Source organism: Onychomys torridus, chromosome 15, assembly GCF_903995425.1.
Source record: "Onychomys torridus chromosome 15, mOncTor1.1, whole genome shotgun sequence".
NCBI classification, from domain to species: domain Eukaryota; kingdom Metazoa; phylum Chordata; class Mammalia; order Rodentia; family Cricetidae; genus Onychomys; species Onychomys torridus.
Genome location: NC_050457.1, coordinates 46,183,344 through 46,429,669, shown reverse-complemented (window position 1 = coordinate 46,429,669; position 246,326 = coordinate 46,183,344). Strand labels below are relative to the sequence as shown.

The window sequence follows — 246,326 nt, the reverse complement described above, 5'->3', positions numbered from 1 at the left end:
CAGCAGAACTGGAGACCAGCCAAGCTCCACTTAGTGAATAAAATTAAGACCAGCCTCATATTAGCCAGGAGAATTGACTGGCTCATGGCTGAAGCTCAGATCTCCTGGGTTCTCAACTAGAAGCACAGGAGAATCCCCATTACTTGACTTCTCTGTGATATTAGCTCTGAGGAGAATCATGGACCCTGTTTCCCTAGAATAGAAGAATGAATAACTAATGCATACAAAGTAGTTACAACAGTGCATAGTGAGTGCTCAGTCTTATGATGGCCCAGCATCTCAAGGCCTTTAGGCAAAAGCAAACAGAGAGGTCAAGTCTAGCAGCTTTGATTCCCTATGCCCCATGCTCTTCAAGGATGCAAATAATAAATGAATGAATAAATAAATAAGGTAAAAGAACAAAGCCAGGATTCTCAAGCTTGGAAATAAATACATTAGCTTCTCCTAGAGGGTATTTCAAAATCCTAGTGGCTAGGTCATACTTCATCAGACCAGCTGAATGCCTAAGTGTCCACCTATGAAGGTGGGTCCCAAACAGCAGGGCAAATTCAGTCTTCTGAAGGGAATTCCATTATCAGTAAAAGAAGAAAGTCATTGGTAGGAATAATATCACCCATATTTCAAAATAATATTGTTTTTAAAATTTTTGACATTATAATATAATTACATCATTCCTCTCTTTCCTTTCCTCCCTCAAGGCTTCCAATATATCCCTCCTTGCTCTCTTTCAAATTCATGGCCTCTTTTTTTTTTTTATTAATTATTGCTACCTGTGTATGTGTTCCTAAATACACAAATACTATTGCTTAGTCTATATAATGTTACTTCTAACTTGTGTGTATGTGTTTTCAGGGCTATATTATCTAATACATTTGGAATTGGATAACCAATCAGTGTGCTCTTCCCTTGAGAAGACTGTCCCACTCTCAGCAACCATTAGTTACCTGTCTTTGTGTAGAATTGACGCCTCATGAGCTTTACCCCATTTTTGTTTGTTTGTTTGGTTGGTTGGTTGATTGGTTTGGGGGGTTTGATTTGTTTTGATACAGGGTCTTCTGTATCCTAGTAATGAAAGCTAGCTTTGACTTTTGAGTTTATTATCTCTACTCTCCTGCCCTAAGTTCTGAGAGTATATAGTAGGCATGTACTACCATACTCAGTTTTATGGGATACTAGAGGTCAAACCCAAGATTTATTTCATGCATTCTATCAACTCAAGTTGATATCTATCAATACAACTCTATATCAGCCCAAGATTGTCCACTTTCATTGGAAATTTTGACTCTAAACAGGTGAGCAGATTTTCTCTTAAGCATCACTAATACTTTGGTAAACCAAAGCTTGATAAATTTTCTGCATCTTTATTCAGTCAGTTTGTTTCTTTCTTTGTTTGTTATGTTGTTTTGTTTTCAAAGCTGTCATTGATTGTTTATTGTGTGCCAGACTGGCCACTTTTCACCTATTACCTCATTGACCCAACATAATAGAACCATTAGCCAGTATTATAATGGGCCCCATTTTATAGATATGGAATCTAAGTCCTGAAGAGATGAAGTCACCTGCCCAAGGTGACACAGTTACTGTCTGTGAGACTTCAGAGTCAAACACAGGCCAGCAGAACCAGATTATGAACTCACATCATCATTCTGTCAGCCTGTCTCAGTAATCATCCCTCCCATCATCCACCCATACTCTGAGGGCAGCATGTCCCCTAAAGTCTTGCCGATACATGACTGCCACCTTCTCAGGGAAGAAGATCTGGGCATCAAGTTCAGGAAGCAGAGAGTGTAAGGTTACCTTACAGCTTGTCCACAGCTTGTCCTGAGGAAGCCTTGCTGCTGCCACTCCCACTGTTTCTTTTTCTCCCAACCTACACTCACCACTTTTCAGCCTTTGTTCTGGTTGTCTAGAATGTGAACTATAAATGGAAGTGAAATTTAGGCTAGCCCCAGTGTGTGCTCTTAGGTTTGGGAAAGGCAACTGGACAGAAGTCCAGCATCTGTCAGTTAATGTTTGGCAGTACTTCCCAGGGCAAGGAAGGACTGGATCCCCTTAAAAGGATTCCAACACTAATTTGCATGAAATAATCAAATGTATGTGAGTAAGGGGAATATGAGTTTTTCATGCTAATCAAGTGCCTTTATTTAGAAGGAAAATAAAATAGGCTATGAGGATGCCTGGAGACTTGAAAAGATGAGAAACGGCATGGAGTGGGGCTTGAGTGTGGGTGTATACAGTGATGAGTTTTACATTAGGAAAGGAAAAAAGACTATCAGTATTCATCTCATCTGTAGGAAACATAATTTCTGTATAGGGGGTGACATAAACAAGTAAGAAGATTATTTTTCTCTCTTGTACAAGAGGCCTGGAGGTAAACAGCTCAAGGTTGTCAAATAGGGAGACTTTGCTGTCTTTATTATGCCCAGCCACTCCCAAGGATAATTCATGATCTGAGTGGATAGGCTGGTAGTACCCAATCACTATATCTGCTTTCAGTGGGCATGGGGGATGGGGGGAAGGAGCCCATACCTTTCCATCTAAGAACATAATGTGGAATTTACATACACACTTGTGCTAACATCCTATTTGGAAGAACCAGGATCACACAGCCACACCTAGCTGCAAGAGAACCAGAGAGATGTAGTCCTACTTTCAGTTAAGCATCTAGATTAACATTGGAGATAGAAAGAGTAAGATGTCTTCTAGTGGACAGGTTTAGTGGATGTGAACATTTACCTGTAGCTGGGGTTTTTCTCTCCATCTCCTGCCAAGCCCCCGCAGTCCCACAACCCACGTATAAAATAATCACTCAGACACTTACATTACTTATAAACTATATGGCTGTGGCAGGCTTCTTGTTATCTACTTCTTCTATCTTAAATGAACCCATTTCTATTCATCTATAAGTTGTCACGTGGCTCATGGTTTACCAGTACCTTACATCTTGCTTGTCATGGGGGCGGCTGGCAGGTCTTTCTCCTCAGCCTTCCACTTCCCAGAATTTTCCTTTTTCCTTGCCCTGCCTATGCTTCCTGCCTGGCTACTGGCCAGTCAGTGTTTTATTTACTAACCAATCAGAGCAACACATTTGACATACAGAACATCCCCCAGCACTTCCCCTTTTCTTTCTTTCTTTTTTTTTTTTTTTCATCTTCCATTTCTCAGGTACCATTATATTCCTTCTCAGGTCTTTGATGAGATTGAAGACTAGCAGTTATAGTTACAACTCAGTATATATACATATATAATATCTTAGATAGAATATATTAAATATTAGACTCAGGTTCTATAGGAAAGGACACATTTTGGAATGATCTTTGTAACATGCCATTTACCCATGCTCTAGACTTCCCTGGATTTTAGTATGTGTTTCTTGCTTGATATTGTTTACATTGATTGTAGTTCCATCTTATCTAGGTCATTATCCTTCATTACCCTGGACAATATTTAATAATCATCCCTTTGTATATAGTCTTGTATTAGGTTAGAACTTTCTTATTTAGACAAAAGGGGGGAGATGTAGTGGGTAGCCATCCCAGCTTTGACCTGGAAACTCCAACCCCCATTGAGGCTTCAGTAACAGTCACACCTATAAGGCAGGGCTGAGAGAGGACACAGGCTCTAGATGCCCGGGCTCTCTTAATTCCTGGACCCTTGATGCTGGAGGTAGACCGAGCAGAGTTCTCCAGTGAACATCGCCGGACTGTGTCACGCCTTTCCCAGACTCTATAAACTATCCATTCACTTGTAAGTTACCCCACAAAATAAACCTCCCTTTTAACTACATGGAGTGGCCTTCATAATTTCACCAATATTTGCCAGTCAGCTTCCACCTCAAGGAAGGACTCCTTGCCTCCACTGAGCTGCTGCTGGCAGTAGACTTGACACAGCTCTCAATCTGTTTCACTTGTGCTGAGCACTGAAGAAGATGGAGAACAGAGAGTACTGAGCTTCATGAAGGATGACAACCCTGACAATCCCCAAAGGGGTGAAAACCCGGAAGCAGCTGCAGGATGTGAAGAGTGGAGAGAGAGAGGAGTGAAATGGAAAGTTCATAGAGTTCCTCACAGGAACAGGACCATGAGAAACGGAGAGCCAGATAGAGAAGGACAACCAAGGATGGGTAGCAGTGTGCAGGCACACAGAGACGTAGACGTTCGAAGGACTGGGTTCACAGGAGTGAGGCAGCTGCCATGTCTCTAATCCACACTGTGAACCACAGGCTCAGGACCAGATGTTGGCTATAGGCTTGCTATACATTGTCTTGATTATGTTTAGGTATGTCCCTTGTATCCCTGATCTCTCCAGGACTCTTATCATGAAGGGGTGAGAGATTTTGTCAAAGGATTTTTTCAGCATCTAAAGCAATGATCATGTGCTTTTTGTTCTTTCAATTTATTTTATTTTTCTTTATTTATTTTTGGTTTTGGTTTTTTGGGAGTTTTTTGTTTGTTTGTTTTTTGGTTTTTTTTTTTTTTTGTTTTTTGTTTTTTTGAGACAAGGTTTATTTGTATAACCCTGGCTGTCCTGGAACTAGCTCTGTAGACCAGGCTGGCCTTGAACCCATAGAGATCCGCCTACCTCTGCCTCCCAAGTGCTAGGATTAAAGGCCTGCATCACCACCACCTGGCTTATTTTTTTTTATTTATCTATTTATTTTACATCCTAGCCACAACCTCTCCCCCCATCCTTCTCTCCCAGTCCCTCTCCCCCACTCCCCCTTATACCCCAACCCCCTCCTCCTTTATTTTTACAGTGGATTACATTGACTGATTTTTTTGTTGAACTATCCCTGCATCTCTGGGGTAAAGCCTACTTGATCATGGTAGATGGTCTTTTTGATGTGTTCTTGGATTTAGTTAGCAAGTATTTTTTGAGTATTTTTTACATCTATGTTCATAAGAGAAATAGGTCTGTAATTCTCTTTCTTTGTTGATTCTTTATGTGGTTTGGGTATCAGGATGACTGTGACCTCATAAAAAAGAATTTGGCAACATTCCTTCTGTTTCTATTTTGTAGAATAATTTGAGGAGTATTGATGTTAACTCTTCTTTTAAATTCTGGTATAATGCTGCCCTAAAATTGTCTGTGCCTGGGCATTTTTAGGAGGAGTTGGGAAATTTTTAATGACTACTTCTATTTCACTAGGGGTTATAGGTCTATTTAAATTGTTTATCTGATCTTGATTAAACTTTGATAAATAGTACCTATCAAGAAAATTATTCATTTCTTTTAGATTGTCTAATTTTGTGGAGTAAAAGTTTTTAAAGTATGTCTGTATGATTCTCTGGATCTCATCAGTATCTGTTGTTATGTCCCCCTTTTTGTTTCTGATTTTGTTAATTTGGATATTCTCTCTCCACCTTTTAGCTAGTTTGAGATAAGGGTTTGTATATCTTGTTGATTTTCCTCAAAGAACCAACTGTTTATTTCATTGATGCTTTGTATTGTTCTCTTTGTTTCTTCTTTATTGATTTCATCCCTCTGTTTAGTTATTTCTTGCCATCTACTCCTCTTAGTTATGCTTACTTCTTTTTGTCCTAGAGCTTTTGGATATACTATTGAGTTGCTAATATGAGATCTCCCCAGCTTTTTATTGTACTGTATGCTATGAACTTTCCTCTTAGCACAGTTTTCATTGTGTCCCATAAGCTTGGGTATGTTGTACATTCATTTTCATTTCTTTTAATTTCTTTCTGCCTTTGCCCAGTAGTCATTCAGTAGGGAATTGTTCAGTTTCCATGAGTTTGAAGGCTTTTTGTTGTTTCTACTGGTCATTATATCCAGCTTTAATGGATGATGGACTGATAGGATGCAGAGAGTTATTTAAATTTTTTTGTATCTATTGAGACTTGTTTTGTGAATCTGGACAATTTTGTAGAAAGTTATGTGGAGTGCTGAGAAGAAAATATATTCATTTGTGTTTGTGTGGAATGTTCTATAATACCCTTAGGTATATTTGGTTTATAATGTCTGTTATCTTCAGTATTTCTCTGTTTAGTTTTTATCTAGATGATCTGTTCATTTGTAGGAGTGAGGTGTTGAAGTCCCCCACTATCAATATGTAAGGATCAATGTGTGATTTAAGGTGTAGCAGTGTTTCTCTTACAAAAGTGGGGGCCCTTGTGTTTGGGACATAGATGTTAAAAATTGAAATTCATTTTGGTGGATTTTTCCTTTAATGAGTATGTAGTGTCCTTCCCTATCTCTTTTGATTAATTTTAGTTTGAAGTCTATTTTGTTAGCTATTAAAATGGCTACACCAGCTTACTTCTTAAGTTCCTTTGCTTGGAATATCTTTTTCCAACCCTTTACCCTGAGGCTATGTCTATCCTTGATGTTGAGGTGTGTTTCTTGTATGTAGCAGAAGGATGGAGCCTGTTTTCCTGTCCATTCTGTTAGTCTATGTCTTTTTATTGGGGAATTGAGACCATTGATATTGAGAGATATCAATGACCAGTGATTGTTAACTGTGTTATTTTAGTTGGTGGTGGTGATAGTGGTGGTGGTTGTATTAGTTTGGGTTTATATTGCTGTGAAAAGACACCATGACCACAGCAACTCTTATAAAGGAAACATTTAATTGGGATGGCTTGCTTACAGTTTCAGAGGTTCAGTCCATTATCATCATGATGGGGAGCATAGCAGTATGCAGGCAGGCATGATGCTGGAGCAGTAGCTGAGACATTTTGCAGGCAACAGAAAGTCAACCGAGTGACTGAGACGCTGGGTGGTATCCTGAGCATAGAAAACCTCAAAGCCCACCCCCCATACACAGTGACACACTTCCTCTAACAAGGCCATACCTACTCCAACAAAGCCACACCTCCTAATAGTGCCACTCCTTTTGGGGGCCATTTTCTTTCAAACCACCACAATGGTGGTAATGGTGTGTGTTTCACTTCTTTTGGTTTTGCTGGTGTGAGATTATTTATTTCCTGTGTTTCCATGGGTGTAGTTAACCTCCTTGGGCTGGAACTTTTCTTCTAGCACCTTCTATAGGGTTGGATTTGTAGATAGATATTATTTAAATTTCACTTTACCATGAAATATTTTATTTTCTCCAACTATAGTGATTAAAAATGTTGCTGGATATCATAATCTGGTTTGGCACCTGTGGTCTCTTAGAGTCTGCAGCATATCTGTCCAGGCCCTTCTGGCTTTTAGAGTCTCCATTGAGAAATTAGGTGTAATTCTAATAGGTCTGCCTTTGTATGTTACTTGATCTTTTCCCCTGCAGCCTTTTGTTTTGTTTTGTTTTTGAGTTAAATAAATTATTATTATTATTACTATTATTATTATTATTATTATATTTGTGTTTTAAATTTACACATCAGCCATGGGTTCTCCTGTCTTCCCCCTCCCCCCTCCCACCCCTTTCTCCAGCTCCTCCCTTCCATTCCCATATCCTCCAGGGCCAAGACTTCCCTGGGGATTCATTTAAACCTGGTGGATTCAGTACAGGCAGGTCCTGTCCCCTCCTTCCAGGCTGAGCATGTGTCCCTGTGTAAGCCCAAGGTTCTAAACAGCCAGCTCATGCACTAAGGACAGGTCCTGGTCCCACAGCCTAGATGCCTCCCAAACAGTTCAAGCTATTCAATTGTCTCACTTATACTTATCCAGAGGGCCTGATCCAGCTGGGGGCTCTACAGCCTTTGGTTCATAATTCATGTGTTTCCATTCATTTGGCTATTTGTCCCTGTGCTTTTTCTAATCTTGGGCTCAACAATTCACGCCCTTACAGTCCCTCCTCTTTCTCGACAGTTGGACACCTGGAGCTCCACCTGGGGCCTGGCCAAGGATCTCTGCATCCACTTCCATCAGTTATTGGATGAGAGTTCCAGCTCAACTGTTAGGGTGTTTAGTCATCTGATCACCAGACTAGGTCAGATCAGGCCCTCCCTTGACCACTGCCAGCAGTCTACAGAGGATATATCGTTGTGGATTTCTGGGGACCTCTCGAGCACTCTGCCTATTCCTGGAAACAACCTAGATGCCCTTCAACTGAAGAATGGATAAAGAAAATATGGTACATATACACAATGGAGTACTACTCAGCAGAGAAAAACAATGACATCATGAGGTTTACAGGCAAATGGATAGATCTAGAAAAAAATCATCCTGAGTGAGGTAACCCAGACTCAGAAGGACAAATATGGTATGTACTCACTCATAGGAGGATACTAGATGTAAAACAAAGATGACTAGACTGCTACACAACTCCAGGGAGGCTACCTAGAAAACGGGACCCTAGGAAAGACAGGGATTGCCCAATGACAGAGAAATGGATGAGATCTACATGAACAATCCCCTGCAGCTTTTAATATTCTTTCTTTGTTCTGTATGTTTAGTGTTTTGATTATTATGTTATGTGGGGACTTTCTTTCCTGGTCTGATCTATTGGGTGTTCTGTTTGCTTCTTGTACCTTTATAGGCATATCCCTCTTCAGGTTAGGAAAATTTTCCTCTGTGATTTTATTGAAAATATTTCCTGGGCCTTTGAGCTGGGATTCTTCTCTTTCCTTTATTCCTATTATTCTTAGGTTTGGTCATTCCATAATGTCCCAGATTTCCTGGATAATTTGTCAGGAATTTTTTAGATTTAATATTTTCTTTGACCAATATACCATCTCTTCTATCATATCTTCAATGCCTGAGATTCTCTTCCATTTTTTGAATTCTGTTGGTGATGCTTACCTATTTAGTTCCTGTTTATATTCCTAAATTTCCTCCAATTGTTTGTGTTTTCCTGGATTTCTTCTTCCTTTTTTTTTCTTTTTGCATTTATTTGGGTTCTTTCTTTTTTATTTTATAATTAATTTAATTTTACATACCAGCCGCAGATTCACCTGTCCTTCCTCTTCCCAGTCTCCAGCCTTCCCCCACAATTCCCCCCCCCCATTCCCACCTCCTCTAAGGCAAGGTCTTCCCTGAGGATTCAACTCAGCCTGGTAGATTCAGTTGAGGCAGGTCCAGTCCCCTTCTCTCTACACCAAGGCTAAGCAAAATGTCTCAGCATAGGCCCTAGGTTCCAAAAAGCCAGCTCATGCACTAAGGATAGGGAGATCTACATGAGCAAACTGGACATGAGGCGGGTAATGGAGTGCAAGGGTTGGGGGAAAGAAAGCTTAGGGGAGCGGGGGGTCCCCAGCTGGATCAGGAACAGAGTGGGAGAACAAGGAAAGAGATACCATGATAAATGAAGACCCCATGGGAATCAGAAGAAGCAGAGTGCTAGAGAGGTCCACAGAAATCCACAAAGATATCTCCACAATAGACTACTGGCAATGGTCGAGAGAAAGCCCAAGCTGACCTACTCTGGTGATTGGATGGCCGGACACCCTAACTGTCATGATAAAACTCTCATCCTGGATTTCTTTAAGGGATTTATTTGTTTCCTCTTTCAGGACCTCTACTGTCTTCATGTAATTTGTTTTGAGGTCTTTTTCTTGTGCTTCAGCTATGTTGGGATATGCAGAGCCTTCTGTGGCTGATAGTTGAGAATCAAGCAGGCTTACACTGATTATGAATATAAACAGATAAAAGTAGCCCAGTCTCTCTGCCAATCCAAGACTCTGAGAAATAGCATGAACAGTCCAAGCCCCAACAGCTAGTTAGTGGCTCCAAAGGTCTTGACTCCCATGATGACACCTCCTAAGCATTACTCAAGCTTTCTTGGCACCTCCCTTTCCTCCAGTCCAGCCATTCATCTTACCAAAACAGCATCACATGCACAAGGGACTTTCCAGTGTTTCCTGATGGAATGGCAGATAATGCTCAGATACCCTGTACTTCTCCTCATCACATACACAGTGGCATCCTCAGTTGCCAGGCAAGAAGCAGGGAAGAGGATTCTGCTAATATGTCCCAATTCCTTCAGGTTGGCACATACTGCCCCAGCCTTTAGAGGTTTGCAATGCCTGACCCATTACTGAACTGTACACTAGTCATTTCCTCTGCTCCTCAGGTCCCCAGAACAGTGCAATAGGCACAGCAAAATTACTCTAAAAGCAGCAGCCAGCTCTACCTTCTGGAGATGATTTTACCGATGCTCCCCATATTGCCACCCACAAGGGTCCTCACAGCCCTCCTCACCCCCAGGAACACTAATAATCCTTGAGGATTTTCAGGAATTGCTAGAAGTAGGACACCTACTCCTTCCGGATTTCCTTGAAGAACACTGATTTCTTTCTGACAAATAAGTTCATTAGGCAGAGGATAACAGATTTTTGTTTGGTTGGTTGTTTGGTTGTTTGGTTGTTTGGTTGTTTCGTTGGTTGAATTGTAGAGCTTTGTAAATGTTTCCCATTTATCAAACCATTGTGAAAAAAAAAAAAAAAAAAGAAGTGAGCTGGCGAGAGATTACTCAGCTGAGGACACTTGGTGCCAAGCCTGAGGACCTGAGTGTAGCACTCAGAGCCCACACAGTAGGGAGAACCAGCTTCTGCAAGCAGTCCTCTGATTCCCACAAGCCTACTGTCGTGCTGATGTTCACACACGGACACCCAAATAAATCAATGTGATATTTTCATCCTGTATGGCGCTTTGTGTCAGAAATGAAGAGTCTGTAACCCAGCCTGAAATCACCGGCAAGAGGAAGAGGACATATCAGCCCAAATGGCGCACGCAGGCCTAGCCACTCTAGTCCTCTAGACTACAGGAGAGCAAACATCCAAACTCCAGCTCACATGCATGGAGCCTGTTCTTTCTGCCTTTTGCAGAACTCTCCCCTGGGAGAGACTGATCCTTCGTGGGCAGAGTCAAATGAGCTAACCGAATCGCTAGCTCTGCTCCTTGAGTACCCTTTAACATTCGAGAAAAACCCACCCTACAAGCCACCTGGATGGCGAACAAGCAGAAAGAAGGACTCTACTACTCTTCCCCAGGCCCCGTCTCCTGCCTGACCCAGCTCCACTGCTCGCCCGCTCCAACCCTCCAACCACCTCTCACCATCCTCTCTTATAGCGTCCTAGCTTCCTCCCGCCCTACCCCTGCACCCCTGTGTTTCCCATCTGGTCAGATCTTTCTGATGGCTGCTGTCTTTAGCCAAAGCACTCTGTGTCCCCACCCTTTCTTCCTGTCACCTTCCAATTCATTTCCTGTAAGTTGTGACCTTTTCTCAGGAACATTAATTAACATGATGGGTTTTTTTTTCCCTTTTTTTTTTTTTTTTAAATCAGAATTCTAGGAACACCGTATCAGCATGAGTCACATGCCTGCTGTTTAAAATAGGATTTAGTACATGTTTGTGAGGCAGATGGGATTCTTTTCCTGGACGCTTACTGTATAAATTTACAATCTCTAACATTCTGGGAAAGAGAGACATCACCGCTAGTTTTAATGCGTCTTTACCATATTGCTCCAACTTCTAGAGTGTCAACATACAGAGCATGGGCATTTGGAGGCTCTCCTTACCATCTTTACTAGAGTCCAGCAGATTTCCTCTAGGGTGGTAGTTTCAAGAGTCAGGTAAACCTCGCCGTTGTTACTGCCTCTCAACCTGTTGGAAGACTGTATCTAGCTGTAAGACTTTACAACCCGAACAATCACAAGCTGTATTGAACACACCATGTAAATTTATGTGGACTCGGTTCTAAATTAATTTGGGCCGAAATAAATCAAACTGTAGCTAGACCATAATTTAATTAAAAATTGAAAATATGACTCACGGCACTTAAGGTTACTGATGTTTACTGCCAAAAGAAGTACCATTGTTGTGGCAGAGGTAAATGTAGGGAGAGCTGTAGATGCCTGGAGGTTGAAATAGATAGATTGTTGGGATGGATATGATGACATTGGAGCAATACCTACCCTGACTCAAACAAATACCTTTAGGGCAGTTTCAAAAGAAAGGTACAGAGTGACTCACAGAAACCTACACATGTCCATTTACACCCAGTTTTCCTGCCTCTAATTCTAGCATTTTCTTTACTTTCTTGTGACGATAAATCAATCTCTCTCTCTCTTTCTCTCTCTCTCTCTCTTTCTTTATCTATCTATCTATCTATCTATCTATCTATCTATCTATCTATCTCTGCTCCTGTTGGCAATATTTTCCCAACCTTTGTTCTCCTCCCTGCTTTGACACTGACTACACTGCTGTATAGTATTTTCTTCCTTCTCTCTGACTCCCAGGGTGTTTTCTCTGCTCTACAGTATAGAGGAGCTTGTATTCTGCCTCTGGATGGATACCTTTGTGTCTTAAGGAAGTCCCCTTTCTGGAATATATGCTGATATTTCCTCTGCCTAAGGCTCCTCTTCAGGCTTGCATCTTCAAATCCAACCCACAGACCTCGTGACGTCCCTCAGGCATGACTGGATCTCAAGGGAAGTGAGAAGAGCCTGAACGCAGACATGGACACACACGCACACTGCACGTAAGCCCTTATGGGCACACTGGACAGCATCTGAACCTTGGATTCCCCTGGGCAGTGGCCAACATGGGTCTGACTCCGAGGTTCCAAATGTACTCTTGTTCTGCCCAGACAGCGAATCTGTCCTGTGTTCTACACAAGCCCCTCCCCCTCCCAGAGTTCTTCCTGACCAATACCATCTCGCCAAGGGTTCTTCCTCCAGCTTCTCCAGTTAATACCTTCTTCACCACATCTGTATTGAAAGGAATCAACTCTTTAAGGCAAATAGGTCATGAATCTCAAAGCTCCAGGCCTCATCAAGGTGGGAAAGAGATTCTTGTAAGTCACTGGGATTCTCCAGTCCACACAGGGCTCCTGGGAACGCAACATCAGGCTGTCTCTGAAAGCTGCAAAGGGTGGGAAAGGCTATCCCAGACCCTGCTGCAGCAGAGCAGCATCGGGAGCTCAGGAAAAGACAGACATGGGAATCTCCCCACTCCAGGTACAGCCGTGACAGCACTAAGTCAGAAACACAGACAGACGTGTGTGTGTGTGTGTGTGTGTGTGTGTGTTTCTAAATGTCATAGTTTATTGAATAACTATAAATTCACAAGTCATGTTGCTTTGATTGGCTGCAATTTGCCAAGTAATCCCTATCTCCTTTGATAGCTATCCATCGGCAAATACGCTTCTTTTATTCCAATCTTAGTTACATTAACTCTTAGATTATACATCACATCATTGCATTACACCTCACACAGTCACTGCATGTTATCTGTACACATGCAGACTACAGAATGGCTACAAAAGGGTCCAAAGGGCCAAAGCAGGGTTTGGAGTTCAAAGAAGCCTTACTGGAGACAGACAGCTGGTACAGATGCAGACAGAGTCACTGCAAGTGATTAGGAAACATAGTGAAGATCCTGTTGTAGCACTCACACAGCCGCTGCAGGGTTGAGTGTGGGCTACAGGGTGAAGTCAGATGTCAGGGACCATAGAAACAGAGGGCCTGGAAACAAGGCGTAGGACCCGGCCCAGACTGACGTAAAGATGGATCGACGGCAAAGCAAGTAGGCTGCATTGTGCAGTGGGTACTGAGCCAAGCTAAATCCTGAGACAGTTGGGAGGGAACTTTCTGCCTGTCAGTCATCCCTTGCCTGTCAGTCATCCCCTGCCTGTCAGTCATCAGTGGGCAGGTTGGTGAGGCCATTGCTATTTCAGTATTTGGTGTCCTGTTTACAGGGTCCAGGTGAGGGTGTTGCATGCTTTCATTGTCTGGTATTGTTGATAAGTTCTTGGGTGGGCCTGAGTTTTCTGGTATGGTTTGTACCCATGTGCCCATTTGTGCCAATCTACTGTGATAAGTCTGTAAGTGGTATCTCTTTTTACTTTAAGAAATAAGTTTGCATCCGTGTGTCCTTTGTAAGCAGTAGTGGACAATTGGTGGTATGTATGTACACAGGGAGAGGCAGAGAGAGAAGTGCTCTCCAAATGGAGCAGAATGCTCCTAATACAATGCAATCATTCAGGGCAAAGTATAGCCTGAAAGCCACTGTTTTACACAATATGGGCTCACTTAGAGCAGGGCGCAACTTGATTTCCCCAAAACCTTTGAATTATGGTGTCTTCCTTTCCCTCTTGGGCCTTCCTTCCAACCTTACGGAACACCTTTTGGAAGGTTCAGACAGAGAAAACCACAGCATTCTCGCCAAGCTTAAGTCCCCCAGAATTCCCCTAAAGCCTATCGAAGCACATGGTCAGGAAGCCCCTTCAGTGCCAGCTGCGATCCATCCAAGAAGAAGGGGAGTGAGTCCTAAGTTGACAGAGGCCAAGTCTTGGCAGGAGCGCCTCTCCTCCCTTCCATAGTGCTGATATCCCACTGGATGGAAGCAGTGGCTTCCTTCTCTCACGCCTGTCTTCCCACGCAGCGGTCTGCAGGGGAGCTAAGGGACCCATCCATGCACTAGCCAGCAGCGCCACCTAGCAGACGCCGAATGAACCTGGGGAATAAGGAGAAGGCAGGTTCAGCGGGGAGTTGTTTTGGAACACCCGAAAAGGGAGTTTCCATTTCATTCACGGAGTTCTGGGAAATGGAATTTGTATAAAACCTTTTTGTTGCTCAGGATAGAAAAACATTTATTCGGAGTTAATGAGGGGATTTGGCCCAACGGCAATTCTAATCCAAACTTAGGAGGACAAGTGTTGGGGTCTCCAAACCTGGTTCTCATTGGTTTTGTCACCGCCGGGGGACAGCACAGTTCGGGCATCCACCTTATGTGACAGGCTGTGAAATCAGTAGAGAGCCAGGGGGCTCTTCATTTTATTCCCCTCTCTCGTTTCTTCCCTTTTTCTCTTTTCTTGTTCTCTTTTTCTTCCCCAGGACAGGTTTGAACTCGGTGATGACGCATGCAAGGAAGTCTCCGGGGCTCCTGGAGATGGTTAATCTTGACGGTTAACTTGATTAGGTTGAAGCACCTGACAGATTAGTAAAGCACTTTTGAGGGTGTCTGTGAAGGGGACCTCAGAGAGGACGGACACACGGCGAGAGTCCTGAAGCAGAGTATACACAGCACCGTCTGTAGCTGGGAGCCTGGATGGACGAAAATGGGGGAAAGGACTCCCCCATCTCCATCCCTGGCCGCCGCGAAGGGAAGAGTCGTGTTCCGCCACACCCTTATGCCGTGATGCTCTGCCTGTCACAGATCCAGAAACAGTGAAGCGAGCCCACGAGGCACTGAAGCCATAGGCTAAGGTAGTCCCTCCCTCCCTTCACGGTGTTCTTCTCGGGTGTTCATCACAGCGACAAAAAGAGTTAGGAGAAAAGACAAAAGTGTTTGAAAGTTACTCTTTCTGACGCCCAGCTCATGAAGCTGACTGGCAATCAGCCATAGCTGACTGAGCAATTGATAAGCAGGGACAGCTGACCAGTTGGCAATCAGCCAGGGATAGGTAATCAACTGACAATCGAAGCTGTTTCCTTTGTGATCATTTTTGAAGCTCCCCCCCCCCGCCCCCGCCCTGGTTGATTCCGTGAACTTTCTGGAATGGTCCCATGGGAATGGAGCTATTATTTCTTTCATCAGACTTGAGTGCAAAGATCCTATCATTCCATGCATGCTAGCAACTAAAAACAGTTATGTAAGTTTGAATTAACACCCAGTTTGAAAAGTGACATTTTTTTTCCTGAATCATGCTAATATGATCAAGAGCCAGCCATTATCACTATGTTGAACAGACTGTGCAATGAAATGAAAACACAACCTTCTCTCCATGCAGATGTAGGTCTGCTCTGACTGTGATGCTGTGTTCGCAATCAATGCCTCACAAAAATATAATTATAATACAACATTAGGAACAAAGTTCCAAACTGATGCCTGTCTCATGTAGCAAACGCCCGAAGGATTTACGAAAAAGACGTCAACATTGTGAATAATGGCAGTGGGAGCCCACTTTACCTTTAGATGACACAGGCATACATTGACGTGTGAAACAGAGCTGAAGTCCAATGTGCAATCCTTCCTTGAGCTTCCGTAACCAAGATAAATGAGTCTGTGCTGGGGTAATAGCTGTGGAAAAACAACACATTTCTTCGGTCTAATGTCACCATAGTTCCCATGACAATTACAGTTAGATCTAATTAATCTCCGAAACATATAATTAAGATTAATTGTCTCTAAGAGCAGTGTAGTCTACATAAAACAGATGTTTTTTGTATGTGTGTGTTTGTGTGCACACATGAAGCCAGAGATCAACCTCAGGTGTCTTGTTGACTGATGACTGATTGAGGTATGATCTCTTATCAAACTCATCAAATAGGCTAGGCTAGCCAGTGAGCCCCTAGGGTCTACAAGTCTCCTATCAATGCTGGAATGATAAGCATGTGTCACAAGACCCAGCCCTTTTAGAAACATGCTTCTGAAGATAGAAGTCGGGTCCACAGGCATATTACTAACTGCTCAACTTCACTCATATCTGTATTAGCACATAGATTTATCATTCTTGTCTGAATTGGATCTACAGACCTTATAGAGGGGGGGACCTTCTTACAAAGTCAAATAAGAAGACACAGACAAATTGTACTAAATGCCGAGAGCCTTTTGTTGTTGCTGCTGCTGTGTTTTTACTATTACAATGCACAGCAGTTGCTTCCAAGTCTAGTTGGGATGTTTTGTCCTAGGCACACACGGGAGTGCAGCTTTATGGGTTTATATTAACATACTCAGGTGAAAACAGTATCCAGATCTAAGGCAGTCTCCCTTTATCTCAGCTCTCTGTAAACGGAGGCTTTCATGGCTGTCTGAGCACAGCATCTCCTTCCATGGCGGTTATCAGCCTGTGACAGATTGGAGCTAGTGGGGAACCAAAAAAGACCTTGTGAAGTAACGATGTTCTCCCAATCATCAGCTCTGTGAGCACACATGTCTGGAGACATATGAATCAAGTATTCAGTAAAATTCCAAAGTTCCCATTGGCTGTGGGGGAAACTCCTAAGTTAATCTCAGCATGTGATGAATGATCAGAGGTTCAAGAATGGACACTGGAAAAAGGAGAATATGGGAAAACTGGTCTTCCACTTAAAATGGTGTGGTGCATCATAGAAAATATCCAGACAGACCAATGAAAAAGAACGCAAAGCACAGAAGTAAACACACAAATGCACATGCTCTCTTCTCTGGAATTGGCATTGGGGATGCTTGAAGGGAATGTGGATTTTTTTTTCAATATATGAATTTGGGGAAAATCAGTCACCTATAAGTTTTTAAAAGGAAATTCTACTTCTACCTCCACAGGAAAAGCAAAATGTTGGTATATTAAAAGAGTTAAATATAAACATATAACGATAAAATATATTCAAGTTTAATATAGGGAAATAATTTTGTGCCTTTCCTGTTAATAAAGACTTTTTGAAAAATAAAATTATTCTACAAAAGAAATGATTCTCAAAGGAGATCAATCAATTAAACATAAGAATTTTATGCTCCTCAGCCCTGGGGCTGTAGTTCTGTGGTAGTGCACTTGTCTACCATGTGGTAGCCCTAGGTTTAATTCTCAATAACAGAAATTTAAAGAAAAAAGGGAAAGAAAATCAAGGAGAGTTCTGAATTTTATATATTACTTAAAAGATACCACATGAAAGTAAAAAGATAAATCAAGCCAGGTGTGGTGGTGCATGCCTTTAATCCCAGCACTTAGGAGGCAGAGGCAGGTGGATCTCTGTGAGTTCGAGGCCAGCCTGGTCTACAAAGCGAATTCCAGGAAAGGCGCAAAGCTACACAGAGAAACCCTGTCTCAAAAAACCAAAGGAAAAAAAAAACCCAATGGTTGAGAATGCACAATTTACACTGTTTTGAGATATAATACCCTATTGCCTAACAAACTGAAAAAGAGTCTACCCCAGAGAAAGGTTTTCACTGTCTTCTAGAAAAAGATGTAAAAGGTGAGCAAATAAGTCTACCCTTAGGTATATTCCATGGAGAAAGGCTTCTAAAAAAAGATAGAAAAGAATGTTTCTGCAGCACCATCTATAATTTTTTTAAATGCTGATAAATAAAATGGATAGATAAGTTGTGCTATATTCACGGTAAGTACATCAGTGAAGTGAGCACAAAACTACTCACAATGTGGTTGGAATTCAGAAAGGACATGTTGAGTGGGAAAGCAAGCAGTGTAATATTCCAGAATGAGGGCCTGGGAGATAGCATCTTTGATAAACTGCCAAGTGCACAAGTGTGGGGACCTGAGGCATGAGTAGCGTGTGTGTGGAATCTCAGTACAAAGCAGGCAGAGCAGTTAGATCCCTAGAGCTGATTGATCAGCCAGCCTAGCCAAGTCACAAGCTCCAGGTCAAAAAGAGAACCTGTGCTGGTTTGAACAAAAATGATCCCCATAGGCTTACAGGCTTGCATGCTTGGTCACCAAGGAGTGGCACTATTAGGGACTATTGTGGCCTTGTTGGAGGAAATGTGTCAATGGGGGTGGTCTTTGGGGTTTCAGAAACTCAAGCCAGGCCCAGTGGCTCTCCTTCTCTTCCTGCTGCTTTCAGATCCAGATTTAGAAATCTCAGCTACTTCTCCAGGACCATGTCTGCCTGTGTGCCACCATGCTTTCTGCCATGATGACAATGGACTAAATCTCTGAAACTGTAAGCAAGCTTTAGTTAAATGCTTTCTTTTATAAGAGTTGCTGTGGTCATGGTGTCTCTTCACAGCAATAGAACACTAAGGCAGACCCATTCTCAAGAAATACTGTAAGAACTATTGAGGAAGACACATGAAGTCTAGGTTCTAGGAGACCTAGGGCCTCCCCACGAGTCCACACCTGCACACACACCTGCCTATACACATAAATGAGCACATACACCACACATACACACAGAAAGAGTATGTCAGAATGACTTAATTTGCATCACATTCAAGAATGTGCAAAACTAATGAACAGATTCCTTGGGAATAGAAACAGCTGGAGTAAACGTCTAAGGCAGAGCAAAAGGGACAGTGAATATTAGAATCCAGAAAATGATTCTCTCTTAGCAAGAGGGACAGGGGAGGGGATAATAAAAACATTTCAAAGGTTTGAAAAACAAAGATATTGTTCTCTTTCTTTGAGGGCCATTGATAACAGATGTCTGCTGTATTCTTACTTAAATTTTTAAATATATATGTTCTTTGATCATATTCACCCCCATTACCAAACTCTCCCTAGATCCAGCCCCCTTCCCTATGTACCCAACTTTGTGTCCTTTTTTAAAAACCCATCAAGACCTACGTGTGCGGTCCAAATATTCTCAGATGTAGGTCCTTCCACTGTAGCATCCTCAACTTACCAGGGGCTATAATTTTAGGGGAACTGGCTCCCCCTCTCACAGCAATAGTTGCCAGTAGCTATGGAAAGGACTTTGTACCCCACTCTCCATGCTTGGATGTGGTTTGTCTTGGTGTGGAATGGGTCTCTCACATGCTGTCACAACTGCTGTTAGTTCATATGTGTGGCTATCCAATTGTGTCTGGAAGACGGTCCCCTTATAGTTATCTACTCCCCTTGCTCTTACACCCCTTCCACCCCGTCTTCCACAATGACCCCTGAGACCAAAGGAGGGGGTATGTGATAGGTCCCATTTAGAGCGAGACAATCCATAGTCTTTTGTTCTCTGCACCTTGACCAGGTGTGGGACTCAAGGGGGAATCACCATCTACTACAAACAGATGCTTCTCTGATGAGGGCTGCATGACTCATTAATCTCTAAGTATAATGAGAAATCACAAATTGACATGAGTAGGAATATGATAAGCTCACAGAGTGGCACTAGATCTTGGCTAACCAATCCAAACACACTTTACACCCTTCCTCATCAGACTTATCAGCTCATGACCATGCAAAGTCCCTGGAAGATCTGCGGCTCCTAGGTATCTGGCTCCCAGCACAGAACAATCCGGTCCACCTAAACACCAGTCTTGGTGGCTGCCTTATTCAGAATCCACCCCATCTGGTCTTTAATGAGCTCCTTTTCCTCCATCCAGCCTCTTGGGGATAAAGCCTTTTCCTTCCTTATGCCTTTTAATCTAAAAACAAACAAAGCTGTTTCCCTTGCAGGCCCTTTGAAGCTGTTTCCATCTCTCAAACCTGACTCAAGCCAGTCTTTGCTCAATTCACCTTTTTTACCCCCAACCCTTCTCTTTTTCTAGCTGAAGTGTGTAGGTTAGTTTTGCTTCCATTTGACAGTGACAGCCAGGCTGGTAGAGGCAAATTTGTCACAGTTAATCAATTGGTTCTTGAAATCTCCTGCATAGGGATATGGTATTTCCTCCTAAGAACAATGCTAGAATTAGAGGTTGCATTCCTAAGAAAGTTTAACCACCCTTAATTAGCTGAGCCTATTAAAGTGTACTTTAGGACAGACTCACGTGCCTTGGAAAAGGCTCTCTAGACAAATGCATCTACATGAATATAACAGGTAACCTTAAACCCTACCTTTGCAAGAACCTGCAGGTTTTCTCCTCTTGTTTTAAGGAGAGTTCCTACAAGGAGCCATCTTGGGCAGAGCAATCAGTGACTCCTGGCAATTCTGGGATAATAATAGTGTGCCATTTTACCACACAAAAGGCATCATTTTCCAATTCCTATAACATAAGCAGACACTTCTGTTTTGCTCTTAGATCCACTGAGATCTACTTAAATCTCTGCCACTTCTCCACCCCACCTTTACTGTGGATTTTTAGGCATAGGCCCCCTTGTGCTTCTTCAAGTGTGGATACCATAAAAACTTCCTACATCCATGTGAGCATCTAGTTTCCATAGAACTCAGACTGAAGGAGAGTCAGATACCTCTGCAGATCTTGGGTGAGAAGGAGCAGAGTCCCTTGTCCATTAACTTCCAGTGTTCTAGAAGGAATCAGTTTAAGCTGCTTTCGTATATTCTCCCCTTTTTTCTGGGGTGTGGGGGTGCCTATTGCTTTCTTTCTATTATTCTGTTTTAGACATCAACCCTTGCCTGTTCTCTGTAAAGACTGGAGACAGTATTTGCATGAGTATACTTGTCATCTACCTGTCAGCCAGCAGACCTAGTCCATTTAGCAAACACATGATTATGCCCACACATAAACTATAAAGCTCAGAAATGTAATCTATGTAATTGCCTTCTTCCTCTCATATTTTCTTTCCTCAAAGTTAATATTTGCCTTGCTTTTCCATTTGTTTAGTATTTCACATATTTATCATCCGTCTATTTCCACTTACTCTCCCTGTAAATCTTCTCTGGATAGAGTCAAGCAAATTAATTGTCCTGCCAATCTTACTGTCTTGAAAGAGTTTCTTTCCAGCTCTCTGGACAGGAATTGTTTAGAGGGGTTGATTCCTTGGCCTACTTCCTGTTTGCAAGGAACCTCCCTTCCCATTAATTCAAGGACTTCCTGTCTGTCTTTCTTGCATGAGATCTCTTGCTTCCTACATTCTTATTCTGGTGTCTCACACTTTTCAGTAGTTTCTCTGAAAAAAAATGCATAGGAAATCATTTTACCTTTTTGGAGGCCTTGCCTGTTTGAAAAGTAGCATAGTCTATCTTAGTACTTAGTTATCCTAAGGGAGTGGTAGACATTTACTTCCTCCTCCTTCAAGCACATGTCCCTTGGTGAAATCTCATCTCCCTTTCAATCTCCTTAGGTCTCCATAATTGAAACCAATCCCTTAGTAGACTTAACCTTATATGTTAAACATATCCCCAGTCTTCACACATTACAGCCATTATGCACCAACATTGGTAAGCTGAAGAACTAAGCAATATTTTAGAGCTGACTATATGCTTGTTTCATGATTAGGTTTAGCTGTTTTATTTCATTGGTAGTACTCAAAATAATACATTACATTATATAGATATTAGCAAAGAATCTTAAATTCCTTCTTGATATTCAGAGGTCTTCAAAGGTCTCAGCAAGCCTTTAAAAAGCAAGTAGGTTAAAGAAATATCAAAGTTTCCCCTATCATGTTTCATTTTCGATATTTAATGCCTTTAATCCAATGAGGACATCTGTTGGTAATTTCAAAGGAAAGTAATGAATAAATTATTCAAAGTGGAGTGGACAAGACAAATGGAAGAGCCATGAACTAGTGTAACATCTAAAAGCTGGCAGCAGCAGGAAGCATTTTCTAGGCCTGAACAGGCAATGGGGTAGAAAGTCAGAGCACAAGATCTCAATTGAGAATGAGAACAGTGAGAGAGAGAGAGAGAGAGAGAGAGAGAGAGAGAGAGAGAGAGAGAGGAAGATGTTAGTGAAAGCTGTCCAGCATGAACTATATGAGCAATGTTCCTTGGTCACCCAAAGTCACTCCAACCAAGGGCCAGGAGGAAGGTCATCAGTACATAAAACACCCTATCCAAGCTCCAAAGGGGTCATTCTCTACAGAACCCAACTGGAAACACGGTTTCTTCATTATGATTTTAAGCCCTTCAATCCCCCTCACAGGATGAAGAGTAATTTCTCTTTACTCAAAGTGTATTGATTCACGTATTAATCATATATTTAAATAATTTCACAGCAACATCTAGGCTGGTGTACAACTTAGTCAATTGCTATTGTATACAGTGTACAGAATTGCTGTTGTATACAGTGTACAGAATTGCTGTTGTATACAGTGTACAGAATTGCTAGTGTATACAGTGTACAGAATTGCTGTTGTATACAGTGTACAGAATTGCTGTTGTATACAGTGTACAGAATTGCTGTTGTATACAGTGTACAGAATTGCTAGTGTATACAGTGTACAGAATTGCTGTTGTATACAGTGTACAGAATTGCTAGTGTATACAGTGTACAGAATTGCTAGTGTATACAGTGTACAGAATTGCTAGTGTATACAGTGTAGAGAATTGCTAGTGTATACAGTGTACAGAATTGCTGTTGTATACAGTGTACAGAATTGCTGTTGTATACAGTGTACAGAATTGCTGTTGTATACAGTGTACAGAATTGCTAGTGTATACAGTGTACAGAATTGCTAGTGTATACAGTGTACAGAATTGCTAGTGTATACAGTGTACAGAATTGCTAGTGTATACAGTGTACAGAATTGCTAGTGTATACAGTGTACAGAATTGCTAGTGTATACAGTGTACAGAATTGCTAGTGTATACAGTGTACAGAATTGCTAGTGTATACAGTGTACAGAATTGCTAGTGTATACAGTGTACAGAATTGCTGTTGTATACAGTGTACAGAATTGCTGTTGTATACAGTGTACAGAATTGCTGTTGTATACAGTGTACAGAATTGCTGTTGTATACAGTGTACAGAATTGCTGTTGTATACAGTGTACAGAATTGCTAGTGTATACAGTGTAGAGAATTGCTAGTGTATACAGTGTACAGAATTGCTAGTGTATACAGTGTACAGAATTGCTGTTGTATACAGTGTACAGAATTGCTGTTGTATACAGTGTACAGAATTGCTGTTGTATACAGTGTACAGAATTGCTGTTGTATACAGTGTACAGAATTGCTAGTGTATACAGTGTACAGAATTGCTGTTGTATACAGTGTACAGAATTGCTAGTGTATACAGTGTACAGAATTGCTAGTGTATACAGTGTACAGAATTGCTAGTGTATACAGTGTACAGAATTGCTAGTGTATACAGTGTACAGAATTGCTGTTGTATACAGTGTACAGAATTGGTGTTGTATACAGTGTACAGAATTGGTGTTGTATACAGTGTACAGAATTGCTAGTGTATACAGTGTACAGAATTGCTAGTGTATACAGTGTACAGAATTGCTAGTGTATACAGTGTACAGAATTGCTAGTGTATACAGTGTACAGAATTGCTAGTGTATACAGTGTAGAGAATTGCTAGTGTATACAGTGTAGAGAATTGCTAGTGTATACAGTGTACAGAATTGCTAGTGTATACAGTGTACAGAATTGCTAGTGTATACAGTGTACAGAATTGCTAGTGTATACAGTGTACAGAATTGCTGTTGTATACAGTGTACAGAATTGCTAGTGTATACAGTGTACAGAATTGCTAGTGTATACAGTGTACAGAATTGCTAGTGTATACAGTGTACAGAATTGCTAGTGTATACAGTGTACAGAATTGCTAGTGTATACAGTGTAGAGAATTGCTGTTGTATACAGTGTAGAGAATTGCTAGTGTATACAGTGTACAGAATTGCTAGTGTATACAGTGTACAGAATTGCTAGTGTATACAGTGTACAGAATTGCTAGTGTATACAGTGTACAGAATTGCTAGTGTATACAGTGTACAGAATTGCTAGTGTATACAGTGTACAGGAATTGCTTAGTGTATACAGTGTACAGAATTGCTAGTGTATACAGTGTACAGAATTGCTGTTGTATACAGTGTACAGAATTGCTGTTGTATACAGTGTACAGAATTGCTGTTGTATACAGTGTACAGAATTGCTAGTGTATACAGTGTACAGAATTGCTGTTGTATTACAGTGTACAGAATTGCTTAGTGTATACAGTGTACAAGGAATTGCTAGTGGTATACAGTGGTACCAGAATGCTAGTGTATACAGATGGGGATTGCTAGTGGATACAGTGTAGAGGAATTGCTAGTGTCATCGCAGTGTAGAGGAATGCTAGTGTATACAGTCGTACCAGGATTGCTAGTGTATACAGTAGTAGACAGAATTGCTAGTGTATACAGTGTACAGAATTGCTAGTGTATACAGTGTAGAGAATTGCTAGTGTATACACGTGTACAGAATTGCTAGGCTATACAGGTGTACAGAATTGCTAGTAGTTACAGAATTGCTAGTGTATACAGTGTAGAGAATTGCTAGTGTATACAGTGTACAGAATTGCTAGTGTATACAGTGTACAGAATTGCTAGTGTATACAGTGTACAGAATTGCTGTTGTATACAGTGTACAGAATTGCTGTTGTATACAGTGTACAGAATTGCTAGTGTATACAGTGTACAGAATTGCTAGTGTATACAGTGTACAGAATTGCTAGTGTATACAGTGTACAGAATTGCTAGTGTATACAGTGTACAGAATTTGTCCTCCTACAATGGACCGTTGTGAAAAAGAATGGTAAGAAGACTCCAGAGCAGCGAGCTGAAAACCCAGCTGAGTTTTAGCATTTCCTCTTTTCCTTTTATACCCTACCCGCTGCATACAGCACATTTTATAACTTGCTTTATTCATGTTTTATGTCTTAGCTATAGTCTCAAGTAGTAGATAGCTCTGTCATTCTCTTTCCCATTTTGTGGTTGCAATGGTTATTTGACAATGATTTATTTAATCAGTGTGTTACTTATAAACATCTAAGCTTCTATCAAGTCATAGGCAATAACAGATGATGCTGTAGTGATCACTACTCAACAAGGAGAATTTATATCCATGCACAGATGGTGAATTCCCCCAAGTATAGTTGCTGAGGAACTGAGCATGTGTGTATTGTGAAATCACCACCCCAGAGGGTCCAACCAATCTGCATGCATAACTAAAACTCACAAAAGCACCTACACCCCCACATCTTATGAAATATAGTGTATACAATATTAAACTTCTAGATCTTTGCTACTCAGATAGCTAAGTTATGGTGTTTCATGGTATTGTCCCATTAGATGAAGTATAACATGAAGTTGCTGCATTAAGAATCTCACAGCAGCCAGGTAGTGGTGGCTCACACCTTTGATCCCAGCACTTGGGAGGCAGAGGCAGAGGCAGAAGCAGAGGAGAGGCAGAGGCAGAGGCAGAGGCAGAGGCAGAGGCAGAGGCAGAGGCAGAGGCAGAGGCAGAGGCAGAGGCAGAGGCAGAGGCAGAGGCAGAGGCAGAGGCAGAGGCAGAGGCAGAGGCAGAGGCAGAGGCAGAGGCAGAGGCAGAGGCAGAGGCAGAGGCAGAGGCAGAGGCAGGAAGATCACTGAGTTTGAGGCTAGCCTGGTCTACAGAGTGAGTTTTAGAACAGCTAGGTCTACACAGGCAAACCCTGTCTTGAAAAAACAACAAAAATCTTACAGCAAAAGATTTTGCAATATATATCTGCAAAGACAGTCGTTATGGGACCAAATCTTAGGGGATTTTAAGAGAATTTTTGCAGGAAAATTGCTTAATACCTCTAACACAGTAAATATTCAGTAATTTTTAGTTATTTGGATATTTACTACCCAAAAGAATGAAAATAATGTCAGACTTTCCCTCAATAAATATGTACAATTATTAAGAGTATTAAAGGGAATGTTTCTGAATTTTTCATATAAACAAAATAATATGCATAATAAAATATGTGTAAAGTTAAATATAATACAAAATGTAGCCCATGATTATCTGAGTGTTGACCCTTGTTTGGATCCCAGCTTTCTCTCTCAGGAGGTAAATCTAATGGGCATTCTGTCGCCCCCAGATTGCTCAGTCTCTTCTGAACAAAGCAGAAGCCAACCCACCTCCCCAGACTTCTATACTGCCAATCTGCAGTATGAGAATGCTCCTCCTGACCTCAGGTCTGGGGGTGCGGTGATGGAGGTGTCTTCAGAGCACAGTCGGGTGGTGGGGTCTTGATTCTCCTGGGAAACAGGGCTCCCCACATATCCTTCTTATGTCCAGGACAGGGAGCACCTTCTTTGTGTCTACTTGTACTTCCAAGTAGGTTTGAGCCAACTGTCCTTCTCTCCTGCATCACATTCAGCAGCTCTCCCTGGGAAGATGAGGCCTGCTCCCACATGCCCATTGTATAGGGACTCTAGCCACCTGTCACATTGCTTGCCTAAGAGAGTCAGTACTGTGTGTGAATGTGACCACCTCTCTCCAACTGAAGCTGTGTGTGAATGTGACCACCTCTCTCCAACTGAAGCTGTGTGTGAATGTGACCACCTCTCCCCAGCTGAAGCCCAACAGGACTTGACTGAAGACACTTTCTGACCAATGAACAGCAAGACTTGTCTGAACCAGCCTCACACAGATGTGTAGAGTCATTCTGTCTGAATCCCCGGGCTGGCTTTCAGGATTTAATTATGGTCAGTGTGAACCCCACCTCATCTGCTTGTGTAAGAGAGCAGAGATTTGTCCTAGAGAACTATTCAGAGGATCTTTTCATTGCATTTCCCCTTGTCTGTCGACAACCACAGCTCTGTGATTCTTTAGCTCTGGTGGCCTTTGTTATTCCTTGAGACCTCCATCTGCCCAGTGGAAACCCTGGTTGCTTCTCCTTCTGCCTTCATAGTTCTCCAGATTAGAAACAGGAGCATTCCCCTGTCACACACATTAGGCCTTCTCATAAAATTCAGTTACAAAAATAGCTCTTCTCTTAAAAAAGAAAAAAAGAAAGAAATTTAACAAAGAATAAGTACCAAGAATCTGAAAATGTTTTGTTTCATGAATTAAGAAATTGGGAGCTGGGTGGGAATGGTGGTTTTGAACACTACCAAGAAATAGAACACCCACCAGGACTGAATCCTGAAGAAAAAGAAAAATCCAAACATACTAGTAATGAGCAGGGAGCTTGAATCAGTAGGCAAATATCTCCTAAGAAAAGAAACCCCAGGACCACACAGCCTTCCTATTGATGTCTACCAAAAGTATTCAAAGAACCTATAACAGTCCTTCTCAGGCTCTTCCAAAAAAGCAAAAGGGAATGTTCCCAAGCTTTTTTAATTTCCCTGACACCAAAGCCAAAAGATACTATAAGAAAAGAGAGCTGGGTGGTGGTGGCGCACGCCTTTAATCCCAGCACTCGGGAGGCAGAGCCAGGTGGATCTCTGTGAGTTCAAGGCCAGCCTGGGCTACCAAGTGAGTTCCAGGAAAGGCGCAAAGCTACACAGGGAAACCCTGTCTCAAAAAACCAATAAAAGAAAAGAAAAGAGAAAAGAATGCCACAGAGCAATATCCATGATGAAAATAAAAGAAAAATTCTTACTTGAAAAACCCAAGCAATCTGAATTCAGGAACACATTAAAATGACCATATAGTATGATCAAGCAGAAATATTTGTCTCTGGGACATAGGAGTGTTCATGCTCAAATTAATAATTGCAATATACTGGACTGGAGAGATGGCTCAGAGGTTAAGAGCACTGACTGCCCTTCTGGAGGTCCTGAGTTCAATTCCCAGCAACCACATGGTGGCTCACAACCATCTGTAATGGGATCTGGTGCCCTCTTCTGGCCTGCAGTCATGTGTGCTGTATACATAATAAATAAATCTTTAAAAAAAAATTGCAATATACCACAGTAATAGAACAGAGGATAAAAATATGATCGTTGTAAAAGATGTAGGAAATACATTCAACAAAGCTGAACACCCTTTCATAATATAAACAGAAGTCTCACAAATTAAGATAGAAAGCAAAAGCAAGCCATGCCCAAATAGAAAATCATATTCAATGGTGAAAAGCTGAACCCTTTCCTCGATGATTAGAAGGGGAGATGAGTGTCCACTCTCATCACTTACATTCTACATAGGGTTTTAAAAAATATATAAACAAAACGAAACATCCTAGAGATCTCAGCTGGACGAAGAGTTGAGAGAAAGAAATAAAGATGTTCCAGGGAGAAGGAAAAATAAAACACTCTTATCTGCAAAGGACATAATTATATACAGTGTCCTAAAATGACATTTCTTTCTAAAGAAAACATACAAATGGGCAAAGGTGCATGTAAAGATGCTCAATATCACCAACTATCAGAGAAATGTAAATGAAAGTCACCATGAGGTAAGGGGTGGATTTGTTATCCAAAAAGTAAAAGAGATTGGGCCAGCAAAATGGCTCAGTGGGGGAAGCGCTTATTGTGTAACCTTGACAACCTGAGGTCCATCCTCAGGACCCATGGAAAGGTAGAAGGAGAGAAACATTTCTCCAAGGTGTTCTCTGACCTCTACACCAGTACTGTGGCGTGTGTGTGTGTGTGTGTGTGTGTGTGTGTGTGTGTGTGTGTGTACAATCTTCAGATCATAATCTTTCACCTTTTAAATAAAATGCATACATTCTAGAAGAGCAATGTTGATTTTAGTTAAAACTAGTAGAATAAAACAACATTTGCTGCAAGAGTAAATAAATGAAAAAATAAAATAAATGTATGAATTGATGGGTTAATTGGCCGAAGAGGAAATTTTCCATAATGTCTAGGGAGATGCAACCATCACCACACTGTACATCCTAAATAGACAGTGTTTTAACTGTCAGTCAGAACTCATTAAATGTAAGTAGAATGTTAAGACTACCAAATGCAAATTGACTGGTTAACAATTTCCAAAGGTGGCAGGAAGAAGAAGAAGCCTAATCATTTCAGAGAGAAACAAAATCTAAGTTTCATATGGCAAGACTTGGTAGTAAGCGATAGCTCTGCCATCTGTGCTTCTGGTTAAATGGGAACGCACTTCTCAGTCCGGAACGTCCCTCACCACACTTGCTTGCACTTCAGCACACTAAAAGTTTTAAATAGCACATTTCCACCTGTGTGGAAAGGCCTTCTCAGCCGTCTAGACAGATGGGTGTCTAGCCTCTTCCTAGAATGCTCTAATTCACTCTGTGATAACCCTCCCCACTTTATTTGGTGAATTGGCAATTCTTAATTCTTAATTGCCCCTACCACTTGCTGCAGACAGGTCAGAGGTCATCTCCGCAGGCAGCCTGCAAAGCAGCATCAGCATAAGGAAGATTCCTGGGTCCCCCAGACAGAAAGATTCATAGCTTGACATCTCCAGTAGAAGTTAACATTGATGATGTTGTTTTTGAGACAAGGTCTCATATAGCCCAAATTCACTGTAACCAACGATGACGTTGAACTCCTGGTGTTTCTGCCTCTTGCTTCCAAGTGTTGGGATTATAGAGATATGTTACTACACCTGGCTTATGTGGTGATGAAGATCCAGCCCAGGGCCTTGGGCATGCTAGACAAGCTGTCCAACAATAGAGCTACATTCTCAGACTGTGGTTTTATTAATTAAAAAAATATGAGGCACCTTCCCCTTCTTCTCCTGGCTCATACTTCCGCACTGCATTCATTAGACATGGCCAGATGGCTTACTTTGACCAAGAGAAGGTAAGCACACTTGAGAAGGGTAGAAGCTGTCTGTGGTTTAGCTTCTCTCTGGCTCTTTCCTCTGCTACGGGAAGATTGAAGGTCACATTCGATTCAGGAGCGTGGAAGCCATGGTGACAGACCTGACCCTGGTCTTCAGCTAGAAGTAAGCCTAGGTGACTGATAGCCTAAGGCAGAGCTACCTCAGTAGCTCTGAAGAAAAGAAATGTACATGCACACATGTGCACACACACACACATGCATACACACACACATGTGCATGCATGCACACACACATACACACACACACACACACACACACACACACACACACACACATACACACACACACATTCATCCTGTTGCCAGCCACTGACTGTAGTGGGGTAGTGTCATGATGTGTCCCCTCCCAAACTCTTCTGTTGCAATCCCAGAATAGCTCTGACTTTGAGAGGCAGGCATTTTGGGGGTTTGTTTAAGATTAACACCCCCTACAAAAAGGGCCTGTAAAAGTGGCTTTTCTCTGTGAGAACATACATACCACACCATAGCACAGATACCACACACACATACACACACACACACACTCAGAAATACTATTCAGCTTAAGGAAACAGACATGAAGTTAGGAGAACCATTATGGAAGAGGAAGGGGATCAATGGACAGAAGGAAGAGAAGCCAAAAAGTACAATGGCAATAAATAGGGCCCAACTACAGTATATAATATATATGTGTATGAGAATATAATGAAACATATATATTTTACTTGTCAGGGGTTTTAATGGTCAAAACAGAGAGGTCTGGTTCATTTGAGCTCCTTCACTGACAAACCAGGAGGCAGGGACTGTTTCAGCTTCTCAGCCTTATCCTTGTCTGTGATGACCAGGGTGTAAAGGTACCTGCTGTAGCGGAACCTTGAACTTCACATTATCCTTGTTCTTCTTGATCTTGACAGATTTGGCATCCTTCCACTGGGCTGTGAGAAGAAAGTCCTTGATTTCCTCGGTTTTCTGAGGCATAGTGATGGACGCTCGGCACTGGAGACTGCACAGCGGTGAGAACCAAAGAGCTAATTGAACATATTTAGGCTAATATATAGTAATATGATTTAAAATAACGCACCACAACCCTAGTCACAAGGGAGATTGGCTCACACAGATTTTAGTTTAGATTTTAGTGGATCACTCTACTCTTCCTAACACATGGATGCATGAGCAGAAGAGATATTTAAAGATGAAAATGAGAAGATGAAGCTACAGAGAACTGGGAGAAACCGAGCTCACAGACGTGAGGAAGAATTAAATGGTCATTTAATTTAAATAGTGCTCAGCTAGAGAGAGGGTTCAGCCACTGGAGTCTAGGCTCATAACTAAAATGTCAAGTCAGATGGTGCAGATGCATGTCATGTAATAATGTAAAATATCTGCCTACTCAGATGTTTTACACTCATAATGCATCTGGAAAGAGGAGCAGGAACAGCTTCATTAGAATGCAGAAGTGATAAGAAAGTAGACATGATGAGTCCTAGGGTGCAGTCACCACCCACGTGCCCTTGTGTAATGGTGTAGGACCCTTGGTTAGCTGTCTATATTGCCCTGACGAGTGTTATAGAATATTATTTTAATTGTGCAAAGATGTGTTACATTTGTTTATGCTGAAGGATATTACTTTAACTGTGTAAAGGTGTGTTACACTTGTTTGTGCTGCATTTGTTTAATTACATAAAGATGTTGCCTGACTAAGGCACCTGATTGGTCTAATAAAAGAGCTGAACAGCCAATAGCTGGGCAGAGAAAGGCTAGGTGGGGCTAGTGGGCAGAGAGAAGAAATAGGAGGAGAAATCTAGGCTTGGGGGAGAGGAGAAGATGAGAGAAGAAGGAGAAGAGAACGGGGGAGACACCATCAGGCAGACACAAGATGCTGTGAAAGTAAGATACACAGAAGGAAAGAAAAGTAACAAGCCCCCATGCAAAAGGTAGATAAAGAGAAACAGGTTAATTTAAGTTAAAAGAGCTAGCCAGAAATGAGCCTAAGCTAGGCTGAGCATTTATAACTAATGAGAAGTCTCTGTGTCATGATTTGGGAGCTGGTTGGTGGCCCAAAAGAAAAAGCCTGGTACAGACCAGAGTGCTGGTCTTCCTTCTCTGACATTTCTTCACACTATCCACTCATTTCCTGAACCAAATGATCATCTTCATGGGCCTCCCAAATCTTCCTGTGAGTCAACAGAAGTGGCCCTCATGTCTTATGTCTCCTATGTCTTCTTGCTGTGGGATCACCATAGTTCATGTGCTCCCTGAACATATAGTTCATGTGTTCTCCAAACTTCCTATATCTGTACTCCTCTTTGCTCCATGCCTCATGCAACCCATATCTCATTAGTCCCTACCAGGTCTGTCTCTCTCGGGCACGTTCTTTGTCCTATAGCTCATGTTAATGCTCACATTGTACTCACAACTATCATGTCTCAAGCTTTTCTAGTCCAATCCATTCCTGGCTCCATGAGCTTGATTGAGAGTACTAGTACTCTCCCAATATCCATCTTGACTTTCTTCAAAAAATTTAGACTTACACTTCTTCATTTTATTTTGTGTGGGAGGGTATGCCACGCTACACATGTGGAGGTCAAAGGATGACTTATGGGAGTCAGTTTTCTCCTTCTACCATATAGGTTCCAGGGGTTGAACTCAGGTGGTCTAGTTTGGTGGCAAGCACCCTTACCAGCTGAGCCAGCTCACAGTCACACATCTTTCCTTTCAATTTTTAGGAAAAAGAAGAAAAAAATTGAAGTCTCACCCACCAACAAACTAAAATACCATGGTGCCTTGGTGAGGGTTTCTATTGCTGTGATGAAACACCATGACCAAAAAAGTCAGGAAGGAAAGGATTTATTTGGCTTACCCTTCTATGTTGCTCTTCATCATCAAAGGAAGTCAGGACAGGAACTCAAACAGGACTGGATCCTGGAGGCAGGAGCTGATGCAGAAGCTGTGGAGGAGTGCTGATTACTGGCTTGCTCTTCATGGCTTGCTCATCTTGTTTCTCTTGGCTGTGGCTGGCAGCATTCTCCCTGCTCTTTCTTCTTCCTCTCCCTCTAGTTAGAATATCCCACCTAACCTTATTCTGCTTCACCATTGGCCAAAAGGCTTTATTTATCAACCAGTCAGAGAACACATATTCACAGCATACAGAACAATATCACCCATCACTGTAACAAAGCACTGAAGGCTATAAAGAAAAGAAACTTAGTTACCTTACTATTTAAAGACTGAAAGTTGAAGATCCAGAAAGCTCTTCTGTCCAGCTACTCATGACAGACTTCTAGCTCCATCACAAGATGGCCTATGACATCACAGGGGTTATCTAGTTCCATCACAGAGAAGCATATGACATCACAGGGAGTGATCTAGCTTCATCACAGGATGGCCTATATGACATCATAGGGATTATCTAGCTTCATCACAGGATGACTTATGACACCATAGAGGGTGATCTAGCTCCATCACAGGATGGCCCATGACATCACAAGGGTTATCTAGCTCCATCACAGGATGGCCCATGACATCACAAGGGTTATCTAGCTCCATCACAGGATGGCCTATGACATCATAAAGGGACAATCAAATGGAAGGAAATGACATGGGAGAGATTTGGGGGGCCAAGTTTGTACTTTTTATGATAATCCACTCTTATAAGAAGTATCTTTTGAGTGTACATTAAGTCATTCTAGGGGAGGCATCATGTGATCAGGACATACCTAATAGGTTCTAACCCTTCCCAATATTACTTCACTGGGCACCAAGTTTCCATAACAAAAAATAAAAAATCCTGGTGGACAAATGCAAAACACATCTATATAGAGCAATTTCTCATGCAAGTAGATAGGAAGGACTGACTGTGTGGTTAGGGCTGAACCAGAAGGTTCTCACTCTACCCCCTTTCTTTCTTCTACCCCCACAGGTGAAAGAAGCTGTAGAGATCTTGGGAAACATATGTTGAGCATGTTGGACCATAAAATCATGTTTATCTATTACATAAAACTAAAAGCAAATTGAAGAGGGGAATGAAGTGGGCTAGCAGGAACGAGGAAATGAAAAAAGGAAGAGGATGAGCATATTGAGGAGAATATGGTCAAAGTATAGTATATACTTACATGAAAATGTTTTTATGTGAACCCAGTGTATGTATAATGCATATACTCCAATTAATTTGGATTTTATGTAAGCCCTAGTATCTTGTTTCAGGCTTGAAGGGGATCAGGATATGCCACTTTGACATAAGGTTTATTTTTCTCTCCCTTGGGGTATTGAGGATAGAGAATCTTGCACATGCTAAGTAAAGCAAGTGTTTTGAGCTGAAGCTAATAGTAAATCCACAGATGCAGGAAGAGGTCTGTGCCCTCCCTTTCTTTGCTTAAAGGCAAGGCATAGGGGCATAACGTTCCTTTTGTGAAGGGCCCCTTTTCTCTACCACCAGATATGTAGAGTTGAAACTGACAGGAATCTACACAAACCAACCTTATAAAAATAGCCCTCATCTTCCAGCCATTTCCAGTGCACTTCCTGGTCTTTTCTTCATGACCTGACCTTGTGAAATGGTATAACAATGCCCGGCTCTAACCAGGTCTTTGAGTTTTGCTTCTTTTCTAACAACTCCTTTGTCTGTAAATATCAATCTAAAAATGGTGTGCTTTTTCTCCTGTTGGTCTACTCTTCTCTTAGTTTAACTCATAGTCCTCCATACACGGAACCTGAGGACATAGTGGAAAAGCTTTCTCTCCCCAACAGATGGAACCTTAAATAATACAACGGACACAAGACACCCTGCTGCCCTTGACTGCTGCCACACAGCTCAGGGTGACGTCACTGTAACCATGGTGCCCTAGTCTGGCATCTACAATTTGTCCTCTGCCTGTTATCAATCTCCTCTGACTAGAATCATATCTAAAAACATTTATTATTGGTGTCCCTCGATACTTGGAGACACTGGACCAAGACTACACAGTGCCTTGGAGTGTTCCTGAGATCTTTGTGCCCTTAGAAAAAATATGTCTACTGTCTTAGTTAGGGTTTCTATTGCTGTGAAGAGACACTATGACCACAGCAACCCTTATAAAGGAAAACATTTAATTGGGTGGCTTACGATTTGGGAGGTTTAGACCATTATCATCATGGCAGGACATGGTGGTGTGCAGACAGACATGGTGCTGGGAAGGAGCTGAGCATGGAGAAATAGCTACTCCTTGATCTGCAGGCAACAGGAAGTGAACTGTCTCATTAGATGTAGCCTGAGCACAGGAGACCTCCACAGTGACACACTTCTTCCAACAAGGCCACACCTCATTATAGTGGCACTCTCTTTGGGTACCATTTTCTTCCGAACCACAACACCTATTCTCCATGATCTGCTGCTAGAGTCAGAGAGTCTATAACAGATCCAAGTTCTACTGTCCCCAATCATGCTGTGTCTCCATTCCTAGATGATAATAATTGCACTTGTCCATGTACATTGCTATAACCATAAGTTTAAGTGGAATATTTATATTATTATAATATTATATCTTAATTACCATAGTATCACAAATTTAGGGCAAAACATAACCATGTGAACCAACCCTTGGGACTCTCCTTGGATCCTGGGATAGTCTTTGTCATTTGTTTCACAGTAAATGGAGGTGTGCTTACCTCACAGCACTATTAGGGGGTGGTGTACCACACACACAGGGCCACCAGCACTTAAAGTATCATAGTTGCTACTTTTCTTGTTGTTGCCATCAAATATCCAACTTAAACATTGGAGGACACAATCATCACAGAGGGAAAGTCCTGCAGCAAGAGCTTGAGGCCACCAGTCACATTGCATCCACAGTTAAAAAGCAGAAAATGAGGAGTGTTTATGCTCAGCTCTCTTTCGATGCAGTCTCAAATTCCATCCCAGAGACTGGTGCCCCTCAGAGGGAGTGGGTCTTCTAACATCCACTAACTCCATCAAGACCACTCTTCACAGGCATGCTCAGAGACTCATATTTCAGATCTTAATTTGACACTGGAAATTAACCATTGCAAGCACCTTTGTGCCTTTTACACCAAGACCATACTTCGAGAACAGCCCAGGCTCAGAACTCGGCCAGAGGAGCAAGGGCTAGACCTCTGCCTGCATCCATCCTCCTTGATAGGTGCTTGATAAGCTGCAAGAATTCAGAGTTGCCCAGTTGCCCTGCGGTTGTGGGCAACTCTACCAAGGTTAGTACATCGTGTGTCTCTATAGCTGCACCCATAGGACAATGGGATTTCTGGACCGAGAAGCCTCTGTCTTCACGCTGACCCTGGCACCCACTAGTTGCTAACATTGATGAAGGTACCTTGGAATTGAGTGGCCCAGCATTTGCCACTGGCCTATGGAATCCTCATCACCAGCACACAATAAGCACTTCACAGATGTAGAGGCTGCTTCGGGGACCTCAGTTCTCTCTTCTCTGTGTGACTCCCCATGTGTGCTCAATCTTTTACAACTCGAGGTCATTTTAAAAGTTAATTCTGGGTGTACCTTCTATTTTTCATAGGGGAGAGGGTCCACATTACATGCCGTCTGTGAGGAGTTTGCCTGGGTCCTTGACTACGTGTATCCATGCACTGGGATAAAGACTCTTAGACAAACTTTGTCAAACCTGTGACCCTTCTCCCTGGCACATGTGTGTACTTCTTTGCAAAACCTAGTTTGACCAAAGAATCTTGCTGAGTTACTGTAGCAAAACAGCCCACTCTTGGCAGCTGATCTGCCTGGATATCTGACCACATGCCTGTCTCTTCCATGCCAGGTAACAGTGCTCACCCAGGTTTGTCCTCAGCAAGAACGCTCTGAGGACAGTCTAGCAGGACTATTTCCTCAGTAGTTGTCCACCCACTGACCCCGCTCTTCACCTTAGCCATGGAGTTCCATTCTCCGTGCTGTAGTAGGAGTTGAGCCTGCTTTCTCCTCTGCAGGGCAGAGTCCAACTGCCCAGCTCCTTATTCCTGTCTTGATGATTCTGAACTGTTGTCTTTACTCACCAGCAAACATCAATGAGTATGTACTTCTTTCACAATTAATCAAAATGAAATTGAAGAATACTCCCCCCAGGAATGCTTTTTATGGAGCAAAGTCAAGCCAGAGGCTGTCCCTGGGAGTAAGGGCTTGGGAAAGGTGGCTAAGCACCGTTGTTCTCTATAACCAGGTTTAAAGCAACTTCCTTCAGCAGCCTGCTTTCTAAAAAGCAGCCCCTAGGGGGCTCTTTTCTCCTCTCCTCTTCCATCCCCTGCTCTCCCTGGGGTGAGATGAGTCTCCCTTCATCGCTTTGGATGTTCCCAGGCTGGCTGTCAAGTCAAGTGCAGAGGGAGGGATGGGGGGACAACAGGGGCTTCTCTTGCCTGCCCCCAGTATTTTTGCTGAATGAGTTGCCTTGGGAGCAAAGGAGCTTCGGAAGTGCACAATTTCCCCATTAAAATAAGTACACACTAAAAGCATAAGTTGATTAAAGACTGACTAATTCATACTCCAATTGTTGCTTTTGAGAATTAACTGCCAACACAGAATCTCATCAACATCAGACATGGTCATCTTTATAAATTGTTCCAATACAGTGGATTATAAAGACAATTTTAGCAAATTTTCTTAGTTTTAATCAGCTGGCTATAGTTTGCCTGCTGAGAATCTGTCACAATTCTTTGCCCTGAATAGAAATGTCGAATTAATGTTTTTGTTTTAATCAGCACTCTCAATTTGCAAATAAATGTGGTTTCTGGAAAGCACTCCCATACTGGACTATCCAACCCCCTTGGCCTGGTCCTTGGTTCTCTTGCAATCAGAGCGTGGCTGTCTGCTTGCTAAAACAGTGCTCCTACACTGTATGCTCCCAGTGTGGAGGTTAGTTCTTGTCTGCTTTCAATTAAAGACTCCTAAAGGCCAGACTTACTGCTCGCTTGCTTTGTTCAGGAAAAAATGTACACAATCCAGAGTCTTGCCCCTGATGGTGACCTGCGTAGGCTTTGACTTCAATTTCTGGAGGAAGGCGTCTACGCTATGATTCTTAGCACAGTTAGTGTACAAGCTAATTCAGATATGTTCTGAAAGAGGAGAACTGAAGCTGAGCGCTGCCCTCTGCTGACAGAACACTTCCAGCGTGCCTAGAAGTTCCTCAATCTAGCTAAATGCCCACCTTCTACTTAGAGAAGTTTGAAGTCAGCTCAGCTCGGCTTTCAGGATCACTGGGGATTTATTCTTCACTTAGAAAAACCAAACAAGACAAAGCAAAATGAAACAAAAAGTCCTCAAAAATATCTAGTTTGTTTTGTATTAGCCAATTATTCCTGTGTGTGGTAGAAGGAGGAGGAGGAGGAGGAGGAGGAGGAGGAGGAGGAGGAGGAGGAGGAGAAGAAGAAGAAGAAGAAGAAGAAGAAGAAGAAGAAGAAGAAGAAGAAGAAGAAGAAGAAGAAGAAGAAGGAAAAACAAACAAACAAACAAACAAATTGAATTGGGCTGGGCAGCCTTTAATCCCAGCACTCTGTAGGCTGGGGCAGGTGGGCGAGCGGGCGGGCGGATCTCTGTGAGTTCAAGGCCAGCCTAGGATACAGAGTGAGTTCCAGGAAAGGCGCAAAGCTACACAGAAAAACCCTGTCTCAAAAAAACCAAAAAAAAAAAAAAAAAAATCAAAGGAAGGAAGGAAGGAAGGAAGGAAGGAAGGAAGGAAGGAAGGAAGGAAGAAATTGGAAGTCAGCAAGATGGTTCAGTGATAAGGACAGGTGACATAAAGCAACATCAGTTCCATCTCATGACCCCACACAGTGAAACATCTACAACTTGTCCTCTTGCCTCTATACACAATCTCTCTCTCTCTCTCTCTCTCTCTCTCTCTCTCTCTCTCTCTCTCTCTCTCACACACACACACACACACACACACACACCACAATAAATGTAAGTAAAGAAAACCTTGGTTTTCTTCAAAGAAATGTGCTTATTCATGAAAATTTAGCAGTTTCTTTGTAAGCATAAAATACATAAATCAGCATATAGCCTTACTGTCTAAAGGAGCATAAATTATATGCTTTATATTCTCTCCTGTTTCTTATTAATGAGCATGCATATGCAGGCAAGATACTATTCTTTCCCAAAATTAGAATGAAAGGAGTCTATTTCTTGCTCTTTTCAATTTTCGTTGACATTTTCCTGTCATTAACTACACTTCAAAAACATCGTTTTATGAATAAATTATATTGTACTACTAAAAATGTACCACTAACTCTAGCAAAGCTCCATCTTTGCCTAGACAGTGTGTTCACTCACTCTGTTTACCTTTATTCTTTTGGGATACCATTTCCCAGACTCCCTTGCATCTCAGTTTGAGCTGTCTGTGTAACAGTCAATTAGATGTGACTGACAATGTCTGACTCAAGCCTTCAGATGACTCTTGCCGGCCTCCAATCCTCTCACCTCCTGAGGGCCACCTGTTCTTGATGGTGTGTCTATAAATATAGAAGCTACTAACTCCTTCAGCCACCACCTGCCAGAGGACATCAGACGTCAACCTGAGAAAGCAACATTGTCTGTGTGCTGCTGACCGAGACCAGTAATGTGAATCTACTTCATGGAAGTCCTGCAAGTCATTCCCAACCCTTCCTTGTCATAAATGAATAGTACTGCGTTGTCTATGATGCTAGGATAAATAAGAAGTGATTGGATTATTTTTTCCTATTTTGAGTGAAAAATTACTATTTTCTTCTTTCCGTTTTCATAAACTTTTATCATTTTCTACAGAGATATGTTCTTTAAAACAACAAAACAGCTGTAGAAGTGGAGACAAGAAAACATGTCTACTGAGTGGCCTCTGAAACTTCAGGCCGTGGGGCCCTTATGATGCACATTCTCTGTGAATATTATTTCTAGAACTGTGGTCGAGACCTGGGGCCAGGATCTTGGGACTGCTACTGCACAGCTCAGATGTGACCTTAGCCTCTCCGACACCCAAGATCTCCCTGTTACATGGAACCCGCTTGTCAGTAAACTTAGTCTACCCATGTAGCATATAGCACTGGAAGCCAGCTCTGTCCTATGACAATCATCAAATTTGTTTAATTGGTTTTAGGGACAGGATCTCACTATATAGCCCATGCTGGCCTCAAATTAACAATTGTCCCACTTCAGCCAACTAAGAGTCTAGGGCCAGAGTAATGTTTTTTGTAAAAAGGGTCTCATGTATAATAACCTCAGGTTGGCCTCAAACTCATTACATAGTGGAAAATGACCTTGAACATCAGATCCTCCTGCCTCCGATTCCAGAGTATTGAGGGCTTGGGATTGCAAACATGTGGCACACATGTGGTTTATGCGAAATTGGGAATTCAAATACAGGGCTTTGTGCATGCTAACACCAAGTTACATCTCTACACTATGCCTGAATTATAATTTTAAAATTATTTTCACATGAATCAAAATTCGATAGAAAAGGTAGAATTGAACTGCCCCCTGACCTTTAGTCATCCACAAAGAGAACTAACCTACTTTGCTCACTTAGCGACATTCTATTATATACGCTGTCCTTTTTTTCTCAAAAACAGTCGCATGCTCTGTGACACAGCAAGCTTGTCACAATTCCTACAGAATTTAGTGCCATCTCTTCAGATGGCATTCAGGACCTGCTGGTATGGCTGGCATCAAGCTTTAAAAAAACAAAACAAACTACACTTCAGTTATTGAAACAGAATGGATCCCATGAACACACACAAAGTTCAAAAAAAGTAACTAAATTGTGTATTTAAGTGTATCGAATTCTTAAAAATTCTCCCAAATGGATTCAGTTTCACGGATATGGAGCAGTAGCTGAGAATAGCAGAGGAGGACAGTGTGTGTGTGTGTGTGTGTGTGTGTGTGTGTGTGTGTGTGTGTGTGTGTGCTATTGCTACTTTCATGAATCAATGAGACTATGGGCACATCAGACATTTTAAGAGCATCATTTCTAGACAGCACAGGACAGGGAGGAGTTCCAGCAGATTGTAAATAGTCTCAAACCGGTGAGTGCACAGCTCACAGTATCTTTGACCCTCTGATGATCGTGATCGCCTTCGCTTGAAAATATTAAACTTAAGTTGAATGCTTAGGATTCTGCAGAAAAAACATCTGACTATGAAGTGGGCTAGTTAATGTTCACTCCAGGTTATATTTTAAAAGGAGCTTCACATGAACCACCACAATACCATAGAAGCGCCAACTATGAAAACGCCAAGGAGGAGTAGCTCGGAGACAACGGACCCACCTCTGCCATCTTCCCCCATCATAACTGCATTCAAGCTGTAGCAATAGGACCACACACACAGTTAGAGCAAGCCTTGCAGTTAATCCTTTGTACAGTTTCGGGCACACTTGAAGATCACTGGGTCAACGGAGTGATTCTGTCCATGGGATAATCATCTGCTTTCGTGACGGGTTGGGCTGTTACGTTTTAACTTAGCTCACGCTATGGCACTGGAGGGATTCTTTAGGTAAATAGTAATGAGACTGTATGGGGTGATGTGTCTACACCATCTACACAGGGTTAACTGAAGACAGGAGCCATGTGGACCAGACGGGAAATGAAACCCGGGTGTATTTTCACAGATAACCGATAGCCCAGCTTGTCCCCACCGGTGGGGCCCAAGCCTGATGCTCACGCTGTCTTCTCTCAGGCCCCTGGAAGCTGGGCTCTGCAGACCTGAAAGAGAAGGCTGCCCTCGAAAGCTCTTAGAACTACGGAGAAAACTATTTTGTAAGGTAAGAAAAAGAAATTCTGTGAGGCATTTTCATGGAACACACCAAGTCCCAGGAAACTTCTGAAAGGAAAATGAAGTAAGTTATTTGCAGCGTCAGTCAGTAAAGAGCTCCCTGTTAGGAAAACAGGGGTGTTAAGAAAGGCCGAGGCATGCACACTCAAAATGGTGCGGTAGTTTGACCAAGGGTCAGATGCCTGCCTCCCTGTATGTTGACATGAGAAGTTCATTAACAATTTCAGAACTGATTCCCTTGCTCAAATTTTAAAAGATGGAGGGGGCTGGGGAGATAGAAGAGTCTCTGGGGGACTCAGTGACAACCTCAGCGCGCTCTCTAGAACCCACATTAAAAACCAACAACAGGCCGGGCGGTGGTGGCGCACTCCTTTGATCCCAGCACTCGGGAGGCACAGGCAGGCAGATCTCTGTGAGTTCGAGGCCAGCCTGGACAGGAACCAAAACTACACGGAGAAACCCTGTCTCAAAAAAACAAACAAACAAACAAACAAACAAACAAAAAGCAAAGAAAAAATAGCCCTCTCTTTCCCTCCCTCTCTCCCCCCCTCTCTCTTACAAATGAAGAGAAGATAAAAAATATATATATTTTTCACTCACAGTACAATTAAAAACACAGCTATCCCCTGGAGACTAATGTTACAGCAAAGGAGTTGAGAACTGAGCTACATCAAAATAAAATGTCACTGGAGGTTAATAAACAACCCCAGCCTGGGGGGCTTGGGATTCATAGAGTAATGCTGAAGCTGCACAGACTTTTTTTTTTTTACCACCGACAACATTATACACCCTTTCCGCTGCAGGGGGAAACAGTGCAGCGCCCCATGCGCCTCTGCTAATGAAACGGATGACCACAGGGCGGCAGTCACTCCTTGCCAGTGACCTTGGTCGTCTAAGTGGAGGTGGGTGTTCATTCCTTATGCAGCAGGTAGTTCACTTTCATGTTGCCACTGAAATGTGTCAAGAAGACGAGAGGGCTCGCCCCTTGGCTGGTTATTTTTAGTTGGCGTCCTATAAAGGACGTTTCGACAGACTCCAGGGCTAGGAATGAGGTTCACATTCACACCGAAATGGAGTGAAGGAGGCTGAAGAAGCTCGATGCTGGTGGCGACAGGTTGGTGGCGGCAGCATCAGAGTAGAAGCATTCAGCAGCCAGATGCCACAGCAGGGCAATCAAGCAACAGTACTCCTCTCTCAGACCTTTGTGTATCCGAGCCACCCTCAGGAAGGTGACCCCAGGTCTCCTTCAGTCGAGCCTTCCTAGAAATGCCCTCAGAGACCTGCGCAGAGGCACGCCTCTAGTTGATTCCAGATCTAAGTGAATTAACAAACAATGTTAGCCATCGCAGGGACCCATGCAGCAAATGGAACAAGTTAGTGATCATACATGAAAAAGTATTAGTGTTCTTCACAACCACCATTTCCTCCTGATGTTTGTTAAATGGAGCATCATCCGGAACGTCGGTGGCAGTTTCTATGGAGCCCTTGGTGAGGAATGAATGGCTTCGGTCTCCCTGGAGCAGCTGTGTGCTGGCGGTCCTTGCCTAGAGAGCACAGGTAGATGATGGTGCCCCTGGGGTGGGAAGATTGAGATGGTTACTCTATATGCGGTGGGCTTTCCTCTCCATCCACCCAGAAGCCGAGTGCTCTTGGTACCCTAGAATTGGCACTGTCCACCATCAGCTTAGCCCAGGTGAACCTGGTGCCCAGCAATTTCTCTGTCAGTAAGGACCCAAGACTGCACCTTGCTGGAATGGCGAAACTCAGGCATGCTTCAAAGACCGCAGCCTCATTTCACAGGTGTGGGTGGGCAATGACCTGCAGCTCCAGTCACCTGAGGCAGGTAGTCCATCCACCCTGGACACCTCTGCACTTCGAAGTTGCCCTCCATAAGTCCTTAATCTAAGCAGAGATAAAATAAGCTCAAATGAGACAAGTGTAGGCTGATAGCGTAGCTCAATGGATTAAGCATCAATTCTCTTCAAATGGCCTATCTTGCAGAGAAATCTTGAAACTGAGGTGGTGTCAATGGGCAGTGACAGAATTACCCAGGAAATCCCTCAAATGAAAAGTTACTATCTCTGGGGGCTGGAGAGATGGTTCTGAAGTTCAGAGGGTTATTGCTGTTGTAGAAGAACTGACTTTGGTTTCCAGTCCCCACTTTTACAGCCTCACAAATGACTGTGACTCCAGCTCCAGGGGACCCAGTGTCCCCTTCTGGCCCCCACAGGTACTAGCACCCATGTGGACACAGACACACATGTACATACAAATAAAAAACTGTTCAAATCTTTAAAATATAAATGTTGACTTAAAAAAAAAAACAGTAAGAAACCAAAACATTGTTTGTGATGAAAGTTTATTCATTCTCTCCAAAATCCTGGGCTATTCAGCCAGGCCTGGGTTTGCCTCTCCAGTAAATGCTGTTTCCCAGAATTTGGCTCTTTCTCTGGGCCTGGACTGGCTGCCCCTCTAGCTAAGAGTTGAAGAGAATTCTCCAGATCTTCTGTGGCTCTCAACAGCCCATTTAATACCAACTTCTGCTGAGCTGAGATGTGCCATCTGCCTCCAGGCTTGGGGACCATAGCACTGTCTGTGCTGGGATGCTATGTTCTCCCCGAAGCTCAGAAACTCTGTTTTGAGTTATTATTAAAAACAATGTTATTCTGATAAGCACCTGTGTGCATGTAAAAGCTGTGCTTTGGTAAGCATGAATTCCTGTAAGCCTAAATCTCCAGTCAACTAAACATCTCTTCAGTTTTGTTTCTGAGAACAAGGAAAGTATTCAGAAGAAAAGCATGCTTTTTGGAAACACTTACATCTTGATCTTTAGGCTCATGGTCCAGTAATTTCTAGGAAGACATGTTCTTACTGTTAACAGGGAATTAGTGTTCCAGTTTGTGGATTCATAATCTCATAAGTCAAAGAATTTAAAAACAGATTCAGAAGGAGGCTTGAGGACCATTTTATTGGCATTTGAGAGAGGTGTGAATAGAAGAGAAAAACTCCCATGGATATCATTCAGCCAGCCAAAGTATATCAAGTTGCAGTGAGACTAGGCACCTCCTCTTCTGTTAAAGCTAGATGAGACAATCTAGTAGGATAAATGGGTCCCCAAAGCAGGCATCAGAGTCAGAGACAGCCTCTCCTCCGACTGTTAGGTGTTCCTCAAGAAGACCATGTTACATACCTGTAACATATATGCAGAGGGCCTAGGTCAGTCCCACACAGCACCCCTTGTTGTCGGTTCAGTCTCTGTGAGCCAAGGTTAGTTGGTTCTGTGGGGTTTTTATTGTTTTGGGGTTTTTTTGTTTTTGTATTTTTTGTTTGTTTGTTTGTTTGTTTGTTTTTTGTGGTATCCTTCACCACTCTGGCTCTAAAATCCATGGGAGGCCTACCTGTATCTGAAGAGAAGCAGTGGAGGAGGGGTGGATGGGGATGGCAGGGGAGTTGAGGAATTGGGAGGGGAGTTGAGGAATTGGGAGGAGGGAACGGAGGGGAAACTTTGGTTGGGATGTAAAAACAAAACAAAACAAAATGTTCATTGCAAAAGAAAAAAAAAAGAGAAAGAAGAGAAAAAGCCATGCTGTTTTCAACTAGGATCCAAGAATAACAGGCAGGTTCAGCAATGGAGGTCACCAAGCAGCTGGAGGAGGTAGGTGGGTGGGCTTTGGAGAAAGAGTGAGAGTCTTGAGTGTCAGGGCAAGAATGCTCAAGATTTTGTCTCATGACCAAGAAGAAGGAGAAAGGGAAAAAGGAAGACGGGCCCTTTTTAAATTAGAATGCAGAGCAGGCAACATTGATGAAGCTTTGTAAGCAGCTGTGTTGAAGGGGAAATCAAAAGGGTGAAAGTAGATTATCAAATTAAGGGGATAACTATTCCTCTCCTCTCCTTCGCATGTCTTTAGGTGAATGAGCTTTCCGTAGGGGCGGTCTCATGGTCAAGTGATTGATGGCCTCAGTTGGATTAACTCTTACAAGTTAATAAAGAGGATAAAACTAAGTAATCTTGAGAGTTCAAAACAGCCTTTCTCTACCCAAGGCCAGAGGTAGAATTCAGATTTATTTTTCTTTTGATCAAGAAGTAGCTTTCCCTTAATGAACCTTAACAAACCCCTAATGTTTCCACTTTTTCATTTGGTATCTTAAATCTCAAGGATGGGTAACGCTGATTATAAGGGAAAGGTCCATCTCCCATGCACCCAACCCCAGCTTCCTACTGTCTCTTTATATAACCAACATTATGATCACTTTGTTTTGCAAAAGCTAAGAAAATGGATGGCATGACACTCCTCTTTCTTGGGTGTGCCTTTTTAGCCTGTACCACACTAAATTCTCGCACTTCTTCCCGGGAGGTTTCCCACACACTTCCCCTGAGAGGATACAAATTACCCAAGGTAACATCAAAGTTAAAGGCATCGTCACTAGCAATGTTCTGCAATGGACACAAGTTGCTGTTGTGTTCACATCAGATAGAAGAGGCTGATGAGATGCAGTAGAGAGGTGAACAACTGCAGCACATTTCCACGGCAACTTAATTAACTTAATCATAAACGGAATCTCAAAGATCAGGTGTAGCTCATTACTCCCTGAGCACTGTTCAGCACTCACAGTGGGTTCAATGGAGAAAATGGGGACATGCTTAATTCTCTTCTCTTTTGTTTAAAGTACTTCCCTTATAATACAGTGCTTTTAATGTTTATTAATCTTCATTTCAATGCGTTGTTCAGCCATATACATTTAACCTTATGTGATTTCGGCAGATTTTTGTTTGGTTTTTCTCTGATCTACTTTCATATTTAAGTACAAGGTAAATACATTTGCATGTCTGAAAAAGAAAGAGAAAGCTAGGCTATTATTTCCTGCTATAGTTTGGATATTAAATGTCCCCTGGAAATCCATGTATTAAAGGCTTGATTCCCACAGTATTGGGGATACTGGGACCTGTAAAACAAATGAAAAATATTAAAGAAAACAAACACATAATGATAGTGGGCAAAATATAAGTGTACCTGCAATGGCCTTAAATATAAGAGTAATAAAATCTTTATCAAATTAAATTGCAGGGATTATTAATAGGTGTTTCTAAAAGCCCTAACTACATACTGTCTATAAGAGAGACAGATTTCAAAAATTCAATTGCAGACCTGTGTTTTTAAGCTTTCTGTTGCTGATATAAATACCTGAAATCAAGAACTCAAAAGAGAGAAATGTTCATTTTGGTTCTTGATCTCATTGAGCTCAGTCATGACTTGGCCCTGTTAACTTCAGGGCTCGGATGGAAGAGTACATCATGTTACTATGGCAACACATGGTGGAGCAGGTCTATGTTCATCTCATAGCGACTGGAAAGTTGAGAGAGACAGCTATGGGCCAGGGTCCCAATAGTCCCTTGAAGGCTGTGCTCCAGTGACTTCATTTCCTTCAGCTGATCCCGACTTCTAAAGCTTCCACTATCTCCCAGTAGCATCACTGGCTGGTAAAGAGTCTTCAGCACATGGTCTTCACGAAATATTTAAGGTCAACACTATAGCAAGACTTTTTTGATCAATTATAAATAACTCGCAAGTCCCCTGAGATCCCAACTAATTCTCTCCGAAGTACTTCTCTCTTTGTACCACTGACCTGTCTTCCAGCATCCACTACTGAACTCACTTTTATTAAGTCCCATCATTAAAGGCCTACAGCATAGAAGCAGCTGTATAAACAAACATCTAGTTAACATTTTTTTCTAAAGGTCATGGGAGAAGAAAAGAAATATATCAAAAAGTTCTCCATATTATCCTGTTTCCAGTGATCTCTAAAACAAGATGTGAGTATGATTATAAGAGGAACTCTTTGAGAATTACAAAGTGATGCTCTCCCTCATGTAAATTTACCTCAGCTCTAGTCAGCCCTCTGACTGCCTCTTTGTTTCTGTGGGGAAATTTTGGAAGAAAGACTAAGAAATTCCATGTGGCCTCCCTTGTTGTATGGAGCTCTTCCTTTGGATATTTAGAAGAGATAGATGTCCCATAGCTACAGATTATGTAATATATTAAGATTTAAAAATTTAGAGAAAACCTAATCATTTTTTCACTGTAGACAGATACATTAACAAAATCATAATTTAAGTTCCATTAAGTTTTATTACAAAAAATGTCAAGATCACCACAGGTCAGAAATATAGAAGCATGCTTCACTGATTGCATTGGTGATATATCACCCAATGTGAGATTATAGGTATTTACCACAGTTGAAAAAAAAAATCATAGCAGTATTTTACAATTTACATGCATTTTTGTATTATATGCCTTTATATTATATATAAAGTTCCTCAGATGACTCTAATGGAGACAATCAATGACAGACAATAGGTTCAGGGACATTGTAGATACTAAATAAGATACTAATTTAAGGCTGGACTATTACCTTAACAATGATTGAAGGTTGGGACATTCACTTATTGTAAAAGAACCAAGTGAGAAATGATGCAGAATTTCAACTTGAGCATACTGACTGTGATGTAGAAACAAATTGGTCTGGAGTACAGATGAAGTCATCACAATGGAAAAGAATATTGTAGAGTCATCTGTACACGAGTGTTCTCTGATATCATACATGAATGTGATAATTTATGAAACTGTGCAGGAAGAAGTAACCATCAGTGATGGGAGGGGATCAAGTTCTTGGGGGGCAAGCGAGAAAAAGAGACCGAACAAGGCAATAAAGAGAAAAGTGCTGTGTGTGTTGACACAAGCCTTTAATCTCAGCAGAGGGAGCTGGATTTATGAGTTCGAGGCCAACTTAGTCTACAGAGTGAGTTCCAGGACAGCCAGGACTACACAGAGAAACCTTGTTTCAAGAAACTAAAGATGGGAGACAGGGTCAGAGACAGTAAATGAAGAGCGGGGAGGGTTTCCCTACAGAAATCAAGAGGTAGCCAGAGGACCAAGGAGGAGGGCTAAGAAAAGAATAAATCTGTGCTTCTGCAGTATGGTTGTATCTGTGCCAAGCAAGGATGGAGATTACAACCTTCAGCTTAATAAATCACTCGCATTTTCATCTTTTTTGCCACTATTTTCAGGCCACTTTTGAAAAACTAACCCTTGGCACATAGCCTATGAACAGGTTTCCTAGGCTGCTAAAGTAGCAGAAACTGGACAGCGTTTAACTGCAGAAGTCCATCTTCTCACACCTCTGGAGGCCGGGAGAGTAAAACCAAGATGTGACTGGCATAGGTTCCTTCTTGGGTGCTCACAGGAGAATCTGTTACACGCCTCTCTCCAGTGGGTATCAGCCATCCTGTCTGTCTTGGTATGAGATGGAATAGGTTCAGATTCTGTCTTCACAGGCATACAGTGTTCATCTTGGTTATCTATGTCCAGATTTACATCTTCTTATAAACATACCCTCTGCTGTGTTTATCCACAAGTGACCTTGTCTTAATTCAACTAAACCTGAGAGAGACCACTGTTTCCACAAATGGTCACAATCTGAGCTTTGATGTGAATTTGGGGAGGATAACACTCAGCTCACTACACCCACTCTCTAAGTAAGAGCACAAATGTACAATGTGTATAACAACCAGACTGTTCAATAAAGGCACATATTTAAGAAATTAGAATGGGACAAAAGTAAATGAATTATATGTAGTAAGTACTTTTTTTTTTTTTTTTTTTACAGGCTATTATGTAGACCAGGCTAACCTGGAATTCACAGAGATCTGCCTGTCTTCCAAGTACTGGGATTAAAAGCATACATCATTACTAAAATTTGACATTTTAGTCTCTTTCAACAATACTATTAATAGGAGCCCAAATAACGTGGGTATTACCCAAAGAACTCAAAGTCAGCATCCCACAGGAATCCTTGAACGTCAGTGTTTATACCATCACTTTTCTCAGTGGCTGAGTTATGGAACCAACACAGATGTCCAACAGTAGAGGAACGAGCGAGGATAAGGTGTGTGTACACACACACACAATCAAAGTCATATTACTTACAGGACAATGACTACAAATGAAGATAGGAATACTCAGTGAATTAAGCCAATCTCAGGAAGACAAATGTCACCAGCTTTATTTTTTTCTTGTTTGTGGTTCCTAGGTTTTTACATACAAACATAAAATCATGCATTCATATATGACAATGAAGTGGACTTAGAACTGGCTTGGGGGACACTGGAGGATGCCGGAAGGAGGGGAGATCTTAGGAAGAATGTGCTCCACATACATGCGTAGAAACTAAAAGCATTCTCCACACTGATGGTTCTTCTTATTCAATATGGCTTCTGCTAGAAGAGACACCTCCCTCAACTCTTCCTATAAAGGAGATACTGACACACCCACACACCATTTTTTTCTTAGTTGAATAGATCAGAAAGCCTTCCCAGTGGGTGAGTACTTGGCTCGAAGGTATTCCGAAGGCTGGTCACACGGCCACACTAATGGACTCTTTAAAACCAAGTAATGAAAGGTGTGGCAAAGGACCACACATTTATTCACTGGAATTGTTGTACCTTTTCCTGATTGTCTTCAAATATTTACTGTGCACTCCAGTCTCTGGGGCACCATTAGGTATCAGGTATTGAGAGGATTTGGATCTTTAAAAAAAAAAAAAAAAAAAAATTCTTCCCTGAAGTGTCATTAGGGAGGAGGAAAAAAGCATGCACAGACACGAAAGAAAGGTTTTTGTAATAACTAATATTCCTGACATTGTTTTGAGACGTCCCATTAACTCAGTTACTGATTCGAAGAGCTCATTCGTGGTCCACACGTCCTGATCTATCACAGTTCCCCTTAGCTCCCTTCCATTTGTGACTTTTAGGTGATTTCCAAATGCACACTGAACTAGTGTTAGCTGCCCAGGAGCAAGGTGTAATGTGCAGGTGGGCGGTACTCCCAGCTTCGGGGCCTGGCCAGAAGGGAACAAGTTGCCACATGGTCGTCGCGATCGCTTCATGCCAATTCCCAAAGTCAATCTGGCTGCGGACATTCTGCTATACAACCATAAAGAGAAGTCAAAAAATGTCTTTCAAACGCCTGAGCAGATAAAGATCGGACCGCATTTTAAGGAGAGAAAGCAAATCGGCTCTGGGTGGACAAAGCATTCAGGTTTGTAGCGGCAGGAGGCAGACAGGGCGTTTTCCAGGTTGTTCAGGGGAAACACTCTGGATAGAGGGCTGTTCCAACAAGTTTGTCTTGCTCTGAACGCCGAAAGTTAACACGATCATAAGTTTGACCCAGGAGTTTGTCCTTTCAGGCAACTTTCTGACAGCGCGCTTGGAGTTGGGTCTTGCAGGCGTCGCAGGAGGCTCCGTGCAGGAACACCTTGCCCTGGGCACAGGGTCCGGGCTCCCCACCCCCTTCCCGTGTCCCTCCGAGAGTAGCGGGGTGCTCTGGGCTCAGCTTTTCCTTCCCAGGCCTCTCCCACTTCCCTTCCTACCGGTTCCGCCCACCCCGTCCCGGGAACAGCGCCCGAAGCAGGGTCCCGGTTGTCCCCCTCTACATCCCCTTGGGACCAGGAGGCAAATTCCTGTGGGTCCCAGGAGTGCCAAAAGTGCTTGGCGAGACGGGAAATTGCAACAGTGCGGGCCCCTCGGCCCTCCCCTCGGTTGCCTTCCCGTAACTCCCGCCCCTGGACACTTGCCCCGCAGCTGATTCATAGCCGGGGCGCGGGGCCGCCTTCACACGCCGGGACAGACGTCCGCACCCGCGCCCCTGCGAGGCCGAAGATCGGCCGCGCTCCGGAGCAGGACGCCAGGAGGGTGAGTACCGGCCCCCGCGCACCCGAGGAGCCCGTGCGCCGCTTCCTTCCGCTTCCCCGACGGGAGAACCCCTGCGTTTTGATGACCCGCAGCCTCCGGGCTCCTGGTCAGCTCAGCCGCCCTGTCTTGTGTTGGTTTTGCCTCCTGAGAAGGCACTCTCAAGCCGCAGGAGGTGTGCCAGACAAGTGCCGCCTACTTGGTGGATAACTCAAAAACACCAGATCCTCTAGGAGTCCAAGTCCCTGGAGCTCCTCCGAATCCAGGCCTGCTTTGAGCTTCACCATCCCAGGGCCTCTCTCTCTCTCTCTCTCTCTCTCCAGTGGTTGGGGAAATGTTTACTGAGTTAGGATTCCCCCTTTGGGCCACTCTGGCTTCTCTCCCAAAGTGCCCTATGGAAGTTAATGGCTGTCCCCATTCCCTTGCATTCCAACCCTTAACTCCCACCCAGGCCTGCCATTTCTCTGGGAAGAGGGGCTGCCCTCTCCACTTGGAGGAGAGCACTCCACTCGGATGAGACAAATGTGGGGGCAGCGCTTCTGCATAGGTGGAGAGAGTAGGCACCTCTTCTCAAGTTGCTGGGATGAAAGCAGCGCGATTCACAGTCAAGGATATATGCTAAAAGTTCTAAGGCTCTGTGGGTCAATGTCTCTGAGACTAGACAGAGAGCAGTGGGGTGCTGACATCAGAGCCTGGATACAGCAATCCCCTTGAACAGTTCTTGACTGGCTGCTTGTCCACCCACTGATCATCAGGGCTGCCACCTGCCCTGCCTGGCATGTGAGTGACCAGAGGCACGCTGCCTGGGGACTGCTCTCAGACAGAGGCTGGATGCAATGCATTGTGGAAGCACGTGGAGATCAAGCTGTTTCCCCTCAAGACACCTGAATGTGAGAGTGGACATAGGCAGAGCAAATAGAATTGAGAGTGGAAGCCAGAGGCACTCTGCTAAGGGGGGGGGGGGGGGGGGGTAGGGAACAGCAACAACAGCAACAAGTCCAAACCCTGATGTAAACAGACCTGGGGCAGGTTACATTTTATGGCTTAGTCTCACTTTTCTGGTTTGCATAATAATAATGCTTACTAGTACTTTTAACGAAGAACTGCGTACTTCATTTTTATCAATGAGAAAAGCCGAGGTCCAGGGAGGTAAAGCGACTGAATGATGATCCAGTAGTTAAGTGACAGTTGTGATTTCACTTCAGAGTCTCTTAGCCTCTCTGCTGTCCTTCCAATTCTAGAGGTTTTTTTGGAGCTGGGGGTGACCAGAAGCATCCCATTCCCATTCCCCTACCCCCACACCATTGTCACCTGCCCCTTCCCATCATCCCCAGCACACAGAAGTGCATGGGTGCTGACGTTTTGTATTCCTTTGTATGAGAAAAGAGCCGAGTCAGGTCCACTGCCGTGGTGATTCTAAGTGACTGAGAAGGTCTGTGTGTTCCCTGTACGACCTGGGCTGGGTGGTTGCTGCCTCTGGAAGGAAGTCACAGTGTGCATTCTCCAGCTCATTTATGGGAACAGTAGGTTTTGGCCCTCTTCTCTGAACAGGAAACCTTTCTTAGAGAGGAGGGGAAAAAAAGCAAAACAAACAGCATCAGCATACTGTGTGAGATCGAAAACAAAACACATAGCGTATCAGGATCTCTCTAGAGCAAACCCCTCCTCCCTGAAGCAAACTTCCTTGTCCCTGCGAGGTTTCCTTTCCCAGCCTCACAGTCTCCCTTCCCTGGACCCTGGATTCTCCTGCTCTCCCAGGTTTTACCTACTTCACATTGCGTCTGATTTGGGTAGTTTTGAAGTAATGCAACAGCAAAGGACTGCTGTTACTCCAAAAGCAGGGGAGTGGATGCAAAGACATGTAGTCTGTCATCACCAGCTGTTGCCAGTCTGGACTGAACATGTAGGACGGTGTATGATTTTTCTCTCTGTTGTGACTAATACTGGACAAGAAGCAGCTGAAGAAAGGAAAGGCTACTCTGGGCTCATGGTTTGAAAGGATATAGTCTACCTTGGAGCCACTGGTCACGTGATGGCAATTAGGAAGGGGGGAGAGAGAGAGGAGAGTTGTTGCCCAGCTGGCTTCTCTCCCTCAACCCCCTCTCTCTCATTTTCATACCACATGGGAGGTCAGCCTTGGGGATAGTATTACCCACATTAACGATGGATCATCCCTCATCAGTTACCCCTCTGTGTAACACCCTGAACAGGCATGCCCAGAGATGCGTCTCCTAAGTGATTCTGAGTTCAGTCAAATTGACAACGCAGATTAGCTCTCAGGAGGTTACCAGCTTGACACCGCAACATCACTTTCAAGTCATAGCATATGATAAATATCACCACAAGATACTTTCGTTTATAAAGATTTGAAGAACACACACAAAGTATTTGAAGTATCTTTAAATATGTAAATTTGCTATCTGTAGTGGAAAGCTTCCTTCCTTATAATCCAGGTTGCAAAGCTTTTTCTATATCTGTACATAGATCTTTGGTCAAGGGCTTCATGTTAACCTGAAGCAGAAAACAGAATTTATGTACCCTTTCCCTTATTGATGGGTTTTGTGCTTTAAAAAACTATGTAGAATTAGCAACAGTGCCTCAAGGAAGATAATGAATTGGTCTTTGAACTGAAATGTGAACATTGCTGGGGAGTAGAATCCCAGGAGAGTTGTGGGGGGCAACAGGCTTACCACACACCTCTACTTCGTAGATAAATGTACTGGATCTCGGCCGCTTGCAAGTTTGAAAATGCATATACTTGTGTTAGCCCTCGGCTATATGCATTTTCAAACTTGCAAGTGGCCGAGATCCAGTACAGCACTTCAATTTGCATTTTGCTAATTACTACTACAATTTAATATTTCTATATATTTAGGCATCATTTGTGTTCTGTAACGACCTGTTCATGACTTTACTTGAACAGGTCTCTCTTATTCTTCAATAGATTTTTATTACATTTATGTATTGGGGGGAGGTCATCATTCATGCCACAGTGGGCAGGGGAAGGTTGAATGAAAACTTAAGGGGAGTTGGTACCCTCCTTCTACCACGTGGGTGTCCTAGGCAGGTACCTTTAGCCACTGAGCTGTCTTTCTGGCCTGTGGTTGTTTTGCTTTGTTTTTATGCATTGCAGAAACTCTGTCCTGTCCCGAATCCTAACACTCTGTGTATAACAGATAATACAGCCACTTCTCCCATAATGCTGACTTTTCTCATTTTTTTTTTTTAATTGTGGTCTAAGGGACCTATCGTAGAAGTTTCCGCCTAAACCACTGTACGTATAAAGCTTGATGCCATTGAGTGTACTCACAACTCTCCCTCGTGTGGCTCTGGAGTTCTTTCCATTTTTCAGAACTGTAAGTCTGTGTCACGGATTTTGTGACATCTGTTCCCCTCTCCCTTTCTTGCATCAGCTGGTCTACTTTCTGTCTTTTGAACTGCACTGGTCAAGGCCCATCGTATGAGTGGAGTCACACAGTATCTGTGTTCCTGTGACTGTCCCACTTAGTGTCATACTTTAAAAACCCGGCTGGAGCAGCCATTCCTCATTCCTGCATTTTTGAGAGTGGAGACACTCCACTGTCTGAATATCCTGTCTCCTTACCCCTAGTGCTTCTGGCGTTAGCTAGCCTCTTTTGCACAGAAACTCTAAACACTTGTGTTGCCAGCACAATTTCATGATTTCTGTACTTTGCCTAATTTGGGAAAGTCTTGGTCATCTACCTGAAATTGTCTTATTTCTGCTAATGCTTTTACTAGTTTGGTTTTTGTTATCATAACATTATACACCACATTTCTAAGAAAAATAAAGTGAAGGTAGGGATACAACTTATTTTTTTTTCTAAATTTTGAGATGGTTGATTCTATTCATTTATTTAATGGTTTATCATTTGAAACTCAGTTTATACTGTTTGGAGAGGGGTGTTTAAAACCAAGGCCCACCATGTAACCCAGGCTAGCCTTGAACTCACAACTCTCCTGCCCTCCCGAGTGCTGGCATTTCAGGCATGTACCATCACTCAAGATGAAATTTGGTCTTCATCATAAAATCAATCCATCTTCCTACAGGGCCCGTCCCTGAACTGTGTTCTTTCCATTGATCTTTGAGTCCCTTTCATGTCATTACCATGACGTTAGGTACTGGAGCCTCAATAGTATGCTTTAGGATCTCAAATACATATTTGTACTTTTTAAAAAACAAATTTTCAAAATGCCTCTCTTACATTGTACTCTGTCTGTAACGTTTCTAACTTGTCTAATGTAATGAAGTTCCATCCGGGTTTTTCCTGAGTTTGCAGTTGTCAGTGATGGGGTTTTCCTCGATGTCCAAGCACAGCCGAGGCAACGCCATACGGGAAGGGCTGGACTTGAGTGACTCACCTGGTTTCGAGAACTGACTTTACAGCAGGTTAGCTGTGTCACAAGGCAAGCCACCTTCGACCTGTTCTGCCCTTCATGTCCTCATCTGCCTGCAGGGATAGTAATGGACGCTCTTCCAGAAGGCTCTTGGAGAGAGAATCCAGCCGCTTATTATAAGCCATGCAGCAAAGCACCAAGAAAATCCAGTACACACCACCTGTGATCATTTTCACAATTCACTGTATATCCTACCGTGGGCTGTTCTGAGTGGCTTGCTGAGAGTGGGAACTAACCCACCCTTGCCTTTATTCACTGATAGTGTTCTAGAAAATGCAAATATGTAATAAATGTTACATGTAATACTCAAACACCCACATGCTACTCAATCACCTGAGGTTATGGGAGGTTTTTTTGTTTTGTTTTTGTTTGTTTGTTTTTGTTTTTTGGGGTTTTTTTGGTGCAGATTTTTCTATTAAGTTCAAAATGTGGTCCAGAGACTTTTCACTCCTAACAAGCAGTAGCATGGTTTCCATGATTTCCAACAAGCTATCAGCTAGTGTCAGACCTTTGTCCGTACTTTAAATTATTTTGCGAGTGATCATACCTTCTACTTGTCATGTGTGTGATTGACATGGTGTATAAGTTGTTTCCTTGGACCGTTACATGGTAGGTGCTGAGGACACAGCTCGGTCAATAAAGTGCTTGCTGAGAAAGAACGAGTACCCGAGTTTGGTCCTCAAACCTCATGTAATATAAAACAAGCAAAGAAAAAACCCAGGCATGGTGGCAAAGGCTTCTAACTCCAGTGCTGGGGAAGTGGAAAGAGGCAGATCCTGGGACTCACTGACCAGCCATCCTAGCCTAAATCATCTGACCTCTGGTTCTAATGAGAGACTATGAGGTGGACAGTTGGCAAGGAACAGCACCCAAGTGCAGGTGTAACGGGCCTCAGCACAAAGATCTTTAGAGCTGACTTTCATTTATCCAAGTAATCTCTCTTAATCTCCTTTTCTTTTTCAGTATGTGCATTTTCTTCTTTTCCTGGATTATATACTTATATTTTTTCTATTGCTGTTAGCCTTTTAATCTTATTTTCAGAAGATTTTTATATATTAGGGACAGCAACTCTTTGCCACATATTTCTACTTGGTATTAAGATTTCTTAAAAATGTGTATATAGGGCCAGGCAGTGGTGGTGCATGCCTGTAATCCCAGCACTCGGGAGGCAGAGCCAGGCAGATCTCTGTGAGTTCGGGACCAGCCTGGTCTACAGAGCGAGATCCAGGACAGGCACCAAAACTACACAGAGAAACCCTGTCTCGGAAAAAAACAAAACAAACCCAAAAAATGTGTATATAGTCAGGATAACAATCTTTATCTTTTCTGCTTTGGGGTTTTATATCATAGCTGCCAGATTACATTAAAAAAACATATTAAGGTGCTTTTGGTGATTTGTATCTCAAATTTGTGTGTATCCGGAATAGATTTTGCTTGAAGGGGTGAAGCAGTAGCAATAATGATAAGACTCTGTATTTACCCAATGAGACTGCTCTTAATCCCTCTAATCCTCCTGCCTATACACTGACAGCTTCTTCCATCCTCACTTAGAGAAGAGGCAGGTTAAAGAGCTAGTGCTTGGTTATATTGCCACTAACTACCAGAGTGGAGCTTGACCCCGAATCTCCTCTCAGAGTCCAGTATATGTTAGACACCCCATGATGTCCAGGTTATTGTTCCAGTATCCTATAAATATAGGAACAATGTATCTCTTATCATATGATTCATATACCACCTTTAGCATATAGGACATTTCTGCAAATCTTTTGATCAAGAATATTATTTGCATTTGATTTTACCATTTTTTTCTCTTGGCTTCAGCTATCACTCAGAGACCAAGCCTTAACTGAAACTGAGGTCACACATCCCAGAAACGTTTAACTGAACGTTGTTTTAAAATGAAATCAGTTGCACAGGAACTGATTCAGCTCCTTATGTCAGGACTTGCTTTATGAAATTGGTGGACACGTGATCTGTTGGAGGGATGCAAAGTTGGGATGGGGAAGAAATGCTAGAACCATTCAGGAGGCATTTGTCCTGGTGGTGGAACCTGAGGAGAAGGGAACTGGAGGGAAACTGGGGGTCATCAGTCTTATACAGAGATAGTGAGAACCCTTCAGAGGGGCTCACCAGTCCTAATAGCAGTGCCCTTGAAAAAGGAGGTGATGAAGAACTGCCCCCAAATGCATGCCACTCTACACTGCAGCCCAGAGCTCCGGTTATTGATTTCCAGTTTTTCCTCATTGAGGTTAAAAACAATTCTTGCCATGATTCCAATTTTTAGAAATTTGTTGAGACATGTGGTCTACCATAACCTCTCTTGGAGACTGTTCAATTCTAAAGTCAGAACTTTCTTTCACACACACACACACACACACACACACACACACACACACACACACCACAGAGAGAGGCACACACACCATCCACAAACTGCTTTAAATGGCATTTGCTTATGATAGCACTGGGTCAACCAGCCGGTTTTGAAGAATTTGGCAACACACCCAGGTTTAGGGAAGCAACCCACTATCGCTATGACTGCATCCCATGAGGATTATCTGTGGTAGAGAAACTTCCCAGGAATAAATATTTTAGTCATGGCTGAACAAGAAATTCCGGTAAGGGAAGGCCCTCTACATGTTCCTTAGAAGTGCATTTTATCATGCATGGAACATTCACGCTGAAGGGTAGTCAGAAGGATCTTCAGTGAGAATGGGAGCTTGCACACCAGATTTAATGAGCAGGTATGACCTTCAGAGAACAGTGAAGCAAGCAAGATTTTCACAGAAGCCTGTTAGGTTGATAGACACCGAATGGAGCCCAGAGATGAGCAAAGAAATGGAGGGACAGGAGTGAGTGGACAAGTAGAGTGTAAGTTACAAAATGGGTATCAGTTTCTCTCTCCAGCATCCCAACCCCACGTGTGCCAAAGGTTGTGAACTAGGTAATATTCAGCATCCCAACCCCACGTGTGCCAAAGGTTGTGAACTAGGTAATATTTGGTGACAGAAAAAAAAAAATGAAGACCTGAAAGGGAATTAATTTGTATTTCCATTAAAATAAGTTAGAAGCAAAGAGGGGAGAGTAGATGAAAAGTGGTATCCATTCTTCTTCATTTCCCAGATGTTTCCTGGGTGACAGCCATGTCCTCGGCCTCTGCTGCACAGTGCGTCTGAAACTCAGATCTGTTTTGCTATTGGCCCAGAGTCTATTCAATGATGATAATATGTGAGAAAGAACCTATTTGGGGAAAGGACTCAGTAGTGCTGACAGACACATCCACTCTGCCTTCCTTTTCTTACTGGAAATCAGAAGTAGAATGCTGCTCACTGAGAGTCTTCTGAGGCTGCTGGGTGAATTTGAGGCTGGGCACCTTGACATGATGTGCCCTGAGGAATGGGAAATTTCTGCTCCATAGGTAGATACTGATCTACCAGCTCATTCACCCACCCACAGCCCTCATCCTTGAGAGTGATTGAAAGCCAAGCTTACCTCCGGTTCTTCATTTGTCTCTGTATGGTGCATGTGTGATCAGGAAAGATAGTGTAGTCTGTGGAATATCCCAAAGCTCTGGGCTTGGACTTGTCTTTTTTCTGTCTTTATTCTTATCTGGGCCATCACATAGTCCTTGTGCACCTGATATTCTTCTACTGATGGACAGGAATTCCATGTATTCTGCTGGCTGCTTAAGGTCTTTTCTTGCAGATCAAACAAGCATCTTACACTTCTATCTGGAGCTGAGCTTTTGAGTGTGGTGATATGTTGTGTTCCCCAATATGTTGTGTACCCTAATAAACTATCTGAGGATCCGAGGACAGAGCCAGCCACTAGATTAGACATAGAAGCCAGACAGTGGTAGCCTTAATCTTATCACTTGGGAGGTAGAGATCCATCTCGGTCTCTGTGAGTTCAAGGCCCTACTGGAAACAGAGCCAGGCAGTGGTGACACACGCCTTTAGTCCCAGGAAGTGAAGGCAGGAAGCAGAAAGGTGTATAAGGCATGCGGACCAGGAACTAGAGGCTTTTAGCAGCAGTTCGACTAAGAACCTTTTGGGTGAGGACTCAGAGGCTTTCAGTCTGAGGAAACAGGATCAGATGAGGAGTTGGCGAGGTGAGGTTGGCTATGACCTGTTCTGTTTCTCTGATATTTAGCATTCACCCCAGTATCTGGCTCTGGTTTTTGTTTTTTTTTTTAATTAATAAGACGGTTTAGTAATTTGTCTTACACTTGATAGAGACTCCCAAGCCATCCAACCCAGTCTTCTGCCTTGCCACATGGTAATTCTGCTCTTCAAAAGGCTTGAGCCAGAATTCTTGATGTTTCATCTGGTCATCACTCCTTGGCTCGTCAGCTCTGCTTTCGAAATCTCTCACCGACCCCACCACACCTCACTACCTCCACAGTCAAAACCCTGTCCTCTGTTCTCATCTGGACTGTTGACTCTGACTCCATCTCTCCTTCGACTTCTCCCCACTTCTTTCCCCATCTCTGGGCTCTGTTCTGTGGGCATCAACTCAGTATACCTCTGTGAAATCTCTCCAGGGCTTCACTGTAGCAATCCAAGCTATTCAAATACAATGCCTGCTTTTTCTGCTCTGTTCTCCACAAACCCTCAGTCTCATCCCAGGGCTTCCTCCCCACTCATTGCCCACCCCACCCCCAGCCACCTCTCCTTTTGGTTCTTGAATCTGCTGGGTACCCTTGCTCTTCATGGTCCCATCAAGAAACAGTGTCTCTCAGGCTAGGGTAACTCGAGCAGACCCTGTTAAACTGCATAATGCTGTCCCCCAGAGTTTGCAAGTAAGTGGTGTCTTTCTCCACACGTTGTCAGCTTCTGGCTGTTGGACAGTTATTCCTGGGTGGTTTCTGAAGAAATGCTCCACTGAATCTCCGAGATATTGCAGCTGCCAACTCCCACTCTGCCCATTTTCAAGAACTTTATTGGTTTTGCCAGGAGGCTTCCGGACTACAGTGAGGACTCATGGTTCTGCTGCCCATGGTCCTCGGGTTGATGATGGTGGTCCAGTGAAGCAGGGGCCAGTCCTCTATGTCTGCAGAGAGCACAGTCTAAGATCGCCAGTGGATAACCCAAAGCATGGTAGAGCCATACTCTGTATGTGCGGTCTTTTCCTGTATGGTACGTGATTGTACAGTAAGATGCTGACAGACCCAGTGGTACAGAACAAATGTGACAACAGACTGAAGTAGAAGCCATTTACAACTTACTAGCCAGGGTAGAGCCTAACAACCTGAGCTTGATCTTGGAGCCCACACGGTGGGGCCTGCTCTCTGACCTCCACATATGCACCAGAGCATGAGTGTACACACACACACACACACACACACACACACACACACACACTAAATAAATAAATAAATAATTGTAAATACATATGTAAACATCTGGCTGAAAGACCCAAAGGCAAGGACTGTGAGACAGTGGAAAGGAGCCTCTGAACTCAGGTGAGGACAGTGACCGCTGAGTCACAATCGCTACCTGTCTGGTAGGCGTTAAGTGATGGGCCTCAGGTAGATTAGAAAAAGAAATTACAAGCATTGCTGTGGCTCTTTCTCAGGCTTCTCAATCCAACAGGTCTGAGAGAGCAGAGAGGTGGGAGCTGCTGGCACACTCCTATGACACCTACATGGTGCTCTTTTGTGACTGACTGCTCGTGGCTTCCATTTGCATTACTTTTAGCCTCTGATTTCTACTTATCATTATTTCTGATTTTCTCACCCGGGTATTTTTGTGCCCATGACTTTAACTTCTTGAGGTAACGTCATATGTTTAGAAACATTTTAAATAGCACAGTCATGGAGAAACCATTTGATGTGCACACCAGCTCCAGAGAGGTTTCTTTCCTGCGGTGGCCCCTTTGTGTCCAATAGTGAGTGGGAGGAGGTAGGTGGTAAGAGTCTGGACCCGGGACTGAAGTCACTCTCAACAGAGTGGCAGACACCTCCCAATGGGCCTCTTCCTTTGCTCCTTTGCTCCCTGGTGTGCGTGTACACACACACACATACACACACACACACACACACACACACACACACACACACACACACACAGAAGCATGCACACATGCATGCATGCATGGTTTCTCCTTGAATTATCTCTCCCCCTGGTGCTGGCATTCAGTCAGACCACACAGTTTGAAGTAGAGATCAGGTATGAATGGACTGATGTGTTTGCCAAGAGTAGAAAGCAGCGCTGACAGGAAATGTGGAGAAAGGCCGCCCACTACTTCAGCACACAGGCACTGTTGACCACCAGAGAGCCGTTTACTTTACCCAATCCTTGTCTTGGCTGTGGTTCCAATTTACCTGTGTCACACTATTTGAAAGTGAACAGAGACAGTGGCAGTGAGAACTCATAGTCGGACTCACAGAATTTCTAGCTCTGGATGAGATCTGGGCCACAGGACAAGGGCAGAAATTGGTTTTCTATGAATCGTTCTGTGAATCTCCCGCTGACTCAGAGTCCTGAAGAGAAAAGTGAAGATTAACGCTTCCCCTGACTAATGGGCCTGCTATTAAATTAGAAACAAATTGGTCTTTCTGAGGCCATCCATCCTTACTCGCTCTGTCTTCAGAGTGTCCTCTGATCAAAGGACCTTAGGAATCAGTGGAACTCTCTTGGCCTGCAATCTGCGGCTCTCTTCAGAGGCAAAATACCAAAACAAAGCAAAACAAAAAACACCAAAACCAAAACAAAGTGGAAATTGTATTGAGCGATGAGAATGACTGTCTCCTGGAATATGCTAATTTTTCCCAGGTTGAATTTTAGTGAGAGGAAAAGGGAAGCATGGAGATGGCTTGGGTGATTTAGTCTTTTAATTTAGTTGTTAAAAAAAATTACACAATTTGTTTCTTTTACCTTTTGTATAGTTATTTTGCCTGCAGAGATGCCTGTATACCATATTTGTGCCTAGTGTCCGCAGAGGTGAGAACAGGGTGCTGGATCCCTGGAACTGGAGTTACAGATGGTTTTTGAGCCACTGAGTGGGTGCTGGAAATGATACCCAGGTCTTCTGCAAGGGCACCAGGGCCTCCCAACCTCTGAAGCATCTCCCTATCCCCTCAAGTGATTCATTGGAACTGAGCCCTTTTGAGATTTGATTTGTCCTTTTTCTAATCAATGTTTGTGTCGTTTTTTGACTTTTAAGTTGTTTTTTTTTGTTTGTTTTGTTTTTTTTTTGTTTTTGTTTTTTTTGTTTTTTTTTGCTTTTCTGGCTTTGCTTGGATGATTCTAATGAACTGGCTAACCACTGAGCTCTTGCCCCCACGCCTCAGTAACCCACCACAGAGGAAGTCTTCAGGGCTCACACAGGTCCCTTGGGGCCTAGGCATCTGCCTCTGTCAGTTGCACCTCATTTATGACCTAAGGAACATTTCATGAGCCAGGAAATGTGAATTCTTCCTCCAAAGGCGGATGGCATGGATACAAGGGAAGAAGAAGAAGGAGAGATTTTAGCCCCATCAGTGCCACAGCTGGCCTGAGTAACCTACTAGGAGTTAAAGCTAACTAAAATGCCCGTTCTCATCATTTATCTGTTTCAGACAGTCAGACTGATGGCTTTCTCTGCGGTCCTTCATCCAGCCTTCATCTTGGCAGTACTGCCCCTGAGAGCATCCCTAAGTGAAGGTAAGAGGATGAAACAGAAGCAAAGAACATATAAAGATAAACCAACTGGTGCTTTGGAGAGAAGTCGAGCAATTTCCTTGCCCTTGGCATTGATGAGATGTGGTAAATCCCTGGAAGCCACAGTTGCCTTGGGCGTGGCCTCCCTCACCCTGACGGCTCCATGAGCAAATCTTAGCCTTGGCTTCCTTCTCAGAGCTCTGCTCATTGGTGTGGTTGTAAGTGGAGCTGAGACCACAGAGCTTCAGGATTGCGCTGTTTTACCTAGACCATTGCCAAGGTGTTTCCTTCCAAACCCTGTTGGGCGAGATGGAACAGCCCGGACTAGTTCTGGTGGCCGGGTTAGAACAAGTTCTAATGCCCCTTAGGTACACTTGCTGAGCACTGTTAGGCTTATAAAATATGGCTGAAAGCAAGCAGAGTCTGTGAAGCTATAGAAACTCTCTCAAGTTTGTACAAGGTAATGTCTTAAGTGCTTAAATCTGTTTACAGTCAGAGAAAAAATGTTCGTCAGTTAATTCCCCCCAGAAGACCATAGTTTGGAATAAATCAACTTTGTAAATGTGCATGCGTGTGAATGCTTCATCAAAATATATATGGATACTTTATTACTTTGAACTTACTTAAACATAGAGTGTTAGACTTGAAAGAATTTCTATTGACTCATAAATTTTCCCAGCATTTGTCCATATTGTATAAAGCTTTCCATTTTTCTTCCTGCACTTATTCTTTCCTGTATTTGCTCTTTAATAAAGAGTATAGATATAGTTCCATGCATGAATTTATGAAAATGACATTTGCAAAGAGTATGTATAGAGTGCCCCACTTACTTCTTAAAACTGCAGGAAAAGATACGTGGGAAAGGGGGAAGATTTAGGTCTGTTAATAGTTCAAGTTCTGCCTTGCATCATTTAGATCTGGGTTGGGGAATGTGGGAATATACTATTTCTTCTGGCTTCTTAAATATCAGTTAATTGAGCTCTTCCATAAGCTGGGGCTGCCAGGTGACTGGACTCTCTCCCTGGTGGCATATGTAGCTCCCTCAGTCTGTCTTGCTACTGGGTTCAATCAGCTTCAGCTAAGTAGGGAGGCTGGGCATCAAGAATGTTCCAGCCCAGATCAGAGCCCCTGGTTCAGAGACAGCCTAATGTACAGAGTCCTTGTGCGGAGGCACTCTCCAGTATTCACACCGCTTTTGCCCTAGCTTGTCCCCTAGCAGAGTCTCATGATAAGACCTGACTGTTCATCGTGTGTCTTCTGCAGGTGAAGCATACTGCTCTCACATCAGTTTTTATAGCTTAGCTTCTATTGTTTAGATCAAACATGTTTCCCTAATTTCCTGGCAACCAGATGTCCATTTCTGCTTCCAAACTTCTTTACAAAACAGGGCTTCCTTGGTAGATATTTCTCTTCACTGGAACTGTGGGGACTTTTTTTCAGTGTCTGCTGCCTACTACACCTTCCCTCAAACTAGTGAGCTCACCATTTCATCAACTAGCCAGGCTCAGGTCAGACACTGCATTTCAAATAACCCGACCTACCTTCTTCTAAGAAAGACCCTTCCATTAGCCCTGCACATGTTTCCTTCAGCCAGAGAAGTTGACTGCAACATTCTGGTGTAGTTTTCTGTCTTTGGGGCATATATACAAAATGTAAATATGTGGAGATTTTTAATTTTTTTAATTTATTTAGATTTGTGTGTGTGGGGGTGTGTGTATAGAAATTACATGCATACACATGTCACAATACATGTGTGGAGGTCAGAAGACAGACTGTGAGTCTGTCTCTCCTTCCAGCATGTGGGTTCCAGGGATGGAACTCAGGTTATCAGGCATGGCAGCAAGCACCTTTATACAAAGAGCCACCTTGCTCACCTCCAATACACACTCTAATAAAGGCTAAATTGTGTTGTGTAGAGAAAAATATAATTACAGATATGTATATATACAACCAGAGAATAATCTATCTCCAGGGGATTTTTATTTTTTAATTTAAGCCATTAAGTAGGACGAATGTTTCCTTTGGATGTCAAATGTTCTTGGAATCATATTGTTTTAATTACTGTTACATAGTATCCCATTCTGAGAATTAACCACACATTATTTCCTCCAGCAGTATTAGGGTTGGTCAGAGAAACTGTGGGAAAAATGGGATGGTGTTTGTGACTAAGCCCAGGATGGAATCCCCGATGGCCTCCTTAGCCACACTCCAGTGTCATGGCATGAGAGCTGGCCTGGGAGCCAGAGTCCTGGGTCTGGTCTGGTATGTAGTCTTGCCCCAGTCCTCCATCTCCACTTTCAACCTCAGCTAGCTTCTCGGAAAAAAACAGCGGGCTTGGATGTATTCATCTCCATGGTCCCTTTGATCTCTTTGACTTCGCCTTGGAGTTTCAGCTCTTTCCCTCGACATTACTTCTAACTGGTGTTACTCAAGTACCTGAGTCATTTTGCTGATAACATATGCTAATTCCAGGAGCTTCCCTTTGGTTGAGACAACATATATATATAGGGCAACTGGGTTGAGCTTCCAGAAATAAGGTTAGACGGGGAGTTGACTCATGCATTTGTCAATCAACTGGAGAATGTCTATACTCACTGTGTGTCACTCATCTTGATTTCCCTGAGCTAAGTAAGACCAGTCACACTCTTGTTTCGGTCACAACCCACAGCAGAAAAGAAGCCTACCACAACTTGCTAGGATCAGAAAAGCCATGAGTCAGGGAGACAGAGAGAGCATGGGAATTATTTACTTTCAAGTTACAATAGTGAAATACTTGAAAAATGTAGCTGAAGGAAGGGTTTTGTTTTGTCTCACAGCTTGAGACACAGGCTGCCCTAGTAGGGAAGGTGTAGAGGCAGGACCATGGTGGAAGCTGGTCACACTGCATCCGTAGAAGCTGGCTTTGTCCTTTTTATTCATTCTGAGCCACAAACCCATTGATGTTGCTGCTCAAATTCATGGTGGGTTTTGCCTCTTTGGTTAAACCTTTATGGAAACACCCTCATCAACACAGGCACAGTGCTGTGCTTCCATGTTGATTCTAAATCCAGTCAAACTGAGAAAATTAACCAAGTAGTCATGGCAATGACTAACCACCTTTCACTAGGCCCTACCTCCTTTAATGCTTTAATTTATTTACTTATTTTTAGAAATGTTTTCAATTGGAATAGAATTACATCACCACCAGCCCCTTTCCCTTTCCTCCCTCCAGCCTCTCTCAGGTATCCTTTCCCCAACTCCCCCATGCCCCTGCTCTCAAATTGATAGCCTCTTTTTCTTGAGTTATTATTGTCACACACGTGTGTGTGTGTGTGTGCGTGTGCGTGTGTGTGTGTGTGTGTGTGTGTGTGTGTGTGTGCGCGCATGCGCACAAGCATCTAAATACAATGTGCTGAGTCCATTTTTGTTGTCTGTGTGTGTGTGGTTTCAGGGATGGCCACTAATAAGAGGGCTCATCCCTGGGAGAGCCTAGTTCCCTGGGAAGGCTAATTCTCCTTCTCCCCGCAATGGTTAGCTGTCTGTAGTTCTTGGTCTGAGGGTAGGAGCCCATGAAAGTTTCCCCTTCTACGTTAGAACGTCCATTAATATTGCTGTTGTTCCAGTCTTCTTTATGCACCCATTTCTAAGAAGGACTGTTTCACCACAGACTTCCTGGTACTACACCTCCTCTAATAGACCCACCCTTTCTTCTGAGATGTTCTTAGCGCCATGATATAGATGTACCCATCAGGGCTGGGCTCGCCAGGAATGTGTTTTTCTGTGATGGTCTCCATGGGCTCTAAAATAGAAGCTTCTTTGATGCAGGGGGGTGGCAGCTCCACTTATCTGTGGGGATAGGATACATTAAAGTGGAGTAAAGAATATGCTGGTGGAGCAAAGTGGCTGTAATAGATTCTTTTCTAATGCCCATGACCTCACTAACCCTGGCAGGCGGGCTAGGTTCCCGTACCAGGTGTGATTTCCCTCCTTTCGAGTGGGCCTTACATCTCATGAGACAGCTGCTGATTTCCACTGGCATGTTAGTCAGGCCCTACCTCTCCATTGTTCTACCACCTTTGGTCATCCCCACACCAAAACCAAGTTTCCAAGACCCTCGGTTGGATACTTCAACCACATACAAACCACAGCAATATGGGAGACTTTAAGTCAAAACATACGATGTAAGCTTGACCATGTAGTGAGCATGGAGTTGACAGGATTCTGGAAGCTCACCTTTTAATTATTTTTTATCATAACCATATATCTTGAAAATTTTTGAGGTAACAGTTACATAACATAAAATTAAGTATCTTTATGGCTACGGTGAGGCAATTATCAGTAATATTTAATACTTTGTAATATTACTGTAACGATCCCGTGGGAGTGACGATATTCTAAATTTGTGCCCTCCCTTTATCTGTGGGATTATTTCTTCCCCAAAGAATTGGAATTTCCCTGGGAGTCACAGGGCAGAGGAAAGAAAATGCTGAAGCCCAGTGTCAGCCAGAGGAGAAGCTGGTTTGCCAAGATGAGCTTTCCCGGGTCTAACAACTTGTTAGACCTCCTGGCAGGAGAGACTGGTGTACCAGGCTTTTTCTTTTGGGCCACCAACCACCCCCTAAATCATGACACACAGACAATATTAGTGATGAATGCTTGGCCTAGCTTAGGCTTGTTTCTGACTAGCATTTTTTTTTCTTTAACTTGAATTAACCTGTTTCTCTTTATCTACCCTTTGCCTAGTGGCTTTCTACCTTTCTTCCTTTTTTCTGTAGATCTTACTTTCACTGCTTCCCATGTCTGGCTGGCAGCTGCCAGGCATGTCACTCTCTTTCTCCCTCATTCCCTTCCTCCTCCTCCTCCTCCTCCTCCTCCTCCTCCTCTTCTTCTTCTTCTTCTTCTTCTTCTTCCTCTTCTTCCTCTTCCTCTTCTTCTCCTCGTTCTTCTCTCAAGTCAAGATTCCTCCTCCTATTTATTTATTCTCTCTGCCTGCCAGCCCCACCTATCCCTCTCCTGCCTAGCTATTGGCCATTCAGCTTTTTATTAGACCAGTCAGGTACTTTAGGCAGGCAAGGTGAAACACATGCAACACATCTTTACATAATTAAACACACATCCTTACATCATGAAACAAGTGCAGCAGAAACACACCTTTACCCAGTTAAAGTAATATTCCATGGCATAAACAAATGTAACGCATCTTTACATAGTTGAAGTAATATTCCTTAACAGACTGGAGCTGAGAGAGTGATGGACAGGACCAGACTTTGACCAGAATTGCTGGATTATGATGATACATGCCTCCTGCCTTCTATTTAAATCTGTACCTCATTTCAAGATAGACTTAGAGAGTCACTGGGCCTCTTTGTTTCTCTTCCCAATGTAGAGAAACTAAATAAATCTACTTTCTCTGCTGTACACTACTATTCATATATTTAGTTGACCTATTGGGGATGAATGGTAGAGCCTTGCTTCTTAATGCTGCCAGAGCCCAGACAACCTAACAACTCCAGAAACACAGCCTCTGGCTGCTGGAAACATTGATATCTATTATTCCTGATTCTTCACTCCCCAATGCTGGCAACTACCAGACCACTTACTGTTTCTATGGGTTTACCTATTCTGAATATTTCACATAAGTGAAACCATACAATATGTAACTCTGTGTCTGGATTCTTTTACTTAACATAAAATTTTTGAGTTCTATCTAATTTGTAGGATAGATCAGCACACTATTCCTTTTAACCACTGAAAAACAGTCCTCCGTATGTAGAAATCACAACATTCAATGTGAATGTCATCCATTGATGACTTTTGAGTTGTTTTTACCTTCTGATGATTGTAAATGGGGCTATTCCAAACATTCATGGGCAGATACTTATTTGAATCCCTGGTTTCATTTGGGATGTAGGTGGGATAAAGACCTAGGAATAGAATTATGGGTCGCACTATATCCTACGGTAACTTTCTGAAAAATTACCAAAATGTTTCCCACAGTGATGGGCCATTTTACATTCCACTTGAAGTGTACAAGAACTGCAAATTTCTCCACACCCTTGTCCATGTGTATTATCCCCATGCTTTTTACTATTACCGAAGCCTTCCTTGAGAGTGTATGGTGGTATCTCATTTGAGATCCCAACCTGGGTTTGATCTTCCTTTCTTAATGACTAGGGATAATGAGCATCTTTTCATGTTGCTTTTTGGCCACTTGCTTATTTTATTTGGAGAAATGTCCTCCAAGTCATACGTCCATTTTTAAACTGTGTTGCTGTTCTGTTGTGGATTTGTAAGATTTCTTTATGTAGTGGGAATACTGGAAACTTATCTACCACACAACTTACAAATATTTCTCCCATTTTCAGTCTTTGTTTTCTTTGTAACACTTAAATAGACAAATTTTAATTTTGATGACGTTTAACTTATCTGTCTTTCCTGTTGTTACTCATGCTTTTCATGTTATATGAAAGGACCCACTGCCAAATCCAAAGTCGAGGTGCCCACACCGAGCACACCCATCCTTCCCACGGTGTATTTATGCAAATGTCACACAGGATGGGTAATCTGTCAATAGATGTTTTCATTTTATGGGTGTTCTTATTAGTCTCACTTCCAAAGAAACTATATCTTCAACCTTCTGTCATCTGAGGACAATGCCTTATCTGGATGTGAAATCCCCCACTGTGGAAAAGTCACATGAAAGCCCTTCATTCTCACTTCTGTGGCTCCATCCAGAATCTCCAGGCCGTTTCCTGGGTGCTGCTGAGGCCATCCAGGTGTTCCATCCCATGGAGAGCATGGATCAGATAACCAATCCTATCTTCCCAGTCGTGAAACAGTGTAACGAAGGGGGACACATGCCAGGGAGATCACTATTTAAGTTTCACAGAGCTTTTGTAAGTTATTTAATCTCACGGAGCTTTGATTTCCTTATTTATAATAAAAATTATCTTATGCTCAGCACATGTGCACTGGCGATTTGGGGACCCTTCATATTTTGCCGGTTCCTAGCATTTTTATTTGGAAGATACTCCCTTGCCTTTCTGGAGGGGAGTGTTTGGAGGGGAACTGAGCTAAGGCTCTATTCATGCTAAGTGTGTGTTTTGTTACCAAGCCGCCCCCCCCCCCAAGACACTTTCTTGCCTTTTAAATGTGGTACAAAAAAGCTCTGAGATCACCAATTTCTTAAAAAGGACGAAAGCAAATGCCAAGAAGCAGATGTCTGTTACAGATGGGTCAGCAGACACCAGCTGAATTTATGAAGGGAGTCTTTATCTTTTCAAAACCTTTGCAACATCCCCAGTTTACTTCGGACCCCCTTGGTCCAATAGTTGGAAGAGCTGAACTAGCAATACACAATTCCTTTCAATTCTATATGGTGTTTCCCTCTCTTGAGTGGCAGTCAACAATTCATTCTCTGGAATTGGCAGTAACCCAAGAGGACCCAGGCCCACCCTCTCTCTTGTAGCAGAGTGTATCATAGTTGATGCTTCTGTGTGCAAGCTTAGGTTGTGACAGTATTTAGGGTTTAAAGACAGCCTGAGGGACACTGGACACTCCTAGGGGTCAGTAACCTGCACAAATCCTTTCATGTTTGAATTCCTGTTCTTTTACAGATTCATAACACTGCTCACTGCTCTAAGCTTGCAAACTTGATTATTTCTATGATTTTGTTGTGTCTCTCCAATTAGGCTTCTTCTGTGATTGGGAAACCTTGTCACAAGTGTTTTGTTTTGCATTAAGTGCCTATAATAATTGCTGTCTCATTCAAAGAGTTCAGTGAATTCTTGCTGGAGGTATTTAAGCTCAGCACATTGAAACATATGGAACCATGTCTCTATATATGATATACTTCCACTTTCAGATCTTCTAATAAGCTATGGAACCCTGAATATCCAAAAACTGATTTTTATTTTTAAATTTTAGAATATGAGACCTTTAGGAAAAAAATCTCTTTCTCTCCATTATAAATTAAAATCAGTTAGATTACCCAGGAAAGACACATTTTATGCAGGTGTTGACCAGCTTATTAATACGCTCTGCATTGCCGAGCAAGTTTTCTGCTTCATTGGGGTCTTAATTTCTTCCTTTGCTGATGTAACTTCTAAATCCTTTCCAGATCCTCTCAGTATCTGGTGCTAGGATGCACATGCAAACATACTTTTCAAAGCTTGCAGTGAACACAGTGAATTGTCTCTCTATTAGATGTGTGGCTATTCAATCATGCCCCCATTGAGAGTTATTTTTTAACCTGTTTTTGGTCTTTCAGTCCTGGGTGAGCCTTTCCAGTTGATGCCCAAGATACTTGCTGTCTCTATCCAATCTAAACTTCAGCAAGTGACTTTGCAATGGACTGTTCCAAATCTTACTCATCAAGAATTAAAAATGTCATTTCAGATAGAGATCAGTAGAGTTAAAACATCCAACATCATCTGGGTGGTAAGTATTTTTTTACTTAATATTTTAAAAATTCTTTTTCCGTGCCATGATTTTGTTTTTATACCATTCAAGAAATCTTATTATTCTAGAATATTTCACCTCTCAATACATATTTTCTAAACAATTGTGTCCCTGTGTTTTTAGTTAAGACAGCTGTTCTCAACCTTTCAAAAGCTGCGACCCTTTAATACATGTTGTGCTGACCCCCCAACATTAAACTTATTTTCGTTGCTACTTCATGAATGTAGTGTTGCTACTGTTATGAATTGCAATGTAAAATGCCTGTGTTTTCTGATGGTCTTAGGTGACCCCTGTGAAAGGGTCGCTACCCCCGGGTTGAGAACTGCTGAGTTAAAACAAAGTAATATGGCCCATCAGGTTCGATGGATTTATTAAGAAAATTCTCCCTGCTCTGCTGTTTGCCCCAAGACAGTCACAGGGTCAGTCCTTGTAGACACTGTGTCTGCATGTTCCCTGCAGATGAGTTATCTCACTCTTTCTCCTCTGTCTACCCAGGATCACCCAGGAAAGTTAGATTGTCCTCAATAAGATAGAATGACTTATTAAAACAATGAAGAGTCTTAGAGGTCCGTTTACTTGCCCTGTGTGAGTACTTGGAGGAGCAAGTCCCAGCATTTACTACCTGGCCCACACAGACGTTCTCATGGACTGCATTGGACAATAACTTAGTGTCCTCTGTTTCCTGGAATGTGGGTCTGCTAATACATAGATCAATTGATTAAGTCCATCTTGAGAGGCGGAGGCCGAAGATCAAGAGTTCAAGACACCCTGTGCTACAGATTAAGTTCAAGGCCAACTTGGACTACTTGAGCCCTTGTATCAAACCAAACAAAAGAAAACCTTCAACTTTTTTCTGCTTTGACTTATTTGGGGTATATTTTCACTCATCTTGATTTGGGTAATGGATGTGTCTACTGTGTCCGGAGAGTCTCATCTAGGCACACATTGGTCCCAGGCATTAGATAATGTTATGAGATGTCTCAGGACAGTTTGTCAAGACACTTTAGAAATCTTCTGGAGGCAAAGGATACAGAGGACTGAGATGAGGACCCATCAGCCCCATTGAGGTCCCCCTTTTCTCTTAGGCATCAAGAATGTCGCCTGTCACTAACGTTAAAGTCTTCAGTTCTTTTCCATACCCATTACCACATATGAGGTCTGAGCAAGTGGCCTGAGGTAACTAGATCTGACTAAGTCCATTAGGGTTTATAGCAGGTCTGTCGTTTGGCTGTCTTCAAAGGGCAGTTTCCCATAGTGGCAGCTGCTGAATGTGTGACGTCACCTTAGGAATACAGATGCGTAATAATTAGCTGTCCACTTCCCATCATCAGCACAGTTTCCCACTACTCCACCTTACACTAAGAAACCTGATTGTTGGGATTCTGACGGGTATCGGTGGTGGTTTGGGCCTAGGGAAACATTCAACAAAGTTCCTAAGGTCAGGAGAAGTGCTGGGAGAATTTTGGAGCATTAATACTTATCACCATAACAAAATAGCATTGGTGTAGCACAGGGAATCCTACTCTGTAGTTCTCTAAAAGACAATTCTTATCAGTTCTCATGTCAGGAAAAGCAAGGAATGTTACTTGTGGAACAAGTGGATCCCATTCTTTGTTTTCTTAAATTCAACTTCTTATTAGAGTCACAGAATGTCATCTCTTTGAATGGGAAAGCAGCTTGTGGAAATTATTTCTGTGACTGATGAGGGGTTAAAATCCCCAAGGGTGGACAATTACACCAGCCATTTATTTCATGGAATTCAAAGCACGCAGCTCCAGCCTCAGTACATTGAGGACAACCAGCACATAGATACTTGTTTGCGGTTCAGTCAGAGAGAGGCAGCGAAATATCCTCATTCTTCACCTCCATGGCCAGACAGGGAAGATAGTCACATGCTATGGCTAGGAGACACCCTTGTACCTGAAGTTGAGGAGAGACGTGAGATCTTCCTTCCATTAAAGGAGAGAACACATTTCCTTCTGGAAATTCTTTGCTTGGACAGTTCCTTGTAGTGCAAGCTAGGAGCCCCATCACCACTTATGCTGAGGGAGACAGCATACAATTGATCATTCTCTGTGCTTCTAACAAGCCAGGAGAAACACACGTTGACCTAGGTGCTCATAGTTAGAATAGGACCCCTCCCTGACAGTGCTGGCCATACAGAGGCCTGCTGACAAGCACACTATGTGGTGCTGCCCCGGGCCAAGCTTTGCTCTTTCCTCTAGGACATTTTCTGTACTCTTTTGTTAACAGCAAGAGAAGCAGAATAGCAGCTCTAGCTTGGAAAGATGCCGGGGGCTTGAATCATCTAGGGATAGGATTCATGCCTCAGCAATGAGTCATTGACCTCAGATGTATTTCTATGCTAGTATATATGCCAATTTCTGTGACCTACCAGTGTCTGCAAGGGCTATATTCAAATTTCCACTTCAATGACTTAAAAAAACCAAGTTTATCACATTTTTTAAATCACTTATTTGACTGACATACTCAAAGTTAATCTTCATTGACAAGGCTATAAAGACTACAGAGCATAAATTGAGTTTAGATAGAATCCACAGTGTCTAGGGAAACACGACCCACTGCATATTAATCAAGTGTCTAAATTAGCTTAGAATGTTGGACTGTGGTTGTGCAAGGTGTGGGGATTTAAAAGCTAAGCACACAAATGGGATGTTCTAAATGTGTGTAGGGTATAAGGGTCACTTGTGAATGTTGGGGTTAGGCCTACTTTTCTCCCACAATTTGAGAGAAAGATTCTTTGAGCCAGTGTATGAAAGAGGAGTTGGAGTTAGTTTAGTGTGAAAGGTGGGACCAAGATCTCTTGGAAAACCCAACAGGAGCCATCAGAGGCCTTGAGAGAAGGGTGTGGGAAGCTACCAAATTTGAAGGCAGGATACAGTGTGTGGGCTCAGAGCACAGGGAGACAGGTTGGGGCAGGCAGGTGCAGGGCAAGACCACCCGGGGCCACGGGAGGACAATCAGATGCATTTACCCCGAGAGCAGTAAGATAAAGGGGGGACTCGAGATGTGAGCGGTGGCTGCAGGTGACTACCAGGGCAGGAATGGGTGGATCTGGGGAGATTCACAGGGGAACCCCAACTCCGTGGCTGGTTTGACAGCATAGTGAGTTCACCATCAGTGTCTAGTTCAGTTTTCTTTTTTTCTTTTGTTGTCTAGTGTTTACTTTGTATTTAACAATATTCAAATGTAATGTCTCAAGGCTCTTTATTAAATAATGAAAGCTTCTTGAATCAGGATATCAAAACAGGCAGACAGAAAGGTGGTTTGTGATCCAAGAATAAAGTAAAATAATAAGCTGATATAAAATATGAACACTTTAAATAAACTTCTGATCTACATGGAGTAGTAAGGAGGCCCACAATTCAATGTACCTGGATGGACTACAGTCTTCTCGTTCCACAGCTGTGTATCTGTTGTTCCTATGATTTAAGACTGGTGATCTGAGCAGGGCAGAGATGTAAGAGTTGTTGCCTACAAGTGTGACATGCGACTGCTGGACTCCACATACTGAGGACTTGTCATTTGTACTAAGGTACCTGGGTACACACTCACAGTAGCCTCCCCAGGAAATTCAAGGTGCTGTAAGGAATGTGTCTTAGCTAGGGTTATGAAACACTGTGACCAAAAGCAACTTAGGGAGGGAAGGGTTTTGTTTGTTTGTTTGTTTTTGTTTTTGTTTGCTACCCATCCATAAATAGTTAACAGTTCGTCATTAAAGGAAGTCAGGACAGGAACTCACACAGGGCAGGAACCTAGAGGCAGGAGCTGATATAGAGACCATGGAGGAGGAGTTCAGCTTAGTGGCTTGTTCCCGTGGCTTGCTCAGCCTTATTTCTTATTGAACCCAGGACCATGACTACCAGACTAGGGACAGTACCACCCACAATGGGCTGGGCCCTCCTGCATCCATCACCAATTAAGAAAATTGCCTGCAGGCTTGTCTACAGCCTGATCTTATGGCACTCAATTGAGGTCCCTTCTCTCAGACGACTCCAGCTTGTGTCAGGTTGACATAAAACTAGCCAGCACAGACTTGGGGACAGGGCAGGGGTACTGGAGGGGCACACTAATGAAAATGAGTTCCTGAAGAAAGCATGGTCTCTGCTCTCTTGGGTACACAAGAGTCACAGGTAAATGCCAGGAAGGCTTTGCCACAGTTGGAGATGGGAAGAACTTAAGGGAAAGAACAGAAGAAATCTCACAGGAACCTGAGGTGCAGCTCTGCAGGGGAGTTCTCACTAGCCATGTGTGAAGCACTGTGCTCAATCTTCAGCACTGAGATATTTTAAGAAAGCTTCATGAAGGAGATGGAGTACAACCTGGACTTCAATAATGCAGAGTGAAGTGGAGGACACTAACCCCAAAATGCCTCATGAGCAGATACTGAGATGCTGGAACACAGGCAAAAGTGTTGGGTAGACTATTGGGACCAGAGAGAGATCCTTCAGATTAGTGGAAGCCAGATTGTGGAAGCCTTGAAAGGTAGAGAAAGATGTCAGGCACCATTGAAGTTAATCAAATTTGAGACTAGAGATGCCCATGTCTTAGAAAGATCAATTCATCTTGAGTAGGGTCCTCAAAGAGTAGTATGAGGGACACTGTTTGATTGGTGTCTCTAGGGCCAATGGCTCTGACAGAGGAGGTTTGGTGGAAGGATGTGGTCCATCGGACCACCACATCTGAAAAGACAAGAGAGAAAAACAGCGGCCACTTCTAGAAACGTTGGTATTCCCAGGATGCCATGAAAGATTACCCCATTTGCTCAAATTTAGCTAGTGTGATCTAACCCTGGCTAAAGTGAATATTTTAAAATACCAGTAGAGACTGCTTACTTCTAAAAGGACCATTTAATTAATTAGATTTCTGGAATTTCTAAGGTCTAAGTAACCAGCATGGATGAATATCTGTTTCAGATCTTTGATTCAAGGCTTGAATGACCTCTTTTCACTCACTTGATCTGTATGGGCCCCCAGGCAATGTGACAGTCATAGGGACTTGGTCTGTATGGGCCCCAGGCAATGTGACAGTCATAGGGACTTGATCTGTGTGGGCCCCCAGGCAATGTGACAGTCATAGGGACTGAGGAGACAGCAGGCTATAGCTGCCCTTGCAAGGACATCAGAGCAAGAGAGTGAAGGGACTTAACGTAGCATTGTGGTAGAGTCAAAGTGAGGTAGAAGTTTGTACTTTGGAATAATTCAGTTTGACCTATTTTCCAGGAGGTAATGGACTGTGTATCTCCAAATATTTCCTTCATTTTTAGGAGAATTACAACACCACTGTGAAGTGGAACCAAGTTCTACATTGGAATTGGAAGTCTGAGATCCCCTTAGAATGCGGGACACATTTCCTAAGAATAAGGGCTATGGTAAATGATGGCAAACACCCTCCACAGAGTTCCTGGAGCAACTGGAGTTCCTGGAAAGAAGTTAGTGGTAAGAAGAGAAATGGTTACAAATGAAGTGGTCACAGGAATGATCAGATTTAGTATAATCAGGGATCAGTAGTCAACTGAAGGATAGTCACTCCCTTTGAAAGCATCTGAGTTGACACTGACATTATTTTCATTGGTCATAAGAGAACTAAAAAGTAGTTTTGAAATTCCCTGTGGAGATCTAGATGTCTGAAGTTTTACCCCTGAATACCTTCTTTGATTTAATTATGTGATTCAGATAATTCTGTATCCATTTTCCAAATATGCAGAAATATGTTTACTCTAAAGTTGTGTATGTGTTTTTATTAAAGCAGCACAAATATATATATGGAATAGGTATTGGGAATGTTTCTGTAAAGGGCCCAACAGTTTCCTTTAAGACTATGGCACTTATGTCTTCAGAAAGCAACCTTAGACAATGTGTAAACAAATGAAAACAGCTGTCTGTCAATAAAACTTTATTTACAAAATAGATGGTAGGCTTGACTTGGCTCATGGGCTGTGGTTTGCCAATTCTCAACTTAGAGGCCAGGAGCAATACTAGGACAAGGAAAGCAGCCTTTCATTACAGTGTAGAATTGTGAACAAATAACTAACTATCCTTTAATTTTAATCATTGAACATTGTTGTAGGTAAAATTTAGAGTGGGCTTTGCCATAGCTTCTCATGTTCTACTTGGCTACAGGCCAGATCTACAGCAACAGTATTCCTCACTATATGTCTGGACATATTATATGAAATTCTACTAATGTAACCATTCCTTTGCCAAGCATTGATGCAAATTTATCAACTGAAACTAGCAATCTATTAGCTCAGGAAGAGCTTAATGCATACATTGATAGTAATAAAATTAAGTAGACATTCTACTGTTTTAAATAATAGACATTGGTTTAGCTATCACATTAATCCTAAGAAATAGGCTTTATTTTTATTCCTACTTCATAGATACAGAAAATGAGGTCCAGGGAAGGTAAAGAACTTACATAAGCCTTGTACTTACAACTATATCTTACTGGCTTACTGGTGAAATATTTTATATATACGTGTGTGTGTGTGTGTGTGTGTGTGTGTGTGTGTATACACAACATACACACACACACACACACACACACACACACACACATACACATATATATATACATAAAGAAACTGGAAATGTAGAAAAATAGTTTTTAAAAAAGCCATGCTTATTATCACATAATCAGTGCTCAGTAGATGAGTCAGAGGTTAATATAAACTCGTTGTATAAAATGAATGTACTAGATAGCAAGTTCAAGGCTGGCCAAGAATATATAATGAGATCCCATCTCAGAACAAGCAAACAACAGCAAGAGAAAAAGAAGTAAATGTGTTATAAACAACCTTGGTAAAATGGACTAGACTTCTTAAGACTGTAACTGTAAAATGTATACAAGAATAAATAAAAATCCTGACCCCCAGAGAGCTGTTTCTCCACCACAGTTGTTCAGTAGATTCATCTAGAGGTCTTAAAAGCCTTCAGAAAAGCTATGCACATGGCACTTGGCACAGGTAAGGTCAGTGTCAGCAATATCTAGTGGCCTGATAGGTGAGCAGCTACGCTATATCAGGCTGAAAGATGGAGGTGAGGTAGTAAAGTCTGGGGGGCAGGTAGGGGGAAGCTTCTTCTAGAAGGCCATCTAGAGACAGACACTGGAGAAGGTGTCAGGATGGAGGAAGTCCCTTCAAAGAGGGAGAGTCCTAAGGATTTTGATATGGTCAGAAGTCACACAGAGGGAAAGACTGGAGCAGCAGGAGATGGAAGTTGAGTGAGCAGCATCTCTGGGAAGGGGGAAGAGATTGACTCGATATGATGGAGAGACACATAGCTTTGGAGCTGGACAAGTTTTAGTTGTGTTCAGGCAATTCAAGGGAGAGATTGTTTTGTCTTTCATTTCAGGGGTTCAGTCCATGATGGCATAAACAGTCAGGTTGGTAGGGGCTTGCAGCAGCTGATCACATCTCACCCACAATCAGGAATCAGAAACGCTAGTGCTCAGCTCATATTCTCCATTTCATACAGTTCAGGATCCTAGCCAGGGACTGGTGCCACCCACAGTGAGAAGGTCTCCTCATCTTGATTAACCTAATCAATATGATCACTCATAGACATGCCCAGAGACTCATCTCCTAGGATTCTGAATCTTAAGTTGACAATCACAGAGGCCTAGGAGGTCTGCATATGGTTTTACTACTGACAAGTTGAGCAAACTCAGCTAAGACTCCCTGCTTATCCCATTGCTGAGAGGTCCTGAGGCTGACTTGAGATAAGGAACTCAAATGCTTCATGTAGAGCCTCCTGCATGATGGAGGCACTACAGAGAGCAGCTACAAATAATAGCAACATCCCAATAACTGGAAGTGATGATAATGAGGCTGTTTTAGCTGGAACAGTGTGACAAAAGGTGATATGGGAAGGACTGGTTTGGACCCACCAAAAGGTCCAGGAATCACGTGGAAGTTTAGGCTGCTATTTTCCCAAGAAGGTAGTATAAAACTATAATAACTACAGGGAATGGGAAGGGATTTGTCCTGAAATCTGAGTAAGACTCTAACCAAGGCTTTTTGTCTTGCAGTACAAGTTTCAGTTCAACCTAATACATTATTAATACTTCCTAAAAACAAACTGTTGGAAGAAGGCTCCAATGTCACCATGTGTCTGGTATATGGGCATTATCTCTATAATGCATCCTGTAAGTTGCAAGATGAACCAATCCATGGAGAACAGCTTGATTCACACACATCATTAATAAAGTTGAATAATGTTGTGTTCCTTAGCAACACAGGGACAAACATCAATTGTGAAGCCATGAATGCTACTGACAAACCATTTGGTACTGTTCTCTTTGTCTCAAGTAAGTATTAGCCCAGAGCTTCTCAACCTTCCTAAAGCTGCAACCCTCTAATACAGGTCTGCATGTTGTGGTAACCCCCAATCATAAAATTATTTCCTTGATACTTCATAATGGTAATTTTGCTTCTGTTTTGAGTTGTAATATAAATATCTGGCATGTAGGATATCTGATATGTGACCCCTGTGAGCATCGTGACCCACAGGTTAAGAAGCACTGTATTAAAGAGCTAGGTCTCCTTTCTTCTCATTTCCTGTGAAACACCTGGGATCTCGTGTACCAGAAAGCAAGAACATATGTTCACTTGTGGTTTTAGTTTTCTTTGACTTCACAAGTCTTCCAAAAGAGGTTTTGAAAATAATACCCAAAACAACACTCCCAGAATTCCCTATTGTTCCTGCTTTATTGCTAACAGTTTTATTGCTAGAACTAACAGTGCTAAAGGAGGGAAATTTCAGGATATGACCTGGACCACTGAGAAAATATTCTCTTTCCCTCAATTCAACTGAGCTGGAACTCTGTCAGAATCGTGGAGAGAAAAGTGGTGCCGTAGACCAGCCAACCACAGAAGGGTGGTGCTCAGAGGTCCAAAGTCCTATATTGACCCTTTCTCCTGGCTAGGGCTTGTCCTCTTGGTCATTTCTGTAAATGAGCATAGTGCTTGGTTATAAAACCTGTGAATATGGGTGGCTTCTAGCCCCAATGTATTAGTTCAACAATGGTGGCCAATACTGTTCTTAAGTGGCTGGAGAATTAATTCCTAGGCCTGTTTCAGTGGAGAGAGAGCATGCTGACTTTTCTGTAGGCTGCAGTGTGCCTATGTTATGGCCTTCTATGTCTGCTCTCTGGTTTCCATCACCATAGGAAGGTATCTGAAACATCTCTCTCTATTGCCAAAGGAGGAAATTCCAGGCCTGGATGCCTCTGTCATGAATCCCTTACTGTAGGGTTTGGGAACAGAAGTGGGCCCACATTTTCAAGGAGCTTTGCCCTTCCTGGGACTCTCTGCTCTCCACTGCAGAACTAAGCTAGTTCATAGTCTGGCTGACATCCCTAGGCTGTAATGCAAGCCACAGACTCAAAATGGAACACCAAACCTATTTCATATAGACGTAGATGTCAACCTCATGCATAAGATTGACTACCCATCCCCAAGATGTCCCAGAATGGAGGAGAAATTCACAAGGGGAAGCCCCTGAAATGTGCCTCTCTGAGGCTATTGATCTGCTGACTTACACCTCCTGATCCCTGCTTGGTTTGAAGGACTATGACTTAGGACCCCAAGCAAAACTTCCCTTTTGACTTATTCAATGAAAGGGGTTGATTGGCTCTTTTGTCTTTTCCTTTGTATGGACAGAAGTACTCGAGGAGCCCAAGAGTTTTTCCTGTGAAACCCAAGACTTTAAGACTTTGAAATGTTCGTGGGAACCTGGGGTAGACACTGGTTTGGCTTGGTCTCAACAAGATTCTCAAAACTACACTTTATATGAATCGTGAGTCTACTCTGGTTACATCATCTCCAGGTTCTTCCTTGTTTAACCATAATGTGACAAGTCATTCTCCCTTAGAGAAGCATCCCCCCCCCCTTAGAGAAGACACATCCTCTTGAGTGTGTCTTCTTTCTTCTGGATATACTTCTTTCTCCTACCCTTCAGAGTTAAACATATGTCAAAGTGTCTTTAGAAAATGTCCAACTCCAATTCACAAAAGAACACATGGAGTGCAAGGAGAACTTTATCTAGACATTGCAGAAAATATACAAATATTTCACAACTGTCACAACTGCCTGCTGGAATCACAAGAAAATCTTTTAAAGCAGGGGTGTAGAGCCTTCAACCTACTGTGCTCTGAAAGAACATATACAATAAAAATAAGAATAATTGATTGTGTATCTTTGTATTAGCATAGTCTTATCTGTTAATATGACTTTCCCTAATTTTTCTAAATTATTAAGAATATTCAACTGGATTAGTTGATGTCTATACCACCCTTCATCACATTCAGAAAATTCATTGAAATGTTTTTATTATTGGTATCATTTGGTGACAGAACAATGGATTCGTGCCTTAAAAGTTCCAAAAGATCAGTATACATCTGCTTTGATGGAAGTGTTTAAACCCTGTCTGTGCTGTCTTGTTCCATTTTTTTAAGGTTCTCTGGGAGACGTGAGCTTTCTAACCACAGAAACTCACATACCTGGCAAATCACTGAAGATTCACAGGAGACATACAACTTCACACTCACAACTGAAAACAAGCTAAGGAAAAGAAGTGTCAACATCATCTTTAACCTGACCCATAGAGGTGAGACGGCAATACCACAGCCCATGATGGCCATTAGTGTAACATTTAATACAGTGAGACTCAGTGAATGCTCTGTGGATGGTAGCCTAGTCCACAACCCAAGTGAAGCTAATCTTTGTACTTTTCTTGGCTCACACTTACCCTCATGGATGCATGCATTCCCAAGCACTTGTTTTGATCATATCTCAAGTATCAATGAGCTCTCTAACAAACTTTAAAACTAGCATCCTGGGTTGGGGATTTAGCTCAGTGGTAGAGCGCTTAAGGCCCTGGGTTCAATTCTCAGCTCAAAAAAGAAAAGAAAAGAAAAGAAAAAGAAAAAAAACTAGCATCCTGACATATACTTATTGCATGGTCTATTCCAGAGTCTGTCTCTCTGTTCTTCTACCAAAATGATCCCTTACTTTAAATTGTGAGTAGAAATGTAGATTTATGTTTTCATTTCCTATTTGTTCTAAAGATCTGGGCCTTATTGTGTATCAAGCCATCTGTAGCAATCTAGTAGTGACTTTTTGTATAATATTAAGTTGCCATGATGTGCTTGTACTGGGGAACATTGCTGTAGTATCTTTACTACTATGTAGCACTTCATGGAAATGTACAGTTTTATTCATTCATCTCTTTCAATGGTTTGCAAGTTATATCATTTTTTGCTTGGGGTAGTGTTTTAATTAATATTAGGATTTTTCATGTGTCTGTACACATGTATTTCTTTGTTAGTATGTACTTAAGAATGGAATTGGTGGAGACATAGTCTTCCTTAATGCTTACCTCTCAAACAATGTTCCAAAATAGTTTTCCAGTTATACTCTCATTCTATGGATTTACTTATTATCCCTAACATTGCTGGATCACCTTTTACTTTGGATCACCTTTTACTTTGCCAATTGAATTGGGCATAAAATGGTATTTCTTGATGGTTACCAATTTAAATATCTCTTCCTATGCTGGACACACATCCGTTTTCTCTTTTACAATGTGCTTGCTCCTATTCATTCCTCCATGGGTTGTTCTGGTTTTCCCATTAGCAAGAGTTTTCCATACATTCTTAATGCAGAGCTTTGTTGTTGGTTCCTATGCTGCCAATATCTTCACCCAGTTTGTAGTTCTTAATTTCATCCATGCCTGCTGACGATGAAAGATCTCAATTTTAACATAGAGAACTGTGCCAAAATCCTTTAAAGAAATTCTGTCTCATTCCAAAGTCAAAATCAGAAATACAGTCATCATAATTTTTCACTGGGTTTTAAAGTGTTTTTAAAATTAAATCTCTGAGTTTTATATACCAAATAAAGTTGGGATGTAACATTGAGGTTTTTTTGTTTTTTGGAAGAACCACTTATTTCTGTTCATTGAGTAGCTCTTATTTCCCTACTGATTTAACATGCCAACTCCTCCTGTTATGACAGTGAATCGGAGTCACGGACTCCTAGTGCAGCTGGGCAGTTTGTCTCTTTCCACACTAATACCCCCGTCTAATTTCGCGGGCATCAGTTGCAGTGGGTCTGGATGAAGCTAAGTCTCTCACTGCCCTTTTCTAGGTGGGTTCCTGTCATTTTAAGTTGTTATCTTCTGCATAAACCCTGGGACTCACTTATCAAATTCCATGCAAACCTCTCCTGGTATTTTTGGATTTACATTGAATCTACAAATGTAACTTGGATACATCAGTGTCTTTGTGATAACTAAGTCTTCCTATGTGTGGAACATGGTAATTCTTACATTTATTTAGGCCTTTGTTCATAGAACTTTACATTTTTCTCATGTATATTCCTTGAACATTTAAGAAATCATAGTCACTCCAGCCAGTTCTAAAACTGGCTTATGTTTTAGTTTTTGGTTTTTCTCTCCTCTCATTTTGCAGTGTTATATTTGCATGTTTTATTATCCCTTTTAAAAACATTGGTAGATTTTTTTAGCTTATAAATAACTATATTTTAATGTTCACCATTAGTTCTCTTGCAAAAGTTTTTTTACACATGCTTGTTATTTGAGTTGTCTTTCTAGGGGGTTCTCTAGAAAGGGCTGATGGAACAGTTGTCCCATGAATCCTCGAATGCCAAAGTTGGACACTTACCTTTGTATTTAAAAGTCAGGTTGAGTGGCTATAAAATCACTTAACACTATCTCCCTTGGGTTTAATGAACTCTGTTGCTCCACTCTCTACTCACATAAAGAACATGGATGAATGCCCAAGGCACTTGCCATGTGCTTTTTCCCATTATTAAACACTTGATCTTTTGGCCTAGTTGCCATAGGTTTTTTTTTTTCTTTAAAGTCCACCAATTGTACTAGAGTTTGTCTATTTTAGGTTGATACTTTCAGTAATATGGTATGTTCTTTCAGCATGTGGTTCTGAACAACATTTTTAAGAAAGATCTTTGGGTTACAATTTCCCATATTTGCTCAAGGATCTGTCATATTGTCAGACAATAAGCATTAGGGAAGATTAAAGGTTGAATGAACCACAGTCTTGTTAGCTCTCTTCTACAGAGTTCTTCAGAAGGTCCGGTTATCCATATGCCATGTCTTCACCATGTACATACAACTTTATCTTGAATTCTTCTTACTTTAGAAGATCATTCCGTTTACCTCCCAGTTGTTTAAGAAGCTTACCTGTCATGTATATTCACTCCTGTGACTCTTTCTAAGTTTGTATGTGTCTTTGTTCTCATTGTTCAGTTTTGCTAGAAGTTCAACTATCCTGGTTATTTTGAAAACCAAATTTTGGTTTTTAATGTGCCCTGCATCTGATGACATCTTTTGTATGTTGTTGATTTTTCACTCTACTTTCATAACCTGATTTCTTCCACTTTCTTGAATTTAGTCTGCTGCTCCTTTTGTTTTCTGACCATCCCACAAATAAGATATGTAAAGCCAAACCCCCCAGTGAGAAGTCAATTAGGGACATCCAAAACAATCCAGAAAGTTTTGACATGTTAATGCTTTCACTATGAACTTTGGAATTTCCTAATACCATCCATAAACTAATCCACAAATTATTTGGGTTTCAAATTTCCCAAATAGAAGACATTTTTGGATATTAATTTCAGACAGAAATTTATTCTAATCATCAGTGTCTGTTCCATACATGGTCATTAAACTTTGTGAGGTTGGATTGGGGGTTCTGAACCTGGCTGTCAGTATGTTGTCTGTGCATAGAAGCATCTGCCACCTGAAGCTTTGGGGAACATCTAGGGATGGAATTGATTAACCCTGGGACAGTGTGTCTGTTAGTTCAGGGTGTTAGCTGTGTTCTTCAGACCTATACAACCTTGAGTTGGCTCATGAGTCCTCCATTACATACTATTGTTTGATTTCTCATTGTGTTTCTATTGCTTTATATATCTTGAGGATTTTAAAATCAGGTTCACATCTAAAATTGCTACATGTTCTGTATACTAATAGTAAGACTATTTTCCTGAAATTTCTTGTGATTATTTAAAGTTATTGGTCTGATTACTCTAATACCATTGCTGCTTTGCTTTGCAAGTCAATTTGTTGATTATGTTCACAAGTTATGAGGCTCAGCTGTCTCCTTACTTCATTCAGCACATGAACTTGAATTCCTCTGCAAGCATCTACTGTGTTATTGGGCCGTCAATATCAGGAGAAGGATGAAAGAACAACACCGGTCTTGTCAGCTCAAATCCTAAAGTGAGGAAAATCTGAGGATAGAGACCCAGAAATCCCAGAGAACACAAATTAATCACCATCAGGACAGGTGTCAGCCTCAGCCCCAGCCTCCACCTCTATCCTCATATAGTAAGAAAGGATGGCATCCACTTCCATCAGTTATTGGATGAGAGTTCCAGCAAAAAAATTAGGGTGTTTGGCCATCTGATCACCAGACTAGGTCAGATCAGGCTTTCTCTCAACCATTGCCAGTAGTCTACAGAGGATGTATCATTGTGGATTTCTGGGGACCTCTCTAGCACTTTGCTTCTTCCTGTTCTCATGTGGTCTTCATTTATCATGGTCTATTATTCCTTGTTCTCCCTTTCTGTTCTTGATCCAGCTGGGATCTCCTGCTCCCCTAAGCTTTCTTTCCCTCAAATCTTGCCCTTCATTACTGCCACTGTCCTCTAGGTTGTTCATGTAGATCTCATCCATTTCTCTGTCATTGGGTGATCCCTGTGTCTTTCCTAGGGTCCCATTTTCTAGGTAGCCTCCCTGGAGTTGTGTAGCAGTCTAGTCATCTTTGTTTTACATCTAGTATCCTCCTATGAGTGAGTACATACCGTGTTTGTCCTTCCGAGTCTGGGTTACCACACTCAGAATGATTTTTTCTAGATCCATCTATTTGCCTGAAAACCTCATGATGTCATTGTTTTTCTCTGCTGAGTATATGTACCATATTTTCTTTATCCATTCTTCAGTTGAAGGGCATCTAGGTTGTTTCCAAGTTCTGGCCATTACAAACAATGCTGATATGAACATACAATAACTGATGGAAGTGGATGCAGAGATCCTCAGCCAGGCCCCAAGTGGAGCTCCAGGAGTCCAATTGTCAAGAAAGAGGAGGGACTGTAAGAGTGTGAATTGTTGAGACCAAGATTAGAAAAGCACAGGGACAAATAGCCAAACTAATGGAAACACATGAATTATGAACCAAAAGCTGTGGAGCCTCCCACTGGATCAGGCCCTCTGGATAAGTGAGACAATTGAATAGCTTGAACTGTTTGGGAAGCACCCAGGCAGTGAGACCCTGACCTGTCCTTAGTGCATGAGCTGGCTGTTTGGAACCTTGAGCTTACACAGGGACACTTTGCTCAGCCTGGAAGGAGTGGACTCGACCTGCCTGTCAGTATACCAGGTTGAATTGAATCTCCAGGGGAGTCTTGGCCCTGGAGGAGATGGGAATGGAGGGGAGGGGCTGGGGGGAAGGTGGGGGGGAGGCTGAAGGGGGGAGGACAGGGGAACCCATGACTGATGTGTAAAATTAAAACACAAATATAATAAATAAAAAAGGAGAAAAAAAAAGAAAGGATGGCAAGGAGAGACCATGTGACTATCACCAAGGCACCTAGTTTGGCCCAAGGGCAGATTGGACTGTCCATGCCCATTTTTAGTCAAAAGATTGCCATCTACTGGCCAGATGGCAGCCACAGCCCTCATTCCATTTTTTGGTTTGACAAAGCTATCAGCTTGCCAAATGGTCAATCAGAAGTTTTTTGATCCTCCATACAAACCTGGGAAGAGCCTAAGCATCACTGATGGGTGAGTGGGTGACTTGACCCTTCTGGTAAGCGAGGCATTTGTTCGTGGGGTGATTAGTTCCCATCTTATGTACAATTTCATTGAATTATCAAACTCTGTTAACTCAGTCCCATTTTACTGGTAATAATAATTAGCAGGAATCCAAGTAAGAACTGGTAGTTCACGCCATAGTGTCGCATGTGAAGCTCTGGTTATCTGATGCCCAGTCTGAGAGCAGTGCCCAACAGCAAGCAAGGAGCTGCCCATGCTGGTAGTCCCATTGACTTGGGGAGCTGAAGCAGATGATCGTGAGTGTGAGCCTAGCTGTTGTAATCTAGTGAGACCCCAGGATGAAGAAAGGAAGGAGAAAGAGTGGGGCAGGGGGTGGGGGGTCAGTTCACATGCCTCAAATCTGAGAGTCATGTATACCTAGTGGTAGTTTTCTGTTGTCATGCTCTCTACTCAGTACACTTAGGGGTTCTGGACATCTGTGACTGCATGAGGCTAGCAGACTCTAAAGGTTCTGAGAGTGGGGGTATGAGCGTTGGACCATGACGTTGTGAATGGTTTCCAAGGCATCCTGTTGCAGGAGACTCCATTTAAAGTCAGTGGCATTGTTCACCACCTTGATGCAGAGGGCCAAAATGACACAGAGGTTGTGTGTATGCTATCTTGAGAGAAACCCACCTGTCCCTTAACTCCTTCTTATTACTGGGTTAATCAGGCCAAGCACCCACTTTTATTTTCAGATGTCCCTTTGGCTTTCAGCTTATATGGTCCTGGCATTTAACCTGCTGTAAGAAATCTGCTGTTTGTTTTCCTGCTCAGAAGGGCTTTTTGAGCAGTTGACTTGGTTGCCACAGGGCCGTTTGAAACAGTTTTTTAATTCGTGTTAAGTCCCATATAAACAAGGCAATGTCCTGTCCTCCACTCACTATGCATTCACTGAATAACCTATAATTCAGACAACAAGCACAAATGGACATGTCCGTTTTGTGGTTCAAAGTCTCAGCTGTGAGGGGACACTCCTTACAGATAGAGGTAACATTGTGTGCTAAGAGTGGTCCATGTTCCTCTGTCTATAATGTGCCCAATAGTAAAAGGGCTCTACCCAGAGGCATATAAACAGATGAATACCTGGGGTCACTTGTGTTCTTTAACTTGAGGTCATCAGCTTTAGTTTTTCTTCAAGCAACCAGGTAATGTTGTACCATGGGATCCACTGTCCAAAACCACAGAAAAGTCTAAATTTTTCTGATTTTTCCATGTGATGTTTATAGACTATATCCATTCTCTATGTTTCTCAGCTGACTCCCAGCCAGGGTTTCATTTTCCACAGTGTACTTTCCAGTTATAAAATTTTCAATTAGTTCTTTATTTTCTTTCTGCCATTATTGTCTAGTTTACCCTTCATTCTGCACACTATTCTATAAGCAGAGAGACAGACATTTAAAGGGCAGTTTGATACTATGTTCATCCCCCAGAATGATAGTAGTGAGTTCATCCCTGGGGCACATGATTGCAGTCATTGTTATTGGCCAGATTTGCAGTAGTGCTAAGCATGTGTTTCTTCCTCTGTGGTGGGCCATAAATCCAAGTAGAAAGTTGATGGTTACCCCTATAATATTCATACTACTATTGCACCTGTGAGCATCTTGCCATACTGGTCATTCTTATAGTTCACAGGGTTCACAATTGGTAAGATTATTGATTGACTCCAGCCCTCCCACAACAGTCTGTGTAGAACCTTTCAGAAGGCTGTCTAGCAGCAGGAAGCTTCCTGGTCACCACCGACTTGATTTCTACCTATCCTGTGACTAATGTGTGTGGTATCTTCAGTAATAAGGTCTTACCATCAAGTTCTAGTGAGCAACCAAGATTGCTGGCAATAGCCTATACTATTTTAAGGATCTGTGTGATACCTCTGATCAATAATTTGAGGGGATATGCTGGACTTTTTATTTGTTAATGTACGGCTCCTGGAATGAGCATAGTCCCTGTGTAGGGTAACTCCAATTAAAGTCTTTTAAGTTAAAAAAATATGTATATGATGTTTATAAAATAGGGTTTTCTATATGGCTTTTCAAACATCCTACTTACCTCTCCACCGCCCCCTCCACCGCCCCCTCCCCCATCATACCTCAACGTCCATCTTCTCACTTACACCGTCCTCTCTCTGCACTGTTCCCTCTTCCATTTTTTCCTTTATTAGCTTCAGTTCCTCTGCTGAGAACTGTTTTCCTTCTATGCATTTCATCCATTTGGCTTTGGCTCATGGACCTATTTCAAACCCTTGTGTAGCAGTCGGATCACGTGGGTCATTGGAGGCATCTGTCCTTGGCAATTGGTGACATGATTCTGGGATGCTTTGTACATTGGATTGTTTAGGGTTATTTCCTTGACACTGTTAATATTATTTTAGTTAGACTTAGGTTGTAGTTATAACCTTCCTCCATTGGCTGTCTTCTTTAAGTTTTGAGTCTTCCTCTACAACCTGACTGATCATAGCTAATTTTAAGAGTCTATGTGTAGTTATTTTTTTGTATTTTCTTCAGTGTCTAATACATATAAAATATATAAGGCAATAGTGAGTGAAAAAGATTACATACTTGACACAATACAAATTGTCACCAAGCCCGGTGTTGTTTGCTTTCTCTTAAACATAAACAAAAAGTGCTGGTGAACAAATGAATTGCCTAGTTACTGAACTCTGTTTGGGATCTGCTTGAATTTTCTTGTTTGTTCCTTTTTCTTTTATGGGCAGTTCATCTAAAGGCTCCCCATGATGTCACCCTTGAAATTATAAGTGCTACAAAAGCCAACATGACCTGGAAAGTGCACTCCCGTGGAGACAGCTACACACTTTTGTGTCAGGTTGAACTCCAACATGAAAGAGAAGTGATACAGGTAAGGACATTGCTTTGTCCCCTACCTTAAACATTTTTGATGTACCAAATCAGAGAGATGGCTGAATAAGCTTTTGTTTTTGTTCTTTTTTTAAACTTAGGTGTCACACATGTATAATTCTAGCATTCAGGGGGCTAAACTTGGGAGATCACAAGTTTGAAACTAGCTTTGGCTGCATAATGAGACTCTATCTGAAAAAACAACCAAAATACAAAAAAAAAAAAAAAAAAAAAAAAAAAAAAAAAGTCTTATTTTAAGCCAAATGTGCTGGGGCACACCCGTAATCTTAGCATTTAAGAGGCAGAGGCAGGAGGATTACTACAAGTTTGAGGCCAGCCTCATGTACATAGTGAGTTACAAGCCAGCCATGGCTATAAGACCTTACCCAAAGTCAAAAAGAACAACCTAAAAAATAAGAAAAATCAATCAATCAGTCAGTCAGTCAATCAGGTCCTTATTGCAACATTAGTTCATAGTGTGGATTATCTGTTGAAAGGGGATCCTGAAATTGATTGAAACTTATAGCACTGAAAAGAAAACCTTAAGGGAAAAAGCATTCCTTCCTTCCTGAAGAATACCCAGTCTTATTCCAAATCAGGGATGGTGGTGTTCTGATTGGCTTTGCAACAGATGCAGCTATAGACTTCATTTTCTCTTTGCCTTCTTGACTCAGGAGCACAATGTATCTGTCCACGTGAGTGCGAGCTACCTCTTCAGTGATCTGGAGCCAGACACAGAGTACAAGGCTCGTGTGCGCTGTGCAGATGCCAACCACTTCTGGAAATGGAGTGACTGGACTCAAAAGGAGTTCAGCACACCCGAGGCTGGTATGTGGGGCTCCCTGGCATCGAACTCACAGTCTAAGCCTCACAATATGCATGGGCCGACTTCCTTCAGAGCTCGCATTTATGCCAAGCACTGAGAGGAAAGTATGAAAACAAAGAGAATGTCATATTTTAAAATTATATTAAATGCCTAGTAAGCAAAGACATTTGATAACAGTGTTATTTCTAGTGTAAGTTTTCTCAAGTCGTTTCTTTGCTATTGCTGGGTTCACATTGGCTTTGGATGTGGATCTTTGACTCGGGACTGGGGACAAAAGGCTGTGCCAGTGCCTTGGAAAGCACTGACCTTGTACCACACAGCATGAGACTGTCCTTGGGAATGCCATGGTCTTTGGGACAGTCATCTTTATTAGTAAGTGATTCATCCCAGTGCTAGTACGCTGGGGCCCTCTCAGATTGTCTTTGTTAGTTAAGGTTTCTTCAGTCCTGAGTCTACATCACTATTCTCCAAAGAGCTATGTCCTAGGACTTGGGCGGGTGTCAGGAGATGAAATGGCCTGGCCCGGCTCTCAGACCTTTCCAGTTCAAGATAGTAAAGCATAGCTGTCATCTGTCCTCAACGTGAGGCAACTTGTACCTGAGGATTGAAGGGATTTGATTGTGTTTCTAGTGTTAATGAACAGCAGACAGCCGATAAAGCAATAGCAGCTCATCTGTGATTGTTCACAATGCTTCATGCTCCTTATTACATACGCAGGAACTGTGCTGACTGTCATGTTGTATAGGAGACCACGAAGGCAGAGAGGCCAAGGAAGTGTTTGCACTGGGACTCACTCCTGGCAGCCTGGCTCTGCAGCTCCAGGACTGCAGAGAAGCTCTTCCTTGATTGAATCATTACATTCTTGATATCACGTGGATTTAAGCCCTAGCTATGTTACTGTCAAGGTGGGAGGTGTATGTTCTGTCCCTTCTTGCTGTCTGTGGGTAGACAGGGAAGCTCCTGTGGCATTCTAGAAGGACCATTTAAAGGAGGGAAACTCAGCTGAGACTGGGTTCCAGTCCTTTCACAGGCTGATTGTAGAGACTTTTTTGAGAATGCATTTGAGTATGAGTTGTTCCTATAGGGTCTCGCTGCAGAATGAAGCCACGCCTGTGAGTCTCCATGAACTAGCCAAAAAGATGCCAAAGGTGCTCTCAGCAGACCTTGGAGTTACAGGAGCCTGTATTTTCTCTTTTGATTATTGTTCTTTCTCCCGTTCATGTCAAAGTATGACCGCAAAAATACGATGGAAACTTTGGTTCTAAGTAGACTACGCAGTCCGATGCAAACATCAAGCAAAATGAATTGCAAACTAAAAGCGACATAGCCATCTTTGTAGCACCTCCATCCATTTTTAAAAGTGAAAGGCAACAATGAAAAATGCAGTTCTTTAAGCATTTAAAACAGATCACACTGATATTTTTTCTCTGCAGAGGCATGCTTTTGAGCATCTTTGTTAAGGCCTGTGACTTAAACCTGAAAGTAACAGTAAATTCCCTGAATAATGTCATAGCTGCGAACTTGTCAGCCATAAGTTCCAATGGCTTCATTCTGACTTCTGCATGTTTGAGCAGTTGGCTTAGTCTCTCTGAACCTTATTTCCCTTATTGAGAGGATGGAGTAAAGAAGAACACCTACACCATAGGAATGCAAATGAGTTAATATATGTACAATAGTTGGAACAGGCATGACACCTAATTACCTTTCTATACATTTTACCTACTGTTGTATATATTAGTTCTGCCCCTAATTAGGGAGGTACCCAGAGTGGTCTTGGGTTAAGAGACTGGCTCAGCGGGCTGGGGGGGAGTATAGCTCAGTCATGCAACACTTGCCTAGTATGCTCAATGACCTGGGTTCAATCCCCAACACTGAAAAAAATACAGATAGATAATAGATCAATAGATAGATAGATAGATAGATAGATAGATAGATAGGTAGGTAGATAAAAAGTAGATAGACAGATTGAAGGTAGATAAATATAGATGATAGATAGATAGATGATAAATAGGTAGATAGATGATGGATAGATGAATAGATAGATAGATAGATAGATAGATAGATAGATAGATAGATAATGGATCGATAGATAGGTAGGTAGATAGAGAGATAGAGAGATGATGATGGGTGGGTGAATAGATAGATGAATAGATAGATAGATAGATAGATAGATAGATAAAAAGTAGACAGATTGAAGGTAGATAAATATAGATGATAGATAGGTAGATAGATAAATATAGATAGATGATAAATAGGTAGATAGATGATAAATAGGTAGATAGATGATGGATAGATGGATGGATAGATAGATAGATAGATAGATAGATAGATAGATAGATAGATAATGGATCGATAGATAGGTAGGTATATAGAGAGATGATGATGGGTGGGTGAATAGATAGATAGATAGATAGATAGATAGATAGATAGACAGACAGACAGACAGTAAGCACAGATTCAGTGCAAGTCAACTCTGTTTACACAAGTTTCTGAACGAAGTGCACTAGACGAGACGGGAGTGTTTAATCAGGTTGCTTTCTGGGTTTTATTTCACTTTTCACTCTTCAGGCAGTGTTTCTGGAGCCTGCCCTACGACCCAGGCACAGAGCCTGATGCTAGGGTTTCATAGTCAGATGAGCCATCTTCCAGCTTATTTTCACTCTGAGTAGCATGGACTCTTGGAAGCAGTACATGGTGCCATGACTTGGGGACCAGGCAGTAGGTCCCCTGTGTGTTCACAAGAGATAACTGGCAGGATCAGGAAGAAGAGGGAAGAAAGAAATAGTTTCAGGTTGTGACTCCAATGAGGGGCCAGCTGGAGGAAATTATGAAAGCCAGGAAGAGCCCCTAGGCTTCCTGCCCCCAAGGCCTAAGTTAGTGTGTCTCTACCTCAGCCTTGCACATGGCAACAGTTGCTGTCTAGGAAATGCCCCCCACCACGTGCGGTGCTGCAGGGGGGGTGGGAGGGAGAAGACTGACCTAACTCCTCAAAATTGTTCTGACAGAAGAAAATTCTTTGGTGGCGTCAAGTGCTCTGGGCCAAGTCGTAAGTTTTGAGTTTGGTATTGTGCTCAAGAGCAGTTGATCTTTGATTTTAAAGCAGCTCCTATAACTTATATGGGAATGTTCTCAATGTCATATGGCATCATGAATACAGACAGTGAAAATATTTAAAGCCCACACTATGAATGGTTAGTGAGCAGTATGGCTGTGGACCTGTAGTCAGAGGCCCCAGGAAGGACAGGTAATCGTCATGGCTTAGAATAGTTGTCCTCAACCTGTGGGTCATGGCCCCCTAACAGTGAAGGTGTTGCATAGCACTAGGAACATGGAGAACCACTGTCGTAGAAGAATATGGGAAGCATGGCCTGCTTTGCACACAAATATGACCCAGGGACTTTTCTTTGGTTCATTTCAGCTCCCTCACAGGCTCTTGATGTGTGGAGACAAGTGTGGCTAGAGAATGGACGTCGTGTTTTGAACTTACACTGGAAGGTAAGTCGTGAAGCTTCAGGTCTGGCTTGCTGCCTCCGCACAGCAGTGTTCTGCCCAGCCAGGAGACACTGTGATATTAGTCACATAGGGCTGGTCATCAGGTAGAAGGACCCACTCCATACCGTGGCTTTGTGCTCGGGCTACAATTGTCCTAAGCCCATCCGATGGCTGATGGTTGATTCTGATTGCTAGAACCTTCTCTATATGTTCAACTCAGGCCCTCCATAACATTTTGCAAGATTCACTACAAGGAACTATGTCTAGAGTCACATACCCGACTCCTAATTACATGTAAATACAAAAGTTTCAAATCAAGCTATTAAATTATAATGGAAGATCAGCATGATACTTCTGCCTGGACCAGTACACTACATGACAACCTGGAAGGCCAGCTTTATATTCAGGGCTCTGAGATTCCTCAGTGTCTCATACCAAAACATGGTGAGAGGAGATGGTTGGACCCTGGCCACAGCCCTCCAGCTTTTCTTCTCCCCTTGAGTTTAGCGCAGCTTTCCGGAGCCTATGTCAGAGTTCCCCCCACATCCCGAGGAGACAGCTGCTGCTTGACCTGCATGTGGTTTAGGGGTACACAGAGCCTGTCCCAGGGAGAGCAGACCTCAGGAATCACTGACAGATGCTGGGACTGTGAGAGCAAGGACTTCTCTGTAACCATGAGTGTCTTCTAAAAGAGGGAGTATGGGATAGATGGCAGTGGTCAGGGTGAGAAAAGACTAGATAAAGGGAGGCTGGGATGCAGGCTCTTCTTACAAGGGCTTCAGAGTGCTGGTTCCACTCCTGGGTCTTCTCTAAGCTGCCTTCCAAATTTTATGTCCTCCAGATCGAAGGAGTCTCTATTCCTCTTGACTTTTGACTCAGTCCCTGCTCTCTGGACACACTATAAATCTTTAATATAACCTCTAAGTGATTTTTGTCTCTGCTTTCTTCAGTTAGATCGAAATACCTGGTTCTAAACTTGGTGTTGAGATGATTTCTCTGTTTAACTGTGTGGATGTGCTGGTATGTGTGTGCACACATAGGTGTGCGTATGTATATGAGTGGATATGTTCTTAGGTGTATGTGGATTGGGCAAAATGGAGGGAATAAAATAAGAGATGAAGGGAATAAAAAAGTAATTATAGAGTAATTTTAGAGTAAAGCTCATTTTTAAAGGGTTATCTTTTTTTTTTTCAGCCACTATTAAAATCACAGGCCAATGGCAAAATCACATCCTATAATATAGTTGTAGAAAATCAAGACAGACCAACTGAGTCAGAACACTACTCTGTCTGGGCACCTGCCCTTGGCATACAACTGAACCTTGATCCAAGTTCTTACAAGATTCATGTCACAGCCAACAACAGCGTGGGTGCCTCGCCTGAGTCAGTGATAGCCCTCTCTGATGATTCTGGACGTGGTGAGTCAGCATTGGTCAATTTGGCTTGCATTCTTGAGGAAAATATTGGTGATATTTCCAAGTAGTGGCATGTAGTATGAATCTTAAAGGTACTTGTTAATAAAATTCAAACCCGAGGCCAGTTATTGGGGTGAATGCTGGAAGATCAGAGACACAGAATAAGCCATGGCTATCTCACCTTGCTAGTTCCTCAGGTGATCCTGTTTCCTCAGACTGGAAGCTTCTGAGTCCTCCTCCACATGAATCTCAGCTGAACTGTGTTGCTCCAAAGCCTGAACGCTTAACCAACCAAATGCTTAACTAACTACATGCTTTACTCACTTAGTTCCTGGTCCTCATGCCTTATATACCTTTCTCTTTTTGTCCCCACTCCTTGGGATTAAAGGCATGGGTCACCATGCATAGCTGTTTCTAAAGTAGCTTTGAACTCAGAGATCCACCTGGCTCTGCCTCCCAAGTGCTGGGATTAAAGGTGTGTACCACCACCACCCAACTTCTGCTATAGCTTGCTCTTCCCATTTTCTAGCCACCATTTTTGGCTTTGTTCTAGTGGCTGTCTGTTCTCTGACCCCAGATTTGTTTATTTCGGGGAACACACAATATTTCAGGGAACACAACACCCACCACAGTGACAGTGTATCCACAGGTTGTAATGTGATGGTGCCTTCATAGTGACCCAGCACACTCTGTCCCTGGATGCTTCAGCACACTTAAGGAATAATCTAAAATTCATTTGAGTTAATGCAGTCCCACAGCAATCCTCTCTGAGAGTCAAGACAGTGCCCTAAAGATTTGTGGCTTATGGGATATGGGCCATATTTACTGTGCTGTAACCAACATTTGCCCAGTCTTGTCACCTATAAAGAGTTTATGGAGAAGCCATGCTGATGGAGCATGCCTATATTCACAACACTCAGGAGGTTGAGGCAGGAGGATCATGAGTTTGAGGCCAGCCTCTGCTCCATAGTGAGACTATGTTGAGGGAGAACAGCGGTGGGACAAAGGAGCCCATGGACATCTTAAGGAGAGCTGATGTTCTCCTTCAGGAGATATTGGAATTCGGCCAAGTTTGTGGAACAACAATGATAACCTACCAGTCTCTCAGCCAACTAAAGAGTGAGCAAAGTGGAAGCACTCTCACATCTAAAACCAAGAGTGATGTTAATGACCTTCTTGACTGAGCCACAGAAAAATCCTGGCATAATAAATCCCCTGTCACCTGCTATAAAACAGTGCACATGTGGACAAAAGGCAAAAGTAGTCGACATGCTGAAGTCATTCACATACCTTGCAACAATGCCATCCTTCAGTTCTTGCTGTTAAGGGTGCCAGGCTCATAAGGCTATGAAAGATTGTGTGGTTCCATTCCAGTCCAGTTTAAGTTTAAGCTAAGTGAACCATATTAAAAGGTATTTTATTTATAAAAAGAACTGTCCTGGGTGAAATCTGTTCTGTCGCCCTGGAGTAGGGCCATAGCGTTGACCTTGAGGCTGAAGAACCTCACCGGTTTCCACAGGATCACACTGAAGACTGCAGTTCAGATTCTCTGGGCATCCTGTGTCAGCTGGCAGTTCTAATTACTAGTTAATACTAGCATGAAACTGACGTGCTGTTCATCTTCTGGCTTATGTTGTTATATAGAAGAGCACCCAGCAAGCTGGACAGTTCTAAGCATAAGGTAAAGGTCGTTGAGATGGTTTCTTCAGGGTGCTGGTTCCCCTCAGAAGTTTGCCCACACAGCTTTCTTGCCTTCCTCCATCAAAGAAACAAATGTGCCTCGCACCAAGACTGACATTTCCCTATCGCTTATCCACAGACGTGAGAAGTGTGCTTCATAAGAAGAGCACTGAGAACTCTGAGTAGTGAGAACAAGGCGGTTTATTTCATGACTTTACAAAACTGGGTGTGAACCCAGAATGGCCATTGATGGAGCATGGAACCAGTTTGCGTGACCCTAACACAAGTCTCCTCTTCGGCTGAGCAATCAGCAGAAGGCGATCCTACACACCATCGGGGCTTACATTTCCCTCGGTCATTTTTCCAAACAAAACGTGTGCTGGATTCATCTAGGTGTTTTACATACTGTTTACCTAAAATGTATCAGGTGCATGGCCTTGCAGGCCAGCTTGCCTCTTAGTAATTTGCTACTCTACGCTTTTAGTTTGCCTGGTGGTGGGGAGGGGTGTCTTTAGCAGGCTGTCAGCAAGGGTCCAAAGTTTTCTGTTCACTGTAGCCGCTGGAAGCACTTTTGTAAATGAACCATGCAAATACACTACAAATGAACCTTAGAGTAGACACTCCAAACTTCGGGTCCTAACGCTTAGCAAGCCGTGTCTTGAAGCTACAAACATGATTTGAAGAATGGAGATGGCGAGGGACATCTGCACTCATCCTCTATAGCAATTTGAGGTTCTTACCTATGAGAAAGTCAACTTCCCATTCTTGGGACAAAGTACTTGACAGTAACAAACTTTTAGAAGATAAAGTGTGTTCTTGTTCACAGTTGTAGAGACCAATATCATGGTTGGCTGGCTTGGTGCTTTGGGGTTGTGAGGAGGATGAGAATCATGGTGGGTAGCTTCTGGTAGAAGAAAACTGCTCACCTAAGTTGCTCGGGAAGCAAAGAGAGGACAGATCCAGAGTGCTAATGTCTTCTTTAATAGTATGCCCAGTAATCTAAGTTCTACCTTCCACTGTCAACATCTGAAAGGTCTCTCTGTTTCCAAAGAGCACCACAATCTGGGGACCCAAGTTTTAGGTACAGAAGCTTTTAAGAGACATTTTAAACCAAAACTATAAACAAACATTGCAAATGTTGGTTTATTTTCTTCCTTGGAAAGTGTAAAAGAAATACAGTGAACTGAATTAGAAGTATTATTCTGTTTGTTTCTTTCCAGAAGAGGTCCATGAAAATAGAATTAATGGGACAAAGGATGGATTCCATATTTCTTGGGATCACTTATCTGGAGATGCTTTAGGTTATGTTGTGGACTGGTGTGCACATTCCCGGGACCAACACTGTGATTTGCAATGGGAGAACCTAGGTCCCAATACCACGAGCACCATCATCACCTCAGGTGAGAACTCCCACACTCCCCCTTGCAGCAGGTCCAACTTAGACTTCTGTTCTAAGCTGCAGATACTCTGTGCTGGGCTGATGATTTTGAAATGACAAATCCAGCGTGGTTGCTTGGAGATCAGATTTTATGGGAATAGATTCTGACCTTCGGGCTTAAAACCTACAACAGCAAAGTATTTAAATGTAAACCCATAGTACAGATGTTAATAATTTTTTTCCCTCCAAATTAGAGGGACATTGGAACCGTTTGCAGAAAACTTTTACAGATGCAGAGAACAGCACATATTTGTCACATGTTTAGGGTATAAAGTTGATGGAAACACAATATTGGGTTTCAGTGTCAATAACCTTGTGGGCATGAATTCTCACCTCCTTAACTGAATCTACAACTTGAAGATTGCTGCTGCTTTAGGGAAGTCAAAGGGGTTCCAGTGAGTGGCTTAAGCAGGAGCCACAGGTGTACCATCGACTAGGCTGAAGGACTGATGTGGGAATTGTCTAGATTCAGAAAGTGATGGGGGCCCTTCAAGATTTAGGGGCCCAAGAGCTTTTCAGGGAGACTACAAGGCTGCTTGGGAAAGAGAAAGAAAGGAAGGGGAAGCCAGGCTTTCGAGATTCTGAGTTTTATCAGGAAGACTGAAGGCAAATTGTAAGGACATTCAATGTCAAAAGCAGCGCTGGAGGAGTTTGTGAGTCTGGCCTGGTTCTGCACCAGCTCCATGCACGTAGCCGAGGGCAGGCTGAGGGTCCTGGCTCCAGAGTGGATGGCAGTCTCTATAGAACTTTCCAGACAGCGCCATGTTCAAAACATGGAAGATTCTGAGGTCTAGCAGAAGAAGGGAAGCAGTAGAGGGGAAAAAAGGAAAGAACTTGAGGAAGAAACTTCCAGGGGAGTGCTCACTCCTTGGTCATTCTTTCTTTTTAACTCAGATGATGATGTCATCCTGTCTTGTTAAAATATCCTCGACTTCTCTTCTCCAGATGCTTTTAAACCAGGAGTCCGTTACAACTTCAGAATTTTTGAAAGATCTACGCAACAGAATGCTCAATTACTAGAGAAACAAACAGGGTACACCCAGGAACTTGGTAAGTGGGCGGCATTTGGCATGCCTCATGGAGACTTGTTCTGAGTCATTGAGCTTTGTGTTGAGGAAGCTTAATTTTATGGTCCCATTTATTTTAGAAATTACATTAAAATTTTAAAATGATACATGAAAAACAAAGAAATCATGCTAGTTTTAGCACCCAAAGGCCAGTATCCAGTTAGTGTTTTATTATACACTGATACCCATTTCTCTCTACAGATACACACTTTTCAATGAAAATAAGATCTTACTCTACAAAGTTTGTTAACTACTTTCTTTCTTTCTTTCTTTCTTTCTTTCTTTCTTTCTTTCTTTCTTTATTTATTTATTTATTTTTCTTGGTTTTTCGAGACAGGGTTTCTCTGTGTAGCTTTGTGCCTTTCCTGGAACTTACGCTGTAGTCCAGGCTGGCCGTGAACTCACAGAGATCTGCCTGGCTCTGCCTCCTGAGTGCTGGGATTAAAGGCGTGCGCCATCACCGCCCGGCTGTTGACTGCTTTCTTGATTAATGCCACAAAATATTAATTGGCCACAGTGCTGCTTCTGTGATTGGAAAGCCCCGCCCCCTCTCTGCACATGCCATGTCACCTATCATTGGACAATTCAGAATGATGACAATGACTTTCACTGAGAAACCGTAAATTTTCTCTTCAAATATCTTGTAGCTCCAAGTTGTATACCTCTCTTTTTGTGTCCACTTTCTTGTGCCAGTCTGAATTACTTTGATTTTAGCTAAGCCATTGTCTGTACCTGTGTGTGTGTGTGTGTGTGTGTGTGTGTGTGTGTGTGTGTGTGTGTGTAGGCATAGATGCAAGTGGAGGCCAGCAATTGCCTCTATTGTTACTTAAGTACCCTATATCAGGCTTTTGGCATCTGTCTCTCCCTGGCTCAGAGCTCACCAAGTAGGCCACATTGACTGGTCAGCAAGCTCCAAGCATCAATCTATCTCCTCTCCTGTCCACACTGGGCTTTCAAGCAAACATCAGCACTCTCAGCTTTTTGCATGTGTTCCGGAGACCAAACTTAGACTCAAGCATATACCAAGTGAGCTATCACCCCGTGACTGCAATGATCGTTTTTAAATGAACCCTAGACGCAGAATCCTTGGGTCAAAAGGGCTTTGGCGAAATATGCCACTCGTTTCTTTTAGAATGCTGTGGAATCACCTTCTCTGGATAGTTACCCATCCCACCACCAGAATGGGGCTGTTCACGCCTCCCGCTTGGCATTTAGGTCTGTGGACTTTGAAAGCTCTTGGTTGTCTCACCAAGCAGACTGACTCTAAAATTCTTCATTTGGGGAAGTTGATCCAGTATTCATGGCTGGCAGAGAGGAAAGGAGGAGGCATGTCATTTGTGAATGTATCTCTGTATGCAGTATGCAAAAAAACGTTTGTGTGTGTGTGTGTGTGTGTGTGTGTGTGTGTGTGTAAGTGACAGGGGTTAGGGTTCACCCTGCTCATTCCCGGAGTGTCTGATAACATGCATCGCCTTGTCCTGAGAACTGGATTCTTCAAATCCCCTCTCACATCTGTGAACACATCTTGCTTCTCCTGTCTCTTCCTCTTCATGTCTGTAGAGTCTCAGGTTCAGAAAATACTGTTGAGACTTCAAGGCCAGACTCAAGATTAAGACAGACCTTTGGTCTTTACTTTCCCTCCTGTGACTTTTCGATGAACTATTTAATCTCTTGGGGTATGTAGGTCTTCATCTATGAAATCCTTGAAGGAGACAACTGCACAGCCCCTTCCCAGCTCTCCTCACTGTGTCTGGGTATACGTTATCAGGGAAAAGCTACGACTCCTTAACTTGACAAAAGGTCTTCATGTCCAGGGCTGCCTGTGGTCTGTTTAGTTTGCATATGTGCTCTGAGACCATTCCCAAATCGTAACTTCTTCTTATCCCATCTCCCTTTCTAGCTCCGCTGGAGAACCCGGAAGTAAGAGTTAACTTTACCTCCAACTCTGTCACCCTGAACTGGCAGGATTATGCCAGTGACTTCCAGTCTGCTTTTGTAGAAGGGTACCGTGTGTACTTGAAATCCAAGGAGTTGCAGTGCCACCCAAAGGGGAAAAGGACGCTGCTTCCAGGTGATGCTTGCTCTTCTTCACCTAGACTCAGCACACCATTCAGAAAGCGATAGAATCGAGGCCGAGTCCACCCTAGAGCTGGGAAAGAGCACAGGAAAGGCCCTTATGTGATCCGGCCAGGCTAGGGACCAGGCTCATCTTCTTCCCATGTCATTTTAGAATCAACAGGCAAACAAAAAGGAGTGTGAGTATAGGGACTGATATTTTAATTCACTTCAAAAATAATGCAGGCCTGGCCAACAGCCCCCTAAGAAGTCCTTCTACTTAGAAAACTTGCTTGCAGCTGGGCTGTGGTGGCACATTCCTTTAATCCCAGCACTCGGGAGGCAGAGGGGGGTGGATCTCTGTGAGTTTGAGGCCAACCTGGGCTACAGAGTGAGTTCCAGGAAAGGTGCAAAGCTACACAGAGAAACCCTGTCTTGAAAAACAAAAAAAAAAAAAAAAAAAAAAAAGAAAGAAAAGAAAATGTGCTTGCTTTTCCCAGCCCCTCCATAAAAAACAGACAAAACAACAAGACATTGGCAAATGTTATTATTTTTATTTACTTACTTGTTTGTGGTGCTGAGGATCAAACCCAGGGCCTTCCATGTATTATGAGCAAGAAGTCTGTCTGTAAGCCACATCTCTGGCATCGGCTTCTTTTCTTCCCTTGTGTGTGCTTACTGTATCTGACAGAGTCCTGTATCTGTACGATTACCATCCCCCATTTAGTTTACCATTGGTTTACTGTGTCCCATCTTGAAAATCAGAGAAATTACAATTTGATTTGAGGTTGGTTTAAAAATGTTGATGGTACTGAGACAGCTGGGGTATCCATTTCTGGCTTTCCCACAAGGTCTCTACCACACACTTTCCTTTCTTTTTCTTAATAAGTCAGGGCTCCATGTATCCCAGGCTGGCTTGAACTCACTATGTAACTGAAGATGGCCTGGAACTTCTGCTCTTTCTGCTGGGCTTACAGGCATGTGCCATCATGACCAGTGTGTGCAGTGCTGGGAATTAAAGCCAGGGCCCAGGCATTCAAGGCAAGCACTCCACTAACTGGCCACATGCAGGCCCTTTCCCACACTCTTTTTTTATTTTATAATTAATTTAATTTTACATATCAGCCACGGATTCCCCTGTCCTCCCTCCCCCCACCCTCAGCCTTCTCCCCCAATCCTCCCCCCATTCCCACCTCCTCCAAGGCAAGGTCCTGGTAGATTCAGTTGAGGCAGGTCCAGTCCCCTCCTCCCTACACCAAGGCTGAGCAAAGTGTCCCAGCATAGGCACTAGGTTCCAAAAAGCCAGCTCATGCACTAAGGACAGGTCCTGGTCCCATTGCCTGGGGGCCTCCTAAATAGTTCAAGCTAATCAACAGTCTCACTTATCCAGAGGGCCTGATCCAGTTCCATGGGGGCTCCTCAGCTATTGGTTCATAGTTCATGTATTTCCACTAGTTTGGCTATTTGTCCCTGCGCTTTTTCCAATCATGGGCTCAATATCTCTTACTCATACAATCCCTCCTCTCTCTTGCCGATTGGACTCTTGGAGCTCCACCTGGGGCTTGGCCGTGGATCTCTGCATTAGCTTCCATCACTCACTGGATGAGAGTTCTATCATGACAGTTAGGGTGTTCGGCCACCAGATCATCAGAGTAGGTCAGCTTGGGCTTTCTCTCGACCACTGTCAGTAGTCTATTGTGGAGGTATCTTTGTGGATTTCTGTCTCCCACACTCTTAATATGATTTTCTTGATAACAACATTGTTTTTCAATCACAGATAATTCAATGGCCTGTGAATATGACATCAACGACCCCAAACAAAAGACATTCACTGTGAAAAATCTTCAGCCAGAAACCCTCTATGAGTTTTTTGTCACTCCATACACCAGTGCTGGACAAGGCCCCAATGGAACATTCACGAAGGTCACGACTCTGGATGAACACTGTGAGTTTCTCCAAATCAAATGTTTTCCTCAAGATCAAGTTCCTACACCTTGTCTAGATTAGCAAGTTTCAATAATTTCTTCTCCCCATCCCTTCCTCTCTCCTCCACACATAAATGTTACCCAGAATCCTGTTCCAAACTCCAGGTAAAAGCAACAGTAACCTGACCAATTAAGATCTAGAACCTTCTTCTCATCTTTCTAACTGACCCTGGATGTCTGTCTCTGGAAGTCAGTCTTGAGGTGACTTGAAAACCACAGCATATTTTAGAGTTGACATCAGAAGAGCTGGAGCTTCTCTCTCCAGCATGGGTAGTCGTGGGCTGCCTTCTGCCTCAGCCTTCCTTCTGCCTGGTTTTCCTGGCTTGGCTGGTGGCTTTCTGCTCTGCCAGGGTCTAAGGCTAGTCTGAGCCTGGCAATGTTCAGTAGATCAGGCTGGTATGTCACCAGCTCTGTGGTTGTGGATTCTGTTGGGGAAGGGGACAGGTGAAGAGATATGTCTCTCTAAAATGCATTTGGCTTGAGACAGAAAGGAGGAAAAGAGGAAGGGATATAGTAGGCACTGTGTTTCCATCGTATACACTCTGGCGGCCACTGACAGAAATGTGGGGGAAAATGTAATCTGATAGAGGGTGAAGTAGAGAATGTTTTAGGATTACTCTCCTTAGAAAAGCCTGCACCAACATTCTTGAGTGTCTCTTACTTTCTTCCCACACTTTTCTTTCTTAATTCCAATGCTTACAATCTGTAATAACCTGAAAAGCTTCAATTCTGCTTCAACTGGCTCCTTCTGACATTCTTTCCTGATGTGAAATCAAGACCCAGTTTTGAGCAGTCTCTAAAAGATGATGGGAAGTCTTTCTGCAGGCACCCTCTTGCTGCACTAGGATTTTGAGCATTTGATGAGTGTGTGTGTGTGTGTGTGTGTGTGTGTGTGTGTGTGTGTGTGTGAGCGCGCACGCGCTGGAGGTGAGGGTGTGGTTTCCATTAAATAATTCACAGAAAGGCAAGGCTGAAGAGACCTTGGAGACACTCATCTTTGAGAAAGGAATAGGCTCAAGCTGGAAATTCCCAGCATCCTCCATGCAGCATCCATTCACTGAGGCTCTGAGCTGTTGGGATGGGACAGTCACGCTAGTTAGGATGGTAGTCCTGGAGTGCCCTAATTGATGTCACAGACACACACTGCTGCAGCAGTGATAACTGCCTGAGAGACTAACACATGATCTGATGTCTCCAAGCCTATGTCCAGAATTCAAATCAGATTAAGACTTGAGTCGACAGTTCACAGTACTGGAGTACAGTTTTCACTTTGAAGTAATTTTGCTGGCCTGCGAGGAGATTTTTTTGAGATGGGGGTGTCATAACTCAGGCTACAGTGCTAAGGATGAACTTGAACATATGATCCTGCTTCCACTTCCCCAGGGCTGGAATTGTAGACACGCATCACCATGACTAACTCTTAGAGTGAGCTTTAAATTTGTTTCTATATTATCTTCTTCCAAATTTTGAATTTATTTGGTTTGTGCACATACATGTACCCAAAACAATAACTTTATACTTTCAAGATTTTATTAATCTTTGGTGGTAAACCTTATGACTTGAGCTATTGATTGTTATTAATAAGAAAGTATTTCAACTATTTACAACCTTCCTGACAGACACTTTGTACATTTTAAAATAGAATGTTGTGTGACTCTGTCAACTACACTTCAGTCCTTGTTAAATGGGAATGAGAAATGCTTGCATTTTCTAGAAGGAGACTGGTGTGATAAAACAATAAAAATGAACAAAAATACCCCCAAGAAACACAATGCTGAAATTCCAAGTTGTGTAAAAATTTTGCCCATTTTGTGGTACCTTTTTAACAGCAGGTCCCTTTCATTGTGAGCTGGTACTTTTTCTTTGAACAACAACTAGCTTGCTAAATAAAGATGATGAGGCAGAGAGGTCAAGAGTCTGTTTCGAGACTTCACGGGTGCGCATCTCTGCTATCACTTCTGCCTCTGCTCCTGGACATTGGAACATGTTTCCACCAGCTTTCACAAGCACACTGGGTTCAGATGTTTCCCTACCAAATGATGGTTCAACGTAAGACTCCTTTGGATTGATAAGATGTAAAAGCCGGACAAGCTCAGAAGATGTTTCTTGCATTTTGATCTTTTTCCAGGCTGGTGAAATGCACAGCTCCAACGGCCAGGCCCATGCAGAGGGTGGTCCATGGCACCCGCGGTAGCGGCTCTGAAACCTGGCTGTTAGGAGGCCGAGTGCATGGGATGCATCTTCTGTAGTTCTTAGAACTTATGGTCTGTTTGTCAGGATGTAGAACTATGAGTAACTTTTTAGCACTCAGTATAGACATGTTATGTTTTGAAGGTTTGTTTTCAAAACCAACCTGAAAGTAGTTGAACTCAAACAAATGGAGAAAAAAATCAAATTCTCTCTCCTCCCCCCTCTCTTTTGTTTTTCAAGACAGGGTTTCTCTGTGTAGACCTGGCTGTCTGTAGGTAGGGAAAAAGTTTGATACAAGCAATTTAGGAAAACTAGTAGCATCAGTGTCTTCTAAATAAAGTGTATGCTCCTTTAGAATATATATATATACACACACACATACACATACATACATACACACACACACACACACACACACACATATATATATATATATATATATATATATATTCCTTGATATACAGGTTAAAGATATGTCTGTATATACAACCACCACCACCCCCAAAACCCCTACAGACAAGCATTAGAATGCCCACATTCATGAGTCTCACACACTGGAAAGGATAAATAACTGCTATAGTCACACAATGGAGTATCATAGCATAATGAAAACAAAATCTCTACAGTTATAAAAACAATACAGGTGAAACTTGCACGTGAATAAAGACAGGAGTGAGTTCTGCTGTGCGGTTCTACTACACAGTGCAGAGAGAGAATGCCACCACACTCTGAAAAGACCAGCCTATGGATCCTTAGAGATAAAGAGTGGTTGAGTTCCCTGGGTGATGCTCCTATTAATCTGTAGACTGATTTGATGGATATGTCTAGGTAGTGAAAACTCATTGGGCTGTATGCTAATCTCTGTCTTCTCTCTGTCTCTCTCTGTCTCTGTCTCTGTCTCTCTCTCTCTCTCACACACACACACAGAGGTTGAATATGATAAATCTGAAATAATAAATTCCAAATCAAAACATTTTGAGGGCTGCCATGCCATGAGAGGAAAATTCAACTTCTGACCACATGTAATGGGACACCCTTAATGTACTGCATAAATTACCTTCAGGCTATACAATGCAGAAGAATCTTGTATAAATTTTGTAATTAGACTCTCTTCATACATCTCACTATGAATATGCAAATATTCCCCAGTTCAAAGCAATCTGAAATACTAAAAACCCCTGGCTCCAAGCATTTCTGATAGTGGAACTTGTCTTCTATTTATTCTTCAATAAAGAAATATGTAAATTCATACTTTTACCAAATTTTAAAATTGAGTTTAACATTCAAAGGGTTGGTCTTGAGAGCAGGTATCTTCACCACACTAGTGTGGGTCTCTACCGAGGGCAGGCTCCCTTCCAAAACTCAAGCACGACCCAACACCCAGTGTCTCCAAACCAACACCCAATGTCCCCAAACCAACATCCAATGTCCCCAAACCCAGCTGTTTTTCCCTAGTCCAGGAAGTCCTGGGTAAGGAGAGAGAAGGGTTCAGGTAGAATAGGACCATGTGTCCATGTACGTTGTCCTCAGAGCCTTCCAAGTCATTTGTTTAGGAGTTTGTTTATACATAGCTGAGTGACTGATTAGTTGAATTACAAGTAACCAAAACAAGCAAAGTGTTTTAAAACATAGTAGTGTTTGATACATTTGAGAAATGAAGCAGAAGTATTAAAGGAGGTTAAGATGGACATGGATACTCTAATGTAAGACTAACTAGAAGTCTTGTCTCCATGTCCAGTCTGCAGCCCACAAGTCACGTGTGTAGTTGGTTGTTTTTTACTCTTTGGGGGGCCCACCACCCAGCTCCCAAATAAACACACTGAGACTTATTCTTACTTATGAATGCCTGGCCTTAGCTTGGACTGTTTCTAGCCAGCTTTGCTAACTTAACTTATCCCGTCTACCTTTTGCCTCTGGGCTTTTACATTTCATTATTCTATATCTCTTTCTTTTCTTCTTATTCTGTGGCTGGCTGTTGCTGGGTGGCTGACCCCTGGTGTTCTCTCTTTCTCCTTTTTTCATTTCTCCCTTTCTCTTCTCTTTAGAGCCTAGATTTCTCCTATTTATTCTCTCTGCCTGCCAGCCCCACCTATCCCTCCCTTGCCTTACTATTGGCTATTTAGCTCTTTATTAGACCATCAAGAGTTTTAGGCAGGCACAGTAACACAGCTTCACAAAGTTAAACAAATGCAACACAAAATAATGCAACACATCTTTGCATCATGAAACTAATATTCTACAGCATAAACAAATATAACACATCTTAAGTATTCCACAACACACATGTACCCCAGGACAGTTCTGAATAAGGCCCAATTTACTTAAAATATTATGACATTTTAATGTGATATATATATATTTTTTGGTAACTCCAAAAAAAAAAAAAAAAAAAAATTCCTGAGTGTGAACTTTGTAGGTGACAATGTTGTCACAACATCAAGGAACTCCTGAACCTAGCCAGTTTTTAATGTATAAGAAACCTTGGAACCTCAGTGGCAAACAAGTATTTGTCCTCTAATTAGGGGTCCCACGTCAGCATGACTTGACTGACTGGGCCACCCTGACCTCCAGGCTTGAGTCCGATGCAGGTGGATTTCATATAAAGTCACTTGCACTCTTATTAAAGGGCAGCAGTATATTGGCCATATTCTTTTCATGGTGGATGAAAGAGGATGAATGTGTAGCATAAGGAAGCCCCTACCTAAGACCACAGCCATGATCCACTGATCATCATACTGGCCAAACTCAGGCATGTGGTCAAGCTCCCAGGCAGGCAGCAGGAAGGTACTCGCACCTACCACAGAGCTAGGGTGGGGAGTGAGGAACTGGGCAATTATGCTCTATTCTACCAGACTTAATGAGCTGGGACTATGGAATGTTGGCTCACAGAAAAAGGCTCCCTGCATTGCTTAGTGTCCCATATGGCCCAGGCTGGCCTTGAATTTGCTATGTGGTGGAAGATGAATGATCTTGAACTCCTGGTGTTTGTTAGGGGGGTTAAAGGCATGTACCACCATAACCAGCTTAGTTGGTCTTTTCTCTTCTGAGTCAGGCAGAAGCCAGAATGAACTTTCCCTGTAAGTTTCACCCAGTTAAGTTCCTATAAACCTAATAAATAAGACCTATTTATTTGTGAGAAGCGATTTTTCAGAATTAAACTCATTTAAAAACTCATACTGAGTCTTGCATAAATACATAGGTTTGAAGAGCTGCAAGCATGGAAAATTCTTCACCACCATAGCTTTTTATCCTTTCAAGGAGGCCAATGCATATGTGAAAACTATTCCTTTCCGTTTTCTTCTTCAGCCCACATGCTGCTGCAGATCTTATTACCCATGACTTTCTGTGTCTTGCTCATCATCATTGCGTGCTATTGGAAAAGCCAGTGGTAAGTGCAGAGGAAGCCTTTATCCAAGAGTTAGAAACAAACTGTGGGACAGAAATGACATGGTATAATACGGGGAAAGAATGCTGAAAAGGCAAAGGTTAAAGAAATGTAGGTGAGCATGTCATTCAGTTGACAATTCTGCCTTCTGGGTCAATAGATGGGGAAAAATCTCAAAAGTTGCTCCGTAGCCGCAGCTACTATTTATGCTACTTTATGCTTGGTAGCGTTCCACATGCTTTATATAGAATGAGCCATGGAGTACCTGCAATAATACTGTTAAGTACTGTAGTTATCTTTAGGGATCCCATGATACGGTCAGTAAAGCAAGGAAGAATTAAGTCGTTTGGTTCACAGAGGATACTTCAGAGTTCTCACTCCTAAGCATTCTATTGAATTGTGCATTCAGTCTGAATTTTACTGTCCTTCCAGGGTGAAGGAGAAGTGCTACCCTGACATTCCAAATCCATACAAGAGCAGTATCCTGTCACTGATAAAATCCAAGGTAAATGTGGGGATATGGTATGTGTAACATGTGAAGGACTGATGGAGCAGGGCATTGTGGTACATGCCTGCAATCCCTACCTTTGAGAGATAAAAGGTAAGGGGATCTTTACTGAGTTTGAGGCTAGTCTGGTCTATAAAGTTAGTCCTTCCGTGCTACATAGTGTGACTCTATCTCAAAAAACCCAAAGTGTGTGTGTGTGTGTGTGTGTGTGTGTGTGTGTGTGTGTGTGTGTGTGTGTGTGTGTGTGTGTGTATGTGAGAGAGACAGAGACAGAGACACAGAGACACAGAGACAGAGACAGAGACAGAAATTTTGGTTCAAGTTCATTGATCAAGTTTTCTTAGACCTCTTCAGGAAAAGAATAAGTTAGAGGCACAAACACAGACATGAGACAGGCAATTGGATGAACTCGGGTGCAGCTCGGTGGCAGAGTGCTTGCTTGCCTAGCATGAGTAAGGCCCAGTTTCGATCCCAGCATAGACCAAACAAACAAATGTGATTGCATCTTGCTCATGATGGGCTACTAGAAAAGTCAGTGGTGAGACAGGAAGGCTTTCTCCAGTGGTGAGTCACACAAGAACTCCTAAGATAAAAATGCTCTGTTGTGTCCTGGTGAATCATCTGGCTTTTGTCACAACCTTCAAGTTAACACTTAGCCAGGAAGGAAGGGGGAGCTCTCAGTGCATACTACATACACAATACACTTGGATACTCCTACATATGCATTTATATTATGTATGTTTTGATTCCTTTGCAGAAGAATACCCACTTAATAATGAATGTCAAAGACTGCATTCCAGATGTCCTTGAAGTTATAAACAAGGTAGAAGGCCCCAAGACACAGTGCATAGGCTCTGGGAAACCACACGCTGAAGATGTATCCATTAAGCCTCCCTCCGTGCCAACAGAAAGCGGTTCCTCTGGCCCTGTGCCCTGCATCTTCTTTGAGAATTTTACTTACGATCAGTCAGCTTTTGACTCTGGCTCCCACGGGCTCATTCCAGGACCCCTAAAAGACACACCACATCAACTTGGACTATTGACCCCACCTGACAAGTTACTAAATGCTTTAGGAAAAGACTACATGAAGTCCCTGGCAGAAAGCCCAACTGAAGAAACTAGCTTGATTTATGTGTCTCAGCTGGCTTCACCCATGTGTGGAGACAAGGACAGTCTTGCCACAAATCCACCCATGCCAGTGCACTGTTCAGAGTATAAAATGCAGATGGCAGTTCCGGGGAGCCTTGCCTCACCTGCTTTGAGTGAGAATAATAGCCTGACCTCAATGATCCTTTTAGGTCAAGGTGAACAATAACGTTAACTAGCAGCAAGCCAGTTCATACACTACACGCACTTTTGGGGATATGGCTGGTACCATGCCCTGGCCCTTGATTCCAGGAGCATCCACTATCTGCATCACTGATTTATAAAAGATCATTACAGGCTGACAGACTAAAGACCAGAGCTATGCAACTTGGCATTTGCCCTGAAGGCTTCCTTAGAAATGGTGCATGCTGACCTTGTTATTATTTGTTCCAGGCTCACCCTTATCACAGTACCCCTGACCTTGACATAGGATACTCATCAGCAATTTCACAGACCCTATCTACTCAGGACTGCACAAAGTGGCTGTGGTCCTAGGATTTCGGTTTGCAGTGAAAAAATATCTTCATGTAAACTTGACCTAATCTTTAATATGTTAAGGGTAAAGCCATTGGATCAAATGTTTTGATTAACACCACAAGAGATGTATTATTCCTATTGTATAGACTTATCACATTTAATTGAAAGGTTACAAACTAGATTTTGGTCTTACCTTGAAATGGTAATTTGTAGTTACTGATAAAGTAAAAAGCAAACAAACAAACACAACTTCTCTTGGTGTCTACACTGAACCAACCCAACAGGTAAGATGCAGGACTAGTCTTCACACTGCCATCTAGCTTACTATAGTAAAACAGGATTGCAAAGAGCTCCAGACGTGGTATTCAGGTGACAGTAGCCTGTTAAGCAGACTCCAGTCTTCCTCCTTGATTTTTGACTACCTCAGAATAGAAAACAGGACATTTCATTGAGTGGTTCCTTTTGCATTTAATGCCCCCACCCCAAGCTTTATCTAAATAGCCCATTCTCACATACAGTCTGGTTCAAGAGAATTCTCTCTCATTCACATTCCTATCATGCTAAAGTAATAAAGCCTCAGGACTGGGTACAATTTAGCTCTTTCAAATGTTCCATGGAGTTAGAAGTTAGTTTGGCGTTGGCCCCAAAGTATGTCTTTTAAGATAACATCAAGACCCAACCACCTCCAGGAAAAAATATTCAGACAAAATGTCTATACCAAACTCATAGATTACTTGTTATCCCTTAAATACAGTATTAACAATTTCCATAGCACAGGTATTAGGACACGGCACACAATACCCACTACACATACTATTATTTTCATGCACTCCCATGGAGCTCGGTAGCAGCATAGCTCCTGTAAACAATCTCTGGAAGATGCTATATGGTAGCCAGACAAACATAGGTGTTCAATTCATCACTTTCTTCCCCTTGATGTTTGCCACATTGTAAAATAAGATAGGGAGGAGGGTTCCTTTGTCTTGTCTGCTGTGAGTGTGGTGGGAATGACAACTTTGTGTACATGCATGGCTGTTACCAATACTATAGCAACAGCCATATGGCATGTGGCCTTAGAACATAGTAACACCAATCACAAATGTTCTGTTAAAGGTCTCCAGTCTTTTCTTTACATATAACCAAGCCTCTTGATAGAGAAAATGGTTCTGCCCTAACCTAGTACCAGGCACTATTGTGAAGAGTCTACTTGGAGACAACTTTGGTCAGTATTGCCAATAACGTTATGTTTTTCTGTCAATGTATTTCTTACTGGAAACTTGTATCCAGAAATGTTAATGACATTGATCTGCAAATGTTTTCTTTCATTTCAGGTTTGTTTAAAAGATAATCCACAAAACATAAATCCAAAAAACAATTATTTTTGCTGTTTCAATAAAGCCCAATTTGAAACATTTCACAATCACATTTTAATTCCCTCAACAGAATGAAAACTTAAGTTATTGAGTGCAGCCAATAAATCACCTCACAATTTTAACAGAAATGTAAACTTCTAGGCACCCCTTCAAGCTAAAAAGGGTCTCTTCAGCACTAACTTGGAATCCACACATCTCATCAGTTCCTGGACAGAGTCACATGCTTGAAGGTGCCTTCTTTGCCTCTCGTGGTCCCCTTCCTCTGCTCCTGTAACAGTCCTAACTCCAACACTAAACTCCAACAGCAGCACTAAACCTCCATGTTGACGGAAAGGTGATATTTTGCCGAGTCTGGCTTATTTCATGTACTATGATCTCTAGTCCCATTCACTTTCCTGCAAATGTCTTATACTCTTTAGAGCTGAATAAATTCCACTGTGATCAAGTCCCATTTTCTTTATCCATCTATTGATGGCTCTCAGCTAGTTCCCTAGCTTAGCTATTGTGAACAGAGCAGCAATGAACATGGATGTGCAAATACTGTGCTATGCTGATTTAAGAGTCCTTAAGGTGCACATGTAAAGTGGTAAAGCTGGGTCATATGGCAGGTCTATTTTTAATTTAAGGAACCACCACACTAATATTCATAGTGGCTGTACTGATTTACATTTTCACTAATAGTACAAAAGATTTTGTATCCTGTTCCTCTTCCCCCTCATCCTCATCAACGTGTTTTTCTTTCTCGATAGCAGGAATCTGCCTGGCCTGGCTGGCATCTTAAAGCTTTTGAATTCGCCTTGCTCTGGTGGCTAAGGTTACTATACACGTTTTCAGGTGTTTTTTTCCTCCTCTAAAAATGTCTGTCTACTCAGATCATCAGCCCAGGTATTGACTAGATGATTTAATTTTTGAAGTCTCTTATATACTCCAGATATTAACCTCCAAAGACTCCAGGAGAAAATTCTTAGATCTGATACACACACTCAGCAAGTTGCAGGAATCAAAATCAACATCTAAAAATCCAGCAGCTTTTCTATATTCCAATAATGAACTAGTAGAGTAAGAAATCAGAAAAAAAAAAAAACACCTTTCTTAACTTTTAAAAATTCTCAAAATAAACATAGCCAAGGGAGTGAAAAATCTCTAAAATACATAGCTGAAGATATAGAAAAGAAAAAGACCTGTCATTATCCTGGATTAGTAGAATGCTGTAAAAATGGCCGTTAGTAAATGTAATTGTACATTCAGTGGAATTCTCATGAAAATAAAAACTATATTCTTCACAGAACCAGAATAAAATAATACTAAAATTCATATGGAAGTAAAAAAGATTGAATACCCAAAGCAAGTCTTAACTGGAACTATCACAATACCTGACCATAAACTATTATATACTCCAAGTCAAATAAACAAAAACCATATGATGTGAGCACAAAGAGACACAGACTATTGAGATTCCGCAGAGGACTCGGAATCAAACCCACACAGCTACAGCCACACAATATTTGACAAAGGCATAAAAAATATACATGAAAAGACAGGCTCCTTGGTAAACAGTGCTGGGAAAACTGGAGTTTCCCATCCTTAAGATTCAAATTACATCTCATTTCTTTCACTTTGTTACAAGAATCAAAGGGTCAAAGACTCTGGTGAAAGACCCAAAACTCCGGAACTGCTAATAGACATTAACAAAACACTTCAAGATAGAGGCATCGGCAAGCACTTTCTGAAAAGGACTTGACAGCAGAGGAGATGATTCCAAGAACTGATAGATGGAATTACATGAGTTAAATGCTCCGGCACAGCAAACAATCAGCCAAGAGACAGGATTCCTGGAGCTCACCGGCCATAGCCTAATATGATCTAAGTTCACCCTAGAGACCTCATCTCAAAAAAAAAAAAAAAAAAAAAAGGTGAAATGATTTAGATATTTGACCTAGGCCTCCACATGTACAAAGATGTCAGTGTGAGTGTGTGTGTGTGTTTCTCATGGTTAATCTCATTTGCAAAGTGTGTTTATAAGAGCACCAAGTTGAATTAGACTTAAGGTCACATCTACAAGCTGTTAAGCTTGCTTTGTCTCAAGCTTCTAAAACCCTAAAAGATAAAAATGGAGGTGAAAAGTCTTCAGAATTAGCAAACAAGACCATGAGTTATCTCCAACATGGAGGACTAAGTGTGAAGTTGGCCTAGAGCTCCAAATAAGCACTAAGAAAACCACATGTGTGCTGGGAATTGAACCCACGTTCTCTGAAAAGAGCCAGTGCTCTTAATCACTGAGCTCTCTCTTCAGCTATTTGAATATTTCTCTATGAAAAATTTAAAAAATAGACTATCATTTTCTTATTCAACTATGACAAATGAAGCATGCTTTTCATTTTACACTTCTGATAAAAACACAGTATAGGGTGAGAACAATGATACACACAAACAGGTGTCCACAGGCCAAATACCTGAACCAAGTTCGCTTAAGGTGTCGGGATATATTTTAACAACTTCAATGGACCTTAGCTTTCACACTGAATTTCTCAGCTGGCTCTTTTCCTGTGGTGCGTTATTCTGCCACAAGGTAGAACGAGGCTGGCCTCTCTGCTCAGGCCACAGTGTGTGAACGACTGAGCAACACTCCACTTACAGGTCATTTTCTTACTACCTCAGAAAGTCCAGAGCTGTTTCAGCTAAAGACATTTCTAATGTAAGTATGTTAAATTCTGAAGAATGCCAAGGAAGTACAATTACTTTAAAATTGCGGGCAGCCCCTTTTCACGGTACAAGACCATCCCCATCTGTAGGATGGGAAAGCCACGTTTAATAGAAATCACACTTGTCAACATCAGTATCATGTGATTCAAGTCAAGGCCCAGTGACACCCATTTTCAAGTAAAGCAACATCGCCACAATTTTAAGAATTTTAAGTACATTTTATTAACAATGAATCCCTTTGATATTATGTTTCAGGAGGCTTTAATGCCCTTAACATAAACTGTACACATTATACAAAAACAATAAAACCACAACAACAACAAAAAAATCAAGGTGAGCAAAACCATTTGGGGACAAATCTTATTTAAATTATACACAACTCAATGAAATATTCTTAAGGAAAATATATAAATACTTTTTCTTTCTATGTTACAGTTATACAATATAAATCAGATTTCAATGTCTGTTCAGTGACCTACAAACACCAGAACCTCCAAAAATGTAGCAGCGTATTACTAAATAAAAAAAGGTCATGTGGTCAGAGAGCATTGAGTCTGAGATTCTCTTCACGATCCCTTACCACTTTTCAAAGCTAACTGAATTTCCATCATTTGTTTCACAATGCATTGTTAGGGTTTCTTACAGGCCAGTAATGGAAGAGTTTTCAACAATCATACATAAAAAATTTTCACTACTCCCTCTCTGCCCCAAGACTTAGCATTCTGTGCTAGACCAACTTCGTTAAATGGGAAAGTTGTAAGGTATGTTTCCTTTTTGGCATCAATTTTCATGTTAAGTATCTTATTGAGACAGAATGTGCAATCCACGCATCATCTGTGGCAGTCATCCACCTAACTATAAAAATACTCCAAAGGGGAGGAATCCCACATTCTGTGAGTCATACAAATGTGCTAGAAATGAAATCCCCCTGGGGACCTGTAATTAAAAGAAAAAGGCTCCTGGCAAGCCTCGCGCAGACTTCTGTGTCCTTCGTAAGCACTGCCCTCAAGTTCACTGGCACGCTTGGATGTGGGACTCGGTATAATGACGCTCTTGAAGTTAAGATGGGAGCAACAGACTCTGTCAATATGGAGAAAATGGAGCCCTTTGCCAGCCCACACTTAGGAAAATCTGAAATGTTCATTGCACGCAGCTTTTCTTAGAAGTCTTTCAAACATTTCTACTTTCTTTCACAGACTGTGAATCTGAGACAAAATGGAAATAAAAGTCTAAAGGAGGGACAAAAAAAACCTCACTTCCAGAATACATTTCCAAAGTGGTCACAAATTCTTCTCACACAAAATTAGCACCTCACTCTCACCACACGAGAATAATCGCAATTATAATTTGAATTGACAGACAATTTTGTTTCTTATTGCTTAATGATCTGTGCTTTGATATGGGGCATAAAAGGCATCCTCTGAAAGGAATGAAATAAAAATGTTATAAATAGCAGTAGACAAGTTTAAATAAACAGTGACATCCCACTTTGAACACTTGGCCATGGTGACATGGAATCCAGCGTTAACCATCTCAAGCTCTGGACAAGAGTGGAATGTTGCTGAAGCCACTGCTCCCAGTGACTTGGGTATGTCACCACAGCCACAATGCACGCACTCTCTAACAGCCTTGTAAAACCACTGTCTTACAGGATGTCTACTCGTTTCTCTGTATTAGAAACACTTAAGTTAGGGAGAACACTTTCTCCTCCAATACACCCTAAGCACAAACAGAAAAGAAAAGGCTAAGAAATTTTAGAGCCTATTTCCTTATAAATACTAAATTTCTCATTTGTCAGTATTTATTTAGTATGTGAAGCTGAAATCTGTTCTTGAAAAAAATTCAATTAGAAATGACAATTTACAATTAGAAATTCACAGTTTACAACCAGCTTAACTATTCAAACTCTTCCAAATTATTAAATAATTACCAATAGTACAAATTTATATGACTAAGATTAATTCTAAGCTCTTGAAAAACTACAGTATTGACATTATTTTGGTAATATTTATTATTTAGACAATTTTCTCAATGATTTCTATTACCATTGACATCATCCTAACCTTTTCTGTATAATTTAATAGTCTTAAACACCTACACTAATCACTTGGCACTGCATGTAGTTGTCATCATGGAAGTCTACTTTTATACAAGTAAGTACTTAAAGGAAATGCATTACACCTCTTGGTGAAACCATGGTTAAACCAAACAGCACTATAAATTTAAGCACTGACAATTTCTTCCAATATACTGAAAATCACAAAGCTCTGATATCTTCCCAAAGTAAGTGCTATAGGCAGATATAATCACACACACACACACACACACACACACACACACACACACACCCCTTTCAAAGTAACAGTCAAAGTCAAAACAAAACACCTGCTTAGGACACTAGGCACAGCCTTCATTTCAGGATGGCTGACTTAGGTGTGCAAGGACGGGGATAGTTTTGTGTGATGAAAAATAAACAAAATAGTTATTGTTAATTTTTGAGGGATGAAACCACAGATTTTATACTCTATGTTAACTGAGGTAGTGTTTAAAATGAGTGTCTAAAATGTTAATCCCATTATGAGTAAGATTACATTATGTCCTTTGGAATTGTAACCACTATTTGGTCTAGTCTCTCTGACATTTGGTTCTCTGGAAAGGCAGTTTTATTATCCAAGACCAAAGACCAAGGTGACAGGCAATGCTCTTAGAAAGTACTGTTGACATTTAGATAAACACTTGGGTTCAATGATAAAGTATTTTCTGAGCAAATGAGAAGAACTGTGTTGTCATGTGAGCAGCAGCTTCGAGCCCTTGTCTGCTTGATCATCACGGAAGTTGCTACACAGTGCATGTAAGAACAACTTGCTGAAGTGCAGTCAAAGAGGGTTAGGAAGGAGATGAAATGCTTCATCCGAGTGGGAACTTTCAGTGCCAGCAAAAAAAAAAAAAAAAAAGAATTCTCTGTGAGTTATGTTTCCTAGTTCACAGGGTACTTTACAGAGACCTCACAAACAAGCCTGGTATGAAAAGGGTGTACAACACGGGAAAATTCGGACTGATGTCTATGATGTGTTAAAGCTAATGTGTAACTGTAAAAATGGGCTACACAAAGCAATTACAAAAGGGTCCTAGTCAGTCCAGCTGGATGTTTTTGTTCTAGATAGAGGATTTCAAAAAAGATAACCCTTTCACTTACAAGCATCTAGTAATGATGTTCATGCTACTGTATGTACAAATTTGCATATATGTTTAATTTCTGTAAAGATTTTCAAATATCTTTATACATACACAAATTAGACAGACAGACAAAACCTTGCCTTCATCAACTTCACAAACGTGATAAAAGCAATGACTGTACTCTTCAACTCACCTATAACTGTAATTATTCTGTGCAAAACAAGAACACTAACAAAAATTACATTATCGCTGCTTTAACATTTAGTAATTAAGGCTTTTCACCACAATTTTGAATCTTAATAAGACTCAATGACTTTTTAAAAGCAAATATGGCTTTTCTTTTTTACATGGAATGTGTAAATTTCATGCAAACTTGTCTTTTCTAAAAGAGGTCAGAAGTATCATCTAATGCTTTCCTTTGCTTTGGGTCCAAACTACTGACACTTGCTCAATCAGTCTCAGGTGGTGGTGAAAGGAGCTGATGAGGAGGAGTCCTCTGGGCATACTATGCACTCTGGCCAGGGGAAGTATTTCCACAGAACTACTTATTTTCATCAACTGTAGTGAAAAACCTTAACTGGTACAAACAACTTTCAACAACAAACAGCAACAAACCTGAAGAGAAGGAGACAAAGAAACATCTTTATGCAGTCTAGCAACATAAAATAACCTTTCAGTTCCAACTGGGGAGGCTCTTCTTTTGCTCTGAGGTCAGAACCCTCTGAAGTAGTGTTACAACAGTAAGGAAATGTGGAAGGGCCAACGAAGCCCTCTGATCCCAGCAGTTACAGCACAGCCTAGAGATAACAGGACGCAGCCTCAGAGACAGTGACTCCTGGTTTCCATGAATTAGTTAACAAACAAGGCATCTTTTAGATTTACCCTTAATTAAGAAGCATTCCGAAATAACTGTGTGACGGGTGCTTCTTCATGTCCTGTTTTTGTTCCACTACCATTATGCTTTTCAAATAAAAAAATAGAAAACCTATGTAGGTATTCAGTGCTTGGCTCTTGCATATGACGGTAACTGAATTAAAATTGTGGTAATGAATCCCCAACAGGGAAGAGGAGGAAGCTGGCTTGGTTAGGACGTCAGCAGCTGAAGCTCTTCTGGACCAGTGATTGCTGGGACAGCGTCAGAAGATACTCCTGTCTCGCCGACAGCCAGGCAGTATTTTGTGAGGCCTTTAGGAAATCCACAAGGATGGATAAATATAGAGGATCTAGCTATAAACATCATAAATATGAGGTCAGGATTCGTCAGACTCGTCAACTACAGGTTGTTTTGGTGAAATTGCCAACACAGCCTCTGCTTCTTCATGCATCTAGGAAAGTGGTAAATTGTTAATTTTTTTTTTTAAAATAAAAATGGCATATAATGTAGATATACTTTCTTTTAACTTACTTCAAGTACAGAATAATTCTAGGAGACAAACTCCAGAAATATAGTCTTACTTACTTGTAAAAATTGTACATCCTGAAATAACTCTTGTATGAACCTCCGGCATGGAAGTCTAAATGTGCAGTGTGACAACAAATGAGAAACTTCAGAATAAAGGCAGATGTCATCAAATGTTTGAGGATACTTCTCTTTAATTCTAAAATGAAAAGACAGACTATGTTGTGATAAAAATTAGAACCATAATTTATTCATTTGACCCTCCAAAATGACATTTTCTGCTAAATTTTTCTCCAGATATTGATTAGATGGAATGTTAGGAGTGGTGGCTTAATAATATAAAACAGTCTCTTCCTTTTTGCTACAGGGTTTCATGTAGCGCAGGCCAGCCTAGACCATGATTCCATGTCCCTAGCGTTCTAGACCCTTCTGCCTCGACCTCCTGAGTGCTGGGATTTCAGGCCTAGGCCTGCATACCTGGCTTACTGTAAAGTACTTCTATTTCATACTTCTTTTGAGAATAACTACTTTAAAAAGTGCAAATAAAGATGATTTTCTCATTTTTTCATTTAGCAGGCTGCTCTGACTTAGAAAAACAGTAAAAATCAGGAAATCCCATCAGTTTATAACTTAAGTTTGCTTCTTACACGTTTGGTCTCAGGTCTTCCTCATTTTCTTGAAAAATGATTGAGAAATCTAAAAAGCTTGTTTTTGTATTTGAGTTATAGCCACCAACAATTACACCAGAAACTGGAATTTGGGAATTAAAAAAAAAAAATGTTTTATAGGCTAACATAAAATAAGTTATTTAATTAAAAACAACCCCAAAGTTTGCCAAGGCTAAAAAAGGGGGGCAAGAGTGGCCCTGCTTTAGATACAGTTTTTCATTTTTGCAATATACTTTGAGAGTCTGGGTGGATTCTCACTCACCTTGCCTTCAATCTGCTCTACAGACTGAGGTAGCACAGCAAAGCATCTAAGCCCCGCTCTGTAGATGGGAACACAGTCTGAGAGTGCTACTGTGCAACTCTGAGCAGTACAAGTATCTTTCTGCACCTCACACAGTACAACAAGCTGCCAACCTTCAGGCAGGTAGGTACTCACGTCAAAAGCCCTGTTTCATGACACTTCGTAGAAACTGAACTACTCAAATTAACGACTAATCTTAGCACTTCTTTACGAAGCAGGATACGGCACATTGGTGTATCATCTGGAATGGTTTTCACACCTGAAATGAAGATGTCAGTGTGAGATCACTTATCGTATCACAACATAGAACAATAACAACTCATGGTACTTGTTTTCAAACTATATGAGCAACTAAAATTGGTATCAACTGCATACAATCTGCCAATCATCTAGAAGCAAAGCTCTAATAGAAGTAGACCACTGAGAGAACCTGTGAATGGCTGACAGTGACCTGTCATAGCTCTGAGGACAACTCTAAATTACAGTACATATGCTAACAAGCAAAATCAACTGAATACAGTTTTATTAAGGATGAAGAAACGGAACCTGAAGATTCACCCAAAAGCAGCTCTGTGCTTTTGGTGCTGCTGGCTGAGCCTTCTTGAGATACACCATCGCTGCACCCAGAAATCCCCGAGAACTTTGAAGGAACCACTTCTAAAGGATTGTGGATCGTCTGCTCACACCAATCAGAATATGGAATATCTTGAAGGTCTGAAGGAAGAAGCATTTGATTAGCGCTCCATTCCTGTGCTAGGAATACACACTCTAAGAGAACTTCCCTGTTCTAAACAATTTCTTTTCATGAAGATTTTCAAAGTAAATCCTGACTGTTTAGATGAGTATTCAAACAAGGGAACCTGCTATGTTCTAGAGAGTTGATTTTCCTAGTACCAATGTGTGAATATGTCATTAAATTTCAAACAAATATGTATAAAAGAACACACCTTATCTTCTCTTCTCCCATCCTTTCTACCTCTATCTGAATGCCTTACCCAACAGTAAATCCAATTAAAAGCATAAGGTTATTTCAGACTTCTTCCTATTTTAATTTTTCCTTCTTGTTCTTCTCTCCATGCATTGCTAAGAGTCCCATGGTGGGATTTTGAAGTCAACCTACCATCTAAGCTAAAATACTTCTTTGGTTTAAAAATGCCCTGGAAATGGACCAGCTATATGGTTCAATGGGTTAAAAAGGTGCTTGCTGAGCCAGGCGTTGGTGGCGCACGGCTTTAATCCCAGCACTCAGGAGGCAGAGGCACGTGGATCTCTGTGAGTTCGAGGCCAGCTTGGTCTCCAAAGTGAGTTCCAGGAAAGATGCAAAGCTATATAGAGAAACCCTGTCTGGAAAAACTTATAAAAAAAAAAAAAAAAAAAAAAAGGTGCTTGCTGATGGTCTTACGTTCAACCCCGGGACCCACAGGGTGGAAGGAGAAAACTGACTCCAATCAATTGTCCTCTGATCTTCAAGTGGGTCCTGTGGTACATACACACAGGCACACATGTGCACACACAGTACACAAACTCATGAACAAATGAAAACAAGGTAATACATTTTTAAAGATCCTAGGTCTTAAAATCAACGATGAAAACACATGGGAAAAGCTGTCGGTCATCCTTTTAGGAAGGAGCGCTGGACATCCTAGAAAATCACGTAAGCTTAGCACTATATAAGACAGTGGAAGTTAGCTAAGCACTCTTCCCCTGGAAAAAGGGTAACTCAGAAGATAAACACTCAGCTACAAAGTAAGACTTCTAAAGCTGGCCTGCTTCCCTTTCTTCAGATACCAACATAGAAAAAAAGAGGTTCAACCTCATCCAACCTTGGTTCCCACAAAATAACCTTTGCAATACATTTTACTCCACTTCCAAGCATGTCTCAGATCACTACTTCCATGCTTGCTTTGCTAGACAGTTTTATGTCAACTTGATAAAAAAACTAAGTCATCTGAGAGAACTTCAATTTAAAAAAAAAAAAAAAATGCCTCCATAAGATTGGGCTTAGGCCAGAACACCAATAGTACAGAAACTAAGATCTCATGAAACTGAAAGGCTTCTTCTGTAAGGCAAAGGACACTGGCCACAGGTCAAAATGGCAGCCTACAGAATGGGGAAAGATTTTCACCAATCCCACATCTGATGGAGGGCTGATATCCAAAATATATAAAGAACTCAAGAAACCAGATATTAACAAACCAGATAATCCAATTTAAAAATGAGGTACAGATCTAAACAAAGAATTCTGAACAGAGGAATCTTAAATGGCTGAGAAACAGTTAAAGGATTGTTCAATCCCTTAGCCATCAGGGAAATGCAAATCAAAATGACTCTGAAATTCCATCTTATGCCTGTCAGAATGGCTAAGACCAAAAACATAAGTGACAGCTCATGCTGGCAAGGACGCAGAGCAAGGGGAACATTCTTCTACTGTTGGTGGGAGTGCAAATTTGTACAGCCACTATGGAGATCAATATGGAGATTCCTCAGGAAATTGTGAATTGATCTACCTCAAGACTAGATATACCACTCCTGAGCATATGCTCTTGCTCAACTATGTTCATTTCATAGTGGCTTTATTTGTAACGGACAGAAACTGGAAACCACCTAGATATCCCTCAACCAAAAAATGGATAAAGAAAATGTGGTACATTTACACAATGTTTAAAAAAAAAAAAATCATGAAATTTGCAGGAAATCATCCCGAGTGAAGTAAACTGAACCAAGAAAGGCAAACATGGTATGTATGCATTTATAAGTGGCTATTAGCTGTAAAGGATTATCATCCACAGACCCAGAGAGGAATGCCCAAGTGGGGGGATACATGACTCTCCCTGGGAAGGGCAAACAGAATAATTTCATGGGTAGACTGGGGGCAGGTGGGGATGGGAGCAGGATGGATTATGTGAGGGATGGGTGGGTGGACGAGAGAGTACTGGGAGTGACAACTGGAATTGGGGGACATTTCAGTGGTGAGGTAGAAACCTAGTGTAATGGAAACTCCCAGGAACCCACAAGAGTGACCCTAGCAAAGACTCCTAGTAATGGGGGGTAGGTAACATGAACCGGCCATCTCCTATAACCAAGCAAGACTTCCAGTAGAGGGATTGGGATACCAACCTAGCCACAAAACCTTCTACATACAAATCTGTCCAGCCTGCAAGATGTGCTGGGGTAAAGGTGGCACAGAACTTGTGGGAGTGGCCATCCAATGACTGGTCCAAATAGAGACCTATACCACGGGAGGGAGCCCATGCCAGACACTGCTTGGAGGGCCAGGACTCAGATTCTGGATAGTCCAGAGACCAAGGAGAGATCCAAATATGATTGGGAGGGGGGGAAAAGTCAATGAAATGATTCTTGGTGATACTCTGTTATAGTCAAGACCAGAGCCTAGCCTAATCACCATCAGAGAAGCTTCATCCAGCAACTGATGGGAGCACATGCAGAGACCCACAGGCAAACATTAGGTGGAGCCAGGGAATGCTGCAGAAGAGAGCAAAGAAGGATTGTAGGAGCCAGAGGGGTTAAGGACACCACAAGAACAGCACAGAATCAACAAACCAGGGCTCATGGAGGCTCAAAGAGACTGAACCGACAACCAGGGAGCCTGTGTGGATCTAACCTATGTCTGCATATATGATGTGGTTGTGTAGCTTGGTGTACCTGTGGGACTCCTAACAGTGGGAGCAGGAGCTGGTTCTGACTCTGTTGTTTGCTCTTGGGACCTTTTTTCCTCTACTAGGTTACCTTGTCCAGACTTAATAGGAGAGGAGATGCCTAGTTTTAGTATAACTTGACATGCCATGTTCAGTTGATATCCCTGGGAGGCCTGCTCTTTTCTGAAGAGAAGGAGAAGTGGATGTAGGAGTGTGTGTGAGTGTGTGTGAGTGTGTGTGAGTGAGTGAGTGTGTGAGTGTGTGTGTGTGTGTGTGTGTGTAACTGGGAAGAGAGGCAGGAGGGGAAGCTCAGTCGTGATGCAATATATAAGAGAATAAACTGAAAGAAAGAGGGGAAGAGGGGGAGGAGAGAAGGAGGTGGGAAAGAGAGCATGCAAGCTTTTACAGGAAAAAATAAAAGACTGGGCTTAGGCAAGCCTTTGAGTGACTTAATGAGTGACTGATGGGGAAGAGCCCAGTCAACTGTGGGTGGCCACCCCTGGGCTGGTGGTCCTGGGTTCTCTAAGAGAACAGGCTGAGCAAGCCATGAGGAGCACGCCCATGAGCAGCATTCTGCCTGTCCTCTGCATCAGCTCTTTCTCCAGGGTCTCCCTTGTTTTGAGTTCCTATTCTGACATCCTTTGATGATGAACAATGATGTGGAAGTGTAAGACGAATCAACCCTTTCCTCCCCAAGTCGCTTTTGGTCATGGTGTTTCATCACAGCAATGATAATCCTAAGACATTTGCTAAGGATGTAAAAGTAAAACATTCTACTTGAATTTTAAAATGATTAAAAAAATAAACTTTTAAGGAAAATATTTTGGAATCAAAGATGTAATTTAAAACAATGTTTCATGTTGTTTTCCTCAGTCCCAAAGAAAAAAAGCATATACATATTTTATACTCACTTGATGAGCTACTTAGGGAGTAATGGGAAGTACTACATATAAAGAACAGTAGGAAAGCAACACTTCCTCCAGCTGACAGCCCAGCCTGATCAACTGGTGACAACTCCATACCCTAGCTTGTTGGAACTGTACCCTATTTTTAAAGAGGTCAGGGATTTGGATGTCACTTGTAAATGTGCAGAATCATGGAGATAATGTTTTAAACAAGATCATGACTGCTGCTAACTGGAGACTTCAGACAAAACATGGACAACCAGCAAGACAGAGAACTACACATTGTTGGAATTGAGGAAAGGAACATGGAGATGCTCGACTTTTCTTACAGATGGAAGCTGTGTGTGAGGACTACAGTTAGATCACCATCACCAACTATCAGAACTAAACAAGTTTTATGTAAGTTACTGTTCATGGAATAGTTATTGATTCCTAGGTCTGGCTAAAAAAAATACTATAATGTATTATTCTCACTCAGAGGCTTAAACTAGAACCCAAACTAAAGTATTACAGGTAAGTATTTAGTACAGATATTTAGCCCAAGATTAAATAGCCTGTTTCTTTTTTTGAGAATATAATTTTATCACTTTCCACTTTCTTCCTTCCAAATCCTTCCATTTACCCCTCCCCACTCTGCCTGAAATTCACAGCCTCTTTTTCATTATTATATGCACACGTGCACACACACACACACCCCTAACTGCTCAGTCCATATAATGCTAATTGTATGTACATATTTCAGGGCTGACCATTTGTTATTAGATAACAACCAATCAGTGTGCTCTTCCTGGGGAAGACTCTTTCTCCTGCTCTCAGCATTCCTTGGCTGCCTGTAGTTCTTTGTGTAGGGTTGAGGCCTCATGGCTTTCCCTGTTCAAGAAGGACAACAGGCCGGTTTTTGTACCAGTCTCCCCGGTACTTGAGAGCCAGGCCTCTGCTATTTATACTTGTGCTCTTATTGGCTGCATGTCCTGAACTTCCTGGCATTCCCTCAGCCGCTGTACCTTTGGGAAGAAGGCCAAGTGGACAGAGCTCTGCTTCGTGCTTCCTCAACACCCTCCTTCATACAGCACTGGTCTTCTAACATTGTAAGTGTTTAATTCTGAGATGCAAATAACTTAACCACCACCCGGGCTCGTGGCTGCTCTGTACTGCAGCTGCAGTCTTAGGTACTCCTCCAGTCTGAGTTTAACAACTGGTCCTCCTTTACCGCTACTTCGTTAGTTTAGTTTGGTTTTTCAAACACACACACACACACACACACACACACACACACACACACACACACACCCCACATTCTCTGCCCATTCATCTATCAATTAGGTATTTGTTTACACTTGGCAGGTACTGTGAAGAGTGAGCAGCACAGTTCACGAAGGATGCTGTGTCTTTGACATACTGCTTTCCCTTCCTTCCTCTTAAGTGACGGGACTGCTGGGTTGTACGGCTTGTTTCGTTTTGTTTTTCTGAGACTCTCCCTTACTGCTTTCTTTAGTAGCTGTAGTAATTCACATTCCAACCAACAGTGTGCAAGGATTTCCTCTTCTTCCTGTCTTTGCCAGCATGTGTTACCATTTGGCATTTTGACAAGTATTCTAGTTATTGTAAGCTGATAGCTCATGGTAGTTTTTACTTACATTTGACTACTTTTATGTCCTGAGAAATGTTTTTAAGTCTACTGCACATTTTAATCCTGTATCTTGTATATTAATTTTTCTTTTCCAGACATGGTTTCTCTGTATATCCCTAGCTGTCTTAGAACTCACTCTGTAGACCAAGCTGCCTCTGCCTCCCAAATGCTGGGATTAAAGGCGTGTGCCATTCCACTCAGCCTGTATATTAATTTCTTATCAGATATGTAGTCTGCAAGTATTTGCTCAATTTCTATGTTCTTTCATTTCTTTTTCTCTGTAAAAATGTTTTATTATAGTTTTGGACATCCTAACTTTTCTTTCCTATAGAGTTTTTTTTCTTTTTTTCTTTTGAGCATGTGGTGGGTAGCAGGTAGGATTTCAAGAAACCCTCACCCATCTGACAATTCCAACGCAGTTCCTCAGCACTTTCAGTTTCAGGCTCACATTTACAGCCCATGTTGAGTTGACTTTTGTTCAGAATGAGAGACATCTAATCCCATTTATTTCCAGGCGGCTATCCAGTTTTCCCTTTATCAAAAACATTGTCCTCTCTCCAGCAGGCATTCTTAGCACCTCTGTGGAAGATTAGTTAGCTGGATGTGCACAGATGGGTTCTAGCTCCTCCACAGTTTTTGTGTCTGTGTTTAATGCTGACCCATGCTGCTAGGATCAGTTCAGCTCTGTAAGGACTGATGTCAGGTGTGTAATTCTGGCTGTACTGGCTCTGTTCTTTTCGCTTAGGACAGTTTTTGTGGCTGGTCCGTCTGTGTTTTTTATAACTACAGAGTTCTATACTAAGTGCTTCACACACACATTGAGTGAGTAAATGAAAAGAACTTGAAGGCACTAAATCATCAACAATATTGCCAACTGATCTAAGATGCCTTCTTTTCTATGATGTATAATATATCTAACTCACTCTCAAAAAACAATCAAATAAACACAAGATTGTTAAAAAAAAAAATCTGAGCATATGGAGGCCTGGGTTCAGAGTGTGAAAACATAGTTTAGGAACCTGTCAAGTTCAGGCCCATATTGGGACATGGAACCACTGAGAATGTGGATCAGTTTCTAAACACAATCTCAACCTATTGGCAAGCAAACTCCTGACTAAGTGTCTCTCCAGCACCATCAGCTGGTATAGTCCACAGTTGGGAAGTTTATGAAATCCTAGGAGAACTTCAGAAGAGTTATCAGAGAACTCTAGTCTTCACAAAGACCTCTGGGGGAAGCTGATTGATATTTACCAAGAAAAGGTATATATATGAACACTTTTAAAACACTGAAACTGTTAATATATATACTTGTGTGATTCATATTAAGAAACTGACCACTTGTGCCTACTTTATTTATTCCCTCTAATAAATGTGTACCAACTACAAGAAATGAGAATGATGAAAACCCCAGAGCACAAAGAATCTCATGTGCTGGGCTACAGAGCCAATAAGAATTCAGAACAGATTAATCTTAAGTAATATACTACAAGATAAAGTGGGGAGGATAAAATTAGAGGCTGAAATACTAACGGCGCAATAGGAAGCTGCTAAAGGGCTAGCTGACGTCTGAGGCAGGGAGACGGAGTAAGAAGGCCTCATGAGAGGGCTGCTCAACAGCTTGTAACTGGAGCAGATTCATCTCCAAGGACACCATCACTTACCTGAGTGACTACATATCGAACTGAGCTGGTTACTGGGTTGGAAGCCCAGAATTTCAATGCAGACACAGTAAAGGCAATTGTCATCCGTGTGCTCCTGCAGTCCAGTGTCTTCTGTGCTCTCTAAAAACAGAGAGGCGTCCGAATGGACGGAGTTCATTATTTCCGTGAGACTCATCTGCTGCCGTAACAAGTGAAAAGAATTTCTTACAAGACCACCAGTTCCAGATGGAAGACCTGCGTGTTTAAGTAAATAAAAATACAATCCGAAAAAGACACTATTAGTATCTTTTTCATGATGTCTTAAAATAATACTTTTTAAGGTGAAAATTTAGGACTCTTTATGACCCAACATTTAATTTTAATTTGGAAAGAAAGAGAATAATTTGTTTTAAAAAACAGCACATATACCTTTATTATTTCAGTAAGTTTTTGTTTTGTTTTGTTTTGTTTTTTCAGTTTTTTGAGACAGGGTTTCTCTGTGTAGCTTTGGAGTCTGTCCTGGATCTCAACTCTGTAGACCAGGCTGGCCTCGAACTCACAGAGATCCACCTGGCTCTGCCTCCCAAGTGCTAGGATTAAAGGCGTGCACTACCACTGCCTGGTTGTTGTTGTTTTTAAATAGAAACAAAAAACTGGTTATATTAACGTATCATTTCAATTAGTCCTAATAATTGCCTAGACAAAATCAGTAATTCTAAGGGGTATATGTTAAAACAAGAGTATAGAACCATTCAATCTATGGTTCATATGCATACAATCACTAAATTTAACAGTTCATGGCATGGAGTAACACATATAAATAAGCAAATCCCCACTGTAAACAGCTATCCCTCTGACCACGAAACTGGCTTTAACATTCCTCTTGCACTTGAAGAAAAGAAAAACCTATTCTGGGCTTTATCAACACGAGAGGCTGGAGCCCTCACTGGAAAAACTGTGCTTTAATTTTTCATTGACTGAGATATTTGTTTTAATGTTTAAGCTAACCCCAGCATTTAGTGTGCCTAACTTTGACTGTTCCCTCACGGAAAAAGAACTTCATTTTTAAGGTAAGGAGTTGCAGAAGAACAAGAATACACAATACCTCCTGCATCGTGGGAAAACATTCTTGCACCTCGGTCATCTGGAGGAGGCACGTGCTTTGATTGAAAATAAGGAATATCCTTTACCTAAAATGTATACAAAGCACAGTCAGTTTCATCATACAGAGAAATTCATCTTATGAAGGTTAAGAAAATTCAGGGAAATGCAAGAGAAATAGAATTACTGTTGCATACAAATCTATAAGGCAAAGTTTACTAAAAAAGATTAAAATTACCCAAACATAACCAAATAACTAGTCTCTTAACCATGTTCTTGGTGAATTACATGAGGTATTCAAATAATTTAGTGTGTATGTAGAATTTCTAGGAGCTAGGGATGCTTCAGTGGGATCAGAGTGCTTGCTGTACAAGCATGAGAACCTCCACCATCCACAGACAACGCTGGGCAAGGCCATGTGTGCACATACTTGTAAAACAAGACTAAGAAGGATGGAGACAGGATGATGGCCGGGGCTTGACGGCTGCCAGCCGAGCTCCGGATTCAATGAGCACTCCCATCTCAAGGGGGAGCCAAAGAGTACAAAAGCAGATACCTGACAGTCACCTCTGTCCAGTACAGGTGTGTGAACACACACACATATGCACCCATGCTACACACACTCTATATACCCACAAAGAAAAATAGACCGAGAAATAATAAAATACTTAGTTACATAAAAATATATATTCCTCAGTATTATTATAATCCACTAGAAATTGTGTATTATGTTATGGGAGCAAGGCTACTGCACACAGATATCACACGTGGCTGCTCTGGGTGAGAAAAAGGATCAATGACTAAAACACAGGAAGTTACATCAATCTAAAAGATGATTAGGGATTTACTAAATGTCTATAGACTACAGACAAATCAGACAAGACGCTAATTGATTACGGTCAGACAAGGTTAACATTCCAGAGATTTGAGATTAAACCATGTCTTACTCAGAAGAGCTGAGAATACAGAGCAGCTAAGAAAGTGTGATTTTTCTTAACACACTTTTAGACGAAAAATCACCTCAAAAACTTCTATCTTTCACATAATAAGTGTATCGACTATAAATTACAAGTTCGAATAAGCAGTTACAGAACATTAAAACAAAACAAAAACCAGCAGGAAGCCAGCTCATAGGAAAGCAGTAGTACTCTGGATGATACCTGGAATATATCATTGATGTCTACTGGAAGAGCAAGTCCAATGTAGTCATCAGAACCTCCGTATGTAGCACTGGATACCATGGACCTAACAGAGGAGGATCGCTGCAGGGTATTTTGATTAATAGGACTTAATAAATCTTCTTTATCTAATGATGCATAACTTAAAGCTTTCATAAACCTATAACATCACAAAAAACCTTGAATTAGCTTCTTGATTTGTACTATTAAGTATATTAAAAACAAACAAACAAAACCCTAATTTTATACCACCATCAAAAGTAGCTAGTCAAACAAGAAGCAGTCCCATCTTAGTCGGCTGGGAACAGATAAGAACTTTAACATTAGCTGCTATTGGCCAATACATACACAGATTACCAATAATATTGAATGCCACCAAAAGAACAATTGTTACGTTCTCCCAGGTGAAGATGAAAAATGAAAAGGTCAGTAACGAGAACAATGTCAATACGCAGAAGTAATAAAGGAAACTAATCTAAAGACAGGTACAGCTCAAAGACTACCTTTGTAGTCAGCAGAGATTACTGGACTAGCTATTATATAGACAGCTAAAGATATATCTATTAACACCAGGTGATTTATTTATGAAAAATGACATTACTCATCAACCTTATGTGCTAATTAATGCTTTCTTATCACACCAGATTTGTATAACACAGAAGGTACATATACCACAGTAAAATCCTACCATTTGTAAATATCACAAGGAATATCTCACAGAATACTAACTAGTCTTTCTTTATAGGGCTCTTGGCAAAGGATTCCATAACCATGGCATATGGACACCATAAGATGTGCTTCTGTCATACAGATTACTATTCATGCAACCAACACACTGTTAACTCTATATACACCTTGTCAAATAGAAGAAACACTACCAAAGTCTCACATTACTAATTGGAAAACCAAGTCTTATAAAACGTACAAATGTAAATATAAGGATTATTTCACACAAAACACACAAAAGAAATGTACTTTAAATAGTAGCCATTAAGATCATAGTAGTAAAAACAACTCCTAATTTCCAAGAGTACTCATATCTGAAATTTATGAATTTTATTAAAGAAGTCAATGTTTTTCAAATGGTATGGTTCTATCTCTTTGATTCTATAAAACTCTCTAAGGACTACTGGAGTCAAAGGAATTATGGGGGCATTTCACTTTCAAATTCTATTTTAATCAGCTGTAGCTCCATATGAACTGTTTTATTTATTGGGTTTTTACAGAAACCTTCAAGATAAAAAGTTCTGCTTCAAAAGTAACAGCTTACAAGTTGAAAACCACTGATCTAGCCTAGTCTCCAGCAGCCAAACTTCTGGAGGTCCAGACAACCTAACTCATCAGCTCTGCTGCTTGGCTGTAGCTCTGCACCACGGCTTGCTGACAGGCATGTGGCTCAGTTATGGATTCACAAAAATGCCAGAGAAAGGTACAATAATGGTTGGATGCAGCTAGAACTAAGAGGGAACACAATTCACTATCTGCTACCAGGACCTTCTTTATTAAAAATGTTCCTAAAAATCAGACGCAAGAGACTGATGGATTATAGAAATAACTCCTAATTCTGATAGTGAGAATATCCTGCAAGCTAGTGTTTACATTTTACCGGATAGTGGTCTAACTACTTGATACCTAGTTTAAATCTGTTTAAAGGAAATCATTTAAATAAATATAATTCAACTATGAGGAGTCAAACAACAACAAAAACGTAAGTGGGACCTTTTGTGCTGTGGATTATTGAGAAATAAAACACTGATTGGCCAGTAGCCAGGCAGGAAGTATAGGTGGGACTAACAGAGAGGATAATTGAGAGAACAGGAAGGCACAGAGGAGGAGACGCCAGCCTGCTGTCCAGGGAGCATCATGTAAAGGCAGCAGGTAAAGCCACGGAACACGTGGTGACATATAGATTAACAGAAATGGGCTGAATATAAGAGTAAGAGCTAGACAATGGTAGGATTGAGCTTATGGCCAACCAGTTTAAATAATATAAGTGTGTTAAATAGTATAAGTATGTTTATTTTATAAGTGGGCTATGGTACTTCTGGGTCTTGGCAGGACCTGGAGAGAAAAACTTTAGCCACACCTTTGAAACAATAAAATTTCAAAGTGTGTATCATTTAAAAAAAAAAAAAAAAAAGCCTAAACTGTATACTGTTAATAATTTGGTATGACCTAAATATGGAATATTTAATATATAAATAGAAATTTTTGTGTAGTCTTGAGGACCCAGGAATTCATTTAGTGTTTATTAGGTTCCTATTTAATAATTACATGTGCTTAAAACAAATTAAAATAATTTAACTGAAATTTTCAGTTATTTTAAAAAAAATAGTAAGAGGTCAACTTTTGGAGCTTTAAATTGACCTACCTGAAAAGGTTGTTTGTTATTGTAGGTCTTAAGCTCCTGATTCCCCCGACATGCTTCTTTTTAAAATCGATCCTTGCAGAAGCGAGAAATAAATAAAAAAAAAGCTTGTGACTTGTGTAACCTTGCAAACAAGTTTATTTTCAGGGCCTAATGGAGTTTATTTCCCCCCTCGCAGCTGCAAGAATCCATTTCAAATCGTATCAGGTAACAAGGAGCTCACAGCCTACTGTGGTAAATGGGTCAGCTCTGAGACCTGGCTTCTGTGGTGCTCAACCTGACTAATATCTTACATTTCTATCTGTTAAAATTCACTCATGTTCACTTATTTTTAAGCATGTATTGCTCACCTGCTTGGCGTCAGTCTGGACTCAAAACTGTTAGCCTTCATGGTGATGGTGTCAGTAAACAGTACATCTTTCGCTGGAGATGCCAAAGCTTCGGAGTGCGATAAGGATGGGTGCATTCTTTGCTGCTGCAATCTTTTCAATGTAGCATAGCCGAAGGCATCTCGAGAACTTGTGTAGCTAAAGTTGCAATCCGCTAGACTTTTGATTGTTGCAATGGAGGGTGCTTTAAGGGACTGTGCTCTTCTAGGAAGTGTATGAGAAGAACCTGGTGGCACCAGGGACACTGAGTTCGACTTGGAGAGAGACAGATGGTTAGACTGTGGTGTCAAGTAGTGGCCTGTCTTAACAGTTTTAGTACTTACCACAGTACTCATACTTCCGCAGTCCGTGTCCACAGTTGTAGGGTCTACACCAACTGTCTCTCGAGAGGGACTTGAGCTCATTGAACTTATGCCACTTGTTGTAGTGTCTGTGTTAAAGCTTTGGCTGCGGATCTTCATATGTGAGCTTGTTGAGCTTTCTACAACCAACCTTTCTCGGCTCGTGTTTTCTCTGTGATTCTCTGTACCAAAACTCTTGGGGAATTTTAAGTCATTCTCTCCAATACTTGGAGTGCTGCCAGTGTCTTCAAGGTGCTTATTCCCAACAAAGGAAGTTTCCAGCTGTAATGTTTTCTGTGCTGTGGAGATGGGTGTGAAGTCATCACTGTGGTTAAAGTCAACACTGGGCTCTGTAAGTGTTCTGATTCGCCGGTTGCTTGTCTTATTTTCAGATGACTGTTTTCCTCCTTTTGGATCACTACTACTGCGGTGTTTTTTATTGGGCAAAGTAAGTGAATTTAAGATACGAGTCTTTACAAGTTTGCTGGAGGCAAAAAAGGGAAATGAGTTTTTATCCTTTATTGGTCCAGGTCGGTCATAAAATGCTGGCTCACCATCTTCATTGATGTCAAGGAAAAATGTACTGGTGGAGCTGCTGCCGAACCGCTCATCCTCCAGTATGAACATGCCTGTAATTGGAGAGCCAGCTGTCAAAGCATGCAAATCTGAAGAATTCATCACAATGCTTAGTGCTACCCCAGCTTTTAAGCAGTCATCTGGGGGAACTTTATTCAAAAATAAAAATGCTCCCCTAAGGCACAGAGTTAGAATATGAATAAAACAGAAGATTGTGTCATGTGAGGTTCTGTTCTTTCTAAAGAAAAATTACAAGATTCCCCCTGGTACAGCATATAGAGTTTCTTCTGCTTTTTCCAAATACTCAGGATAAAATTAAAGCAGGAAAAATCCATTCCTTGAGCATGGATGCTCATTCTATTAGTACAGAATGGGCATGGTTTCTTCTTCACATCACAGGGGCAGGAGACATTCATTTTAGAAGAAATAGATTCCTAAACTTTAAACATACTGCAGCCTTCTATATCAATGAGTTGTGTATACATGGGTTCAACTAACCAGAGACCAAAATTATTCATGGAAAGGTGCTTACATATGTACATATATTTTTCTTGCTGTTAATTCTTAAGCAATTAAGAATAAAATTTACTATTGAGCATCTAGATTAGGTATTAAGGGATTGAAAGATGATATAAAAAATTTAGGAGATTTGTATATAAGTCAAATATAGAACCTTGTCACTTTATTCAAAGGATTTTAGAAACAGTGGATTTGGGTATAAAGGTGGGAATCTGGGATCTCACACAGATATGAAAGGATAACCACATTTACAGGAAACAAAAGCATACATGCAAGCTTCATATTTAAAGCTATTATGTTTACTGTCTAATTTGCCTTATATACTAAGAAACTCAAACTTAGTGTCTAACTGTAATACATCAGTTAACCCAGGTGTCTAATGGTACCAATAAGATTTATTCTATTTGTAACTGTTCTGTTGAGTAATCATTAAGAACTTTAAATACATTTTGAAAAAGACAAAGTGAAATCCTAATGAACTTGCACATTACACTAGCTTTCTATATCTGTGAACTCTAAGATGTATCTTCTCAGATGCAATCTCTCAAAAATCAAGTTTCACCATGTAATAAAGAATATGGAGTAGCATAATGGACAACATTTTTTTTCTTCTTTCTTGATGGAATATAGCACTCAACTCTTGAATCATTTGTTTCATGCATCATTTATTTCTGACATCCTATCTTTTAACACTTCCACCAATTTCCTTTTCTCCCTCAGTTTGGAGCATAAACCCAGAGCTTCACATAAAACAGGAAAGTGCTCTACTACTGAGCTATATCTGTAGCTCCCACACTATGTAACATCTAGTGAAGATATGACTCTCTTAGCAAATATATTCTACTTCACTTATATATAGTTAATAAAAAGAAGGAAAGTATTAAGTAAATGAAGGTAGATAAAATCTTGCTAGATCTGTTTGTTCTGAAAACAAACAGAAGTGATTTCTCTGATATGTGACTTATCATCTCTGAGCACACAATTCCCAAACACTATCTTAAAAGCACGTGAGAGAACTGGTTAGGCTGGAGGCTGTGATCTCTGTTGTGAGAAGAGAGCAGCCTTTAATAGGGCATCACCACCAAACCATTATTTTGTAAACAAACTTGGGCTTGAGTGCGGCTACATGCCTGTACTCTCAGCACTCAGAAGACAGAGGCAGGAAGAATATAATCTGGCTATTTAGCAAGTTCCAGGTTATACAAGACTCTATCTCCTAATAGTCCAAAAACTAAGTAGAAAAGAGAAGTGTAAACTTAGAATGTAACAAACGCAGTAAGCTTTGAAATCACCAATAAAAATGCCCATAGATTGACTTGACAGGCATGTATCACAATACTGACTTGATGGTGCAGATTCACTTTCGCTGTTATGTCTGGAGCTGGTAGACTCAGAGTTCAAACTGAGGGTGCTTGGGACAGACGAGAGCTCACTGCAGAGCTGCTCCACATCATCTGGAACCACTGGCCACAGGTGCTTGCGACTGTGCCTCACAGAGTCCCAGCTATGACACTTTAGAATGTCACAGCCTTGCTTGGTTTTAGCTATGAGCCCAAGAACATAGACACAGGTCCTGCAGGTTCAAAACAAAACAAACACATAGAAAAACAGTTTATAATTACAAGGTGAGATTTCTTAAATAACTATAAAATAATCTGCTACATGGGTATCTACATTTTCCTTAAGAAGATATTTAAAATGCATGAAATCTAATGACAAATAAATGAATCACAATAAAAACCATGTAAATCTCCTTAATAAAAATAATTAAAACAAAATGAAGGCATTACAAAGGATCCTAACAAAGCACATTTAAATTAACAATTATGAATCATGAGCTACTTTGCCTCACATCTATTTGTGAGTAAGAATATATTCACTTCTCAGGTACGTAACATACCCTCTGATGGAAAGAACCTCACACTGTTTTGCAAGTTTTAGTATATCTGGAATCACATTTTCTTCCTGTAGCAAATTAAGCCCCCAATTCGATGAGCCAATATTTCCCTAAAAAAAATAATATCAAATATTTATGACTAATATAGTGAAGAAATTTTAAAAGCTACCAAGAAACAAATTTAAATCCAACTAAGAGGGGGGGGGGAGGAGGGAGGGAGAGAGAGAAAGAGAGAGGGAGAGAGGGAGAAAGGGAGAGAGGGAGGGAGAGAGGGAGAGAAAGTCTCTGCAAGGTAAAAACAAAACCTTAAATAAGGTATGCTAAGAGTAAGCAAAACATGCTGCTTGTCTTAGAAGGAGAACAAAGGTAAAACACTAATAGCTTAATCATCTATTTCCTCAGCATAAGAATAACCTTTAAATTGGTAAGAACAATCTTGGTCTTTGAATATTAATCTAACAACAAGTTCAAAGTAAAATAATTTTATTATTAGTGGGAAGAGCCTAAAAAACAAAACCCATAACATTGTAAAGATCAAGTGTTTATTACAAACCAAGGCCCAAAGAGAGGCTTTCAGCTTTTTAATTTCTTCCCATTTATCCAAGTCTGGAGTACGAACATTGTGACAGAGTTCTGTGATAACATTCTGGAGAAAGAAAGAAGTACCACATAAATAAATAAAAATATGTTATGCTTCTAAAATATTTTCTCATACTGTATCACAAGTCAACCAAAGGTTTGCTTTGGTCATTTGTGCACATTTAGAATTCCAAGAGTGACTTTACACAGAGCTTATCTAGAAGCCAAATGGTGCATAGGTTCTGAGTTCATATTCGGACTTGTCACTAACAAATCTGCATTAAGGTTCAGCTCAACCTCGGATGCAAGGAAGAAAACAACTTAAGTTTTTTCATATGTGTGATTATAATTTCTTCAATAAATTGTGAAGAATACAGACCTGAGTTGAAGCTAACTCTACACAACTAATCAGCTACTAAAAAGTTACTTAACTTCCCCATGCCTTGAATTCCTAATCTCTAAGGGATAATGGCACCTGCCTTACAAGGTCTCATGAGTTAATCTTTTACATATGAAGTACTTAGTACCTATAAGTATAAGTTTTAGATATATTTTTAAACATTCTATGTGTGGATATGCACACGTGCATGCTGTAGCACATTTACAGATAGCAGAGGAAAACCCACACAAATTACATCTTTCCCTCCACCACATGGCTCCTGTGGATCAAACAGACTCTAAAGCTAGACAAGCTAGGCAAGTGCTCTACCACTGAGCTAAATCCCCAACCCCGCTTATTATGTTTTTACCTGTACTTCCAATAAATGGCAGCCTGTTTTGTGGTGTACCAGTTGTCCATAAAGGTGTACGGGCAGATAGACATGAGGTCGTTGTAATCTAGCATGATAAAAGATGACTGAGAAAGCTACTAACATACTTAAATATGCTAATTAAGTAAGCAACTATTAAATAAGCATGACTTAATAATAAGCAATTATTGATAAGATATGATTTCTAATAAATCAATAAAGGTATGAACCTATGAGGATCTCTCTGAGGAAAAAAATAGTTCTGTCAGGTCTCAGAGGTTATGGTAAGTAAGCTGGAGCTAGAAAAGCAGACTGGGTTGAGAACATGGAGCAATCTACGTGGGTCAAAACAAAGCATGTACAGCATGCAACACACACAACTGGAAACTTGGAGTGAGCACTGCTGTGCAGAGTTTCCTCCATCAGTGTACAGAAATCCTCCATCATTTTAAAATGATCTAGGAAAAGCTGATTTTAAATCTGACATGGACCAACTGACTGGACTCTACCTTTGGTTACTCCGACGAACGTAGTTATCACCATCAATAGGCTTCCTGTATGTAGTGAGCGCTTCATTAAGTTGTTCCTCAATCAAGTCAACATATTTTGAATTATATTCCTAGAAGATAGTATTGTTTTAATTTTATAGTTTCATAATGGCCATCACTACATTGTGTCAGATATTTAGCAAATCTTTGAAGAATAAATACAGGAAAAATAAAAAGTATGTTCACAAGTTTTTGGAAAAGGTAAAGGATGAGTTATAAAGGCAAATGTTCTACCCCATCTCAAAGTGTTCTACCCAGCTTCTCCATCTTACCAAGTGAGCAAATAATGGTTTCTGTCATATTTGAATTTTCACTTCCTTGAAAAAGTTGTCTTATTAAACTCTGAAGATATTCAGTATAAATTCAAAAATGAAAATTAATTGAATTATATAATGTCAGTGTTTTTAAGTTAAATTCTTTTACCTTATATTTTTAAATCAGGTCAAATATAAATTTATTTTCCTACACACCCTTGGGAAAAAATTCCATTTCAATGTTTTAGGTTGAGTATACCATATTGCTATCTTTATTACAAAAGTTTTCCATTTCAAGCTGTCAGCAAAAATTGGTAAATCCAATTTGAAAGGCAATTCAGCAGTATTTATTAGAAATTAAAATCTGATTCTTTTTTATGGTAACCATTATATTTTAAAAATTTAATCCAATTTATATACTTTCAAAACTATGAAATATGTATCTTTATACATATCTCTATGTAATAATATTGAGCAAGTACCATTTATTTAAAAAATTAGGTTGTGTTGGGCTCAATCTAAATATACATTAATAACAGGATTGGCAATACTTCACAGTCACTAAAAAAATATAGCAGTAGCCATTGAGTGAGCTTAACAGGAAAAGACTCCTGCTACCAAGCCTGACAAGCAGTTCAATCTCGGGAGATTACGTGATAAAAGGAGATGAATGACTCCTTCAAGCTGTTCTGTGACTACCACACATGGTTCATAGCACATGCATGCATGTATGTGTGCATCCCTCCCTCCTCCCTCCCCTTAAAATACACATACACAGAGCTCACACACAGTTTAAAAAAAGAATGAGGTAGATCTGAATACATCGCTCTGGAAAGTTAAAGTGTTAAATGAAAATTGTTTTATTTACATTTGCAAACTGAATTCATTCCTCTGTATTTTGAATAAAGCATATATATATATATATATATATATATATATATATATATATATATATATATATGCATGCTTACAGCTGGACACCACATCCAAGTGCATAAAAACAAATTGTGAAGGGACAGCATCTTCAGAGAAGACTCCATAAGGGGGTAGAGAAAACTGAATTATAAACCAAAGACTATGTCAGTCAGGCACTTAACTTAGTGCCCTGCGAGGTGCACAGAAAGCTCTTCCTGGTCATGAGGTTTTGTATTTACTCTATAACAGTAAATTAAATATTATCATTATACATGCCTTGCCTCTAATAAAAATGTCAGTACAAGAAAACCTCATCAAGGCAAGTATTTGAACTTCTTACAGGATTAGTTATTATCCATGAGGTATATACTCAGTGATCTCTTCCAGTGACAACTGGAAATACTAGCAACAGTCAGCACTATTGCCGAAAGCTAGGAAACAGATCGAGTTTCTGATAGGTATTATTTCGAGGATTTAATCCAAAAATATTGACCTGGAAGGGCAAAGAGACACACCCCTCCAAGTCAAATGTGGACAACTACTACTAGGAGATGTAAACAGGCAGCCCGAAGACAGAAAACACTGCCCTTGTTAAGAGCTGTACATGAGAGGTCCATGAAAGTAGCCCTTAAGAAAGACTCAGCATTATGAATCACCCCATTTAGAGCTAACAAGCCCATAAGATTGTACTAAGTGAGAAAGAATGTTCCCAACCCCTTCTTCCTGTTCCAAACCTGGAGAGGTGTGAAACCTACACTCCAACAAGAAAGGGCTGGAGAGATGGCTCACTGGGTAAAAGCACTGGCTGCTGTTTGGACCCAGTTTGCTTCTCAGCACCTACATAGAGGCTCACATCTATCTATAACTTCAGTTGCAGGGGGTCTGGCACCCTCACCAGGCACACATGTGGTACACAGACATACATATATGTAAGCAAAATACCCATATACAAAAATAATAAACTAATTAACACAAAAAGAGAGGAAGGAAAGGGGCGGGGAGTAAAGACCCTATCCTTTCTCCACTGATGGAAGCCAACCGCAGTCCTGGGCTGGGTGAGAAGAGTAAAACTGCAGGAGGAAAATTCCAGTACTATGCTACTTGGATGCTGTATAACCTTAAAAACAGATAAACTGTTTACTAGCCGACAAGAAAAGCTGTCAGATCTGCCTAACACTTCACCTAGGAGCAAGAAGAAATGATCACAATTAAAATTGGCTGAAAGGCACAGTGGTGAGAATTTCTTTTATGCTTCTAAATCCAGTTTGTTGGAAATCAGTTATAGATAGCTAAAATACCAAAGAAATAAAAAGGCAATTATAAAGTACCATGCTTTCCAAAGCAGCTGCTAAATCACAATTAGAAGAGTCAATGACATATATGATGAAAGCAAATATTCAATAGCTGGATTAATTGCATAAGCAATTATCTACAAAGTTTGGAGAAATAAAGTATGGCCTATATATTTATTATACACATCTCTCCTCTCAAAAATCACCATTTCTATGAAAAGCAGACAAACTTTTCTATAAAATGTCTGGGAGTAAGTATTTCAGTTTCTGTGGGCCATACATGCCACTACTGGTCCCAATCCCCTCAAACTCCAAACCCCCCAAATGACAGTGCCACTGACAATGTCCTAAATGACAATCTGGACTCAGCTCTGATGGTTAAACAGGACTGATGGAGGACAAAAATTAACACTCAGAATTCCTCAGAAACCTGTGAAATGGGCTGAATTAAGTTGTTGTCTGGGAAGAGCCACTTCTGGTATCTCCCCCACTTCCAGCAAATGGGGCAGATGTCTACGTCCCTATTAGCTCATACCAAAACACAAATCCAAGCCCCACACTTTCTTCCAGGCTGTTCTGGACTACATGTCTCAGACCCTGCAGTTACCTGCTCTCCTTAAACTGGCAAGACTTTACCCAGCCTTTTGCTATCCTCTCTGCCTCCTGAGAGGTAGCCATTGCAGCTTTGGACTTCCCCAGAATGCCTTTGGCTATTCTCGATCTACCATTGGAAAGATAGCCACATGGCAGCTTCGTAATTCCAAATCAACCTTCCTTCCAATCATGGAGTGCTGTAGTTCAATGGTTTCCCTGTGCCGTCACTTACAACTATGAAAGCACAAGTCTACTCTCAGATTCATCAAAGGTAGCACACTAAAATAAAGTGTAAGATGGTTATATCTGCTTACATAGAACTGTTTTCAACCTTGCCTCATTTAGAAAAATTCATTTTGCACAGCAGAGCTATGTCAGTCTGTATAAGAGATCCAAGAACAAAAGGACTGGTGTCAAAGAAATCAGGGTAGTAAAACACACAATCAAAGTTAAATTCAACAGAATGCAGTCAAAACAAACAGGGACAATAAAATGGTCCATGTAAAGGTGCTTGCTGTCAAGTGTGATGATCAGAGTTTAATTCCTAAGATCTACATGATGGAAGGAGAGGACCAATTCCCACAAGTTGTCCTCTGGTGTCCATGTGCCTGTCATGACATTCACAACACACAGCACACACAGAATCAATCAACTTAAAAAAAAAAAAAAGAAGAAATTAGTTAGGAAGCAGATTAAGTATACCATATCTGTATAAATTTAACAGAATTTAGCATTACGTATGTGTGGTGGTATGAATGTAAATGGCCCCTGTAGACTCATACTTGGTCCATAGGAAGTGGAACTATTAGGAAGTATGGCCCTGTTGGAGTAGGTGTGGCCCTGATGCAGAAAGTGTGTCACTGTGTGGGCAGGCTCTAAGGTCTCATATACTCAAAGCTATGCCTAGTGTGGGACACAGTTGCTTCTGCTACCTGAAGACTCTCAGCTCCTTCTCCAGCACCATGTCTGCCTACATGATGCCATGTCCCACCACGATGATAATAGACTAAACCTCTGAAACTGTAAACCAGCCCCAATTAAATGTTTTGCTGCTTGTAAGAGTTGCTATGGTCATGGTGTTTCTTCATAGCAATAGAAAGCCTAAGACAATATGATTTGTTTTTGTTTGTTTGAAGATAAGGTCTCATGTAGTACAGATTCATCTGAATTATAAAGAGAAAAGTATACACATTGAATCTTGTTGTTTAATAAGAAGTTACCTTGTGCCATTTTTCCAATTGTTTTGCTACATAACCCCTTTCATTCAGGTAGGAAAATCCTTTTGGAATGGAGAGAAATCTGTAAATAAGAACAATCATAGTTGAAACACTGAGTGAAAAAAAAAAGATCTAAAATAACATAAATATGCTTAAGAAACAAACAGAGCTTGGAATAATCCCCTGTCTAAAATAAAAAAGTTTAACTATAATTTATTAAAATTTCAAACACTAGGACTTCTCTTTCTCCCTACATCTGACAGTTATACAAACAAAAAAACTGGTGCATTTTTGGAATGGTTTAGACCGACATGCTAAAGGGATACCGTGACCACCACCCACCTGACGCCCCTTTTCAGCTGGAAGAAGCCACATCAGCCATTACCCAAATCCATGACTGGGTCTCAAGTCCATAGCACTGCAACCATGTAGCCTATATCCACCCAATTGAGAAAAGCCCATGTTCTCCTTTCTTCTCTTTCTTTCCTAAACTTTTGGATTCCCCCAACATTCTGGTCATCCTTACTCTCTCTAGTTTCCCTCCCCACCATGTAGATAGATACTTGTGTGCGTGATCTGACCTCTATGCCAGATTAAAGTAAGGCCTTTTGTCCTTCTCCACTGTCTGCCTCTGGGCAGCTGCTGAGGTTTTACTGTTTGTCTGCCCTAGGCTTTTTCTCTTTTAAACTCTAACAAAACTGTCATTGACCTTCCAATTTTTTTTTCAATTGCAAATAAATTTTCACAATAGATAAATTTCACAACAGATAGATAAATAAACAGATAAATTTTGCAAAAAGAGCAAACCTGATAAAAATAAACTTCATAAAAAGCATGAGACATATACTAAACACAAGCACACAAACAAAACAAGGAAAAGCTCAATTCTAAAATAGGCATGGTTCAGAAGTTTAAAATAAATTCAAAGTATTTCCTAGTCAGATTTGGATCTAACATTAATATACATGACCAGGAGGGTACAACAAAGAATATCACCATACGAAAATGTTCTTAATACTTACCTCAGGAGGAGAAGCAAGCCCTTGTCTCCAAGGTGGGATAAGGCTGGTTTCATCTGAATAAGAGCATGAAGATTGGCCTAAAGGGATGATCAAGTTAATAATTATGCAAAGACAGCATATTCTCTGTTACAAAACACTTTTCCATACTGTGCTTTTGTGATATTGCTAGTTAAAATGGAACATTTTAATAAACTTCGGCCTAAATGTTTCATTATAACAACAATATAACTCAATTTCACCTTGTCTTCACAAGCTTCATCAAGGATATCCAGCGCTTCAGAAGAAATTGTTTTGTTTTTATCATGTAGCTGAGTCACTAGTAACTCAATTCCCCAATTGTTGAAGAATTCAACATTAGCTCTCAATAAAACCCTTAAATGTTTTGTTGCATACAGTCTGCAGGCCTAGAGAGATAAAGGAACATATTAAAAGTCATCATAGACATTTACCAACATTGTGAAAAAGCCCTTCTACTTGCAAAGGACAGAAAGACTAAATTCAGGGTACAGCTAATATCTGATATTAACATTCTCTTTCTAACTAGGAGCCTCATTCTTTTAACTTAAAGGGGTTCTAATATGGAGTTCCTCAGAGGCATTAAAAAAATGTTTTCTGAACAGAATATGTGAATGAAATCCTTAACTACCATAAATTATGCACCAAGTTTCTTGTATTTTAGGAAATCACAGGGGTCAGCATATGGTGAGTATGACAGATCCTAGAAAAACCATTTCTGTGATCACAGAATGTCCCTTGCTAGGTAAGTTAGGGTTAACTCAATTTCCATCCCATATTCTTAGTTTACTTAGTGTAAAATTGATAGTGACTTAGCCTATAGTTTATAAAATATTGGGATGGATTGATATAAAACTACAGCTTTATCTCCCATGGTATACTCACATCAGTAGCTGCCGTGAGAATTTTTGAAAGAATCACTCTGGCTAATCCATCTCTGCTATAGTCTAGGCTAGAAACAGTGAGTTTCAGCAGGTGATCTTGGTTTTTCAAGGAGCAAAGATTAAGAAGACTAAAAAAGAAGAATTTTTAAGTATAAATTATTGCGTTGATTCATTAACTATTTCAATACATTTTTCTCCAGTTTAACTGAAATATGACTGACAAACAGAAAATTATGCATATTCAAAACAGACAACTTGATTAGATCAGGTGATTCATTCATTAATGAATCCATTAGATGATTACTATTTTAGGAGATGGGCATGTGAAAATAATTCAGCATACATTTTTCAAATCCTATATAAATATTTCCAAGAAAAGTATTTACCAAACACACGTACACAGACTAAATAAAAAGCATACTGTGTATCTGGACTCATTAAGACCAAAGTTTAGGTTCACTCTGCCATACAATGTGAGACTGCTCACCACTGAAAGACACTGCATTTTTCCAGCATTTTGACGCCATGAGGATGACAGGAGAGTGTTCCAATGAATAAGAAGTAGTGTTGACTAAGGGTGGTCAGCAAACCGTTGTTCTGAAGGCTTCGCTCAGGTTTCATCCCAGATGATGCATTGAGCCACTGAACAATATCTTTCACGAGATCTTCTAAGTATCCCTGCCCATCCTGTAATTAGAAAGTCATCTCTTATAGCCATAAAAATCTTAGTGATAGAAGTCACTGGTAACAGAAACACTGAATTTCTAGAGTTTAAGCCTTTGAATTAAAAAAAAAAAAAGTAAGTAGCCAGTCGGTGGTAATGCACACCTTTAATCCCAACATTTGGGAGGCAGAAGCAGGTAGATCTCAGTGAGTTCCAGGCCAGCCTGGTCTAAAAAGCAAGTTCCAGGATAGCCAGGAATGTTACACAGACAAATTCTCTCCCCCCGTACCCCAAAACAATAACAACAAAACTATCTAGAGATTCTCTTTATTTTTCCATTTGCCCATCTTATCTGAGAGTAAACCAGGCCATCTAGAGGGTGGATAATTCCCTAACGTTTCTTACCTAGGTGAACTAAGTTGGGATTCAAATACAGGTCTAAGCTTGTATTTCAAACAAAGCCTATACCAAAACTAGGGGAAAAGTGAACCAGAGGGCAGGTGTGATAGAGTTCAAGGCCAATGTGACCTACATAGTAAATCCAGGCCAGTCAGAGCTATGTAGTATGGCTTTTCTTTAAAAGAGGGAAAATAAAGTGTGTATTAAAGGGTAGTGATAGAGGGGGAAAAGAGGGGTCAGGGTCAACAAAAACTATGTGTTGTCAAAGTCTCTGGAAGGCTTACCTCTTCAGACTCAAGAAGAAACTCTGTAAACTGACAACCGACAACTGTGAGCTGCTTGGACTTGGCAAAGTCCAGATCCAGACTAGCATAGAGCTTACTGCTGGGCTTGTAAAAATAAAGAAGTCTACGCACGAACCTAAAATCAAGATGAAATTAGCAACAAAGTAAGAAACCAAACAATTATTTTGACAAGAATCATGAGCACAGGTTAGGAAAATTGCTAAGCACCTTGGTACACTTCACAACATTTAAAAAGGGAATCACTGGAAAATGTGTTGGTTGACTAAGAATTTTACAGTGAGACCTAGTAGGCAAAGGGCAGACATAACCAGACATGGGCATACATTTAAAAGCCTCACCCCTCAGAAAGTAAGGGCAGACAGAGCAGTAGCTCAAAGCCAGGATAAGCCATTTAGTGGGTTTCAGGATAGCCTGGGCTACATAGCAAATTCGTGCCTCAAAAGACCAAAGTACAAAACTAAAAACCACCACCACACCCCCAACAGCAACAAAACTGCAAACTGATATAACACATCTAGACTGGAAGGCTGGAGAGATATAAGGAAGCCTTCTACAGACATCAACTTAACTCAATTTATGAACATATTCCACTAACTTTCATTGTTGTACTCACTTAATACAGTTCACCTTAACTTCATCTACTACATTGTAACCCAGAAAGGTAGCTATGTACAGGAGTTACAAAGCAAATTTATTACGATATCATTATTTTATTCTTAAAGAATATCAAGAGTACCATGCTTAATTTCACTGTAACTTGTCTATTCTATTTCTCAAAACCTGATATAACCATTAAGTTATGTATCATTAAATCTGAATACAATATAAGAAATGGTATGGACTTCTCTAGGTAAAGTAGAGGCCTTTTTATCCAAGGAGATGTGCTGTGGATATGGCTCTGTGTAAATAAAATTCTGATTGGCCAGTGGCCAGGCAGGAAGTATAGGCGGGACAAGAGATAAGAGAATTCTGGGAAGTAGAAGACTGGGGAGAGACACCACCAGCCGCTGCCGCCATGAGAAGCAACATGTAAAGACACTGGTAAGCCACAAGCCATGTGGCAAAGTATAGACTAACAGAAATGGGTTAATTTAAGATAGAAAAAGTAGATAACAAGCAGCCTGCCTCGGCCATACAGTTTGTAAGCAATATAAGTTTCTGTGTGCTTTCTTAGTTGGGTCTGAGCGACTGTGGGACTGGCGGGTAAGAGAGATTTGTCCTGACTGGGCCAGGCAGGAAAACTCTAACTACAAATGGCGTCCAACGTGTTGGCAAGAATTTCCCCCTAAACCTTGAGAAAAAAGATTCTAAAACAGAGCTAAAAAGAACTTCCTAGTTGTCTCTCTCAAGTTAGCGGCAGCCTGCCTGTTTGAGCTACTATGGCGAGTTCCTGGCGTGATTGTCTGACCTGCAGTGTGGCGGGAATGAAGACTCTATAAGCGACACTTTACTCTGCTGCGTGGTGGATTTAGCCTTTGCTAGTTTAAAAAAAAAAAAAAAAAAAGGTTTCTGGGCTATGCGCTGCTTTGATAGAACTGCTTCTGATAGTTGATGGTACACATGGCTCCAGACCCAGAGCTGGTGGTAAACTATCACCGCCATGTTGGAAAGCTGAGGTGGGCGGAGCCAGCAGCCACAGCAGTGTTTCAGTCTTACAAAGATGGATATTACACAGAGAATCTGGTTTATGTTGTCTTTGGGATTTTTAACTGCAGAAAAAGATTTGGTCGTAAAAGCAGTTGAGTTAAACAAATATGTAAATTTTAAAGGTAACTTGACTTCAAAATTTGGATATAAGGATATGTTGCTTTGGAAAAGAGTCTCTGCTTTTGTTTCCACAGAAAGCCAGAGGCTGTGGATTTGTTCCAGATTAAGATACATCAGTTTTGATCAGCCAAGACCACCTGAAAGGTCTCCGATGACACCATGGCCCAGATGATCCAACATCCAGAATGCTTTCAAGGCAACTGGCTCAGAGGTTCACCCTCATGGACTACTCCATAATCCTAAAATTTTCTTTATGTCCCCATAAGATACAGCGCCCCCCTCCAGCAGGAAGTAGTAAGAGAAACTACGCCCACATTCCCAAAATTATCAAGCTGGCTTTGGAAATGGAATTGGCTCACTCCTTTTCTAAACCCAAGCACATTGTTAAAAGGAAAAGTTAAGATATTCTTATGTCCCAAATCAGAAGAGCCCTCTGGTGTGGGACAGAGAAAAGCCAATATTTTTATTTAAAGCAGGTTGATTATAAATGTGATCTCTTTCTAAAGAAAAAGAGGGGATATGATATAGAAATAATAGGATGAAAGGGTAGATTAAGGAACTTACTTCTAAAGAACAACAACTTGTTTAAAATGTTTTACATTGGTTTAGATTTTAGTCTATTGATGCAAACTTAAAGTTAATTTTGTTATACTATGTATATATTTCTACTCGTGTTTAAGGTATTATGTTTGTATAGCTCATTTTAAATTGAAATGGATAATTAAAAATAGATTAATAATTAGTCATCTATGATAATCATACTCGTAGCCATGTTAGTTAAGTCTTCTAGATATACATAGACATAGTTCAGATAGATAGGTAATCTTCAAATACTTCAAATACCTACAGAATATGGCATTTAAAATACTTTTAAAATTTAGACTTTCTGGACAGTGAGACATGTCTGCTCCTGGCAGCACCGATTTACTTCAGAGAGGAGGATGGGCATTGAAGACACTTCATATGGAGTTTATCTTCACCTTGGCAAAAATAGCCATTTGGGCAAGAAACTGTTCTTGCCTGGACTGCTCGATCAACTGGACATGCAGGACCCATAGGAAGGTGACCACTGAACTTTGCTTGACAAAATGGTCCTTCAGGTTCCTGCTTCGCAGAGGAAACTGCCAGACATTCTACAGGACACTGAGAGAAGTGACCAAGAGACTCTAGCCCTGTGGGCTGAAGACAGATGCCCCAACTTTACAAAGGAACATTAGGTGACTGTCCAGGCTGCCAGCTGTCTCTGTCTACCCTGCAAGACTCCCGAAAAGTGCTTGCATCCTTCTCCCGGTTCTCAGGTAATATTATATCCTTCTGAGGTCTTTGATGTGGTTGAAGACTAGATAGTTATAATTTCCTCAGTTATGATACAAGATAAGTTAGATATAAAACCTTAGACTCACAAATATAAGATAGATAGGATATCTTCTTTAATATTGTAACTGTAATTCTTGCTAGGTAATTGTTTTGTTATATGTAATTGTACTATGTAAAAGTTAAAACCTTCCTTAAAAAAAAAAAAAAAAGAAAAAGGGAAGTGCTGTGGATATGGCTCTGTGTAAATAAAATTCTGATTGGCCAGTGGCCAGGCAGGAAGTATAGGCGGGACAAGAGATAAGAGAATTCTGGGAAGTAGAAGACTGGGGAGAGACACCACCAGCCGCTGCCGCCATGAGAAGCAACATGTAAAGACACTGGTAAGCCACAAGCCATGTGGCAAAGTATAGACTAACAGAAATGGGTTAATTTAAGATAGAAAAAGTAGATAACAAGCAGCCTGCCTCGGCCATACAGTTTGTAAGCAATATAAGTTTCTGTGTGCTTTCTTAGTTGGGTCTGAGCGACTGTGGGACTGGCGGGTAAGAGAGATTTGTCCTGACTGGGCCAGGCAGGAAAACTCTAACTACAGAGATGGGTAACAGTAGCTGTTTAGTCATTCAGGAGTAAAAGCACACAGGTACAGCAGAGAGCAGCTTCACGTGCTGCTGCATGTGCTATGACATTCGAATGCTTTACAGTCTAGCAGCTTCATGTGTTGAGAGTGCCATGAAGTCAGCATGCTTTACAGTATGGTGGCTTCCCCTGCTCTGTGCTATGACATCTGCATGCTTTTCAGTGTGGCAGCTTCATGTGCTGCATGTGCTATGATGTCAGCATGCTTTACAGTGTAGCAGATTTCCATGTTCTATGCTATGACATCAGCATGTTTTACAGTGCCGATGAGGAGAGTTAGGAAGGAGATAGCTCTCAGAAGATGAAGGGCATGCAAGCACAAGTGTTCAATAAAAACAGACACCATATCTTATCACCATCCTTGTGTCAGGATTAAGACCATGACCCATATAAAGCTACCTAGCGTAAGTAACTTATCATAAAGATCATAGCTGGAAGAAGAATATAAGTAATGAGAAAATTAGCTGGTGCATCTGATTACAAGACTGCACATAAAATATAAGCACCTTTTAAAAAACTCAATGATTACTTTTAGCAGGCATTAATCCACAATATAAATTTCAGTTCTTCAAATTTAAATGCACAATAGCTTTTACATACCTGTGTAGCTGTTCATCCTTATAGTTTCTTAGATTTACATTTGGCCACTAGAAAAACATAATATCTTATATTAAATAATATATATTTAACAATTCCTAAGCATATGACTATAATAAATGATACCAATAAAATGACAATTTAGCAGTCTCCAGGAAGTATTCTATCATACCTTAAGAATGGTCCCAATGAGATTCCAATTCCATTCGAGATTTTCTTTATGTTGAAGGACTTGGCTATCCCTAAGGTTTATTAGAAGAGCTTCTTCTGTGTCCTACAATCACCAGACAGTAAGGTCAATGAAGCAATCTATGCTCACATCAGAAAACCAACTTTAAAAACGAGAAGGGGGGGGGTATCATCAATGATACTCAATAATTATTTTCAAAAAGCTAATAAAAATTAAAAAAAAAAAAAAAAAAAAACTAGGGTAGGGAAATGGTTACTAAAGTGCTTGCCTTACAAGCAAGAGGACCCGAGTTCAATCCCCAGAACCTACACATGCTGAGACTGATGACATACACACTTTGTCATCCCAGTACTGTGGAAGAAGGTACAAGGGGAATGCTGGGCTGCTGGCCAGCCCAGCCCGCCCAGCCTATGCGGTGAGTTTTTAGTCAGTGAGAGACCCTGTCTCAAAAATAAACAAAAACAAATTAACTCAAGGCACATGGTGTCTGAGGAAGAGAACACTGTTGTTCTCTGGACTCACACAAACATCCACAACACACACTTTACCCTCCCATATACCTAACCCACCCAGCTCCAGGTTCCTCGGCATGTTCAACCTACCAATTTGAAAACCCACATGCTTCAATGAAACTGAAAACCCAGACAAGAATAAGCACACGCCAATCCAGGTGTTGAGAGTTAGGAAACTAACACTCCTGTCGGTACCTTGAGAACAAATATATCTTTCTGAACTCGCAGGTAGTGGTCCCGTTTCTGATGTGTTGCAATGGCTTTCTGAATGATGTGATCTAAATGAAGGCTGTAAGGCTTAGGTCCTCGCTTCTTCATTTCATGGAAGCGTTTTAAACAGTTCAGAGCCGCACTGGCTCGACTAAGGAGGAAAGAAAAACCACCACTAGAGCAAGACGAGCACACTTTTAAAGCCATGGCTGCGAAGTCATTTAAACTTACATAAATCAAGAACAGAGATTACTAAGCAAACTGAAGAAACATTTACTCAAGCAGGGGAGCATAATCACAACACATCAGCACTGCCAATTTACTAAAGACTCTCACTTTGATTCAGACTTTCACTGGGGCGGTGGGCCCATTTTATGTGCTGGTTTTAAGAAGTCCTTATGCAGTATTGGCAAGACGGTTCAATGGGTAAGGTGTTTGCTTTGCAAGCATCAGGGGTATCTAAGTCTGGAACCCTAGTCCCCACAAAAAAGTTGGCACTGCAGCGTGCACCTGTACCCTCAGTGATTGAGGAAGACAAGCAGAGCCCAGATCCTGAAAATCAGTGGCGACTTGGCCAGCCTAGCCAAAAGGCCAAGCTGGTTCAGTGAGAGATCCTGCCTCACAGAGTGAGGTGGAGAAAAGAAGAGGGAAACACCCTGCTTCTACATGTATGCCAAGTGCACCACCCCCAAAACACACACATACTCACAAGTATTTACATAAAGTCGAGAACCCAGTTTCTTATTAATGCTGTAAAGCTTTGTTTTTCACATAGTCTATTTCTACTCGAGACTGATTTCTGTTTACATGAAGTTGCAATAGAACTTCACTGTCCATCAATATAATCAATGATCCTAGTAGCAACTGAACTGACTCTATCTTTGGCATTGACTAATGACCATAATTAGGATCGTTTAGAATTATTTAATGATTTCTATGTTATATGTAAAAGTATAATTTTGAAGAATTTGGCAGCAACCAAATCCCAACTCTAGAACTTTTGGTACATGGAGTCTAAAACCCTTAGGATGCAGTCAGGTTAGCAAGTACTTAATCTGTCTTAGGTAAAGAGGACTTAGGAAGCTAAAGAGAAACTTAGGACTACTACTATTCTGTTATTTTAAGCATATTGTTTTATTCCTAATGATCTCTGAGATCTGTGACCTTGCTTTGAGAGAGTTTTAAGAAAGCATTCACTTCCATCATGGAACAACAAAAGAGAACTGAAAGCTTCAGTAGTGCACTGTAAGCCTCCAGTTAGTACTACACTGTTCTGCTAATGCCTCAGCTGAACTGTATGTCTCCCGTCTATTTTTTTGGCAAAATTAAAACAACTAATTATTGGTCCATTTGTAAGCATTTATTTTACTAAAGCTAATTAAACTGTTGAAGAATGTGTAATTTCAAAGAAAAGTTCATAGCTTCAAAGAGCTAGTGAACTGCATTTCACTTACATTACCAGGGGAAAATGTGGTTGACGTATATAACTTTTTCCAGATCATAAAAACAAACAAATTAAAACAAAAACAGAAACTCACCACTCAGTCATACAGGAAAACCTTTGTCTTTGTTCAGAAACATGGAAGGAAATGGGTCAATATATCATTTGCTAATGATTTTAGTCTCAAATACAAATTAATAAATATTTTGAAAATCATAACTTTCCCTCCTTGAGGTTTGCAAAGGGAATTTTCCAAGCACAACCTTCCACACTGCTTGTTTTCTCTCCCTGTTTAAAGAGAAGATTTTCTAGGAAGGTATCAAATATATTAAGCACACTTTGCTAAAGCTCTAATACTTACAGTCTCTTTTCCTTGGGAATATCGAATGATGCAGCCATATTCATAAGAGTTGGCAAGCAGTGTAAATGATGGCTATGCGAATGAGGAAGAATTGTGTTTGCCTATACGGAACATGACATTTTATAAACAAGTTTAGTTTCCTACAGAATAATCATATGTTTGTAAGACCCCCAAGGCTTTTCATGAACTTATTTCCACCCACACATACTTATAATTTTTAATCCCATTGAATTCCAGTAAGGAGGACAGGTTGGAGCCAGTGAGATGGCTCCACAGGACAGGGTATTTGCCATTAAATATGAGCCACAGGACAAGGTATTTGCCATTAAATATGAGGACCAGAGTTTTATCCTAGGACCCACATGGTAGAAAGTGAGAACCAACTCCTCCAAAGTCATCCTCCGACCCCCAACGCGCCATGTCACAACTGCACAATGCACCCATGTGTACACACACAATTAAAAAATTTTTAAAACAATGAGAACAAAAGTTAATCACACAACCAATCTTCATATATTTGTTATTATTAAATATTGCTTCCAAAAGGTACCAAACTCACTTCTTAATGAGAATTATGTAGCAATGCATCATATTTGAGAAAAGAACAGAAGCAGTATCAACATTCTCATAACACGCTGGTCTCATATAGCAACAATACTTAAATAGAACTATTATCTTCTGATGCCAGGCAAAATTTCACTACCCAACTAACTTCCTACCAGAAAGTACATGTATTAAATGTAAATGAGAGAAGATATGATAATAAGCAGTGAACTCATACTGCTATCCTTTAATCTGGCCACCTTTTATATTTCATGAGAATCACAGAATTCTGAGGCTTGAGGAAAAAGATTAAATTCATCTAACAAGATTCCTCCATAAAAAAATGAATAGTGGTATCTTTATAGGAAATGGTGTCTTGAGACCTAAGATGCAGCTCATCTGACTTGAGAATCTGCAGTATTGTTTAGTGCTGAATGAGATCAGAGAACGTGGCTGACTAAGTCATTGATAAAAAGACAAAGTTTATATACTGTTTAATTCTTTACCACAAATACAGCTCAGCTGCTATGTAGGGGATAAAGAGTTGGGGGGAAAAGGAGGAAACAAGACACACTTTTTTTGGTTTTGGAGACACTGTCTATTATGTAGCTCTGGCTGTTCTGACATTCACTGACATTCACTCTGTAGACCCAGGCTGGACTCAGGCTTAGAGCTCCACTTGCCTCTGCTTTCTGCGTGATGCAATTAAGACTAAGATTGTATGCTACCATGCCCAGCCAGAAAAAATTAAGAAAAAACAAACCAAGAAAGAAACAAACAAAAAATAACTCTGCCAATAAAAGCAGGCCATGATGTATATGAAAAGATCTGCCAAAAAATCACTTCTTCCTAAATGAGTTCAAAGTGATTTTTATTTAGTGTTTAGTGACCTACAGGTACAAATTCTTATAATGCACAATCCCTTCAGTTTACTCAGTTAACTCAGTTTACTGAGAGTACAGAAAGGTTCCCATAGCCTCTAGTTTCTAGTAGTTAGTAAGGTCCATAAAACCATGGAGGCCTATCTGAGGTCTCTACCCAAAGAATCTCATTCTCCGAACCTAAAACTATTAGTTTATGGAAACCAGTGACATTCAGATAAGACAATTAATTACATTTAGAACTTTTTCACTAAACTTTCTGAAGGTCAAAAAATCACTACAATATATGGATTACATTTCTAGAAGACTGAAATAAAATTCATGGTTGTGTAATTTTTATTTCTTGCTTTCTCCATGCCTTTCTGAATGCAATCAAGATTTACAGGATCAAAATATTGACATCAAGAGGTTAAAGAAAAAGAAAAATCAACATTTGGAACTTGTTACATTTACAAAACCAGTTAATATCGACACATACATCTCTATCAGGAATACATACTAAAGGCTTTAGCAAAATGAAAATGTACTGTCTGAGCTATCATAAAGTAATGCCAGTTAACTAACCTGTTTTATCATTTAAAATCCTAAAAGTTCAACCACATAACCAGAAGTCACTAACTTACCATATGTAAGAGCTCTCCTAAAAGGATGGTCGCTCTAACTGAGATGTGGTCATCACTGTTCGTTATCACTTCAACCAAGCCCTATGAAGGCAAGAAGCAAGCATGAGTGCTGCACAATGCTGTGTGTGGACATGTTTCCGCAGCAGATCTTTTCTCACTCTAAAGAATTTTGTTGACAGAATAAAGGTTTGTAAATATTACCTCTAAAAGTCCATTACGAATAAATGCAGAAAGTATCAGTGCCAAATAATTATCCATGAGGTCTGGCCTAGAAATAGAAGCACATAAACAATTTAAATGTCTACATAATGTTAAAGTAGTAATGGTAATAAATGAGTCATTTTTGTATCTAGATTCTACCTGGATCTAGCGCGATGGGGAAGAATAGTTTTTGCCTCAGCTGCCACAAAGCCATCTGAAAGCCTCCAACTGTCCTGGAATCTTCCTGGATCTAAAAGAGTTAAAATAGGTAGTTACCAGATTAGGTAATAGTGAAACCGATGAGTGTAGGACTATCAGCTATCCAGGCTATAAAAAACTTCAAAGGGGTTTTAAAAGTAATCACTGGTGGAGACTATGTCATGATTGGCAAGGGTGTGGTTACCTGGGCCTGTTACATGGACACTTTTTAATGCCACTGCTTGTAAGTAGTATGTGTGCCTGTGACAGTGGCATACAAGAGTGGACACAGGCAGATCTGGAGAGCTCATGGGTCAGCCAGACTAGCTGAAACAATCAGCCCATGGTTCAGTGAGGCTCTATCCCATAGTAATAAGGGAGTGACAGAGGAAGATGCCTGATAGCCTGCTCTGGCCTCCTCATATGGAGTGAAAACACCTGCATACTCACATGCAACACACACATGACATAGAACCATTTATGTTTTAAGTGTATGCAGTTTTAAGTTCCTTCATTTGGGGACTTAGGTATCTTATGAATTAGATAATTCTCTAACTTCCAAAAAGAAAGAAAATGGTTAGTATTTACCATTTACTATTTGTTTCCATAAAGTCATTTAGAAGTTCCAGTAAGCAATAGATACCAGTGCATGCTAGTACTTACCTACACTGAGCAGGGCTTCTATGAACTCATCTGTCACAACAGGTAGAGGGAGACGGAATATATCATAGAGCACTTCAAGCAGACCTCGCTAAAAGAGCAAATACAGTTCACTTATTTCTGTATAAAAAGTATTTGATTAAAAAGATCATGTTCACAGAGTAACAAAAGTAATAAACATACCTTTCACATTCTATCAAGATTTTATTAGGGAAGGGATAATTACTAAATATTTAATAAATATGTCATTTAATTTTTTTTTTTCCAAAAACTGTTTCCTTATCACCATTGTGCAAATCTGAAAACAGATTTCAGTTCTTTCCATGTACAGGGATGGAAGTCAGGTGATGGGTAGGGGTGTGGCTCAGAGGCAAACTACTTGCCGACAATGTCCCAAGGTTTGATTCTCAACACCTCAAAAAAGATGAGTAAAATTATTCCTTTTGTTCTTTCATCAGAGATGTTTCAGTTTATAAGCGTACCCTCCCATTTCCATGATCTAGTGTGTTTTATTTCACATATTAAGCGAGGCAGAGCTAGCCAATGTTTTCTCACAGCTTTTTCAGCTACAGGTACAGTCCATTTAAAGAAAAAACAAAATTAAAACAAAAACATTTATGGGAAAAGAGAACTTAAGAGTTAGTGTATTTTTCCCTCCACATTCAATTTGGTTTTGGCTACTTAATATAAATGTCCTAATTATAATAATTTAGGAATATATCTAATCAACACATAAGTAACTTGGTTTTAGTGAAAACCACCATCTTTGAAATAAAAACATGGTAATGTGGTATCAAAAATATATAAATTACAAAGCATGACTACATATACATTTACTTTTGTTTTATGTATTTCTATGTTTGACTTAAAATTAAGAATGTCCTTCTGTTTTACTTGCACTGTTTTAATAATTTGTATTTTAACTCAAGTTTTAATAAAATTTTCACTCCTAACAGTATTTTAAGTGATTCAGATATTACTACTAAGTAGTCACATACTGAAAAATGCTCTAAACTAAAAATTACCAACTTGAGAAAGAACTTCACCAAGGATTTCTAAGACAATCTGTGTGTGCACTCATGAGTGCAGATGATGGCAGAGAGCAGAGGCCTTAGCCTCTACTGGAAGTGCAGTCCTAGGCAGCTACGACAGGTGTGCCGAGAACCCAGGCTGAGGCTTCTGAGAGAGCACACAGTCCACTCTTAAAAATGAGCCTCTCTCCAGTCCCTAATGTCACTTTTAAGGGTCCAGGCATGTAAGAATTACAGTAACTGTTACTTACCCTTATTTCCATATTTGGTATACAAAGTACTCCAATTAGAGATTGGATCCCAGAGTTCCCAGGTTTACATAAATTAATAATACCTAAGGAGGATAAAAGTTAAAAAAAAAATAAGAAATTCTACAATAATGTCATAATATAAAATCTGTGACTATTTTCCAAGTTAAATTATATATTTCGTTATTATAATTGATATCATATAACTAAAGAATACCAAGTATTCTCAGACTATTCCCACTAACTGGAAATTGTCATTAATTTTATCACTTAAATTGCTCATCAATTTCTATTTTACAAGCTGATGAACACCAAAGTGGCTATAAATGAATGCTTCTCTGGAAGAAAGAACAGAAGAGAGAGAAACAATGGTATTTTCCCTATTTAATACTCTTCAGACTACAGCTTAAAAAAAACCCACATTTGTCAAACTTATTTCTAAAATCAACTGAATGCACATGAGAATAAGTAACATGTTCGAAATAAAATTCATGGATCAAAGAGTTTAAGTTACAGAACTTTGTACATACTAAAATTTTATGTCATAAGAATGCAAATAGGTGATAAGCAAGCATAAAATGCTCAGTATCATTAATTACCAGGAAATACAAATCGCATCACTGAGAGGCCACTAATGCTACACAACAGCAAACCCTGAAAAGGATGCGGAGCAAGTGAGAGCACACAGGCCGATGACAGTGCAGAGCAGTACATTTATACTGAGCAGCTAACCACGAGTACACACGTGCACCTCTTTCAGGACTAAAGAATGTTGGCGGCATCTGCAAGCTTCTTCATGGTACATCACAGAAACTTAAGATGGGATGATGAAGACACAGAGAGACAAATACAAAGTCTACACAGTGGGAACACATGTTAACCACTTCATTTTTCAAAATTCTTTCAAGTGTATTTATCTGTATTAAAATGCTAGGGAAAGTGTTTCTGAATAGTCAGTCACACAGGATTCTGAAGGTCACTGTCACCACTACAATGGCCGAGTATCCATTAACAAAAACTTTTAGAAGCAGATATGTTTCAGATCCTAATTATTTTTCTTTCAAAGTTCAGAATACCTGCACGTGTCATGAGACAATGCAGCTACGGACCCAACGTAAGTCATTTGTTTCATATATACTTTATATACATATCCTAGAGAGTAAATTCAGTGTTCTTGTGTTATGACTGCAACTAATCATCACATGAGCTCACATGTAGAATTGTCTATTTATGTCACCGCTCAGACACTGTAGCATTTTGGATTTCATATTAAGGATGCTCAATTTGTATGTCTGTACGCATGAACAATCTCTAATTTCTCTTTGGACTTAGAATCAGAACTCAAGTTCAACACAGTAAGCAGAATTGAAGGCTTAAGTTCTTGAAGTGCACTTCTCACACTCTGCTGTCTGACAGGAGTTGGAGAAAGCAGAGATGATGGTAAGGGTTTACATAAACCCTTCCTATTAACACCAGAAAAAGGATGTTGACACTTGTGGAAAATCTGAGCTGCTGAAATTACTGCTCTATCAGTTATATGGAACTTGCAATCTTCCATTGAATTAACACTGCAGAATTTTATTTAATTCATAAATACTGCCACAGAATCTAAACACTATTTTGGAAAATATTTCTGTTAGAAAAATATTTTCAAGGTTGTAACTTGAAATGCTTTATTTCTTTGTTCAGTAGAGGGTAGAAAACATCTAACTTTTAAAGTTTCTAGTCACAAACCAATAGAAAGGGCATCTGGAGAAAGAAATTTAGTAGGAATGTATCAGATGAATTTTAAACAGAGACTGACAGAGCAGGGTCTAGATGAAGGAAGGTGAAGGAGTGAACAGTTGGGCTATGTTGATGGTTCAAGTACAGTGCAATGTGTTTTGGAAAAACAAAACCAGCTCTATCCATGGTTAAGCTGAGGGATAATAGAGGGTACTGAATGACAGGAAAGAAACCATCCTGGAGTAAAGGCAAAGAGGATGACTTAAGTTGTATCTATGTTAAAAACCAAGCTCCCAAATGCACGTTGATTGTTTCTGAGAGGTGACTAGGTCTAGATGAGGCCATTGTAACGAATCCTCAAATTAACTCTGAGAGCAAAGTCCAGAGCTTGCAGCCTATGGTTCTCTCCACACGATGCTAATGCCACATTCTTGAACATTTCAGCCTCCAGGAGTGGAAACTACATAAATCTTCATCTAAAAATAAATCACTTATTTTTTGGTATTTTGTTTTGGCAATAAAAAAACGAATTAGAATAAGTATGAAAAATACTATGTTTCTTAGGTCCATAAACAACCTTTCAGCTGTTATGTGAAGGTGAGTATTAAGAGGTAAGGCAGGGTTTTCATTGAGGTACTAAGAGAGCAGAAGAAGCACACTGAAAACATACTAGCTAAAGTCTAGTGGCTAGGATAAATACCTGTATCGAAAAAAGTATTTGGAAGGTAGGCTTACTTAAGTACACGGAAGTATTTAAGTACGTTTCCTTGTTCTGCTTATGGTTAATGTTCCTTTATAGGCTCTCTCTACAGCAATACTGTGAAGGTAACCATTGACAGAAAATAAGTCAATGGCCATATTACTTTATGAAAAAATTGGTTTTTACTACATAGTAAGATGAAACATGTATAATCCCTATACTAAAGAAATCTGGTGAGCTGGAGACAGGGCTCAAGAACAGAGCTCTTGCTTATCATGCACAAAGCCCTGAGTTCAAAAGAAGTAACAACGAAGTTTGAGACTCCTAACAACCTGCCTAACAAAGCTACTATTTATGACATTACTATACCATTTTTAAGTAAGAAGCTTCAGCAATACATATGACTCATGAGTTTTGGGAGTTTTCATTGGCAATGTATTTCATGCTGGATTTTTTCTTAATATGTCTAGGGAATCATTAGTACAGTAACTTGCAAATGTGATGAGTGTGTAAATACAGAAAGCAATATCCTACTTATTATAAACTTTCTTCACTGTGTTTTAATCATTTTGTGTAAATCTCCTTGGTTATAATACCATAAATGTAAAACTACATTTGTATTTAAATTAGATGCTACAACAATTAAACACTTGAAAAACCAAAAAACCAAGTAAGGCTTATTCTTTGACATCACTGAGCAACATATAGAACCTACCTGCCCATGAGCGGAATGTCGCAATGATTCCCATTTTACTGGCTAGAAATCGGGCTTCTCTGTCTTCTCTGTTGGGAGTGGGGGGATTAGTAAAGACACAAGATTAAACTGAGGTGAGTTTTTTCTAGTAATGTATTAGAGCAAAATCTATCATTAATGTTAAGTGTTTACACTTGAAATAAAAACAAGGGGTTTTAAAAAGACCAGGTCACTCTAAAGCCTATTACTCAACTATTAGAATAAACTGATCTTCAATTTTAAATTGACAACATAAGCCACATGTGGCAGTGCACACCTGTGACCTCGGCACTTCAGAGACAAGGGAATTGCTGTAGGTTCAAGGACAGACTGGGCTACATAGCAGGTTCCTGGCTAGCCAGAGATAACACAGTAAGGTGAAACTAAATAAATCAATAAACAGTAATAAAATCCACACCATGATTTACAACTAAGTTGTGAATCTTGACCTCCTGAACACTCCTTCGATGTGCTTCAGTGAGCAGCAGAGGACAGGCAACTGAGAAAGCACCCGTGGAGTAGGGATGCCCTGGAAGCAACCACGAGTCTGCCAAGGGAGCTGTCAACCTGCACCTCTTCAGCTTTTCTACACAGCAGGCTCAGGAACCTGAAGTCACCAAACAATTACTAAGAGGAACCCAGCACTGTGCTAATTTGGAGACCACAAACTAACAGTAAAATTTCACTAAGCTTTCCTTTCATTTGTACTGTGTAACTCTAAAAAGTACACTGTAAGCCATGAGACAGGACATCCACTTCTACTCCAACTCCCCTAGCTCTGTACACAATCATTGTAAACAATACACGAAATATACACACACACACACCCCATGCCCTAGCAGAAACCATGGTACTTACTTGAGCTGTCCTTCAGCTGTATCTGGACTGTGTCTGTAGTGGAAATCAGTATAGGGTGCTAAAATTCGCTAATTAGAAAAGGAAAGAGAAGCACAAAGAATTTTTACTATAAAAAGCATTCTTTCTATAACACAAAATTCCAGTTGTCTGTATCTTTAAGTGGATGAACTTTCAGACATTTGTTCTTCAAATTCATTTTAAAACTGTGGCGTATTTTTAGGTACAAACTGAATTTTTAACTCATAAATTAAGGTATAATATGCATCTAAAACAAAACAGACACAGACATCAGTGTTTCTGGACTAGGCTGGCAGTCATCTTCCTTCAGCACTCAATGTGATGCTCTCGACCAAGTACATGTTTCCATTTCTTCTGTTGGAAATCAGCTGTCAGATTTGTTCTTTGAAGCAATGTGTCTTTCTGCTGGCTTTTCCTTCTCAAGTTGCTCTTCAGAGTATAAGTGATCTGGATTTAGCAGTCTTACAATGGAATGTCTAATAATTTACTTTCTTTTATGCTCTATTTGCAAAACGTAGTTAAATATAGAAATGAAATCTTAGTCGTTGTTTCTCGGACCCTTGCTTCTGCCAGTCTTCTCTTTTCCTGATACTGCTGCTGTGTCCTGCACCACTCACCCCATCGTGATTTACTCTGGTTATTTTTATTGACGCTTCTTTCAGTTTCCTATTGACATCTCCTTGTCCACAATGAAATTCTAATTCCTTGGTCTAATGAGAGCTGGCGGCTTGGTTTCCGTGTCTCAGGAAGTTACAATGAGAATGGGATTTTTCAGAAGATTTCTTTTTATTATTTTTAATTATTTGTATGTAAGTACATGTACATGAGTGCAGGTGTCCAGAGGCCAGCGGAGGTAGATCTCACTGGATTTGGAGTTACACAAGACTCTGAGCTGTTTGTATGGTGGGAACCTAGTATTCAAACTGGGATCTCCTCGAAGAGCAGAGAGTGATCTTAACCACTGAACCATCTTTCCAGTCCCAAGAATTAGATATTTCTTTTTCTTTCCTTTCTTTCTTTTTTAAAGACAAGGTCTCACTATGTAGCCTTGGTTTATCTGGAATTCACTACGTAGACCAGGGTGGTCTATAACTCAGAGATCTGCCACCTCTGTTTCCCACTGGGATTAATGGCATGCACCATCCCAAGAATGATGTTTTTAAGACTTATTTTTTATGTTTAAACTGAGACCATTATCTATTCTGACAATTTTAAGGATCTGGTAAATGTCAAGAACAAGAGATTAGTTACAAATTATCCAATTCGTTATTTAGCACTACACACTCACCAAAAGCTCTTTATTTTTCTAATCTCAAGCATGTGTGAATTTCCCCTTCCAACATACTCTGGACTAGCAATTGTCCAGGAAAAAGTAAGCACTTGTATAAATTCACTACAAATGAGTATCAGGGTAAACTAAAAATTGAGACACAAAACTTTAAGTTAATCACACATCTATTTTTAACAGAGGAAGATGGTGTCGGGCAGCAGAGACCAGAGTACTATATAAGTAGTTCTTTATAGAAAAAAGGTATTGATTTAGAATGAAAACAAAATCAATATGACAAGATAAAAAGAATAATTTCTCTTAACTGATTCCACAATGAAGATATGGTGGTCAAAACAGAAGACAGTGATGAACAGCCAAGGAAGCCAGTACTTATTACATGAGAAGAAATATGCAACTCATTTATATAGAGTAGAATATAGAGAAAATACATATAACTAAACGTAAGCTTATACAGTTGCCAACTACTGCATCTACTATTTATTGTTAAGATTTGTTATTTAGAATATTTAACAACTTTGAAAATCATGACCTTCATTTTACCTGTGAAAAATATAAGTCAAGAGGTGCTAACCCACTTTCCTAAAGCCATGAAGTTAGCGAGGTCACAGGATAAACTCATATCCAAGCTAGTAGTGTATCCTGGAGCTCTACTCCCATCACCCAAACAGAAACTGTATGGCCTAGTCTGCCTTCTCAGGTTTTGTGCCACCGGGGTGACTTCTTATTAGGGGAGAAAGATGAAAGATATTTATGGTGTAAGCACAAAATATAGTTTATTTAAAGATCTACCATAGTCTTTGTAGGCTATTTTCATTTACATAAAGGTTTGCTAGTGTGCTTTATAATGTATACAAGTAAAGAGTCTATGCTCCTACCTTCTTTGAGTCATCTCATTTTAAATATGAAATCTTTAGTTTTTAATATTAATTATTCTACTTGATAAAAATTAAAGCTAAGCATTCTATGAGAGATCAATAATACCCATTGGCATAGGACTCCAATGAATAATACATTTAAAAATTACTAAGAGACTATTGTGCTTATTATACTCGTTAGTAAGGATAGTCTGATGAAGTTTTATCATCTGTAATGTTCGTAAAAGTAGTCCTAATGCCAAGAATGTCTGTGCTGCCTATAGTCCACCTACATGGCAGGCTGAGGCAGAGCCTACAATCTGGAGACCAGCCCAGGGAGCAGAGCAAGACCCCATCACGAGGGGTGGGGGTGGGGGGAATCCTAATAAAATCAGAACTACAACATTTATAAGGCTCCTTTCCTAAAATGGTGAGGATAATTAGAAAATGACAAACATTTTAAGTCATAGATAATTTTATACTTAAATCCTCGGTTTAAATGTATTTTGGATACTATCTTCAACCACAACAATGTACTATATTCAAAACAAAGGGCTAAGCTCTGACTATGAGGTAGTGCTCTGTCCTTCCGATGCAGTCTCACTAGCAGCCCTGGCTGACCTCCAAGTCCATTATTCCTCCTCTGCCTCATGAACGCTAGGATTATAACCAGCTGCCGCCATCCTCAGCTAATACCGCCTTATAATAAGAAGTATACAGTAGCCTTACTACTTTAGATAACTATAAAAATTCCACCTGAATTAGTAAAATACTTTACACGTAACATATTGTTTAAAGATATATTCATGTTTTAGAAAGACACATTCATTACAGATAGTGCCAAACAAAGTGTTTTTTTTTCTCTTTTGCATTATGTAGTATGTGTGTGGGTACATGACGTATGGGTGCACACATGCCATGTTCTCCCTTCCACCTTATTTCTGAGGCAGACTTCTTCTTGCTGTTCCTGCCCGAGTTTCCTATAGAAGCATCCAGGCAGTTCTTGTGTTTTCCCAGGAGTGCTGGGATCACAGGATTGAACCACACCAAGTCCAGCTTCTATGGGGGTCCCGGGACCAAACTCAGGCTGCTGTCACGCTACATGTTAAGGGTTTTACCCTCTGACCCATCTCTTCAGCCCCCAAAGTGGTTATGTTAGAAAAGTTTGGTATTGTTTAATGAACAAACAGAACATAGTTAGCAGAAGATATACAATATTAATATACTGAATTTCTAATACAGGCACATGTCTTAGTGTAATCTCATTCATCCTTTAGTTTGCTCAGGAAATTTCTTAGGGCTAATACAAAATGAATTATTTTGCATGTTGCTGAAATATTCTTGGTAGCAACATTTTTAACTCATTACTAGTCAAATAACTAGAATGGGAATAAACCAAACTAACATAGGTTAGATAATTAATGTAGCACTTGAGTCAACTACTGCAAAATTTCAAAACAAAGTTATGTACTTAAACTTGTACTTTAGGGCTAGAGAGATGGCTCAGTGGTTAAGAGTATTGGCTGCTCTTCCAGAGGACCCAAGTTCGATTCCCAGCACCCACGTGGCACCTTAAAAGCACCTGCAACTCCAGTTCTCAGGGTTCCGACGCCCTTTTCTAGCCTCTGTGGGCACTGTACACATGTGGTGTACCGACATTCATGAAGGCAAAACCCCCATACACATTAAGTAGTTCTTTCTGAAGAAGTGTATTTTAAATTAGAAACCCTAAAAGTGCCTACCTCTAATTCTACATCAGCTCGCACATACTGTCGGGTCTTTGGGTGATTAAGAAGGTGCAGAATTGTAGTAATGAGAGCCTCGTTTATGCGACTTAACTGGCAATCAATCACATTCTTCAGGATGGTGTTCAGTCCGCCTCGAAGGGCTACCACCTCTGGGTTCTGAAGTGCTAAATGAAAGAAGAACTGATTACAGTCATTGTACCAAGTACTTACAACCTACACGTTTACAATAACCTTAAGTTTCCTCTTGGGTTTGAAAACTTTCTTATTAACTGTATTTACAAGTACAAAATACCAACTAAGAATCACTCACTATCTTTTCCACAAGCCTGAGGTTTGAAATGTCTTTGAACAATTTTATCATATTCTTTAGATAAATTTTACTGAGTATTTTTCTTCAATTTTAGAGTCCATTTTACTGTGGAGACACTAACCCCTTAGTGATTTTTCAAATAATTTATAGGATTTGTTGTTTCAAAATTTGTTTCAAATGATGTATATCATTTACACACACACACACACACACACACACACACACACACAGCACACATGTGTGCAAACACACACACACCCCTTTGTGACTTTAAGATGAAAAACCTATCTTTGAAGACCAACACTGTTCCTTGCGTGTAGGCTGTGCTTTTTGCTGTGGAACTTGTTTTGGAAACAGTACCTAGAAGTCAGCACAGAGCTCAGGCACCCTCACTTGCACTATTCTGTCTGTGCCCTGAGTGCTGTGATTACAGGTGTCTTATCATCATATGGGCCCAAGCATCTTAATGACTTAAATTACATTTGTTTCAATCCATCATGATGTTGAGATTCATTGAGATAACAAACTCAATTTTCCCCACAAATACTTTACTAATTATCTTGGCATGTTTCTCAAAATGATTTTTATATGTTTTTTCTTCCTTTTTTGGACAGCGTTGCTATATTTGCAAGCTGTCTTTGAATTTGGTATCTTGCTGGTTCTGTCTCCCAAGGGCAGAGATGACAGGTATGTGTAATAAAGCCTAGCTTTGGTTTTCATTCTTAATGATATGCCAACATGTTTTTCAAAATACAATATGCAACTTTCAAAAAGTTTTTCTCTTAAAAAATGAGAGTGATGTTAATACTTCTTAAAAATGGTATGAAAAGAAAGTTCCCTTTCTCCTCCACTTTTTTTTCCCCCAAAATGTTTCCAGTTTCATCGGTCACATTTATTCTCCTGGATGATTTTAGAATTAGGTTTCCTCCTGTGTTCTAAAGTTAGGTGAAATCACTGAGAACCACAGTGCACAGATCTTCATGGTATGGGTCAGTGATATGCGGACAAGCCTGCTCGACATAGAACTGAACTGCATTAGAAGTTCCAATGTGCCCCGCGGCCCACCTCTACCATCACTGTTCTCACCCTTGATGTCCAGCCAGTTGTACCTTCTTGAAACTCAATTTGACACACTCAAAGGTATCTCATCCATACACATCACCAATTTCCTACACATCTCTTACATGCAGATTCTATTTTGATTACTTCTGAAAAAACATCAAATTTAAATTTTCCCATGATTCCACAGTAGTAATCACATAGGTCATTTCTTCACTTGATTCAGTTTTGTCAATTTAGAGTGACATCTAGCTGTTTTCCAATATTTAAACTTCATTTATTAATTTACAATGTTTACTAAGAGTGTTGTCTCAAAACGTAAGGTGCAAAGTAACTAAGGACAATAACAAATGTCGACCTCTGGCCTTCACATGTATGCTCACACACATCATGCATGCCCATGAAAAAAGGTTAACACCAAGTATTGATTTAATAAGAACATTCTCATGGTTTCTTCAGTTGTGTGTGAAGGACAAAATATAAGGTTAGGTCCTTCTCTGTTTTCAATAGCACTTTAGAACTACACATTACATTACCCAAAGTATAGCTTTTCAGGTATGCCGGGCATTGGCACACAGCAAAAGTTTTTGTCCATAAAACATGATTTCCATCTAGACTATCAATGGAGTAGCCTTCTAATTATCTAAATGGTTCTAGATAGAATGACATGCTCCTTTATTATTTTACAAAGGTCCATCGGTCAGCTTTTTCAGAGCTAATAATTTCACCAGTGTTTACAATCACGTCTCTGGTCTTGATCCAGCACGTGTTCTACTTATGTGCAACTGGATACTAACACTGATTTTAAAAACTCATTTCTTTCAAAGAGTTTTCAAGCATAGTATACTAAAAATTTTTCTGTTTAAAAGAACTCCTACTACATTCTTCTCCTTTATTAAGAAGTGCATTTCAATGTTTTCTTCTTCCAACTAGTATAAATGAAGGCTGAGCAATCAATCTGTCTTGCATCCCAATAATAAATTTTAATTTTGCCATTGTTTTCAGCCTGCCTGTTGGGTATTTCCCTTCTTTCTTACTTGGGTTTGCTTATCCATTTACATTTTGCTTTACTTTATGATAAACATCAATCAATATAATTTTCTAGGCATCTAATACATGAGTATATTGTAAAATTTTACAATTTTCATAACAACCCTAATCATATTTCTGATCTTGTTTCTTTCTTTCTTTTTGTTTTTGGTTTTTTCAAGACAGGGTTTCTCTGTGTAGCTTTGCACCTTTCCTGGAACTCACTCTGTAGCCCAGGCTGGCCTTGAACTCAGAGATCCACCTGCCTCTACCTCCTGAGTGCTGGGATTAAAGACGTGCGCCACCACCGCCCGGCCTGATCTTGTTTCTACAGCAGGTATTACAGGCTGTTTTTTGAGTCTTCGGTGGCACAGTGGCTCTTCTTTTTTGAAATTTAAAACTTTATTAATTTATTTACTATCCAGAGGAAATATGATTTCCACAATTTGTACTTTTAGTAATAGAAAAAAAATCATCATCTTATTATTACAAAAAATGAAGTTGAACTCTCAAATCAGCCATGTGGGTATTTGGGGATTATCTGTGTCTACTGTTTTACTTTACATGTGGCAGTTTGCTTGTTGCTCTGCCAACAGTCTTTCTGTTGTTGTTCCTTACAGTAAACTCTGTAGCTACTAAAATCCATGTATGATTTATTTGATGAACCAAAATGTACTTTCCTCTCAATGCCCAGAAAAATACGCATTCCTGTTTGTACTCTCCCTTTTCTCACTCTAATCTCTGATCTGCAATAGAAAGGGTTTTATTAGAATTCGCTTTTTGCACTGTAGACTATTACTTTCAACCATATCAAGATATAGTATCATGAATGTCAGAGGGCTAGACTAGTAGATTCTATTATTATTATTATTATTATTATTACTACTACTACTGGATTATAGAGAACCAAATTTCATGATGAATAATCTGAAAATATATACAATAATATGAATTTTGAATTGTTAAATAACACCTCTTCTACTTTCCTATCAGAAATGAACATTTTCTTATTTTTGTAACTAAAGCATTTTTCTTTTAACGACATTAGGGAATGTTATGTGTACTTTATAAAGCACTTAATTACTTCAAGAAAATTCTGACCTAGTTCACAGATAATGGCAATGCATGCCCGGACCATCCTGTCTCTCTCCTGAAGTCCATCATTTCCAACTGCAATTAATGAGTTAGCCACAGAACTAGGAAACAGGGAAGCATTCACAGTAATCATCTGTAACAGAGAAGATCACAAGATAAGTCATTTACTTTATAGTACACTGTAAATTTTATTTTATTCAGAGAGAGATAGTTAGGGGTACAAATTCTCAAAAGACTGAGGCACCAATTTTAACATTCAATTCTGTATGGACATCGCAAAGAATTGTTTTAACTGTAAGGATTGCTTTTATAACTAACAGTAAATATTAACAATAATTACTATGGAAATGTTCCTGGTATTTTTTCCCATAATTTAAAACTAAACTAGTTGCTAAACAAGACTGTTTCTAAGATTTTAAGTCCCTCCTGAATAGGATCGGCATCTTGCACAGCTCCTCAGTGTCTACAGTGTCGCTCAGTGACATAGACGGTAGTGGACATCCAACTGAGATGCTCCATCATCACCATGTCTCTGCCACTTACCTCCTGATCAAACTGACTTGAACTCCATCCACTCAATAATCTTTAGCTACTGTTACTTGTTGCTATGCCAAAAGGTAGATTGACTAATCCAGAATCTTTTGATATGTGAAAAATTCTGTATATAAACTTTGTGATAAAACTCTGTGTGAACCTCAAATCAAAGGTTGAATTGGCAATATCATTAACTGCAATTTTGGAAATAGGTCAAGAGTATCTACCTTTGACTTAAAAAGCAAAAGGAAAATAAAGCAGGTGACAAACCACTGTTTAATATAAACTATCTGGTTTACCGACTATTTCAAAATAACACCCTAGGGTAGGAAAATAAGAGGTTTTGACAGGGAGAAAAGTAACTTCTGGATGTTACTGGAGTTAGAAACCTGTTAGAATTAAAATTTGTGTTCTGATATGGGTACAAGATAACTAAAACAACAACTCAGGTAAGGTTGTAAGAACCAAAGGGACAGTCTGAGATCTTCTACCTTGGGGAGAAGAAATCTACACCCCTCCTAGTTTATATTTTAATTTTTACTGGTGCATTAGTACGTTACACATAGTTCTTATGTTCCTAAGAAAACTTCCACCAAAGGACGGAAGATGGATCAGGAGTTACGAGTACAGCTCCTCTTCCAGAGAACCCAAACTCATCTCCTAAGATCCATTGTGGATAGCTAACAATCACCTGTAACTCTTAACTCCAGGGGGATCCAGCACCTCTGGCTTCTGTACCTGCAACCATGTGCACATAGCACCTGTCCTCTACAAACATATACACATAAATTTTAAAAATTAAGAAAAATCTAAAAGAATTACCCAAATAACAAAATTCATGTGATATATTCTTAAATAGCTATGACAATTTAGTTTTCCAAATTAGTTAGACTACTGAGTAATAATGTATATTCTTTGCCAAATCAATCCTTTTTGAGTGAGATTGCTTATAGGAAAATGAAGATGTAAACAATGAAATAGTTCCAACAATTTCAGGTACAGTAAGAAATTCTACTCTACAAATCTTATATGTGTCTACTAAACATACACTTACCTATTCAATAGATTATACTATGGACCAAATACATAGGATTAAATTTTTACAAATGAAATCATGATTTGCATTTTCCAGGGAGATGCACATAGAGAGATTCTTAAAGTCAATGGGACTGGGATCAAAGGATGCTTTCCTCACTGATCGATGAATACTCAATAAAGAAAAAGCCATAAAATGCTTTATATTTTGTGGCCACTATTACAACCATCTTTTCTGGCATGAACAGACATCTAGAGCGAGGATCAAGACTAGGCAATAAAACTGTGCAACTGACAAAAGCAGTTACACAACAGTGCTCTAAGACACACAGCTGAAATTTGTGCTGTGACCGGAAGGTTCATTGAGGGTAGAAAGAGGAGGAAATGAAATGAGAAGCAGTCAGTCGCTATGGGAATGGTGGTTCTTTGCCTACATGCATGGTGTTGTAAGATGACAGCTTAGACAGAAACAGTTGATAGGACAAGGTAGGCAGGTTGTACTTAACACTCATTAGCCAATGTAGCTTTAGACATCTGGACACTGGGTTCTTAGTCTGGCTATCCCACTACCAGTGGTACAGTATATCAAAGGCATGTGATTCCACCAAATGAAATCCTTACAGGTACAAAGAAAAGAAAACAATAGTATTAATTCCTATTAGTATTAGTAGAATTAATTCCTGACAGTATTAATTCCTATTTTATGAATAAAGAAATTTAATATGAATACAACAATGATAAATTCACATGGTAAGAAGTAGAGTATATTGTACTGTGTGTGTGGATGGGTATGTATATGTGTACAAGTCCCAGTATGTGGAAACCAGAGGCCTATGTTGAATGTTTCTCTTAGTAACTCTCCATCTTATGGTTTGAGAACCTGGAGCTCACTGACTCAGCTAAACTGGCCAGCCAAAAACTCCAGGGATCTGCCTTACCCATTCTCTAGAACTGGGAATACACATGCAAGCCACTATATTCAACTTTTTACTGGACATCTGAACTCTGGTCCTAATGCAAGTGCTTTATTGACTGGGCCATCACTTTGCCAGTCCTAAGTAGAATTTAATGAGAAAAAGAAAAGAGCAGGAGCAGTTGACCAGTATCAAAACTATATAGAAAATACGTATGACACAAATCAGAAAGGAATACCAGATAGAAAGAGAAAAGAAAAGATCACAGACACTGAAGAAAAACCCAAACAGAATTCCTTCAAATAAATGAGATAGGTAAAAAGAGAAGGGAAAGAAACGTAAGTGTTCCTTAATTACTTGCGGACTAAGTTACCTTAAAGCCAAAAGAAGCTAGGTTTTCAAATGTTTGAATGCATATAAATAAAAATAAAAAGCCTGAGTGATTATCTTAAGAACTAACCAAGTAATAATAAGATAAACCTTTGAAAAAAAAGGAATTAGTGAAGCAGTGAGAAGAAGGCTTAGCAGGAAAAGGTGGTTGTAGCTAAGCCTGAATACCTGAGTTCACACCTTGGGACCTACACAGTGGATGAAGAAAACTCACTCTTGCAAGCTGCCCTCTGCAGCTAGCTACCTGTGTGCCACAGTGTACACACACACACACACACACACACACACACACACGAACATACACACAATCAAGGCGAATCAATACATTTTTAAAAACGTAACATTAGGGGTACTGAGGAGATAGCTCAGACAGTAAAAGCCTACTGTGCAAGCATGAGGCCCTGAGTTTGGATCCCCAGCAACTATGTAATACAGGTGCAATAGAGTCCATTCTCATGCTGGGTTCCAAAAAAGGCAGCCCTCTGGAGTTTACTGGTAAGCCAGTCTAGTTGAAAAGAGAAGCTCCAGGTTCAAGGAGAGAACCTGAGGAGACAAGATTGAACGCAACTGAAGAGAAAGAACAAGCACAGACTTCTGGCCTCCAGTTGCACCTGAATGGTTTCAGTAGCTGGATACTGTTGAGAAAGGAAATACATACCTCTGATGCTAAAAGTACTGAGTAAAGGAACAGTTTCTATGGCCCATAAAGAACAACATTTTTTCATCAAATACGCTTTACTCTTAGCACTTTCAGCTAAAGGAAGGGGAAACCAAACACTGTAGCTCCTTCACTTAGCCTATAGTTAATATCAAGTACTGTTAATTTTTTGACTATTGCATTTTTAAGTAATACCAGACACTAATGATCCTGTATCTCCAGAGAAACTGAAAATCAACTGTCTCTGTGTTATATTGCCATTAAATTATTTTTGAGTTTAATTTTATGGAACTCTATTATATATTAAATTTAACATGTACATGATAGCAAGGATGGCTCACAACTATAATCTTAGCACTTAGAAGCTATCCAGAGGATCTCCAGGAGTTTAAGCACAGCCTAGCTTAAAGAGTGAAACCTGGGCTGGAGAGATGTGTCTCAATCAAATTTACTTTCTCTTCACTTTCCTGGGTGGTCACAAGAACATCACATCATTAACAACTGAAAGAGAAACCTGTAAAGGAATACCAGAAGCTTTGTGGATTGCCTTTATTCAAATCCTTTCCTCAGCTTAAACTGTGGCATTTTATATAGCAAAGCTATCCACCCAAATAGTTTATTCCAAGTTCCCATGGGCTGTGTACAAATTTATCTTGAAAGCAGTGAACTCCTGTTTGGGATATTTATACTACTAGCTAGGAAGAACCAAACACTGAAGGGGATGATGAAGATGATTAGAGGCAACTATCCTTTCCCTAACAACCAAGCAGTAATTATATTTACATGTCCACTATAGACAGAAATACTCCTCAGCATGATCATTTTCTAAGAAGCTATTCTCAATCACACAGACTAATGACTCAAATATTCATACATATCACGATGTTCAACAGATCTACTTATTTCATAAAACTAAAATGTTTAATGAAAATTCATTCTTCAAATTTTAATGAAAATATCCCACAAAATCTAAATTTGGAAGCACTGAACACGGAAGCATCCATTATATGCCTTTACGCGCATACCTTTCTGACTAAGCGAAGTGCTTGTGTCCTCTCCACCTCATTGCTCTGCTGGATGTCAATGCACCTAAACAATACAAAACACCAGTCATTGAGAAATCCTATGTAACAACACCTCACAGAATATTAGGTCAGATCTACCTTCATAATCCAACCCAGTGAATTAAGACTTCAAAAACTATAGTATATGCTTTCCCAGTAACAGCAAATATTTAATTTACATATGTCTAGTGATAAATGTTACCAGAAACATCAGTTAAAATATCAAGGGAAAAAAAGCATCTATAAAGAATCACAACATACAGAGCAAAGTATTAGAGACTATAGGAAATATTTCCATCTTGTTTTAGTTTATTATTTTAATCCAGGTTTAAACTGTGTCTATAATGACTATCTTATTCAATGTAAGAATCCTATTTTACCCTGGCATAGTGGTACACCTTTAATCACAGCACATGGGAAGCAGAGACAGGTAAATCTCTTGTGAGTTCGAGGCCAGTCTGGTCCACAAAGTGAGTTCCAGGACAGACAGACAGTGAGATCCTGTCTCAAAAAACAAAAACAAAACAAAAAAACAAAACAAACAAACAAACAAACAAAAAAACAACCAAAAAAAACAACAAAATCTATTTTATTAAATAATTTGAATTCAGAATTCTCCTCAAAAACATTTGATCAAATTATCATTTAGTTGACATCGCCTTATAAAATGTAATAAATTATAAAATTTGAAAGATTATTTGTTTTACATAACAAAATTATTTTTGAAATATTTGTTAGGCAGTTCAGTATTTTAACCAATATTTTATATAGGTAGGTAAGTTACTATTCAAAAGCATTTCTGTTTTGTTTAAATATAACTAAAAAGTAAGGGAGAGCTAGAATGTCTGCTTTTTCAAGTCTAGCAAAACACACACACATACACACACACACACACAAAATCATGCAGACAAGATTTATATTTTTGGCTATTACCATGACGCTTGGCTCATACCCAATCCTGCCAAAACCAACCATAAAGACTGAAAACCTTACTTTGGACAACTACTACTAAAAGGGAAATGGAGAATAAGCCTGAAAAGAGAAACATAAGGAGCTCCACATTCAATCAGGTCTTTTCCACTTGGAACATCTGTCAGCCCCGCATGTAGGGCAGGTAAGAGTTCTGGTATACTGGAAAGGGAGATTTAACTAGAGGGCAGATAAGGGCCCAAAAGAGGAGGACAGGAATATGATCTTAAAAAGCTGCATGCGGTGTTCTCACCAAAACACTTGTCAGGTTCTGTGTCGTGTAAGGGCAGAATTAGGCTCCAAGAAGCCAAGTAAAAACCTACTCTGAGAAGTGTAGGAACAGAGCAGAGATGCCACTAAATACATGACTAAGAAAGATGCTTGGGCTGGGGTTGGCCAAGGAGGCAACTCAGCTAAATGCCTGCACTTGAGGTTCAGACTCCAAATCGTTACTTCCTTGGACATTAGCAAAACCTAAACTATTTTAATATACTCAATGCAGTCAGGAAAGACTCTAGAATAAAACTCCCTTCAAAGCAAAATGAAACCATGATGCAGTGCTGGCAATTTTAAACACTAATGGTTGTTATGAGCCATGATTTAAAACAAATACCTAAACAAAACAAAAGTCCCAAGAACTCCAAATCAAAAGACACTGACAACAGAAAGAATAATATAGGTGTTTACATATTAAGAATTGTCAGACTTCAAAAAAACTACGGTTATGGTTAGTATATCCATAAAAATAGAAAGATAGGGAAATAAAGCAGAAACTAATTTTTAGAGTAAAATAAATCGTAAGGCAGTAACTGAAATAAAACATTAAAGAGACTGACTTACTGGTAGGAAAGAGTGGAATAAAAGTAAAAAGTAAGCCTTAAACTATGAAAATAAACCAACAAAACACAGCAAAGGTTGAAAACTGCAGTAAGGGTGCCAGACAAAAGTACAATATCGGGCAGTGTTAAAGATGATTCAACATAGTGCACAGAGAGTGCCCTGGAAAGGTAGACTGTAACACATAAAACCTTTAGAGCCCCACAGAGCGATGGGAGCAAAAGTAGCAGAAAGACACCAACATACACACTGAAAAATAACTAGACAGACAGGCCTGGAGAGGTGGCTCAGTGGTTAAGAGCTCTTGCTGCTCTTGCAGAGGACCCAAGTTCAGTTACTAGCACCCACATGGTGGATCGACTCCAGTTCTAGAGGTTCTGGTGCCTTCTTCTGACCTCTACAGGCGCCAGGCAGGGACATGGTGCACATACATATATGCAGGCAAAATACAATCCATCAATCAAATCCATCAACCAACTCCTGGTAGAGCTAATAAACATGTAAGGGTAAGTTGTAACGAGAAACAGAAAGCAGCGAAGTGCAGAAGGTGGATGACATCGCTCTGCTAGTAGGAAGAACGACAGCCTTGAGCACAGTAGGGATGGAAAACAACCTCCAGAGCAGCTACTTTAAAAACTACTAGAAAAGACTTCAGAACTGAGAGGCTCTTGAAAAAGGACCCTGGTCATTAAAAGCAAACCAACTAACCAAATATAAATTCAAGGAGCCAGCTGTGTGTGGTGGCTACCTGCAACCCCAGGCCTTAGAAGGTAAAAGGTAGGAGAACCAGGAATCAAGCTCAGTCTGAGCTGCCTCGGACCTTGTCTTGAAATCACGAAACAGAAGAAAAACCACCAAGAGAGAAAAAGAAAAATTCAGTGAACAGATACGACAAAAACACTACATGTAACCAGTTAACAAGCTTGAATATATAAACACCATAAAAGATAAGCAAGGAAACATGCAAGAGAAAGGCTGGCGCTACGGGATCAGCACTGAGGAAAAAGCGGTATTAAGAAGACAGACTTCTCAAAATTGCTGAAGGCTGAACTCAAAACCAAGACTTAGTGAGTTCCAAACAAACAGCCGATACAACATGGTGCTTGTACCCACTAAAGAAAGTAAACCACAATTAAAAAAAATTCCAACCCTGTAAGGTCCCCTGGTTTATTCTTACCACGTAGTGGAAAATACTAACACAACTCACAAGATTTGCACAGTATTGTTCAAAGACTAAAGAAGGCAACAACTCAGGTGTTTGCTAGAACTGAGAACTAACAGCCAACGCCTTCAGTTAATGTAAGAACAACAAGCTACCATGAGGAAATGGTACTTACTGCAACAACACAACAACACGGGTAACTGACCAAACAGCTACACTGGACTACCAAACACTGTCCACCTGGACTCAAAGACTTCAGTTCAGTACAGTTCTCAGCAAGGTGGTGATGCAAGGGTAAGGAGGTTAAAGTATTGGAAGAAATAAGTCGTCATTTGCCATTAATGCTTATGTACATAGGATAATATAATCTGCAAACTAGTGCAACTATAAAGTGTACCAAGATTGCTATGGAAGAAGACAATATGCCCTATTTTTCTAAAAATTAGCAGCTAAAAACAGTAAAGAAAAAGATTAACGACATTAATCATTGATACCATTATAAAATCTAAGCACATACGTTGGTACATGTCTGAAACCCTAGCACTCAAGAGGCTGAGCAGGAGAATTTTAAGTTTGAAGCCAGCCTGGAATATGTAGTGAGGCCTCATCAAAACAAAACAACATAAATAAATAAACAAACCTACAGCATTAAAAAACAAGAACCACCACCCAAATCTAGTAAATACAAACAAAGCTCACAAACCTCCGAAAGTATTAGTGCCATTTCTTAAAAAAATTCATACAGCAATATCTCCCAAGGCTAAACACACATGCATCACGTTCCAACATTCCTATTTGTATACATGCTTGTAAGAAATGAGAGCCTCACAGAGCTGCACAAAAATTTCAGGCAGCTTCTTTCAAGTAACTCAACACTGAACACTATCCTGAATTAACAGATTACATTGTGTTCTAATCTTTAAATACTACATAGCAAAAATAAACTGAAAAAACAAAGTCTATCAACTTGGAAGAAGCTTTCAGATAAGAAATAACTGATGTAGACTTAATATATATAATGTGAAATGCAAGGGCAGGCAAACCAGTCTACAAGGAACAAATTATTTTACAATTGCCTCCCTGGTATACTAAAAATGCCCTTAGTCTTACATGATCCTGTATGTTTGCAAACATTATCAAGCTTTACATCAAAAATCTGTACACATTTGATACTACGCTAATACTCTACACAAAACCTTAAAAACATATGAAACATAAACCAGTCTAGGAAAATTACCTAGCTATTAAATAGTCCACTTTCAATTTCAGCACCTTCTGCAGAATACTGGAATCTTGGATGAGATAGCGCAGCGCTCGCAACCCAGCTGCTCTCACTTCTTTTGCTTCATTTAATAAAGCTAAGCGCAAACTGCATGAAAACAAACAAAAAGTTTTGTTATTATTACAAAGACATACAGAAATATCAGTATAGTTTACCTAACCCTCATCTGAAATGCTTAGGATGAGAAGTATTTCTCATTTCTGGTATTTTTAAGCTGGGACTACTTTCAAGGCTAAGCCAAACGAAGTATCTCTCATCTGAAAATCTAGAGTGCCAAACTTCTGAACACTTGAGATAACTAACAAAGTCTCAGACTTTGGAGCATTCACCCAGATCAACTTCTTCCTCAGCTGAGGATATCCCAAACTTTCAGTTATGTATTGTTAATTCCACAAAACAAACAAAAACTACTCCAAAGTAAAGACTTTCAGTTAATGATGTTATTAACCCATTCTGGCTCCGAACAGTCTCACCAACATAGCCAATGTTGAGTTTTAATCCTGTTCTGGCACACTGCATAACTACAAGGAGAACTCCCTTAGAATCTTCTCAAAGTGTATCTTTAGCTATGTTTCTACAATGTATCCTTTATTTATATCTGTGCTTCCATAAGTTCCAAAGGAAGATTAGTTTAAACCAATAACATCTTCAACAGTAGCAAACACACATTACTAAAAATCTTAACTTTTAAGTTCATCAAAAAGTAGTAATGAAACTGCCTGATCAATAACTATTAGCATACAACAAATTTGTAATAGGTACACATTTTCTTAAGTAAAATCTAGATTTATTGGCTCATATTATTCCTGGGAAGAGTGAGAGAAATTCAGTCTACAAATTCAATTTTGAAATTTAACCTTTAAAGAAGTCCAGATATTTTTCAACAGTAACTTTAGTTCTTTGTATCCAGCAATCACAAAAGCTCCACTAAGGCTTCCAACACAACAAAGTCACTGAAGAGCCTGAAGTTTTCTTCTGGCCAACCACGGTTTCTACAGAATTAAGCATGTGTTGCCATTATCCTACCTTTACTTTAAATTGTTACAATGGAAATTACTAAAATAAGGGAGAGAAGACTAAACTAAACTTACCAAATTATGATGTCTTCATAATTAAAGCCCAATTTTTCTTCACTATGGCCAATATCACAAAGAAGCTGTTTTGAAGAAACAGAAAAATACCTTGCATGTGAGTTAGATTTACTTATCTATATGCACAATTTTAGGCTCAAAATAGGGCATTTTTTCTTTAATTTCTGAAAAATCTATAATTTTATTATAAAATATGCTGCATTATTTCTATCATCTTACTTTCATTAACCACAATTTTAGATTTAATTCTCCTTCCCTTTGTTTTTGTTTTGTTTTTTGAGGGTTTCTCTGTATAGCTTTGGTGCCTGTCCTGGAGATTACTCTGTAGACCAGGCTGGCCTCGAACTCAGAGATCCACCTGGCTCTGCCTCCCGAGTGCTGGGATTAAAAGTGTGCGCCACCACCTCCCGGCTCTCCTTTCCCTTTTCTGCCTTTCTCAATGTCTTATTTACCACTCTCAGTGGTTGCCACTGTGTTTCCAAGCATTACTAATTACTCTACCTCGTGATTTCTTCACCACATCCTCAATGTTGGGAGCTCACAGTACTTGACCTTCATTCACCCTTAGCCCTCACTCCCATAAGTTTCTCTTTTTATCTTTCAAGATGCATCAGCTATCACTACTGTTAATTGGTGATTTTCTCAATCCATACAAAGTCAATAATAATTTATATTCACACCTATATTCACTATTCATTGTTCTTCCTAAATGTCACCTTTTTTCTCATTGGTCAAAAGCTGTTGTTACTTTTGACATCTTTTCCTGGTGTTTTGACCAGATTTTGGCCTAGTTTAGTAGTTACCAATTCTCCATGTTTCTATTTGTCTGGAAAGGATTTTATCTTCTTTTTTGACGCTAATTTGGTGACTATATTGAAGTTCAGGTTAGCTGCTATTCTCTTCCTAAAGTTTCATGTCACTTGGTTGTGAAGTCTACCATAAGTCTTGCTGTCTGCTCTTTGGAAACAAGTCCTTTTTCCTCAAACTCTCACAAAGATTTTCTTTCACATCACTGTTCTTCAGCAGTGTTACTTTGATTTGTTCAGCTTGTTTCCTTTGTATCTATCTTGCTTAAGATAAATAAAATTTTGCAGGCTGGAGAGATGGCTCAGTGGTTAAGAGCACTGACTATCCTTCCAGAGACCTGGGTTCAATTCCCAGCAACCACATGGCAGCTCACAACTCTCTGTAACTTCAGTCTCAGGGTACCTGACACTCCCATATAGACATACATTCAGGCAAAACACCAGTGCACATTACAAAAGAAAAAAGGCCTTTACACCTTTAATCCCAGCACTGGGGAGACAGAAGCAGGCAGATCTCTGAGTTCAAGGCCAGCCTGGTCTACAAAGTGAGTTTCAGGACAGCCAGGGCTACAAAGAGAAACTCTGTTTTGGGGTAAAAAACAAACACAAAAACTATGTGTGGCTCTCTAGTGTTGAGTATTTTATCAGTTTGTTGTTGTTTTGACATCCCACATATCTCTTCAAATCACTTCTGTCCAATTCTATTCTTTTCTCCTGGTAATTTGGGTATATACATGTCACACCTTCAATAAGTCATCTTTTCAATTTTTCCCTTTTCTCTTATTTCAATTATTGAACAGTTCCTATTGACGTCATCTTCAATGATGTTTATCTTCTACTGTAGGAGTGGTTCTCAGCCTGTGGGGTGCAACCACTCTTGGAGTTGAGTGACCCTCTCACAGGGGTTGACTAAGACTATCTGCATATCAGGTATTTACATTATGACTCATCACAGTAGCAAATTACCATTATGAAGTAACAAAGAAAATAATTTTATGGTTGGGGTTCACCACAACATGAGGAACTGTTGAGGGGTCACAGCTTTAGGAAGCTTGAGAAACACTGTACTATACACATCTAGAAAATTTTAATTTTAGATAATGTATTTTTCTCTTCTTAAATTGCCATTTAATTTTTTAAAACGTCCCAAATCTTTTCACCCATTTTTCTGCTTTCCTTGAAAGTTACAAGGTTATTTAAAGCCCATGTCACTGGTATGGAATCATTGGGGGCTCGTTTTCCTTTGATCTGGCCATGTATTCAGCCCTGTCCTTTGGTGGCTCCTGTGATCGTTACAGACTACGGCATTTTCCCCTTTAGTGAGGTCAGCTTTCTCCCTGAGCACTGCACCGTACCCAATACAGGTTAGCAGGCTCTGCAAGGACCCAGTCACCCTCTGGATTCTCCTCACCTCCAAGGCTTCAACTGAAAACTTGTCAGTAAGAACTCTGGTCCCCAGGATAGTACATTTCAGTTGTCTTATACAAATACTACAAAGTTCCACGGCAAACTGTCTATTTAGCTTACATGTTGAGTGTTCCTCCTAGTTTGCCCCAGGATTCAACAACACACAAGGCGGCCCTCCTGGGGCTGTCTTTTCTATCCTGCACTACAGTACTCTTCAGGGTTACCCCTGAACTTCAGGTTCCATCTACAGTGCAGGACAGCAGGAATTCCATGAGTATAAGATTCAGAGAAGGAAGTTTGCTTCTATAAGAGTCTCTTCTCTGCAACTTTGGTCCCTGCACTTCTTGATGCCAAATAGTTTGCTGTCTTCAAAACTTCTTTGGTTATTGTTATTAAGAACACTGGTTTACAAGCTACATGTGGTTCTAATTTAGGACTGAAATTTGAAAACTGGTTTCTACTCAGAAGTTGAATAAAACTTCCTCATATATTGGGACTAACTGAAACAGATTAAAGAGAAAGTAAATTCTTTAGTACTAATAACTCAAAAAGGTCTCCAAAGTGTTATTAATCTTCCACATTATGATGCCAGAAAAGTAAACTCCTAGGTAATCTTGTTGTCAGTCACTGTGAAAAGCACAGACCTTAGGAACAACATCTTGCAGTAGCATACGTGCAAAACGCCCTCACAATTTCTCCACAGATAGGAAAGAAGGGAGACTCCGGAAAGATTTTTTTTTTAAGTTCAAAACAGAATAGGTGAAGATAGAACAGAATAGCTATTCTTAGTTACTGCATTATTATAGAATCCTTAATTTTGCAATGTGATGGAGAGGTTTCAGGTTTTGTAGTTTGTTGTTTGGTTTTTTTTGTTTTTTTGTTTGTTTTGTTTTGTTTTAACTCTTTGGGGGCCAGCCACCCAGCTCCCAAACAAAGACATGGAGATTTATTCTTACTTATGAATGCCCAGCCTTAGTTTGGCTCATTTCTAGACAGCTTTTCTAACTTAAATTACCCTGTTCCTCTTTAAATACATTTTGCCTCTCGGCTTTTACCTTTCTTTATTCTATATGACTTTCTTCCCTTCTTAGTCCATGGCTGGCTGTGTGGCTGTGTGGCTGTGTGGCTGTCCCTGGAGTCCTCTTCTCCTTCTCCTTTTCTAGTTCCCTCCTTCTCTTCTAGATTTCTCCTCCTATTTATTCTCTCTGCATGCCAGCCCACCTATCCTTTCTCCTGCTTAGCTGTTGACTGTTCAACTCTTTATCAGACCAAGCAGGTATTTGAGGCAGGGAAAATAACACAGCTTTACAGAGTTAAACAAATTAACATAAAAGAATGCAGCACATTTTTGCATCATTAAACAAATATCCCACAGCATAAACAAATAACACATCTTAAACTAATATTCCACAACAAGGTTTTCAAAAGATTAAGAAATTTTTTCTTTAATTTGTTTTAACATATAATGCTCCAAGTACTTAAAACTAAAGGACAATTTTTAAATAAATACATATATCTGTAAAACGGTTAAGTTTTTTTCAAAGTTTTAAGACCATAGGAAAATATTCTGTACCTTAAAAAACCAACTATATACCTAAAAGCGAAGGTAACATATTAAGTCAAAAAATATTTACAAGAGGATATGAACTAAAAATACTTTGCAAACTTTGCAAAGAACATCAGAAACAAAATCTACTTTTGTAGATTTATAAGCACTATATCTATGCTATTAATTTCTAATAATAAAGCATGGTAGCAGCACACCTGTAATCCCAGTACTTGGGAGGCAGAGGCAGGAAGTCTCCATAGGTGCTACAGCCTGGGCTACATGAGACTATTTTCATAAGAAGAGACTGCAGCAAATATAGAAAATTAAGACTCTCTTACAGTTTGCCAGTGCCCCCAAAACATATACAACAGAAACTTTCTTCCTCGTGATTCACAGACCCAAAGTCCAGATGATATGGGCAGAAGTACTGTCTGGTAAAGGGCTTTCTCTTTGGCTTGCAGGTGGACGTTTGCATCTTCCCGTGTCTTTCCCCATACACATCTGTGTCTGCATCTCTTCTGAGGGCAGCAGTCACACATTAGATCCACCTTTATTTCCTCAATTTTCCCTCACTTATCTTTTCCAAGGGTCCTAACCCCCAAATGTACTCCTATTTTAAGTCCTAAGGATTAGAACTTACAACATTTAGGGAGGACAAAATTCAGAACTCTAACTTCATCTGGAAAGTTAATATAGATGCTTATAAAATGTAGAAAAATTGTAAAGTCTGTGGAGGCCCACAAAGGTTTCCTGTTGAGATCTGAGCTTCCTTTACCCAGCAAGCTTGCATTAGAGGATTGGTTGACCACATGGGAGGGTTTGGAGGGAAGAAAGGGAACAAATGACGTAATAGTATCATGATCTCAAAAAATTTAAAATTTGGACACAAAATTCTAATGAAAGTACCATATACAGTAATTATTAATAACTTGCCATTTATAATGAAAAAAATAAAATACTGTTTAGTAAAAAAAATCTAAGATTTTCATTTTTAATTATAAATTAATGTTCAAGCAGAATACAAAGTAACAGATTATTTCCACACTTACATGTCACACTTGGTTCTTCCTCATTTACCTCTCCCATTGCTCTCCTAGTTCTTACTGGTTCCCTTCCCCTCCCCAGAAGGCTACCCTTTCCCTTTAAGACTGAAAGCCAATAAAGATGATACAACTTAATCATACGGAAGCATCTAAGAGTGAAATACACACGCACAAACTCACACACTCAAGAAATGAAGAGGGAACAAGCTGGCGCTGGTTTGGGAGTTATTTTGTGTGATTATTCTAGAGCCTAATATCAAGAAGTGGTGTGTGGGTGGGATAAGGCTAGAGGGATGCCTCAGCAGTTAAGAGCACATGCTGCTCTAGTGGAGGACCTGAGTTCAACTCACAGCAGCCACATGGTAGATCACAACTGTCTGGAACTTCAGTTCCAGACAATCTGATGCCCACTTCTGGTCATCTGCAGGCACAAAGCACACACATGGTGCACATACATATATTCATGTAGCACCACACACATGTACGAGTTTTAGTAAATCTAAAACAAAAAGAGGAAAAGCAATAACAAAAACAATCAGTGGCATTTCCAACATGGATTGTTTTGCCTGAAACTAAAACCTAACATTTTATCTTCATACTGATTAAGAAAATGACATTTTAGTCAAGTTAATTTAGGTTTGTTAAATTGGTCACCTATATAATAAAATTAATACCATTCAACAACATTAGAAACTACAGTCTTGTCATGAACATGTCATCGGCTTCTTTGCATATAAAACCCATGCCCATCATTGGTGCACCAACCTGTATTGTTTTAGCAGATCGCTATGACTTCCTCACATAATCACTATATAGTCACAAAGGGCTACCTCTGAAAAAGTCAAGACACACTTGCAAGTCATCTCCCAGGGAACGTAAGTTTTCCTATTAAAAAATGTTTAAAATGTGAAATAGGTTTGTATGACTTCTAACCACACGAGGGTGCATGTGCCTGCACACGCACATCTGCAAGGGCCTGTGGAGGCTGAGGCTTTAGTTCCCTTGGGTCTGAAGTTACAGATGGTTATGAGCCACGTGACTCAGGTACTGGGAACTAAACCCTGATCCTCTGGAAGAGCTGCACATGCTCTTAACACTGAGGCATTTCTCCAGCAATGAATAGAAATACTTCTATGATGCTTACTATCATGGCCAACTTTTTAATGTGTAATAATAAATTAGAACCAGAGTTAAATGAATATTTGCTCTATCTTACAGGAACATAGAATAACTCAAACTTAAAATTTTTTTATTACACACAGTAGAATTATATAGTATAGTCTTAAAAGGAATTTCTTTATTTACTTAGATAATATATGTGGATGCTGTGCCTGAATGCTTGTGTATGTCCCACTTGCATGCCTGGTGCCTGCAGAGACCAGTACTGGGTATGATTCACTGGAACTGGAGTTACAGAAGGCTATAGGATTACACATGGGTGCGGGGAGTCAAACTTAAGTCCTCTCGAAGAGCAGTGCTCTTAACCAATCTGTGATAGTTTGAATGAAATGTCCCCACAAATCTCGGGCATTTGAATACTTGGTCCCCAGTTGGTGGTTATTTGGATTAGGTGCCTTGCTGGAGGAAGTATATCACTGTGGGCCGACTCTGAGATTTCAAAAGCCTTAAATCATTTAGAGTTAGGGCCCTCTGCTTCCTGTTTGCAGTTTTGAGATGTGAACTCTCAGTTGCTGCTGCAGTCAATATGCCTGCTGTTTGCTGCCCTGCCAAAGAGGTAGACAGACTCATATCCCTACCGATGAATAGACTTGTAACCCTCTGTAACCCTCAGCTCCCCAAAAGCTCTTCCTTGTAGAAGTTGCCTTGGTCATGGTGTTTCATCACAGCAATAAATAGTAACTAAGTCCATGCCTCCAGCCCTTATTTATTTTTTTGTGGAACTGGACCTAGAGTCTACTCACACTAAGCAAGAGCTACACTCCAGTCACCCCTTCCCTACTCTTTTAACTTTGTAGGACAGGGTCTGACCAAAGTGCCCAGATAAGACCTTTGAGTTTGAATTACATGTATATGTTCTCATTTACTTATAGTATGTGTATAGATGTGTGAACACACACATGTACCACCAATAAGTGTGTGGAAATCAGAGGACAATTTGCAGGAGTCAGTTCTCTCCTTCCACCATGTGGGTCCCTAGGACTGAACTCAGGCCATTAGGCTCAGCAGTTATGCCTTTACCCACTGAGTTAGCCAGCCATCTCACTAGCCCTAAGCCCTTGAGGTCCTTTTGTCTCAACCTTCAAAGTTGCTGGGATTACAGATGCACCACCAAGCCTAACTCTTAGAAGGTAATTTACACATACACACACAGACAGAGACAAATATAAAATCACAATGGTATATTTAGAAGAAAAGCATTTTAATGGTATACTGCAATGTGAAAAAAAAAACGTAAGCTGCAAATAAATATACATAGACAAGCACATACTAACCTGTATTTATAGACATTTTTATCTTAAACTCACATAAAAATACGTTGTATATACATGATAAATTGTAAATAAAACAGAGCACTTTACAAAACACTTTTAGTTTTCTTATAAACAAAAACACTCACATAAACATATTCACATATTTTTGTTTGTTACCAGAAAAATGCTCAGTACTTTCTAGCCAGAACCTCTGGAAAAAGGGAAGAGTGCTTTGGAGGGGGAAGGGCAGCAGATGAGAGAAGGATTTCACTCTCAGAGCTTTTAAAAATTTTTAATGGAAAGAGCCTAACATTCTCATGATCTTTAGGAGGCGGTCTAGACTGTGAACATGTTGTCTGTCTTAAAAATAGAACACTAAGATTATATTCATCATCAGTCTGCTATACACACTGCTGTATCTAGTGAGATGATGTCAGAGCATAAGCATGGTGTGTGGCATTCACATGATGAAAGATCACACCACTAGCTCCCTCTCTTCATGGCTTATGAGGTTTTAAGAAAGAAGTTTACCCTGCACAACATTAGCACTATTAACACCAACAGCTAGAGGTAGACTTAATAGTAAAACAAATGCTAGTTAAAACAAAAGCTCATACTTAAAAATGAAAAATCTCTTATCCATCTAAAATATTACCATTAAAACTCTGGTACAGAAACTTAAAACAGGACGAAATCAGTGAGAAAAATCAGAAAAAAAAAAAAATTCAATAATTAAGTAAGTTGGTATTCAAAAATTTCTTCTTAGTGATCATTAGGAAATGTTTACTGAGTCAAGGGAAAGTGTGACAGTATAGTCTCAAGCTACTTACCTTAGTAAAGTTATTCAGATGGCCCAGCTTTCTCATATTTGATACTCCTTGCAATTTGGCCACATTTTGGAGAATTTCCCTTAAATTATCAGAAGGTTCTGGTAAAAATACAAAACAATTTAATATATGTTTAAGAGTATTAACGTACTCAAACACAGAAAATATGCTGTGCCAAACCTCCACAATGTTGGTTCTCAGTTTATAGTCTAACCTTTCACCCCAAAATTCACACATGTAGTTGACTTCAAAGGTCAATTCCCTTCACATTTCCACTGCCCTCACATATACCTACTGTTCAACATTGTGTATCACCTGGAATTATTCAACCACAAAATCATAAATCTCAACATAACAACTTTTTTTCTGGTTGTTAGGTGGCAACAGAAACTAAGTATACTGTCCAGCTTTAATTAGCCAAAGCATAAGATAAAACATTTTTAGGGTATCATTTTCACAACATTGGACATAAAGAACAATGGTCCCTGAAAACTGAGAAGCACCCATGCATGCCCTACACTTGCACTGGCTAACTGCCTTAAATGTTTCCAGGCACTGTAACAGGGAGGGAAAATCTAGGCAAACTGAGGTAAAGACAGGAAGCTAAGAATCCAAAGACCGTGAATTACTAGAAAAAAAAGACACTGCGCAGAAAAGGAACATGGAAGACCTGGCAAAGGGCTTGAGGGACAGTCTGCAGAGCAACAATCACTGCAGGAGCATGAAGAAATAAGCCATGGGTCAGGAGCAACCCTGGAGGAAGAGTACCCTTCCTTACAGCAAGGTTAAAAAGCCCCATGTTACATGAAGTGGGTGGTACCAATTTAATACAAACAGTAAATCAGTAAATTCAAGATTCCAAGCAGAGAGAACATGAAGAAATTAGACAAAGACGTTTCATAATTAAATTTCTCAATACTGCTAAAAGAGGGCCAGCAAGATGGCTCAGCAAGTAACCAAGCCTGTTGCCCTCAGTCTGGACACCCAACGCCATGTAAAGGTGGGAGAAAATGAACTTCACAAACCTATCTTCTGACCTCCACATGTGTGCTGTAGCATAAACATCCAAGTGCAGACACAATAATAAAAATCTCCTGAAAGTCTAAGAGTAGAAACCCTACCATAGTTCACTTGCATTACAAGAACAGGCCAATGGCCAGAAAGGGTTCTGCAGTAGTTTATCAATCCATTGAAAACAACCCAAAATTTCTCAAGCTACTAATATTTTTAACATCTTGTCTTAAAAACAGAATCTTTAAAATTACATTATAATTTTGCTCATATTTTAGTTTAACAGCCATTGTAACTTCATTTGGGATTTTTAAAAAGAACTCAACTATTTGTTGTAATTAGTGTTCTCTTTACCAAATGAAACTGTCCTGTTCTGCATTTAGCTTCTACTCTACCTCACCTCTCTCTAATATTTGGTACTGCCCATGACAGTGCTGATACCCCAGGAAGCACAGTACCAAAACCTGCTAATTCCCTTTGCTTTGACGCTGAAACCTGCTAAAATCATCCCCTTCATTTCTACCTTCATCTCTTATAAATTCAACTTAGTTTTAAGTGGGCTGGCAATGGGCTGTAATAGTGACTTACACATCTACTTTAAAAGTAGAATGAAAGCCTAGCATTAAGTAAGATCGGATCCTTAAACAAATGATAAAGGCCTGATGTAGGTCACTGCTGATGCTCTGAAATACCACTCTGTTGTTCTAAATTCTATCTATAAAGAATGAGGAAGGAAAACACGTTAATCATTTAACAATGTCTGAGAGATCACAAAATTTTATCACCACCTTTAAGATAATATAATTTAGACCCTATGCAGTTTTCAGAGTCAAAGAGGAAAGTCCACACAAAAAACGTTAGGAACTAAAGAATTCACGTGACAAGACATTAGTTACTCCTACCTAAATAGCTCTCAAGATGAAGATTTAAGAGGAGCATACCAAACTTTCTAGGTTGAAACTGTTGACTGTAAAAGTACCATCTGCTGTTAAGAGTGGAATCTTCTCCCAGTTCACTCATCAACAAGAATCAACTGAAAGCTCATTCTTTTCAGGTTCCATCTCAGACACTGGGGACACATCATGTACAAAAGCCAGGTCTCTCATACATATACTACTTCCCACATAAGATGGAGAAAGAATGCATTCAACAAGGGCCTCAAACCATAGGAGAAGTTCAGTTAAACAGTTGCAGAAAACAGTTCCCCTAAACAGCATGCTACTTCCCAGGCCAGCTCAAAACAGTAAAAAGGCCTTTTCAGATCCTAAGATACTATCTAACACTCACATGCTACAATGTTGCAATCAGAGAACACTAACTTATATTGGGTCAAAGATTCCCTGGTAACGAAATGAGAAATATCTAGTTTCTTCTTTCCCTGTTAGACTGGGGTTTGGTAAGCTTTTTCTGTAGAAGTCTCAGACAAAAGCTAAAATAGAATTTGTAGATCATAAAGTTCCTTGGTATGTAAATAAATAAAAATGGTTTTGTGTTTTAGTCTAAACTGCCATGAAACAAAAACACTGGATAGGTGTCTTATGAACCAAAATATCGTCTCACAGTTCTGGAAGCCTCAAGCATAAGGCCCTATCCAGTTGGCCAGGCACTACACCAAAACAAGAACTGAGGAAACAAAATGAAAATAAAGGAGGAATCATTTAAAAAAGATAAAAAAAATAGAAAAGTCTGGTACCACCAAATGCTGGAAAGAAAGAGGACATTAAGCCCTTATACACTCATTGTTGAGGGGATTTAAAAAGTTACACTAGGGCTGAAGATGGGTCAGTGGTTAAGAGCTGGCTGCTCTTCTAAAGGTCCTGAGTTCAATTCCCAGCAACAACAGGGTGGCTCACAACCATCTATAGTGAGATCTGATGCCCTCTTCTGGCCAGCAAGGCATCCATGCAGGCAGAACACTGTATTCATAATAAATAAATACATCTTCAAAAAAAAAGTTTAAAAAGTTACACTGGTACTGTAACTATGATCCAGAAGTTCCATTCCACTATTGTATTATAGTGTAGTTAGACACTGGAATACTAACCAACAAAAAGAAAACACCTAGGTCAATATAGATCAGTCTCAAAGTCTTACAAGAAGCCAGCAGACGGCGTCTACACTGTGCCACTCCAGTCACATAGAGTTAAAACATGAAGTAAAATAATGGTGGCTCATGGGAGATGAAGTAACCAACAGAAAAGAGACCGAAAGGTCAGGGTTAGGGATGGAAATCTGTGTTTGACTGGCAGTGCACACACCCATCAAGTTTAAGGATATATATACCTCAAACAGGTGCTGTGCTGCTGGCTAGTTTGGTCAGACTGACAGCATCTAGAGTCACTGAGGGAACCTCCACTGAGAAAATGCCTTCTACCAGACTGGCCCGTCCACAAGCCTGGGGAGCGTTTTCTTGATTGATGATTGATATTGGAGGGCTCAGCTCACTGTGGATGGGACCATCCCTAGCCTGGTGGTCCTCGTTGATAAAAGAAAGCAGAATGAACAAGCCAAGAGGAGCCATTCCATAAGCACCATGCCTCTATTGCCTCTGCCTTGAGTTCCTGCTCTGACTACTTGATGACAGACTGGGATGTGGAACTATAAACTGAAATAAACCCATTCTTCCCCAAGTTACTTTTGGTTATGGTGTTTTATCACAGAACTAGAAACCCTAACTAAGACACATACATTCTGCTTTGTGTGAATTATAGCACAAAGTTCTTTCTGTGCTGTAAACATATACCAGACTGAATATCCTCATCTGAATTACCTGGGACCTGAAGTGGCCTGGATTTCAAACGTCATCAGATTCTAGAATATATATATATATAAATAATGAGATCTCCTTAGGAGAGCCCTGAAATCCACTTACGTCATACACACCTTATTCACACAGTATAAAGATTATCATGTACCACTACCTGTGTTTTGACTGGAACTTGTCACATAAGGTCAGATGTGGTAATTTCCATTTCAAATTTCCAGATTAGGAAAGCTCAATCAATACTTAAGAAACCAAAACTGACTGAATTAAACTAACAAAACCAAGGATAACTAAACAAAACAAATAATTCAGTTACCCTTGGTTCTGTATACATTCTCATTCTCTCTCTCTGAACAGATCCACAAAACCACTAAAAGAAAATAAACAAGTCATTCATTTGTACTTCATTCATTTGCTCAATTCTCCATGTATTCCCATATAAACACCTATAAATGTTTATATACAAGTAAATATTTAATTTTTAATTGTTTTACACTCTATTATAATTTGCTGCAATTAACTATGTTAATATTTTATCTATCAATAAATACATAACATAAATTTTATTTTTAAATGAATAAAATTTGGAATAAAGACAAGCTACTTTCAAATTTAGTTTATGAACTTACAAACCATGTAGTCTTGGTTAAATCACTTAACTTCACAGGAATCCATCTTTTATATACAGTAGAAAATAGTAATGGCTACTCCATAAATACTGTAATTAAAGGTTATTTGCTTAGCAATAACAATTTTTATGGACCAATCATGTGAAAATTATGTGGTTAGTCCAAGCAAATGTTTTACTCATGTCTTTTTAAATTAATGGATTTTATTACAGAGTACTTTGATGCATTACTTTCATGATACAAGATTTGCTCATATTTAAAGTAGAAACAATTACCTTTCAGAGCTGTATTAGCGATTATATAGCACATACAGAAATAGTAAAATCACAATGCTATATGAGCATTAGAAAATAATATTCTTTTTCTATTTAGTATGAATTATTTGAAATCATTTACTTAATAGGCAAGGAATACCTACTTCTATGATATAGTAATTATATGAATAAATCTAATCTAAAAGCTATCACATAATAAAACTTCAAACAAACCCCTAAAGAAATATATGTGTTAGAAGAGTAAATCATAATAAGTAATATAAATTTAATGGTGCTGAACAGGGTAAGTGAGCAGACCCCAGTGCTGTCATTAACTATATCCTTGACTATATTCAACAGCATCTAGAATACTTTGAAGATTCAATTCTTAATCTACCATCCTACAGTTTACCCTGCCTTTAATTTCTCAACATTCTTTTTACCTAAACTCACTATTTTGGAGTTGCTGCATGCATTAGAGCATTATCTATATATGCTCTGTTTCCAATACAAATGAGAGTAAGAGACCAGGAAAGCATTTACACGTAAGGATGTAGAAAGGCTTTCAAGTCTCACAAGGTCAGTAACATATTTACAACCACATCAAAGGCCAAGCACAGTCTTGATCACATAGTAGGTTTTCAAGATTACTATTGTATTATGGAACCGCTGATGACGGTGACTCACGCATAGAGACTGCAAGCCTTGTAGGCTATGGCAGGACTGCTGCAAGGCTGAGACATGCCTGGGCTACAGAGACGCTGCTGACAGAGGGGGAAGCGAAGACCAGGGGAAAGGAGTGTCAGAGGGAGGACACTCGGAAGGAGTGAAAGGGCAGAGGAAGTAGGAGTTCATTGTTTTTGATAAAACTAGGCTGCTATTAGTAAAAGTAATCATAGTGGGGGGTGGGGGACCTAACGGTATTTATGTCTGCTCATATATTAATTCTACTAAGTACTGCATGTTTTACTCCTTCTCATAGCCCCATGAAGCAAGAGTAAAAGTACAGGGATGTGGGAAGAGGTTTATGAATAAGGAAGGCAACACAATAATGCACAAGGTCGCAAAGACCTAAAGAAGCCTTTAGTGTCTCCCAGTATCTCTAATGTTCAAGGCACCATACAAAGCTCTACACATTCATGAGCTCCTTTTAATTAAATTATTAGTAAGATTTTTTTCAAGGGTTGGAGGCTGACCAGAATCCTAAAACAATTTTCTAATTATATCTTCTTTTATCTCCTCAATCCGTAACTGTTCAGAAACAGTAAATATTTTAGTTAATTACAGACCAAGTTTGTTTACAATGGCTCTAAAGAGGCAGAAGGAATTAGATGCAAACTGGGTGGTTCTAGTCCATTAAGACATTTCCCACCACACAGAAAACTTTCTCCTAAAAGGTTATTTTCGCTTATTCCTTTACCTGATCTCTCACCTTCAAATGACCAGAGTGCACTCTTTGGCCGCTTTCAAATTTTCTGATAATCATTCCTTCTTTTTAGTCCACATTACACTTCAACTCTTCCACCTCTATACAAAGGATGGCAGAAGTAACAAAAGCCTAATCTTTTTTTTAAAGATTTATTACATGTACAGTGTTCTGCCTGCATGTATGCCTCCTGCCAGAAGAGGGCGCCAGATCACATTATAGATGGTTGTGAACCACCTGTGGTTGCTGGGAATTGAACTCAGGACCTCTATAAGTGCAGCCAGTGCTTTTAACCTCTGAGCCATCTCTCCAGCTCCGCAAAAGGCTAATTTTAATTTAACCTTATGGTCACAGCATGTTCCTATGTCTTCAATATTATCCATGATCCTGTGGACAAATTTAAATGGCTAAAGGCATATAGCAGTTTCTTTGCAAATGAATTACCTTTGCAAGGAGAGAGGGAAACCATTCCTCCCACTGTGAAGACAATGATGTGCATCATATATCGAGGACTTCCTTCTTCAAACCATCTCTCTAACAGTTAGATTCTGAGATTCTAACAATTAATTTCAAAGAGTTATACAACTTAGTAAAGAAATGATTTAAACCAATGACAGCACCCTGGAAGCCTTCTAATATTGCTAAAATACAACTAGTGTGAGGAAAGTCAGAACTTGGCAATATTCCCTAGTCCATCTTTGGACAGAGAAGTAGAAAATTTATTATACTATTTGCCAAAAACTGATATTAATTCCAAAAGTTCATCTTTTGTAATTTTGATGTGTTTCTTCTGGTATCAGTATTTAGAAGGCAGAATAACCTTGCATACTAAAAACAATTTTTTCTCTCAAGCAACACTAGCAATAATAACCTTTGAATTCCTCTCACATTATAAATACAGGAATGAAAATGAGTAAAAAAGCCTACAATCACAACAATCACAACTGCAGGTAAGTTAGTTTACTGCAGGTACAATACTTCTAAATACTTGGGAGCCAAATTAAAAAATAAATTACATAAATACTGGTTCCATATATATGGAGTTTTAAGTGGCCACACTGATTTCCGAGTAAAAGCTAAGAGACTGAAAATCCAACAATCCCTATTGAATTCCTAAGAGATGTAAGGGCTAAGGGAGCCTTCATCACCTCGAGACCAGAGACAGTGCCATGATTCGAGGGAATCACACATCTTAACTGGGGTGGAAAACAAAAACTGCATTTGATCGATTGCTGGAGACTACATATAAACAAGCATGAGTCTAAACGAGAAAAAAAGGGGTATATGGGCAGGTTTAGAGGAAAGAAGGAAGGGAAAAGGGAAAAGACATACTCTCAAAACATGAAAGAAATAATTATAAAAAGAAACATTAGATTAGTTTACAGGAAAAAAAAATACCACAGAGAGCTGAAGAGATGACTCAGCAGTTAGGAGCACTTCTAACTGGATTCAATTCCCAAAACCCACATGATGGCTCACAACTTCTGTAACTCCAGTCCCAGGGGATCCAACTCCCTCTCCTGGCCTCCACAGGCACCAGGTACACACATGGTATACAAAAGTACATTAAGGCAAAATATCCATACATAAAAATATAAAACAAAAACCACAGGAAGCCAAGTGGCACATACCTGTAATTGTAGCACTTGGGAGACAAAGTAAGGAGGGCTAAGATGCATACAGAATCCAGTCTAAGCTACATAGTGGGTTCAAGACCAGCTTGAGTCACACACTAAGAAACTGTCTAAAATGAAACAGTTTGAACAAAAATAAAAACACCTCATCTCAGAAAACAAGCAATCAACAAACAAAGAAACAGTAACAAATATCTAAAAATATAAGGGGTTAGCATCAATAGTCACTCAGTTTAAGAAAGTGCATATATTACCATAAATAAATTCAGAAAAACTTAAAATGCATCAAGCTTTGTTTCCTGGACTGGCTACTGGTTTCTGGTTTCATTGGTGAGTGGGACAATGTATGAAGATTGACAGATCTGAACGCTGATGTAAGTAAGTAGTTAAAAACAAGAATGAGAAAATGTTCTGTTATATTGTCAGATACCAGTGACTACTATTCTCCATTTACAGTACACAGGAATGTGTTACTCTGAATTGGCTTTTTACAATCTGCCATTTATATAACAAAACAAAAATAAGATTTCTGGTCAGAACTTTGAATATTAAAATATAAGAATTTACAATAGAAATAGAAATTAACCTTATTAGTTATAATGACAGCTGCAGTGTGTATGTAAAAAAGGAAAAATGAAAGTAATCATATTACTTCAAAGTTCATCCATTTTCTAAATTAAGAGGCAACAAAATCTGAAATATAATTCCCCCAACACTGAAAAAGCTTCATATCTTCAGATAAGAACAAGTCTATTTAATATAATTAACAATGTAATGGGCCTCATTTGCTCAAATTTGTCAAATGCAATTTTTTTAAAATAGCAATTCCTAGGAATACAAAAAGAAAGAAAAAGACTAAAATTTTTTTGCTTTATATCTACCCTCAGAATACCGCACTTCTGGGCCTGAAGAGAGGGCTGAATTGGCACCTGCCATGCAAGCATGAGCACCTTAGTTTGGATCTCCAGTACAAATCTACACAAAAGCTAGGTGTGGCAGATGTGTCTGAAGTCCCAGATCTTGAGGGTAGAAAGAAGACAAGTGAACCCTGGAGCCCACTGGCCAGCCAGCCTAGTACGTACGTATGTACGTGTACACACACACACACACACACACACACACACACACACACACACACCAGATCCCTGACCCTTCTTTAACTCAGTCTCAAGTTAGAGTTACCTAAAGAACTGAGCCAAATCTCTCATCTAAGGCAATCCTCCAATCATTCCACACTTTTCTGTTTTCACACAGTAAGTAGTGACTTTAGTAGCATTTCTGGCATAGGTATTTAAGGTAGAAAGAGTGCTGAATGGATGAAAAAATAATTGAGTCCTTTCTTAAATCCTGCCTCCTTCTGGTCATAATAAAAGTAAAGGAGAGTTGAGTACAGTACACCTAAGTACTCTAAAGTACATAGTATTTACCAAGTAAATCCCTGTAAAAAGATGAACTGTCCCCAGGTATGGTGGCACATGCCTATAATCTCAGAACTTGGGCAATGAAGGCGTGGGTGCTGAAGATCAACACAGTGAGTTCCAATCATCCTGAGCTACATGAGACCCAGTTTAAAAACAAAACAAAGACAATTATAACAGAATTGAACCAAACACCACAAAGCACTTTTACTTTGTGCACAAGTATACACTAAGAAATTTACAAAGGCCAATTTTCAGGCTACAGAAATGGCTGTCATTCAAAGAAATGCTGGTAACACATTGGTTTTAATGCTATTTTTTTTTCTCATGGAAAAAAATGCAATTTTTGCTTAAGGATTCCAATTACTGCATGTCCTGCTATCATTTCTGTGGCAACCTATTATGTCTCATACTGATAATTGTAAGGTAATTAGGCATCCACAATCCCCTAATTAGGAACCCTTTATTATAAGAGAAAAATTACTTGCCTTTGAAATAACTCACAATTTAAATGAACCCCATAAAAGAAGAGAACATTTGTATCTAAAAGCAGAAACAATTAACTGTGATATACACCCTGAAAATGAGATTAATGCTACACCTAATGAAATTAATTCTAATTCCACTAGAATCACTTAGGGGCTTTTTGCACATCTTGTATGTTTCCACCTACTTCCATGTTTGTTTTTCTCTGAGAAACAAAGCTGCACTCAGACCATGTGTCTAACAAGTGGCATCCATGAATGGAGGGAGGAACTCCACTCTCAGAAACCAGTAACAGACTGGAGATACAAATCTACCTCAGCTCTACTTCATCTGAGTATGGTTTGGAACCTGGAAAATGTTACCATGCTATCGTCTACTATTTCCATGTATTCTTAGTTCCTAATTTACTCTCATTCTTATACTTCTATTAATTGTTCACTTTCTTACACTTTCAGTCTCTTTGACTTTTTAAAGCTCTTTAGAACGTTTCATTTGAAACATCACTCTTTGCTGCACTCACACACGATGCAATGACTTCTTTCCTTTTCAGCTCCTAAACTTTACCAACCACTCTCTGCCCAGTCTGCTAAAACAACTCTCAAGTTCCTTGTCTACTCAGCTCAAAGGCTGCTTGCTTGCTTTCCCTGTTGGTTGTTTCCGGCTCTTTTGGGGGTCCGCCATCCAGCTCTCAAACAAATACACAGGGAGATGTATTCTTACTTAGGAATGCCTGGCCTTACCTTGGCTTCTTTCTTGCTAGCTTTCCCTACCTTTTGCCTCTGGGCTTTTCCCATTCTCTTAGTCTGTAAATCTTACTCTTACTCCGTTGCTGGTTTTGTAGCTGGGTGGCTGGCCTCTGGAGTCCTCCGCCATCTCTTCTTTTCTCCTTCTCCCAGATTTCTCCCTCTATATATTCTCTCTGCCTGCCAGCCCCACCTCTCCTTTCTCCTGCCTTGCTATTGGCCAGTTCTTTATTAGACCATCAGGTGTTTAAGACAGGCACAGTAACACAGCTTCACAGAGCTAAACAAAAGTAACATACCTTAAAATACTATTCCACTACATTACCCCTTAGCTCTTCAAGACCCCGACTTTACTGTACTGGTAATGCTACTTACATACATCTCTCGTGGAGTTCTTTCCACACCTATTTCTTCACTGCCCCCAGTATTCCTCTCTTAAAGGCTTCTACCCCTTCCTTGTGGCCCATATTCTTTACCATGGTCTCAAGTCCTAGCCTCTGCCTTCAGAGTTCTCTTCCAACTGTCTCCACCAATTCTAATAACAAGAAGGTTAATTCTAACATGGAGGGGACCTCGAAACTTCAATTTTTAACTGTATCTTCAATTAAAGAAATATATCTCAGGTATGTAAGTTGCAGAATCTATCAACTTTAATTTAAAAAACACCATTATCAAAATAATTCATCCTAGAAGAAAAAAAAAGCTTTCTAAAATGTCTTTCCTTATGTAATATGACTAGTGGAACTTCTGGGCTCCATAGAGTCTACTTACATCTATGCATATAAGTTTGTAAGTCTCACTGACACACCTCACTCCATACATCCTCATCTTCGTTAATAAGCCTGCTATCATAATTATGTCGTTTCCATATTCTAAGTTCTGATAAATGCCGTGTAGATGCTTTCCAATTTAGTATCCAGCTGATGTCTTTTGGGTAAGCATAATCATTAATATACATCAAAGATGACATAGCATGCTCAAAAGCATCACAACAAAAATACTTTGGCTAATCTCAAGCCCTAAGGATTAAAAGGAAACAGGTAAAAAGCCTTTTCATGATAGTCTTAAATCAGTAAAAAAACAAAAGTGTAATTCAAAATTAATTTGTATAGTATGAATGCAAGTTGGTCCATATATTTCAAAAGTATTTGGGCTATTACAAATAGAATCAGTATGATCCATTTCTAGGTATATCTTCCAAGAATAGGAAGTTAGAACATGATATACTGTGTGGTGGTTTAAATGAGATGTCTCCCATAATCTCAAGCATTTAAATACTTGGTGGCATTATATGAACAATCTTAAGAGGTACGGCCTTGTTGAGGAAGTATGTCTCACGGGGGCAGACTTTGAGGTCACAAAAGAAGCCTGAATTTCGAGTTTGCTCTCTCTGTTTTCTGTTTGTGAATCAAGATGTGAGCTCTCAGTTGCTGCTCCAGTGCCCATGCTGGCCAACATACTGCCACAGTCCCTGTCATGATGGTGATGGACTGCTAGCCCTCTGGAACCACATGCTCCAAATAACTCCTTCCTTCTCTAAGCTGCCTTGGTTACAGTGTTTTATCACAGCAGAACAGTAACTAAGAAACGCTGCTAACATTTCTACATGTATAGATTCTGACAGTGCTTTTGACACATTTGATTCCCATACTTAATGTTGTCTGTAATCTCTCATCTCAATTTTAGTGATTAGACAGGTTTTATAATTCATTTATTATTTTAAAATGTAATTTATCGGAGTATTCCAAAATAATATTAGGGACAGCCTTGCTTATTCACAAAGTATAATTTTCTATTAGAGATGAAACATGGAACTAGATAACTACAGGAGATCAGACTCAAAAGCAGTGAGTTAAGTCAGATCAGGTTTTATTAGGTTACTAACTGAGAAAAAAAAAATTTTTTTTCAGAGATCTGGGGTTTCCAAGGTTGTAAAGTGATCATGAGCCTATATAATTACTATTACCACATTATAAATCTGGAACTTTTTCTAACACAGAAGTACATAAATAAAAAATGTGAAATGAATGACAAGGATTTCCCTCAGACTGTGTATGAACTATTCTGCTTGGGCTCCAAGCAAACAGCTCTACTTCAAGTACAGCGGTCGGCAATGACTGCTGGACAGGTCTGAGATGGGCAGCAGTCGTGGGGCAAGCAGGACTGCCAAGAGCAAGAAAAAATTATTCTGGACTTTTAGACATAATAAAAGCAATGGTTTCACCAACTTCTTTTTGGCCTATTTTACCATATTGCCAAGGCTAATTTCAACATCTAGAAAGCGCCTAGCAGCAGCAACACAGCAAGAGGGATCATGTCAATAAACCAGACTTTTCAGGTACATGCCTCTGTGTGTGTGTGTGTGTGTGTGTGTGTGTGTGTGTGTGTGTATGCAATTTTGTGTACAGAGCAGGGGGGATGTAGTCATTTGCTCTGCCCATCATCTTGGGCTATACAGCCCAAAGGAGGCAGTGCTTCCTGCCAATGTATTTGACCTCTTACAAGGAGTTGGAGAAGGGTCATATACCCCTTCTCCCTGCTCCTACTTGAGGGGTAGATTCGCTCCTGGTCAGATCAGAGAACAACTTCTGCTGTCTACTCCATTCTGTATTTGTGAGTGTATTTCCTTAATTTATATCTTAATAAATTCTGTTACTCACTTAATAGACTCATGTGGATAGATTATAATAGGAGAGCAAGCGAGCCAGCCAATGCCCTTCATGTGCCCTGCTTTATCAGCCTAGCCTAACTAGTCTTTCAAAATTACTTTTATAAAAAATTATATACAATCTTGAGTATGGTCAGCACTATCTTATAATCTCAACCAGAATCTGGCAGCATACTCTATGGCACTCTACCAGTAACTACCTGAATACGTGAATGAGTAAATGAATGAATGTAGCGTTTCTACCTACAACAGAAAAACTTCACTGAAATTAATGATGTTTCAGGTATTCCTTGATTGCTTAAAATATTAAAATTAGTTTACAAATCCATAGCTTACTAATTCATCCATCATTCCACCAAATCTATTTCGATCTGTTTTCTTAAAAGACAATATGTAAGTCTCAAATGATTCAAACTGAAAATACATGCCTGTCTTGTGATCAAAATAAAAGGATTAATTCTTTCAATTAGTATTGAGTCAGTGATTTGTGCTATCCAGAAACTGTTCTGTTGTGGAATATTATTTTAACTAGGCAAAGATGTGTTATATTTGTTTATGCTGCGGAATATCACTTTAACTGTGTAAAGGTGTGTTACTTTTGTTTATGCTGCATTTGTTTAATTACATAAAGATGTATTACATTTACTTCACTTTGCCTGCCTACGGCACCTGATTGGCCTAATAAAGCTGAGGAGCCAATAGCTAGACAGGAAAAGGATGGGGGGCGGGGCTGACAGGGATAGAGAATAAATAGGAGGAGAAATCTAGGACAGATAAGAGGAGGAGGAGGAGGAGGAGGAGGAGGAGGACGAGGATGAAGAGGATGAAGAGGAGGAGGAGGAGGGAGATGCCTGACAGCCAGACAGAAGCAGCAGTAAGATATACAGAAGGAAAAAAAAGTTAAAAGCCCCAAGGCAAAGGGTAGATAAAGAAAAACAGATTAATTTAAGGTTAAAAGAACTAGCCAAAATGAGCCTAAGCTAGACTGAGCATTCAAGTCTCCATGTCATGATTTGGGAGCTGGTTGGAGAACCAAAAAAAAAAGGCCTAGTAAACTGTTCCAAGGGCACGTGCATTTCTCTAAACAGTGATCATTCTAAGTCGATCACATGACTCCTCTCCTCTGATCTCACATACCTCCTCTCCCTTTCATTCATTACATTCATCAACAGCCTTTCCGGTTCTTCCCTATCTCTAGGAATTTGTACTAGTTGCTGCTTCTATTTGGAATGTTTCCATCCTACCACTTACAGTGTCTCCTAAATACTACACCTCAGAGTGCATTTCTCAGCCTCTCTTCCCCCAGCCATCAATCAACATTCTTCCACATGCCAAATTTATCAGTATCTAAAATTCTACGTTCACACATTTATAGTTTGTGTCCCTCAAGAACAGGGACTCATTCTGTCATCACTAAATCAGGCAGTCAAAGATCAGTGTCCAGGGCACAGTAAAATGTCAATAAATATTTGCTAATTTTGATTAGTAAGATAGACATGTGAATAAAGTAAAAGACAGCATAAGGTTAACAAATACTATTAAATCCCAAAGCAAGAACTCAACCCCATTTTGGAAGTTACTATTGACTTCTCAGAAAATGTGTTTTCTGCAGGACAGAGAAGAGACTGGGAAAAGATAGAGCTTCTGGAGGAGTTGTTATAAAGCTATCCAATCATCCAACAGAAACAAGGGCTTGAGTAAAGTATGGCAGCAGATATGAAGCACCAGATTTTAAAAGTATTTCAGAAATAGAAATCTGTACCACCATCCACAGGGACAAGAAACAAGGTTAAGATGGCTTCAGGGCATCTGATTTGGCCCAATTAAAGTACTGCTCTTACCCCAGATGAGAATATGAAAAAAGTGAGAATGAGATAATTAGTAATTTTAAATCATTAAGTTTGGTGTATTAACTACATAATTAAGATATTGTAAGCAATACAAAACTACTCTGAAGCCCTCAAACTGAACATAAACCTGATGGTCACTTTTACTCAGTCAAAAAATATTTATTGGGCATATACAGTATGCAATAATGAGCAAAGCAAAAAACTTATACTCACAAAATTTCCACTGCAGGAAGACAAACAATAAGTACACACTCTAATGGCAGCAATGGCAAGACTATGAACAAGATGTATTATAGACCAGTGGTAGAACGTTTGCCTACATCTGTGAAGTCCTAGGTTCAATCTCAGCCAAACCAAAAAAAAAGAAGGGGAAAAAAGAAAAGAGAAAAGATAGGGGAGGTAAGAAGAGAGAGAGAAAAGGAAAGGAGGGGAAGGTGGGGTAGGGGTGGTAAAGTCAAGTATAAAAATATATATATATATATATATATATTTGAAAATCATATATATATATATATGGATGCAAATAGGCTCCTTTGCCTATCAAGGCAAATAAAATTAAGTGAAGTAAGGGAGAAAGTCTTATCAGTGATCCAGACAGTATAATCAATGTACATATGTTCTACAAAGAAAATATTAAAAATGATAAGGAAGCCATTTTACCAAACAGCAAATAGGAATGAAAATAGCTATTACAAAAAGAAATGTTCTTAGGGATAACCAGGGACCAGTCTATAATGGCAGTCATCAGAGTGCTAGCTATTTAAAAAATTACCTGTCTTACATTCATATCCCAGTATTCAATACGGTACTATAAAGAGATACTTAATGTATTTGTTTCATAATAATTAGTTAACAAACTGGTTTTTTCAAATCTGGATCCAAATTATACTTAACCATCCCAAACTTCATCTCCAAAAGACAATCCAAACAACAATTCTAAAAAAATACACTTTAGTATTCTTCAAAAGTAGTTTTTGGAAATTTGTTTATTTGGTGGTAGTAGAGGAGGAACCCAGGACCCTGCACATGCTAGGCAAGCACTCTACCACTGCAATGGACCCTAGCCAAACAGAATCTTTAAAGGGTCTGACAGCAGCAACATCACTGTATGAAGTACCTGACCTCCAACGGCCCTGCATAGGAGGAACATCTACTTAAAAGTATGTGATTTCTGAAATATCAATTAAAATACAGTAGAATTTCATAAGTCTTCCACACTGTTACTGTCTTATTAAAATATTGTTTGGAACCAAGTTCTGATTATGCTGGACATTAAACTCTACGTCACCGACAGCAGTTGAGGGGAATATACCAGCTACACACTAGAGCAAATAGTATCATTATCTCAAAACAATACAGTGGTTAAAAATAGATTTAATGCTGGGCAGTGGTGGCGCATGCCCTTAATCCCAACACTGGGGAGGCAGAGCCAGGCGGCTCTCTGAGAGTTCGAGGCCAGTCTGGTCTACAGGCAAGATCCAGGACAGGCACCAAAACTACACAGAGAAACCCTGTCTCGAAAAACCAAAAATAAACAAACAAATAGCTGCGCTGTGCCATTCTTAACAGCATCAATCACTGAAAATTCATCCCTAAAAACAATTTATCCTTTGGGACTAATAATCTATATTGCATTTACACTTGTTCAATGTACTACAGACTCACAAACAGCAAGGATCTTTCAAGGTTCTGTTTCTACCATCAGGGAAATCCAAGCATAAGCATTTGAAATTACATGGTGGTGCATGCCTGTAATTCCACAACTCGAGAGGTGGATCTCTCAATTCAAGGCCAGCCTGGTCTTCAGAGCCAGTTCCAAAGCAGCCAGGGCTACACAGAGAAACTCTTGTCGTGGGGGGGGGGGGGGGGGAGAAAGAGGAGGGAGGGTAGGAGAGAAAGGAAGTCAGGCAGGGATGCAGGCATGGTTGAACTATCAGCATTTAGAATTCTATGCACTCAAATGGAAGCTTAACTACAGTGTAGTTCAATGTCGTGTTTCATTTGCACACTTCATCTACTGCTTTTGCATGACCACATAAAGAAATTTTTCTTTATTCTAAAAGACTACATTAGCCATGCCCTGCCAAATTGTCTCAAATGTTTAGTTATCTATGAAATACTTGGTTCTAACTTGGAGGACAGGTATCAAATGCTAGCCAGCAAAATCTTAACCACCAACTTTCACATTACCAACTTGAGGAGAATAATGAATGGTTACAGAAAACTAATTTAAATTTACTGTAAATCAGTGATGATAAGTACTATCAAATATTGCTAAGGAAAAAATGCAATCTGTCTCTATATTCTATTAGAGACACCAGAAAAATAAAAATTGGCAAGAGAAACAGAAACCGAAACCAATGAAAGACATAGGAAGAAACAAGAAAATAAACAAATAGAACAAGAGACGTTGTTAACTACCAATGGAACTTTAGACATTTTCATTTTCATAAAGTTCTAATATGTCCATTAGAAATCATGAAAAAAAATCACTAGGCTTGATTCACCTGCAATCCCAGCCCTTGGGTAGGCAGAAGTCTGAAACCAGCCCAGGCTACAGGAGGAGACTGTCTTGAAAAACCTATGGAGGGAGAGGGGGTGGGAGCCCTCTGACATTATTTTATGACTTTCTGGAATAAACATGCTAAGAAAGACAATTAGGATGAACCCTTTGCAATCTTAAGAAAGAGAATCAGATAAGATGTTTAATCATGTATGAGCTTTTAAGGAGAAGCATCTTTACTTCCTGCTCTTAACTTTTCAACTTTGATGAGCAATTACAACTGTCTAATGCTAGCATATATTGTTATTTCCAAAGAAACATACAATTTGGGGAAAAGACAGGGCATTACTATGTAGCCCAGGTTGGCCTGGTATTTCTAATCCTCCTGTCTCAATGCCAGCATGACAGAGTGTACCACACCAGAGCCACATGAGGGTACTACTGACTTAAGAACCAAATATTGTTTATTATCTTTCCTTTTTCTCTATAGAAATATTAGCCTGCCTATTTTATTGGGGTATGATGAAATTCTAATTATTTAACTTTCTAGGCAAACTGATCCTTTTTCTTTACAGTCACTTTTTAAAAAGTGTGTGTGTGTGTGTGTGTGTGTGTGTGTGTGTGTGTGTGTATTCGAGTGCAGGATGATCTATTAAGATGTATTAATTGGCTAAAACTTATTACAAGTCTACTAAAGTAAAGATTCATTGACGCAGGAGGGTCAGTTCTCTATCCTATCATCTTCCTTCAGTTGTGTTTCATGCCTTTATTCACACCCTATTTCCCCTTGATTTAATTAATTCTACCTATTCAAAATTGAAATGATGTCATTTGGTTTTTTTTTTTTTCAGAAAAGGTCATCTCTTTTGCATTTATTGATTAGTCAATAAGAAAATCTACAGTCTAGTCTACATTAATATTTATGTGCCAATTCTATAATATTTTACAAACATAGTTCACTCCTCAAATTAGTCTCAGTCTCTGTTAATCAAGAAACATGTTTAGAAAAGGCAACTTGCCCAAAGTTACGACCTTATTGATGTAGAATCAAGAGTCAAATCTTGACTTCTTCACTTGCCTGACTCCACAGTTATACACACTAAAGATCATCCAACAGTGCAATTAGAACAGGAGATTTGTCTAGGAGTCACATTTTTGCCCTTTCCTGTCTACATGTACTCCTATGGTCCATATTCATCATTAATAGCAACTCTGTATCAACGTATACTTCACCTATTTCAAATTATGTTATGAGGGACTAAGTGGGAGCACAACCAGGATATACCAGGATGTAAAAGAACTAAACAAAATTTTATTAAATAAAATCTATAAAGGATCAGAAAATGATACTCCAAAGTATGCAGTTTTAGTCTCAGATGAGAGTGCCTGACAAGCAGCAAATGAGTGAAGGATTTTCTTTGATGTTTCTTAGAGGCCGAATCCTCTAGGACACATGCAACCACCCCTTCAGATATCTAGTGGAGGACTGAAGCAATGGGCTGAGAAACAAGCAGGAAGGCAGGCCAACACTGGCACCACCACACTCAGAACTCAGAACAACTTTGCATCAAGCCACTATCATCCTTCAGGACCACTGCCTCCCCGGAAAGGATGTACTCTTACTCTAAAACTACCTACATCTCCCATCCCCTGGTCCTGCTTGGATAGAGTACAAAAACTGCTCAACCTTACTAGGGATTCCTCATCTCTAGTAATACACCTATTCTTCTAAGAGCTGCAACACCTTTTCTCCCTGGTAATCAGTCTATTGTTGGTTTGTTTGTTTGAACTTTTGAGAAAGTCTCACTATGTAGCCCAGGCTGGCCTGGAACTCAGTGATCCACCTGCCTCTGCACTGCAACCTCCCCACCCCCCCCCCCCCCCCCCCCCCCCAACTCCGCCAAGTGCTGGGATTAAAGGCGTGGTGTCACCATGTCAGACTGTGTCTTTATTTTAGAACATACAATCACTGATCCTCCCAAAGGGAAAGGATTTGCACTACATCCTCCAAGTGCATACCATCAACAAGTGTATTTAGTATAAACCATGTGTTCTTGACATCTGTCTTGGTGTCTGTTCTACTGCTATGAAGAAACACTATGACCAACGTAACTTAAAAAAAGAAAGCATTTCATTGGGGACTTGCTTACAGTTTCGGTTTAGTCCATTATCATCATGGCAGGAAGCAGACAGGCATGGTGCTGGAACAGTGGATGAGAGCTATATCCCAAGCCACAGGCGCGAGCGCACAGGAGCGCTCAAAGCCCACCCCCACACACTTCCTCCTAATCCTTTCAAATAGTGTCACTTCCTGGTGACTAAGCATTCAATATATGAGCCTATGGGGGCCATTCTTATTCAAACACAGCATCAGGCCCCTTTTATTCCTTATAATTACAACCTACTTTTCTTATTTTACATATAATAACATTGAAAATCCAGTTTTATAAGCTCACCAGTCTACAAAGTGAAAGTCTGAAAAAAACTAAGTCTGTTAAATACACAAACAACTGTACTGTAGAGTGACAAAAGAAATGAAGCGACACACACAAAATCAAAGGGGCTGCAAAGAACTTGTCCCCACCCCGAACAAAGTGATACTCATAAGGTTGGAATAGTTAAGGAGAAAATGTTAAGGGGGAGAGCTAAAATGTAATTTACTTCCTAAGGGCTCCAAATCCATACTCTACCAGTGTTATGATCTATTTCTATTATCCCTAGTGTTAATTCTAGAAAGATGGTAAAAGGTTAAACCCATGAGATTTGGCATGAGAAACAATAAAGGTATTCAAATATCATTCCTCTCTCTCAAGACCAATGTGACGACCTTTTGAGCCAGCTATTCACTGCTTCAGTTCCTCTGCAGTCACCTAAGTATACTAGAACATAATTCCTTGCTATGTATCAGACCAAACTAGTAATTCTCCCTCAGTTCCCAATGATTTCCTCTAATCACCAGCACTGTCTTGTACACTAAGCAATCAGAACAATGCCAATTAAAACATAACCAATATTCAGCAAATACTCAATGGCCAACTGGTCTGAGACAAGAGAAAAAGAGTCGGGTAAGAGTCTCAATGAAATTGTAGAGTAGTTGAGTAGTTACAACTACTACTTTTTATGTATAAATAAACAATGCCTTAATTCATTTACTTAACAGAAATAACTAAAGCTATTTACCAGAAATTACTTAATTCTAGCTTTATAAACAAAGAAATAAACTCTATGAACAGCCTATGCAATGGAAGGATTTCATAATGCTGGATTGCCAAAACGTATTCTAAAGCAGACTCCTGATTTAAGAGGAAGATTAATAAAATGATTTATAAACATGCACAAGCTCAGTGTGGTAGCATATACCAGTAATCCTAGCACCTGGGAGAAAGAGGCATAGGATCAGGAAAGAGTTCTATGCTGAGCATGATAGCATAAACCAATAATCCTAGCACCTGGGAGAAAGAGGCATAGGATCAGGAAAGAGTTCTATGCTGAGCATGATAGCATAAACCAATAATCCTAGCACCTGGGAGGAGGCAAGAAAAATCAAGAGTTCTACAAGAGACCTGGTCTCAATCAATCCATCCACCAATCAACATCTCTTAAGCATGCTTAAAAATAAACATTAGATGTCAGGCATGGCACTGTATGTCTATAATTCCAGCTATTCACGATACTGGAGCAGGAAGATTATAAATTCAAAGCCAGTTTGGGCAACATAGCAAAGGATATCTTGTCTCAAAAATAAGAATTTGAAAAAGAAATGGAGGACTGGAGAATGGCTCAGTAGATAAGAGCATGTACTGCTAATCCAGAGGACCTAAGTTCGAATCCTAGCATCCACTTTCAGGTGATTTACCTTTAACTCCAGGGAATCCAACACTTCTGATTTATGCACATACCTGTGCTCACATGTACTCACACACACAAATTTAAAAATAATAAAAAAAATTTACGAAATAGATATGGTCTTTAGGAGACACCCCCCTCCCCAGTGCTGGTAGATGCTCACAGAAAACCTGAAACACCCAGAAAACCAGGGTGCACAATGTAGTCAGAAGGTTTCCTGTGTTCCACCCATCCCACAGCCACTCAGACAAGTAAACACACAGAGGATTATTTTACTTACAAACTGTATGGTCTAATGGCTCAGGCTTCTTGCTAGCTACCTCCTATAAGTTAACCCATTTCTATTAATCTGTAAGTTGCCACATGGCTGTGGCTTACCAGTACTTTCACATCTTGCTTCTCCTAGCAGTGGCTGGTGTCTCTTCTTTCTCTTTTCTTCTTCCTGTCTATCTGCTTGTATTTCCTGCCTGCCTCTTAAACTGCCTTGCCATGGACCAATATAGCTTTATCAACCAATCAGAGCAACACATATTCACAGTATACAGAAAGACATCCCACAACAGCACAGTCATTTCAAATTCCTCTATGTTGTTTCCAAGCACAGGAGAGAAAGGAAAGAAGGAAGGAAGGAAGGAAGGAAGGAAAGAAGGAAGGAAGAAAAGGGTTCCTCTGTGGACCCGATGACATTCCAAAACACAGTCACCAATTTCACTCCAGAGGACTGAGAATGCCTAGATCTGGCACAGTACAATTTCTATAAGGAAGCGACACTGAAGAACTGCAGAAACCTGAACTCCACAGGTGAGGAACACTAGCAACTACAGACACTGGTCTCTTTCCTTTGAAGAGTATCACAGGGGAGCCTCTGCTTTACATGAATGACTTCCAGATTCCTCCTTTAAAAAAAAAAAATATGGGGTGGGGGTGGCACAGATAATAAAATGTTCCTGTTTTTTATTTTTTCTCCCCTCCCTTTCTGTAGGTAATATACACCCTAGCTTTAGTAGTAATTATAGGAATTCTATGGCATAAAATACTATGGCCTGTATCTAAAATCCAATTTGGTCTTAAACTTGTTCCATAGTAAGGCTGGCTTCCTGCTCTGCCTCCCACGTGCCGGGATTGAAGAACTTATTCTGGCTTTGATTTGGTAGTGGCCAGAAGTGGGGCTCAAACTCTGCAAGTTGAAAATCCATTCTCCTTTGTCTATGTGGACAAATAATGCTCTAGAATAGTATACAATAGCCCTCTACCAAACACAGTAGTGGGTCAAATCTATCAAGTTGAAAATTCATTCTCCTTTGTCTATGTGGACAAATGATGTTCTAGAATAGTATACAATAGCCCCTCTTCTAGGTCAAATCTATCAAGGTTACTGGGAGAAGTGTCCAAGCAAGTGTCATGTTTTATTTTCCAAAAAGCAGATCTGACTGCCTCGAAGCCACATTTGGTTACCTGTCTGGATCAAAGGAAAGGGCACTGGGATGAGCTGAGACAGAGACAAGACAATGACTTTGTATCTAAGCAGGCAGGAATGAAGTGAAGGACACAGCAAGGTGCAAAGGTCAAGGAGGAAGCCAGACCAGAATACGGTGAAGCTCCACCTGTGGAAATGACTGTTTACAAGTCTGGACTTACTTCTCCTCTCCTGTCATGGGATAGCTCCTGCCCTGTTCACCACCCTCTGAGTCTTCTTTCTCCAGTGATCTCCCAGCACAGTCGGTGACAAGTCCTCCCCTTCAAGTGTGAGGGTCTGCATGATCTGACAGCTTTCAGTGCTTGGGGGAAGGGGGAACTTCTGGAAAATCTATGCACGGTTTTTAACAAGCTGTTCTTCTAGTGGCATATGTGTATACTCATTGATCTTGTCTCATCAGAGCCCTTTATGAAGAGAAATGGTTTTTCTGTGAATTTTTCTCCCATACAGTGACGGTCAATTATTCACAATGGGTATATAGCCATAGCTAGAAACTGAAGGTACTCAGGAGGAGTACAGAACCCTCATGTTTATTCAGAGATTCAAGGTTCAACTTTCATCTTGCCAAAGATTTATTTTTATGTGTTGGAGTGTTTTGTCTGCATGTATGTACATGCACTGTGGGTATGTATGCCTGGTGCCTGCACAGGCCAGAAAAGTGTCACATCCCCTGGAACTGAAGTTATAGATGGTTGTGAGCTGCTGTGAGGTGTGAGGAACTAAGCCTGAGTCCTCTGCAAGAACAGCCAGTGCTTTTAACCACTGAGCCACCTCTCCATCTTCCTTGTTTTGAAATTCCTTGTCTGTGTTTCACTTTTCAGATGTAAGTTTCCTCTTAGCAGTTCAGAATGGTTTTAGCATGTAACATACATATTATGACTAGATGGCATTATATAAGTAATATATACCTTAGAAGACCAAGGAGAAAATATGTATGAACATGTGTTTACTATCAATAAAATATGCATGCTTAAAAAAAAAAAAGATGGGGGGGGTGGCTGGTGTGTCTTTAATCCTAGCACTCTGGGAGGCAGAGGCATACAGATGTCTGTGAATTCAAGGCCAGCCTGTCTACAAAGCTGAGTTCCAGGGCAGCCAGGGTTATACAGAAAAACCCTGTTTCAGAAAAACAAAACAAACAAACAAAAAGACTGGGCATGTAGCTCAGTAGTAGACTGCTTACCATGAACAAGGCCATGGGTTCAAATCCCAATACCACAAAAACTGAATAAACTTTAGGTTCATAGATAAAATATACCTTACCTCAATCCAAATATTTCATGGAAATATATGTATTTGTTTACAACATAAAACTAGATGGCATACACTTGTATGCCAACACTTAGGATAGACTGAGACAGAAGAAGTCTGTGTTTGAGGTTAGCTCCTATCTCAAAAAAGAAAAAAGGAATTATGCTTTTTCTCTGTGGTACTTTTATAATATGAAAACAATTACTCATGTATGTGAAAAAAATCCTCAATAATCAAACACAGAATTTAAAAAAAAAAAAAAAAAAAAAAAACTATGAGAAGAAACAATAAAAGCAACTGTGTTTTTAACTCAGGCTCTCAATATATTTTTGTTGCCTTCTAAAATCCAAAAGCTTTTTCTTTTTTCCAAGTAATTTCTCTCTTTTTACCAAGGAGAAAACGAAGCTAAAACAAACAGTTAACACCAAATTCTCCTATCAGAAAGGAAAATGGCAAAGGTGGGAATAACTATTTTAATGCTAATGCACTCTTAAATTTAATCATCAAAAATAACTAAAATTGTATATAAGAATTCCACACACATATGAAACTTCTTCAGCATGAACACTGACTTCCTTTGTAGCAGCAGCCTGTGTCATTTAAAAACACCCCAGTAACAGTCTAGCAAGAAAACTTCAGGCCAAGAGTGTATCCAACAGCTCCAGTACTCAGTCATCCATCACCAGCAAGTCAACCCAGTATCACAGGAGACAAAGGTAACTTAAAAGAACAAAACCACCTCTGACAAGCCGTATGTGGAATAGTACTGCAGTTACACTATTCTACTGTCCCCTGCCACACACAGAAACCACAGCACAGCTCAACGTTGGCGCTCCTATCACCCAGGATCTTCCCAGCACTGAGTCTCTCTCCACACAACTCTCACTTTTCTCTCCCCTCCCCCAGCCAGCAGGAGGCAGGTGGTGGGGATGGTACAATGTTAGGGAGGACATCGGAGGATTCTCAGTGGGGGAAAAACAGGGCAATTAAAAGTTTTAATACACTAGGGATGGACCAAGCTCGGAAATAATTAGCACTACTATTTCAAGATGTGATTTTCTAGATCTATATAACTGCTGAAAAAATATATACATGCCCACATTTAAAGCAGTTAAGTTTCCCTTTCTCCGGCAAACTGCTCCTTTTTAAGTAACTAAGTTACTTGGCAATCTCCTTTGTTTACAGTTCCTGTGCTTCTTCCCTCTATTCAGTATGAGAAACACATGAAATGGTACTGGATTCAGAGCAAGATGACTAAAATCTCTGCAAGTGGCAATTCAAGTCTTGTTTTGGTACCCTAATTCACCAAATATTATTTACTATTCAATAGAGCTAAGCAGGGTCTCTGGAATTAACAATAAAACATCGATATTTCAAGATAAATGTCTCTTACATGTATTCATTTATTTATTTTGTGTGTTGGGACATGTGTATGCCAAAGGAGGGATTACTGGAATGAGTCCTCTCCTTTTTTCATGTGAGTTCCAAAGATGGAACTCAGGCTTGTCAGCAAGTCAAGTGCCTTCACCCATTAAGCCATCTTGCCAGCCCTTCAGGATATTAATTTCAAATCATCTATGTCATTGGTAGGTCATGTGCTTAAATTCTGAGATCAGAAAATAGTCATTTCAGTGTAGAAAATAACAAAAGCACTAGCTACCCTACTTTCGCCTCTCATTTCCAGGTTGCATCTCTTCAGAATTAAGTTTGCTAAACTTAAGAGCCCTCTGAACTTGCAAACTAGCCTCTGTCAATAACATATTAATGAAGAGGAAAGCCATATGCACTACACAGTAATGGGAGAAAAATCACTTATGACTGAGCTTGGAATGTGAGCAATTGCATACTCATCGTCACAAGTATGCAATTATTTCACAGTATGCTTCAAATCTCTCAGTCGAGTCCGGCATTACTTCCAAAGGCCAAACAAGCCTAAGCTTAAAATATAATCAGTCTTCAACATTTAAAAAGGAAAACACTTGTCAGCAACCTCCCCAATACTATCTTCCTCCCCAATACTATCTTAATAGTGAATGACTTGCCAGTATGACTTTACTTCTGAGCCAGTCATGGTGGCACAGGCCTTTAATCCCAGCACTCAGGAGGGAGAGACAGGTGGATTTCTGTGAGGCTAAGGCCAGCCTAGTCTACAAACTGAGTTCCAGGACAGCCAGAGCTGTTACATAGAGAAGCCCTATTTTGAAAAAAAAAAAAAAATTAGTTCTGCAATTTGTTTTGATTTTAAAACTGCCTCAAGCCTGCTGTGGTGGCAGAAGATGACATCAAGAAAATCATTATACTTCCAGTTTCTTCAGTATACTTCAGGAGTAAAAAATGGAAGAGATTTAAGGTAAGTCTTTCAAATACAAGTTAACTTGGGCTTATGAAGTCTTCTTAAAGTATCTGTTATTATATTCCCCTGGCTCCTGAAACGGGTACATTTAGGTATCAGCATGTTCTCAGTGTTATACCAATTTCATCATTACTAGGTGCACGGCACAGTGCACGAGTCTAGATGGACGACTCATAGGGACATGAAGAATACACTCATGCTTAGATTCTTTGTTGACCCCATTGTACTGAACATATGAATGTTATTTTTAGCTGGTACACATAATTACTGTACCGATATAACTTTCAGGGGGCAATTCTGTTTAACCTGGCCACACTAACAAGAAAAGTACAACAATATAAAAACAATGGATGATCCAAAAGGCTTTTTACCTTTTGATCATTCATGTACTGATTACCTAATAAGCATTTTAACCTGTTTGCTTTTCTCCATTATTCTGAGAGTTATTTGCTCAGGAAATAAAAATTATGCTAAAAACCTACTAGAGGGAAAAAGAACATGTAATCTTGCCAAACTACACATAAAAACAAATATTAGGAATATAGATGAAACACTCTCCTATCATTACTTTTCCAAGTGCAGGTGAAAGTAGCCCGTAACTAGATGGGCTAGAAACGCAGGCATGCAATGCGTTTACTTGCCCCACTGTGCTGTTCACAGCCCTATTTTCTGGAGCTTGAGACCTGGGAGGCAGGGAGCAAGTCACAGGAATGGGTCACTTGAATGTAATATACATATAAAGGGCTATGAAACACCACCATTCCAACACGTATTCACTATGAGTTATGGGAATATATCTCACCATGATTTTAACAAAGTTCTGATTGCCTCCTTTTTAACCTTTCACCAGCTGGTGATTATCTGAGAATCACACGGATGGCAGGTGAAAGTGCTGTGTGCAAAAAGTAGTATGCAGCACAGAGGAAAGGTAACTGAAGCCCAGAGGTTAAACAGCCTGCCCAAACCAGTCTCACATTCAGAGCAGAACTAAGGTCTTCAACACTACAGCTTTCAGCCCCTTCAAATGAAAAATGCTCATAGATTATAACCTTCATTTTCACCCGCTGGCCTCTTCTTAAGGCTCCTATCCATGGTATGCAGTCTTATCATGTTGTCTTGGAATGTTCAAATCTTTAACTCTCCATTTAGGAGAGGAAGGGGGGGGGGACACGGGGGGGGGGGGGGACACGGGGGGGGGGGGGGGCGGACAGTTCAGCAGTAGTGAACATGCTTAGCATGTGTAAGCTCCTATACTTAATCCTAATACACACTTTGTGTGTGTGCATGTGTGTTTGTGTCTCCATACTCCCAACACCCTACACAAAAAATACTAATTCAAAGTAACAACTACTAGACATCCACTCCAACATTTGGTATAGTACTTCTTCCACATAGCTGGTATCATCAATCATACAAAATTTAAAACCCAACTCATAACTGTCCCCTGCAGAAAGACTTCTCTATTTTATAGCACTATCGATTTGGTTGCCCCACAGGATTGCAACTTCAAAGCATTATTTCACTCTGTTCTCTAATAATATAGCATTATATTACTTTTGCTCATTTCCTTCTCCATTCTTTCAAAACATCACTTCAGGGGTTGGGAACAAGCTCAGTGATAAGAGTTCTTGGCTAGCATGTGCAAGGTCCTCCAGTTCTATCCCTTAACCTCAAAGAATTCGGATTTTTATTATAGAGTATTGGGAATGCATTCTTTGGTAAGGAAACTGCGAAAGTAAATATAAAGTTATGTGCCACACTTACGGAACAGCATTCTTCCCTTACTGAAGCAAGTACTCTCAAATAGAGACATAGTTTACAAGGAGAAAGAAGAGGAACAGAGGGAGAGTCGGTGCTTTCGACGAGTAAACTAACCCTAATTTCCGATGAGAAGTGTTCTGTGTACGAAGGACTGTGCCACACACTTGAGCTATGCAAACAGGAAGATAGACCTTGACTTTTACAGCTGTAGTAGCACAGGAGAAAATACATAAATAAATTATAAAGGGCCTTGGATGCCAAGCTAAGGAATTTGGACTTTATTCTGGAAGCAAAAGTAAACCTCGTTTTGCTGTTGTTTAATTTTAGATGAATGACAAAAAAAATCGAATCTGAATTTATAAGAAAATAAAGTCTTTGTATTACTCAACAGGGAACAGACTACCAAACAGATATTTCAAAGGCAATTTGAAGCAGTTTGTCAACAGCACTAAATGGATGAAGAGCTGGTCTATAGTTTGAACAAGAGAAGACACTGGTAGTTCCTACAAGTCAGAAAGTAGACACGCTTTCAGACGCAAAGCTTTACACATTCTAACTTTAAAAGGATTACTAGGGGATTTAGCTCAGCAGTAGAGTGCTTGCTAAGCGCAAGGCCCTGGGTTTGATCCTCAGCTCAAAAAATAAAAAATAAAAAAATAAAAAAAAAAAATAGCACTCACTGGCCCTATGACACTGGTTGAAGTACATCTAAGTCTCATTGCTTTAGAACTTCAAAGCTTTTGTTCTTTGACTTAGGATGAACATAGCAAACGGTGAAAACTGGATAATTTAGTACCTGACACAACATTACTAACACAGTGGTCATAGCAAAAGTAGACTGTAGAACTTCAAATGTCGTGAGTTTGACTCAGGCTGTTCACATGTATGCATCTGCACTATAGGGGGAGAGCCAAGGTAATGAAGATAAACTAATCCGCCTAAAGTCTTCAGAAAAGTAACATTTCTCATCTTCTCTTTCCATCTTCAGCCTCAGCCCATGCCCACTGGAGTAACCTACCCATATGAAGGGACAGCAAATGTTTGCTAAGCATGTGGAAACTGAGCTGACGTGAAGAAACAAAAGTAAAAGAAAATAGTTCCACAGTCTCCTGAAGGAAATCTTATCGAGAGTATAGTCACTCCTGGAAAGGAACAGATGCTGTGCAGTCTGACCCTAGGCAAGAAGTAAGTCTGAAGTGATGAGGGAATTCAGAGTTCAGGTCTGTTAATAAAGAACTCAAAGTAGCTGGCTGTGCTAGCACATGCTTGTAATCCCAGCACTGAGGCCAAAGCAGGAGAACTACTTCAAGTTCAAAGCCAGCCTAGACCAGTACTAGTCAGTAACCAGGCCAGCTAGGGATACACAGCAAAACTTCTCCAAAATGGGGGTGGGGTGGGGTGGTGGTGTAACAATTAAAAAGTCGGTTTTCAATGGGAGAAAGCAAATCAGTTGATTTCCTAAGTCTACTATATCTTTGTTTCCATTTTTGTAGCTAAAACCCTGGTCTACTCCTTCTTCACGTCTCTGATTCTATTAGGAGCCTTCTACACAGCTCTATCTACTGACTTTCCCTTTCCAAAAGTGTGGTCTCTTCTCCAGACAGCCCACATTTCCTTCCACGATGCTACCGTTTATATGAGAAGTGTAGCCCTTTGGGAGGCGTCTCTGGTCACCAATCCACCGATAACCCCATTCTCCTCCGACTGCTGTTGAACTAATCCTGCTCCTTACAGTCTGTACTTACTGTTCCGCACCACAGTCACTCCCTCATGTCAGCTCCACTAAACTCTTTAAAGGGAACAACATCCTCCTCGTTCCCACTCCTCCAGCATCTAATTCAGTTTCTGATACAGAATAGATTTCTGTCAATGTTTGTTTGGTTTAACTCAAGTGAGCAATTAAACAAACGAGTAACCTCCCAACTAAGGGAAATTAGAAAACAAATGTTCAAATTCACACTATTTCAGATAGCCTTCCTGCTCTTCTGAATACTCAAGAGCAAGCTGAACCATCAACATTTCATTCTTACTAATGGAAAAATAAAGGAATTCATTAGTTTAAAAGATGTAGAACTCAGTAGTAGTTTTAACAAATTACACTTTAATAATACTAATACAGAATTGTCCATTTTCTGGGGATAAATTTGAACACTACATTAACAGGGGCTTACTCTGAAAGAACGCTGTGTCTTTTCAAGTCTGAGTCAGTACCAGAAAAGGATGCACTATTAAAAAAAGAAAGAAAGAAAGAAAGAAAGAAAAGAAAAGAAAAATGTTATGCTTGCCATGGAAATAGCTAAAGGAAGCACTTGGGTGTTTGCATTTGTTTAAAAAAACATATTTCGGTGTGAAATACAGGGAGCATTTAATGGTATCAGTAGCAAATTGGAGACTTTCACAAATTAAGTAGAGTAGGTTTCTGAACAAAACTGAAAGCAAGAATTACTAATAACTTTAAGATTTACTAAATGGGTTCCTAGGTCAAAATGTAAATCCATCAACAATTTTTAATAGAGGCATTCTGTCTGAGCCACGGCAATAACACCAGTACCCAAACCAAACTCTCCTGGACCTCAGGAGACTCGAATACAGTCAATCATTGTAACTCAAAATATTTCTAAGGTTCACAAAATACAAAGTTATGCCTAATCCTAAGTACAAACAAACTGCACTCTTGGTTAAACTTAGTTGGTAATTTTTTTTTTTTTTTTAAATTGAGGCAGTTCTCATGTAGCCCAGGCTAGCCTCCAATTCACAATCCTGTCTCAACTTCCTAAATGCTGATACTACCATTATGGACTACCCTGATTGGCTGGAGATCTCTTCTGAAATAAAAATATCTTTTTTTTCCCAAAAACATATTCTCATCAAATACTCCATTTCAGATTCACCCAATTAATAAAGCAGATTACCTCAAAAAGGAATTCTGTGATTCCTTGAATGAGTTTGTAATAAAACAATAATCTGGGGCTTGGGGAAACAGCTGTGTCAGAGAAGTACTATCCAAAAGCACAAGGAATTCAATACCCAGAGCCCAGGTTAAAAAAGTGCTCCTGAGGGGCAGCACCCTAGGCTGTCTCTGGCTTCCACGTACATGCACACATGTGCCTCTGCACTTGCCCACGTACATGCAAACACACAATCACTTGCCATGCTTTTTTAAAGTATGACTTACAGAATCCCAGCTTCACAATGCTGGGAAGCAACTAACACTGAACAGTACTCATAAACTACAAAATGTTATGCTGAGTAATTAAGAACCACCTTCATTTACCTTTCACATTTTTACTAACACTTTAAAGTTATTTTCTTTTTCCCAATTGAAGAAACCAGGAGGGAAGCAAGGTCAAATAACTTGTCCCAAACCCCCCAACTACTACTGTTGCCCCGAGATTACGATCCAGAATTATTTGACTTTACAACAACACTCTAACGATACATGGCCATCTCCTCTAGGGATTACTTATGACCATCTCTATGTACAATGAACATGGTTTTCCACCTACACAACGAACTTCTCAGAACAACTGGACTGGGAGCAAACACTGCCGCAGCATGAAGCCAAACAAAAATTTGGTTGCTCAAACTTCATCTTTTTCCACATTGTAATCCAATCCACAAGCAGCTGTCCCTCAGCTGCAACCCAGACTGCCTTACCAGTCTCAAATTATTACCAAAGTTTAATTCTTCATGAACTTTCTTCATGCGTGATCCACAAGCCTTGGAACAATGAAATGTTCTTCAAAATAACCCTTTCTCTAGTCAGTTGTTTCACCATACAATCAATCCAATTTTTGTAATCAGCTCAACCGGCTGTGAATACTTATTTGGAACTCTAATACATTTATCTGGGCAAGTAAAACATTTTCTGAGCATTTTATATAATCCTAGAAAGCTCTATTATATATTTATTGAAGTCTCAGAGAATTGATTTTTAATAATACACTCCCAAATTTTGACACCAACCACCGAAATAAGTATATAAAGGAACTTAACAAAGTCAACATACTACAATTACAATTTATTTCTAACACCACATCCAAGGTTTTTACTGTATGTACTAGGCTCAAGTTTACCTGAGTGCTCTTTTCACCCAACTGCTTGGATACAAATTAAATCACTGACCTACTACATAGAGAAGCGCAATGCTCAATCGCAGGTCTGTATTATGATCCTCATTGGAACACTTTCTGGAAAACCTACTTTGTATAAATTTCTCATGTCTATGTTATATTAACTTTACGAATTTGCAAAAAAAAAAAAAAATGTCAAAAGTCTGATCTTTTTCTAAGCTGATTCTCAAACCTAGTTACTGGGGGGAAAAAAATGTTCCAAATCACTGAATTAATTAATTGCCATTTCCAGGACGTACACACCACTGCACACTGTATCTTAGAAAAGTTTCTGCCTTTGAACGGGCTTGTTTACTCAAAACTTAACTTCCTGAACTATCAGAACCAAATGCTAAATAGCAAATATGTACTCATGTAACTCAATCAAAACTGGTCTTTCAGGAGTCCTGACAATACAAAAACTGAAACAAAACTAAGAATGAATTTATGCCACCAATACAGAGATGGATTCCCCTAAACCTCACAATCACTTGAGTTAGAATACAAGGTAAAAAACACCAACAAACTCAGGTCGTGTAGAATGTGGACGACTTTTTTTTTTTTTTAACTTCCTAAGGCGCTTCACGGATCTCAAAAAGTGATTCTTTACGGCAGAACTAGTTAGCTACGCTCTAAACTACAGCGCGGCGGAATAGGACCGTTGAGATCTGCAGCCCAAACCCTGTTTGTGGAGGAAGAGAAAAAGAATCTTGCGTAGAATTACTAATGCTTCAGCGAAATACTGTGGAATAAACACCAGTACGGTGGCCGGTGACCAAAGAAAGCGCCGCCACCGCCGCCGCCGATCGTTAAGCGGATACAGTTCTTAAAAATAAAACCCGGGCTTGCCGTGCGGAGAGAAGGTGTAAACAAACCCCATCTCCACTGCAGAAGGTACACAATGAACCTGCCGCAGAGTGAGGGGGCGGTCTGCGGCCAACTCCAGACCCGGCGGGCCGGGGAAAGGGAAGCAGCAGGGATACAGGGCATCAACCAGACACTCGGCAGTCCACAGCGGCTCTCCATGTCACCGCCGAGTGCTCAGAGCTCGGGGTCCCCGCAGGACCGCGCGGCCCGGAGAAAAGCAAAGAACCCGGCAGGTCCAGCATCTGCTCCGGGAGGGGGGGGGGAACGGGGAGGGCAGGATGTGGTCGCTCTTCCCTCAAACATCCTCCAGTCACCTAAACAACAACGTCTACCTCCCCCCCACCCCACCCCACTCCCGGTACACCTCCCAGGCCGCCCCCGGGATTCGGGGGGCCCGGGAGCCGTGAGAGGAGCAAGAACGTTGCAGCGTAGGGCGTGATGGTGGGGCGTCCGGGGAGCGCCCCGGGTCTCCGGCTGCGCTGAGGTCCTGCCCCGCGCGCTCCGGCGCTCCCGCAGCCGCCCGAGGCCCGGAGGGGCTCAGCCCGGGGAAGCGGGCGCGGGGCAGGGGGATGGGCGCAGGCTCGGCCCCTCGCTGCCGCCGCGGGTCGCGGGACGGACGGACGGCCGGTCCCCTACCCTCGGTCCCCCGACCCGGACCCCGGACCCGGACTCGGCCCCGCTCCCGCTCCCGTCCCCGCGCCTCCCCGGCGGCGCCCGGCGCGCGTTACCTCGGGTCAGATCCAGCGGGACGTTCTCCTCGCCGCTGTCATTCCGCCCTGTGCGAAACAGACACACAACCCCAGTTAGGAAGCATCGCAGGCCGCCGCCGGCGGGGACCCAGCTCGTTCCCCCCCCCCCCCCCCCCCGATCCCCTTCGCCCCAGGCCCCGGGGCAGGCCCGAGCGAGCGCCGCGGCGGCCACCGAGAGCGCGGGGAAGCGAGGGCGGCGGCAGCGGGCTTACCTCGTATTCGGAGGTTCTTGAGAGAGCGGCCGCGGCCGATCGCCGCCATATTGACGGGTTTCAGTCACAACACCGGAAACCTCGCCCGATCGCGCGAGAACCCCTTCCCCTCCCCGCGCGCCGCTCCCGTCCCCCCCCTCCCCGCTCCCCGCCCCGCCGCCTCCCCTCCCTTCCCCTCCCCTCCCCGCACTCTCCACCTCCGTCCCCCCCACCCCCCCCCACCCCCCCCCGCCCCCCACCCCCGTCTTTCCCCCCCACCACGCCGCGGCAGCGCCTCCGGCCCTCGGCACGGGGGACTCGTCCCCGGGCGTGGAGCCACGCGGCGCGGACCCAGGGCGCGGAGATGGGCTGGACGCGCGAGCGCAGGCGTGGTGGGAGGCGCGTTTTCCCACGGGGGATTCCCATTGATGGGGACGGGACTCTGCGCGCGCGCGCGCGCTCGGCGAGCGCGGCGGCGGCCCCCGGGGCTGCGGGGCGGCTGGCCACCTGCTGGACCCTCCCCGCTGCACTCCCCGCGTGGCTTTAAAGCCCGTTCCTTTACTCCTCGGCTACAATTGTTTTTATTTAAAATAAGAAGCAGGGGGGTGGTGGGGAGGTGAGGAGCGCTGCGCACAGTTTAGGAAGGTGGCTTTGATCCTTTTCCCGGAACCGCGGTGCTGCTCCAAGTGCACACGAAACAAAGTTTGTGGGCCACCCACGCTCTGACCATTGAGCTGAGCGGCTCCGCGCTGGATCTTAGGCGAAGCCGCTCGCGGCCCGCCGCAGGCTTTCCCGAGAGCAGGCGACCTGGTGGAGGTTTGCTTTCGGGCCGCCGGGGATCGGACGTGTAAGGAGTGCAGAAGCGGGCGTGCAGGGCGGTCGTCCCGGCGCGGGACCGTTCCCGGGCGTGCGCCAGCGCCAGGAGGCCCCGAAGAGGGTTTCCTTCCCGCCTGGAGCCCGCGGAGGAGGTTGGGCGCCCCGTCCTGGCTTTCTGTACTCCTACATCACTAGCTAATGCAGACGTCGTCGTGGATAGGGTTTTTTGTTTGTTTGTTTTTTGTTTTTTTAATGAATACAAGTAACAATTATTAGTTGTACCGGTTCCTAGAAGCGGTTTGTTACATACTCATTTCGCCCTTAACCCAGCAACTCTCTCAAACTAGATTCCTTAAATGAGGGTATTTTTGTCTCCTCGAATTCCTCATCTCTACTCCAGACTTAAAAGTTAGTTCAAAGGGGAGTTCTTGCCTTACCGTTTCTCTTGTACTACAAATGTCAAAACCAAAATATCTGTTGGAGGAGTAAACACCTTCGGTTCCTTCGCTGTTATAATGATCTAAATAAAAACAAAACAGACAAAAACATAATCTCTCCAAAAACACCAAGAAAAAGAAAAGAAATATTGGAGAAACTCCCCTTGTTCATAAGAGCGAATAAGTGCAAACAAAGCCCAAAGGTGCAACTTATGCAAATATAGTAGCATTTAAAATAACTGTTGATCCAATGTACTAATTGATTATGATATTAGGTAAGCTATTAAAAATTTCCTGTATTAATAAATGTTTGAAATACATATAAAATTAAAAGGATCCATTGTAAGATAGTTTTACACACATGTATGTAGAAAAAAATACCAGGTGTGTATCTGAATGTTACCTGCTATTCCTCTTTCTCAATTGTGGGATCACACTGCATTTTCTGTTCTTGCTTGGTCACCTACACCTTTTAAATGATAGTTGACTGAGGACAGTTGTTGAAGTAAAAGTTTTTAAAAGAAAAATAAAAGAACATGAGGAAAATGAACTCGAATCGCTGCTTCCTTGGGGACTACCCCCATGTCTACACCTTCCAGGTTCCTCAGTATGAGGACTGCATTCTGGCATCTGCTGCTGCACTTAGATTTAAGGATCTAACACAATTATAAGTGCTCTAAAGAAATATTTCCTGACACTATCAGTACAAGCTTTGATAATAGCAAGCTTGCTTCCTTTTTTATAGCTTTCAAGTCTCAGTGAAAGCTATTTACTCTATTTCCGGACTCAGACGACAACCACAAAGCTTGAGGTCTGGCCAAGACATTTAAAGTTTTGTCTTTCATCCCTTCCTACATCACCATCATTAAAAACAAAAGAGTAGAAATCTGTCAATGAGAATTCTACCAGATTTTCAAATGATCCTTTTAATGCTATTGTTTATCCTCACCTATTTTCAATTATTTCCTAACCTGTTTCAACATCCTTTCCTTGTTCAGTATTTCCCCAAAGTAAGTACAACTGATCCATTTCAGTCAAGGAACTTCTGAACCTATTATCTTTGTAACTGTGTGTTCTTATTTACTCTATCTCTTCAAGGAGGGGGAAAACACACACACACACACACACACACACACACACACCACACCACACACTCATCTTTCAATCTAGCAATCAATGATACTGTTTGTTTCCTTTTACTACTTCAGCCATTTACGTGAGTTACATTCTTCACATGTGTTCTTAAAGTGGATAGCATTTCTGATCAAAAAAAAAAAAAAAAAGTCTTAATGTTTGCATGGCACTCTACTAGGAATGAGGAATTTTTTTTTTGGTGAGTTACAATAAGGAATACATTATACATTAGTTTTGGTTTCTAAATAATATCAATTATAATTGACCCCAGAACATAGGCTACTTTTTTTTTTAAGCTGATTGTTTTCTGTGATATTTATTAAAAGTTTCCCTTGAGACTTGTTTTTCCCCTCGTTTTCACCCACCCCAGAGACTTACTCGTTTTGTTTACTTCTTACTACTTCTGTAATTTTATTTTGATTCTGATCTAGTCACTGTGAATATGACTTCCTCTTCTTAGTTTTCATTTCCCAGTTAGGTTTCGCTTATTGTGTCAATGAATTTTTTTCTAATATTAGTCATTCATAAAAAATGTTACATGAGATGGAGTCCAGACCACACCTCTAAATGACAGCTTACTTGAATTTGAAGCTACCATGACTCCACTGAGAGTCACTGTCTGGGTTCAATTCTCCATCCAGTTGCACAAAGCTAATAATTCTAAAACTATGTTTTCTCACTCTGAGGGACAGTTGGAGTGCTGAACAGAAACAAAAGCTTTCTTGCCAAACTCTTGGTTCCCTTTAATCTATTTGCTTGGCTACGTAGGCCATAGGAGGATAAAACAAGCCGAAAACCACGAAGTTTGGTGAGTCTGTTTCTTGGTAACTTCTCTTTGTTGTCAAGGCACACATTTGCTTTCTGGATAAAGACAGTACAAAGGACAAACAATGGAGTCTGTGAGGCCAGTGTTACCATCCTTTTCCAGGTGGCTTGTGGAGAGCCATCTTGGATCACATCGAAACAAAGTTAGATTTAAGGATGATTGACGCACTTGGAGAATTCCTTTACATTTTTCTATGTCCAAAAATTATTTAAATTTTATTTTAAATAATTCTGTAAAGCATAAGGGCCCCCTACAGAAACAGTTTTAAATGGAGGAGAAGCTTCTGTTGATGAAAGGGAAATAGATGTACATTCATTACATCATCTAGAAGCATCTTCACTATGATTTCAATAGTGACTATGGTGGGGGGGCTAGAAATCTGAGTGACATTTTCTTTGTTTTTCTTACTTTATGCAAAAACAATTTTTTACTTAGATAATCTCTTGTAATGAAAACTAGAGAAATTTTCGTGGCTATTTTAACATCAAATCACAAACATTTGTTTATAATACTAATTATTGGTTAGTACGAAACATACTGAAATTGTTTTTTATCACTGTCATTAAAAAGAAAAGCATTCATACATGCATCCCAATACGTATATATTTACCTTTTGTTAAATTAAAAATAAAATATAAAGTTAAAAAATTATTAAAAGTTACTGCTTTACTAATAGTAGAGACAGAAGCAATAGGACCATTCTATATTTCTTGTTGAACTTTGTGATACAGTGATTCAAAAGTCTGGTTTCAAAAATGGAATTTAATAAAAAATAAAACCTCACAACAATTAAAGCTAATGGTAGACAACCATTCTATTGACTGAAGTTTTTAAATTCTAACCCTTATTTTCCAGTTTCATCAGAATTTATATCAAGATTTTCAAAACGTAATTTCACTAATCAATGTCCATTTTGTTTGGTTTTGACTAGTTTCTCCAAGAAACTAGAAGAAAGAACATTTAGAAAATTTCAGCAAAAGATAACAACATGGTTTCAGAACAATTCATCTGAAATATATTTACACAGAAAGGAAAATTCTATTTCCATCATTTGTAAGAGTGAAAATATGTAAAACTATGTGAAATGTTTCTATTTTAATTGTTTTAGGAAAAAAAAAAAAAACAGCACTGTGAAATATAAATGTTCTTGCCCTGACCCAAGTCTATTGAAAATAATAATGTGCTCAGTTATTGTTACCACACTTGTCCAGAAAGGAAAGTATAAACTTTAAAAATCAGATAGGTAGCATGCTTTTGGAAGCTACTAGCCATCATGGGGCAGAGGACTCCAAATGTCTGCATGGAACAAAATATTTTCATAGTCACTCTCCTTCTAATCTCAAACTGTGAAGAAATTAACCTGTGATGAGGGTCTTGTATCGACAAAATGATCAGAGGTTAAACAGTCTCTATACTTCTGTTGGAATCTCTTTTAAAATTTCATCTACAGGAGCTGCTTCATTGATGTTCAGAGAGCATTGCTCTTACGAAGGAACGTGTTTGCTGATAAGGATACACATTATTTGATACTTTTTTACTTGGAGGACATAAGGATTCGGGGAGGAATTACTTAGATATTTTGGTACTAAAGAGAATTCTAGCTGATACCATAAGGTGGCATGTTTCCAAGCAGCTATGCTTCTTGCCAACTGTACAGCCAAACTTCCATAATTGCTGGATATTCTCTGCCTTCATTTACCAGTGGAGCTGCATTTCAGCTCACCAACAGATCTTTTGTTTCTGTGTTTGCTTCAGCAATTTTTTTTTTAAATTGTAGCAAGACATATCACTATATTCCCTGAAGATAATGTGACTTTCTGTCTATGGCTAGAAAGAAATGTTTCTTTTTGGAAAGCACTGAAGTCAATATTCTGCAACTTCTAACATCACTAAAAACATATAATATTATACTCATAATCTGCTGATTATTGAAAATATTTTTACTAATCGGCTAGCTTTGTAGTATCATTGGTTAACATTTCATGGGTCAGTTTATACTTAAGAGTTGAGTAATAGTGGATAATGAAATAGGATAAATTCTTATTTCACAGAATGGTAATAATTTCAGTCTTTAGATACATCTAATTGCACCATTATTGCTTTTGTGTTCTTTTTCCTTCCTTTTGTTTTTTGGTTTGTTGTTTTTTGTTTGTTTGTTTATTTTGTTTTGTTTTCTTTTTTCTTTTCTTTTTTTGTTTGTTTGGTTTTGGTTTTTTGTTTTGTTTTGGTTTTTTGGTTTTGGTTTTGGTTTTTAAGACAGGGTTTCTCCTTGTAGCCTTGGCTATCCTGGAACTCACTCTGTTGGTCTTGAACTCACAGAGATCCACCTGCCTCCAGAATGCTGGGATTAAAGGTGTGTTCCACCACTACCTGGCTGCTTTTATTTTCTTATAAGAAAGCTCTTAAAATACTAAAATCAGAACCATCAGACTTGTTTGCTATGGAAACTCTGTGCTGTGCTTTCATAGTTTTTGTTATATACTTAATAGCTTCTTTGCAAGGTGTGTGTGTGTGTGTGTGTGTGTGTGTGTGTGTGTGTGTGTGTGTGTTAGGTTCTATGTAACCCAGGTTGATTTTGCATCTGCATTTCTTCTGTCTCAGCCTCTTGAGTGCTGGGATTACAGGCTCTGGTTGTTTACCACATCTGGCTCTGTAAGACTGTTTTTAGACCATGTAGATATTTTATGATGCACGGTTTATAAAAATCTCCGTAAATTCACTTACCTTATTATATGGGCATATGCTAAAGTGGAAGACTTCTCTGGGCACTCCTGGGAACTATAGAATCCCTAATTCTTCTCTCCCTCGGAATACCTTATACTAATTTAACCTGCTAACCAAATACCAGATAAATTTACTTTTTCTTGCTTGGAGGAAGGAGGCTTAAAACCCTCCTGAAAAGTCCTCCACAATAAAGACAAAAAACATAAAACCTAATAAAAGATCGAAGACACATAGCTCAGTGGTACAGTGCTTTTGTGGGAAGCGAAAAGTCTGAGGTTGGTCTTCATCAGGGAGTGGGGTGCACAGTACACTAAACTTTGAGTAAAGAATGGTAACCAAATAGAAAGCAGGAAAATCGGCAAGTGGGGGGCTCTGGAGGGAGTACCATTGGCATGGCTGAGAGAAGACAAAGGCAGAACACAAGGCAGGAGAGCCCAGCTCTCCACTGAGTCCAGAATTAGGAGGTGTATCAAAATGAAGCCAGGTTGGTAGCAACCCCTGCCCTCCATCAGCAGCAACTAAAAATTCTTTTGGGAGAAAAGTCTGGCATTTACTAAAACATGTGTCATCACATATCATGATTCAAAAGAAAAGTTAATATCCTAACATTATCGAAGACACATGGGAAATCACCACAAATAAGAATTGAAGGACAGCACTGACAGAATTGTATCATTTCTAGGACAATTTATAGGTAAAGTTGGGTGATATTGGACTTTAGGTATTGACTATAGAAACAGAGTATAAAGTACCCATTGCATGGTGAAATGATTTTTTTTTTTTTTTACTCCATCTATGATGGAGGAGTATTGGACTTTCCTTCCCACGGTGCAGAACTGCTAATCTAGATAGAAATGAGAAGCAACTGTTGTTAGGTTTGGACAATGGATCCTGAAACCTTAAGATAAAAGAAACAAAGTGATCCACATTCTCTCTGGCTTTCTGCCTGGGATTTTTCTTTTTCAAACACAGCACAAAGCTGTGGAAACTAACACAACAGCAGGTTCACTGGCTAGAAACTAAAATGACTCAAGTTCAACGATAATGAGACCTTTTAAGTTTGATGAGTAGGGTACCAGGAATGAGGGACTTCTACTGTGCCAGAGACTCAGAAATCTGCACATGGACACCCTCTTGCTTATTTACTGGAATTTAAAGTTTAAAAAGCTTTGAGCGGGGCTCTAGGATGCTTGGTATGGTTTACTATTATATATGTTTTTGAAGGATTTCTAAGCTCTAATATGTTGGTGCGTTTTGGGGCAGGGAAGGTAAATTGCCATGTTAAAAAAGAATTTGTTCTACTGGGTTGCTTCCTCTAGCCTTAACAGAAGAGGAGGTGCCTAGTCTCACTGCAACTTGATATACCATGGTTGATATCCATGGGAGGCCTGCCCTTTTCTGAAGAGAAACAGAGGAAGAGGAGTAGGTGGGGGGGGGGAGGTGAAGGAGAGGAACTGGGTGTGTGTTGGGGGGACATGGACACTTTGGTTGGGATTAAAAACAAAAGAATAAATAACAACAAAAAGAATTTGTTCCAAGAAAACAACACTCAATGATTTGTGATCTACATGAAAATGATATGGTTTGTTTTTTATTTTAATTTAATTTTTTTTTTCAAGACAGGGTTTCTCTGGGTAGCTGTCCTGGAACCTGCTGCTGTCCTTGAACTCAGTCTCTGCCTCCCGATTGCAGGGATTAAAGGTATGTGCCACCATCACCTGGCATTTTAATTTAATTTGTGTGTGTGTGTGTGTGTGTGTGTGTGTGTGTGTGTTTGCATATATATGTCTGTGTGAGTGTATATACTTATAATTGAGCAGCAAATGCTGTTATGAGCCACATCTTCAGTCCTATTAATTTGTTTTAAATCCAGAATAGTGATTAGTAGTGATCAGGAAGGGGTCAAATGGACAGTAGATAAAGAAAAGCTAGATTTAATCAGACTGTGTGCTATGCTTGTGTTGAGATACTACCCTGGACCTTATTAATATTTACAATTAATTCATGTTAGTTGAAAAAAAAAAAAACATAGCCAGGCAGTGGTGGCACATGCTTTTAATCCCAGCACTTGGGAGGCAGTGGCAGGCAGATCTCTGTGAGTTCGAGGCCAGCCTGGTCTACAGAGCAAGATCCAGAAAAGGCACAAAGCTACATAGAGAAACCCTGTCTTGAAAAACAAACAAACAAAACAAAAAACGAAAAAACATAAGGGGATTAGATACACTGTGAAAACAGTAATCAAATGAAGACTACTACTGACTACATTAATATATGACAATTCAGAAGAACAATGATGAGGGACAGGGAGAAATGGTTATGTTAGTAAGACGATCAGTTAACTAAGGAGACTTAGCCAATCCAAATGGACGTGCAGTAATAAAAGCCTTCAAATCACAAAATAATAAAACTGCCAAGAAGTAGAGACAAATATCCAGTAGGTTGAAAATGTCAATGCCCCTGTCTCAGTAATCCATAAAAACAGTTTAAAAATCAAAGTGTGGTGGTGTGTATGAAAAAATGGCCCCTACAGACTCATATATTTGAATGCTTGCTCCCCAGTTGGTGGAACTGTTTGAGAAGGTTCAGGAGGTGTGGCCCTATTGGAGGAGGTGTGTCACTGGGGGTGGACTTTGAGGCTTCAAAGCCACAGTGCTGTACCCACCCCTGTCTGCCTCCTGCTTGCAGGGTCCAGATATGAGTTCTCAGCAATTCTTATCTCCATGCCTTTACTCTACCATCATGGACTCGAACCCTCAGGAACCGTAAAGCCAATTAAATGCTTTCTTTAATAAGTTGCCTTTATTGTAGTGTTCTAGCACAGCCATAGGGAAAGTAACTAAGATGGGGGCATAGAAAAACGTGAACAATCTTATCAGCCATGTGGCTAAATGACATTTAGAGGGCAATCTGGCAGAGAATGACCACACATTCCTTTTGAACACACGGACACTGCTCACCAAGGTAGAGAGTAACTTGAACTATAAAACAAACTTTAAGAAATTGGAATAATCAGAAGTACATGTGTATTCCCTGTAACAACAACGTTAAATTAGCAATTAATGGTATTTTTAAAGCCTGACACGTTCCCAGGTTGTAAAAGTTAAACAGCAAAAGCACCCAAATAACATAAAATAAAGTAGGTAAATGAGTAAAGTAGAGCATGTTTGGGATTAAATATAAATAAAAACATAGCATACCAAAATTGTCGGGATGGCTCTAAGCATTAGATAGTGCGATGCTTTTTTCTTTCTTTCTTTCTTTTTTTTTTTCTTCCCAAGAAGAAAGGTCTAAAACCAATGGTTTGTGCTTCTATGTCAGAGAAGAACAGAAAATTGAACCAAAATCAAGCAAAAGGAAATAAAATTGAGAAGAGGAAACCAGTAAAGTCAGAATCTGTTTACCCGTGGCTGGGTGATGGGTCAGCTCTTAGGAGTGGGCACTGCACTTGCCCAGGTTCGGGCCCAACACCCAGACTGGGTGCCTCACTGCCACCTGTAAGCCCAGCTCTGCTGGGACCCGACTCCTCTAGGCTCCAGGGGCATCTGCACTCACATCCTCATCTCCACACACCCCCATGCACATAATTTAAAAAAAAAAAATCTTTCTCTGAAAAAAAATTGATAGACCTACAGCTAGACTGATCAAGAAATAGAAAAAGGTTATTGATTAAAAACTTCAGGCGGCCAGGCGGTGGTGGCACATGCCTTTAATCCCAGCACTCGGGGGGGCAGAAGCAGGCAGATCTCTGTGAGGTCGAGGCCAGCCTGGTCTCCAAAGCGAGTTCCAGGACAGTCGCAAAGCTACACAGTGTAGCTGGAGTTTTTTTAGTCCTTTTTGGTCCACGGTCAGGACATATCTTTCTCACCTGCCAGACCTGCAGCTGCTCAGACCCAACCAAGTAAACACACAAAGACTTATATTGCTTACAAACTGTATGGCCACAGGCTTCTTTTTATCTACTTCTTTTATCTTAAATTAACCCATTTCTATTAATCTATATTTTGCCACGTGGCTCATGGCTTACATCTCGCTTCTCATGGTGACAGCTGGCAGGTCTCTCTCACCTCAGCCTTCCACTTCCCAGAATTCTCTTCTCTGCTTGTCCTGCCTATACTTCCTGCCTGGTTACTGGCCAATCAGCATTTTATTTAGAAAGAGCGATATCCACAACAACACAGAGAAGCCCTGTCTCGAAAAACAAAAACAACAACAACAAAAAACATCAGGCATGAAACATGGGATATTATAACATAACAAATACTAAAAGCAAAGAAGGAAATATTCATTTTATGTCAATGAATTTGACTACTTAAATGAAATGAATCAACTCACTGAAAGAAAGAAAATGCCAAAGCTTGCTCTCAAGTTATCTAATAGATATATCAAATGACTCTCATGTAGATAAAGAGAAAGGTTCTGTGACAGCCAGCACAGTGCCAAAGAAAAACAAATTTAGAGAGCTCACAATTCCTGATTTACTTAAAGACTTACTTAAAGCTACCAGACATTTTTAGAGAAAGGAAAAGCACATAAATTAATAGCACAGAAAAAAAAAATCTCAGAAAAAAAGTTATATGCCATTACATTTTGATTAATATGACAAGGCAATGTATTGTTTTTGTTGTTTTTGTTGTTGTTTGTTTGTTTGTTTGTTTGAGACAGGGTTTCTCTATGTAGCGTTGGCGCCTTTTCTGGAACTCGCTCTGTAGACCAGGCTGGCCTCGAACTCACAGAGATCCACCTGCCTCTGCCACCACCACCTGGCTAAAAGCAATCTATTGTAAATAGAACCTTTTCAACAACTGGTGATGGAATGACTGGATTTCCATCTACAATTAATGGATATTGATCTGTACCTTAAACCTTACACAAAAATGGAATCAAAATGGATCATAAACCTAAAACTGTAAATATCTAGAAGAAAATAGGAGAAAATCATCATGATGTTGCATATGAGAAATATTTCTGAGACATGATATCAGAAGCATGATCAATACAGGGAAATAATAATGAACTTGAGGGATTTTATCAAAAGGCAGACTACCCCTAGGAAGGACACTGTTGGAATAAAAGGGTTAGCCATAGTCTCCTAGAAAGTAGTGGGGTTGTTGGTTGTTGTGTCTCTTTTGTGGCACTGGAGATTGAACCTGGGATATCACATGATTGAGCTATATCCCCAGCCTGGGAAAATATTTTTCATCATATGTTTGATAAAGTACTTGTATACAAACTACCTGGAAAACTCTCAATATTTAATTGTATTTTATAAAAAAAAAGAAAAGAAAAGAAATCTATGGTTATTCTTGGGTGTCAACTTGTTTATATATGGAATGGACCATAATCCAGAAGTGGAGGGCACACTTGTGATCTGGATCTTGAGGCTTGATGACACATGCCTTTAATCCAGACCTTGAGGTGGAAAGGCACACGCCTTTAATCTGGGGCCCCACCTCTGCTGAAAGGACAATGGAAGAATGAAGTGGGGTGTGTTTGTTTGCCTGCTTGCCCTTACCTTGTCAGCACATCCATTTCTTCACTGGTATTGGAGTCTACTTCTTTGGGATTCCAGCACATACAGAAGCTGAGATGGTCCGGCCACACGGGACTTAGCAACTACTGGATTCTTGGACTTTTCATTCATCTCTCTCCCTCTCCCCCACCTTCATATATATATTCAAACCACCCTACTTCATGTCTCATCGATTGTTTGGAGGGAAACGTTAGCTATCTGATCAATTTCAAATTTCATGAACTATGAAGAGAAAAATATAAGGCTAAGCAGTAACAGAGAAGCAAGGGTGTGTAGAATTTGCCTGTGAGTAAGGGGAGGCTAGGATCAATTCCATCAGTGAAGAAATAAACCAGTCTCCAGAAAAAGACCAGAAGAGAGTAAAGAGCAGGGGGAAACTCATGAACAGAAGGCACCGCATGAGGCGGAAGAGGAGTCCCAGCATGAGCATGTTACAGGCATTCCACTTCTCCCACTTAAGATCTCTCCTTCTTCTCTCATGGTCCTCTTTCTTGTGTCACGACCTAGTATTGATTTTGTTGTTTTGAGGGTTTTTTTTTTTTCCTGAGACAAAATCTCATAGCCCAAGCCAAACTCCAATTCCCTACTTAGCTAAGGATGGCCTTGAATTCCTGAGGCTTCTTGCCTCTGCCTCCAGAGTGCTAAGATGGTGTGGTGGCACACGCCTTTAATCCCAGCACTCAGGAGGAGCCAGAGGCAGGCTGGCCTCTGTGAGTCTGAGGTCATCCCAGTCTCAGGCCAGGCTCCAAACCTACACAGAGAAACCCTAGCTCAATGTGGTGGTTAGAAAGAAAATGGCCCCCAGAGGAAGGGGCTTGTTGAAGTAGGTATGGCTTTGTTGGAGGAAGTGTATCACTGTGTGTGCATGCGTGAGGGAGGGGGGCAGCGGCAGCCAGGCTTTGAGGTCTCTTTTGCTCAAGCTTCCCTCAGTGTGACTGTCAGTCGGCTTCCTGTTGCCTGCAAGATGTAGGACTCTCAGCTCCAGCACCACACCTGCCTGCTCACTGCCATGCTCCCCATCATGATGATAATGGAACAGAACCTCTGAAACGGTAAGCAAGTCTCCACAATTAAATGTTTTCTTTATAAGAGTTGCCGTGGTCATGGTGACTTTTCACAGCAATAAAAACTCAAACTAAGACACTCAAAAAAAGAAAGAAAGAAAAAAAAAAGACATGCCTAGTTTTTTTGTTTTTTGTTTTTTGGGTTTTTTTTTGGTAGATTATGGTAATATGACACTACCAATACCTGGCTGTAGTGGGTTCAATGAAGCAATGAGCAGACTTTCTTGTTAATCTTCTGTTGTGCAAAGATTCATATTAGTGAATTGTAGTTAATGATTTCAGACCTGGTCTCCAATTATATAATCTTAATGAGATCTGCAATAACTTCTCTTCTTAAGCAAAAATTACCTCCAATAGCCAATTCCATCCTTCAATGATATATGTTTCCTTTTTAGATGAGTTTATGGTATCAATAATATAAAGTGTATTTACTAGCCTTTCTTGCGTGTAGGTGTGGTCAACTAACTATTTTCTGATCACTGGGATAGTTAAGATGCATTATTGTCTTAATCTTCCAGGAAATGTCTTTAAAAGGAGGAGTGAATGCTCACTTCCACCCTTCTTCCCTCTGGATGGAATCTGTAGCATAGAGTAAGTTTGGAATTAGAGTTATATGTCATGTCCCCAGCAATATGGTTTGTGACACATGTAGAATTGAATTGACTAGGGAAGCTTGTTAGAGACTTAGTGTCCAAGTTTGTTTGTTTGTTTTTTTAATTGAGAGCTGTTTCTATGTGGACCTAGTATGTACCAAAATCCAAACTTCCAAACTTCTAGAGAGTAGCAAATGTTCACAAATCATATTGTTCATACAACGGATTTGAGCATAGTAAGTGATGCTTATTCGTTCTGGAAAAGGTTTTAGAATTCTCTGTTGTTAGTTGGTTTTACTCTTTTGAGGGGCCTGCCATCCAGCTCCCAAATAAATCACTCACTCACGGAGTCTTGTTTTTAATTATGAATTAGCTTGGCTTCTTTCTTGCCAGTTTTCTTTAACTTATTCTGTCTTTTGCCTCTGGGCTTTTCCCATCCTCTACTTCTGTAAATCTTACTCTGTGGCTTGCTGTGTAGCTGGGTGGCTGGCCCCTGGAGTCCTCCTCGTTCTCTGGCTCCTAGCTCTCTCTTCCTTTCACTCCTCAATCTCTCTTTGCTAGCCCCTCCTATCCGTTCTCCTGCCTTGCTATTGGCCAGTTCTTTATTAGATCATCAAGTATTTTAGACAGGCACAGTAACACAGCTTCACAGAGTTAAACAAATGCCACATAAACAAAAGTAACACACCTTGAAAAAATATTCTACTCCAAATTCAAGTCCCCACCCCAGTCCCAAGCTAGCTTTCCCAACAGTACTTAATGGTCTCAGGTCTATGTTTGTAACTCTTTTCTATACAGAGCCTAAACTGGTGTTTTATTGCCAAACTTAAAGCAGACAAGGTACTAAGGGAAAGTGATTGGGTACTATGCTAGTTAATTTTCTCATTGCTGTGTTGAAAATAGCCCAACAAAAGCAACTTAGGAAGGAAGGATTTATTTGCTCTCAGTTTGAAGTTGTGGTCCATCATTGTGGAAAGGTCACAATGGCAGGAGCTTTAGTCAGGTCACATTCCACCTGCAGTTAAGGAACAGAACTTCTGTGCTCAGTTCTCCCTCTCCATTGTATTCCATCCAGGACCGAGCTCACGAAACTGCCCACATTTACAATATCTTCTCCCTTCCAAGAACTCAATCAAGAAGCTCCTTCTCAGGCACACCTGTGGGCTTCTCTCACAGAAGCTCCATTCCACATTGACTCTAGAGTTCATCAAGTGGACAATTAAGATTAATCATCACAGTTGCTTAAAGATGACTAACATATCCACCAATCTTCACAGGGGTGATTATATACCCACTAAGTTGCAACCATTTGTCAGTTGCTACTCATTTCTCCTGAAGGTTATAAAGGGTACATCATGTTCAGGAGGCAACATATTAGTCTTGTACCTTCTTGTCTGCCTACAAAGGCTAGGAGACAGAATTAATCAATGAGAGGAAAGTTGAAGCAACAATATCTGTAGCTGCCCTTCTCATCCTAGTGTGCTGTGATTAAAACCAACTCTTTGCAGGGCAGATATGTTGGTAATCCACACACATCATGAGTTCAGTCTCTGTCAACCCAAACAGGAAGGTGGGGCATAGGCATAAAAAATCGGGGGTTCAACAGTGATCTAGTGATAATATGAGAAGTAATGCCTCTTCTTTGACAGCGTCTTCCCACATGGGTGCTTTTACCAGGCAAAGTGTTCTGCTTAGTTCTCATCTCTTTTTCTTTTTACATTTACTTATTTTGTGTGCACGCACTCACACACATGACCACAAATGGGCACACATGTATGTCATCATACCTGTGAGGGGCAGAGAACAGTTTGTTCTTTCCTTCTACCATTTGGGTTCAAGGGATTGCACTCAGGTTGTCTGATTTGGAGACAAGGGCCTTTATCCGCTGGACCAGCCTTTTCTGTTTGTTTTATTTGTGCCTGTGTTTTTGTTTCTTGTCTTCTTTAAGGAAAGGATTCAGTGGAGACACAGATACTTGAAGCAGGAGTTCATTTAACAAAGCAAAGGATAGTATACTCTACTCTGAATGGAGATTGGAGAGGGTTCACTCAGATGTGGGGATGGAGGGAGGGAGCTGGCAGCCCACTGTGTATTGTGGTATGGATTTTAAATACATTTTATGAATATTTATGACCTTTGTAGAATATTCATGAGGTGAGATGACCCTCTTCCCATGATCATCTTAAAAAGCCCAGTGGGACTGTGGTAGAGTCTCAACCATAGTGCAAATGATATTATTATGCAGCCAGTGGTTTTTTTTTGTTTTGTTTTGGTTTTTTTTTGAGAATGAGACTGTGCATGTGTGGCAGTTGGGAAGTTCCTTTGCACCTTAGTTTCTGGCAGAATGGGAAGAACTCAAAAGCTGCTTCAAGGAGTTTAAACCACTAAAGCACATTCTGATGACCAGGAGACACGGGGCCAAGACACAGCTGCAGTTTCTGCAATGATTTTGTACCTAGCTCCTTGCCTATGGACCTCATCAAATACTAGTAGAATAAGCCCTAAAATACCTTTATAAAAAAAATGAGGGCTATTTAAAAAATTTTCAAATATGTTTCATCTTGGAGTAAGTAAAGAAATACCAGGTTCCTTGATGAATATGAAGCTTATAACTGGTAATTTGCTATGTTCTTGTGTTAGAGCCCTGCCTTGTTTTTAATGTCTTTCATAAATAATTGGTTTCTTTCCTTTACGATTTTTTACTCCTGGTGAAGCTTGATCTGTTTGAAAATTGCCCTTTATTTTATTCCCTTGAAAAATGGAAGTCAGTTTTAAAAATATTATTGAAGCAACATTGTTACATTTAAAAAGGTCCATAACATTAACTTATTCCATCTAGAAAACAGATCTAGAAGAATCAAAACAACGAGTATAAGAAGGACAGGCTTGAATCTTATTCTAGTTTTATATGGTCAGATACACCATGATAGATGGTCATGGTCTTGCCTGAGTTGCCATGTTAAACACTCATGAGATAAGCACTAAGACAAGGAGCCATTCAGACTTCCAAATAGTGTTCTTTGGTGAGAATATTACCTAAAAGACTTTGAGCTATAAAAAACCAACCAACCAACCAACCAACCAACCAACCAACCAACAAAACCCCTATTAATTCAGGATAGGAGACCAGCTTAGTTACATTTCTACTGCTGTGAAGAGACCGAGGCAACTTACCAAAAGAAAGCATCTAATTGAGACTCAGAGTTCCGGAGGGTAGTACAGTCCATGACCATCATGACAGAGAGCATGGCAATAGGCAGGCATGCATGGCCCTGGAGCAGTAGCTGAGAGCTTACATCTGATCCATAGCATGAATCAGAGAGAGAGAGAGGGAGAGGGAGTGTGTGAGCACACTAACAGGGAATAATGTGGGCTTTTGAAACTTCCAAACTCACCCCCAGTGGTACACCTCCTCCCATAAGGCCATGTCTCCTCATCTTCCCCAAACAGTTCCACCAACTGGGGACCAAGTATTCAAGCATACGAGCCTATAGAATTATTTACATTAAAACCACCATAGGGACCATAAGCTTTCTTTTAAATGCATAGCTGATCTCACAGAAAAAGGGGGTTGGGATCCCCTGGGGTCAAAAGGTGACAAAGCCAGAAAGCAGGATGGCTAGTTACAGCTCAGATGATTTTTCAAGGTCACTAGAGAATATTTATGCCCCAGACCCTTCCATAGGGCTTTGCTGTTGTTTGTTTGTTTGTTTGCCCCCCCCCCCCATAACTGTGTTACATCTTGAGACAGGATCTAGCCATGTTGCCTAGGTTGGTTTCACATTTCTGAGCTTGAGAGACTCTCTTGCCTCAGCCTGGTAAGTAAGCGGCTGGCACTGTAGGCACCTCCTGCACACTTACTAAAGGCTTATGTATTGTGTTGTTTACTTGCTTTTGTGTGCATTTTTAATTATTTTATGTTTTGCTTTAGGATTTTTTTTTTTTTTTTTTTTTTTTTAGATCGGGTTTTACTAGATATCCGAGGTTGGGCTCAAACTCTTAATTCTCCTGTCTCAGTCTTCCCAGCGCAGGAATTATAGCCCCACATCCAGCGGAGCCTTGCGTTTTAAAAATAATTTGGGTCTGTGTAAGGGTGAAAAGTTCAATGGAGAGTGCCCCCCAAGGGACGCAGCCCTGATTCTGTTACTTAGGTGATGTTGCAGCTGAAATGATTAGGGATGCTGACAGGACCTGGTCAAGCCACGTGATGTAGAGAGGGCTGGCTTCAGGGTCTGGTCTGTGAAACACACGCTTCTATGCCCCATTTATTCTCAGTGAATCACTATCCCTGCAGACATTTGCAGACTTATTCTGGATAATTGTCCCTGGCCTATCCCCAGTGTCCCTGGAAGAACCTATCCCTCAGCTGCTGTATGATTTAGTTGCTAAGTCTGTTGCACCTGCAAATATTCTAGAGATGTGTGTGGGGCCCAAAAGAGCGATGCCACCAAGTGGTCCATAGGAACTGAGGGTGGAGAGGAGAGCCTCTACCAGCCAGTGACTAAGACGGAGCAAACAAACCCCCAGCTTCCTGAGCACAGGGTGGCCTAGTTAGTGCTGTTCTTGCTCGGGGACAAGGCTGATGCTGAGCTTTAGCTGAACTCATATGGTTGTTTACCTTCTGCCTTATGTCCTCCGTTTCCTGATTCTTGGAAATTCTTCTTGAGAGCACTCTCACAAGAAATCTGTCACAGAAATTCTGCATTAAATCCTGCTTCTGAGGAACCTAACTAGTATGGATTGAATGTTCCTCCACAAACTTTGATGTGGAACTAGAATCTGGAACATGATAATGTTTGGAGATGGGGCCTTTGGGAAATGGCTAGGTCATGAAGGTGGAACCTTGACAGATGGGATTAGGGTTTTTATGGAGAGAGAGAGAGAGAGAGAGAGAGAGAGAGAGAGAGAGAGAGAGAGGGAGAGGGAGAGAGATCTGCTAAAAAAGGACACAGGAGAAGCTGGCAGTGTGCAACCTGGAAGAGAGGTTCTCTAGAATCCACCCATACTGGTACCCTGATATTAGACTTCCTATGTCTAGAACCATGAGAAATATTTATGGTATATATGATACTCAGCGTCTAGAGTGCTTTATCATAGCAGCTTTGTCTTAGTTAGGATTATTTATTGCTGCAATGAAACACCATGACCAAAAAGCAAGTTGGAGAGAAAAGGTTTATTTGGCTTACACTTCCATATTACTGTTCATTATTGAGGGAAGTCAGGACAGGAACTCAAATAGGGCAGAATCCTAGAGGCAGAAGCTACAGAGAGGTATTTCTTACTGGTTTGCTTCCCATAGCTTGCTCAGCCTCCTTTCTTATAAAACCCAGGACCGCCAGCTCAGGATGGAACCACCCACCATGGGCTGGGCCCTCCCCAACTGATCAATAATTGAGAAAAAGCTGAATCTCATGAAGGCATTTCCTCACCTGAGGCTCCTTCCTCTGATGACTCTAGAGTCTGGCCAGTTGACACAAAACCAGGCAGTACAAGCTTGAACTAAGATACTGACTGATTGGTTACCATTGATCTTCAACTCAGTAGGATCTAGACTCCCTATGTCTGTGAGACAGTGTCTATATTGGGTGGGATGACTGACCCTAAATTTGGCATCATTCCATAGGCTGGGGTCTCAGATGGAATAAAAAAGGAAAGGAAGAGAGCTGGGCACCACCATCTGTATCTTTCTGTTTCTTGATCACAGTCATTGAAAAGGACTCTATCAGGAACAAGACTAGGGGCCATTTACATTATATTCCTGAACTAAGGGCCATTCGTATTATACAATATGACTTAATTCTTTGCATTTCCTCTGAACTCAAGTCAGGCCAAATTTAAAAGTGATAGGCTGTTTAGTTTGGCAGGGGAAATTCTAGGGAGAATAAGACTCATCTCTTTCTCCTTTTGCTTCATCACAGATTAAATCGGAACAACTAACTGCCTATTGCCCTTGCTGCCATGTCTTCCCTACCATGATGGATTATACCTTCTAACTGTGAGTCTGTAACAGAGCCCAGACCTTAGCACAACTGAATCCATGATGGAAGTACTATTCAGGCCATAAAACTCAGCACATAGACAGTACCCCCTGCTAAAACAAAGACTGAATCCATCATAGTCCATAGTTCTGGGGAAGTTTCTAAATGTACTAACATTTCCTTTTGGCTTCTGTAATTCTACTTCAGGCTAACTGTTCCTGTTAACTGAAGCATGTCAACCCAGAAAACGGTTTTTATGCTTCAAGCTCACCCTGAGAAAGGCTCAAGGCTACCCTGGTATCTATCCAACATCCAATATAGTCCCTGGCTGGCTAATAAAGACTGTCTATTGTCTTAAACTCATGTTGGAGCAGTCTTCTCTGGTGAATACCTCACAATAAGTCCAAATAAATCTTTCCTTCCTTAAATATCTTACTTTTGTTAGATATTTTTATAGCAACAAGAAAAATAACCAATACACCCCAAGACTTTTTCCTACTGTCTACTTCCCCAAGCAGAAGAGATTTCTTTCTGTTGTTTCTCTTTTAAATGAATATACAATAAGCTTTATGTGTCTATTATTACTGTGTGATCTGGTTTTCTAGCATTGCATATTTATTTATATCTTGAGGGTTAGGTAACCACTGTAGCTTAGTACATCTCTTTGAGATCTTTACATATTAAAAATTAGAAAACTCTGGTCCCTTGAGGTATGTGGGAGGTAACAGGATTTCAATGCTTCACCCAACATAGCTTCTCCTACTTAGGGTGGGGCTCAGAAAGCACATTGTACTAGCTCAAGAATCATAGCTGGATTCTATCCTAGCTTTAGAAAGGATTGCTTTAAGAAGTGCTGTTAGCACAGGGTAATGCTTTCACATTTGATTGTAGGTGTATTGAGATCATTGAGTTAAAAAGGAAGATGTAGCTTATATGTCTAAATAAAACTCACTAACTTATTAGAAAGTTTTTTGAAAAATATCACAATATCTCAAAGACCCATTTCAAAGGACTGAGGTGAAGGGGTTGATACTGGTGTCATAGAAGGTGTTTCTTTGCTCTTTGTTGGTAAGAACCTGGCCATTAGCTACTGAGTACTACGCTCAACTGGACATGTCTCAAATCACAGTTATATTTTAGAATTCTTTTTTTGAGACATTATCTTTCTGTTGTATCCTTGGCTGTACTGGAACTCACTATGTAGATCAGGCTGGCCTTGAGCTCACGGAGATCCTACCTCTGAATGCTTGGATTAAAGATATGTGAATTCTACTTGGTTTCAAGCCATGGTATTTGCAATGTCTTAGACATCAAAGAGCACGAGAACACCACTGTTGCTTTTAAATATAGCTTTTCTTATTTTTCATTATATGTGTAGGTGTGTGCATGTGAGTTCAGACATCCAAAGAGGCCAGGAGAGGGTGCTGGGTCCTTTGGAGCTGGAATTGAAGGCAGTTGTAACCCACGAAATGTGGTGCTGGGAACTGGGCCCTTTGCAAGAGCAATAAATGCTTATAACCATGAGCCATCATTCCAGATGCCATAATTTTACTTTTTAAGCTCATTTTCCTATAAGATATTCTCTAATTGCTTCTTTCATGACTAAGAAACATGGAAACTGGCTTTCTATCTAGATTCTGGAAAACTTTAGTGACATGGGACTCATAAGCTGTTATAACTGAGTCATGTGTCCCTAGAACTTAGGTGGAAAACAAAAGGTTAGCTCAAACTGAGATGTCTGAGGAAAAAAAATAAAGGGCTTGTTAAAAAGTGGATAGACAGTGTACAGAAACTACAAATTAAAGAGGGATTTCCTTCAACTGACACTTCCTGTGTGTATCTGCAATCCTGAAGGAGCCAAAAGAAGCAACGAAATCAGTCAGCCAGTACCATGTGGAGAGGTCTGTCTGAGTGAGCTAGAACTTCAGGGGAGCAAGGTCACAACCAGCTATGGAGACTCCTCCAGAAAGATTTTGAGGAACCCTCACTCTCTCTGTATCTCTTGTAGACCACTGTTGCTCCCCATGGGTCATGTGATACTAGAAGCTAGATGTCAAGTGACCCTCTGGAGGGAGCTGATAAAGGCTAGGCTCAAAGGGCACACAACAGTAGCAAGAAGGTTGGGAAGGGGCATCTTGGAGAGCTGAATGGCAAATGTCTGTCACAATTAGCAATGTACCCATGAGCCTAGAACTTAGATTGAATAGTTTGCCACAGTCCTACTGCTCTCTATCATGCCCAGACCAAAAGCTGAATATCAAGTTGCCATCTTACCAGCATAAGCACTAGTGTTTTTGATAGCATACAACTATTTATTCATTAATGGATCTATAAAACGTGGGCAAAGAATGTTAGAGGACCAATTTTTTTCAAGAAAACAAAGGAAGACTATGTAGGAAAAATAGGGTTTTGAGCTTAGTTTGTCAACAAAAGACATTTTGATATTCTTTAAAAGTGATTTTGGGGCTGACTCAGAGATGGCTCAGTAGTTAGGAGTACTTGGGGCTGTTGCAGAGGATTCAAATTCAGTTCCCACAACTACATTGAGTGCCTCATAGCCTGTAATTCTGCCTATAATTTCAGCCCCATAGGGGAATCAAATGTCTCTGGCCTGCTCAGGCACCAATGAACACATATGTCCCTATCCCATGTACACATAATTTAAAGAGCAAGAATTTTGTTTCAATTCCCTTTTAACCACTAAGTATGCACTTTCATATTTTATAAACAAGAGATCTTGAGTCTTTGCAAATTTCAGAAGCTTGTATGAGTGTACAATTTAGCTGACTCTCTCAAAGAAGTGAGTGGGATATGCTGATAGCCATCTGTCATTTCCCACTTTACCACAGCTGTGCCATCTTTCACAAGGTGGTGCCTCTCTTGGGACAAGGAGGTTCACACAATGATGAGTCTGAGGGGTCCTGTTAAAAGGTTTACCACTTTGTCTAAAGGGAGACAATAGATGAAGCATTTACTCAGAGACCTCTCTGTTTGCTCCAAGCTTTATCAGGCCTGTGTCACATTCAACCATCTTCTTTGCTCAGTCTTGCTCCCTCTTCCTTTCATAGGTACCAATCCCTAAGAGACACTTTGTAATCTCTACTCTGTTCCACCCTCTGTTTCTACAGGAACACTGTTGTGATCAACTTGATCTCGATCATGATTACTTCAGTGAATCTGACGTCAGCAATAACCTATGTTTTAGGGAGTGGATTAGGTATATCTTAGCTTACCAATTTATTGAAGCTCTTAAGGCATTGAAATAATAATTAAGAAAGACAATGGCAGCCTACAGGCTTAACACACTCTTATAGACATTTCACCCACTGATCTTTCCATTACCAAATATATTAGTAAGAGCTTCAAATACCACTTTATGAAAGAACATAAAAGCAAATCCGGCAAGAGTCCTTGTTTTCTTGGAGCTCTGTGTCTCACTGAACAAAGAAGATCAAGGGTAGAAACAAACTTTGAAGTTTCAAGCTTGGGGAGGAATAGAGATGCCAATGAGGAAGAATGTAGAGGAAGCATAATCAGCTTTAAGGTCAGAGGAGGAGTTCCATTTGGAGTCTTGTGAAGTTAGTATGGATATTAGTTACTTTTTTTCATTGCTGTGACAAAGCACTAACTAAGGGACCTGGAGAAAGGAAGGGTTTATTTAGCCTCACAGTCTGAGGAGACACTGTGGTGGATTGAATGAAAATGGCCCCCATAGGCTCATAGGGAGAAACACAATCAGGAGGTGTGGAGTGGGTGTGGCCTGGTTGGAGGAAGTGTGCCACTGGGGTTGGGCTTTGGGATTTCAAATGCCCAAGCCAGGCCCAGTGTCTCTCTCTTCCTGCTGCCTTTGCATTCAGGTGCAGAACGTTCAGCTCTTTCTCCAGTACCATGTTTGCCAGCATGACACCATGCTTCCCACCATGATGATCGTGGACTAAACCTCTGAACCTGTAAGCCAGCCTCAATTAAGTGTTTTCCTTTATAAGAGTTATTATTGCCACGGTGTCTCTTCACAGCTATACATTAACTATTACAGAAGTTGGTAACAGAAGTGGGGTATTGCTTTGATAGGCCTGACCATGGTTCTTGGCAGAATGTGGACTTTGGGACTTCGGATAGTGAAAGCAGTTGGATGCTTTCAATGATGTTTCTCTGCCCGTATTTCTATCTAATACTTCCTCATTCCTCTCTCCTCCCTACAAGAACCCTTCGACATATCAGAGCTCACCTACTACAGTGATCTGCTTTTTGATTTTACAAGGGTTTACAGTTAAAAGATTGTATGAGTCTCAGAAGAGACTTTGAAGACTTTGGCCTTTTAAACATTGTTGAGACTCTTATACACTATGGGGACTTTTGAAGTTGAACTAAATGCTTTTTTTTTTTTTTTGTATTATGATGTGGCCACAAGCCTATGGGGTCCAGGGTATGGAATGTGGTTGTTTGAATGAAAATGCCCCCACCTGGCTCATAGGGAGTGGCACTATTAGGAGATGTGGCCTTGTTAGAGGAAGTGTGTCAATGAGAGTGGGCTTTCTTCCTGCTGTATGCCAATCTAGACACGGAACTCTCAGCCACCTCTCCGGCACCGCGTCTGCCTGCATGCTGCCATACTTTCTACCATGACTAAACCTCTGAACTTGTAAGCCAGCCCCAGTTAAATGTTTTCCTTTATAGGAGTTGCTGTGGTCATGTGTCTCTTCACAGCAGTAGAACACTGAGAGAGTTAACATGTATTATGAAGGAAAGGCATGGCAGCGGGAGGGTGAAGTGTCTAGTCTCATCGTGTCTGTAGGCGGGGAGCAGAGAGGGATGGAGCTCAGCTTTCTTTCTCCTTTTTATTTAGTCTGAGGTCTCAGGGAGAGTGTTGC

General features: G+C 40.5%; 2 protein-coding genes and 2 pseudogenes across 5 annotated transcripts; 1 reads left to right on the top strand and 3 right to left on the bottom strand.

Annotated features, from left to right (window-relative positions):
• Positions 1-30,640: 30,640 nt before the first annotated feature.
• Positions 30,641-30,854, bottom strand: LOC118596047 (annotated as a pseudogene).
• Positions 30,855-51,100: 20,246 nt separating this feature from the next.
• Positions 51,101-114,650, top strand: Osmr (oncostatin M receptor). The gene is made up of 18 exons (XM_036206704.1): positions 51,101-51,372; positions 63,347-63,431; positions 71,677-71,846; positions 77,155-77,326; positions 79,920-80,198; positions 81,553-81,688; positions 82,347-82,498; positions 90,462-90,604; positions 91,278-91,431; positions 94,848-94,924; positions 96,116-96,338; positions 99,236-99,415; positions 100,399-100,503; positions 102,421-102,591; positions 104,353-104,520; positions 110,057-110,138; positions 110,568-110,640; positions 111,401-114,650. Exons 2-18 carry the CDS (start codon positions 63,359-63,361, stop codon positions 111,956-111,958), a joined length of 2,916 nt encoding a protein of 971 aa, XP_036062597.1. The 5' UTR covers positions 51,101-51,372; positions 63,347-63,358; the 3' UTR covers positions 111,959-114,650.
• A 4,922-nt stretch (positions 114,651-119,572) lies between these two features.
• Positions 119,573-222,469, bottom strand: Rictor (RPTOR independent companion of MTOR complex 2). 4 transcript variants are annotated; one of them, XM_036206858.1, is made up of 39 exons: positions 222,375-222,469; positions 222,142-222,189; positions 188,364-188,461; positions 180,297-180,361; positions 179,161-179,292; positions 174,917-174,980; positions 170,367-170,493; positions 166,862-167,031; positions 162,957-163,024; positions 162,081-162,148; positions 158,944-159,026; positions 157,665-157,752; positions 156,963-157,053; positions 156,804-156,870; positions 156,603-156,683; positions 154,556-154,656; positions 152,739-152,904; positions 152,014-152,115; positions 151,845-151,891; positions 147,504-147,639; positions 146,644-146,843; positions 146,158-146,284; positions 145,497-145,661; positions 145,258-145,334; positions 144,239-144,317; positions 139,925-140,034; positions 139,416-139,503; positions 138,641-138,733; positions 138,091-138,197; positions 137,534-137,763; positions 134,716-135,724; positions 134,369-134,440; positions 131,980-132,157; positions 130,824-130,908; positions 129,740-129,973; positions 122,434-122,601; positions 122,023-122,146; positions 120,979-121,117; positions 119,573-120,844 (listed from the first exon to the last, which is right to left on the bottom strand). In XM_036206858.1, exons 1-39 carry the CDS (start codon positions 222,421-222,423, stop codon positions 120,770-120,772), a joined length of 5,211 nt encoding a protein of 1,736 aa, XP_036062751.1. In that variant the 5' UTR covers positions 222,424-222,469; the 3' UTR covers positions 119,573-120,769. The 4 variants fall into 4 exon arrangements, with proteins under 4 accessions (XP_036062751.1, XP_036062753.1, XP_036062752.1 ...); XM_036206860.1 differs by having other exon boundaries at positions 129,740-129,859; XM_036206859.1 differs by lacking the exon at positions 134,369-134,440.
• LOC118596588 lies at positions 145,873-146,025 on the bottom strand (annotated as a pseudogene).
• Positions 222,470-246,326: the final 23,857 nt, after the last annotated feature.

Coding starts and splice junctions, on each gene's coding strand:
- Osmr (XM_036206704.1), top strand. CDS start 63,359: ATGGCTTTCTCTGCGGTCCTTCATCCAGCCTTCATCTTGGCAGTACTG. Junction 81,689..82,346: donor AACTACACTTTATATGAATC/GTGAGTCTACTC, acceptor CATTTTTTTAAG/GTTCTCTGGGAGACGTGAGC. Junction 104,521..110,056: donor CACGACTCTGGATGAACACT/GTGAGTTTCTCC, acceptor TTTCTTCTTCAG/CCCACATGCTGCTGCAGATC.
- Rictor (XM_036206858.1), bottom strand. CDS start 222,423: ATGGCGGCGATCGGCCGCGGCCGCTCTCTCAAGAACCTCCGAATACGA. Junction 146,844..147,503: donor TTCTTCTTGAGTCTGAAGAG/GTAAGCCTTCCA, acceptor TTCTAATTACAG/GATGGGCAGGGATACTTAGA. Junction 130,909..131,979: donor ACATCAATGATATATTCCAG/GTATCATCCAGA, acceptor TATACATTTTAG/GTAAAGGATATTCCTTATTT.